This window comes from Gnatocerus cornutus, chromosome 6, assembly GCF_029298725.1.
Source record: "Gnatocerus cornutus isolate USDA-ARS CGAHR chromosome 6, icGnaCorn1.1, whole genome shotgun sequence".
NCBI lineage: Eukaryota > Metazoa > Arthropoda > Insecta > Coleoptera > Tenebrionidae > Gnatocerus > Gnatocerus cornutus.
Window position 1 is genome coordinate 16,918,711 of NC_142238.1, and position 232,218 is coordinate 17,150,928.

The window sequence follows — 232,218 nt, forward strand, 5'->3', positions numbered from 1 at the left end:
CCAGGTACAGTGTCACGTGCAGAATCCGGTGCGTGTGGTACAATTACACAATCAAGTGTGCGTGCGTGGCGCCATCGCGTGCGCATGCCCGAGTGGGCATGTCCTCCGCCGCCGCTGCAAGCAGAAAGTCTGCAGCCAAGCACACGCCGTGCGATCCTCGTGGCGAAAGTAGCGGTCGCCAGCATCGTCTCCGGAATTACGCGCAAACTGCGCCGCAACGTGTAGTGTTTGTCTTTCACTCGAGCTTATCACGAGATAACGGCCATCGGGCATGGAACAACGTCGGTCGCAGAGTGTTTAGTGTCGTGCGTGCACCAGGAGTCGCCACCTGGAGATGACCGTTCTGTGACTGTATTGCGTCGCAATTATATTTAGACGTTGTGCAAGCGAAAGTCGGGCCGACGCCGCCAAAAGGGGTTTATGGACTGCTACAAGATGAACCTCAACATCATGGAGCCGCTGACCGAACTCGAAGGCTTCGAGCCCCAGACCCGCGCGCGCTCGAACACGTGGCCGCTGCCGCGACCCGAGAACTATGTGGAGCCCGGCGAAGAGGGCAACAAGTGTGGGCTGCCCGCCGCCCCGGCGCCCGCCGTCGCCGCCGTCGTTCCCGCGAAGAAGAACTCGAGCCGTCGCAACGCTTGGGGGAATCTCAGCTACGCGGACCTCATCACGCAAGCGATCACCTCTTCGCCGGATAAGAGACTCACCCTGTCGCAGATCTACGAGTGGATGGTGCAGAACGTGCCCTACTTCAAGGACAAAGGTGACAGCAACAGTTCTGCAGGTTGGAAGGTGCGTTGGCGAACTCTTTTCTCCTCCAATTATAACATGTTTACATGGGTGACGTCCGGCGGTGTTGCTCTATTCGCATTCCGCGAAAGAACGCACCACAAGTGGCCTTGGGCATTTTACGCTCTTGGACGGCGAGTTCTCAATCACTGGCCTTGACTTCCACGTGGAGTGTGTTTTTATACACAATTATTACAACCGGACACTATTAAACTATTCCGAATTGCTCCGAGTCACTGACAGTGCTAGTTTTATTGCACGATTAGCGCTAAAGTGCACTTTTTTTTACTGCGCTTATCAAACACTGATAAAACTCGAAATTACTGACATATGCATGCGTCGCCACTTTTTCATTTCTTTTATTATTCAGAACTGGGTTAACTATGCTCTCAACAGTTTCGAATTACGCCCAAAGTTCAACGATCCAACGAAAAAAATTTTTGACATTCACACTATTTCTCAATAAACCTCAAAATATAAAGGCCTTTGGCACCTGCGAATAATATCCTTTGGAAACGTTTCAAGTTTCAACATAAAAATCAAGGCGGCTCTGAAACTCGCCATTTTCCAAAATGAACATCATCTAGTTACCTTTGGACTTGTGTCACACCGAAAAATTTAGCAGAGTTTTGAAGTTATGCATTTTGAAATTTGAACTAACAATCGCAGGCGGCTAGATGAAAATCTTTTTTTGCAACACGCTGTACATTCGTAAAAAACAAACTAAACATTCCCAAAAAATAGAGAGAGAGAGAGACGTAAATTTCTTACCTTTCTCTTAATTTCTTCTTAATAAGAATTAGAATCGTTTAAAGTTCTTATATGCAGAAACCTGGATAACTCCCTTATTTTTGCAGCAAATTTTAACTATTAATGCTCACTTTACGCAGAATTTTGCGAGGAATCCAAAACTATGCGAAATGTTCAAATGCGTCAATAAATAACGGAATTAGAAGTGTAAATTTTGGGTTCCTATTATGGATAAACCTCGATAATTTGTGCTCATTACACGGAGAATTTTACGAGGAATCCAAAACTGGTCGAATTGTTCACATACGTTAACAAATAACCGAATAAGAAGCGTTTACACTCTCGCATAATAAATTTTGAGTTTCTGTATGTATAAACCTTGATAACTCTCTTAGTTTTGGAGCAAAATTTAACTACATATTAATTCTCATTTTACGCAGAATTTCACGTAAAATCAAAAACTGGAGACGTTTTCACGCACGTTGATTAATAACCGATTTAAGCATTAAAGTTGTGGATAGTAAATTTTGAATTTCTGTATGTATAAACCTCGATAACTCCGTTATTTTTGGAGCAAATTTAAACTACTAGTGGTCATTTTACGCAGAATTTGACGAGGAATCCAAATTTTTCGAAATATTTTCACATAGGCCAATAAAATCGAATTAGTAGTCTACTAGTCTAATCTCGTGTAGTAAATTTTGAGCTCCTCAAATACGTACGTCAATAATTAACGACATTAGAAACGTTTAAATTCACGGAATGTGACTTTTATTACCTATATCTGTCTAAACATCAATGACTCGCTTATTTTTGGAGCAAATTTTAACTATTTGTACTCATTTTACGCAGAATTTCACGTAGAATCCAAAACTGGGCGATATTTATACGTATATCAACAAATAACTGAATTAGAAGTGTTTAAAATTGCGGATAGTGAATTTCTAATTAATCTCACGATTCATAAAATCACTAAATCTATCAACATTTTGAAAATTTGAGTATAGTCTGCGCATTACCGTCAACGTCACACATAAAGGATGCTTCGCACTTTATTTCACCGTTTTTGACATTTTTGTGGGCGCCAAATTTAAAACGCGGCCCCGCGAGTCGTAAATACCCTTGACGTTTTGCAGTGGCGCCATCTGTCGATCAAAAGCGACACGCACCCCTTATAGGCATCCAACTTATCGACAATAAAACGCGAAGATAAATGAATATGGCGACGGCATTATTAAAAGTGAAACGTGTCAGCGTGTCCTCAATACAGCCCGCCTAATTTTAAACTTGAGCTAACCGTATGCATTCCACAAGCCGGCGCTGTCGAATATTTAAAATTCGACGTGCAATTTACGGGAATTTAATAAAGCGAACTTATTCGGACGCTCGCGGAAGCCGACCTTGGCTATTGTGACAAGCAAAACTTGCGAAATTTGACGGTTGTCACCTTGGAAAGTAGAATTTTTCTCGTCTCGTTACATAAGAGCGATTTTAATTGGGCGCCGAGGCAAAAAGGCATTCAGGGACTTTGTAGTTGCAGCGAGCGAAAATCGAATTTGCCAATAAGTTCTGTAAACTAGCGAGAGTGTAACCTTCTATTTTGCATATAAAATAGTTGATAATGTGCGCCACGTGATGAGAATTGCGGTGCCAGCCTGTCCTAGTCATGGCTGCACATCGCAATTATTTAAGAAACCGAAGCGGCCCAAAATAATCTCATCTCATGAATGAAGCGTCATAAAGTGGTGGCGGTAAAAATCACAACTTGTTTACTACGCGTTTCTAAACAATAATAATAATGTTTGTTTTGACGGTGCCGATATTTGCATTAAAATCAAAACCATTACCTGTGTTATAGTGCGCTTCCGATTTACCGTCTTGGAAAGAGAGCTTTTTCGGACTTTGAATAACCTGATTCGACGACGGGTATTGAGGACAAGTCGCCAGTTTCTACATCCTTGAATAACGATCAAATGACCATTAATTATAATAAATTAGGAGTGACTCCGAGTCGAAAAAACGCGAAAAAACTTCCTACAGGTCCGATAAAGTGCGCTTTTGCTACATTTTTGTCTGCCGCTTATTATTTACTCGCTCGAATTGGTACCGACTTTACTCATTATCACATGTTTGGAGGTCAAGACCTTTATCCCCATTTGCGATATTTCCCAACATGTGTTGTGATGTGGTTACATTTAATATATCTAACACACTATAAAGTTGGGATTTTCGGACGGTACGAAAACGCTTTAGATAACACTTTCATTGTAATACACCTCAAAAATGCATTTCGCAGAACTGTTATTTATTTACTTTTTAATCTAATCTTCTTGTTGGTGTGATTTTTACGCGAAACTACCTACCTTTATCTTTCATTGTAAATAAACTTTGTCGGCCTTGAAATCAGGTGGAATTGTTCTAACTGTAATTGGAATTACGCAAAGTTGCTACGAATGAATTGGAGTTGGAAGAAATCAATTGATAACGTTTGGATATATGGAATCTGAAAAATTCTATGATAAGGAGTTGTCCGTTTTTCTGGGAAAAATTTTGTTGTTGTTTTGCGCAGTTGAGTTTCCGAAGCGGGCTATTGAACTTTTGTTGTTTTTCTTAGTTTGGTTGAGTTTTTTTTGCACGTTTTGGTGGGAATTACCATTCTTGTGGACACCCCCAAAATCGTCAATTTTTAAGGTAAATGGGAATTTCTAAAATCCGTCCCTTTGGGATTTATAACAGTACATTGGGTATTCAAAAATAAATAACAAATTTTCCAAATTTCATTACGTTGGCATTAAAATTACCAAAATTACAGCTCCGAATGCAAAATATTAGAAATTTTTGGCTCATTCTAAAATTGTAAATTTCTAAAGTCCGTCCCTGGCGCGCTAGAATTTTGAAATTTGGAACAGTAAATTGGCCAGTCAAAAGTAACAAGTTCCCCAAATTTCATTGCGTTTGCATTAAAACTACTAAAATTACAGGGCCGAATGCACAATATCGAAAATTTTTGGCTCATTCTCTAAATGGAAATTTCTAAAATCCGTCCCTGTTGCTCTAAAATTTTGAGATTCAAAACACTGAATTGTCCATTTAAAAGTAACAAGTTCCCCAAATTTCATTGCGTTTGCATTATGAAATTTGGGGAACTTGTTACTTTGACTGGCCAATTTACTGTTCCAAATTTCAAAATTCTAGAGCGCCAGGGACGGACTTTAAAAATTTACAATTGTCCATTTAAAAGTAACAAGTTCCACAAATTTCGTTACATGGGCACTCAAACTACTAAAATTACAGGGCCGAATGCAAAATATTGGAAATTTTCGGCTCATTCTCTAAATAAAAATTTCTAAAATCCGTGCCTGTCGCTCGGAAATTTTGAGATTTTAAACAGTGAATTGGCAATTCGAAAGTAACATGTTCTCCAAATTTCATCGCATTGGCATTAAAACTACTAAAATTATAGGGCCGCATGCAAAATATTGGAAATTTTTGCCTCATTCTAAAATGAGAAATTTCTAAAATCCGTCCCTGTCGCTCTAAAATTTTGGGATTTAGAACAGTGAATTAGCGACTCAAAAGTAACAAGTTTTTCAAATTTCTTTACGTTGGCGTGAAGACTACTGAAATTATAGTAGTTTTTTCAATTACAGAAATTTTTGGTTCATTCTAAAATTGGAAATTTCTAAAAACCGTCCCTGGCGTTTTAAAATTTTGAGTTTTAGCACAATAAATTATCTACCCAAAAGACACAAGTTCGCCAAATTTCATTACGTTTTCACTAAAAATACGAAAATTGCAGGGCCGGATACAAAATTTTGAAAAACTTTGCTCCAGTCTAAATGAAAATTTCAAAATTTGAAAACCAGAAACAGATTTTTTTTAGAAATTCGTCATTTCTTGGCTCCTTTTTCCGATCAAAGTCTGAGGATGCTTCAATAAAAAAATAATCTTTACGATCAGATTAACCCGCAATATAGTTCGCCATCCGCACTAAAACCCATGGAAAAATTTCGTTTTGACAAGAATGGTTTACTAGATAATTACAAAGTCAAATAACCCAATCTGAATAATCCCCGATAAAAACCTTCGCCTCGCCAGTGTGACCAATATTCGGCTTCCAAATGAGTTGCTGATTGTCCGTCTCATTATTCATCCGAAATCGGTTAATTTACCGTCTCGAAAGATACATTTTAACTCTGACGCCATAAATGTAAACTTACACCGTTTCGAATTGAATTGATTAGTAGTTAAACGGGTTAAATAATTTGAACTTATAAATATACAAAACGGGTTTCTAGGCTCGCTGTCGTCTTTTTGAGGTGTATAATGTTGTGCACTTCTCTATTACTTATCTTATCACGCAGTGTTGAAACTGAAGGGTTATCTTCCAATCACATGCCTCCTACGTTGCCAAGTCTCATCGGCGATTTGCTCTTTGCCCCCGGAGGAGTTCCAAAACGCGCCTTGGTAAAAGTAAAAGGCGATTTTGCGCCGATTTTATGTAACTGCATCTTTTTGCAGGTACTGCACTAGTCATGATGCAATTCATTTTCTAATTTCGTGTCATATGAAAATAGTTTTAACACACATTTCGTTTCTTGCGTAACCGGAGAAAAACCGACTTGTCCCAAGGACGCTTTTCGCTTTCTTTCTCTGCGAAGTGATTTTTTGATTCGCCATCGTTTTATTAGCGGATGACCTATATGCCTCCAAGACGGTCTAAAAATACCCCGAATCCGACGCAATTACCTTCTTTTAATTCTGCAATGGCCAACTCCGCGACAATGTACTACTCGATGGTTTATTATATGCACAGGCTTCGAAGCCACAAAGAGACGAGCAAACCTCCGGCAAAGGACTGACAGCAATCAGGTATCCCCGGCAACTGCTTGTATAAAGCTTCGCCCCGACACATATTCCTCCGCTGGATAAATAATTGAAAACCGACACAATCTCAAATTAGAGCGAATCTTCATTTATTCGAAGAAAATCCGAACAGCTTTTGGCGAAGCAGATCGATTTCGCCACAACTAATGCTAAAAATAACGCGCCAGCTACCGGAATTAGCCGCGAAATGAGCTGTCATAAAAAATTATTAACGACAAATCCCTGAAATAAATTTTCAAACTGAAAATTAGCGTATTTATAGACAGGCAGCTTGGGCTATTAGTGCTGTCGAAGATACAAGAGAGGCTAAAAATATTTTCGGCCGCATTATCAGCGCTAAATTTAATCGGATTCGCGATAAGTAATCTGTCGAATGGTTCGAGGATTTTGGACGTTTATTGGAGCAGGTTTATCAGTCTTGACGGGGCTCTCATTGCTCATTATTCGCGGAAACGTCGGGAAATTCCTAGGCCTGGCCTGGATAATTTAAAGTTTTTGGCCCAATCTATAAATTCGTCTCTTTTAATGCACGATTTTGGATTTGGGATTTGCGTGAAATTCTACGTAAAATTAAATTTTCGACTAAAGCGAAAAACGATTTTTAGCAAAGAAAATGCGAGGAAAACGATGGCGAAAACCACATCTCGATATCTGTTGTGGTTTCCGAGACATAAGGAAATTTTTTCCACTAGAAGCAAACAAAAATGTTTTTCGAAAATTTGTAAATTGGTGCTTTTGGTGCTATTGCAATGAAATTTGGGAAATTTACAATTTTTAGCCTGCGCATTAAGTGTGTCAAGTTTCAATTTTTTTCCGTGAAAAACATAAATTTTAGAAATTTTCTCCACTCGGAGCAACCAAAAATTTTCAACATTTTTTTCGAAAATTCGTGATTTTGGGGTTTTTAACGCGATTGCAATGAAATTTGGGGAGTTTACTACTTTTAGCCTGCTTATTAAATTTTCCAATGAAAAACAAAAATTGTTTTTGAACCTACAAAAATTTGGCTCTCTGGCGACTACTCAAAAATTCAAACCGCCATAACTCAGTTATTCGTTGACATACCTGAAAAATTCGTACAGGTTTGGATTTTGCGTCAAATTCTGCGTAAAATGAGCTATGAAAACCAAAATTTTCTCAAAAAATTAGCGAGATATCAGAAATTTGACATAGTTACTTTTAGTCACGCAATTTCTCCCAATCCTTTGGAATTTGGAATCTGCATGGAATTCTGGGTAAAATGAGCCGTAACACCGCAGAAATTAGCGAGAAATCGACCGAAAAAATAATTTCTTTTGCTGCTGACTGTACATACATACTCATACATACAAATTGTAATATTTAAAGAAAACATTAAATATGTAGATATTAATATAATTAATTATTTACTTGACGCACTCAGTCACCGTTGGGTGTCAAGGTGACTTAATTAATACGTCTAATTAGCTTCATTAATTAATATACGCACTATGTAATATCAACATTGTAAGACGTTACGCAATGATTTGCCCACTTTTAAAATCCACAAACCCACAAAAATCTGAAATTAATGAAATAGAGAGACCGCCAATGATACCTGAAAATAATATTCGACCTTCAATTAATAAAAAATGTAATGAGCATGTGACAATGTTGTAGGTCAAACATTAAAATCCACTTCCTTTGAATGCGTGGGAAATGCGGACTGTTCCTTATCGACAAAAAATTCGACAATGAGATAACAAAACCACATGCAACTGCACAGAAAGCGAACAAATCAATGGCCGAAGATTACTTTGGCGATTATTCCACATCTGTATCGATCCATCCGTCATTAGTACACCTAAATACTAGAGGAGCGAGTGCGCCTAAACGTTAAAAATAAAACTCAATCAAAGACGCATTTAACAAACCCCAACAATCGCCATAAAAAAGCAATCTTTCTCCCGGGGAAAGACGCAAAATGCAGAATTATTTCCAGCACCGCCGACCAGAAAAGTGCGCATTTCAAATCACGGCAGAATGTGGGTTCATTAATAAATAAAGCTTCGCGGTTTGTTAGTAAACAAGAGTTTTGTATGCCACGTAATTGTGGCATAAGATTGTGTTTGTAAATAAATGACAATACCGGTTTCCAATACACGTGTGCGTAATTTCCATCCCAGGCCATTCTTCACTTCCTTTCTACCCTCAGATAATGCGAACTAATCAAAAGATTTTTCGTGGAGAAATGAGCGAACGTACGCTCTCGCATTCAAAGGTGCCAAAAGTTATTTATGTAACAGCGTCAAATCGGTTACAAATAAGACGACGCGAGCCGAGAGAGGTGCAAATTGTCCGGGGAACTAAGGCTTTTATTTCAATTTTCAATCAAATTCGAAAATTTGGGTTTTAGCGGCGTTATCTTGAGACTTTTTGCACGTGTACTGTACAACGTTTTATGTACGATTGTTGTCCATTTTGAAATGTTCCATTTTCAAAATTTATAAAAAAAATGAATGAAAAATCGTAAATAACAGTCATTTTTGTAACAAGTGGCAAAATGGTGCAGTTTTACGCACGAGACGTGGTTTGTTCAACGAGGCAGTAGGTCGAATTTTTTTCGCACGAATAGTAAACAAGATTTTTTCTACAATCGCGGCAAAATCGATCGAAATTTAAAGAGAAATACTTCAAGTGGCAGTTCTAAAATTGTTTTACTTACTCTTCAATCCCGAAAATTCTGAATTTTTGCGCAGATTCAACGGACAGAATTTGGGCAGTCGGCGCGAATAATCAACCTCGATATCTCGCTTATTTTGGGAGCAATTTTGAAGTATATATGCTCATTTTACGGAGAATTTCTCGCAGAATCTAAAACTGTGCGACTTCTTCACGTGCGTCAATAAATAACTGAAATAGAAGGGTTTTAATTTGTGGATAATGTGCCATAAAAAAAAATTGTCCTCACTTGGCTTTGAATTTCAAGTCATGTCTGCGATTTAAGAAGCAGTCGTTTGTTTCTGTCAAGTAATTTGACAATTGCTCATTTTATGCTCATTTTACGGAGAATTTCTCGCAGAATCTAAAACTGTGCGACTTCTTCACGTGCGTCAATAAATAACTGAAATAGAAGGGTTTTAATTTGTGGATAATGTGCCATAAAAAAAAATTGTCCTCACTTGGCTTTGAATTTCAAGTCATGTCTGCGATTTAAGAAGCAGTCGTTTGTTTCTGTCAAGTAATTTGACAATTGACAATTCAACTGGAACTTTTGTGGAAATTTTAATGAAAGATAAAAAATTTATCCACTCTTGCTTTTGTTTTTTTTAATAACTTCAAAATTGACAGCTGTCAAAGTGACAAATAAGGACAGGCTGTGGTATTCCAAAGGTAACTGAGGATGAGTTTTCATTTGATCTCTCGACATAAACCTCGATATTTTGCTAATTTTAAGTATTTGTGCTCATTTTAGGCAGAATTTCACGAGAATTTCAAAACTCAAGTCACATTTTCAAAATGCCATCTTCAAAAATTAAAAACACGAATATAATTTATTTTAAAGCGACGTTGCCGAATTCGATTTCCTTCCACATCTAGAAACTACCTCATAATCCGTGGAAAAGGCCGCCCCTAAAAATTTTAGTGCTGGAAAATGCGAAACACATTGAAAACACGAAAGGAAAATCGTCTTTATTTTCAAACAAATTAAAACACAGCACAAATAAATAAATAAAAATCCAAAGCCAACGTCGACTAATCGGCCGCTTCTTGACCTTTAACACGTGACTCTCTAATCCGCGTTTTTATAAACACGCGATAACCGCCATTTTGTCGCTCCGAAGGATTTTGAATTCGAGCGCAACTGACCACATCCAAGGAAAGAGGTTATAAAAGTTGATCCGCCTTATTGGTCATAATAATAAGGTGAAACGCGGACGCAATATACCGAATATGGCCGGGTCCCCCATATATATAAAGGATGACATATTGGTTCATTTCAAGTTTGAGCTATCGCAGGCGGCCGACTGCATCTTACTCGGGGAATGTGGAGGAAGAATAACTCAACTTGCCCAGCAAACAAACTTTACATAATTCGATGGATCTAAGTGAATTCGAGGAGACAACATGTGGTGGCGTCCAAAAAACAACTCCTCCTCTGCAGAACCAACGCCATAAAAGCGTTATTATTATTGCGTTGTGCTTTATTAACTGCCATGAGGAGAATGATGGGCTAATTTACAAAGAGTTCACTGCGCTACATCATAATCAACGTTAAATTTTTCACAAGCTTTTCCTCTCACAGATGCACTTTTTCACGCGGAAATCCCCGAACTGCATGACGTCATGTCCCTCCAATCCCGTGCGCTTCCAATGACCGTGACGTCACGAATCGCCTACCGGAGCTTCAGTAATTTAAAAATGATGATTTACGGCGATTTTTATTGGCTCGCACGAGAAGAATTCATATCTCCGACCTTCACATCTATGACATCAGATCGCAGCGAATTATCCAATCAAACGAACAAGAAACCATCGTTTTGATTAAAGACCGTCTGATTTATAAAACGTATTCGCTTAATTAGACGGAAAAAACCGAGAAAAATGTCAAATCTGGTCAAACGAGTTATTACCAAACGATTTCCACGTGCGCGGTGATTCACAATTATGATATTTGAAAAGTGACGTTTGGTTTTCCCGCGGATTTACGACGTAGTAATTGAAGTTTTCGCCCAAAAAGTCTATTCCTGCCGCAGTTTGTGTTCGTTTGAAAACGTCGACCTTCCAATGATATTACGTGACGTCATTGTGTTGGCATATTACGCACCATTTTAGTGCAGACGGGTCGCGGAGCAAAGTTTACAAACGTCAACAAACACTGCGAGCGCGTCCTCGGGGGTGGAAAATCATTTTCTGCCCTTGTGGCGCAATTTACTACATCCAAAGTCCATTCATGACTGATTGTTGTGGACGCGTAGTGACTATAAATAAAGTCGTACACCGGGGGCCATAAAACGGCCTTTTCGGACTCCGGCAATAAAGAGGCTGTGATTCACGGAAGCATAATTCCGCGAAAAATTAATAGTTTCATTGCATTAAAATTCAATGTCAAGGCGAGTGTGGCTACACGTGCTGCAGAGTTTCAAATAATTTTGTAATGCGTTTGCCACTCCTCGCATTCTTGACGGTCGTGAAGTTAGGCGCTCATTTTCGAAATGCTAATGCAACAAATTCACGTCAGTTGTTTGTTTACAGCGAAATGATTAATAAGAAATTGTCTAGCCGAGTTCAAGCACCTCGCGAAATTCGCCGTTTTTTTGGAAAAGAACTGCGCGTTAAGTCGAAATGAGTGGAGGAAAACTGGTAGTTTCCTTTGGTTTGTCGTAATAAAACATGAATACTCAACTACCTTGACTTTTATCTGAATGAAAACTTGCAATCGTAATTAACATGAATACAGAAAAACGTTTCTATAATATTTATGGTTCTGGCACGGCTCAATCCACAGGTGGCGTTTCGGTGGGTTCCACGTTCGAAGGTGGAGGAAAAATTCAAAAAGGAATTTGTTCCAACGTGTAATTTCTTGTTAATTGGTAATATGGGAAACTAAAATTAGAAATTGGAGGCTCGTCTTGGTACTCATGCGCCGTTGAAATCGTGTGACGTTGGATATGACATTGAATTTGCTTAATAATAGACAGTGTATAATAAACTAGTTCCATAATGTTGGCGAAGCATTACTACACATACCGTGGTAATTCGAACCCGAAATACCAAGAGAATTGTTGCTTTATACAGGCTGGAACAAAAATAAACAACAAAAATCAAATTTGAGTAGGAAAATCAAGAAATCCTACCGTTTTGGTAGGGACATCCTTCGAGTTCGAGCAGCACTTTGGTCAGCTTTTCTAGAAATAAACAAAAGTCGGTTAACTCAACGTTGAAAAATTCCCAAATTTTTGAAATTAAGCACTTCTACATGACCTGTTTCCGACTAAATTATAATTGAATTAATTCGTAGAATCAGTGATTAAATCGACAACAAACGTAAGCAGACAGTTTTCTTTTTCAACAGATTTCAAAAATTCACTATTTTATCATGTTGGTTTTCGTAATCGTACTGGGTCAGTTTTTTGGAGATTTCTTTTATGTAAATACAGAATTTTCGACTTTTCCAAAGAACAGAACTAAAAAGGGAAAGCCCCTGACAAGGAAAATTCAACACGGCTTGAATTTTTTTTATTTAATTATTTAACAGCCAATACTTTTGTGCATGATTAGTTTGCGGTTTTATAACTTTAGAGTTTGATCCAAATGTAATTTTTAGCGATTTTCAAGAGTTTGTGGAACTAATAATCGAAATTTTCACTTCGTCCTAAAACAAAAATTAAAAAAAAAATGTTTCCAGTTCTAAAGTTTTAAAATTTGGTGGACTAAATCTGCGTGCTAAAAGGGGTAATGCCTCCAAGTTTCGTTCTTCGTACATTTCCAAAATTAGCGAAAATACGAATTTTAATGCAAAATATTGAAAATTTTCACTTCGTTCTAAAATAAAAAATTCCAAAAAATCGGTTTCCGGTTCTAAAATTTTGAAGACTAAATCCGCGTGCTAAAAGGAGGAATTTCTCTAAGTTTCACTCTTATAATCCTAAAATTTGAGAAAATAGGAAATTTAATTTAGAATATTGGAAATTTTCATTTCGATCTAAACCAAAAAAATTCCAAAAAATCAGTTTTCGGTTCTAAAATTTTGAAATTTAGCAGGCTAGATACATGTTTTAAAAGTAGTAATGCCTCCAAGTTTCTTGCTAATATTACGAAAATTAGCGAAAATATAAAATTTTATATGAAATATTAGAAATTTTCACTTCGTCCTAATCAAAAAAAAAACTAAAAAAATCGGTTCTGGGTTCTAAAATTTTGAAATTTCGCGAACAAAATACGCTTGTGAAAAGGAGTAATGCCTCCAAATTTCATTCATATACTCCTAAAATTTGCGAAAATACGAAATTTAAGACGGAATATTGGAAATTTTCACTTTGTTCTAAAAAAATTTAAAAAAATTAGTTTTCGGTTCTAAAAATTTGAAATGTGCCGAACTAAATACGCGCGCCAAAAGTACAACAAATTCTGCCAATGCGATTTTTAGACACGTGCCGTTTTCAAGAAAAATGGACTCATTTAGAACAGAGAATACGTGAAAAGAAATTAAATTTACCCAAGAAAACCAAGAAATTTCACCTTCTGCAGTTGGGGCCTGACAATAGCGAGGAAATTGATGGTGCGTTTTGCTCGCTTCAAAAATTGAGCACGGACCACCACAAATCAGCGCCTACCACGCCATTTTCTATTTTCGCTCTTGAAAAAACATTTGCACCAAACTTAATGTTATCGTTTTTTTTTTGTTTCAGGTGAGCTGATCAAGCCAAAACATGCCGTCTCGTAGGTAGTAGGTGAGCGCCTCTGCTGTTGATGTTATTATTTATATTTAAGCGTTGAACCTTGATGGTGGTGTCACACGTCGGTGTTTGTTTTGATTTTATTGTGAACATCCTAAAAATAGTCGCAAGTTTGTATATAGTCGGTCGGTTCCGTGCGATGGATACCTCTCATCAGTCAGGCAACTTAACAGGGCTAACTTTTGGCAAACGCGAAACGAAGGAGGTATTGCCATGTGCTTATACTAAGCTTTATTAATAGATATGAAAATAAACTTCGGCCACCTTCCTGCCAGATTCCAGACATTCGCCTGCATATTCCGTTGTGCATGAGTGCCAACTTTTAAACACGACGCGATTTTTCAAAGCCGCCTTCGTGGAAGTGTTAATTTTACTTTGTTGCTCGATGACGCTCCGCACTGTTTTGAAAATGCGAAAAGCCTCCTCGCCCCCGAAACGTGTCCTGTTTCCCAATTCCGTAATGAGATGTATTTAGGTGACCCGCACCTTTTGAATGTCATCCGCGCTCCCGAAGACCAGAGGGTGTTAATTCGCTAATTCGCAGCTCGCTTAATTGGGCAGCAAGTTGAAAATATGAGGAGCCTATTACCCTGTTGTAGGTCCTGTCTAAAGTTGTGTCGTTGGGGTGGGGCCACCCACCTGTTGCCCGGGGCTTCGAAGCGTCCTTGCGCTTGTCCGCCCGTCGAGCCGTGAAACCGCTCCTTGCTCTCATCGCAATAACTGCTTTATATACTCGTCATGCGGCAGGAGAGACGGCCACGGCGCTTGGACGAGCGTCAAACGAAGAAAAGGGATTTTTTTTTTAATAGTTGGGGAGGTCACGTTGAGCGAAATATTATGCAAGGCGATGGTTTTCTTAGATTCCATGCACCACTGTGGTAATCGGAATGAGAGAATTTTCGCGTGGCGGTGAAAAATCGGCGGTTTGTTAATGGGGGCTATGTTTTTTTACACGGCCGCTTGGTCGATTTCTCGCTTGGTTTTGGAGGGAATTTGAGTTATTTCGGCTCATTTTACGCAGAATTTTACGCTCATTTCAAATCCGGGCTTGAAATCCACGTACGACAACTATTAACTGACTGAGTTATGGCAGTTCAAAGTTTCGGAATTTTGGATATTTTTAATGCTCGATATCTTCGGCATTACGACAGATAAAAAGAAACGGTTAAAAGAATTGTTTTTCTCGCGTTTTTTTTTAGAATTTGCTCTCAAATGACCAAAATTTAAGAAAATGGCATAAAAACACCAAAATTACGAATTGTGGTAGAAAATTTCCAAAATTTATGTTATCCACGGGAAAATTTTGAAACTTGAAACACTTAATAAGCAACATAAAAGTAGTAAACTGCTCAAATTTTATTGCAATTGCGTTAAAAACACCAAAATTACGGATTTTCATAAAAAATTTCGAAAATTTTTGGTTGCTCCGAGTGGAGAAAATTTCCAAAATTTGTGTTGTCTACGGGCAAATTTTGAAACGCTTGATAAGCAGACTAAAAATAGTGAACCCTCAAATTCCATTGTAATCGCGTGAAAAATACAAAAGTTACGAATTTTCGTATAAAACGTTGAAAATTTTTGGTTGTTTCGAGTTTTTCACGGGAAAATTTTGAAACTTGGCACACTTAATTGGCTCCTAAAAGTAATAATTTCCCCAAATTTCATCGCAATCGCGTTAAAAACACCAAAATTACGAATTTTGGAAAAAAATGTTGAAAATCTTTGGTTGCTCCTAATGAAGAAAATTTCTAATGTTTGTGTTTTCCACGGGAAATTTTGAAACTTGGCACACTTAATAAGGAGGCTAAAAGTAGTAAAACCCTTAAATTTCATTGCAAAAATACGATTTTTCGCTTATTTTTATACCATTGCCGCTCATTTTACGCAGAATTTCACGAAGATTCTAAATCCAAAATCACTCGACTTTCGCAATTAAAACTGCGAAAATTATCAACTTTCCTAATCCTAAATCCACGGGAGTGTAAAAAATCATGGCACGGCATAAAAATTCTCCAAAAAATCGGACCAGATCCCCGTGGTATCGAATCGGAAAGGTTATTAGCGTCCCCTGCGTTTAAAAATAGCGCGCTTCAAAAAAATCCAAAGAATGCTGTTTTCAGAATGTCCAACTATCCGCCTGCAATTATTTCCAGATTTGTTCCTCAATGAAAAATTCACGTAAAGTGAATTGATTCGTGCTCAAATCGCGTAGGTGATCGGATTTGCAGCTAATGCGGGCGACTTTTGACCCCATTTAATTGATGTTGGTCATTCATTACTTAAAGACCCTGTCTGGATGAATAATTCCTGGCCTTTATTGAATCACGCCGATGCTTGTTTCCGATTACTTATTAAAGCGCGCGCATATTTAAAAACCCCCCAGAACAGTTGTTGTGTTGAAATCGTGCGGTAATGACGCGCTCTTGTTTGAAAATTTTTGCAACAGTCGCTGGAATTTGCAAGAGTAATTAATGAGTGATGTCGCGACGGGGTAGCAGCTCACAGACGTGACGACCCCGAATCTAATTAAACACAAGCCTATCTAATTGACAGTTTGATTACATCACATGTGACCACAACGCTCTGTCTGTCTCTGCCTCCCATCGTTCTCTACAGGTTGCTAAATACCAAATCTTTGATGTCGAGGCTCTATTTCGATATCCAGCTATCAGTAATGAAATGGACGTAAAAAAGAACTGTGTAAATACGCAATATATACGCAAATAAAGCTAGTTAGGTCGTTATGGGGGCTCGGGGAAAAAACGCGCTCGAATCTCCAGTGTGCACGGATACGAATAGACAGATACACGCTCGATTACAACTAACGATCTTCTATTTAAATTATTAATAAACCGAAATAAAGCAAATTAGTCCAGGAAGCGGATAATTCTACCGAAATGCTTATTAAATATACGCGTAATCCATTAATTTCCGTTAATTAACAAAGACTGCCGAGTAATTCGTATGGCTTCAATTATTACCGTGCCCTAAACAAGGGACATTTCATTTCGGTCGAGCTACACCTACTGGTCTGTGTTTTAATTATTGTCATCGTTAGAAGCGGACAAGAAATTACAGAGTGAAGTACTCATCAATCACGGTCTGGGGACTTCCTTTCCCTTATTCTTTTTTTTATATTTTTTTTATATTACAATGCGAGGGCTCTTTTTACGCAGAATTGCACGATTATTTGAGTTGTTTTTTTATTTAGTTTCTACATTTATGACGTCCTAAGTACAGTGGGTGATTAAAGAAATGGGTGAAGTTTTCTTACCTTGATTTGTTGATCTGCACAATGTTGTTTTACACAGCCATTTTTGAGTTGTTGGGGCTCATTGGACGCAGAATTTCAGGCCGATTCCAAATCCGGGTTTAATGCCGATCTGCGACAAGAAATAAGTGAGTTATGGGCATTCGAATTTCTGTTTTTTTATATATCGTTTGAGTTTTTCGGAAAAATTCGTGATTAAAACTACGCCAAAGTTTACCGGAAATTTTTGAAACTTGGCACCCTTAATAAACAAGCTAAAAGCAGAAAATCACTTAAATTTTATTGCAATCGCGTTACAAACTCCAAAACTACGAATTTTCATAAAAAATGTAGAAAATTTTTGGTTGCTCCGAGTGGAGAAAACTTCCAAAATTTGTGTTTTCCACGGGAAAATTTTGAAACTTGCCACACTTAATAAGCAGGCTAAAAGTAGTAAACTCGCCAAATTATTGCAATCGCGTTCAAGACATCAAAATTAAGAATTTTCGTAAAAAATTAACATTTTTGGTTGCTCCGAGTGGAAAAAATTTCTAAAAATTATGTTTTCCACGGGAAAGTTTTGAAACTTGGCACACTTAATAAGCAAGCTGAAAGTAGTCAACTCGCCAAATTTCAATGCAATAGCGTCAAAAACAGCAAAGTTACGAATTTTCGTAAAGAAATTTAAAAATTTTAGGTTGCTCTTTGTGGAGAAAATTTCCAAAATTTGTGTTTTCCACGGGAAAATTCTGAAACTTGGCATTCTTAAAAAGGAGGCTAAAAGTAGTAAACTCCTCAAATTTCATTGCAATCGCGTTAAAAACACCAAAATTATGAATTTTCGTAAAAAATGTTGAAAATTTTTGGTTGCTCCCAGTGGATAAAATTTTCAAAATTTGTATTGAAGTGCATTTTTAATTCTGAAATTTCCTAATATCTTCAAAATTACATTAAAATTAAATTAAATTTCGCCCCGTTTTTCTCGCGCTTTTTTCCTCAAATCCCTCAAATCCCCACAATTCGCTGATCAAATCGGTGATTTTAACACTCCTAGCTATAATCCAGTCCACGACTGTATAAAGACGTGAAGATTTTTTTCTCAAATATCAACTGGCATCATCAGTTTCGTAACAACTTTTATTTAATATTCGCTTTAAGTGGCCATAAAATGGGACTAGACTGTTAATCTGCAGCAATGAGCATATTTCAAGTGTTAATATAGTTAATTCAATTGTAAATTATAGGTAATATTTCCAAGCGCAGTTTCTATTAAATAAAGAATTTACGATGTCGAAACGTCGACCTTTTCGTAACGCATTTTTTTTGATTTGAGGTCGTCGAAACTCCCTCCTACACAAAACTGCAAGTTTGTCTTCGCATTTGCGGTGTGGTAACCGCACAGATTGTCTTATCCGAAAAGCTCCCGAAGAATTTCAACACGAGAGCTAACTAACTGCACCGTGCACTCGCGGCGCAAGATAAGAAATCGCTTGGCTGTTGAGGTCGAATTTCTCGGTCTGGTAAGCGCTGAAGGTCGCCGGAGATGGACAGCAGCCTCCTTTGGTGAGGAACCGTTAGCTTGTTACGGCCCCGTGGTGAATTTTTCACGTAATCTTTCCCACATTATATTCCAATCGATCGACATTTCCATTTGATTGAAAACGTACTTAAAAGCTCATATTAGAAATTGTTGATCATTATCATGTCAATCAATTGCTTTTCCATTGGGCACTGGCCCCCATTAATAATACTCGCCCGGCGTAATGTATTTTTTCTTCTGTTTGTGTTGTATTTCAAAAACTGATAACTAGAATTCTAGTTCTTTTGACAAATTATACGAATTCCGGACTACTTTGTCCGACAAATAACGTCGATCGAGTACTATTAGCAGTATTTTTTAATCGGTCAAGATTGATAGCTTAAATACACCTCTCCTGGCATTATTAATTCACCCGAATCGATTTTCTTCGAGGGATTTTCTGTAATGCGTTCGGTATGTGGATTTAGAAAGTGCCGAGCAGACGCTGCTGCGCTGGTGAAATGAGCAGATCGTGGAGCCTTTGGGTATTAAGGAGTCTGATGGTCCAGGAAGTGACCGAGGCCGCCACAGGTGATGATGTATCGAGCCCCAGCGGCCCTAATTAACCTGCTCTTGCATACTCATTAGCGCACTATTTGCCCCACCACTTGCCAACTTTTACCGTATTTAATCAATATGATTATAAAATCTAACGTGTTCATTAATGACACCTGTTCAGGTTCATTCAATTATCGATATACTAGCTGTGATAAAATTTCTTTAAACGCTTTGTCACGATTCGACTCCTTTATATCGCACGCGATGGAAAATTACCGCCGTGCCGGCAAATGGGCAGCCTTAAAGACGTCATTTGCGGATATCATGCGATTATGCTCGGCATGTTTTTTATTTTATTGGTTTGTTGGTTAAATTTTTGACTTTCGGCGATTTTGACGTTTGATAAGTGACACTAGTGACAGAAGTCCGGTCGTTTTCTCGCTTATTTATGGAACAATCTTGAACTATTCCTGCTCATTTTACCCAGAATTTTGCGACGAATGCAAAACTGTGCAAATTGTACCTCAAGAAATAACCGAATTATCAACGTTTAATGTTGCTAGTACCAAATTTTGGTTCCTCCATGTATAAGTCTTGATTACTCGCTCATTTTACGCAGAATTTCACACAGATTCGAAATCCGGGCTCAAAATCTACGTGTCATAACAAATAACTGAGTTATAGCCGTTCAAAGTTCGGAAAGTGAATTTTAAATGGAGTGAACATCTTTCTATTTAGCCCCGTAAATCTGACAGTTCATGGTCTAAAAAGTTGAGATTATTAGGATTTACTAGTTTTGGTCTCTCCGTTAAACGCCACAAATTACAAGATTGTAACTGCTCGAGAAGAAAATTGAAAAATTTTAGTTTCAGGATCGGCGCGAAAATTCGAAAAACTTTTTATTTAGCCCCGTAAATTCCACAGTTTTTGGTCTAATTAGTTAAGATTTTCAGGATTTGCTAGTTCAAGTCTCTGTAGTAAACACACCAAATTTCAATATTGTAACTGCATAGGGAAAAATTTAGATTTTTGATCGGAGTGAAAATCTCGGAAACTTTTTGGGTAAAAAAAACCGAAATTTTCAGGATTTACTAGGTGTAATCTATGTACTAAACCCACTAAATTACAATATTGTACCTGCCCAGCGAAAAAATTCCCTCCGCCTCGTCCTCGCATCCTCACTCATGCGCACAAAGCCCACTTTCCGCTTTCGTGCTGGAAACTACTATATCAAACCCGAAATTTTCGCCTCCCATAAATAAGAAAACGCGCTGCTCCAAGTTCAATCTCTTTCCACTTTGTTTGTCAATTCTTCGAAAGTGTAGGTCGTAACTCAGAAGAAAATGCGGTTAAACTGCAAGCTAAGCACCATACATCAACGTAGTACAGACTTTACATTAGCCATTACAAGAAACAGATTCCAGGCGAAGAGACAATTCGTAAATCGGATTAAGAGCTGTGATCCCGAACGATCCATTACTTGGAGCTGGCGCCAGCGTCCGGACCGGAAATCTCAAGCGATGTGATAAGCATTGCACTACCTGCGCTTTTCCTACTTCCAGTTCGCTAGGGGAAGAATTTTTTAGAGCTTTCAGCAACTCCGCGATCGTTAATGCTTTCAACTGCCATTAAAATATTTTATTTCGGGACGAGAAATTTTTGAGAGTTTAGCGCACGAGCGCTAGCGGATGACGCAGTTATTCCTCCCGTAATTCCTGACTGACAATGGGATAATCTGCGTCGCGGAAATCCGATCAGGCAGTCGTTAATTAACCCAGCCGGTGATTGCTGGATTAAGAGCAGTTCACTTTAGCTTGTTAATTAGACGAGATCCCCTACAAGGTGCAACTAATACAAGTGTAATAGCGGAAGAAGGGGTTGAGAAATCGGTCGGATTTTACCTTTCCGTCGACGAGATAACGCCCACTTCGCTTCAGATAAACGGAATTAAATTAATTACCGATTTTGTGTGCTCGTTCTTTAGATTTTTCTATTTATTTACAGCAGTTAATGAGCTATTTTTTCGTCTTACAAACAAAGCCCGACAACCGGAAAGAAAAACAGTTTGATTTGAATAAACGTTCTCTTATCGCTTTTAATTACAATATTCTCCAAATAATTGATTTCAAGGATTTTGTATCTCCCAGACTTTATCTAATCTCTCTCTGATTATATTCCTATGAATCACCGCCGGTTTCAAAGATTGAAACTAAAATAAATATCGAATTAATTTTCATTTTATATCCTCAAATAATTTTTCGAAAGAGAAAATTACATTTGGGTTTCATAAATAATAAATTAATGTAACCAATTTCCGTTCAATAACAAACACGTCGAAGGTCTACCTGTATAAAATCAAACTTGATCACTTGGAAGGATTTTCCACGTTTTGTGGGTTGGTATGACTGACACACCAAAATTAGCGTCTTAAAAAAATTACTCGCCATTACTTTCCGTTGTAAAGTAACAATTACAGGTAATAAACTTTCCCGAAAATACCAATTACGCGCTATAATTGCTAAAATTTTATTGTTTTACTGTTGGCAGTGCTGGCCGTAGACTTGATAACGGAAAACAATTGGAGAATGACGCTTGGAGTGACATTCCGCGCAGAATTTTTTTGATGCCTCGTCGTTTTCTAAATTCTTTTGAATTTGATGTCGTAGAAAAAGTATAGTACGCAACACGCTTCCTCTGCTCAAATTTTAAATTTCAAATGTTTCAAAAAATTCGGTCGATATCTCGCTTATATGCTGAGCAAATTTCAATTGTTTGGGGCTCATTTTACGTAGAATTTACGCAGAATCCAAAACTGTGCGAATTGTTTACTTACATCAATAAATAACTGCATTAGAAAAGTTTAAATTTGCGGATAATAAATAAATATGTATTGTCCGATCAAAAAAAAACATCTTCAGTTGGCTTTGAACTTTTTAAGTCATGTCTTTGATTGAAGAATCAGTGTTTTGTTTCTGTCTAGTAATTTGACAAATTGTGAAATTGTCAAATTGGAAATTTTGTGATAAATTCATCGGAACACGTACTCTTGCTTCTGTTTTGTTTTTGCATTTTAATGCAGTTTTTACCTTATAACTTCAAAATTGACAGCTGTCAAAGTGGCAATTAAGGACACGCTGTGGATTTCCAAAGGTTTCTAGTTGATTTTTTTTATATAAACCTCGATATCTCGATTATTTTTGGTGTAAACTTAAACTGTTTGTGCTCATTTTACGCAGAATTGCATGAGGAATTCAAAATTGTACGAATTGTTCACGAACGCCTATAAATAACGGAATTAGAAGCATTTAAATTGCAGATAACAAATTTTTAGTTCCTATATGTATAAACCCTTATTTCTCGCTTATTTTTGGAGCAAATTTTAATTACGTGTGCTCATTTAACGCAAAATTTTACGAGGGATCCAAAACTGTCTTTTATTTTTCAGTACGTCAACAAATAACTAAGTTATCGACAATTAAAATTTTTCAACTCTAATTCGGTCGATATTTCTCGAATTTTCAGACCAAACTTGATTTATTTGCGCTCATTTTACGCAGAATCCAAAACAGGTCGAATTCTCCACGTGAGTTAATAAATAACCGAATTATCGCCGTTCAAAGTAGCGGGTACTGAATTTTTAGTTTAACCATGAAAATCCTCGATGACTCCGAAACTAAGACGGATAGAAAAATGCGGTTTTCACCACCGCTTTTCCTGCGAACATTTTAAAATTGAATCCGAATTAAATTTTCCAAATTTTGTCCCCCAATTTTTTTTTTGGTCACTAGTTTGCACGAATTTGACTCTTTAAGAATTTCTTATTTCTTCACCGATTTCATTGATTTTTTCATGTTTGATCGCGAAAAAAATCTCTGAGCCAGATTTAGATCAATTTACTTAATTAGTGCCAATTTTTTTTTTTTTTTGATAATTTTTAGACACTTTTTGAGTCGAGTTGTGACACAGAATCAAATCAGTTGTTCAATGTGACTACTATAAATTCCAAAAAAAAGTCAAAATGCTCCTTGATATCTAATCTTTTTTGGTCAAGTTCGTTCGACAAAAACAAAACTTATTTACCTACCGTTAATCTTTCCGCGACGTCACATTTCGCGAAATTTCCCCACGAAGGCCGTAGCGCGCTCGCAAATCCCCTAGATTAGGTTGTTTTCCGTTAACTCAAGATTTTTCCTTCGCCCCCTTTGAGATTTAGCGCAATATATGTACAATTAGCGCTTGTATTATCCTCCTTGCTCCCGTAATGACAATGATTAATTAAAGACGGTTGTTAGTAGAGGGTTAATTGGCCGCTGATGAGCTTGCGTACGACAAACGGTGTACACGCCACTCCGGGGCTGAAGAGTCTCTGTTTTGTGAAGTCTTTCACCCGGAGCTAATGTATTAATTTCGCATCACACAGCCAGCATAGTCCGGAGAGCGGCAAATTGCTTCCGACGGCGCTCCGGGTAGTGGCGCCAGGTATCCTTGGAGACGTCGACCGCCGGCGGGGTCGCCTGGCAACCAGCGTCGCTACGCTCACAGCCGAAATGCCCTACCTGAAAAAGGTGAATTGGACAAATATAGAAAAAGTGTTTCGATGTGTGGCGGTTATGAACGACCGCCGGCCGCTGCGGAATTTTTGCATTACACGCGTCTAATGCATTTGCATAATTAGCATTTTTATTAATGCCGCCGGGGCGCTATTTTTGTTTAATTAATAACACGTACGAAAGTATGAATTATACAAATGGAAATGTCTGAAATTGCCGCTGTTTTTCTATTAATGAGTTGTAGTCATTCAGTTGGAATTGTTCGATTTACGATAGATTTCATTTCGATGATTCATTCGCTTTTTAAACCAGCGCTTATTTTTACATATTTTTAAAAGTGCCAAACACCGGCGGAGGCGGCCTTGAAAACGTCAAAAATTCATAGTAATAAATAAAAAAGTTTAATTTTTTTGTCATTTTTTTTTCGAATTTTGACAATTTGAATTTTTTTTTAAAACTTTTCACAATGCTATTTTTGCTCTAGGGCCGATTAGAATCACTTGACATATTTGTAAGGTTTCGTTTCGATGTTGTTTTCCAAACGTATCGTGATTTGTAAATGCGCAGAATGTTTTTTTACACAACCGTGAATTTTTTCGCGCGATTTCTCGCTTGTTTTTCGAGTAAATTTGCGTTATTGGTGCTCTTTTTTCACAGAATTTTACGGAGAATCCAAAATTGTGCGAATTGTTAACGTGCGTCAATGAATAAGCGAATTTGAAGCGTTACAAGTTGCGGATAGAAACTCGATATGTCGGTTATTTTCGGAGCAAACTGAAATTATTGGTGCTAATTTTACGCAGAATTTCACGAGGAATGTGCGTCAATTAATAATCGAATTAGTGGTCTTTAAAGTCTCTGATAGCGAGTTTTTAGTTTTTATATGTATAAACGTTGATTTCTCGCTTGTTTTGGAGCAAATTTAAACTATTTATGCTCATACGCAGAATTTTACGAAGAATCCAAAACTGAACGATATTTTTAGGTGCATCGATTAATAACCGAATTAGAAGCGTTTAAATTTGCAGATAGTGAATCTCGCTTATTTTTGGAGTCTATTTAAATTGTTCGTGGTCATTTTACGCAGAATTTCACGCAGAATCCAAAACTTAATTTAGTGTTAGTTTTGTCATTTTCTAAATTTCTTTTATAATTCTTTGATTATCTAATTTCCCCATTATTTCTTAAAAAATATAGCTTGTTTTTTTTCAGATTTTCTCTAAATTGCCTTTTTCTAGACGTATTTTATTTTTTTTATTCCTGTATTTAAAATAGCGTTTTAAGTTGCTAGGAGTTGTAGTTAATGATTTCGAATTTGAGATCCTAGGAAAAGCACAGTATGTAACACGTTCCTAAACTACTCTAGACACTGGCACCGCTCGGTTTAAAAATCGAAAATTTGATTGATATCTTCCTCTGCTCGTAACTTTGTTACTTTTGAACCGATTTCATTAATTTTTTTGACGTTTGATCGATAAAAAAAAAGAAAATTTTTGAACCACACTTTGACCAGATTTTGATTTTACAAGAAATTATTCAAAATGTGGTCAAGAGAATTTTCAATTTTTCGAAAAAAATGAGTATCTCAATTTAATTCGATTGATTTCTCGCTTATTTTTGGAGCAAACTTGAGTTGTTTGGTCTCATTTTACGCAGAATTTTACGAGGAATCCAAAATTTAATAAATAACCGAATTAGTGTGGTTTAAAGTCTCGGGTAGTAAATTTTGAGTTCCTATATGTATAAAGGTCGATATTTCGCTTGTTTTTAGAGCAAAATTAAGCTATTTGTGCTTATTTTACGCAGAATTTCACGAGGAATTAAAAACTGAGCGATATGTTAGCAAATAATCGAATTAGTAGGGTTTAGAGTCTCGGATCCTTAATTTCGAGTTTCTATATGTATAAGCTTCAATATCTAGCATGTTTTTGGATCAAGCTGAAACTATTTGTGCTCATTTTACGCAGAATTTCATGAGGAATCCAAAACTGGACGAATTGTTCGCGTGCGGCAATAAATAATTGATTTAGTAGGGTTTAAAGGCTTGGAAAGCGAATTTTTAGTTCCTATATGTATAAACGTCGATATCTCGTTCGTTTTTGGAGCAAAATTGAACTATTTGTGCTCATTATACGCAGAATTTTACGAGGAATTCAAAACTATGTCAATAAAAAACCGAATTAGAAGCGTTTAAAGTCTCGGATTGCGACTTTTATTACTTATATGAATAAACCTCGATAACTCCGAAACTAAGACACATAAATAAATGTGTTGTTTACCGTCGTTTTTCTCGGCCTTGAGCCGATAAGAATCACATGTTACATATCCCGAATTTGAAGTTTGAAAATCGTCAAAAAAATGAGGTTTCTACAATCTTCAATCTGCAATCTTCTACAATTTGTGTTCATTTTACGCAGAATTTCACGAGGAATCCAAAATTGTGCGAATCGTCGATGTGCGTCCATAAATAACCGATGTCTCAGATGCATAAACGTCCTTATTTTGCTTGTTTTTGGAGCAAAATTCATCTATCTGTGCTCATTTTACGTAGAATTTCACGCAGATTCCAAATTGTTTACTGCTCGATAACTCCAAAACTAAGACAGATAGAAACACGCGGTTTTCACCACCGTTTTTTTCGCCCTTGGGCCGAGCAGAAACCGAAACTTTTCGCCGCGTTTCTCAAACTTTTGGGAAGCTCTGCGTTCCAAGGCACTCTAGAGAGCGATAAGACAAAGTCTGTGTTTACCTTAGCCGAGTCATTGTGAATTAGATCTAATCCATCGTTCATTGTCTGATAACATGTGGAAAGATTCACCTTTCCAGTTTACGTAAGCTTATGTAAAACAATTTTTTCTATTAATGGAAACTCGTATCGTATCGGTTCAATGTCTCGCCTTCAACAATTACCCGAACAATCGGGAAACAAATGCACAAAGAAAATAATTTGTATCTTTCGTTAATTTCTCCTTGAAAAACTCTTCGAAAGCCCGCTTAAAATTCATTTCAAGTGAACTGGATAAGTGCCCCATGTATACGTGTAATACATAGCCGAGTTATCCCGGCGATGCGAAGTGGAAAATCCTCGAAATCGCGCCTCTGATCCTTATTCAGAACAAGAAAGCAAAGCAGTCGATGCGAACGCTTCGGCACACTTGTTGCTTTCATTCTCATTTCTCGAAATCTTTCCTCCATTCACTGCCTCTCGGCACGCGACTAATTATCTTAGACGGGAATTTTATGCCCCTCATTGCTTTATTTAGCTCCTCCATACAACGCGGCGGCGGCATTTCCAAGTGCAGATTTGTCGTCTTATACCGGTAATTAATTTACCTGAACTTTGTGTCGAGCGACAAGGCGACAATCACAATGGAAAAACACTGGAGCTTTTCCGGTGGGAAAAATTGTCGAGCGGTTAGTCATAGCGAGTGTGGAAATGTGGTTTTATTGTACGAATTACTACTTTTTTTTATTAAAATGGGAGCGTAAATTCGGGGAAATACATGTAAAGAGAGGTGACTGGATCGCGTGATCAACGAATTTCACTGATAAATAACACTAGGCGACCGAAAATTTGTTCCCGAGACGTGGAAAGTCATTTTGAAGTTTTTGTAAATGCGCACTATGTTCTTTTACATGGCCGTTGTTGGTGCTTCTTTTACGCAGAATTTCGCGCCAATTAAAAAATTGGCCGATATAGTTACGTGCGGCGATAAATAACCGAAAATAACGCAAAAATTTTTTTTAATTCGAACGGAAAATCGTAGGCGGCTAGCTGTAGATTCGTAGAAAAGTGACCAAATAATCCTAAAAAAATAGTATTTTATGTAACAAGTTTGATAAATGTCACTTTAGTCGCGAGTTCATTTAGGTACGAGCGGAGCGTGTGTATATAGTAGTTTATAAGCGTGTTACATACTATAATTTTTCTACGGCCTCAAATTTGAAACCACCGAAATCACAAATTAATTTCCAACCAACTGTCAATTTCATCACTATCTGTAAACATGTCAGTTTAGACACGAGCGGAGCGAGTGTTTAAAGTACGATTTTCTGGAGTTGTTTATAGACGTGTTACATATTAACCTTTATTACGACCTCAAATTAACCGTCAATATCATCACTGGCTAAATTCAGTCATCAAATCTTAATTTCCTATATGTAGGAACTCGCTTATTTTTGGAGAAAACTTAAACTATTGGTGCTCATTTTACGCAGAATTTCATGCAGAATCGAAAATTGTTCACGTGCATCAAAAAATAACCAAATTATCGGCGTTTAAAGTTTGGATATCAAATTTCGAGTTCCTAGATTTATAAATCTCGATTTTTTCCAAAACTGCGCGAATCATTAACGTGGGTCAATAAATAACTGAATTTGAAGCGTTTAAAGTCTCGGATTGTGACTTTTCATACCTATATAAACAAACCTCGACAATTCTGAAACTAAGACAGGCAGATAAATGCGTTTTTTACCATCGTTTTTCTCGCCCTTGGGTTAATAAGATAATCGTCGAAAAAATCAGGTTTTTAATTTAAATTCGGTCGAAATCTCGCTTATTTACGGAGCAATCGTCTACAATTTGTGCTTATTTACGCAGAATTTTACGAGGAATCCAAAACTGAGCGAATTGTTTACGTGCGACAATAAATAACCAAATTAATAGTGTTTTCCTACGACCCCATATGAAAGTGACATTTTCCACACGGTTAAATGACTCCGAAAGTTGATGTTTTCGTACAAAGTCACTAGTGTGATATGAATATATCCGCACAGACCTGTCAAAATTGACAGTTATTTTCAAATACAAATGTAACTTCTGAATTTTTGTCTCAAATATCTAGACGATTCACTCTAAAACAACATGCATAATGGTAAAACTGAGTTGGTTAGGTCGTTTTTGACAAATCAGTTTTGACAGGTCTGTGCGGATATATTCATATCACACTAGTGACTTTTACTTTCGGAAATGGATGTACAAAAACATAAACCATCTAAATATGTGAAATACGTCACTTTTTTATGAGGTTGTAGAAAAATGGCATTTAGAATAGATAAGAAATTAACTATTGTCGAAACTTATGGTTTCTTCCTGATGATGAAAGGTCGTAGGAAAAATAGTGTACATAACTCGTCGGAAAGTGTCTTTCTTGCATTCGTGTAATATTTGCACTCGGCTGGCGCCTCGTGCATCTACTTTTACACTCGTGCGAAATTGGTCACTTTCCGTACTTGTTATGTAAATATCTATTAAAGGCTTGGATACTGAATTTTTAGTTCCTACATGTACAAACGTCGATTTCTCGCTTATTTTTGGAGTTTTTGGGCTCATTTTACGCAGAATTTCGCGCTGATTCTAAATTCGTGCTTACAATTCATATCCGACAACAAATAACGGAGTTCTGACTTAAAAAATTGTTGGGCGTCAATTCTGGTCCTGAAATTTCAGCGAGATGTCAAAATTCCGCGCGTTTCATGCCACTAATTCGCTGAACGAAGAGAATTGATTGATTCGCGCAATAATTTTTCGGTTTTTCCACTCTCCAAGCGCGTGGCTGCAGGTTCTTGTATCATATTATAATAAGAAATAGGTCAAGGAATGTATAAATTAGCAAACGCTCAGGTTTCTTCCTAGTGCGCTCCTATTTTTAAATATGAATCCACCGAAATTCCGAGTGCTATTGAATTTTTGCTACAGCAATATATTATTTTTACCTCATCAAACGGCGGATGGCAATATTCAGGAAGATTAAAGTGTTGACGTGCAGATGTAATTTACATTCGCAACCACAAGAGGACTTAAGAAAAAAAGGAGTCTTGTCCCGTTTTTAATTACATTTCACTCATGAAAATGAAGGGCCCACAGGCGTGCGCAGTTTTTTGTATTTTTGTCATTTTAATTAGCGAATGTTTGCTCAGAAACGGCCACGTTTGACTCCGGCGATGGAATTTTTTGAGTTTTTACCGTTAGATGTGCATGCGAGGCAGTTTTTTATTGACACCTCGTTTACATGAAATTGGCACATTATTTCGCACATCTCAAAAGCACGCCGCGTCGTGTCACGTTGGACATAGGTAGCTTGTTCTTGACAGTTGTATAAAATGCTCGATAACTGAAAAAGAAAATCACAATTAGGCGTGGGTAAATCCCCCCATTATCCAACCCTTTGACATAACGTTGCGTGTGTTGACAATGGCCAACGCAGATGTGAAATTCGGTATGAAATGTCCAAAAACAGCACCCGTCCGTTCTTTGTATGCAAAAACCTCCTCCTCCATGCATCATTGCATTCAGTTGCTTATGTATCAGATATTCTGGCGTGGAATACGTTATGAGCTATTGTCGGCAGCGGGCCTAAACCGTTTATGCAATTTTCTGAAAAGACTTCCAACATTTCGGCCACTCAACCGGCAACGAGAGCAACTTTTTTATCGCACCGAAACTTGAGGAATTTAGATTATGTTACGGCCGTGCGGCCGCTCGAAAAAATTCACGCCGAATTCTACAACATTTTTTATGTTCTAACTCGCTTGTCAACACGAGATATATTATGGAGTTTCCCCATTTAGAATGTAGTTGAGGTCACCGAGAAGGATTTTTTATTTATTCGCAAATATTCGAGTAGGTGTTACTTGTTACTTGCTCGCGAGTAATAATTCACTTTCCGTTCGACCTTTGACTGGGATTCCTTTATTTTTATGGGAATTTTTTTCGTTTCTCTGCTAGTTCATGCTTTTTCAAGCGAGCAAAAAGCCGAATTTTTACACCCAGTTTAAGCGATTTGGCTCACATTATATTCCGTATTTTCGCTAATTTTGGAAAAACAAGAATGAAATTTTGAGGCATTACTACTTTTAGCACGCATGTTTAGTCCGCCAAATTTCAAAATTTTAGAACCAGAAACTGATTTTTTAGAATTCTTTGTTTTAGAACGAAAATTTACAATATTCTATCGTGAATTTCGAATTTCCGCTAATTTTAGGAACACGAGAATGAAATTTAGAGGCATTATTACTTTTAACATGCTTATTAACTCCGCAAAATTCCAAAATTGTAGAACGAGCAGGAGAGATTTTACAATTTTTTTTGGGCGATTTTAAAATTTCTGTATTTTTAACTTAAGTTCCGTATTTTTGCTAATTTTGGAAATACGAGAATGAAATTCGGAGGACTTATAACTTTTCAGAGGCTTATTAACTCCGCGAAATTGCAAGATTATAGAGCCAGCAAGAGAAATTTTAGATTTTTTTTCAGGGCGATCTAAAATTTTTTTTTTTATTAAGTTCCGTATTTTTAGTAGTTTTGGGAATACAAAAAAGAAATTTGGAGGCATTACTACTCTTGACACGCTTATTGGGTCTGCAAAGTTTCAGAATTTTATGACTAGCAAGAGAAATTTTTGATTTTTTTAGACTATCTAAAAATTTCATTTTTTTAATTAAATTACGTATTTTTTGTAATTCTGAAAATACAAAAATGAAATTTGGAGGCAATACTACTCTTGACCCGTCTATGAACTCCGCGAAATTTGAAATTTATAGAAGCACCAAGACAGTTTTTAGAACTTTTTTTTACAAATAAAAAATTACAGTTTTTTGAATTAAATTCCGTAACTTTGGGAAAACAAAAATGGAATTTAGAGGCATTACTACTTTTGACACACTTAATAACTCCACGAAATTCCAAAATTGTAGAACCAGCAGGAGAGATATAAGAGATTTTTTTTAAACAAAAACCTTCCAATTTATTTAAATCAAGTTTTGTATTTTTGGTAATTTTGGGAATAAAAAAATGAAATTTGGAGGCATTACTACTTTTGACACGCTTATTAACTCCGCGAAATTTCAAAATTATTGAACTAGCAGGAGAGTTTTTAGAATTTTTTTTTTTAAACCAAATCTTTTCAATTTTTCGAATAAAAATTCGTATTTTTTGTAATTTTGGGAATCAAAGAATGAGATTTGGAGGCATTAGTACTCATTACACCCTTTTTAACTTTGCAAAATTTTAAAATTCTATAACCACCAAGAGAGTTCTTAGAATTTTTATTTGAACTCATCAAAAATTACAATCTTTTGAATTAAATTTTGAATTCTTGGTAATTTTGGGAATACAAGATTGAAATTTAGAGGCATGACTACTTTCGACCCGCTTAATAACTCCGCGAAATTTTAGAATTATAGAACCGCCAAGACAGTTTTTAGAATTTTTTTTATGAATAAGTAATTACAATTTTTCGATTAAATTCGGTAATTTTGAGAATACAAATTAAAATTTAGAGGCATTACTACTTTCGACACGCTTAATAACTCCGCAAAATTTCAAAATTGTAGAACGAGCAAGAGAGATATTAGAAATTTTTTTTGAACCAAAAATTTCCAATTTTTTTAATTAAGTTCCGTATTTGTGGTTATTTTGAGAATACAAAAATGAAATTTGGAAGCGTTACTACTTTTGACACGCTTATTAACTCCGTGAAATTTTAAAATTATAGAACCAGCACAAGAGTTTTTAGATTTTTTTGAAGAACCAAATCTTTCCAATTTATCGAATAAAAATTCGTATTTTTTGTAATTTTAGAAATACAAGACAGAAATTTGGAACCATTACTCTTGTCTCGCTTATAAACTCTGCATAGTTTCAAAATTTTAGAACCAGCAAGAGAAATTTTAGAATTTTTTTTTCAGGACGAACTAAAAATTTCGTTTTTTTTTAATTAAATTTCGTATTTTTGGTAATTTTGGAAATACAAAAATGAAATTTGGAGGCATTACGACTTTTACTACGCTTATTAACTCTGCCAAATTTCAAAATTGTAAAACCAGCAAGAGCAATTTTAGAATTTTTTTTCAGGGCAAACTAAAAACTTCAAATTTTTTGAAAATTCCGTGTTCCTGGTAATTCCTGGGAATACAAAAATGAAATTTTGAGACATTACTACTCTTGCCACGCTTATTAACTCTCTCAAATTCCAAAATTGTAGAACTACCAGGATAGTTTTTTCAATTTTTTTTGGACGAACGAAAAATTTTCGAATAAAATTTCGTAATTTTGGCATTCAAGAATTTAATTTGGAGGCGTCGCATTTTAACGTAGGACTTTTATTATGAATCAAAGAAAACTCGCCAAAGCCGAGGTCCACAGTTTTCCGAGATCCACCGACCTCCCAGGGCCACCCCTATAACTAGAAATTTAGCGGTTATTATTATTTTCAGTGGAGAATTTAAAGTGCGCCCGGACCTTGAAACTCCGTTCGAATAAAGCACAATGTAACCGTAAAAAAACCCCGTCTGACAGGTACTAAGTAACACTCTCGCAACGAAATCAACAGGTTTGTGGGTCGTATCGCGATACAGATACCTGTGTTTTTACGAGCTCGTAACATAATAGCTTCTGGGGGGGTTGTAAGACATTTAGTGGTTGGCGCTACCGATTGCGTGGCGCGCGTGGCTTAAATGAAGACATTTTCGTCGGCGCGGCCTTAATTGCGGGGGTAAATTGCTCGTCGCGCTTGAAATGCGATTTGATTTAAATTAGCTGACCCGATTTCAGATTTATAATTATTAACACGACCAGTTCATGTGATATGATAAAAGAGATACAGTTGCGCAGTTAACAGACAATAAATCTAAACTGACCTCCCACGGTCGTAACGCGAGATGGGAGCACACGGCTGCTGCGATGTTAAGATGCAAATTAACTCCATTGCACACACGCCATTTGTCTTTTTTCGAAATTTTCCAACTGAGTCATTTCGTTGCGTAACTACTTAACTCGTGACGTCATTCATTGCTCAGCAACCCTTCACGGCCGCCTCGGATCATCAAGTAACCAGAGCCCCCTTGGTTCTTTTTGCCTGTAATAGTCGGTAGCATATGCATTCTACATGTGCAAATTCATACTCCCACGCCAAACAAAGCCGGTCTCTAGTCTATTGACCATCTGCAACCGTGACAGCCACTTACAATAGCGAACCCCTTTTCTCTCACGCTCTTCGAAAATCCACATTTCCAAGCAAAATCACAATACAACCCTCAACCCTTTGCGCCGACTACTTCCAAAGACTCGTTGACCGATCGGAAAATCAATTACAGATGCAGGTGCGTTTTTACCGTAGAAATTCGGCGTGAACAAATTACGCAACTAATCGTTCCATTAAACCACTTTTGATCGAGTATTTTTTGCATTATGCACTTTTAACGACGGGACAATAAAACTACTACCTGTTGACCTAAATGCACTTGGCCAAATTTGCATATGACACTGTTTTCAGCTGGTTCTGGTCGCCCAGATTTGGACGTAAAGTACTAATTATAAAATTAACATCTTCTTTCAATGTTGTAACACGGTTCTAATTGAATAGACTAATAGGAACTATTTAGGTGTGAATTTATGAAGGTCGCCGCCGGCCTGTGAGCAACGATATGCATACAATGACAATGTTTGTATAGTCAGTGGCAAAAGAAATGAGCGCAGTTTCGTTTTAGTGATGTTTTACCTTAACTTGTTGATGCGCACTATGTTTTTTTACACGGCCGTCCATAAAGTGCGTAAAATGATTTTATCGTTGACCTCTTATTAATGTCGATATTAATGAATCAGTTTGTCTGAAAAAGGATGCGTTAATGGGTGTCATTAACGCTCTCTTTTTCATTATGCAGCTCTTTTTGTAATTTTGACATTTTGACATATGCAACCAGAAATACACACAGAAATAAAACAAAAACTACGGCATTATCTTCAACTATGTTTCTATTTCTGAATATTTACTTTTACTCGGTAATAAACTTGAACATGCATCGTTTGCGCTTTGGACCACTGCAGCCGGTAGGGTATTATCACAATTTTCCAGGTCCATAATTACGACTTCAGCAACAACTTTTTCAAAATGGTGACACTTGTTGATAAAATTCGCTTGTCATTTTTTTCAATGGTAACTATGTTTTTTTATCATAATGATTTTTCCGTGAAACTCTTGCCCATTTTGTCACCCAAATAAAGGTATTGTGTGGTCAACGATAAAACGTTGTAATAAACTAGTTTGTTAATGGGCGATTAATGATCTCCACTATTAAAGACACTCACTCGCTTCGCTCGTTCGTGCTTTAAACAGTGTCGATCATTAATCGCCTTCATTAACAAACTAGTTTATTAAATAACTATTTTCTGCGTAAAATGAGCCCCAATAAATTCAAGTTTACTCCAAAAATAATCGACCAAAGTGTGTAGGATCAACCCGAAATCTAGCAAAAATACGAATTTTAATATTAAATATCAGAAATGTTCATAAAACAAAAAATTCTTAAAAATCGGTTTCTGGTTCTAAAATTTTGAAATTTGGCACACTAAATACGCGTGTTAAAAGGTGTCATGCTTCCAAATTTTATTGTTAGATTCCGAAAATTAGCGAAAATTCGAAATTTAATGTAAAATATTGGAAAAATTCATTTTGTCCTAAAACAAACAATTCCAAAAAATCTGTTTTTGGTTTTAAAGTTTTGAAATTTGGCAGACTAAAACTAGTAATGCCTCCAAGTTTCTTGAACTATTAGCGAAAATACGAATTTTAGAAGGAATATTGCAATTCTTCACTTTTCCAAAAACTAAAAATTTAAAAAAATCGGTTTCTGGTTCTAAAATTTTGAAATTTGGCAGACTAAATACGCGACTTGCCTCCAAGTTTCATTCTTATATTCCCAAAATTAGCGCAAATACGGATTTCAGTATAAAATATTGGGAATTTTTACTTCGTCCTAAAACAAAAAATTCTAAAAAATCTGTTCTTGGTTTCAAAATTTTCAAATTTGGCAAACTAAACACGCGCGCTTAAAGTAGAAATGCCTCCAAATTTCATTCCTGCATTTTTAAATTTAGCGAAAAAACAGAATTTAATGTGGTAAAAAACTCGGCGTTTTTCTCGCTTGAAAATTTGAGCACGTACTATCTAAAAAAGTTTTTTTGTGTCCACGTGGATTTTTGGCCCGGATCTGGAATATGCGAGAAATTCTTTGTCAAACGAGCCCAAATTGCTCCAAAAATAAGCGAGAAATCGCCTCCCCGGCTGTGTAAAAAACCACACTCCACACTCCTCATTAACAAATCCCCCTATATCCACGCATAGTCAGGTCCGGCTCAGCTCGAAAATCTCCTCATTTCCCAGAGTGCAAAGCGCCGTTGTTTGTAAATAAACGTGAGACGCCGACGTCTCTTAATTACCAGTGTACGTGGATTTCGAGTTGAAAGAGTTATCTATGTACTTTATTTTTAATATACTCTATTTACATTCGTTTAATTTCAACGAAAAACATGTTGTCGGGGCGTACTATTCCTCTTTTGTGTGCGATTATTTGTACGCGAGTTTATTAAAATTTTATAAACAGTTTTATTTAGAAAAAGGAAATGCGCAGGGGCGATAAGTGTTAAAAGGATGGATGAAAGGGATGTTTTGCACGAGATTATTTGTCGGATAGTTGGCTTTGCACTGTCAATAGTGTCACTTGTCAAAATCATAGGCGACTAGATGAAAATCTACCAAACAAATAAGAATCCCAGCTTCGAGGAGTTTCCCATTTGTTTTCTTTCAATTTATTTCGCTGTTCGTTTAGTTCAATTTTTTTTCATTTGTCTAATTCGAAAAAACGCGGCAAGCACTCGTCCAATGGAGCCACCGCACCGAAAGCAAACAAGCTTTTGTCGAGTTTTTCCGGAATTGGCACTTGGCGGCGTTACGAGTGCTCCATTGAATTTCTGTTTGTAACTTTTTAATGTGCAAATTATTGGAATGTGTAAATTTCCTCGGTATACATTTTGAAATGTTTGCTTGTACAAATTTAAATGTGTATTCTGGTGTGCATGAACTGCCAACCTTCAAAGATACAACGCAATTTCTCCTCTCATCTTCGAACGAATTATTCCACAAACGCGGGGGTTGTTTGTGCTACGTTTCTTTCATAATCGCCATTAGCACCTGTTCATTTGCAAACAGGACTCTGGAGCGATCCAGGGAGGCGATTTGTCAGGTGTCGGCGCCTGAAATCAATCACCTCCCGGTTTGATATCCTGCAGGACTCCTGCGGTGCGGACTGGATGTCAGAGAATGTTTTTGTGGAAAAACGGGACGAATTGACCGTAACAATTAATTTTTTTTCTACTTTCAAGTGTTTTAATGACTATAAAACACTTTTAATGTGTGGTTACAATGGTTTTTGCCGTAATCAGATGACAATAACGGCAAGGTTACTTTTTCGTTTCATATTTATAGGTTGTATAATTGCCGTCGTTCGTTTCCTGGCGTTTTTCTGCTGCTTAGGCCGAGCACTATTGGTCTGGAATTATCGGTGGAAAGCTTTTTCGCGGCCTCCAATTTCTAACGCGTCGTTGAGGTATTTCGAGGACGGGTCAGAATTCAAGGAGAGTTTTATGTAACGAGGGTGTAGAGGATTTTATGAACTGGCTACATACTATGCTTTTTCTACGACCTTGATCCGTGGCTTGATCAGTGGCTAACTGAGAATCTGTAAATGGGCAAAATCTGAGTTCTGTAGGTCAAGTATTTCTAAAATTTGTTTTTTCCTCGAGAAAATTTTGAAACTTGGCACACTTAATAAGCAAGCTAAAATTAGTAAACTCCCCAAATTTCATTGCAACACCAAAGTTACGAATTTTCGGAAAAAATTTTAACATTTTTTGATTGCTCCGAGTAGAGAAAATTTCGAAATTTTTTTTTGAAACTTGGTACAGATCGAAAGAAACCGCGCCATTTTTTTTCTCGCGCTTTTCTCCTTTAGAATTCGCCCTCAAAAACCCAAAATTCGTTGGTCGACCTTTCCGGGAAAAAAAAAGAAAAGAACGAAGAATTGGTAGAAAAAAAAAGAAAGAAAAATGTCCACGCTAACTGACACCGTTCACTGTAAATTACAGTCGTACCACCTCGATAATTGAAATTGCCCTATAATGAAGTAGAAAAGAAGCGACAAGAATTCATTCCAATCATTGTGTGCTTACTATTTATTTTAGTGCCTCGAATCAATAATTTATTATTAAAAATTAAAGCTCACTTAACCCAAATGTTGAACAAATCGTACTAAATGACCGAAGTAGGTGTTCGTCAAGTGCTCGAAATTACATTCATGTCGATAAATGCACGCTTAAAGTCCAATTTTTTACAATTATAGTCCGAAACACACGCAATTAAGTCAAATAAATGACGGGAATTTGAAGGTTAACAAACGGAAATGTGTTTGAAAGTAAATTGTCAGTAATTTAGTGGAAATTGTTGTCATTTCAAATCCCACAGCATTAATAGATTTTCTTTGGAAAAGGGGGATGTCCAGAGGCTTCTTTCATTTAAAGATAATAGTGTCTCTAATATTGATTTGTAATCCTGCTTATATAAATCTATTTAATGCATGCCCACCTAACTGAAAATACATTATTATAGGGAAATCAATCAATCCGAAGCAAATCAAAATACATTACGGGCATATTAAATTTCCATTCGATGCCAAGTACATTACGTGTGGACCCCATTAATTTGAAATGTGAATTATATAGTGGATTACGCGTTTCTTCGTAATTCAATGCGCGCGCGTTTTAGAGGTGGTCAAATCGCAAGAAATCACCACAAATTTCCATGATCAATCGGTACCAGCCAATAAAGTTCGATGAATGAGGACAACCGGCCAGATAAAACTTGCGCAATTAAATCGTGTTTCGGTAATTTTCCGAATCATTTAACAGGTTTCATCACCGGCTGTCTCTCAAATTCGTTGAATTGCTTACCACATGTCGCGAGACCGTGAACAATTGGCCTTACCTGGAACAAAAAAAACATAAATTAGAAACATTGCAACAATTTTATAAATAAATAAAAACATTGGTGGTTTTAACGCCAACCCAATGAAATTTTTGAGTGGTTAATTCATTGTCTTAAATCTCAAAATTTTATAGCGACAAGGACGGATTTTAGAAATTTTTAGAATGGGCCAAAAATTTCTAATATTCTGCATTCGGCCCTGTAATTTTAGTAGTTTTAAGGCCAACGTAATGAAATTTGGGGGGCTTGTTACTTTTGAGTGGCTAATTCACTGTTTTAACTCTAAAAATTTTAGGCCGACAGGGACGGATTTTAGAAATTTCCATTCTTGGAATGAGCCAAAAATTTGTTTTTTAGAGGCGCGGCGGGAAGTTTGAATTCTCGCCCTCTGGTGACCTTTGTACCTTTCGGCCTCGCAAACAATAAAAGTGAGGAATCCAGCAACAAAGAGATGATTTCAGAGAAAGAAATGCCCTCGAGTACTGATTTCACTTTGGAGCGCCCGATAAATTTCACACGTGAATTATTATTATGGGAAAATTGGATACATATTACATTTGAAGCGTGTAATGGTTTTGGTATTTTAATTTCAATTATAAAACTCGCTCGGTAATTGACCGGATCCTCACGGTCGAGCCGGCACCCCCATAATTGATGAATTTATAAAGTCATAATTGCATGCGAAAATAAAAAACGCGAGTTGATTGCATTTTCCATTTTCTTGGGTTTCGCGAACGCGCCTCTCCACCTTTTCATGGGTTATCGAGCTGTTCCGGCATCAAATATTCATCGGGAAATTAATAATTACCGATTTTATCTGAATGAACAATGGAGTATGACAAGGGACAAGTCGATTTGACTACACAGTCATTAATTACAGCTGTATAAAGAGGAAAGAGAGGAAATATTTATGCCCCATTTTCAATTTTCGAATCGCGTGGTTTTATGCCTCCGCCAATCCCACATGAATTTTTTAATTAAGAATTAATTATGTATAATTAGTTCAAATATCACGAGTACATTCATTATTATCGGACACACCGTGTAGACACGAAACGGACTAATTCGGAATGTATCAACAAGGGAGAGATATTTTAAACACACTATACAATGCCACTCCATTGCACTTTCATTCTGGTGGAACGTTAACAACTGTAATTTTGACAGTTTTAAGACAAAAGTTGTGAAATTAGGTGAACTTGGTACTGAAAAGGCGTTTATTAACTGGACTAAATTACAGAATTTTTGAACCAAAAAAAAATATGATTTTTATTAGTAGGACAAACCTAAAATTCAATTTTTTTTCTTAAATTCCGTAAATTTAAAAGTTTTAATAATAATGAAGTGAAATTCAACGAACTAAGTACTAAAAGGTTGTCTATTAAGTGCAGAAAATTAGAGAATTTTAGAACGAAAAACAGAAATTTTAGAATTTTTCGTTTCTTAAACAAACTCAAAATTCAAAATTTTCTGTTGACTACCGTAATTTTGACAGTTTTAATGATAAAGGAGTGAATTTCTGTAAACTTACTATTAAAAGTGCGTTGATTGAGTGGACTAAAATTATAAGATTTTAGAACAAAAAAACTAAAATTTTTACTCACTCTAAAAATTAAAATTTCTAAAATCCGTCTCTGTCGCTCTAAAATTTTAAGATTTATGATAGTAAATTAGTCACTTAAAAGTAACAATTTCCCCAAATTTCATTACGTTTACATTAAAACTACTCAAATTACAGAACCGAATGCAAAATATTGGAAATTTTTGGTTCATTCTAAAAATGGAAATTTCTAAAATCCGTCTCGGTCGCTCTAAAATTTTAAGATTTATGACAGTAAATTAATCACATAAAAAATTAACAAGTTTCGCAAATTTCTTTGCGTTGGCATTAAAACTACTAAAATTACAGGGGCGAATGCAAAATATTGGAAATTTTTGGCGCATTCTAAAAATAGAAATTTTTAAAATCCGTTCCTGCCGTTCTAAAATTTGGAGATTTAGGGGTCAATTGTAATTCAGTGCCGCAAATTGGTTACGCAGCGGCACTGTCAAATGCAAAATAAAATGAAGCACACGGCGCTAAAGCATTGTCGAGCGTCAATATTTTTTCAAACATGGGGTAGAGAAGCATTTGACGAAACGACTTGCATCATCTCATTCTTATAGTGCTAACCAATTAAGGAAGATTCAACTCCAAAATTTGGGTAAAATGAGGCTGAATGACAGATGCCGCAGTATCCATGGTAACCACGGTTTGCGTTGACGCAAAATAGAAATAGAAAATTAAGCCCTTTGATCAGTAAATTAACCACTCAAAAGTAAAAAGTTGCTCAAATTTCATTAAGATGGTATTGAAACTACTAAAATTACAGGGCCGAATGCAAAATATTGTAAATTTTTAAAATCCGTTTCTGCCACCCTAAAATTTGGAGTTTTAAAACATTGAATTAGCCACTTAAAAGTAACAAGTTTCCCAAATTTCATTAAGATGACATTAAAACTACTAAAATTACAGGCCCGAATGCAAAATATTGGAAATTTTGCTTCATTCTAAAAATGGATATTTCTAAAATCCCTCCCTAACGTGCTAAAATTCTTAAATTTCTTAAATTTAGAACAGTGTATCATTTTAAAAGTAACAAGTTCCCAAAATTTCGTTACGTTGGCAGTAAAACTACTAAAATTACAGGACCGAATGGAAAATATTTGAACTCGTTTAAATGCCAAAAAAATATTGCTTTTTTTTAAGATTTTGTCTATCCAAACACAGAATTTTGGAATTTTCCGAACATTATTTACAGAGCTAAGAAACAAGCAAACTTTCAAAATAACAAACTAAAAAAAGGGGAAAAACATTGAAGTTTTTGAAGGCTCTCAAAAAAGTCCTTGAAGAAACGGAAACAAAGATCTCAGAATTTCTAAAAGTCCTTGAAAGATTCTTTAAGACAAAGTCCTAAGGAATAAAAAAGACATTAAAAGTTCCAGGAACCAGTAAAATCTGACGAATCTCTTTAAAGCTAAAAAGGATCCTCGTGCACTCAAAAAATCCTTAAAAAAATTGAAGGTAACTCGAGAATTTGGAAAAAGCCAAAGAATGTTAAATTTATACAAGAAATCAGAGGAATTGGTTAATCACTCGTACGAAGGTCAATTCTGACCAATTAGAAATCGTCAATTACCACCGAAAGAGGGCCAATTCGACCAAGGAAGACCCGAAATGAAACATTAAAAATCGACCTGGCGCAAAGGTGGCTGTCTTATTTGCCTAAAACAGGTATGAAGGACAAAAGTACATCCGACGTGCAGCAGTAAAAAAATGTCCAAATTGTCGGCGCGACCATGACCTTGTCCATTAGTGCAGACGCTGCGCGTGGGCACAACGACACATAAACCTTCGCCGTAACAACTCCATTGGTGCAAAATTCGCCAATTAACTTTTTACGGATTGCGAATTCGGTTGTCCTAGGTCATAGGAGTCTAGTCACGGCTCGGCAAAAGGGTAAAAATAAACCAAACATTAGCGACCTTGAATGAAAGTGACCGCGGCGTCAGAGGCCCCGAAGAGGTGCGATTTTCCATGGCTCCAGCAGGTACGACCCGGTGCATCTCATCCTCCGCATAAATACGTCGTTTCGCGCATTAATCATGCCGACTGTCATCTTCTTGTGGGCGCGCGAAGAAATTTATCGCCGAAAGTCTTCTTCTGCTCACGACGGCGCGACACACCTCGGCATAATTGGATCGTTCTGTCGCACATATCGTTGACGCGTGTGTTCATTATTAGGTCCTGTTTCGAATTCCGCGCTATTTAATGATGATTTTATGCTAATGCCGGCGGGTTATGTTCGAAACTGAAGAGTTCAAGGCGTGACAGCAACTACAATGCACGATAATTACCATCAAAGCGGCGATGGTGGCTAGCCCGGTTTCAGGACTTGATGCAGATAGCGACATTTTTTGACTTGAGCGCGCAAATTAACTTGTCAGTCGACGAGGGGATTACTTGACAAAGTTGATTCAAGGAATTTTGTTTACCACGGCCCAAATTTTTTACGCAAAATTTTGCATGTGATGGGCACCTGTTTGCATGCGTTTTTTTTCTGCTTTTTGGGGCACAGGAAGTTGCAAAAAGTGGTTCGGGGCTAATTTGTGTTGGGTCGTGCTCACTTTTTCGAGCGAGAAAAACGCCAAAGAAGTTTTTGGGAAAATTTCAGCTCCCATTTTTATTTTCGCTCTCTAACACAAAAAAAGTTTTTCTTTCGTCGATTGACAATGAATTGAAATCGTTTGATAGAAAAACACTATTTTTCGATCCAGTTTCCAAAATTGTTTTCGTTAAATCGTTTTTTCGCGAATTTTAGGAATTTAAGATTGAAATTTGGAGGTATTACTACTTTTAGCACGCGTATAAAGTCTGCCAAATTTCAAAATTTTAGAACCAAAAACCGAGTTTTTAGAATTTGTTGTTTTGGGGCGAAGTGAAAATTTCCATTATTTTACATTAAATTTCGCATTTTCGCTAATTTTCGAAATGTTAGAATGAAACTTGGAGACATTACTCCTTTTAACACGCGTATTTAGTTTGGCAAATGTCAGAATTTTAGGACTAGAAACCGCTTTTTTACAATTTTTTGTTTTGGGACGAAGTGAAAATTTTCAATATTCCATCTTAAATTTAGTATTTTCGCCAATTTTGGGAATACAAGAATGAAACTTGGTTGCATTACTCCTTTTAAGATGTGTATTAGGTCTGCTAAATTTCAAAATTTTAGACCAGAAACTGACTTTTTAGAATTTTTTATTTTAGGACGCAGTGAAAATTTCCAATATTTTACAATTAATTTCGTATTTTCGCTAATTTTGGGAATATAAGAATGAAACTTGGAGGCATTACGCTTTTTAAGACGTGTATCAAGTATGCCCAATTTCAAAATTTTAAAACTAGAAACAGGTTTTTTAGAATTTTTTATTTTAGGACGGAGTGAAAATTTCCAATATTTTACAATTAATTTCGTATTTTTGCTAATTTTGGGAATATTAAAATGAAACTTGGAGGCATTACGCGTTTTAAGACGTCCATCAAGTATGCCCAATTTCAAAATTTTAAAACTAGAAACAGATTTTTTACAATGAATTTCGTATTTTTGCTAATTTTGGCAATATAAGAATATAACTTGAAGGAATTAGTCCTTTCTAAGACGTGTATTTAGTCTGCCATATTCGAAAATTTTCTAGCCAGAAACAGAAAATTTTTCATATTTTAAAAGCGGGGACTAGCTAATGAATTAAAGTAAAACAAGGAAAAAATATTGTATGGCAACTTTGCGAAGGACCTTTATCTAACGATTTATCGACAATAATTGGCTAAACTTGCGAAACTAAACTTCTTCAAATGTTCAAATTCTCTTTAGATCTCATTAGAATTCTTTGGATCTGGGAAAATCGACGATATTTTCTTATTTTTTCCGGCATTCTCTCGGATTTCTCTAGAACTATTTAGGACTCTCTAGAGGATTCTTTGCATTCATTTCTTCAAAATTCTTATTGTTTTGTTACATTCTTTTAAGTTCTTCAATTGCTTACTTTTATCAATTCAAGAGGAAGAAAGTAGAAGACACAAATGAAGACAAGAAATACAAAATTGAAAAGACAAAAAAAAGACAAACTAAACTAAAAATTCCATCGAAACAATAAATATCTCGGTCAAGCGGTGAGTTATGTCCGTCTTATCGCGCCACCACAACATGCCATTTATTCCGAACTGGCAGAAACGCAATTTACATACTTGTGCTTTGTAGTCGTCAGATTAAACACTCCATTTTGCATGTTTAGATAAATCCGTTGATCCTTTCAACAAACCCATAAATTTCCCAAAGAATCAGTTTGTAGTCTTATGCGATCCGAATGCATCTTTAATGACCCATGGAGGGTGTAAGTTCTCAATCCATTCCAGAAAAATGATGCACCAAGCGCAGGCGACGGGAAACTTTCCCTCGGTTATGCTAAACACGCCGAACGATTTCGGTTAGTTTCTATGCAAACGGGCGGACATAAAAATGTAACAACTCAACTCCAGTGGTGGCGACTAGAAGAGTTATTAATTAAGCCCCCATAAAAGCGGTAATAAAATACAAGTACGAAATAACGAAACAAATGAGGAACGGGTGCCACGTGCCGGTGTAACGTGATCGGTAAGACGATTACATTGATACCAACCTACGTCTTGGTGACTTATGTTCGTAGCGGTCCTTGTTCGACCTCGGCACTCCTGCCGGTTGCATTCTTGTAATTCTCCTCGTTTCGGTTATCGTGTTTGGCAATGAGAGAACGAGTGGTGACATCACGTTCTTCTCTTCGTAACTGATAAACCAATTCGATCATAAAACGGTACCGGAGATGCACTCATTATCGTTAATTAACTCTTTACTCTCCCTAGCATTACGAATGCTAAACTAAACGGATAATTAACGAGCCGCTCCCTTCCAGCCCGCTAATTTGCTAAATTACTACTATCTAGATTCACGTTTCCATTGTAATCGATGTTGAGCTACAAATCCGTTAAATTCATTTCCAGATTTCTAATAAACGGTGCGTCTGTTAACACCAACCTGAACATGAACGTGCACCATAAATAATTACCTCTTGTGATAAATTATGTATGCGAGCGACACCTTGACTTGACACTGCTTGTAATCCGCGGTTAATCGCTGCCTCCCTCCAAGGATACAAGAGATGTTGCAGCCTCCACTTCGACGACATCCTCATTAACATATCGGGAGCGATTGCGCAGCCAAACCGCCACTACTCTCCTTTCCAAATTTCATTGTCCGATGCGTAGATGCAATCTTCTTATTATAAGTATCCAGAGAGGTAGATAACCAGGCACATTGCGACGATTTGGCATCCGCCCAAACTATGTGAATGTAACGATAAATATTCACCTGACATCCACGAACACGCTATGTGCATATAATATCATTTTTTGCCACTACGATGCGCTTTGAAAATTCATTTATGAAATAAATGTGCGTGTCGAAGGCCCAGAGTTCAAGTTCGGGAATTGCGCGATGCGTCCTGACGACATTATTGTAATTACGAGCGCAAATTTATACGAAAATTTTTATTCGATGTACGAAAAATTCAACGATAATTATCGGTAGTTGGATAAACAAACATGGCTTGGACGAAAAACCGGCCGAACGTTGATTAGCGACGGGGAGATTAATGCAGAAATGTTAATTGCTGAGTGCAATAAGTCCAATAAGACGGGTTTGTGGAATTTCCACGCTCTGGAGGGACTTCTGCGGTGGTTATCATAAACGTCTTTGGTTTTACGGAGTTTGGGGGTTTCAACTAGGTGGTCTTAGGAAGTCGCTGGACCTCGCTCTATTTCATAATGGAACGTATAAGGAATCTCTAATGAAAATTCAGCGCCCCCAAATTTTATTTTTACATATGAAAAGCAAGAAATTCTAAAAAATCGGTTGTTGACCCTAAAATTTTGACTTTTAACGCGAGTTAAAAGGATTAATGCCTCGAAATTTTATTTTTACTATATTCGAAAAATTAGCCAAAATATAAAATTTGATGTAAAATATTGGAAATTTTCATTCCTCCTAAAACAAAAAATTCTAAAAAATCGTTTTCCGGTTCAAAAATTTTGAAATTTGGCAGACTAAATACACGTCTGAAAAGGAGTAATGGAGGCATTCTATTCGTTATAATATTCTCAAGATTAGCGAAAATACGAAATTTAATCTAAAATATGGGAAATTTTTACTTCGTCCTAAATAAAAAAATTCTAAAAAATTGGTTTCTGGCTTTACAGTTTTGAAATTTGGCAGAATAAATACTCGTGTGAAAAGGAGTAATGCCACAAAGTTTCATTCTAATATTCCAAAAATTAGCGAAAATACTAAGTTTAATCTAAAATATGGGAAAATTTCACTTCGACCTCAAACAAAAAATTTTAAAAAATCGGATTCTGGTTTTACAATTTTGAAATTTAGCACACTAAATACACGTATTAAGAGGAGTAATGTCTCACAGTTTCATTCTAATATTCCAAAAATTAGGGAAAATACGAAATTTAATCTAAAATATAGGAAATTTTCACATCGTTCTAAAACAAAAAATTCTAAAAAATCGGTGTCTGGTTCTAAAATTTTGAAACTTGGCGGACTAAATCCGCGTGCTAAAAGTAGTATTGTCTCGAAGTTTCATTCTAATACTCCGTAAATTAGCGAAAATACGAAATTTAATGTAGAATATGTGACATTTTTATTTCGTCCTAAAACAAAAATTTTAAAAAATCAGTTTTCGCTGCTAAAACCTTGAAATTTGCCAGATTAAATACACGTGTTAAAAGGAGTAATTCTTCCAAGTTTCATTCTAATACCACCAGAATTAGCAAAATTACGAAATTTAATTCAAAATATTGAAAATTTTCACTTCATCCTAAAATAAAAAATTCTGAAGAATCAGTTTCTGGTTCTAAAATTTTGAAATTTGACAGACTAAATCCGCGTACTAAAAGTAGTAAGGCCTCCAAGTTTCATTCAAATATTCCCAAAATTAGCGACACAAACATCGAACTAAAACGTCAAAAATATCGGCGTTTTTCTCGCTTCAAAAAGTGAGCACGGACTAACAGAAATTAGTAAAAAAGACCTAAACGCCCTTTTAAGACCGAATTTAAACGTTTCTCAGGGTAATCCCAGTTACGAATGCAACGCATTTCACAATTTTCCCAGCGGGGCGCCTCGCAACGCACTCACAAAGCCCATTTATCTTGACACTTATAGTATCATTATACGAACGAAAGTTATGTTATTGGGACATTAGTAAATTCCCGTTAATTAAACTCCAATCAAAAGCATGCATATTCCGGATCGCCCAGACGTCATAATTAGCTGCGTGTCTCGTCCTTAACCTGGATCTCACCTCGTGGGGGCGTCTCTGCCCCGTTCGGCGCCTGTAGCAGTCTGATGGTGAACAAAAGGCTGCGAAGGCGCCACACAGACTTTAGGTTTCAGATTAATGGATCATTTTTCTTCCCTTCCGAACGACGTAACACCAACCCTTCTCTTTCTGACAGTCGCGATCTCCGGGGCCATGCCTAATCCGGAGAAAGCCAAACTACCTGCTCTTAATAAAGCAGTTTATGCGGCGGCGTCCCGATCGCCGAAACGACGATAGCAGTAAAATACACCCAAACTATCCTGTGTTCTTCCCAACTTTCCCCCATAAAAATAAAACTGCGCCTGGATGAAGGAACTGATAACTCGCCGGCTCCAACAGGATGGCGCTCCGGCACATCGCGTTTTTGCGGGCCCGGCATCGAAATTAAAAGCGGCGTCACGTGTTGAGGATGCTAATATCTAATATCCACGGTCAGATTACGGTATCGAGGGGTGTAAGACGCGGATATAAAACACGTCGAGGAGAATCGCCCGTCATTAATCACTGGCGATTGTACCAACATCGATTAGCGAGCTCTCCTCTTCTCCATCCCGAAGTTATTAATTATTTTTGCCATCAAAAGGAAATACTGTTCTTTTCTCCCGCCGTCTTATATTTCGTGGAGTAGGTGCAAATTACAATAATCCAAAAAGCATCAATTTTGTCTCGTCACTTTTTGTACATCAGCTCGCTCTAACAGGGAATTTCTTCATAATCATATTGTAATGCGAATTTATAAATGGTCTTGGAACGCTAGTTACGCGACGAAATTTCGCGCAAACATCCATTCAAGCGAATACTTCATATTTTAAATTAATCATCGCCAACTACTTATAATGACACTGAAAATTTCCCGGTGTGTTGGCACCACTGTCCACAGCTCTGTTTTTCTTTCGCTACAATAACAGGCCTGCCAACATCGACAAACATCACCAAAAAAATAAAATAAACAATAATAATCGTTAATCAGGTGAAATATTCATGTTGCATGTATCAATCGATTTTGACTAAATACCTGCTGCACATTTAAACGGAATTCTGTCCGACTTTTGTGGAAATTTGTTGTTTTTTATTGGTTGGTACACGCGGCGGCAAAAGAAATGAACTTTGTTAATGTGCACTATGTTCTTTTACACGGCCGTGGAGTTTTGGCACTTTTAATTGCGAAAATGGGAAATCGACCAAATTACATTTGGAAAAATTTGTCCCTGTGGCAAAATTTGAATCCCTCAGAACTCTTATTTATTGACATACCGAAAAAATCAAGACAGTTTAGGATTTTGCTTCAAATTCTGCGTCAAATGAGCACAAATAACTCAAGTTTGCTCCAAAACAAGCGAGAAATCTACCGATGATATTCACGGCCGTGTAAAAAAACATAGTGCGCATTAACTAATATCACTAGTTTGACTATTTAACAACAAATTTGTTTTATCATTACTACCCGCTGAGAGTTTACTACAGCTCGTTTGTTAAAAAAATGGAAACAATTGTCTAATTTACCGTGTGTGAAATGAATAGCGGAAGCGAGGTGCGGCAGTCCCTTCGCGACTGTCACCCGCCGTGTTTTGACCTCATCAGTCATAAATGCACGAGTCTGACAAGTCCAATGATGCCCCCTTTGTAATCGATAAACTCGTGTTTTTGCTGTGGTAACTCCTCCATCTTCTAATGATACTCGTCGAACATCTTCCTTCCGAATTAACAACGTTCTTGTCCGAAGAAAACATGCAGATGTAGATATAATAACGAGTCGAATTGACTCAGATTTGTTTATTTTCGTCGCGACTGACAATAGTGACCACAGGTTCCCTCACACATGTTTGCGGAAGGAAGCGGTCTTGATTGTCGATGATAAAAGTTTCTCAAAACCTTGAAAGTATTTCGGTGTCGTTGTGGTTACAAACAGATAGAAATATGGACAAGTCCTGACAATATTCTCCTCCCGATGATAACGATATTGCTTGAGGTTTCCTTTTCGCTATCTACATCTTTTCATGCAAAAGTAAATGCAAAAATTTGAAAAGAATGATCTTTCGACTAGCTACGGATTTACAAAGCTGCTTTGATGCTTTTGTGCTAATCTTTTTTGATGTTTTCGGCTGAAATATCGCCGAGAAAATGTGCCACTGGCAAAAACAAAACGGTGGATTTTCGGCGTTTTGCTCGCGCGAAAAAGTGAGCACGCACTAACAAAAAAAAAAAAAAATGGAATTTTGGCGCTAATGCTCCGCTAAATGGGTAATGTTATCTAGTAACAATTGTTTAATCATTTGTCCTATTCACTGTCCCTGTCGGTGGCGTTAAATTTTAATCACGCAGTGACGTGCGGGCAAATTAAATTTTCATTAAAAATACGAGCAGGCACTTTACTATCAACATATAAAATGCGGAATCCGAGTCCCGGACTTGCAAACAAGAAGTGAATTATTTGTAGGAGCGCATCAAACAAGATATCACTAATTGAGATCAATTAAAGAGGTTAAATAGATGTAATAGTGGTTAGTGAAATGTGTAATTGACGTAGAGGCCGGTAGTTGCAGCATGCGATGCTGGTAGACAAGTGCAATGCACTGCAATTCGATCAAGTTTCGACACACGTTCCGAAGGTGGCAGCCCACTCAATAAAGAATTCTCAGATCAATCTGTATAAACTGCTGGCTGGAAGATCCCCAGCTAATTTCGTTTCCGCAGAAGGAGCAACATTATATCTATTGAATTAATCCGATAACCAATGTCAGATATGGAGCCTCGGAAATGGCTCCATCCACAATTTTCTAGCTTGTTCCGTACGAACAAAAATCCTCTATTGCTTTATGCTCCCGGAGTTATAATAAGAAGACACAGCGTCGCAGTTCTGTCTAGGAATGGCCCTTTACTCATGTTAACCCCAAGGTTTCGGTATCGAACTGCAAGTCCCCTTTAGCAACAGCGCTCTCATGTGGAGTTATAATGTGCCCCAATTCAACTCGCTATCCCTCTTATTCTCTTGGAATTACTTTCACCCCCGCCAAGACGCCGTGCAGAAAACGGACGCCACTGCATTCATAATCCGTACCGGCCACAATGACAACACAGGTAAAAATCCTACGACCTTGGCGAGCGAAAGGGTAAAGTGGGCGATCAAAAAGTCCAAAAAATTTCCTTATATAATTGGATGCATAAATGAGACGGCATTTTTTTTTTCTGACACGAGTAATGAATCAAAACGTCTCGGACGAGTTTTTCGTCCGGTGGATGATGTCTATTAAATTCGCTACCACGACACGTGTTTCAGCAACGAGGCCGTCATCTTCATGAAGGGCTTTTAACGAAACTGGGAATATTTTATTCGGCCCGATAAAAATAAACTAATTGTTTTAGAATTCCGCCCACGACGCATTCCTTGCTCTCGGCTAATAAATATGTTGACACAAAAATAACCGGTGGAAGTCCGATAAATTCGCTTTATTTTTCGATCATCGGTCATATTTTACCAGTTGTACAGTCAGGGGCAAAAAAACGAGCTCGCAACGAGGTGTAGTACACTCACTAAAAACTTAATATTTGTGATAATTTGTTAATTCGCACTATGTTTTTTTACACAGCCGTGGATTTACTTTTGGATGAAGCTTGAGTTATTTGTGCTCATGTAACGCAGAATTTTACGCTGAATCCATTTTATTTTATTTTATTCGGTACGTCTACAAATAATTAGGTTGTGGCAGATTAAAATTTTGGATAATTGTCAAAGAGTCAAATTTTTTAAACTGTAATTCGATAGATTTCTCGCTTATTTTCGGACCAAACTTAAGTTATTTTCACCGATTTTCATCTACTTGTTTTACATAATCTCAAAATACTTTTCAGAAATTATTAAGTAGCCTCTGATCTACGTCGACTGGATCGCTGACGGGACAAAATTTCTTGTTTAATTTCTAGACTATCTAAACCTTCTTCAGTCATTTTCTCGCTAATTTATGGAGCAATCTTTAACTATTCGTGCTCATTTGGCGCAGAATTTCACGAAGAATCCAAAACTGGGCGATATTTTCACGTATGTCAATAAATAACTGATTTAGAAGCGTTTCTCGTATAAACCTCGATATTTCGCTTATTTTCGTACCAAAATTTGAACTATTGGTGCTCATTTATCGCAGAATTTTACGCTGAATCCAAATTCAAAGCGAAATATCTCGACTAAGTCCGACAAATAAAAAGAAACGGTTTTTGCCACCAATTTCGCAATTTTCTAGTTAAGAATTCGTTCCTAAATTTCCCGAAAATTAAAACTTTTAAACTTCTCCCGTCGATATCTCGCTTATTTTTCAAGAAAATTCGCGATATTAGGGCTCATTTTACGCAGAATTTCGCCCAGATTCTAAATCCGGCCTCAAAATCCCCGCCCGACAACAAAAAAGTGAGAAATCAGCCGAAGAAATCCACGGCTGTGTAAAAAAACATAGCGCGCGTCAACAAATTAAAGTATACAAATAAAAATTTTTGCTGCCGACTGTCCAACAAATTTTGTTTGACCTCTTTTTCATTAAGAAAGACAAATTAGCTGCATTCGGTCGTCAATTTGTGGGCGTTTGGAATTAAGGAACACCCACAAGTGCCGTGTTAGGCCAGGACGTACGTTCCAGGGACGAAAAATCTCGAAAAAATCCTACAGATACGTGCGTAATCACATTTGATTTTCGTGCACGCGAAAGCTAAATAGTTGATAAAGTACAAGTCGAGAGTTTTCCGCGCTCGTTCGTAACAACTTCAAAGTAATTGCTCTCTCCGAATTATTCACGCGCTCTTTTGATGTCGAGGCTACGAGTAGATCACCGGTAGATTACAGATAAGTGACTGTAATCGGTCACCTGTAATCTGCATACATTCTCCGTGGAATAATTCATCTTGTTTTGGAGAAAGAACGGGACGAATTTCCCCGAGTAATTAGGAGGGAATAGTTGCTCAGCTATGTCGCTGCGGTAGATTCCTTTTGCGCCAAAAAAATTGAAACAGCAATGTTCGGTGAATAGTTGACAGTTGGCGCCCGGTTCAAGGTGCGAGTTTGGGAGCGGGAGGTGCGAAGGGGTGGCGAACAGACGCCTAGGCGACGCCTGAAAGTCGAGGCGCCTGCCCCTGACTGCTTACTTGATCTTTTAATCCCGACATACGCGTTGGAAATTAATCACCCCCCTCATACATTCTGTTCTTGCATTGTACGTCAAAAGCCTTAATGAATTATTCATTAATCTATGTGGATTCTTACAATTTTAGCTACTTACACAGTATTATATTAATTACTTGGAGGAGTGGGCGAGCGTCTAATGAATAATGCCATCGAGAACAGAAAAGAGGCGGATTAGCGAATTTCGAACTTGATCATGTAGGCAACCAATTATACATGCGAAAATTCTTTTCTTTTTTAACACTATTATTATTTTCTATTATAGCCTGTAACTTTTACAGTTTTAAGAATATTGTGATGAAATTTAAGGAAGTTATTACTACAGGCTTTCTAATTAACTCCAAATCTCAAAATTGTTGAGCAAAAAATGCAATTTTTTGGATTCTTTTTCTGATAAACTGAAAAGTTGTAAGAGTTCATATTATAGCCTGTAGTTTTGAAATTTGTAAAGGTCTTGTAATGAAATTAAGGGAGGTTACCACTAAGGGCCTTGTAATTAACTGTGCCAAATCCTAAAATAATAGCGCAAAAAAGACAAATTTTGTAATTTTTTGATCAAATAAATTCAATTATTTTCTATTATAGCCTGTAATTTTTAAAATTTTAGCAATATAGCAACGAAATTTACGGAAATTACTACTTGGAGCCTTCGTATTAATTGTACAAATTTTCAAAATTCTAGAGCAAAAAATACAATTTTAATGAATTGAAAAGTTGGAAGAGTTAATGATAACCTGTAATTTTGGACTTTTTAAAATTTTGTGATGAAATTTAGGGAGGTTATCACTTCGGGCCTTCTGATTAAGGGTGCCAAATTTTAAAATTATACACCAGAAAAGACAAATTTTGAAAATTTTTCATTTTTTAGGCAGCCAAAAAATTCTAGATTTTCTATTATAGCCTGTAATTTTTGAAGTTTTAGGAATATAACAATGAAATTTACGGAAGTTACTACTTAGGGTCTTCTGATTAACTGTGAAAAATCTCAAAATTGTAGAGCAAAAATTTTAGAGGAAGCGAAAAAATCAATTATTTTCTATTATAGTCTGTAATTTTGAAAGTTTTTGCAATATTGCAATGAAAGTTACGGAAATTACTGCCTTGGGGACTTGGGGTATATTGTCTCAGGCCGAAAAGGGACGAAAATTGGTCCCGGTCGCCGTCCCAAAAAAAAAAAAATTAATTTGTTATAAAATATTATTTCATTTTGTGGTCCGCCGTCAATAAAGTAGCTTATAAAACTTTGATTGCTACTCCGGCCATTTTCATTTATTACCTTCCACCTCGTTTCTTATTATCGCCCGCTTTTACGACGTCCCGAATTTTGAACCGATTCATATTCGAACTGTGGGGACATTTAAATGTTATATATTCTCCCATACTGAGTTATGGACGCATAAAAGTACAACTTAACTTTGATTGGTATCAGTTGGAAGTTTGCGGATTTAATTCGAGCATCCCAGTGGAGTTTTACTGCGAAGATCTGAATATAAAGCGCTCCGCCATTTGCATAATCATATGTGGGGTTACCTGGGCGCCGCGACGCCCGCACGGTCAAACGCACTTGACTTAACATTTTGGATTTTCCTTCGAGGCGCCGCGACGCCTGCGTCCGTATATCACCGCCGCTGCTATCTTAGGTGAACTGTCTCGTTAGCGACCGGCGGGCGACATAAATCAGTTCGGATAAAAGTGAGGACCTAATGGCCGCAGGTGGGCCATAAACGTTCTCTTCAGATATTCATAATTCAAACATTACGTCCGCGGAGGCTTAACCGAATCGCTTCTTCCTTGCAGAACTCCATCCGCCACAACCTGTCGCTGCACAACCGCTTCATGCGCGTGCAGAACGAAGGCACCGGCAAGTCCTCCTGGTGGATGATCAACCCCGACGCCAAACCGGGGAAGTCCGTCCGCCGAAGAGCCGCCTCAATGGAAACTAGTAAATTCGAAAAGCGCCGCGGCCGCGTAAAGAAGAAGGTGGAACTGATGAGGAACGGCGCCCTCCCCGACACCACCCCTAGTCCCAGTTCGTCCGTTTCGGAGAGCCTCGACCTCTTCCCGGAATCGCCCATCCACAGGTAGGTGCACAGTCACTTCCGTTAATTGCTTTGTTATCTCGGCGAATTCTCATTACGATCTGCGATTAAAAAACTCTTTTTCGTTCTCTTAGTGGCGCCGGCTTCCAACTTAGCCCAGACTTCAGACCTCGAGCTTCCTCAAACACGTCCTCTTGTGGTCGATTGTCGCCGATACCGGCAGTCGTGGGGGTCGAACCCGACTGGAGTTCGTCCACACAGTTCAATTCGGCGAACTACAGCCCGGAAATGCCCGGCAACTACTCGCCCGACCAGCTGGCGGGCAACCTCGAGCAGGGCATGAAACTCCAACCGGACGCCTATCTGGGGTGAGCTTCTGCTGCTTTGATTTGTTGATGCGAACTATGTTCTTAGCCGATTTCTCGCTTATTATCAGGGCTCATTCGACGCAGAATTTCGCGAACATTCCAAATCCGGTCCCGAAATCCCACTTGTAAAGCAAAAACGACAAATTTTGGAAATTTTTAATTTTAAAGGGTGCCAAAAAATTCAGTTATTTTCTATTATAGCCTGTGATTTTAGAATTTTTAGTAATATTGCAATGAAATTTACGGAAATTACTACTTGGGGCCTTCCTATTGACGCTACAAAATTTCAAAACTGTAGAGAAATAAATACAATTTTTAGAAATTTTTCTTTTCAGAATGAACTGAAAAGTTGGAAGAGGTCGTATTATAGCCTGTAATTTTGGAATTTTTACGAATATTGTGATGAAATTTGGGGAGGTGACCTCTTCGGGCCTTCTGGTTAACTGTGCCAAATCTTAAAATTATAGAGCAAAATCGACAAATTTCGAAAATTTTTGATTTTAGAGGGTGCCAAAAAATTCAGTTCTTTTCTATTATAGCCTGTAATTTTAGAAGTTTTAGCAATATTGCAATAAAATTTACGGAAATTACTACTTGGGGCCTTTTTATTGACGCTACAAAATTTCAAAACTGTGGAGAAAAAAATACAATTTTTAGAAATTTTTCTTTTCAGAATGAACTGAAAAGTTGGAAGAGGTCGTATTATAGCCTGTAATTTTGGAATTTTTACGAATATTGTGATGAAATTTGGGGAGGTGACCTCTTCGGGCCTTCTGGTTAACTGTGCCAAATCTTAAAATTATAGAGCAAAATTGACAAATTTTGAAAATTTTTGATTTTAGAGGGTGCCAAAAAATTCAGTTCTTTTCTATTATAGCCTGTAATTTTAGAAGTTTTAGCAATATTGCAATAAAATTTACGGAAATTACTACTTGGGACCTTCGTATTAATTGTACAAATTTTCAAAATTCTAGAGCAAAAAATACAATTTTAATGAACTGAAAAGTTGGAAGAGTTAATTATAACCCGTAATTTTGGACTTTTTAAAATTTTGTGATGAAATTTAGGGAGGTTATCACTTCGGGCCTTCTGATTAAGGGTGCCAAATTTTAAAATTATAGACCAGAAAAAACAAATTTTGAAAATTTTTCATTTTTAAGGCAGCCAAAAAATTCTAGATTTTCTATTACAGCCTGTAATTTTTGAAGTTTTAGGAATATAACAATGAAATTTACGGAAGTTACTACTTAGGGTCTTCTGATTAACTGTGAAAAATCTCAAAATTTTAGAGCAAAAATGACAAATTTTGGAATTTTTTTTTTTAGAGGAAGCCAAAAAATTCAATTATTTTCTATTATAGTCTGTAATTTTGAAAGTTTTTGCAATATTGCAATGAAATTTACGGAAATTACTACTTGGGGCCTTCCTATTGACGCTACAAAATTTCAAAACTCTAGAGAAAAAAATACAATTTTTAGAAATTTTTCTTTTCAGAATGAACTGAAAAGTTGGAAGAGGTCGTATTATAGCCTGTAATTTTGGAATTTTTACGAATATTGTGATGAAATTTGGGGAGGTGACCTCTTCGGGCCTTCTGGTTAACTGTGCCAGATCTTAAAATTATAGACCAAAATCGACAAATTTCGAAAATTTTTGATTTTAGAGGGTGCCAAAAAATTCAGTTCTTTTTTATTATAGCCTGTAATTTTAGAAGTTTTAGCAATATTGCAATAAAATTTACGGAAATTACTACTTGGGACCTTCGTATTGACGCTACAAAATTTCAAAATTCTAAAGCAAAAAATACAATTTTTGGATTTATTTTTTTTTAGAAAACTTAAAAGTTGATAGAGTCCATAATTATAGCCTGCAATTTTGGAATTTGTAAGGATATTGTGATGAAATTTAAGGAAGTTACCACTTCGTGCCTTCTGGTTAACTGTGCCATCTCAAAATTATAGGGCAAAAAAGGCAAATGACGCCGTCACCTGGGGTGACCTTCTGCAACTTTGATTTGTTGATGCGCAATATGTTCTTGGCCAATTTCTCGCATATTTTCGGCTCACTCGACGCAGAATTTCGCGAGGATTCCAAATCCGTTCTCGAAATCCCAATCCGACAACAAATAACCGAGTTTGCGAACATAGTGCGCATCAACAAATAAGTATACTGCCCCGCTTGATTGTGTCGCCCGGTTCTTTTGGTGGTGTTCAACGAGTGTCTTTGCAGGTACATCAACGGGCAGACGCCACAGCAGCCGCCACCTCCATACACCGCCCCCTACGAACAATTCCCCGGCCGCAGAGAGATCAACTCGTTACACGCCACCTCGCCGTACGGCCTCTCGCAGTGCCCCATCCATCGTCCGCATTCGTGTTCCTGTATGCAAGTCCAGTGTAAAGTAGAGGTGAGCACCTTACTGTTTTGAAGTCGGTTGTTCTATTCGGCGCTTCTTTCAGAGCATGTCTCCAGCAGGCATGTCGCCTTCGTACCCCCATTCGGAGCCGTCTCCGGACTCCCACAACAGTCAATATTTGATAAACCGAAGCACGATGCCGAGGCCGTCGTCGAACAGTCCTCCTCTAACCCCACAACCGGCCCAGGGCACGCCCTCCACTATGATGGGGCAGCTGATGGGCGCGTTAAACAGTAGCACCGTACTAGACGATTTAAACATCAACGTGGAGTCGTTCCAAGGAGGATTTGACTGCAACGTCGAAGAACTGATCAAGCACGAATTGAGCATGGAAGGGAGTCTGGACTTCAACTTCCCCAACCAGCAACAGACTGTCCCACCGCCAGAGACCATTTCGGGGATCAGCAACTCGCAGCCCAGCGCGCCTCCACCATATTCGACGACGGTGACGACGCCGTCGTGGGTGCATTAACGAACGCAGTCTTGGTGAGCTAAACTCCACTCTTCTTGCGCGCGAAGCGAGCCAAGCGTGAATAAACAGAACGTTAATTAAACTTGATAAATGAACAATCGACGAGGTATTTTTTAACACGAGCAAATCAATCAAAGAAGAAAAAGAACGCGCGACCGCCGCTGATTGAAAGATCGAGCCATTCATGACGGCCGCAGCTAATTTTAATTATTTTCAAAGTTTTAGCGTAGCGCCTGGCCGAGACATAGTAAACACGATGGTAATTTGCAGTCTTACACTCGGTTAACCTCGACTCAATGGATCAATCAAAACATTGTCAAACATTATAAATTAAACATGAGCGGCTTACGACTTTACAACTATCGATTGCGTAGTTCACAAGGGCTCTACGTATGCACCCCAATTTCCGGTCATTAATCTGCACATGTGATTACGAAACGGTGAATTTTAACGGCCGATTTCTCCAGAATCAGCCGATGGGTCTTGATGGAAATTTATTGTTTTACGGTTTTCGATCGCTAGGTTGCAAATTCAGTTTGTTTATAAGGATAATCGACAATTTTTGGTTAAAATTTAGGTGATTTTTTAACGAGTTTTTTTTCATATTTCTACTGACTTCTCCAGAATTAACCGTTGAAACTTCATAAAAGCTCACACTTTGTTGTATTTGCACCTCTACTCTGCGATTTCAGTCTCAAAAACAGTCTATCTATAGCAGAAATCGCCATGTTGGTCCAAATTTAGGCGTTTTTCTGTCGAATTTTGCATATTCTTTGCCCATTCGAGCTGATTTCTCCAGAATCAAGCGTTGGATCTTGACAAAAACTGGTTTGCTAGCGACAAAATTTCGGCGTTTTTCTCGCTTCAAAAAGTGAGCACGACCCAACACAAATTAGCAAATATTGGAAACTTTTATTTTGTCCCAAAACAAAAAATTCTAAAAAGCCGAAAAAAAGTGGTACGACGCTGTAAATCACAGCCCACTAGACTTGATATTGGGTCAACGACTTGAATGTTTGATCTCTCTTATCAGGAATTATAAGTTTTCCGAACATGTAATAAAACAGATCTACAAATCCTTATCACTGATAAGCCGCGTGTGTTAAGCCCTTTTACCTTGACATTTATTTGTCTCCAGTCGGACGCAATGTATTACTTTTGGCAGGTACAACCGGAAGAATTATAGCGCGACAGCTCTTCACACTAGGCGAGTTTTCTATTCGAACAATCGGATGTTGCACCCCAGCCGCATTAATCTCGGTTAGATATGCATTAAACAAATCGTCGGCGGTGACTTGGAGACGGCGCATTCATCATCGGTCCCCGGCGAGGCTTGTCATCGCGGTTGCAATTTTTCGGAGGTCCCCCGATTAACAATTGCCGCCGCCGCCGCCACCGTGAATTAAGCGAGTCAGGCCGGCGAGTGTCAAATTTTAATAATTTCCGTCGCACGCGTGTAACTTTAACGCCGCCACACATTTTACTGCTCAATTATGCGCCTTCCCCGGGTACTTGTCAACTTATCAAGAGGCCCGAAATTGTCAGCTCTTTAAATTTTATATTCAATTTTCCCAGATAGAAATTTGATTACCGCTCGTCTAGGACAAGTCGTAACCTCTAAGAAGCGAAAAAGTTTCTTTGAAATTCTTATGACAGAGTTTAGGAAGTCGGGAAAATTAATGCTCTTAGCTTATCGAGTTCAGTAGAGGACGGCTTTTTCAGGGGGAATTTCGGTGCATATTTAATGAAAACGACAAGGCGAAATCTTTCGCCGTTTTCATAATCGCGAGAAAGAAAATCATTAAAAACGTACGCGATCTGCGGGACATGAGGGAAAAATTGCAGAAACATTATTTATACGGTGGAAAACTGACAGATTTTCATTGAAATGGATGCGAACGCATTTTTAACCTTTTCACTGCGCAATGTTTTTTGGAAAATTTTGTAACTGTGCGCGGATTGTCAGCTTCTGCGACAATATACGTTCCGAGCAGTTGATCGCTGTTTTGCCTTGGCGTCTATTAACGTCTTGAGCACTTGTCCGATTAACTAGTTTTAAAAATGTTCATAGAGATTTTAATTTTCCACAACGTCAATATAAATATTAAACAAGGTAACATTGAGATGAGAGCTGATTATTATGGTGATATTACCTGGCCCTTAGTTCGGACCTACTTTTAAACTGCGTGGATAAAAAAATGCATGGAATAGATTTCAAATGAATTTTAGTCGTAGACGGATATATACGTTCTGAGCAAGGAACGGTAAAAAAAATGTATTTAAAAAAATTAAAGCTATTGTGACTGTGTATTCCTAAGAGGTAGATAACCATATTTGCGTCTTCAAAAAATTATGTTTTGAGCAGTTGACCACTTCTTAATCAATGCGAATATATACGTTCGGAGCAGTTTGAGCGAAATATTATTTTGCGGATTTTTCCGGGCCGAGCAGTGTAAAGGTTAAAGAGGAAAAATTATAAATTCTAGTTACTTCGCTCATTTTCAGACTATTATTATGACACCCGTTCTAAAATTCAAGTTAAACTAAACTAAATTTTGTTGGTGCGTGCTCACTTTTTGAAGCGACAAAAACGCCGGAATTTTTACTCCAATTGTTTGAATCTATTGACTGTCTCCTGCAAAAATAGGAGGTTCCCGACGGGTTATTCGGTTATTTTTCAGTGCTTGCTTTCAAAAGTTCCTAACTTTCGTAATTTTAGAAATACAAGAATAAAATTTTGTTACTACTTTGTTACTACTACTGTTACTACGACAAAGTGAAAATTTCCAATATTCCACATTAAATTTCGTATTTTCGCTAATTTTCGGAATATCAAAATGAAACTTGCAGGCATTACTCCTTTTGAAACGCTTATTTAGTCCGCCAAATTTCAAAATGTTATAACCAAAAACCGATTTTTTAGAATTTTTCGTTTTCGTTGAAACTTGCAGGCATTACTCCTTTTAACACGCATATTTAATCCGCCAAATTTAAAAATGTTAGAACCAGAAACCGCTAAAAGCGAGGTCCACAGATTTCCGAAATCCTCCGACTTCCCCGGGCCACCATTTTTTTTATTAGTTTTCATCCAAAAACGAATTGTATTTACTCGGCGTTACATTTTATGTGATTTGCTGATTAATTTACCGGCTAATAAAGCATTATTTCACCGTTTATATGCCCACGGTAATTAAATCGATGTTAATCATTTCACATTTTTCATTGTTTTCACAAATATGTACACAAAATCGTCGTATTTTACCAAAACCGAAGGTGCAAATTGGCGCAAGTAGCGAAATAATTGATTGATTGATCTTTGTCGTCGTCTCCCTCAGAAGTGCACACAATTTGGTATGCGCAATAAAATCTTCTAACGTCATTAGCATTTATAATCTCTCCAGTCGTAACTTAGTTTGTCCCGCGCAGAATAAAAAGAAACGAAATACGTCTCTCGTCGGGATTTCCCCTCGACCGAAAACCTAATTGCGTTCCGTCATTACCGGTAAAAGCGGCATCTTTTTAAAACCCGCCTGTTGTTTATAGTTTCCGTGTTGCGGTGTAACAAGTTGTTGGCCGGCGCTACCACCATCTCCAGATGGTTCTTGAGCAATACAAACAATACGGCCACAACAAAATCATCCCTGGAAATCGGAGCGAGCAGAGAATTGAACTGAAACAGAACTAACTTGTTGCACAGGCTCGCCGCCTTTGACCATGTAAACAAGCTTTTTGCCCCCCGTCCTAATCATTCGAATTCATTTGGAAATTAGCAAAATCTCGCGTGGAAATTCAACCCGGAGCCCCGGAGCGCCGGAGTTTTGATTTGTTTGTTGCATATAGTTTGAAGATTGCGTCGTTTCGTCGCTAACAAGCGAAGCTTTTCTCAACTACTTCCAATCTAAAGAAGACCTTCAATGCAATGCGAGCGCAACAGTATAATGCAATCAATTACAATTGGCAGAGCTGCCGATAAATTCCCGGAAGATGTCGTTAGAATCTGAGACCGTTCGTCATTTGTTGTAACCGTTCCAATTGGCTGATTGTTCCCATTACTCTGAATTACCGACTGGCGAAATTTGCCGCCTTTGCGCACTTCTGCGTTATTAATTACATTATTGGGACTCTTAAAAAGTCGAATTTACGCCCTTCGGAAAACTGCGAAAATCTGAGAAAATATTTTCAATTTCTTCATAAACGAAGTTTCTCGTGTTGTCAGGATTCTAAACCTTCAGTCTCTTATAATTTGAATTTTTGACGTATTGAAAGTTCAAGATGTGACACAAAAATGGGGCCACTTTTAAAGGTCAAATTTTGCGGGAAATTGAAAACGAAACTTGATTTTTATGTAAAATCCTGGAATTTTCGACAAATTTTAGGTTTTAGACACAAGCTGGCGGCCACTGCCAAGTCAAATTTTGCGGGAACTTTGAAAAACAATTTTTTTTCATTTTTAACGTTCAGGTTTTGCGGGGAAATAAAAAAGAAACTTGATTATTTCTTTAAAATCCTGGAATTTTGGGCAAATTTGAAGTTTTTTGACACTTTCATCGCCAAATTCGGGAATTTTCGTCACACTTCAAGTTTTTGGCACACGATAGCACCACTTTTCAGTTTTATTGTCAAATTTTTGCGGGAATTTAATCATAAACTTGATTTATCCTCAAAATCTTACAATTTTCGAAAAATTTGAAATTTTTGACACAAGATGACGTCACTGCTAAGTTAAATTTTAAGGGAAATTTAAAAAGAACCTTTTTTTTCTATAAAATCTTGGAATTTTTGACAAATTTGATACGATGGCGCCACTTTTAAGTCAAATTGTGCGGGAAATTTAAATAGAAATTCGATTTTTACGTAAATTTTGGAATTTTTGACTGTTTTACCGTCAAAGTTTTTGACAGTTTGAAGTAATTTTTTTTCTTGAAAATTTAAACAGGAAGTTGTTTTTTCCGCACAATCTTGGAATTTTCGACAAATTTGAAGTTTTTAATACAAGATGGCGGGAAGTTTTAAAAAAAACGATTTGTCTGAAAAATTTTTTAATTTTCGATAAATTTGACTTTTTTGGTCAAGTTTTGTGGGAAATTTGACAATTAACTTGATTTTTTTCGTGAAAGTTTGGAATTTTGGACAAATTTTTAATTTTTGCCAAAAGATGACGCTACTTTTAAGTCAAAGTTTAAGGAAAATTTGAAAAAAAAGGTGTTTTTTCTCCAAAATCCTGGAATTCTTGACAAATTTTCAAGTTTTTGGCACAAGATGGCGTCAGTTTAAAGTCAAATTTTGCGGGAAATTTAGAAAAAGCTTGAATTTTCCGTGAAATCCCGAAATTTTTGTCAAATTGTAAGATGGCACCACTTTAAACGAGAAGTTTTGCGGGAAATTTAAAAAAAGTTGATTTTTCATAAGTAACATAATATAACAAGAGAGCTCGAAATTGTCGCAAATTTTTCCGACAGACGAGTAGTTTTTTCGACGATCAATTGCACGAGTGAGTGAAGCCGAACGAAACCAACTACGAGTACTGGAGGAAACATTTCCCACAATTTCGAACTGACAGATCGCGTGGTATTTCCGCGTTGAAATTTCACTAGTGAAATTTTCAGAAAAGTTTGTTGTGATTGGTTGATTTAAAAAAATAAATGTCTCCGATCGGTCGAATCTATAGGAGTTAAATTCTCAATACAATCTTGGAATTTTGCAGAAATTTGAAGTTTTTGACATTTTTTAACGTTAAGTTTTGCGGGAAATTTGAAAAAAAACTTGAATTTTTCGTGAAATCCTGGATTTTTTGTTAAATTTTGTGGGAAATCTGAAAAAATAATTTGATTTTTCCTAAAAATTCTGGAATCTTTGAGAAATCTGAAGTTCTGCCACAAGACGGCGCCACTTTTAAAAGTCAAATTTTCAGATCTTTGTAGAAAACGTAAAAATCTCATGATTCGAAGCAAGAAACTAAAAATCTTCGATTCAAGAAAAGAAAAACGCTGAGCCCGAAATCCGCAAATTCAAGAAGAGATAATTACAATACGAACTAGTGTCGAATAGTGGCGGAGGGCCGATCGCCGCATAAAAAATGTAGGCCTCGTGCTATAAATAAGAGAATGCACATAAAAACTTGAATGTAGTATTGAATGAAGCAATAAAATTCTCGCCACAAAAGACAGTATTTTATATCAGATGCAAGAAATAAAATCGATGATTCGGAGGCCATAACACTAGTCACGATGTATTCGATACACCCCCAACATTTCCATGTCTAGACCACAAAGATGTTGATGAAGTTATAAGCATAGACTTCCCCTCTCATCGTTCAATTTCACAGCTGAAGCATAATCAATAATCGGGAAAAAGTGTGTGATTGTGTTTGGTTTACGTTTAGCGCGGAAAGTCTCTGAAAAGTCCAGATTTCAATTTAAAAATTAAAGCCAAGTTTTCGAGTATCCGCCGACTTTACGAGGACACATAAAAATACAAAATCGCTCGCTCATAACATTAAAATGTTAACAGAGGGCGGTGAATATATTTATAATATAATTTACATAATGCACGTTATTGAACTGTTCGGAAATATTTGAAAAGTTTATAAAGCGCGAAGGCCGTCTCCAAGCACTTACAGAGATTAATGTAAAGGCATAAAACCCCAGAAAGACAGATAAATTGATATATAGAGATGCGCACGTAGATTGAGATATATAGCACACGTGACGAGCCGTTCCGTGATCGGTCATCATTCATAATCCTTGGCGTGTCCAAAGAGGAGACCATTCAATAATCAATTGCTCGCTCCGCTCCGTTTCCCTCGGATTATTCAAAACTTTCTAAATCAGTGTTGCCAATTTACGGAAGACACAACCCCTACATATAAATACCCTCAATTTTTAATCTCGCTAGTGGTCGTTTTTGTTTGCCGTGCATCCACCGGCCGCTCCTGGCCGATTGCCCGAAGAGCTTTCACTTACTAGGTTGCGGCTCCCACCCCCTTAACCGACGCTGGCGGCGCCATCTTCACTGGCGCCACGGACAGGCCGGCAACCGTCCTTACTTTTTACTACAGTTCGCTTCGACAAAAGAAAGAAAAACTACCCATTATTGCCTACAGTTATCTTAAGAAGCCACAATAAAACTGTCGTTTAAAAAGTAAGGCTGTCATTAATAACAATTGCTCTGTATCAATTTATGTGCGGTCCGAATTAGGTAGCGCCGATAAAATCTCCCGATAACTCGGGGACATTTCGCTTTTGCTATAAAGAGATAAAAAAACTTTTCATACTGGGGGAGTAATCATCCCTCTCCCGTTTTATAGGTGCGGGAGCGACGACCTTAAAAAACTATTCTTCAAAACCGAGGCGAATTTGTTTACGGCGTGTCGCGGTATTGATCCCCCTAGAGTTGTTATAAACAAACCTATTTTAATAATAATTACAGATCGTACTCGCGTGGTTGACATAATTATCGACTGTTTCGAGTTTGAGAACCGAAATTCTAGGTCATGTTACAAACAAAAATTATTTTCCGTTATAAATAAAAGATTGGGGCGCAACTTATAATTTAAACGCGAGTTTTTAATTTCTCTTTAACCCTGCTAAATAAAACATTTCGCTTTTAATTTAGGAAAATCTTACACGTCCTCTGCGGAGTTGACATTAAGCAGATTTCGGAAGTTTTATTTTCAGACGCTGCTTGGTATTGGAGGGAAATTTATGCGAGAATCAGTTAAAAAAATTCGGAAATTTCACTTATTATTATTATTATTATGTCGGTGCGCGCTCACTTTTTGAAGCGAGAAAAACGAGTGAGAGCTGTTTCGCCTCTTTTTTTTGAATCTACTGACTATCTTTTGTTTCTGTAGATGATATACCAGAGCGGTTGTGTTTAGAAGCAGACCCGCTTTTTTAGAATTTTTTGTTTTGGGACGAAGTGGAAAAAAAAATTGTAACTCTGGGAGTTTTCATGCTGTGACTATTAAATTTGGACCTGTTTATCAATTCCTCCAAATTAGAATGATGTCGCGCAAAGGACACAGTTTTTAGATTTTTTATTTCACTAGAAATTGACAATTTTTCAAAATAAAAATTTGTAACTCTGGGAGTTTTCACCCTGCGATAATAAAATTTTGGGAGTTTACTAGTTTGAACTTGCTTATCAACTCCCCTAAATTAGAATAGTATAGAGCCAAAGACACAGTTTTTAGAATATTTTATTTCACAGAGGAACTAAAAATTTCCAATTTTCCAAAATAAAAATTTGTAACTCTGGGAGTTTTTATGCTGCCATAATAAAATTTTTGGAGTTTAATACTTTGGACTTGCTTATTAACTCCCCCAAATTAGAATTGTTGTAGAGCAAAAGACTCAATTTTTAGCATTTTTTATTTTGCAGATGAACCAAAAAATTTCCAATTTTTCAAAATAAAAATTTGTAACTCTGGGAGTTTTCACACTTCGATAATAAGATTTGGGGAGTTTACTAATTTGGACTTGCTTATCAATTCCCCCAAATTAGAATAGTATAGACCAAAAGACTCAATTTTTAAATTTTTTTATTTCGCAGATGAACTAAAAATTTCCAATTTTTCAAAATACAAGGTGTTTATAAATGTTTCTAGCATCAAGGGTGGCTATGAAATGTCAAATAAATTTGCCGCTCTTTACAAACGTGAGTTTAGATTTTTCAACTGTCATTTGTAGTTAACCTCAATCATTGAACAAAGTTAGTTTTGAAAACAAACTGTTCAAGTTGTGGTTTGAAGCCTGGAAAATCTAAAATTTTGACACAAAACCATAACTGAAAAGTCGTAGATGTAAGTGACATTTGAAATAATTGTGAACATAGTTATATTCACTATAAAGATAAAGCGGCAAAATAGCGCATGACAAGAATTCCAAAGCCTCCCTTGATGCTAGAAACATTTATAAACACCTTGTACACATTTGTAACTCTGGAAGTTTCGATGCGTATTTAGTCTGCTAAATTCCAAAATTTTAGAACTGGAAATACACTTTTTCGATTTTTTTTAATATAAAACTCTGAATTTATAAAAAAAAAACGTCACGGTAAAGCAAGGCCCACTTATTTCCATCCGTCCAAGGCCTCCTTCCTCCTCCCGATCCGAAGGAACCTGAGCCTCCCTTGACCCGATTGCGGCCGGTAACCAAGCAACTTGTTGCACTTAGTTTTCAACGTCACCGTATGCCCCGTCGGTAAATAAAAAATATTGTGTGCGCGTGTTTTTCCGCCGTTAATAAAATTAGCGGTATTTTCTCAGTCGACTATGATGACACGCGTATTGTATCCAGATCGCAGCTTACGATAGAGCTTCCATCGTGCTTTCCGGTCTTTTTCCCGGATTATGCGCGTAAAGTAGGAATAATGCCCGGTCTGTGAGTGATTTTTTTCTCCATTTTTTGTCGGTTCGAGTGGATTTTAATAATTTGTTTTGTTTCAGATTACCGGCAAACTGAAGCTCCTCAAAGAGTCGTCTAGTTCAAGTTGATAGTCTCACCCCGCCGCCGTTTTATCTGTTGTGCAACCGTTGACAATGTAATCTTGTTATAATGATCTCGTGTTATGCTCATTAATAATTGTTTGTACAGATATGCTTTTTATGTCTAAAATGAATAACATTGCAATTTGATTAAGTTGCATCCAATTCTCGTTTCACTGGTGCCATTTAAGTTTTAAGTTCTTAGATGCCAATTGTTATGGTTAGGGATTTTATTATTCGGAGACGGTTAGGTTGGCAGCTCAATTATCCGGAGACAAAGAAAACAATTTGTGTTTTTTGATTATAAGAGAATTTTTTAAATTTGTAATTTACATTCTAAGGCCAGATTTAATTACGATAAATAATGTAATATAAAAGTTAATATAATTAATGAAGCAGCATTGCGAAGTGTTGATATCGTCGACGTTGTAAATAGTGTTAGATTTAGGTGCTTTGCGTACCTTTGTTGAGTTATTTTTATTTTTATTAATTTTTATAATTCACCATCATTTTATTCTCGTCATATCGGTACTGGTCATAAAATTTACATTTTATTGCCGCCTTGGCAACTTCATCGTCATTTTTAGAATAATTTTTTTACTGTAATATTTGTAAAGTGTTTGATGTATGATTGTAATATATTCAATGTTTTTGACGCTTATTTTCAATTCGTTTTCGGGGTAATTAAGTTACTTACGCCTATAAATGTGTATGATGAGGCGAAATGTAGACGCAATTAGCTCGGGTCGGTCTTTGTGAACATAGGTCTCATGTACATTCAGTTTCTTTAGGATCGTTCAAAAATTATTTATATTTAGGCATTCTAACGTTAAGACATAGTCAATTCTAATTTTTAAAAAAACGCTACATGTCAATTTTCACAACATTGTGTACCTACCTGTATATGTAACACTCAACGCAAAGTGTATATTTTTCGAGTTTGTTTCGACATCAAAATAGATATTGTGCATATCTATGGTTTAGTTTGTCCACAGAACACTGTACTTACCTATGCACATGCACATGCAGTGAGTGTACAGTGATAGCCGCTATGTCAGGTGCCTCAATTTTCTTTAAATTCGTTAATATATTATTATAAATACTAATTTTAAGAAAATTATTATATGAATATTATAAATTCACATATTGCTGTTTCACAAAAATAAATTTAAAAAAATATATCTAAGTCTTATTTTTTTCACACCCCATTATTTATAGTAGGCGATGGTCAAAGCCTACTCTATATACATAGTGTTCATTCGATCGCAGTGGCTGGCGAAAACAACAGACAAACGATTGTATGTTTGGTTGCATACCCGCAAGGAATCAACAAACAAGAAAAAAATTTTTTGGGAGTTTTTGATTTTTGTGGTGAATTTGTGACGTCGTGGTGGCGTGGAAAACAAGTGGTACCGGTGAGTTCATAAAAAAAGTGAGGTTAGATTGGCACCCACTGTGATTTTTTTTACCAAACTGGCCAACTTTCGCACTTTTTATGTAATCTAAAGACAGGTTTACATCGAACAATAGTGACTAAAGGTGGGTAAAAGAGCGAAACGTCTCAATCGGATAAAGCGTTGGTAGAACTCGAAAGATGGGGCAGTAGGTCATGAAACAATTGAAATTGGGCGACATGTTGGCAAACGTGAAAATAATTGACGATTGTTTATTTGGTTGCCTGCTTTAAAGGAGTCCACAAACATGAAAAACCTCACAGAATCGCCGCAATGCTCACATTTCCCCAAAATTTCTCGAAAATTCCAAAATCAGCTCACCTTAGGCCGAAGCGTCTTAAAATGGCCGCCCAAGCCTTCATGGCATTCACAACACTTTTGTCCACAAAACTCACATAAATCCTCACAGAAGTCACTTCACCTTTCACACAGCCCACTTTGCGTTCACCGGTGGCGGTGCTACACTCCAAACTCCCCCAAAACGCCGCCCCCGAACGCTTTCTTAACCTCCAATTAACGCGAAATTTATGAAGTTGGATGCGTTCCCAACTAGCACAAACACTCAAAAACTGTTTTTTGAGGGTGGAGTCCCACTTTGGGGGCTCAGAACGCGGGTTTTCCAGCGAAAATTGCAAAAAACGAAAAACACAAAAAACTTCAAACGCGCGGACGATCACTACTTCGGACACGATCGGGTGAGTTCGGGTGGTCGCTCAGCGCTACCAACTTAGGTTAAGTGATTTTGGTTACTAATTCTACGTCTGTTTCTTTATTGTTGCTTTTATTTGTTCATTTTCGTGTTGTTTTTTTATCTAAATTCAGTCGCTTCGACGCGTTTATGTCAATTTTATTAGTTTTGTCGAGTTACAAACTTTGCACATAGGAGGCGCGAGCCGTCAATTCGCGAAATTTTGAGTTTTTGCGAGTTTTTGACTTTTGTGGTGAATTATTGGAGTTTTGGCGGTAATAACTGAAGTCGTGGTGGTGTGGAGAACAATTAGAACCGGCGATGCGGTGAGTTTATAAAAAAAATATGTAGGTAGTACTCGAGAGATGGCGCTTTTTTTTTATTTAAAGCTCGAATTTAAAGCTTTTTGTGGAACTTTTTGGTGTTTTTGTCGCAATGGATCGCTCCTATCAAAACAGCGAGCCGGACAATTCGAACAAAAGCATTTGAAATTGATTTTAAATTTGAAATCTGAAGCGATATATAAATCTGAGGCAAACGCGCCATTAGCGTAGATACAAGAGTACAATATTTCATCGTCTTTCCTGGCTTGCAAAAAGGCTGCTGCAGAAGCACTATTGCACCCATCGGAGATCCATCCATCTGCTTATTCTTTGAGCGTAATTCTTTTCAAACTGCTTGCCGGGAATCATCAGTCAGCGTCACTTCCGGTACAATGGCGGGCGGAGGCTTTGTTCCCGGTTCAGTAACGGATGCTGAGCACTGAAAAGAATTAACGCGGACATTAGCCGAAAGCTTCGCGTCGTTTAATTAATCGGCTAATTGAAAACTTGCGGAATTTTTTTACCACTCGTTCATAAAGTAAAGTGATTTATCCACAATATTTAAGATCGCTGATCCGGAATATTCCCGCAAAAACAGATGATTAATTTAATTAACATTCTCCAAGACCAAACGCATTTTTCTTTCGAAATTTAATGGCTTTTGGGGAACGAGGGAATAAATATGTGCCTCTATGTTAACCTTCTTCGGTCGATTTCTTGCTTATTTTTGGATGAAACTTCAGTCATTAGGGCTCATTTTACGCAAAATTTCACGCAGAATCCAAAAAGGTGTGAATTGTTAAGATCGGTCCACAAATAATTGAGTTAGTTATGAGCGATGAAAATTTCGAATATGAATTTTGAGTTGGGAAATTTTCAAAGCTCGATATCTCCGAAATTAAAGTAGATTTTGAGAAACGGTTTGCGCCATCGTTTTTCTTGGCTCATTCTACTTCAGAATGAGCCCTCAAAAGTCGAAAATTCAATAGTTAATTTTTTGGGCAAAAAAATTTTACGACTCAATCGATGAAAAATTTTCAATTTTTCGCTTTTTGATCGCCTTTCGTAAAATATTTGCTCGATCGGTCTGAGATTTGGCTAGTTAATATATCTCAAGCTGCTCTTTCGATCGATATATAATTCAATAATACTAAACGCAGTTTTTGCCTCAAAACAGCGTCTTGAAAATGACTCTAAAATCACCCTCTGAAAATATAATTCGGTCGATATCTTGTTTATTTGTTAAGGAAATTTGAGCCGCTCATCGAACGCAGAATTTCGCGCTGAATCTAAAAATATCTTTATTTTTCTTGTACGTCAACAAATAACTGAATTAGAGGCGTTTGATATTTTGGGTTGTGGCCAGAGAGCCAAAATTTTGGAGGTTCGAAAACGATTTTGCTCGATATTTCCTTTTCGGAATCGTTTTTCTCGTTCTTTGATTTTTTAAAAGTCGAAAGTTTGAGTTTTTCGTAAAATGTCATGACTAAAACTATGGCAATGTTCTGACTGAATTATGGCAACTGAATTATGGCAGCTCAATTAACGACTTTCTCTTAAGAATTGCCCCTTAAAAAAATGCAGAATTCGCCGGTCGACTTTCCTTGAAATAAACTCCGTCTTTCACGCTTTGATTTGGTTAAAATCGTCCCTCGTTGAAAAGGTGCAAGATTAAAAGTTGAGAGTTTTGACGAAGTCGGCGACAGACTCAATTTCATTTAGAGTTGCACAAGTCAAACTTTAATATTTTTACATTAAAAGGAGAAAATGTAGCAAAAGGAGAAAAAGTTGGCAGAGAAAGGCGGTGAATTAAGATGCAGCTTTTTACTTCATTAAATTGTTTCGACTGCTGGCTCATTTGAAATGATTAAAGCGAAGGTTGGAGGTGCTTTGAAACACAATATTCTAAATGTTTGCGAATTTTTCTAGATTTTATTTGATAGAATGTCGACTGATCTCGTTCGGAGCCAAACTTGGAAATGTATTTGTTGGAAAAGTTTCTTGTTATGTCACATCTTGCGATTCGATGTTATGCTTATATTCTTAACTTCTATAAATCTGTAGTTTCATCTATTTCCACAGGTAAAAGCTTTCGGACAAATTGGTATCGAAATAACGCATCGGAATCAACTCGGCTTTTATTAGTTGAGATTAATGTCGTCAGTTTTCCTCCAAACAAACAGACTCTTGAGGTCAACTAACAATTTTCCTCGGCGAACTCGTTATGCTGATGCAATTCGTCATTACAGTCGAGGAAAGTAACTTTCGAAAGAAAAGAAAACGGCGGAAAAAATCGAGAATTATACGAGACAAATTTAATTAAGAAATCCTTCAAACTCAATTTCCATACCGTCCGACCACTAAAACCACTCGCGTTTACCTGAATTAAATTTCTTTTAATAAATTCGGTGATGTTCATTTCGAATTGCGCTACAGACGCTTAAAACAAACACCCGTTAAAATAAGTTTCGCATCAGCAAAAGCCAAATGGTTGAAATATCGGCACTTTAAGACCGTTTTGTCAAAAATGCCGTTTATATTTCCACTACGAGCAAAACTATTCTCATTTATTAGAAAGTTCCGCCGGTATTTTTACGTTTTCTCTTTAACTGTGTATTGATACGTTTGATTGAGTGGTCTTGGCGGGACAGGCGATTTTTCCATTTGCGTCGTTTGCTACAAGAGCTTCTATTATTAGACGTGTTCTCAAGTCTCTAAAAAAAATATTTCTTATTTTTTATCCAGTTCAGTTGGATTTGAATTTTTAAGTCATGTCGCTGATTGAACAAACTGTCTTTTGTTTCTTCAAGACTAATAACCTCAAAATTCGCAGCTGTCAAAGTGACAATCAAAGACACGTTGTGGCATTCCAAAGGCAACTGAGGATGAGCAGTATTATTTGATCTCTCGATGTCTTCTAAGTAAAATTTTTGCTATTTTTTTGCGATTCTTATGTAAAATAGGACGAGGAAAACGATGGTAAAAACCGCATATTTCTATCTGTCTTAGTTTCGGTGTTATCGAAGGTTATACATGGAGAAACTATTCGCAACTTTAAACGCTTCTAATTCGGTTATTTATTGACAAATCTGAAAAATTCGCACGGTTTTGGATTCTACGTGAAATTCTGCGTTAAATGAGACCGATAACGCTAGTTAAAAAAAAGCGAGAAATCGATCGAAGAAAGTTTGCATCATGAAAAAATTGGCTCTCTGGCGACTGCTCCAAACTTTAACCGTCAATAATTCAGTTACATGTCGACGTACGGAAAAAATTTAGACAATTTTGGATTCAGCATGAAATTTTGTTCTAAAAATAATAGAAATATCGATCGAATTAAATTTAGAAAAATTTGGTCTTCTAGAAACAATCCAAAATTTTAATTGTCAATAATTTGGGCATATGTAGATGTACCGACAAAAATTAAGACAGTTTTGAGCACAAATAATTTAAGTATGGGCCAAAAATAAGCAAGATATCAACCGCAAAAGTTTGCATAGTTTTAAACATGACAATTTGGCCCTCGGCGATCACTCAAAATTTTATTCTGCTATAACTCAGTTGTTGGTTGACGTACGGAAATATTTCGAACAGTTTTGAATTCAGCGTAAAATTCTGCGTTAAATGAGCACAAATAATTTAAGTTTAGTTAAAAAATAAGCCAGATGTTGGGCGCAGAAGTTTGACACACTTTTAGTCATGAAATTTGTTTGTGACGACATCAAATTTTTGACTTCCGGAAACTTTTTTAACGTACTCTTAACTAGAAAATTCCAAGAAAAACGTTGGCGAAACCCGTTTCTTTCCATCTGCCGTAGTTTCCGAAATATTAACACTGAAATTTTCGAACCTTCAAAAATTTGGTTCTTTGAAAACTACAAATTCAAACGACCATAACTCATTTATTTGTTGTCCTACCTTAAAATTTGACCGGTTTTGGATCCCGCGTAAAATTCTGCGTTGAATGAGCCCAAACAAGTTGAGCTTACTTGACAAATAAACGAGACATTGGTCAAAATCTATTGTGTGATTCATTAAATTTCCATTCGCAGTTGGCTTTGAGAAAAAAATTCATGTCGTAACTAACACCATTACAGTAGTTTCGACTTAATATTTGCGAGATTTGCTAGTTATCGAACAAGAAGTCAACGCACGTCCAAAATACACGGCCTACCTAGAATGGAAATTTAATGAATCACACGATATTTCTAAGGGTTTTTTTTTGAGGCGATTTTCAATAATTTTTTCGAGACTAAAGCGGCGTTGAATACTTTTGAGTTTACATCAGTCGAAAGAGCAGTTCGAGATCTATCAACCGGCTAAATTTCAGATTTGTCGGTCAAAAGCAAAAAATTGAAAAAAAATTATTAATTGAGTCCGATATTTTAGGTATTTTGAAACTTTGAACGGTCATAACTCAGTTATTTATGTGAATTTTGAGACCGGATTTGAAATGTGCTCAAAATTCTGCTTAAAATGAGCAAAATTAGTTTAGATTGCTCCGAAAACTAGCGAGATATTAAGGTTTACACATATAAGAACTAAAAATTCACTATCCGCACGTTTAAGCGGCCATAACTCAGTTATTTGTAGTCGGATATGAGTTTCGAAGCCCGGATCTGGAATCTGCGCGAAATTCTGCATAAAATGAGCCGCAACAACTCAAGTTTATTCCAAAAACAAGCGAGAAATCCACCGATGAAATCCACGGCCATGTAAAAAAACGTTGTGCGCATTAACAAATTTCGATAGATAGCGTACCAAAACAATTGAAAAACAAATTAACAGACAAACCGGAAGTTCGCTGCGAGCAGGATTCTACACTCTCCCAGTTTCCTTTCCTCCACACACCTCTTCTTCCACCCCCGTCCCACAGATGGCGCCGTCATCTCGGCGCTCCGTTAATGAAGCTGCGCAACAGGGTTTGGGGTATTATCCTTATTTTCAGGGTAGTCCTGTTTAGTCCTGTCGGGAATATTTTCCAGTTCGGTCAGATTTAGTTGTCATATCCCCATTTTCATTTAAAAGTTGGTGAGAGAAACTCTGACAGAACTTTGATGGTGAGTTCAGAGCTGTTTTTCTTTTTAACGGCGGAAGCAACAAGTCCAAGCCGATTGAAGCAAACAAAGAGATTTTTATCTCGCTCAAGAACGAGTGCACATGGAAAATGATGGATCTGTGCAAGTTTCAAATGAGGCAAAAGTGGCAACAGTTGGCAATGCGACATCATTATAAAGGCAAAGTCTAATAAAGGTTAATAATACAAGCAGAATTAAGGCTTAGATAGGCGCTGAAAGAGCACTTCTTGCTAAATTCAACAATATAACATTTGAAGGTAATTAAGCGAACCCCAATAAATGGCGCAATAGAAGCCGCCGTATCCGCAAAGTTGCACAAATTAAATTAAAGATTATTTCCCAGGCTCTCCATAATTTGAATATTCGGGTAATGGCCTGGAAACTCGGACCGAGTAACCGAAAAATTTATCTAGTCGGCTGGTACTTTCTGGACCTCCGCCTGTCAATTTTTCTGGAGGACAGGACTTGTTGCCGCTCCAGATAAATGACGGGGATTAGAAGGATTAGAATGACTAGAATTTAGATTTTCTCCAGGAGTCAAGTTGCGAATTTTATTTAAAGCTTGATGGTCATTGAAATACTTTGATTCTATCAAGGATTTTGTAAAGGTTGAATGTAAAATCAATATTACGTACACCATTATGTTGCGGATGCTTTAAACCGTACCTACCTATCTAAACTACAACATTGAAATGTGTTTAGTGAAGAACTAAATCGATAGTCTGCATGCCCATCTGAATTTGTTAATGCGCGCAATGTTTTTTTACACAACCGTGGAGTTCTTCGGTTGGTTTCTCGCTTGCTTTTGGAGGAAACTTGAGTTGTTGGGGCTCATTTTACAAAGAATTTTGCGCAGATTTCAGGTTCAAAATTGAGCTGCGAGAACAAATAACGGGGTTATGGTCGTTTGAAGTTTCGGAAAGTCTATTTTCAGTTTCGAAATTTTCAAAGCTCGATATCTTCGAAACTACAAAAGATTTTTTGAAACGGTTTTTACCATCGTTTTTCTCGGCTCATTCTATTGTCTTGAAAGTCTCAAAAGTCGAAATTTTTGCAATTTTCAATTTTTCGTTTTTTGATCGCCCCTCGTAAACCACTTGCCTTATCGACCTGAGATTTGGTCAGTTTATAGATCTCGAGCTGCTCCTTCGATCGATATATAATCCACTAATACTAAACGCAGTTTTTGCCCCGAAACAGGGTCTTGAAAATTACCCTAAAATTACCCTCTGAAAATGTAATTCGGTCGATCTCTCGTTTATTTGAAAATTTGAAATTTGACCTATATAGGCTCATTTTACGCAGAATTTCGCGCTGAATGCAAAAATATCCATATTTTTCTCGTATGTCAACAAATAACTGGGTTAGAAGCGTTTGAAATTTTGGATTGTTGCCAGATGAAGCTCATATGACTCAGAATTTCGCGAATATTTCAGACCAGCAATCAAAAGTACAAATCTTATCAACCTCCGTCGTGCGATTCCTTTCATCCGTCCCTTATTAGCTCTGCCAACTTCCAGCCTTTCCCATATTCTTCTCCCCGAAATAAATTCTCGCATTTTAAGAGAAAGTTGAAAGGCAGCTTGGGGAAACTCAATAAAACTAATAAATTTCCACAAGGTGACTTCTTGATCCGATCTGATAAATCAATCCTGCACGAAATAACATTACGAACAAAGCACCGGCCATGTTTATTTTTCCAAAGTCTCTTTGAATCACATTTTCTAAGCGCGGGCGTAGACGCAAAACGGATGAGCAACATCCTGGCGAAGGGCGAACGAATTACGTGTTCTTCTGAGTAATTTCGCTCTGGCATGATATCAAAGCACGAACTGGACGTCACTTTTACCAACGAAATTAAAATACAAAGGATGGGCGAGGCGAGAATGGAAGAGTGGCGTCATGCAGTCCTCCAGGAGTCCGCTGGCGATGACTTCATTTGCTTACCTGTTAACCGCATGGAAAGACACGTTTGTCGGCTGTTAGATCCTCTTCGGTGTGCAAAGAAACAATAAAAAACTCAAAGAAGGAAGTCAAAGTTGAATTTGCTGGCGCCTTAGGCGCCCTTCGCCATCGCCTGTCACTTTGCGACAATTCAAGCGACTTTCAAATGAATCGAAGGGACGAAAAAACGGGAAAATAAGTAAGAAATTAGCGCAATTCGTCTCTTCTATTCTCTCCTGCGCTCACGTCCTTCGACAGGATGTCGTGTGATTGCTGGCGGTTGAGGCGCACAAAGAAAATTTCTCCCGAAAAATACTCTTATTTGTCGTCGATCTCTAATTAAACTCGAACCGAAATACTGGAAGTGTTATCTGATTATTGCCGGTTCGTGGCTCGTTTTGGTGACGGTGTGTGTAATTTACGCTTTGGATTCACGGATGCAATGAAGCAGGCCTGACGCCACCTAATTTTCTCCACCATTAGGCTAACACCTTTGGATAAGTTATGACTTGGCTGCTCGGGGTGCTGTTTTGGTTTTTTCCTGATGAGCGATTCAAAAGTTACAAGTTCCCTAAATTTCATTACGTTGGCATTAAAACTACCAAAATTACAGGACTGAATGCAAAATTTTGGAAGTTTTTGGTTCATTTTCTTAATGAAAATTTCTAAAATCCGTCCCTGCCGCTCTAAAATTTTGAGAATTGGAACAGTGATTTAACCATTAGTTCCCCAAATTTTGTTACGTTTATATCAAAACTACTAAAATTACAGTTCCGAATACAAAATGTTGGAAATTTTTAGCTCATTCTATAAATGGAAATTTCTAAAATCCGCTCCTATTGCTCTAAAATTTTGGGATTTAAAAGAGTGAATAAGCCACTTAAAAGTAACAATTTCCCCAAATTTCATTACGTTGGCATTAAAAATGCTAAAATTACCGGGCCGAATGCAAAATATTTGAAATTTTTGGCTCATTTTAAAATTGAAAATGTCTAAAATTTGTCCCTGGTGCTCTAACATCTTGAGATTTAGAACAGTGATTAACAATCAAAAGTAACAAGTTCCCCAAATTTTAATACATTGGCATTAAAATTACTAAAACTGCAGGGTCGAATTCGAAATATTGGAAATTTTTGGCTCATTCTGAAATTGGAAATTTTTCAATTATTAAAATGTGTCCCTGTCGGTCTAAAATTTGGAGGTTTAGAACAGTAAATTAGCAATTCAAAAGTAACAAATTCTCCAAATTTCATTACGTTCGCCTTGAAATTAGTAAATTTGAAGGGTGGAATGCAAAATATTGGAAATTTTTAGCTCATTCTATAAATGGAAATTTCTAAAATCCGCTCCTATTGCTCTAAAATTTTGGGATTTAAAAGAGTGAATAAGCCACTTAAAAGTAACAATTTCCCCAAATTTCATTACGTTGGCATTAAAAATGCTAAAATTACCGGGCCGAATGCAAAATATTTGAAATTTTTGGCTCATTTTAAAATTGAAAATGTCTAAAATTTGTCCCTGGTGCTCTAACATCTTGAGATTTAGAACAGTGATTAACAATCAAAAGTAACAAGTTCCCCAAATTTTAATACATTGGCATTAAAATTACTAAAACTGCAGGGTCGAATTCGAAATATTGGAAATTTTTGGCTCATTCTGAAATTGGAAATTTTTCAATTATTAAAATGTGTCCCTGTCGGTCTAAAATTTGGAGGTTTAGAACAGTAAATTAGCAATTCAAAAGTAACAAATTCTCCAAATTTCATTACGTTCGCCTTGAAATTAGTAAATTTGAAGGGTGGAATGCAAAATATTGGAAATTTTTAGCTCATTCTATAAATGGAAATTTCTAAAATCCGCTCCTATTGCTCTAAAATTTTGGGATTTAAAAGAGTGAATAAGCCACTTAAAAGTAACAATTTCCCCAAATTTCATTACGTTGGCATTAAAAATGCTAAAATTACCGGGCCGAATGCAAAATATTTGAAATTTTTGGCTCATTTTAAAATTGAAAATGTCTAAAATTTGTCCCTGGTGCTCTAACATCTTGAGATTTAGAACAGTGATTAACAATCAAAAGTAACAAGTTCCCCAAATTTTAATACATTGGCATTAAAATTACTAAAACTGCAGGGTCGAATTCGAAATATTGGAAATTTTTGGCTCATTCTGAAATTGGAAATTTTTCAATTATTAAAATGTGTCCCTGTCGGTCTAAAATTTGGAGGTTTAGAACAGTAAATTAGCAATTCAAAAGTAACAAATTCTCCAAATTTCATTACGTTCGCCTTGAAATTAGTAAATTTGAAGGGTGGAATGCAAAATATTGGAAATTTTTAGCTCATTCTATAAATGGAAATTTCTAAAATCCGCTCCTATTGCTCTAAAATTTTGGGATTTAAAAGAGTGAATAAGCCACTTAAAAGTAACAATTTCCCCAAATTTCATTACGTTGGCATTAAAAATGCTAAAATTACCGGGCCGAATGCAAAATATTTGAAATTTTTGGCTCATTTTAAAATTGAAAATGTCTAAAATTTGTCCCTGGTGCTCTAACATCTTGAGATTTAGAACAGTGATTAACAATCAAAAGTAACAAGTTCCCCAAATTTTAATACATTGGCATTAAAATTACTAAAACTGCAGGGTCGAATTCGAAATATTGGAAATTTTTGGCTCATTCTGAAATTGGAAATTTTTCAATTATTAAAATGTGTCCCTGTCGGTCTAAAATTTGGAGGTTTAGAACAGTAAATTAGCAATTCAAAAGTAACAAATTCTCCAAATTTCATTACGTTCGCATTGAAATTAGTATATTTGCAGGGTGGAATGCAAAATATTGGAAATTTTTGGCTCATTCTAAAAATGGAAATTTCTAAAATCCGTTCCTGTCGCTTTAAATTTTTGAGATTTAAAACAGAGAATTAGCCGTTCTAAGATAACAAGATCCCCAAAATTTATTACGTTGGCATTAAAACTACAAAAATTACAGGGCCGAATGCAAAATATTGGAAACTTTTGGCTCATTCTAAAATTGGAAATTTCTAGAATCCCTCCCTGTCGCTCTAAAATTTTGAAATTTAGAACAGTGAATTAGTCACTAAAAAGTAACATGTTTCCCAAATTTCGTTACATTTGCATACAAATTTCCAAAATTACAGGTTCGAATGCAAAATATTGTATATTTTGGGCTTATTCTCTAAATGAAAATTTCAAAATTTGATTTTTTTGAATTTTGGTTTTAAAACTGTTTGTTTCTTAATTGTGCGTTTCAACAAAAATAGACAGTTTTCCAGAAATCAAAATTTCGAATTTGAGGTCGTAGAAAAAGTATAGTATGTAACACGTTAATAAACCACACTCAAGGCACTCGCATATTGCCTAAACCGTTAAAGTTAAAGACATGCCAAAAGCCCCCAGAACCAGACCTCGCTTACTCTCCCGTTTCGCCCCCCACGAAACCTTCCTCCTGGAAATGAAATTAATTTTTGTCGCCCCGCCGAAATTAGCACTAATACTCGAAAACAATCTCCGGTCGGTAAGTTAATCACCATTTATCTAGTTCGACTATTTAACAGCCGACAATTACTTTCTAGTAATTATTCCTGCTTCGGCTTAAACCAGTTTTCGCCCGTCTCTTTGCAAACTGTTCGCCTGAAAATAAATTGAAAAGCGCCGATGTTTGCCAGCAGGTCGAAGTTTTATTTGCCACGCAGTTTATTACCGGCTAACTTGAAATCTTGAAGGGAGGCGAGCTCAAAGAGTATCGATTTTTAATAATTGGAAATAATTAGCTAAATATTGATCCGAGGTGGATCGCGTTTCTCTGTTTTCAAGAGTCGAAGGCTCAACAGTCCGGAGGCTCCGGTTTGGAATAAATCTGCATAAAACTCGCTCCTGCGTTTTGGAAAATTCTCATTTAGCTCAAACTCAATTAACAGAGGCTCGAGTTTCATCAGAACGGAAATACTGCGCTTCTTCGGCGGGCGCATCCGCCAAATTTCGCTTGACTAATCTGCAATCTCTTCTTTTCCAGGTTGTGGCCGCTTCTTGAGAACCTGAAGATGGGTAAAGGAGACAAACGAGGTAGTCAGCGCTCCGAAAGTGGTATGACAACCCCAAACTGGCTTTGTTAGAATTGCGCCCTCGCGTTTGCACCCCCTAAATAAATTCATAGAATTTTGGTTCTTTTTTTAACAGTAAATGGCGATAAATGGAGAGATTGTAACTTCGAAGTTTCCTCGAGTCGAATGACAAGTTGGCAGCTTTTAGGAAAAGCACGTAGTTTGTGCAACAGCGTTCGGATTATTTCTTATAGACATTGAAAACTACTTATTAGTGAAGAGTGTCTTCGGGGAACGTGATGGTGCGTGGAGACTTTGCCGATTTGGCTTTACGGCGGATTCTAAAATTTCGGGATTTTACGAGTGGCGATTTTCTAAGAACAAATTTTCCGAATATTTGCAGTTTTTGAGAAATTTGGTAGCTCTGAAATTCAATTTCCTAGTTTCTTCTGTGAGTGTTAATTTCACGACATTTGTCTATTTTTGGACACAGAATTTTTGAGTTTTGAAAACAAACCAATGTTTAGAACTAAAAAAAGGGAAATTTTGAAATTTTTATTTTGAGAATTTTTAATATGTTGCATTCGGCCCTGCTATTTTACTAATTTCAATGCAAACATAATGAAATTCGTGGAGCTTATTACCTTTGAATGTCTAATTCACTGTTCTAAATTTCAAAATTTTAAAGCGATAGGGACGGATTTTAGAAATTTTCAATTTTAGAATCATCCAAAAATATCTAATATTTAGCATTCGAGTCTGTAATTTTACTAATTTTAATGCAAACGCAGTGAAATTTGACGAACTTGTTACTTTTGAATGGCTAATTTATTGTTTTAAATTTCAAAATTTTAGAGCAACAGGGTCGGATTTTAGAAATTTCCATTTAAAGATTGAGCCAAAAATTTCCAATATTTTGCATCCAGCCCTGTAATTTTAGTAGTGTTAGTGCCAACGTGATGAAATTTGGGGAACTTGTTACCTTTGAGTGGCTAATTTACTGTTCTAAATCTCAAAATTTTAGAGCAACAGGGACGGATTTTAGAAATTTTTATTTCAGGGGTCTCCACAATTTTGTTCGAACGAAATCTCACTCCACTTCGTCTCTCCATGTTTATAACCGCCAAAGCTAATAATAAATTATAAACGACCCCTTTGAAAACGTATTTACTTCTTGTATCAGCTTCCGCTTCTCCACAGCTCTAATACTTAATACATTTAAACCTTTGAGGGCCAATGCGAACATGTGCGATCCAAACAGAACCATTTTTGTTCCAACCAGATTTTCCAGAGAATTCCAAGCTTTCCAAATATTATTCGCAATTAATCGATGGTGAGAGAACGACTTCTTCGACGTTCGGATTTGATCAAAGCCGGATTTACAGTAACCTTCAATGCACAAACGAGTTTTTTCTCAAATGATTGTATCGATCTGTAATTGGTAATTTAGTTGGTATTTAACTTGTGGTTTTCCTAAATTCGCGACGAGACAAAGAAGTAAACAAAAGTGGCAGTTTTCAGCGAGTTAAATCAACAAACACTTTTATGATTGTTTATGTATCAAGACTGTAAACATCCTACTTGCAATAACAATATTTATCGAACGCGATAAACAGCCAAAGTAGTCACACCGAATTTTCTCCTCTAAAAAACGAAATAATCTCCAATTCGCCTCCATCCGAAGTTTCATCGAAAGTGTCACCCCCTAAATCATTTCGACGTAATGGCGACTCGTTATCGCGCTCTGAAACCGTTGCACTCGACAAATTCGATATCTGCACCTCTTTTCCTCGTAATACACCGATAAATCAGCGGGCTCTCCAGCCACCGCCACCGCATATCTCACGTAGATTACCCAAGGGGACAATGCCAGACTTGCGGATCGTTTTAAGTGGTCGCTGGAAGAATATTCGAGGAGCTTATTGAAACTTCAGTTTTACAAGTTTATTTTAAATCACCGGTTGGAATGGAAATCGGCTGTCGGCGCGAAATCAAGCAGTTTTGGAACATTCGCAGTCATGGCCTCTCTGATTTTTTTTATTTGGTCAATCATTCTCGGTTAGCTTTGGAGATGCAGAGTGGGGGTTGATTGTCACTTTGACAGCTCAGTCACGTGACTTGAAAGTTCAAAGCCAACTGAGATTTTTTTTTCAATTTTTGAAGCTCAATATCTCTAGAACTTTCGTCGAGTTTTGTGAATTTCTTGCAAATTTTATCAATTTCACCTAAACCAGTTGGATCTTGATACAACTTCATTATTTTATGCATTTAGACCTCTACTTTAATTTGTAAATGCGCAGTATGTTTTTTTACATAGCTGTGGATTTCTTCGGTAGGTTTCTCGCTTACTTTTGGAGCATTGAGTTATTATACATCATTCTACGCAGAATTTTCCGCAGAATTTTCCGCAGATTCTAAATCTGGGATTTAAATTCAGCGACAACAAATAACTGAGGATTGGCCGATCAAAGTTTCGGAAAATTGCTTTTCATTTTTCGTCATTTTTAAAGTTAAATATCTCGGAAACTATTTGAGATATTGCGATGCGGTTTGCGCCATTCTTTTTCTCGGCTCATTTTACGTTAGAAAATGTTCTCAAAAGCCCAAAATTCGATAGTCAATTTTTCGCAAAAAAATTCCGACTCAAACGATGAAAATTTTTCATTTTTTTTAATTTTTGGCGATCTCAAATTTAGCCAGTAGATAGATTTTGAGCTCCTCTTTCGAATGATGTGTAATTCAAAGCTATTAAGCGTCGTTTTCATTTTGAAAACTTTGATTGAAAATGACCCTCAAATGACGTTTTCAAAACAGTTTTAGGCCAATGCCTCGTTTATTTATTAAGCAAACTCAACAAATTTGGGTCTCATTTTGCGCAGAATTTTACGCTGAATTCAAAAACAAGAGAATTTTTGAATTTTTGTCAACAAATAACGGAGTTATGGCCGTTTGAATTTTTGGGTTGTCGCCAGAGGGCCAAATTTTTGAAGGTTCAAAACAATTCGTGCTCGATATCTCGGAAACTATTTCATATATTGAGATGCGGTTTGCGCCATCGTTTTTCTCGCCATTTTCTACATAAGAAAAAGTTCATGGATTTTTCAAAAGTCGAAATTTGCAAATTTTCGCAAAAAATCATGACTAAAAGTATGCCAAATTTCTGATGTCGATATCTCGCTTATTTTTAGAGTAAACTTAAATTACTGTACCTCAGTGTACGCAGAATTTTCCGCAGATTCCAAATCTGGGATTTAAATTTAGATCCGACAACAGATAACTGAGTTATGACCGATGAAAGTTTCGGAAAGTTGATTTTCATTTTTCCTTATTTTTCGTAATTTTTAAAGATAAATATCTCGGAAACTATTTGAGATATTGCGATGCGGTTTGCGCCATTCTTTTTCTCGGCTCATTTTACGTTAAAAAATGTTCTCAAAAGCCCAATATTCGATAGTCGATTTTTCGCGAAAAAAAATTCCGACTCAAACGATGAAAATTTTTCATTTTTTTTATTTTTGGCCATAACTTGTAAACTATTTGTCCGATCAATCTCAAATTTAGCCACTAGATAGATTTTGAGCTCCTCTTTCGGCTGATGTATAATTCAAAGCTCTTAAACGTCGTTTTTATTTTGAAAACTTTGATTGAAAATGACTCTAAAATGACGTTTTCAAAACAGTTTTAGGCCAATGCCTCATTTATTTATTAAGCAAACTCAACAAATTTGGGTCTCTTTTTGCGCAGAATTTCACGGTGAATTCAAAAACAAGAGAATTTTTTAATTTTCGTCAACAAATAACGGAGTTATGGCCGTTTGAATTTTTGGGTTGTCGCCAGAGGGTCAAATTTATGAAGGTTCAAAACAATTCGTGCTCGATATTTTGGAAACTATTTCAGATATTGAGATGCGGTTTGCGCCATCGTTTTTCTCGCGGTTTTTTACATACAAAATTGTTTTGAGATTTTCCCAAAGTCGAAAGTTTTTCGCGAAAACTTATGCCTAAAATTTGCCAAATTTCTAATATCGATATCTCGCTTATTTTTATACTGAACTGCAGTTTTTGTTCTCATTTAACGCAGAATTTGACGCTGAATTAAATCTGGGTGAATTTTTCTACGTCGACAAATAACCAAGTTATTGACAATTAAAATTTTGAGTAGTCGTCAGAGAACCAATTTTTTCCAATTCTAATTCGGTCGATATCTCTCTTAATTTCGGAGTAAATTTAGATATTGTAGCTCATTTAACGCAGAATTTGACGCTGAATCCACAACCGTCAAATTTTTTTAAATTCGTCAATAAATGACCGAATTAGTAGCGTTTAAATTTCCAGATACTAAATTTTTAGCGTACAATCCTCGATTACTCTGAAACTAAGACAGATAGAAAGATGTGGTTTTCACCATCTTTCTTCTTGTGGTTTTCTACATGATAATCCTAAATTTAAAAAAGAAAATAACATAGAGGGTATCGAAGATCAAACAAAACGACTTATCCTCAGTTACCTTTGGAATCCCATCCTTGATTGTCACTTTGACAGCTGCGAATTGTGAGGTTATCAGACCGAATAAATAAAATAACAACGTCAAATTCCCTGTCAGAGCCAACAGGTTCAATCAGCGACACGACTTGACAACTCCAGCCAACTAGACCGGATAAAAAATGAACGAATTAAGCAACTTGTTGCTACTTTTTTGCGTTCGCTTTAATAATAAATAAAGTGGTTGACTCCCTCGACTGCTATGCATCCTTTCATGTCGAGCAATAGAAATTTCACAGTTCGCGAAGAGCCCAACTCAATTGAAGATGAAATATTCTTAAGGAAGCGGATAAAAAAATCACTCAGCCATAATCCGACGTGCTTTATCTGCGTTTTACCTACATAAGAACACGCGCGGGTTTCTTCGAATTATTTCGGGCAGAAAAATCGCGAAATTTCCTTTTTGAAGCACTGAAAAGTGGGGTTGGGGGTGAAGAGAAAATTCGTCGAAAAATTAGTGTTTTAATAGAAATAAATAGATTTTTGCCGCACAATGGAACTTTTGGTCCAATTAACACGCACTTTTCCGAAAGAAATTGGTGCTTGAATTGGTTTCTTGATTCCGCGCGTCGAACATCCTTTCAAATAAAACTCGGAGTTCAACATTCAGTCGACATTCGGCAAATTTAATTACCACTGCGGCTGCTGTCAGGAACTGCGACAGATGACGCGGCGGTAGCTTTGTGCCTCTTTCGACGAGTTTTAATTGGGACTCGCGAGTTTCCTATAATTACCGCCGAATTCTGACCAGCAGAAACTAAAAAGTGTTATTTTTTGTTGTAATATTGGAGGGCCGCGGCCACGGCGGCACGCGCAAAGTCACTATCGCAGGGGTTGTCGTCCCAGAAGGCGCCGGTGCAGCCGCGTTGGTCGAAGCACTCGTAGCTAATTTGATTACTGGAGGAGCAGCAGGAAATTATGGCCCAGACGCACCTGCTGGGCTCGCTGGGAGCGGCGGGGCGTTGGGGACGTGGGGGTGGTGGCGTCGTCGTTGCCGCCACCGGCGGGGCGTCGGCGAAACCTTCCGGGTCCGTGGGGTTGTGCACTAAAGGCGGCGTCTTTACCGCCCCCGGGGGCCTGGTGGGCCGCGTCGGCTTCACAGGACGCTCGTCCTCCGGCCAGACAAACTTATCATCACTGTTATCTCCACCATTGAATCTATCACCGATGGACATTGTCGTCGCCGGCGGCGGCAGCGTCGTCGTCGTCGTCCTCTTCGGCGGGAGGTACGGAGGGCCGGTGAAAGGGTTGTCTCGTGGGGGCGGCGTGTTGACGAAGAGCTGCTGAGGCGGGTAGTATATCCGGTAGCCCCCTTGCACGCCGTACACGGGGATGACGTAGGGGCGGCTGATGGGGTAGACGGAAGGCCTCCAGATGTTGAGACTTGGGTAGGGTTCGGCGTACACCACTCGGGTGGACCACGGCATGTAGCTCCTCTTCTGCCTTGCGAGTGTGTCCTGGCGCGCTTCGTATTGATCTCGGGACGATTCGAAGGGATGAGGACTCCATGCTGAACTTGTTGCCAGCGCGAACGCCAGGGCTACCACACGGATAAATGGCATCATCCTGCAACAATTGGGGGTGGTTAGTTTTACTCTTAAATTATGTCTATTTCTCGCTTAGTTTTGGGGCAAACTTGAGGTATTGGTGCTCATTTTACGCAGAATTTCGCGATGAATCCAAAACTGTCTTTATTTTTTATGTACGCCAAAAAATTACTAAGTTATGGCCGATTAAAATTTTGGGTAGTTGTCAGAGAGGCGACATTTTTCCAAGTTTAATTCGGTCGATATCTCGCTTATTTTCGGACCAAACGAGCATTATTACACCTCATTTAACGCAGAATTTCGCGCAGATTCCAAATCCGTCCTCAAAACTCACGTACGACCCCAAACAACTAATTCATTGCGTAAAAAACACAGCGCGCATTTACAAAAACCGAATAACCCGCTTCTTTCGTTAAAAATCCAACTTGAATAAATAACCACAAATAACTCAGCGGTAAAGAACCTAATTAGCATGCACCCCGCAGAACACAAGAGGATAAGAAAGAATACAAAAGATGCTGACAAGCTGCGAGATTGGCCACGCAACAAACAGCTGTCTTTGACTTTTCCGAGCTAATACACTTTTGACAAATTAAAAGAACGAGCGAAAGAAATCCTCCAAGTTACCTAACATCCTCCGGTTCCGACACTATAACTGGACACTGCACACTTCACAATTCTGCAAACTCCGCGCGGTTTTATACCAATTCTTGTCGCGATTATCAACAGCTGCAATTAAGTGACATGCTTTTTCCATTTCCAAAGTAGAGGAGTGTCCTGCGTCCTCGAAAATTAACAAGAATTGGATTAATTAGACAGAATTGACCGAAAAAAATTCATTGTTGGCTTAATGCGTTGTAAACTATCGGATTTTCCTTGCCAAAATCCTGCTCTAATTGCACTTTTTCCCAGCCCGCAATTTTTGGAACTGCGCCGAGCGTGATTAAGAGGTTTTTGGACTTGCTCTTAAAATTTTTAAAACGCGGATTTGTACTTTAATTGATTTTTTTCCGATCGTGATAGGTCGTCACGATACCTGTGTTCAGACTGAAGCGGCTCTCAAACTTTTTGGGTCCGGTTTGGGACCGCTATTGATTTATTCGTCGCAGATTATAAATATTTGATTCGTCGGACTAAACTACTAATTATAATCATTAAAATAGACGAAGTCGTGTTGTCGAGTTGCGGCTGGGAAAGAAAGAAAATTCGTTTCGGTAAAACGCTTGTTTTACAACGTGTCGCTTTTTGGAAAAGCTGAATATTTGCGGTGTTCGATTGAAACCGCAGGTTGCGGTTGCTTTAATTACCCGTGGGAATATACAGAGTGATTCGTTTTAATATTGTATCGTGGCACGAATTCCCACACTGATTGATTTTGCACTATGAAAACGAATTTATTTAATGGCGCTATGTTGCTACATGACACGCCAATGCCTCATAGGTAACTGTCATGAAACTATCATCTATCAAATTTAATTTTCATTTTAGTACAAGTTTAGATAATTTTTAAATTTCTAAATTCCATTGCTTTAGGACAAATACTGGCGAACTTACGGTATTTAAATGAAACTGGTGGACATTTTTGATTCGACTTCAAAACGAAAATTTGTAAAAATTGTCCGTTTGGCCCTAAGATTTTGAAAGTTTGCACAGTTGATAAACAGGTCGAAAACAGTAAAACCTCCAAATTTCACGGTTTTAGGACGAAAACTGTCAAACTTATGGTATTTAATAGAAAATGGTGGACATTTTTGGTTCGACTTTAATACGAAAATTTCTAAAAATTGTCTGTATGGCGCTAAAATTTTGAAATTTTGCACAGTTGATAAACAAATTAAAAGTAGTAAAACCTCTAAATTTCGGTGTTTTAGGACAAAAACTGACCAAATTACGGTATTTAATAGAAACTGGAGGACATTTTTTGTTTGACTTAAGAACGAAAATTTCTAAAAATTTTGTGTTTGGCCTTAAAATTTTTAAATTTTGCACAGTTGATGAACACATCAAAAGTAGTAAAACTTCCAAATTTCACTATTTTTAGACAAACACTTCAAATTTACGGTATTTAATAGAAACTGGTAAAAACTTTTAGTTTCACTTCAAAACGAAAATTTCTAAAAACTTTTTGTTTGGCTCTAAAATTTTGAAATTTTCCACAGTTGATAAACAAGTCGAAAGTAGTAAAACCTCCGAATTTCACGGTTTTAGGACAAAAACTGTCAAACTTACGGTATTTAATAGAAAATGGTGGACATTTTTGGTTCGACATTAAAACGAAAATTTCTAAAAATTGTCTGTATGCCGCTAAAATTTTGAAATTTTGCACAGTTGATAAACAAATTAAAAGTAGTAAAACCTCTAAATTTCAGTGTTTTAGGACAAAAACTGACCAAATTACGGTATTTAATAGAAACTGGAGGACATTTTTTGTTTGACTTAAAAACGAAAATTTCTAAAAATTTTGTGTTTGGCCTTAAAATTTTTAAATTTTGCACAGTTGATGAACACATCGAAAGTAGTAAAACTTCCAAATTTCACTATTTTTAGACAAACACTTCAAATTTACGGTATTTAATAGAAACTGGTAAAAATTTTTAGTTTCACTTTAAAACGAAAATTTCTATAAATTGTCTGTATGGCGCTAAAATTTTGAAATTTTGCACAGTTGATAAACAAATTAAAAGTAGTAAAACCTCTAAATTTCGGTGTTTTAGGACAAAAACTGACCAAATTACGGTATTTAATTGAAACTGGAGGACATTTTTTGTTTGACTTAAAAACGAAAATTTCTAAAAATTTTGTGTTTGGCCTTAAAATTTTTAAATTTTGCACAGTTGATGAACACATCGAAAGTAGTAAAACTTCCAAATTTCACTATTTTTAGACAAACACTTCAAATTTACGGTATTTAATAGAAACTGGTAAAAACTTTTAGTTTCACTTCAAAACGAAAATTTCTAAAAACTTTTTGTTTGGCTCTAAAATTTTGAAATTTTCCACAGTTGATAAACAAGTCGAAAGTAGTAAAACCTCCGAATTTCACGGTTTTAGGACAAAAACTGTCAAACTTACGGTATTTAATAGAAAATGGTGGACATTTTTGGTTCGACATTAAAACGAAAATTTCTAAAAATTGTCTGTATGGCTCTAAAATTTTGAAATTTTGCACATTTGATAAACAAATTGAAAGTAGTAAAACCTCTAAATTTCAGTGTTTTAGGACAGAAACTTACCAAATTACGGTATTTAGTAGAAACTGGTGGACATTTTTGGTTCGACTTCAAAGCGAAAATTATTAAAAATTGTGTGTGTAGCTCTAAAATTTTGAACTTTTGTACAGTTAAAAATCAAGTCAAAAGTAGTAAAGCCTTCTAATTTCACGGTTTTAGGACAAAAACTGCCAAACTTACGGTATTTAATAGAAACTGGTGGACATTTTTGGGTCGACTTAAAAACGAAAATTTCTAAAAATTGTGTGTATGGCTCTAAAATTTTGAAATTTTGCACAGTTAATAAACAAGTCAAAAGTAGTAAAACCTCCAAATTTCACTGTTTTTGCACAAAATCTGACCAAATTACGGTATTTAATAGAAATTGGTGCACATTTTTGGTTTGACTTTAAAACGAAAATGTCTAAAAATTTTGTGTTTGGCTTTAAATTTTTTTAATTTTGCACAGTTGATGAACACATCGAAAGTAGTAATACCTCCAAGTTTCACAATTTTTGGACACTGTCAAATTTGCGGTATTTAATAGAAACTGGTGAACATTTTTAGTTTCACTTCAAAACGAAAATTTCTAAAAACTTTGTGTTTGGCTCTAAAATTTTGAAATTTTGCACAGTTGATAAACAAGTCAAAAGTGGTAAAACCTCCGAATTTCTTTGTTTTTGCACAAAATCTGACCAAATTACGGTAGTTATTAGAAATTGGTGAACATTTTTGGTAGACTTCAAAACGAAAATTTTTAAAAACTGTGTGTGTGGCTCTAAAATTTTAAAATTTTGCACAGTTAATGAACAAGTCAAAAGTAGTAACACCTCTAAATTTCACTGTTTTTGGACAAAAATTGACTAACTTACGGTATTTAAATAAAAATGGTGGATATTTTTGCCCCCAAAATTTTAATTGTCCATAAATCAGTTATTTGTTGACGTACAAAAAAAATCAAACACTTTTGAATTCAGCGTGAAATTCTGCATAAAACGAGCCCAAATTCCTTTCAAAAACAACCGAGAAGTCGACCGAACAACTCCACGGAAGTGAAAAAAAAATTGCATCCAAAGCGATTACGTTTTATTACATTATCGCAATTTTTTACGGTAGACCTTTGCAACCAGTGACTAACATGTGCAACACCATGAGATAATCTAATCTACGCTCGTCACAAAAAAAGAATAAAGTTTGCACAAACGAAATAAAACCATAAAACTATAAAAAAAGTTCACGGCCGACGTTCAAATTGATACGACTAAACACTTTTAAATGATTAATGGTTACCTGTCACTAATGATTGTAATTCTGCGATCTTCGCCAAAACGCGCCAACACTTAAAGACTCTTCACTCTGATCTACGAGCGTGCGGTAAACCACAACGAAATGGTGCAGGACTCGGAGTCCCGGACTATATAAGCGAACATGAACTATTTTAAGAGTGATTCAGACTGGAAGTTCCGGTGCCAGACGGATCAGTTTCCGAAAACGCACTCGCTGGCGTCGAAATTTTATTATTTGTTTAGCAGACTCGCTAATTTCGTTTTGGTGCCACACAGATCAATTAAAACCGCCATAAACGTTTTAATTCTAGAAAGAAACTCTCATAATGACAAAATTCAACATTGTAGACGCAGTGCAGCACCGATCAAATGACGCAATTGCAATAAAACTGAGCGAAATGCAAAAATATGAAACCATTTCATCCTTCAAACAAACAGTCGTCACTTCCTAGCAGTTACATCAGATTTAATACGAGCTAATAATTATCTGTTACCGACATGTTCCTACAGGACGCAGCCGTCCCTCGGGACCTCATCCCGATTGGGAAACCCCTCACGTTGCAACTCCGGGATAAAAAAGGGAGAAATCCCGCTCTGGAGTGGAGGAAATTTCAATCGATTTCGCGTCCTTTGATTGTGCACCAAAAGATACGGCGAGTTTTTGTTTATGAATAAAAATTTGCTCGGCAGATGATTCATTTACTAACAGAACAGTCTTGCTTCAAAGGCTTTTTTAAGTTTCCGAATGGCTGGTCGCGCTGAGGGTGCAAAGTGGGACGTTTATCGGCGTGGTTTTAAATAACAAGTGTTTTAATAACCTTCGGTTTGTACAGTGGAGATGACTGCGGAGTTTTAAGAGGATGATTACAGGTTGTGACATTAATGGAAGTGCAAGTCACATTTGGATTAAAGAGCGAGTTTTATTGAATGTCTTGTTGGAATTTGGTGTTAATTGCGGTGAAACCACAAGTTGTTTAATGGTAATTTGACTCATTGAAACGTGGCGTTGCGATTTTTCTTCGAATTTATTTATTGATTTGGATACGAGCAACACTTATGGACACTCAAAAAATTTTGAATTCTTCAAAATAAACATTTGTAACTCTGGCAGTTTTCGCGCTGTGACTCTAAAATTTTGGGAGTTTACTAGTTTGGACTTGCTTATCAACTCCCCCAAATTGGAATGTTGTAGAGCAAACGACATAGCTTTTAGAATTTTTATTTCGCGGATGAACTAAAATTTTCCAATTTTTTTAAAATAAAAATTTGTAACTCTGGAAGTTTTCACTCTACAATAATAAAATTTAGGAAGATTGCTAGTTTGGACGTGCTTCACAACTCCCACAAATTAGAATTTTGTGGAACAAACGAGTGATTTTTAGAATTTTTTATTTCACAGATTTAAAAATTTCTAATTTTTCAAAATAAAAATTTGTAACTCTCGGAATTTTCACGCTGTATATTTTAGTAGTTTGGACTTGCTTATCAATTCCCCTAAATTCCAATGTTGTAGAGCAAAAGACGCAAGAATTTTTTATTTCTTTGATGAGCTAAAATTTTCGAATTTTTCAAAATAAAAATTTGTAACTCTGGGAGTTTTTACGATGTGACGATGCAATTTGGGGAGTTTACTATTTTGCTTATCAATTCCCTTAAATTACAATAACGTAGAGCAAAAAATGCAATTTTTAGAATTTTTTGTTTCTCTGATAAAATAAAATATTCGAATTTTTCAAAATCAAAATTTGTAACTTTGGGAGTTTTTACGCTGTGACTATAAAATTTAAGAAGTTTACTAATTTGGACTTACTCTCCCAAATTCCAAAATTTTTTTTTAAGATAAAACTTTGTAACTCTGGGAGTTTTTACGCTGCGACTTTAAAATTTGGGGAGTTTACTAGTTTTGACTTGCTTACGAACTCCACCAAATCATAATTTTGTAGAGCAATAGACTCAGTTTTTCGAATTTTTATTTTTACGATGAACTAAAATTTTCGAATTTTTTAAAATAAAAATTTGGAACTTTGGGAGTTTTTACGCTGTGACTATAAAATTTAAGAAGTTTACTAATTTGGACTTACTCTCCCAAATTCCAAAATTTGACAACCAGAAACGGTAATTTTAGAATTTTTTCTTTAAGACGAAGTGAAAATTTCGAATATTAGTTCCACAAACTTTTGAAAATGACTAAAAATTATATGTGGACCTCATCATAAACTTGATCTTTGTGCATTCACAGTTCAATTTCCTAACTAATTGCATTGAGCTAATGATCACGCAAATAACCAAGACAGTAATAAGATAATAATAAAATGATTGAATACTCCATAATAATGAAAAGTGATTATTGTGTAATAAACCAACTATAATAGCACCTATTGACTTTAAGTAATTACTGTTTGTTATTGAAACTGAATTCTTTTATTTTCAGAATAATGAATTAAAATTTAATTTTCAAATTCACTTCCGAGCGGACTAAAGTTGCGCCAAATCACATTACATAATCCTGTTGCATCTCTATTCTAAATAAATTAAATTTTATGAGAAAACCAAAGTCTTTTCAGTCTGCTATTAAACAATAAACGCTTTCTAAAAAAGCCGATTGCCGAATTAGTTTGCATAAATGAGCGTCTGTGGTACAAAGAACCCATTAGATGACACAATGACTCACTAAAATAATAGTGCGTTAAAAGTAGTTCGCGGAAATTCCTTCACATTCATTCGAAACGATGAATGAATTAAGATCTGCGTTTCGACGAATTGCTATGCCAATCACTAATCACACTTTGCAGTTTTAAACTAAATAAGTTGTCGTAAGAGGGATTCCCGACCACATGGGCGAGCCCATGGTTACATCAACACCACAGTTTTCCGAGTAGATCAAAGTTTCATTCTGACTAAACGGTTATGAATTGTGAATGGGATCTTTGATAAGCGATAAGTAATCGAAGAGTGATGTAAGAGTTATTCATGTTCGGTTTTTCAGTTCTAATTTTTGGATCAAATTAAAATTGTGTGCTCGTTTAACGCAGAATTTCACGCTGAATCCAAAACTGTCTTATTTTTTTCCGTACATCAACATATAATTGAATTATTAACGATTGAAAGTTTGAGTAGACGCCGGAAATATAATTTGATCTTTTTTCGCTTATTTTGGGACCAAATTGAAGTGATTTTTACTCATTTGGCGCAGAATTTCTCGTTGAATCCCAATCATATACCGAGTAAGAAGAGCTAGAAGATTATTACGACTTTGCCATTGAACTATTAGCCTTCTCTTTATTAGACGGTCACGCCAACGAATAATTTCCGTGGAATAATCGCCTCATAACTCCCCGCTGAAAATTGAATGCACAAATGTTGGGTTTTCGCCCAAAAGATCTCACATCATCTCCGCTCCTTTGTTGCCCCAGTCATAGAAACTTTCAACAAATTAAAGGTCTCGAGCCCGACTAAGATCTTTGACGCGGTCACATTCTCTCTTTGCCTTCACTTCCGATGTATTTTAATAGTTGATACAGATAACAAGGGTTTGCTTCCATTTCTTACGTAATAACACAAGCCGTTACGAAATCAGAATCCCTTTTATACGGCGTCGTATAATTTTAGAGGACCATTCGAGAGAAACTTATTAACATGAATGTTTCAAGATGCAAAGTGTTGTCTTTGGCAAACATTGTTCGTTGAATTGGAAGGTCATTATCATTGCCACGCGTCCACGAGATTTGCATATGGTCAATGCTAGTGAAGCTAGGCGATTAAGGGCTACCAACGTAACGGGGCAAGGTGCGCCACTTTTCTTCCGTGTTGTTTCATTAGAACGAGTTTGCACCACTTTTAACTTATTACCTATTTACGAGAAAATCCGTGCCATCATTCTTCATTCTACTTTGCGGGTGGTGGCGGTTCAAATTACCTTGCGTAAACGTAAAGAATCATTTTGTTAAGTTAACAATGGTTGCGGCGGGGATTACAGTTGGATTTAGCAGAGTGCGAGTCATTTGCCTTGACATGATTACTGTAGCGTGTGTGCTACTACTAAAAAATTATAATTAAAACTTATTTTGAAAAATTGGGATTTTCTAGATCATCTGCGAAATGCAAAATTCTAATATCCGAGTCTTTTGCTTCACAACGTTGTAATTTGGGGGAGTTGATAAGAAAGTCCAAACTAGTAAACTCCCCAAATTTCATTGTCACAGCATGAAAACTCCCAGAGTTACAAATTTTTATTTTGAGAAATTGGAACTTTATAGTTCATTAGCCAAATAAAAAATTCTAAAAACTGTGTCTTCTGATCAACAACATTCTAAATTGAGGGAGTTGATATGCAAGTTGAAACTAGTAAAGTCCCCAAATTTTATATTCGCAGCATAAAAACTCCCAGAGTTACAAATTTTTATTTTGAAAAATTGGAAATTTTTAGTTCATCACCGAATTAAAAAATTCTATAAATTGAGTCTTTTGCTCTACGATATTCTAATTTGGGGGAGTTGATAAGCAAATCCAAACTAGTAAACTCTCCAAATTTCATTGTCATTGCGTAAAAATTCCCATAGTTACAAATTTTTACTTTAAAAAATTGGGATTTTTGGTTTATCAGCGAAATAAACAATTCTAAAAAATGTGTTTTTTGCTCTACAACATTCTACTTTAGGGGAGTTGATAAGCAAGTCCAAATTAGTAAATTCCTTAAATTTGATAGTCACGGCGTGAAAACTCCCGGAGTTACAAATTTTTATTTTGAAAATTGGAAATTTCTAGTTTATCTGCGAAATAAAAAATTCTAAAATCTGTGTCTTTTGCTTTACAACATTCTCATTTAGGGGAGTTGATAGGCAAATTCAAACTAGTAATCTCTCAGAATTTCATAGGCACAGCGTGAAAACTTCCAGAGTTACAAATTTTTATTTTGAAAAATTGGAAATTTTTAGTTCATCACCGAATTAAAAAATTCTATAAATTGAGTCTTTTGCTCTACGATATTCTAATTTGGGGGAGTTGATAAGCAAATCCAAACTAGTAAACTTTCCAAATTTCATTGTCACTGCGTAAAAATTCCCATAGTTACAAATTTTTACTTTAAAAAATTGGGAATTTTTGGTTTATCAGCGAAATAAACAATTATAAAAAATGTGTTTTTGCTCTACAATATTCTACTTTAGGGGAGTTGATAAGCAAGTCCAAATTAGTAAATTCCCTAAATTTTATAGTCACGGCGTGAAAACTCCCAGAGTTACAAATTTTTATTTTGAGAAATTGGAACTTTATAGTTCATTAGCCAAATAAAAAAATCTAAAAACTGTGTCTTCTGATCAACAACATTCTAATTTGAGGGAGTTGATAAGCAAGTTGAAACTAGTAAACTCCCCAAATTTTATATTCGCAGCATAAAAACTCTCAGAGTTACAAATTTTTATTTTGAAAAATTGGAAATTTTTAGTTCATCACCGAATTAAAAAATTCTATAAATTGAGTCTTTTGCTCTACGATATTCTAATTTGGGGGAGTTGATAAGCAAATCCAAACTAGTAAACTCTCCAAATTTCATTGTCACTGCGTAAAAATTCCCATAGTTACAAATTTTTACTTTAAAAAATTGGGATTTTTGGTTTATCAGCGAAATAAACAATTCTAAAAAATGTGTTTTTTGCTCTACAACATTCTACTTTAGGGGAGTTGATAAGAAAGTCTAAATTAGTAAATTCCCTAAATTTTATAGTCACGGCGTGAAAACTCCCAGAGTTACAAATTTTTATTTTGAGAAATTGGAACTTTATAGTTCATTAGCCAAATAAAAAATTCTAAAAACTGTGTCTTCTGATCAACAACATTCTAATTTGAGGGAGTTGATAAGCAAGTTGAAACTAGTAAACTCCCCAAATTTTATATTCGCAGTATAAAAACTCCCAGAGTTACAAATTTTTATTTTGAAAAAGTGGAAATTTTTAGTTCATCACCGAATTAAAAAATTCTATAAATTGAGTCTTTTGCTCTACGATATTCTAATTTGGGGGAGTTGATAAGCAAATCCAAACTAGTAAACTCTCCAAATTTCATAGTCACAGCGTAAAAACTCCCAGAGTTACAAATTTTTACTTTAAAAAATTGGGATTTTTGGTTTATCAGCGAAATAAACAATTCTAAAAAATGTGTTTTTTGCTCTACAACATTCTACTTTAGGGGAGTTGATAAGAAAGTCCAAATTAGTAATTTCTCTAAATTTTATAGTCACGGCGTGAAAACTCCCGGAGTTACAAATTTTTATTTTGAAAATTGGAAATTTCTAGTTTATCTGCGAAATAAAAAATTCTAAAATCTGTGTCTTTTGCTTTACAACATTCTCATTTAGGGGAGTTGATAGGCAAGTTCAAGCTAGTAAACTCTCCGAATTTTATAGGCACAGCGTGAAAACTTCCAGAGTTACAAATTTTTATTTTGAAACATTGGAAATTTTTAGTTTATCTGCGAAATAAAAAATGCTGAAATCTGTGTCTTTTGCTCTAAAACATTCTAATTTGGGGGAGCTGATAACCAAGTCCTAACTAGTATACATCCCAAATTTTATAGTCCTAGCGTAAAAACTTCCAGAGTTCAAAATTTTTATTTTGAAAAACTGGAAATTGTTGGTTCATCTGCAAAATAAAAACTAAGTTTTTTGCTCTACAGCATTCTAATTTGGGGGAGTTAATAAGCTAGTCCGAACTAGTAAACTCACCGAATTTTATTGTCAGCGTAAAAACTTTTAGATTTCCATTTTTTTCATTTCGTCTTAAAAAAAATTAAAGAAGTGGTTTTTGGTTCTAAAATTTTGAAATGAATACGCGTGTCAAAAGTAGTAATTCCTCTAAGTTTCATTCTCATATTCCCAAAATTAGCAAAAATCCGAAATTTAATATAAAACATTGGAAATTTTTACTTCGGCCCAAATTTAAAAGGTCTACAAAAGCAAGTAGTAAAACAAGTAAATTCAAAAATGTGGTTGAACTAGATCCGCCGTTCCCCAGAAACTCGGGGCAAAAATCAGCTTTTTTTCTCGCTTCAAAAAGTGAGCACGGACCAACAGAAATTGGGGCAAATCTACTTTTGATTAATATTTCTGTACAAATATCTAGAGCGTTCAGTAGCATAATAATGAAGAACAAAAAATTTCAATTCGGACGAAATTCCTCTAATTAGTTTCGTGACAACTTTCACTCTTCTCATGCTAAGCCACCATTTAAATCTCCACTCTTTTGCATGAATAAAAACACAAAAGTCTTGTACTTGGTCAGTGGGTGACGTACGCTTAAGAACACCTCAAGGCAAACACACAAATCGTGATATGCATTATCGTCAGACATTCGAAAAATCCGCATTATTTTACTCCGTCCGACAAAAACAATTTTTAGTAAACATTTCAGCCACGTATTGCGCGACTGTGTAAACACAATAGAAAAGCAACACAATGGACACTAACGCAATCGTCTTTATTTCTCGTTTTTGATAACACAAAGTTTGCTTTAATTTCGACGTAAACTAAAGTTTCCGGTTACGCAGCGTCGCTCATCTCTCATCGCTCTGTTTATTAAAAATCAATTAATGAGTGGTAAAAACCCAACGACTCACCAAATTGAACTCTCGTTGATTTAACAGTTTAACAGAACCGCCGATCACATCACTCAAAGATTCCCGGACGACACTCTACGTACCGAGCGGTTACATGCAAATCGCAGGTATTCTGCCCCCTCTGTCACGCCACTGGTGGGGCTTGGATTTACCTTGACTTTGGATAATCGTATAAATGTCAATTATTTTACTTTTTCGAAGCGCAAATTGCCCCAAAACTGGGTTACTCGTCCTCCTGCTTCATTAGAAGACAAAGGCGGTCATTACTGGAAGAATATTTTCGCGAAATTAATGATATTACTGCGAGCGCTCCGGTGTGAATTGCTGCAACATTTAGTGGTGTTTTGCGGCTAAATTCGCATTGTTGCTCTTTCACATGGCGGTATTCATTAGAGTTTTTGGGAGAGAATGAAGTTGTTTCAACGTGTTATTAGTCTTAGTTTTGGCCAGGGCGATGTTATCCTTGATAACCAGAATTGGGAATTTATTCATTAGAAATTATTCCGCGATTGAAAGTCTAATTTCGATCGTTAAACTTTAGATTTTACGACAAATAATTATGATTATTAATTAATTTAGAGGAGAAGCTGAGCTCATGAGATTGCCGAATTTTTGTTTTAATGTTGAATAGGAAGTGGCTTAAAAAACGTAATTACTCAGCTCCTGTTTATAAACATGAGAATTGCAAAATTGAGTTATGTTTATGGATTTAAATGAAACGCAGATGCAGGCATGCGGATGGCGGAAAAACCGAAAAAACGGAATGAAAGAGAAAAAAAACAGAAAGAGTAAAAAAAGTTGTTAGGTAACAACTAATAATATGTCAAATAAAAATTCAACTTCTGTCTATATCTCGCTTATTTTTGAAGGAAGCTGGCAGTATTTTAGCTCATTTTACGCAGAATTTTGCGCTGAATCCAAAACTACCATCATTTTTCTCGTCCGTCAACAAATAACTAAATTAGAGGCGTTTGAAATTTTGGGTTGTCGTGAGAGGGCCAAATTTTTTAAGGTTCGAAACAATTCGTGCTCAATATCTCGGAAACTATTTCAGATATTGAGATGCGGTTTGCGCCATCGTTCTTCTCGCGATTTTTTACATAAGAAACAGTTTTTAGATTTTTTAAAAGTCAAAAGTTACAATTTTTCACGAAAATTTATGACTAATACTATGCCAATTTTTTAATATCGATATCTCGCTTATTTTTTTAAGTAAACTTGAGCCATTATCATCAGTTTACGTAGAATTTTCCGCAGATTCCAAATCTGGAATTGAAATTCCGATCCAACAACAAATAACTGAGTTATGGCCGATCGAAGTTTCGGAAAGTTGATTTTCATTTTTCCTTATTTTTCCTAATTTTTAAAGTTAAATATCTCGGAAACTATTTGAGATATTGAGATGAAATTTGCGCCATTCTTTTTTTCGGTTCATTTTGCGTTAGAAAATGTTCTCAAAAGCCCAAAATTCGATAGTCGATTTTTCGCGAAAAAAAAAATCCGTCTCAAACGATGAAAAGTTTTCATTTTTTTTATTTTTAGCCCCAACTCGTAAACTATTTGTCCGATCGATCTCAAATTTGGCCAGTAGATAGATTTTGAGCTCCTCTTTCGACTGATGTATAATTCAAAGCTATTAAACGTCGTTTTTATTTTGAAAACATTTACCCTAAAATGACCTCTTCAAAACAGTTTCTGGCCAATGCTTCGTTCACTTTACGCAGACTGTCATACTGAATCCAAAGCCGCAAGAATTTTTAATTTTCGTCAACAAACAACTGAGTTATGGCCGTTTGAATTTTTGGGTTGTTGCCAAAGGGCCAAATATCTCGAAAACTACGACAGATCGAAAGAAATGGTTTTTGCCATCGTTTTTCTCGTCATTTTTTGACCAAGAATTTGTTCTTAGATTTTTCGAAAGTTAAAAATTTGAGTTTTTCGGAAAAATTCATGACAAACTATGACAACGTTCGCTTGTTTTTGGAGTAAAATTGAATTATTTGAATTTTACTCTCTGGGGACCAAAACTGGCAAAGTTACAAATTTTTATCATAAACGGGGAAAATTTTTGGTCCATCTGAAAATAATTTTTTTTAAAAATTCGTGTTTTTTATTCCAAAGTTGATAAACAACTCAAAAGTTCTTCTAAATTTTACTATCTGGAGACTGAACTGCCCAAGTTACGAATTTTTATCGAAAAATGGTTTCATGTCTTTAATTTAGTCGATATCTCGCTTATTTTTTGAACCAACTGAAAGTATAAGCTACTCATTTTACGCAGAATTTTGCGTAGGTTCCAAATCCGTGCTTAAAATTTAAATCCGACCACAAATAACTGAGTTATGACCGATTATAATTGGAAAAAGAAAAAATAGATCTATAAATGCTAGAATATTTTGCGTTCTACAGTTAGAGACAATGAAGGAAAATTACAATTGCGCTAAACATTATGAATAACTTACTGTTATCACCTCCACATAAACCAACAAAGAAACAAAGTCATTCAACCGTTTTGACGTACTTTTTAGCTTATTTGCTCATGCATGGCCGATGGACGCTTAAAAATTCAATTCAACAGGTTTTATTTCCGGATAAACATTAATTTTTATTCATAAAATTCCACATAAAATCAGCCGAGATTATAAAATATTTACACGCCAGATTAAATTCGTAACACACGTAACACTACAAATTCATAAATATTTATCTCCTGTTTACTTTCGACAGAAATTCGTGTTTGCGGAAGACAATGAGAGCTCTCAGTAAATGAAATCGTCTCACTGACTCGGTTCTGTTCCCAAGAAAGTGGGCGATGGTGCAACGAGGCCTTGAGATTTGGGCTAAGAAAATGGTGCAAGATCGGAGTAAAATCGTTTTTCGTTTTGGTGCTCTTTGATACAACCTTGAAGGGTCGTGTTAAACTTTCAATTGTACGAGGATGTTAAAATTGTTGTTCTCTGTGCAGAGCTGCCAACAGATTTTTTAATTTTTGGCTTTCTACAGAAATGCGCAATTTAATGTGAAACTTCCAACTTTGTGCTTCCATATCTCCACGTATGCATGAAAGCAATGAGCCATAAATAACTGCGCACAATAGTTAAACTTCCACATTCACAGTCCTGCAATATTATCATGCGAAAACTATTCAAATAAGTAGCTAAAACACCACTGATAATTTCAATTGAAGGACAAACTATAAAAATCGCAGCTAAATGACGATTGAGAAATGTTTAAACCTCAATATCTCGATTGTTTTCAAAGCAAGTTTAAAACTATTTGTACTCATTTTTCGCAGAATTTCATGCAGAATCTAAAACTATGAGATATTTTTACGCACGTCGATTAATAACGGAACTAGAAGCGTTTAAAGTCGCGTATGGTAAATTTTGTAGTTCCGAAATGATTAAACCTCGATATCTCGCTTATTGTTGGACCAAACTTGAGTTATTTGTGCTCATTTGACGCAGAATTTTACGCTGAATCCAAAATTTCTATGTATGTCAATAAATAACTAAATTAAAAATGTTTCAACTTGCGAATAGTAAAGTTAGTTTCGAAATGTATAAACTTTAATATCTCGTTTGTTTTCAAAGTTTCTAAGAAAAGGTGGATGTGAGACCTGTTTTCGCTTCATTTTCTGCATCTTCAGGTCTAAAGTAGTAAAACCTCTAAATTTTACTATCAAGGGACCAAAACTGCCAAAGATACGAATTTTTACCGAAAACGGGAGAAATTTTTGGCTTATCTAAAAATAAAAATTTCCAAAAATTTGATTCTTTATTAAAAAATTTTGTAATTTGGCACAGTTGATAAGCAAGTTAAAAGAAGTAGAGCCTCCAAATTTCACTCTAGGGGAACAAAACTGCCAAAGTTTGGAATTTTTATCGAAACCGGCAGAAATTTTCGGTCCATCTGAAAATACAAATTTCTAAAAATTCGGTTTCTATTTCAAAATTTTGTAATTAGCACAATTGATAAACATGTCAAAAGTAGTGGAGCCATCAAATTTTAGTTACAAATTTTTATCGAAAACGGGAGAAATTTTTGGCCCATCTGAAAATAAAAATTTCAAAAATTCAGTTTTTTGCTTTAGAATTTTGTAATTTGGCACACTTGATAACCAAGTCAAAAGTAGTAGGACCCCAAAATTTCACTCTTTGGCGACCTAAACTGCCAAAGTTACGAATTTTTATCGCAAACGGCAGAAATTTTCGGTTTATCTGAAAATTATTTTTTTTTAAATTCGGTTTTTATTTCAAAATGTTGTAATTTGGCACAGTTGATAAACAAGTCAAAAGTAGTAAATCCTTTAAATTTTACTGTCTGGGTACGAAAACTGCCAAAACATCAGAAATTTTATGCTTAATTCTGCCAATATCTCGCTTACTTTTGGAACAAGCTTAAACTATTTGTGCTCATTTTACGCAGAATTTCACGCTGAATCCAAAATTGCTCAATATTTTTACGTACTTCGATAAATAACCGAACTAGAAGCGTTTAACCGATCAAACATCAGATCTGCAGTACCTAACTAAATTTGCTCTTGCAATTGACATTCACTACGAATTGTGATTGCAGAACGAAACGAGTTCACGATCACGTTATTTTCTAATTGCCCAAGTTGAAATTACACGGTTAGTTCAATGATAAATCACGAATTTTATGAATTAAAACGAACATCCTGTCTTGCCTCAGTATTTTATCTGACCACGATGCAGAAAGAAGCACTTGAAATTAAAAATTGCCGATTTTTTCTAGATAACATATCACAGATACTCTAATTAGAATCTAGTTGGCCAACCTTCCTCTGCCAATTATCTGACGTCGCCGCCACCTAAAACCCGCCAATTCTTTTGTTCAAGGCTCAACGAATCTAGTAGGCAAGTTCACTCAAAGCGTCCGTAGAATCGTCCAGGACGTCAAGGACGAGGGCACAGCGAGCGGTCAGACAAAGGAAGAAGTCATAGAAACTAATGAGCGACTAAGGGCGGTAAGGGTGCGTCTGGACGAGTCGTACGACACGGCGAAGAAGGCGCTGGTGACGCTCATGGGGAAATATAACGACAGCAAGAGCGTGCATAACATCTTCCAGAGATACAACTTACTTAAAGCCATGATTAAGGTTCCTGGAGGTGCGTCTCGGGAGTTTTTACTAATTTCGGGATGATTCCAGGAAGTGATACGGTTAGAGACGCAATACTGGACGTTGGTGGACATCCCGAAACAGGAGAAACAGGAAACCGTGCCTGCGTTTGTTCTCAGAGCCTGTGCGATTATGGAAAAGACGCAGAAGTCTGGGGAAGGTGTGAAGACTTCGGCGAAGCTTGCAGAGGAGGCACAGGATAAAAGGGAGAGAATAGAACGATTAGAGAGTAAGTTGGGATTTGCTTCTTGTTGAACTGTTGAAGTTAACAAGATTCTTTGTTGCAGATATGACGACTTCGCAGATTGAGGCGGAAAATACGCAAATGACTAACGATCTTTATAGGCTGTTAAAGAAATACTCCGGGTTGAGGAATCTCATCCGACAATTAAAAGTGAGTTGCGAATTTTATGTAGTTTGAATGCTCATTTTACGCAGAATTTCACGATGATTCCAAAAAAGTGAGATTCGTTGAGATCCGCCTAGAAATAACTGAGTTATGAGGGATCAAAGTTTCAGATATTCAATTTTGAGTTGGAAAATGTTCAAAGCTCCAAAACTACGAAAGATTTTGAGGAACGGTTTTCATCATCGTTTTTCTCGCTCATTTTACTTTAGAATATGTCCTCAAAAGTCGATGGTCAATTTTCCAGTCCAAAAATATCCTTATTTTTCTCGCACGTCAACAAATAATTGAGTCAGAGGCGTTTGAAATTTTGGGTTGTCGCCAGAGGACCAAAATTTTAGACGTTCGAAAACGATTTTGCTCGATATCTCCGGAATTAAGGCGAATATAATAAAACCCTTTTTTTAGTTAAGAATAAGTTTTTCGAAAAAATTCTTGACTTAAAACTAGGTATACCAAAGTTCTCAAGTTGATATCTCACTTATTTTTAAAGGAAAATCAAGTTTTCATTTTACGCAGAATTTCACAAAACTACGCGACATTTTGACCGAATTAGAAGTGTTGTCAACTTTAAAATTGAACTTTTGACATTAGAAACGTCAACTGACCGTTTAGTTACCACTCTTGCCAACTGTCATGTTTAGGGTTTTTAGTTTTCGCCAGTTGGATATGAGTCGGGAATTATGTACAGTTCATCAAACGCTCTAGTGCGGTTATGGCTTTGACTTTTTAAATCGTTTACTGCCACTTTACCGTAAACCCCCATAGACATAATAACCCTCAAGTGGTTGGGTCTTATCTGCCTTGAAATTAACCGTAATAAATATTTTTACCCAGCTGGCCAGTCTTACAAATCGAAACAATGAAATTCCTCAAAATACGACTTGAAGTGCAATTATATGAAACTTACAAATAAAATTATAATAATTATCTTATAACTCGATTGATTGACACAGTAAACTTGTGGAATAATCTTATTATCTCACGTAAACTATAACAAGATAGCCAACAATCAACAATTTGAGCTTAGAACAAGAGTTTTAAAACGTTAGACATCGTTGTTAGTCCTCCAAAACGAATCTCCAAATCTTTAAAAAGTGGGGTTAGTTTGGACTCACAGTGATTAACTCTGCTGTCACAATGACAAATATTCAAATTTTTTTTTTTCCATTCAAAAATACAATTTCAAATGTACCGACATTCCGGCGGGAAATTCAAAATTAAGCGTTTTTAATTTGATTTTTTTGAATAATGCCGTAAAAGCATCGAATTAAAAAAATTACAGTCTGATTGAGAATCATTCAAAGAATAATCCACCACTGACCAAATTCAATTTGGAGGTTCGAGAGAGCAGGAAAAAAATAAAATTCATTTTCCCATGTTATTTCCCTATGTTCAGCAATCACTGGAACACCCGGTATATAAAACGGTATGAAAATAAGGATCTTCTATTGTCAGTCTAGAGAAAGACTGTTTGAAATTCGAACTTGAAACTCAGGAACCAAAAAAAATACAGAAAAAAGAAAAGACACACGTTGACGAAGCTGAATTTTAATAGAAACTGATTCTTTTCAAAAGTGTAAGCACTAAAGTAAATTCTCACCCCCACCCATTTGCCCTTTTACTTTAATTTTAAACCGACATAATAAAAGAAACTGGAAAGACCCAAAAACTTGGCGTCTTGGTGAGTTTATATACCTGAGATAATCAGATTATATCATCCATTTTTATCCACTGTTCAAGAAAATCTTATCCCCTCATTAGCCCTTTCTTTGCAGTTTATGAGGGTCAAAGATCAAATATGCCGAAAAAACATTGAAACTTCCGGTAATCCAGAATTCCTAGACGTGTTTTGAATGTTGTGTCTTGATTATTGTTATCGGTCAGCTCTATTAAGTATAGCAATCAATAAATAGACGTCTAAAATCATATAGTTTCAAAAATTAATGATAATTTATAATCATTCATCGCTTTATATAAATTAATGTTGATAATGAATTATCATGAAAAAGAATCATTTTAAAAAAAAAATCCTGTATTCATATGATTAAAAATAATTGTAATTGTACCTAAAATTTCAAATAACTGCTCTATCAGAATAATAAACGCTAGCTACTTTGAGGAATTTCATTGTTTCGATTTGTAAGACTGACCAGCTGGGTAAAAATATTTATTACGGTTCATTTCAAGGCAGATTTGAATGTTATTATGTTTATAGGGGTTTGCGGTAAGGTGGCTGTAAACGATTTAAAAAGTCAAAGCCATAACCGCACTAGAGCGTTTGGTGAACTGTAAACTACAGGATGGACAAGTTTTTTGAGCAAACTTTGTATGTTTTTGCTGGTTAAATAGACGCGTCGTTTGAATAAATGTTGTTCTTGTCTGTTTTTTATTTGAGCCGCACTGTGCTAATATTTTTTTTTCACGTATTATTCAAGTTATGACCCGGAAGTGGTGTCGATTTTTTCCCAAAACATTTAATTCCATTATTAGCACCCAATAGCGATAGCGATGTGGCTACCCGCAATATAATAGCTCATTATTAGTTTCCGCGGTTGACCCCAATATCCTGCTATTAAAATTTTCATTTGATTGAAATTAATTGCACACGTTGGCGTTATTAGTTCGTTCATAAACGCTCGTTCGTTTCAAAGATTTCCTTTTTGCTTTTGGAAGATCATTTCGGGCAATCGATCATTGGAAATATAAACATCAAACGTCAATTCATCCGCTTATTCAATATGAGAGCGAAAATGCGTCAATGACGCATAAAAAATCGTTCATTTGTGAAACAAATCCTACATGTAGAGCCTGAAGGCTTAAACGAAAATTTATGAATATGAGAATGCGGATTACGCGATGGGCTCAGAGACAGATAATTGAGTTTTTGCATATTTGTGTTGGGGGATTACGAGGGGAAATAGATTTATTGATTTTTGGAGCGAAAACATCTTATTTGGATAAAGTTTGGATACATTTTTAAAAATTCTAAAAGGGGCGGTTTCTGGTTCTAACATTTTGAAATTTGGCAGACTTAATATACGTGTTAAAAGTAGTAATGCCTCCAAGTTTCATTGTAATATTCCCAAAATTCGTGAAAATATAAAATTTTATATAAAATATTGAAAATTTTCACTTCGCTCTAAAACAAAAAATTCTAAAAAATCGATCTCTCCTAAAATTTTTAAAATAGGCACAGTAAATACTCGCGTTAAAAGGAGTGATTCCTTCAAATTTTACTTTTGAATTCCTAAAATTAGCAAAAATACGAATTTTAGTAAAAAAAGTTGCGAATTTTTTGGTTCGTCTCTTAATAAAATTTTCTAAAATCTCTATTTGTTCTAAAATGTTGAAATTTGGCAGACTAAATCTGCATGTTAAAATGAGTAATTCCTCCAAGTTTCGTTCTTATCGTCCTAAAATTTGCGAAAATACGAAATTTAAGACGGAATATTGGAAATTTTCATTTCGTTCTAAAACAAAAAATTCTGAAAAATTTTAAAATTTTAAAATTTGGCAGACTAAATCCGACTGTGAAAAGTAGTAATTCCTCCGAATTTCATTCTTGTGTTCCCAAAATTAGCGAAAATACGAAAATTTTCTCACTTCAAAAACCGAGCACGGACCAACAGAAATTAGCATCATTTAATTAACTAGAAATTCGTAGTCCTCGGAATGAAATTCCATCATTACACAAAAATTTCCATCCGCGAAAACACCACTTTATTCCTGACCTCCCGGTAATAAAAAGTTACGCGTTTTGGTTACAACACTTTTTATAGCCTCGCTTGAACTGTACTCTGCAAATTGAAAACAAACTCTTAACCTTATAGCCGCGCTGTTATTTCTCTAATGAAAATCCGAATTCCAATTCATTTTCTCATACTTCCAGATCGAATACACCAATGCGAAGATCTACCCCATGGTTCTGCGCTACACGATGCTAAAAGACATGATCAAAGACATAATGCTCCACCCCGACTACATGGAAGTTTGCCACGAAGTGGACGCATAGCCCAAGTCGTTCTCCTAGGTGGGAAATCGGCGTCGAAGCCTCAGACCATAATACTCGCACTTTGTTAAACCGGAAGTTGAGAAATTGTCGTGTTAAAAGTGCGACGGAAGAGAATCCGGGGGCTTCTAATTCACTGCCAGTAGCTGGGGATCCGCGAACTCTTTTTTTAAGTTGGAAGTTATTTGGGATCATCATGAACTGTTTTCTTAACAATTCAAAAGGGGTTCGTTTTGTAAAGAATACCTGAAGACTGAAATATTTAATTAAGGCGTTTGGCTTTGATCTCATTCTTTCCACCGGAAATCAATAACTCTCTGGGCCGAACAACAATCTCGAGCTAATGACGTTTTGTTGCGGACTACGGAAATTGTTCATTTTTAACGGTGTTGCAGTTTGAATTTTATTTTTTTCCCGCCCTCCAGAACCTCCGAACTTGATTTTAACCGTCAGGCTTGGAATAGTGTCCTCCCCAAATTTCATAGCTGAAGCACTAAAACTATTCAAAATACAAGCTTCAAATTGAACTATTGAAACATTTTGATTTGTCCTAAAAATGAAAAATTCTAAAATTGGTCTCGTTGGCTCGATAGTTTAGTAATTTAGCACAGTTAATTGTCAAGCTTGGAGGAGTGTCCTCCCCAAATTTCAATGCTGTAGCACTAAAACTACTCGAACTACAAGCTTCAGATTGAACTACTGAAACATTTCGATTCGTCCAAAAAATGAAGTTAAGTTGGCAGGACTCTTAGTGATTTTTATCGGTAGAAGTTGACACCAAACGCGTTTGACCTTGACGCAACTGTGGCAAGCAGGGAAGTTAATCGTTTTGTTCAATTTCCCTAATTTAATGTTCTCCGTAAAGAGTTGAGAGCCTGATTTACACCCACAAATTTTCGAAAATTTTGACATGAGAGAGGGCTGATAGGAATGAGCTCCTCTTTAGTTAATTTACGATTAGGGTATTCGAAATTTCGAAGTTGGTGGTACTTAAAATTGGAGATTTGCACACAATCTTCAAACTTTCGCACGGGAAATTTGAATTTTAACATTTTTAATTCAATTTTTTCTCCAATCCTGTAATACCATACAATTCTAAAAATATCTGCAGATTAAGAATCCCCCAGAGCACAATCCGTCATTATCTGAATCCAGTTTGACGCTTCGGGAGAGCGGAAAAAAAATAAAATTTTTAGTGGAACACCCGGTACATATGTATATCGCTTTATTTATAACCATATTTACGCTTAATCTTAGGAATAATGTAAAGTTATACTCCCGATGGTAAAATCGAGCTTTTGATTGATCGATCCTTACCTTGATTAAGCATTGTGCACCTGCCTTCTGTCAAAGATTAATCTTAATATTGTATGAGATTAACGATATTGCTTGCGCTACAAATTTTCTCATTTTGAGTGTACCTAATTAATTAATTAATCAATTAATTAAATCAAGTGAGCCATAAATTTTTGTTTAGGGTAGGCCATGCATGACAAATGTCAAAGTACTGTCAAATTTTCTCAAAGTCTACTCTAAAAATAATAGTTTTGTGAACTAAACATAAGTGACAAGCGACGTTAAACTTTCAAAATGTGTTAAATTCTGGGGGAAAATGATGTTAACCTGTCATCTCAAAATCTCCAAAACTAATTCGTCAAGATGCCAACGTCAAACAGACAAATAACTGACAAAATGAACACTTGCAACACATTCTTGCGTCACTGATGTTTAGTGTGGCGCATCCACCATTTTGTTTGAGTGTTTTCATGTCCTCGTGTGTGCCAAAATGGACCACAATAGTACCAACCTAAATTCTAAAAACTTAGTTTTGGTACCACCCTTAAAAAGTGAAAACTCAGCGTGCCAGATTGCATTTAACGTGTAAATTTTGTGGTGTGTTCTTGTAAATTACGTAGTACATATTAGTTAAATTAGACCGCGCGTTTGAAAAATCGTCTAAAACACCAATTTGTTAGTTAGTTAGTTAAAGTTTGGTTTGAACCTTGTCGGAGCTGACGCTAGTAATAGCTTTAAGAAAGTAGTTAGAGTGAATGTTTTCGATAACTAAATGTTCGATAGTAGACATAGGCGACGCTGTTTTGTTTTAAAGATGTGTCTGTGCAGTTGTTAAAGTTTCACTTTATTATACAAGGAAAGTACAAAGTTGCTCTAAATGCAGAACACATCTCTAGCGCCCTATGGAATTTATAAGTGTGTATAAATTGTTAAAGTAACGAAGATGGTTGTTTATATGTGAAGATGTCTGTCTAAATAGCATAATGAAATTAACTATTCCATGTTAAAATGTTACAGGGTTCGTTGACGCTTTCTTCTTTAGTTAATTTTAAGTATGATAATGGGCTTAACTGATTAATCAATAACTTTTACGAATTTATCGTGAAATATCAGAATCAATATCACCCTGTTGAATATCATAAAATATTGTTATAAGGGAACAATAATGTTTATTCGAAATTTATAACAAGATTTTATTTTATATATTATCGCATATAATAATTATGTATAAATATATGATATATTGTATATGTGTAAAATAATGTTGCTTTGTTAATAAACTTTGTGCCATAATGTCGTTTTTTGCTTCGCCCTGTAAGAAATATGTTATGAGGTTGGCGGAAACTGAATTTCCTAAACGTGACAGTTGGCAAGAGTGGTAACTAATTGTGTCTTTCGACTTACAATATTGCAATTTGGCAGAGTTAATAAACGATCAAAAACTAGTAATTTTCCCAAATTTCATACCGGTAGCACTAAAATTTCTCAAATTCGTATTTTTTTTGTACAATTTTTTAGGATCTGCAACTTTAAACGCTTCTACCTCAGTTATTTATTGACGCGCGTAAAAATATCGCTTAGTTGTGGATTTCGCATGAAATTCTGCGTAAAATGAGCTTCAACAGTTGCAATTTTCCCTGAAAATAAGCGAGATATCGCGGTTTAAACATCGCGCCGCTCATTGTCCTTCCAAACCCTCGCAGCGTCCTACCTTATCGTCCTTGTAGTGTTGCTTCTGCCCACTAGATGGCGCTCTCATCTTTTATTTTCCTCGCTCCTGCGCACTCTTCCCCGCATTCAAAAGCCCCATCAGCGGGAAACCCAAGCGTGGCCGGCAAAGCACCCGCAGCCTCGTGCATTTGTTTGCCGGCCATCGGACGGTAAAGAGCCGCGCGTTCGTTCCGGCGCGTCCAAAGAATGTGATGGTGCGCGAGTGAAAATGTGCAGTTCGTTGTGAAAATGCCGTTCGTGCAACGCGTGGTCGAGCCGAAGTTCCTCAGCCGGACGTCCCTATGGGACGAGGAGGGCAAGCCGCTGGTGGACGATGACGAGTTGGAGGCCGTCACCAACAACACCCTCAGCAACGCGCTGCGGCAGTTGGCGTCGCTGGTGCTGGTGGCCGATGACATCTTCGCCGAGCTCGGCAACCAGCTCAAGGAGATCAACAAGAGAGCCGAAGGTCTAAAGGTGAAGATCGAGGCTGTGGAGGGAAAAGTGGCGGATTTTGATCCGAAGAAGGTTACAGTTCGTAAGTAGTGGCGTTTCTCAGGTAGAATTATTTCGATGATGGCGCGGTGTAGCCTTGAAATACCTCTCGGATTTACTGGATACGTACTTATCGCGATCGATTGTGGACGAAGGAGAAATAAATAACGTGCAGACGGTTTTGTTCATTTTGTGGTGGCGGAGGAACGCGCTCCAAGGACTTTTAGTTGTTGAAAAATTTTCTTTGGAACCGGAAGTTTTGCAATTAGTATTCTGCGTCTACATCAATGGAGCACTTCCATTCAAATAAAGATAAGATAAACAATACGACTTATTTATGACGATATTTCACAATTATTTATAGATTTAGATCAAATTCCTTTATTTACAAAAAGTGGTTAAGTAATGCGAGCCAACCTTCAAGGCGTTCGGCGAATTTGACTCCACAATCACTTCTAATACTGCGAAAAGTTCCATAAGTCAAATTCTGGACTGAGGAGGCGTTGCAAACCTTCAACTGTTTCTCGTTTTAAAAGTGGACATTGACTGATCTAGTGACAACTTGTTGAAAATTTGACAATTCAATTTGCAAAAATTGTCTTTTTGTCGCCAAAATTTACTAATATGGGATTTTAAGACCGAATTCTTATGCAAAAAAGCCCGAGAAAGACGATGGTGAAAATTTCATTTTTCTATCTGCCTAATTAGTTTCGGAGTTAACGACGTTTATACATGGAGGATATAAAATTTAGTATCTGCAATTTTAAACGCTACTAATTCGGTCATTTATTGACGTATCTCAACAATTCTCACAGTTTTGGATTTTGCTTGAAATTCTACGTTAAATGAGCGCAAATAGGTTAAGTTTTGTCTGAAAATGAGCGAGAAAATGATCGAATTCGATTTGGAAAAATAATTTTTTGTCAGTTTTCAAATTCCAATTTCCGGATATCTAAAATATGTGATTTTTATCGTCAAAATTTATTAATTCGGGATTTTAAGACCGGATTCTTATGCAAAAAAGCGCGAGAAAGACGATGGTAAAAATCAAATTTTTCGATATGTCTTAGTTTCAAAATTTTCGAGGTTTATACATGGTGGAACTAAAAATTCACTATCCGCAAATTTAAATGCTTCTATTATAGTTTGGTTATTTATCACGTATTTGAAAAATTCGGCCGGTTTTGGATTCTGCGTTAAATGAACACAAATAACTTAAATTTGGTCCGAAAATACCCGAGAAATCGATCGAATTCGAATTGGAAAAATGTTTTTTTCGGGAATTTTTAAATTTTAAATTGTGATTCTGATTTTTATCGCGAAAATGTGCTAATTCGAAATTTTAAAGTTTTTATGTAAAAAAACGCGAGAAAAACGATGGTAAAATCTCATTTTTCTATCTGTCTTTAGTTTCGGAGTTATGGAGATTTATACATGGTGGAACTAAAAATTTATTATACGCAACTTTAAACGCTTTTATTTGGTTATTTATTGACGCACGTGAACAATTTGCCTAGTTTTGGATTCCACGTGAAATTCTACGTAAAATGAACACCAACAGTTTCAGTTTGCTTCGAAAATAAGCGAGAAATCGACCGAATTAGATTTGAAAAAATATTTTTTTCGACAAATATCCAAAAATTGTTTGGTGTAAATCTGGCTATAGAAAATTTGTGACATTTGGCGACATTTCACAGTGGCATTTTTAACATTTTGAGCTGTGAACACAACACAATTCTCGCTCCTATTTAAGATTTCTGAAAGACAGTTTCTTCCAACTGCGTGGGAATAAATCCCTAGAAAGTTGTAATACCAAGTGGACACAAAGAAAATGCCCGAAGCGACATCTGTCAAAATTTCAGCCAAACGAAATTAAAATTTTCTGGTGTGATTTAAACAGCTTTCAAGTCAATTCCTGCCAGAACCAGAGCGGCCAACCCAACATAAAATTGGCGATATTTATGAACACTCCATATCTCAATGACGCATTAAAAACAAACGCCACCTGCTTGAAATAAAATGGCTATCACAGTTGTGCATGAGCGGCGCTTTTTATGTAAATTGAACTTACTTTGAGATAATTGCTATCATTTTAAAGGTTATTATCCAAGTAATGGTGTTAGTATTTCCATTCCCAGAAACCTTGTCTATGTTAATAACAATTTCACTCTCACGTCATCTGATTCCGATTCGTTGACCTGTGATGAAACCAAGGTAAATGACAAGAGAGAAAGTTTTAGGATTGCATGGAGGCAAAGCGAATAATTTAGTCCGTTGCGCCCATGTTCGACAAGAGCAATTAGGGTGAAGATACTTTGGGCATTCAAAGGAAAATTCATTGCCGTGTTTACCATTAAGCAGAAGCGGTGGCTTTAAACTGCCATCGGCTATAAAAATTAAGATAAGTTTTAACGTTTGAGGAGCTTCTGCCGAACGCGCTTTGATCGAGTTAAGGCGAGTGCCAAGACATTTTTCTTATGGAGAATCCCATGTAAAGTATCGTCTAAATATTTCGCTTATTTTTTCATGTATCAGTTTCGTTCTTATTCTCAACTGCTTGTATTCATATTTTCTTCTAAAACTAAGAATCAAACATTGGAAAAAACATTTAATTTAAAAGTTAAAGGACTTGAAAATTCGATAATTTAGGGGTAGTTTTACGAATAGAAGTTTATGTCCGATTTTTCTGAATTTTTAAACTTAGAATTAGTAAAGAATACTTTCAAAATCACTTTCCCGCTAAATTTAAATCGATATCATTAAAATTGGTCTAGTTATGAGTGAGATAAACTAAAAATTTTTCAATCGAAGCTCTGAGCTCTGCAGATAATTTACGACTATGGTGATTTATAACCGAACCCTCATTTGCGGTTTCTTGACCAGCTTTGGAAGTTGTAAATCAAGGGATTTCTTCTAAAATTTTTACCTGCTTGTTTCGCACAGAGGATAATAAAATGGTTACAATTAGAAGAGCGTTATTAAAAGTGCTAATAAGTACAAGCACATCGAAGTTTCATAATGCTTGATGTATGAAATTATAGAAACAACTATGTAGTATGAAAATTCATTTAATTTATAGTCATGTTTTCAACTAAAGTCTTTCAATGACACACGAATTAATTTCTCGACTATTTCACGGTGTTGGACGTAAAATTTAGAAAATGAAATTTAATAAAATAGTAATTTATTATTATTTTTCTTATTACATATTTTATTATTTATGTTTATTTTTTTCTTATTTCACTAGAATTTAAAAGTTCATCAATGAATAAAAAATGTTGAATGAAACAAAATTGTTTTGAATGGTATGACTCTATGGAGCGACCTGACCGGATGCAATTTACCTGATGTTTGCAATATTGGATTAGAGTTTATCTAAGAAACTGACCGGAGTTTTACTAGGTGATGACAATTTCTTTCATTTTGCCGCCGGCCGGTTCAACTTTTACTGAAAAACCCACTAAATCTTGTTCCTTTCAGAACAATATAAATTTTTTTTGGGAGAATAAAAAGGTTGACTTCTGGTAACTAGAAAAAAATGGAACATACATTGTAAATTTAAATCATAATTGGTATTACCAAATCCAAGGGCAGTTAAGAATAACACGAAAAAAAATGTGTATTCTGGGTGTTTGGTTTGGACAAGAAAGTGATATGAAATATGAATATATTTATGAAGACACAACTTTTTGGAAAAAAAATGGAACCAAAATTGATTAAGTTTTATTTTGATCACATGTTGCTGGAATTAATTGACTCTAGGAAACAAAGATTGTCTATTCCGATCTGCCGTCATTGAGTTTGTATTACCTATGTATTAGTTAATTGTCAATATTGTAAATAAGTACCTATTATGTAAATACCACTTTTCTTATAAATACTTACTAACATGTACATATTATACACATTATTATACTATGAATTTTATATCTTTTGAGTATACCTTCTTACCAAATACGTATCTATTTGAAAACAAATAAAATTAAACATAAAACAGATAAGTTTAGTTTTTTTTAGAAAATTTCTGTTTGGCATTCTAATATTAAATAATATTTTAATCTATTTATTATTTGACTAGTTAAATTATTTTTTGAACAACGTACTAATGTACTTACAATTTTAAAATAAATTTTTTTGATTCATATTATTTTACCCATGAAGAAGTATTTCTACCAGACAGAGGCAAAATAAGCATTTATCATTTTACGATCACTTTACGATAGCACAGTAAGGGGTGTTGTAAACAGAGGTACCGCTTGACAACCTTCCCGATGTGACAGCTCAGCTCGAATTCTGACCAGCGACGAGTCTTGGCACTCGCCTTAAGCCTCGATACGAAGAGAATTTATGACTGTCCTAGCACCTGCAGGCAGAAGTCCATACAAAGGGCCATTTCGGGGAATTCCCGGCAAAATGACCACCATTTGCTTGTGCCAGCACACCTGAGCCCTAAGTACTCACTCAATCGATCCAACGCTAAAACACGCAAGTTCATTGCCAGTTCCTGTATTTGAGCACGTTTCGAGACAGGTTGTGCAACTTCAACACGGCTCTAATATGAGTTAATTTGACCATATGGCCGCGCATTGCCGGCATAGGTTTCATATTTGGTTTTCGAATCTTTTCCAAATATGGTCGGCACAAACGAGCGGTATTTCTTACGGTTTAGTGGTACATCGACATGGAGGAAAAGTGTCCACGTTTCCAACAACCTGCTCTAAGCCACAGGTCCACTTTTCAATGGCGTTTCGGCGTGGTAATTCACAAGGTGAACTGCACTTCCGTTCCATTTACGATGGACAAACTTGCGTGAAATTATCAGTGCCAACACTGCCGATTTCAACGGAATTTGATTTGTGAAGGCGAACCGTAAGAGCCATAAGACGAGATGCACACTAAACGTGCCGGCCATATATTATGGAGAGTAATTATGGAGGAAATCTTCCGGGTACTTCAGTTTCTGGACACGTTGGATATGGAAGGACGGGTTCTAATTAAAATTGTTTGATTACCAGGGATAATCCGTTATTTTATGCAATGTCAGGTGTCACGAGGTGTGGCGTTAAAAAAGGAATTTTTGTTAGACCGTTCTCACTTTTTCAAGCGACAAAACCGACGCGATTCTAAGAAAAGGTGGATGTGAGGCTATTTTGCTCCATTTTCTGCATCTACAAGTCAAAAGTAGTGTAGCCTCCAAATTTTACAGTCTAGGGACCAAAACTACCAAAGTTACGAATTTTTATCGAACCGGCAGAAATTTTTGGTCCATCTAATTAATAATAATTTTTTAAAATTTGTTTTTTTACTCCAAAATTTTGTAACTTAGCACAGTTGATAAGCAAGTCAAAAGTAGTAGAACATACAAATTTCACTCTCTGGCGACCTAAACTGCCAAAATTACGAATTTTTATCGAATTCGGAAGAAATTTTTGGTTCATCTGAAAATAAAAAAATTCTAATAATTGGGTTTTTTACTCCAAAATTTTGTAATTTGGCACAGTAGATAAACAAGTCAAAAGTTGTATAGTCTGCAAATTTTACTGCCTGGAGACCAAAACTGCCAAAGTTACGAATTTTTATTGAAAACGACTGAAATTTTTGGTTCATCTGAAAATAAAAATTTTTAAAGTTTCGGTTTTTTGCTCAAAAATTTTGTAATTTGGCACAGTTGATAAGCAAGTCAATAGTAGTAAATCTTCCAAATTTCACAATATGGGGACCAAAACTGCCAAAGTTACGAATTTTTATCGAACCGGCAGAAATTTTTGGTCTATCTAAAAATACAAATTTTTAAAAATTCGTTTTTTTACTCCAAAATTTTGTAACTTAGCACAGTTGATAAGCAAGTCAAAAGTAGTAGAATCTTCAAATTTCACTCGCTGGCGACCTAAACTGCCAAAGTTACGAATTTTTATCGAATTCGGGAGAAATTTTTGGTTCATCTGAAAATAAAAAATTCTAAAAATTGGGTTTTTTACTCCAAAATTTTGTAATTTGGCACAGTAGATAAACAAGGCAAAAGTTGTATAGTCTACAAATGTTACTGCCTGGAGACCAAAACTGCCAAAGTTACGAATTTTTATTGAAGACAACAGAAATCTTTGGTTCATCTGAAAATTAAAATTGTTTTTTTGCTTAAAAATTTTGTAAATTGGCACAGTTGATAAGCAAGTCAATAGTAATAAATCCTCCAAATTTCACAATCTGGGGACTAAAACTGCCAAAGTTGCGGATTTTTATCGAAAACGTCAGAAATTTTTGGTTTATCTGAAAATAAAAAATTCTAAAAATTTGTTTTTTTACTCAAAAAAATTGTAATTTACCACATTTGATAAACGAGCCGAGAGTAGTAAAGACTCCAAATTTTACTCTCTGGGGACCAAAACTGGTAAAGTTACGAATTTTTATAGAAAACGGCAGAAATTTTTAGTCCATCAAAAATTAAAACTACTTCTAAAAATTCGGTTTTTCACTTCAAAATTTCGTGACTTGGCACACTTGATAAACAAGTCAAGAGTAGTAAATCTTCCAAATTTTACTGCTGGGGACCAAAACTGCTAAAGTTACAATTTTTTTTCTAAAAATATTTTAATGACTCTACTTTGATCGATTTCTCGCTTAATTTTTGAACAATTTTAAACTATTAATACTCGTTTTACGCAGAACTGCACGCAGATTCCAAATTCGGGCTCAAAATCCACGTACGACAACAAACACCTGAGCTACGACAGTTAAATACAATTAATAATTTAACCCGTACTAAAATCTGTTGGTGCGTGCCCACTTTTTGAGGTGAGAAAATCGCCGGAAATTTTGCAAAGTGTCTCTGTGTTGACATAACTCAAATTGATACAGCAGAGCGATTGTACGCTCAACATCCTGAAACATGTTTTAACTTATCTGAAAAAGGCCTTTCAAGTCTTAGATTCACAAACACGCCGGCACAACTCCCATAAAATCCCTCCGATAAGGAAAGAAGTGGTGCCTCTTAAAAAGTTTGTGTATAAAACCGATAAAAGTAATAAGTAAAAAGGTACAAGTTTGCAACATTAAAAAACTAAAAGAAATAAAACTTTTTTTCGCTTCCACACGTAACACGTAAACAACGACCAGTGGAGCCAAACCGAAGAAATTGTATTCACACCACTTTTACGACCTGCGTGTAATGAAGGAAGGAATTCGTTGTGTTTACTCAAAAATTATCACTCCGCAGCGCCAGGTCTTCCTTATTTGCCCATTTCATTCCGTCCAGGTGGATTTGAACACTCTTCCGTACGGTTGGAAATAACTCTCGATATTTTTACACCCCAAAGAATCAGCTGTCGTCGTCACGTGACGTTTCCTCTCACCCCAATGACGGTTAGACAACGTGGGCCTTCTGCTTTCCGGTTTCGTCGACATGCAAAGAGCTCGCAACGGTCGTCTAGCAGGCGATCTGATTTGAAAGAATGTCGCTGCTTAGTTATAACGTTCGCTTTCATCGTGACAAATTGATAAATTAATAAGGACATTGGAGTGACTGCTTCCAAGATGGAAATTAATTAGAGAAGTACACATGAGATCATTCACGTGTGTATGACGGACTGGGTTTTCATAATTGTGGTCATTAAGGAGGCCGGATGCTCAAGTTTAGTGCTCTAATTTTCTTATTGTCAGCTGTTGGTTTGTTTTTAGTGTGTGGCAATAGTTCCACTTTTTACTCAGATTTTGTCACTTCACTTGGCACTACAACTTTCTAGGGATTTATTTGTTTCATAAATGTTAAATTGAGGCGAGAATTATTTTGGAACTTCGACAATTTTGGTTCCCAGGCAGTAAAATTTGGAGGATTTACTACTTTTAACTTGCTTATCAACTGTGCTAAATTACAAAATTTTAAAGCAAAAAACCGTATTTTTAGAAATTTTTATTTTCAGGCAAACTAAAAATTTCTGTTGTTTTTGACAAAAATTCGTAACTCTGATAGTTTTAGTCCCCAGACAGTGAAATTTAGTGGCTTTACTACTTTTGACTTGTTTATCAGCTGTGCCAAATTACAAAATTTTGGAGTAAAAACCGAATTTTTAGAAGTTTTGATTTTAGATGGACCAAAAATTTCTGTTTTCGATAAAAAATCGTAATTTTGTCAATTTTAGTCTCCAGACAGTAAAATTTGAAGGATTTACTACTCTTGACTTGTTTATTAAATACACCAAACTACAAAATTTTTGAATAAAAAATCGAATTTTTAGAAATTTTTATTTTCAGATGGACCAAAAATTTCGGCCGTTTGCGCTAAAAATTCGTAACTTTAGCAGTTTTGGTCTCATGAGAGTAAAATTTGGGGACTTTACAACTTTTGACTTGTTTAATACCTGTGCCGAATTACAAGATTTTCGAAAAAAAACCCAATTTTTAGAAATTTTTATTTTCAGACGAAACACAAACTTCTGTGGTTTTCGATAAAAATTCGTAACTTTGGCAGTTTTGGTCCCCAAATAGTGAAACTTGAAGCATTTACTAGTTTTGACCTGTTTATCAACTGTGCCAAATTACAGAATTTTTATGTAAAAAACCAAATTTTTAGAAATTTTTATTTTCAGACGAACCAAAAATTTGTCGTTTAACAAAAATTTGTAACTTTGATAGTTTTGGTCCCATGAGAGTAAAATTTGGTGGGTTTACGACTTTTGACTTGTTTATTACCTGTGCCGAATTACAAAATTTTGGAGTAAAAAACCGATTTTTTTGAAATTTTGATTTTCAGATGGACCAAAAATTTCTGTTGTTTTCGATCAAAAAACGTAACTTTGGCAGTTTTAGACTCCAGACAGTAGAATTTGGAGGATTTACTACTCTTGACTTGTTTATTAAGTGCACCAAATTACAAAATTTTGGAATGAAGAAACGAATTTTTAGAAATGTTTATTTTCAGGCGAACCAAAAACTTGTGTCGTTTTCGATAAAAATTCGTAACTTTGGCAGTCTTGGTCCCCAGATACTGAAACTTGGAGGATTTACTACTTTTGACCTGTTAATCAACTGTGCCAAATTACAAAATTTTTTTGTAAAAAACCGAATTTTTAGAAATTTTTATTTTCAAATGGACCAAAAATTTTAGCATTTCTAATACAGCCTAGTAAAATAAATAACAATTCATCATCTTATTCGTATTGTTCGGTAAATACTTTTTATTTCCCTCATAAGAATTCTTAATCTTGAAGTCTATAAACCATTGAGCAAAGCTACTGAAATTTAAATGTATTTTTAATGTCCCGATGGCTCCGAGCCTTTTATTAAGAAGCACAATTTTAATGGAAGCTGTGAAAGTATGGAAATTCCAATAATTGTCTCTTGAACTGTTGTGGATAATTGCGCAAACTTTGTTATCGTTCGTAATTATTTATTTTTCGGTGTCTGAATCCGACACTCAAAAAATTGGAAATTACCACTCCAAAATAAGATGAATGGTGGTCGGCCCAAGCTCTAATCCAAAAGAGCATTTTTACCTGGATAATGACAATGGAGCCGCCAGCTCTAAATCCGTGCCTTCCGTGGCTCGCTCGAAAAATAGACTTAACCGGAAACACTTCCACCATTACTAAAATACACAATGTAACGTCCGCTCATATGTTAAACTGTGCATGGGCGAATTCGCAATTTCCGCAACTGCACACTTTTTCCATCTCATCATTCTCAGAACACAGAAAAATAACATCAAAATGATCTACGACTCGCCATGCAAAATGAATATTTATGCTGCGACGAAGTGAAATTACTCGCTAATGCGCAAAGATATTCGAGCTTTGCGTGCAATTTGGAGAAAAGCTCAAAAGAGGACTTGACACCCTGAAATAGCGAAGTAAATCTCCCTAATGCCCCAGACATAGGAGGGTATTTCAACCCATTGGGTCGTTGCCTGAATACCACGACTGGCTCCATGATGAAGGTCGGCCCGCCCGTGTAGTCTAACCGGGCCCTTGACTCTGTGGGAATCTCTGCTTGCTTCGACGTGGATTGTTTGACCTGATGGTAGAGATCTAGGCCGCAGGCGACGAAAAATTCTCGGCCGATGCGGCTGATATAAGGGAAATGGTTGTTTGTTTCACAAGGGCAGAAAATGCGCTTTTATCGTCTGAGCTGGTCTGATCACGTGACTCTTCAAGATTGCCTACTAACTGATTCGGAAATTTTGCTCAACTTTCCTCCAAAAATAAGCGAGAAATCGACCGAAGAAACTTTACTTAGTTTAATTGTAGAGTGTCTGAACTAGTCCTGTCACTTTCTGTCAATAGTGTCACTTGACAAACGTCAAAATCGCCAATATGAAAGGAACTTGAATGACAAACAGAAAAATCAAGCAGAAGTTGAGTCAGATCAGTGATAAAAAATCATGTACAGTCCTCCGCCCGAAAAGCTCACAGCGAAAGCTCGTTTCAGCCGGAATGTAGTGAATGCAAATGTCAACTCCCAGCGATTATCGTTTCAGGAAACACTTGTTGGCTAATAACGATTTCATTGGGAATAAAAACAGGAGCGAACGAGCTAAAAGCTCGGCGCTTATCAAACGCATTGTCACAAGTAGGAAGTGCAGCCAGTCGCGATATTTATGTCGGTATCAAACCGTTTAATTGCCTATTATACCCGGGAATTTATGCATCTTGTAGGAGTACAATCATTAAAATAAACGTCTGCTTCGAACGCACAACTGATAAAACTTTCGGTTGTAGAAACGCGCCCATATGGACGATTGATTTTAAACGTTTTATTCGCCCTCGGATTGCTTCAACTGTTGTTAAAATGGTAACAATTGAATTAGGGGGATAATTTCGATGATGATACAAAGTGTACATCTGCCCAAAGGTTCATTGTCAAGTGCACCCTTGAAACAGATCCGTGTGAAGCGCCACAAATGTTAATTGAACTTTCATGGAGTTGCAACAGAAAGTGGGTCAGAACTTTCGTCTCTTGCTTCAATTATCTTCGAGTTACGCAGGCATTGTGTTCCGTTTACGGGAGAGAAACGTGTAAATGGGGCAATTTCGTTTTGGGGCATGCAAATCAATCAATCTGACATATGCCCGGATTCAGTGCACCGCCACAATGGACTCAGATTGAGGGCATGAAAGATTTGTTCACCACATGGCGGTTTAAGCCCTCAGAATTTTTTTACGCGTTCTTAATTATTCTCATTGTTTGTCTAAATTGAAACATGTGTGATGATATCGAAACTCGGTTTTTTGATGGGATTTTCGAGTGGTTTCAAGTTACGTTTACGTGCGGGTGTGAACTCGGGATTCTTCCCCGTTTTATGGGGGCTGCTGGGGACATCGATATCCGCTGTCTTCCCAGATAAATACACATTATGGTGGAAACACATGGTTTTAAGCGCTCATTCGTTTCAAGCTCGTTCTTTCACCCGAAATCCCACAATTGTAGTAATTAAAGCGATGGGATTTTATCGCCGTTTCCCTTCCTTCAACATCTGTCTTTGGGCCGCATTAATATTCGTTCAAGTTTTAACCAATTAAGCGGACAGATGGTTTTAGATTAAGCAATTATTGGAAACATGATGAGTCGGCAAGTGAAAAGCAGTAAAAATCGGTGTTCACTTCCACACTCTGAAAGCAACAGTTTTTCGCCTAATCCGCCAAACAGTTCGTTCTGCGCAGTTGGAAGAGTTCTGCAGAAATAATTCGCCCTAGAGGCTATCGTAAATTGCAGGTAATGAGCCCTTGCTGGGGGAATTACATAGTCATAATACTCAGCAACCCGAGGACAGTGTAGGAGGAGGAAATCAATAAGTTGCGATAAAAAACTTGAATATTACATCAATACACTTTAGGGGTTGAAGCGGTGGGAATCACAAAGTTTAATTCGTGAAATCTCACGGTTTCGAATCTGGAATCTGCGTGAAATTCTGCGTAAAATGAGCCCCAATAGCGGAAGTTTGGTCAAAGAATGATTTTTATTTAGGAAAAAAAAATTTTTGAATCTTAAAACCGAATTCTTATGTAGAACTGAAGGAGAAAAACGATGGTATTCTGTTCCAATTCTTCTAACGTTTTTATAACATACAGTCCTCATTACCGCAAAGATTATGAGGGTTCTCAAAAGTGCAAGCAACCCCATTGTAAATCATTTTCAGGTACCCGAAAGTGGTCAAGAACGAATTTAGGACAGGGCCGGGTTTGGAATAAGAATTAAATTGGAATTAAAATAAACACAATTACATGTTTGTCCTTTTTTATTAATTAGAATGAAATCAATCGCTGTCGCTTTCAGTGAAATTTTCAATTCAATCACAAATTTGGGAAAATTAGGCGTCACATAACTGTCCTCAACTTGTTGAACATGTTTAATACAGTTTCTCCACAAATCGGGTCCAATTTTGGCGGCTTTTGTTTGAATTATGTCCACCACGTTGGAGCTTAAATTTGGAAACTTGTTCATCTTCCAAATCGATCTCTTCAGAGAGCTCCAAATTAATTTGATGGGGTTCAGAACACAGTAATAAGGAGGCAGTCGAAGCACTATGTGGGTGTTTCTTTGCTCATTCGTCATTTTAAAAAAATTTTGGAACATCCAAATCTTGAATTTACTACTCAGTAAGAATCAAAAGTGTAAATGTAGGTATAAATAAATCATATAGGTACCTATTAAATTGTCATATTGTCATAAAATGACTCACAAAACAAATAAATCGGAAAATCAAAAATAAGTTTGTTGCATATTATTGCTTGGGCTGCAGCAGAATTGAACAGAATTTGTCGATGCAATATTTTTATGCATCCGGTCCTGTTAAAACCTTTCTGGACTGTCGAAACCGCAATTTACGAGGGGTATTGTGTGGATTATTAGCGTTTTTAAGGGTGGTACTGCCATAAAAACGTTAGAAGAATTGGAACAGTATACAAACCGCATCTTTCTATCTCTGTTAATTTCGGAGTTATCGAGGTTTATACTTGGAGGCACTAAAAATCCGCAACTTTAAACGTTTCTAATTCGGTTATTTTTTTTGTGTTTGAAAAATTCGCCCAGTTTTGGATTCTGCGTAAAGTGAATTGTGCGAGTTTGTTCCAAAAATTAGTGAGAAATCGACCGAAGAAAGTTTGTATTATTATAGTCATGCGAAATTTGACCCTCTGGCGATAACCCAAAATTTTAACTGTAGTTTAATAATTGATAGCTCAGTTATTTGTTGACGTACGAAAAAAAATTAGACAGTTTTGGATTTAGCGTGAAATTCTGTACTAAATGAGTAAAAAGAACTCAATTTTATTCTCCTCAGAACTTTAGCAATGTTTTAGTCGTGATTTTTCTCGAAACACTCAAATTTTCGACTTTTGGAAAATCGAACAACGATTACTTAGCTAAAAAATTGCGAGAAAAGCGATGGCGAAAACCCTTTATTTCTATCTGACGTAGTTTCGAAGATATTGAGCATTAAAAATTTCGGAGTCCGAAACTTCAATCGCCCATAACTCAGTTATTTGTTGTCTTACGTGAATTTTGAGCCCCGATTTAGAATCTGTATGAAATTCTGCGTAAAATGAGCTCCAAAAACAAGCGAGAAATCGACCAAAAAAATCCACGGTTATATAAAAAAACATAGCGCGCATTTACAAGTTGAGATTAATCTAACAAATATGACTAGAAATGACTGCCAAAGTCGACCGAAATTGCCTGTGAAGTGTCGTTGAACACTTTCTCTTTGTTTACCACCAGAAGAACTCTATATTAGGGAAAATTATCGCGTTTTTTCCGGCCTAGCAGCTGTTCCTCTTAATTCTAAATAAAGCCGAGCCCAAACTCACCCCATAAATATTTTTATTCACCGACAACCCTTTCGACGAGATTGAACCGTAATATCTTAAAAGCGCCGTAAATTTGGACTATTGTCTCTTTCGCCTCCGACAATTTTACTCGGTCACGTTCACCCATCATTGCTTTTTGATACGAAAACGGAAGTGGACCGGGGAAACACACCCTTATGTACTTCCGGTGTTAAGACAGCTCAAGTGCACCTATGTAGATCTAAAAATTCGGTTAGCAGCCATCGCGGTCTTTTGATAGACGAGAAGAGTCGTTCCAAACCGCAAGAAGCACCAGCGACTCTCCTATTTCATGGACGAGCATGTCAAGCTTCACCGCAGCTTCCGGTAGGATCGTTATTTCCGGGTTGGGGCAAAAATGGTCGCGGGGGACAAAGAACAGGCATTGGGATAAATCACAGGAGAGAATTTCACTAGTTTGCGTCGATAACTGCTCGTTTTTCCTGTCGCAACAGGTTAGTTTAGACAGATAAATATGCACACTGATTATCTCGGCATGCGGAACTTGTCAAAGTGTCATTTTACTGTCGCCACCAACCAGTACAGGCGTAACGAGGAACTGCGTTTATCTAAAATCTAAGATGGGCACGTCACGCCCATAACGAAGCACAAAGAGCACGAAGGCGCCGTCTGCACTTAACCTGGAGAGTTTCGAAAGAGCTTGGCCACCTTCCTCAGAGGCTTCCTCTCTCATTTCACCCCCTCGAAACCCTATTAACTCTATTTTAATTAAACGCGGTAAGATCGTATTCACCTAATAAGGTGTAACCGACACTCCAGACTCCTGGAGGTGAAAACAAAGAATTCTTAGATTGGTGTTGGATTTCAGGTTCATTTTCCCTGACAGTAATAAGAGTTTGTTTACACTGAGAATACAAAGAGGTAAAACCTGTCGGTACAAACGCGATTAATCGTGTATTAGCACAGGCCGTTTGCGCAAACATTGCTATGCAAATTGTTGGCGGAGAACTTCCGCAAGCCGCCGAGATAATTATAGCGACGACAAGATCTATCATCGTTGGACAACAAATAAAACATTTCTTTATCGAGAGAATAAACTGGCGTTATCAAGAAAATGGGAAAAAAGAGGTCACTGGTGATCTGCCAGACGCCGGTTATCCATCACGAGCTGAGATAACTCTTGGACGAGTTTCAGAGTTATGCAAGTTGCTTGTTTGAGGTTTCAATTTACTTTGAACAAACATTTCTTTTATTCGAAGTTTGTCAATATAAAGCCGTGGGAACACCCCGAAGTGGCATTGAAATCGCCCGGGCTTTCTCCTCCAATCAAGGCCCCCGTATGTGACTCAGACAAACGATTTAATTCACACCAATCCTGAATGTTAGATAAGTAAATTATTTAATAACCATAACGTAATAACTTCCCATTCGAGCTGTCAGTGGTCATTAAATCTTTGAAATATTTAATAGATGAGTTATGTCCATTTTAATCCACGAAATAAGAAATTTGGGCATTTGTACGGGCGCTGAAAAGGTGAATTTGCCTTCACTTTTAAGTCGGAATGTTATGGTCGACTGCGTTCTTGAGGCACGATGGTTAAACGTTTATGTGTTGCTAGATGAGTATCTCAGGTAATTCCGATTGTTTAATTAAATTTATTCTGTTTGTGGAATTAAATTAACACGGTTCGTGCCATGCGTTGCACGTGGAGAATTGGATTTTATGAATGATAAAGTGTGACTTGGTGGACAATATCTGCGTCATTGCTGATAAATATTCAAAAATTCGTATTTTCGCTAATTTTGGGAATATATGAATTCAACTTTTAGAAATTATTCCTTTAAACACGCGGATTTAGTGTGCCAAATTTCAAAATGTTAGAACCAAAGAACGATTTTTTAGAAATTTTAGTTTTGGGACGAAGTGGAAATTTACAATATTTTATACTAAAATTCGTATTTTCGCTAATTTTAGGAATACAAGAACGAAACTCGAAGGAATTACTCTTTTTAACATGCGGATTTATTCTGCTAAATTTCAAAATTTTAAAACAAAAAATTGGAATTTTCGAAAAAATTTTCTCAGAGATGAATCAAATATTTTCAACTTTTATTACTAAAATTCGTATCTTTGTTAGTTTTGAATGTATGACAATTAAATTTGTGGAGGTTACTAGTTCTAAAGTGTTCAATAACTGTGCCAAATTACAATATTTTAGAACAAAAAATAGAGATTTTAGAAAAATCTCACTCGAGACGAACCAAATATTTTCAACTTTTATTACTAAAATTTGTATCTTTGTTAGTTTTGTATTTGGAACAATAAAATTTGGTGAAATTTGGGGAGGTTACTATTTCTAAAGTGTCCAATAACTGTGCCAAATTGCAAAATTTTAGAACAAAAAAATAGAGATTTTAGAAATTTTCGTTTAGGGAAGAACCAAAAATTTCAACTTTTTTTACTAAAATTCGTATTTTTACTAATTTTAGGAATTCAAGAGCGAAATTTGGAGGAATTACTCCTTCTAACGCGAGTATTTAGTTTGTCAGTTTTCAAAATTTTAGAACCAGAAACAGATTTTTTAGAATTTTTTGTTTTAGGACGAAGTGAAAATTGTCAATATTCCATCTTAAATTTCGTATTTTCGCTAATTTTCGGAATACAACAATGAAAATTGGGGGAATTACTGCTTTTGACACGCGTATTTAGTCTGCCAAATTTTAAAATTTTAGAACAACAAACCGCTTTTAGGCCAAAGAGAAATTTTATAACATTTCACATTAAATTTCGTATTTTCGTTAATTTTGAGAATTTGAGAGTGAAACTTTTAGGCATTAATTCTTCTAGCACGCGTATTTAGCCTTCTAAATTTTATTTTATTTCCGGATAAAATAAAAGTTTACGAGGCGTCTGTTCAACGTCACTCAAAAAATTTGCTTCAAACATAATTTTAAACAAAAGTTAAAAGTTCTCCGAAGCTTGACGTGATGATGGATCAAATTAGGGAGAAAAGGAATCTAATTCTACGAACTTTTCACATATTTCATAGTTGTACTCTCAAGAGAATCTAAGAAAATCGTTAAAACAAGCCGATAGATCAAATTCCATCCGATAAATCTGTTTTTTTTTACTTTAAACAAGCCACACAAGATGCAAGAATCGTGAGCTAGAGACAATCCACCTTTACATCGGCAAACATCAAAAGAATATTTAGCATTTAGATAACCAGCCCAGTTCTTTGAAATTTCTTCTAAACTCTCCATAAACGCGTAATTAGGGTAGTGAAAACCGGTGGTAAATTACAAAAAAGCGGCCATCTGATTACGTGGCCACTCTTCCAGTTTACTGCTCGTTGCAACGGTCCAAACACAATACTCTTGAACGTGATGAGACATTAAAAACAAATGCTGGGATTTGCATAACGAGTTTCGTAACCGCCCTTTCACATTCATTCCAAAGCGATCGTGCTGAACCCTTTGATGGTCAGTTCGTGTCCCCCACGCTAGGGCACGCGCCCTTTATTGTCGTCTTGATGGACACAGGAGCTTTTGCCTACGTGAATGTCATCACCAAAAATAATCAAGAAATTGACAGAAGGAAATGGTATTTTCTGCTTAGAGGACGTCTTATAAATAAGTGAATGGCTTCATTAGGAACAAGTTCGAAGCGCGATAACAACATGGAAAATGGAGTTTTAAAGACGACAAAATGTTCCGGAGTCCAAAAAAATGAAATAATATTACGCGTGCCCACGACTAGTGCCCACTTCAAGACATTTGAATAACAGGCTAACGCACTTGTTTTACAATAAGACAATAGAATAATTATTTATTGAATTGAAACAATGGCGTGCAGTTGTTCTAACGCATATCCATTCATGAAACATGAAAATCAAATTGACTTGGGGAGTTTTTTTTTTTTGGAACTGTACTTTGGTCCAGTTGGTACCCCTCAAAGCCAAAATTATCAATTAATTACTTACAGAAAAGAAAATTTTTGTCCAAATTTTTAGTTCATCTGAAAGTAAAATTTGCTCAAAATTCCATTTTTCATTTCAAAATTTTGTAATTTGGCACAGTTGATAAGTAGGTCAATTGTAATAAAGCCTCCAAATTTTACCGTGTGGGGACCAAAACTGCCAAAGTTACGAATTTTTTTAGAAATTGGCAGAAATTTTTGCTTTATCTGGAAATAATAATTTCTAAAAATTCGATTTTTGATTCCATTTTTTTTTAATTTGGCGCAGTTGATAAACAACTCAAAAGTAATAACGTCCCCAAATTTAAAAGTCTGGGGACCAAAACTGCCAAAGGTACGAATTTTTTTCGAAGAGGGCGGAAATTTTTGGTTCAACTGAAAATAAAAATTTCCAAAAATTCGGTTCTTTATTCAAAATTTTTGTAATTTGTCACAGTTGATGAGCATGTCAAAAGTAGTAAATCTTCCAAATTTCACTCTCTGGGGACCAAAACTGCCAAAATTACGAATTTTTATGGTTAATGGCAGAAATTTTTGGTCTATCTGAAAATAAAAAGTTGTAAAAATTCAGTTTTTTATTCAAAAATTTTGTAATTTGGCACACTTGATAAACAAGTCAAAAAATCCTCTAAAATTCAGTCTCTGGGGACCAGAACTGCCAAAGGTACGATTTTTTTTCGAAGAGGGCGGGAATTTTTGGTTCAACTGAAAATAAAAATTTCCAAAAATTCGGTTCTTTATTCAAAATTTTTGTAATTTGTCACAGTTGATGAGCATGTCAAAAGTAGTAAATCTTCCAAATTTCACTCTCTGGGGACCAAAACTGCCAAAATTACGAATTTTTATGGTTAATGGCAGAAATTTTTGGTCTATCTGAAAATAAAAAGTTCTAAAAATTCAGTTTTTTATTCAAAAATTTTGTAATTTGGCACACTTGATAAACAAGTCAAAAGTAGAAAGTTCTCTAAAATTCAGTCTCTGGAGACCAAAACTGACAAAGTTACGAATTTTTATCGAAAACGACGAAAATTTTTGCTCATCTGAAAATAAATATTTCCAAAAATTCGGTTCTTTATTCAAAATTTTTGTAATTTGTCACAGTTAATGAGCATGTCAAAAGTAGTAAATCTTCCAAATTTCACTCTCTGGGGACCAAAACTGCCAAAATTACGAATTTTTATGGTTAATGGCAGAAATTTTTGGTCTATCTGAAAATAAAAAGTTCTAAAAATTCAGTTTTTTATTCAAAAATTTTGTAATTTGGCACACTTGATAAACAAGTCAAAAGTAGAAAGTCCTCTAAAATTCAGTCTCTGGAGACCAAAACTGCCAAAGTTACGAATTTTTATCGAAAACGACGAAAATTTTTGCTCATCTGAAATTAAAAATTTACAAAAATTCGGTTCTTTATTCAAACTTTTTGTAATTTGTCACAGTTAATGAGCATGTCAAAAGTAGTAAATCTTCCAAATTTCACTCTCTGGGGACCAAAACTGCCAAAATTTCGAATTTTTATGGTTAATGGCAGAAATTTTTGGTCTATCTGAAAATAAAAAGTTCTAAAAATTCAGTTTTTTATTCAAAAATTTTGTAATTTGGCACACTTGATAAACAAGTCAAAAGTAGAAAGTCCTCTAAAATTCAGTCTCTGGAGACCAAAACTGCCAAAGTTACGAATTTTTATCGAAAACGACGAAAATTTTTGCTCATCTGAAAATAAAAATTTACAAAAATTCGGTTCTTTATTCAAAAATTTTGTAATTTGACACAGTTGATAAACAAATTAAAAGTAGTAAATCCTCTAAATTTCACTCTATGGGGACCAAAACTGCTAAAGTTACGAATTTTCATCGAAGAGGGCAGAAATTTTCGGTCCATCTGAAAAAAAGAACTCAAAAAATTCGTTTTTTTGCTTTATTTTGTAATTCGACACAGTTGAGATCACTACATAAAACATTCATTACTTCGAAAACAGTTGGTAAAACTGCACACATGTTGTTTAAGGGTGGTCTCGATAACGCTAGATTTACGAATGATAGCCACCACCCCATAAATCCCCGCTGATACGGCCCTGGCCCAATATTATGCCCATTTTGCCCAGCCAGTAGCAAGTTTATGAGTTCTCGATATGAATAATGCAGTCTGCCCATTGTCAGGTCTTCGACCTTCATACTTGTCAGCATCTCGAGCACTAAGAAAACGCAAGACATGGGCCTAATATGGAAGCAAACCACCGAGTCAATGGTCGTTATGGCACTTGTTCCTCGAAGACATGTCAATATTATCGCCACTTGACTGCAGGAAGGCTTCTATATTATTTACTTCGTTCGATTTTGAACAGTCGAAGGAATGCTGGGCCGTGCATTTGAAACAAGTTTGGGGAACAGTTACGATGCACCATTACGCCCACGGGAAATAAAAAGTTGGTTCTCTGAAGGTGTCAATTCCTTCTAAAATTAAAAGTTTTGAATAGTGCAGTCAAACCACTAATAACCATTTAACAGTCTATAAACTCGCGTGTTTAGAAACATGGCGGCCCCTGAAGACATTTAACATTTAACAGTGCGTCTGGTTCTCCTCATTTCGCTGCAACTCCCAACTGTTCTTTAGTCCAGTAGTCGGAGCCCTAATGACTTTCGAACTGCATTCGCAGCCCTTTGGCGACGCAGCCCACGTATTAATTCGCCATTAATTTTGTCTTGACTAGCCAGCAGACTCCACGCAGTTCTTTTAAAAATGCACGACTTCGTTTGCTCTTCTGAAAAATTCAACACCAAGAAATGGCGCTCTTTTATGGCCCACCCTTAAATTTGATTGAAATTGTTATGAATCGGAATTCCTGGCGCCTACACCGCAACGGCTTTCTCAAGTCAAGCCGTCGCCACTCCTTCGGAGTGTTAAGAGCGGCTCGGATATTCATTCAATAGAGTCAAATCTCGGCGAAATGAAGACGCTGCTCTAAATGCCGCAAAATCAGTTTAATTAGCGCGCGAGTGTTCAGGGATTTTCGATTTGAATTTAGAATCTGCGTGAAATTCTGCGTAAAATGAGCCCGAATAACTCAAGGAATTGACGGTTGTGTAAAAAACACAGTGCACATTTATAAAATGACGTAAAAAGCAATGCCACCTGTGATTAATACGTAAAAGAGTCACTGTAGGTTTGCATAGCAGTGAATGGAGCCACAAAGCAATAAATACTTCTTTTCCTTCTGTTATTTCACGCTTCAAGTTGGCATAAACCGCGATCGCGCTTTCTTTGTAAACACTTCAGGTTGTTCATCCCTAATTCGCGGATTATAAAATGACTTGTGGATTATTCGCGACAGGTGTCACTAGTGATGATTTATGGAAACAGCGAAATACGACATCGCACATACTAACTAGTAATTTCCCCAAATTTCAGGGCTGTAGCAGTAAAATTACCAAAATTACGAATTTTTAGGGAGGATTTCTCATATTTCGACTTCGGCTTGGGAATAAAAATTTTTAAAATTTGTCTCTTTCGACGTACAATGTTGCAATTTGGCAGAGTTAATAAACGACGAAAAACTAGTAATTTCCCCAAATTTCATAGCTGTAGCACTAAAATTACCAAAATTATTAATTTTTAGAGAGGGTTTCTCATATTTCGGTTTCGCTTTGAAAATAAAAATTTCTAAAATTTGTCTTTTGATCTACAGTATTGCAATTTTGCAGAGTTAATAAACTATTCAAAACTAGTAAGTTCCCCAAGCTGTAGCACTAAAATTACCAAAATTACGAATTTTAGGGGAGGAGTACTCATATATCTGCTTCGACTTGAAAATAAAAATTTCTAAAAATTGCGTCTTTTAATCTACAATGTTGCAATTTCGCAGAGTTAATAAGGGATGAAAAACTAGTAATCTCCCTAAGTTTCATAACTGTAGCACTAAAATTACCAAAATTACGAATTTTAGGGGAGAATTTCACAAATTTCGGCTTCGCCTTGGATATAAAAATTTCTGAAATCGGTGTTTTTTGATCTACAATGTTGCAATTTGGCAGACTTAATAAACAATGAAAAACTCGTAATTTCCCTAAATTTCAAAGCTGTAGCAGTAAAATTACTAAAATAACGAATTTTTAGAGAGAATTTCTCAAATTTCGGCTTCGTCTCGAAAATAAAAATTTCTAAAATTTGTGTCTTTCAATCTACAATGTTGCAATTTCGCAGAGTTAATAAGGGATGAAAAACTAGTAATCTCCCTAAGTTTCATAACTGTAGCACTAAAATTACCAAAATTACGAATTTTAGGGGAGAATTTCACAAATTTCGGCTTCGTCTTGGATATAAAAATTTCTGAAATCGGTGTTTTTTGATCTACAATGTTGCAATTTGGCAGACTTAATAAACAATGAAAAAATAGTAATTTCCCTAAATTTCAAAGCTGTAGCAGTAAAATTACTAAAATAACGAATTTTTAGAGAGAATTTCTCAAATTTCGGCTTCGTCTCGAAAATAAAAATTTCTAAAATTAGTCTTTCAATCTACAATGTTGCAATTTTGCAGAGTGATGAAAAATGAATGATGAAAAACTAGATAATCTTCCTAAATTTCATAACTGTAGCACTAAAATTACCAAAATTACGAATTTTAGGGGAGAATTTCTCAAATTTCGGCTTCGCCTTGGACATAAAAATTTCTAAAATTTGTGTCTTTCAATCTACAATGTTGCAATTTCGCAGAGTTAATAAATGATGAAAATCTAGTAATCTCCCTAAATTTCATAACTGAAGCACTAAAATTACCAAAATTACGAATTTTAGGGGAAAATTTCTCAAATTTCGGCTTCGCCTTGGACATAAAAATTTCTAAAATTGGTGTCTTTCGATTTACAATGTTGCAATTTGGCAGAGTTAATAAACGATGAAAAACTAGTAATTTCACTAAATTTCATAGCTGTACCACTAAAATTACCAAAATAACGAATTTTTAGAGAAAATTTCTCAAATTTCGGCTTCGTCTCGAAAACAAAAACTTCTAAAATTTGTGTCTTTTAATCTACAATGTTGCAATTTCGCAGAGTTAATAAATGATGAAAAACTAGTAATCTCCCTAAATTTCATAACTGTAGCACTAAAATTACCAAAATTACGATTTTTTCGAAAGGATTTCTCATTTTTCGGATTTGTCTTGAAAATAAAAATTTCTAAAATTTGTTTCTTTCGATTTACAATGTTGCAATTTGGCAGAGCTAATAAACGATGAGAAACTAGTAATTTCCCTAAATTTCATAGTTGTAGCACTAAAATTACCAAAATAACGAATTTTAGGGGAGTATTTCTCATATTTCTGCTTCGACTTGAAAACAAAAATTTCTAAAATTTGTGTCTTTCTATCTACAATGTTGCAATTTGGCAGAGTTAATAAACGATGAAAAACTAGTAATTTCCCTAAATTTCGTAGCTGTAGCACTAAAATTACCAAAATTACGATTTTTTCGAAAGGATTTCTCATTTTTCGTATTTGTCTTGAAAATAAAAATTTCTAAAATTTGTGTCTTTCGATTTACAATGTTGCAATTTGGCAGAGCTAATAAACGATGAGAAACTAGTAATTTCCCTAAATTTCATAGTTGTAGCACTAAAATTACCAAAATGACGAATTTTAGGGGAGGATTTCTCATATTTCTGCTTCGACTTGAAAACAAATATTTCTAAAATTTGTGTCTTTCTATCTACAATGTTGCAATTTGGCAGAGTTAATAAACGATGAAAAACTAGTAATTTCTTTAAATTTCATAACTGTAGCACTATAGTTACCAAAATTACGAATTTTAGGGGAGAATTTCTCAATTTTTGGCTTCGTCTCGAAATAAAAATTTCTAAAATTTGGGTCATAAAGACGTAATTCTCAAAATTAATAGGTAATTGAGCGAACAAAAAATTATATTACATGGCGCCTTATTGCCATGTAACGTAATAATATTGAATAACAAATTTATTTTTTTCGTGTTTTACCACTGCAAGTTTCCTAAAGTGTTATTTACACAGCCTGCGATTAAAAAACGCCTTGCGAATATTTCGCGACAGGTGTCACTACTAGATGATTTATATCACCAGCGAAATAAGACATCGCACATGTGCCAGCACGTGTGATTCACTGGTGGCACGTGGTCCGACAAAATCGGAATTTTTCACATTGCTCTACTGCAATAAAATTCTGAAATGGTATGATTATTTGTGGAGGTATTAATAACCGGGTCAAGAATCTCACTGTATATCGACAAAATAGCATAAGAAACGCGTGTGAACAGAGCTTTAGCTCCTGCTGTGAATTTTGAAAAAGTCAGAGATTTCTGACCGCCCACGTCGAGATTCTTTGATAATCTTTGGAGGGATCAAGTTGCGTGTGCCAGTTAATTGTTCATAATCCACGAGTGCAATTATTTTTAGTAGTTGTAGCTCCATGTAATTCTTTGAAGTCGCCAGGCAAAGAACTTGGGAGTCAATTTGGACGCGAAAATAAAGATATTCGAGCGTTTTTTTTCGCATTAATTGCTCCGATTTGAGCTGGTCATAAAAGAACTGTTAATTAGGAGAGAGAAAATGGAGCAAATCCGCCCGAAAGTGTGTTACGCAAACAAATATGGGAAGAACTTTTCCTCAAGTTCATATTTCATGCCTCTGAGTTTAACGACTGAGTCCGCAGCATTCGTTTTGCATTGTATCTAATTTTAAAGAAGTCCTATTCTTGGCTGATCGTAAATCGGCGTCTTCCTCAAGGCCTCATCCAGCATGAACTTAATTAACTTGAAGTGCCCAACTACCTCAAATTTCGCTAAATTCGATTTGCAAGCAACTAATAGACTTTCTGATTGAAAAAGGGGGCGCAGCCCCATGTGCCCCTTCACATTTTTTACAACTGTTTACATAAATAAGTTGTTGAACCGGAAAGCTTTAATTGCTCGGTAGTAATTCTCGCATTATTAATGCCCTCGTTATTGGAGAGATTGTTGAAATTGACAACGGACTTGGTGTTTCGGTGGTTTATCGACTATTAATGAAGTTTTGAAGACGCATCCGCCCACGCTAGGTGGAGATGATGGAGCCCACACTTTACCTATGCAGCTGCCAACGTCTTTTAAACACAAGTTCAATGCACATGGTCACAAGTTCAAGGACTTGGAGGCTCGGAGGTGACAAAATTAATTACAAGCGGAGATAAATTTGAAAATGGGGAAAGTGCATTTGTTTTTGGTGGGGCGTGCTCAGTTTTTCGAGCGAGTAAAACGCACAACGAGATGTGCAAACGAAGAAGTTTTTAATTTGTAACTCGGGGAGTTTTTACGCGATGACTATGAAATTTGGGGAGTTTACTAGTTTGGACTTGCTAATCAACTTCCCCAATTTAGAATATTTTATAACAAAAGGTAGAGTTTTTAGAATTTTTAAGTTTTTTAAAATAAAAATTTCTAACTCTGAGAGTTTTTACGCTGTGACGATAAAGTTTGGGAGTTTGCTAGTTTGGACCTCCTTATCAATACGACCGAATCAGAATGTTGCAAAGCAAAACTTTTTAGAAATTTTTATTTCGCAGATGAACTAAAAATATCCAATTTTTCAAAACAAAAATTTGTTACTCTGGAAGTTTTCACGCTGTGACTATGAAATTTGGGGAGTTTACTAGTTTGTACTTGCTTATCAACTCCTCCAAATTAGAATGTCGTGGAGTAAAAGACTCAATTTTTAGAATTTTTTAATTAGGTGATAAACTAAAAATTTTCTGTTTCAAAATAAAAATTTGTAACTCTGGGAGTTTTCATGCTGCGGGTATAAAATTTGTAGTTTACTAGTTTGAACTTGCTTATCAATTCCCTCAAATTAGAATGTTGTTGATCAAAAGACACAGTTTTTAGAATTTTTATTTGGCTGATGAAGTATAAAGTTCTTAAAATAAAAATTTGTAACTCTGGGAGTTTTCACGCTGCGACTATAAAATTTTAGGAGTTTATTAGTTTGGACTTGCTTATCAATTTCCCCAAATTATATTATATACAATTAAATTATATACAGAATATTTTTGAGCAAAAGGCACAATTTTTAGAATTTTTTATTTCGCTGATGAACTATGAAGTTTCAATTTTTCTTATCAACTCCCCCAAATCAGAATGTTGTAAAGAAAAAGTTACATTTTTTAGAAATTTTTATTTCGCAGGTGAACTAAAAATATTTAATTTTTCAAAACAAAAATTTGTACTCTGGGAGTTTTCATGCTGCGAGTATAAAATTTGGAGAATTTACTATCAACTCCCTCAAATTATAATGTTGTTGATCAAAAGACACAGTCTTTTTATTTATTATTTATTTATTTATTTTTTTTATTTTGCTGATGAACAAAAAATTTCAAACTTTTTTAAATAAAAATTTGTAACTGGGAGTTTTCATGCTGCGATAATGAAACTTGGGAAGTTTTCTAGCTTGAACTTGCTTATCAACTCCTCCAAATTAAAAAGCTGAAAAGCAAGACTGATCTTGTAGAATTTTTTCTTTCGCAGATAAACAAAAAAATTATCAATTTTTTAAGATAAAACTTTGTAACTCTGGGAGTTTTTACGCTGTGACTATGAAATTCAGGGAGTTTACTAGTTTGGATTTGCTTATCAACTCCCAAAAATTAGATTGTCGTAGAGCAAAAGACACAGTTTGTATAATTTTTTATTTCGCAGATGAACTAAAAATATCCAATTTTTCAAAACAAAAATTTGTTACTCTGGAAGTTTTTACGCTGTGACTATGAAATTTGGGGAGTTTACTAATTTGTACTTGCTTATCAACTCCTCCAAATTAGAATATCGTGGAGTAAAAGACTCAATTTTTAGAATTTTTTAATTCGGTGATAAACTAAAAATTTTCTTTTTCAAAATAAAAATTTGTAACTCTGGGAGTTTTCATGCTGCGGTTATAAAATTTGGAGTTTACTAGTTTAAACTTGCTTATCAATTCCCTTAAATTAGAATGTTGTTGATCAAAAGACACAGTTTTTAGAATTTTTATTTGGCTGATGAAGTATAAAGTTCTTAAAATAAAAATTTGTAACTCTGGGAGTTTTCACGCTGCGACTATAAAATTTGGGGAGTCTATTAGTTTGGACTTGCTTATCAATTTCCCCAAATTAGAATATTTTCGAGCAAAAGGCACAGTTTTTAGAATTTTTTATTTCGCTGATGAACTATGAAGTTTCAATTTTTCAAAATAAAAATTGCTAACTCTGGGAGTTTTTACGCTATGACGATAAAATTTGGGGAGTTTACTAGTTTGGACCTTGTTATCAACTCCCCCAAATCAGAATGTTGTAAAGAAAAAGTTACATTTTTTAGAAATTTTTATTTCGCAGATGAACTAAAAATATCCAATTTTTCAAAACAAAAATTTGTACTCTGGGAGTTTTCATGCTGCGAGTATAAAATTTGGAGAATTTACTATCAACTCCCTCAAATTATAATGTTGTTGATCAAAAGACACAGTCTTTTTATTTATTATTTATTTATTTATTTTGTTTATTTTGCTGATGAACAAAAAATTTCCAATTTTTTTAAATAAAAATTTGTAACTCTGGGAGTTTTCATGCTGCGATAATGAAACTTGGGGAGTTTTCTAGCTTGAACTTGCTTATCAACTCCTCCAAATTAAAAAACAATTGTATAGCAAATAAGGATTTTGATATTTATTTTAACAATTTTTCTGCAGCTTCATGCAGGCGGAAATTATTTGCTGCGCTTAAGGTTCTGCCGCAGTAGTCGTTATTTGGGTAGGGTGAAATATGTTTTTTTTTTTCTTATTATTAAATTTGTTGTTTAATTGTATTTTTTGTATGTTCCACTATGGACTGGTTGCGTCTGTTGGAAATAAATCTTTATTATTATTATTATCTTTTAGAATTTTTTCTTTCGCAGATAAACAAAAAATTTTCAATTTTTTTAAGATAAAACTTTGTAACTCTGGGAGTTTTTACGCTGTGACTATGAAATTCGGGTAGTTTATTAGTTTGGATTTGCTTATCAACTCCCAAAAATTAGATTGTCGTAGAGCAAAAGACACAGTTTGTATAATTTTTTATTTCGCAGATGAGCTAGAAATTTTTAATTTTTTAAAATAAAAATTTGAGGAAAAAGAAGGGACTGCTTATGAAAAACCCTCGTCAATGTCCAAAGACAGTTTCCCCAACAAATTTCGGACATAATTTCCCGTCACTCCTTTCAAACTCGCCCATAAATTAAGCTTTACCATCAGTTGGCGGTTTTATATGTTCCGTTCAATTGGGGCCCAACATTTATGGCCCGTAACCGTATAAAATATCTGTAATTAAACTTTTTCTCGAGCAAACCCGGCCAATTCAGCTTTTAGTTTATCTAAAAGAGTACCTCTTCAATCTCATGTATCGAAATTCACTTTTAACACTCTTAACTTCAAGGGCTGCTTGCCACAAACCGCCGCGCCGGTGTGAGATCGATGACTCTTCGAGTATTTCTTTCCATGGCTTAGTTTTTTCCCTGCCATTCGATCCGGAAAAGGAAGTTTCACCGGAGCCGGTTTGGCTTTACCGCCCTTGACTCCGGAGTACTCGGCATAAATTCCGAACTTCTTAACTCTTCAGAGTGTGGGAATGTCGCAGCAATTCCACTCTTGCAAATCAGCAGATAAGTTGCGGTATTTTGATTACTACGAGGAAATCGCTGCAACAATAAGTTGTAAATCTCCTTGTCTCGGAAGTTGCGTGTTAATAATCTTCGTAGGTGTCGCACGGAGGTGGAAAAGCAACCCAACACGGGGGCTATAAATTGAATTAAGAAAGACGAAACGGATTTTTAGTTTAACACTTGATTTTTCTTCTTGTTTCAGCTGAGAGTGACATCTGCACTTTCGCCATCCGGAAGCAACATTACGCTGCTAAACACAATCCCGAAACGAATCTCTTCACTGCCAGCACGCGACCTCAAGCGCTGCAATGTCTGTACGAGTCTGCCACCAAGACGCCGGTGCATGTTATGCGCCAATTGGACAGGTGGCGTCGCGACGGCCATCGGTCCTCGCGATTCTTCCTGTGCACGCCGGTGCTGGGGAATAAGAGGCGGAAGATCAGGAGTAGAGTGGACATTGACATCGAGACTCGCATGGTAAGAGCGGTTTGTTGATGCGCACTATGTTTACACACCCGCAAACTCGGTTACTTGTGGTCGTCCGTGGGGTTTGGGGTCGGATTTGGAATCTGCGCCAAATTCTGCGTAGAATGAGCATTTGTAGTTTGAGTTTGCTCCGAAAAGAAACGAGGTTTTTACTTATAGGAACTAAAGAATCGCTATCCGCAAGTTTGGACGCTTCTAATTCCGTTATTTATTAACGTACGTAAAAATTTCGCTCAGTTTTGAATTCTGTGAGAAATTCTGCGTTAAATGAGCACTAACAACTTAAGTTTGGTCTAAAAATAAGAGAAATATCGACCAAATTTGACTTGGAAAAATTTGGCGATCTGGCGACTACCCAAAATTTTAATTGCTCATAATTTAGTTATTGGTTAACGTGCGGAAAAAATTAAGACAACTTTGGATTCAACGTGAAATTCTGCGTTAAATATGCAGAAATAACTCAAATTTGGTCCAAAAATAAATGAAATATCGACCGAATTACACATATTTGGAAAAATTAGGCCCTCTGTTGACTTAATCGGCAATAATTTAGTTATTCGATGAGGTACCGACAGTTTTGGATCCAGCGGGAAATTCTGTGTAAAATGGGTTCTAACACCGCAAAATTCCCTCAAAAACAAGCGAGAATTCGCCGTTTTTGCAATCCACGGTTGTGTAAAAAAACATAGTGCGCATTAACAAATTTGTGTCGATCATCGACACCACCCATTGTGCTCAATTCTTTTGCTCCCGACTGTACTCCTAGCGCAAGTACACTGATAAATTACCATCCAGCTCGCATCAGTTCACCAAAAGTAAACTTTAAGAATGAGAAATGATCGAAGCCACAAAAGCGCTCGCTGTTTCTTTGTAAACAAGCAACGAAAATCTACATAATGATTGCGATTTCCCGGTCCCGAGCTTCTCCTTTATTAAAAAACATTTCTTTCGAGTCGCCTTGGTACAGTGCAGAGTGTGGGCAAAAGTTGCCCCACGTGCATAGGTGTGATCACCCACAATACTTTTTATCGCTTCAATAAACAGAGTTGGCTGAAACAAACGCCAACAATGACCACAAAACGAGATTGTAACACTTTTGTTTCCACAGCCGGCCGCCGTGAAGGACCTGCGAAGATGGACCTCCAGCGAAGCCCTCGGTGACATAACAGTAACTCCTGATTGCCCTAATCGAATCGCGCCTAATGTGACTTTAACCGACGGAGAAGTCACTGATGGAACTGCAATTTCAGACGATGAAGGCATTGACCATAAACTGCCCTCGCCCGAGGAGCAGCTTCACGTCGTGGCTCTTAAGTACGTCGTTTTTGACCTAGTTCTATGCAGCGCCATCTCTCGGCGAGTTGTGTTACTATTTTTTTTTTTTTAGATTTCCAGCGGAAATCGTGGCGGTGGATGTTTCCGGAAGGAGCTTCGATCGCATGTCGGTGCATAGGAGGTCGCTGCTGCAAGCAGACGGCGGGAAAGAAGAGAATTTGAAGAGGAGGAGGACGCGGCGCCCCAGGAGTCGCAGAAGGAACACCCTCGCAGGGACGGACCAGAAGGAAATCCGAGACGCTTTAACTGGCGGGTAAGAACTCAGTGATTGACCGTTTTGCATTGTGGAGTTAACCTGGTGCATGTCAAGACTAATTCCTTCGTTGATTAACAGGGAGGAGCCGTGCTCTTCGGGTAATAACGATGAGACTGAATCCACAATCGGTGCTGTAAGTCGCAGTAAAAGCAGCGATCTCTTACGTCCGAAAAAAGATTCTCCGGACAAAAAATCACACTTTAACACTCTTAAGCAATGGGGGAAGAACCGCTACGACCGCTTCATGAACAAGAGCGCGGAGAAGAAGGAGGATATCGACGATTTCAACCTCTACGAGACCGTCACGATGAAACGGAAGCGGAATCCTTCGATCTCCTCGTCGGAGAAAAGTGTTAATCTTCCGGTATCCAGTCCTCTGTCTTCGGTGATGAACATGGTGAAGCTGCGCCAGAGCTCCGCGCGGCGGGCTAACAAAGACGAGCCTCCACACTCCTCTAGCGGCAACTGGAGCGCGAGTTCAGAGAGCGGGCGAGCTTCCATCGGGTCGGAGTTTACCACCACCACGCAACCGAAGTCTTCGGCGACGTCCAACAACTCTCTCAACCAGCCGGGGAGGCGAAGATTCGTTAACACGTCGACTTCGAGCAGCATCACCAGCGAGGGGACGTTAACCCCGGACATCATCCACGATCTGCACGAGGATGGGGATTCGGTGTACTCCTGCGACACGGAGGGGTACTACACCTCGTTCCACATGGACAGCGGACTCAAGACTTTGAAGGAGGAGGAGCTTCCGGCAACGCCGCTGCATTCCACTTCGGCGTTCGCGAATCCTGGAGGATTAACAGCGGAGAATGAGTACGAGCTCTTCGGGAAAGGCTCCACGTCGACGACGACGAGCTCCGCGGGGACCGTCTGCACCACGCTGAGGGCGGAAAGCAGCAAGTCCCTCAATGGTAGCCCGGTGGTGCCCGAACGCAAAAGCTCCCTGAAAAGGTCGGACGACGACAGCGACAAAACCGGGACTGTTAAACGCAGTCCGGCCAACAAGCCGGTTCATGGAGATGTCTCCCCGGACAGTGGGCACAACACCTCCAGCTCTCCCATAGAGTCGACGTGCAGTCCTACAGGAGTGCGGAGCGGCTCGGAGTTCGAGTTTTCCGAGTCCTCCGACATGGAAGGTACCGAGAGAACTGAACGGATTCGGATTAAGACGACCATCAACTCCAGCAGAATTCCGTCGATGTGTGTGATCACGCCGCCACACAGTGACGAGGAGGACGCGGTGCACGTCAAAGAGAGGATCATCACCGTGGCGTCCGGCAAGATGCAGATTAATGTGAACCCGCAGTCAGGATACGCCACCGTGGAGGTGGTGGATGTTAATAAAAACACGAAAGTTCTGCGAGCGCCGTCTCCTAGTGGCGGGACTTTGACCGTCAACGAACTGAAGACTTCTCCGGCGCAGCCAATTATCAAGGCGACTTTGATGCCGCTGAATAATATGCTCGGGCGGATTAAGACGAATCTGGTGAATTTGACGCGGAGGGAGAGTAAGTCTGTGGGGGAGGGTGACTACGTCACCCTCGCCGACGTGCGGAACAACAACGAAAAGAGACCTAGAGAACTGGAGGTGAAGAAACCAACAGAGTACGTGTCTTTGAACGATCTACCGAGTGTGGTGGAGAACTCGGACTCCTTGGAGCGGAAGCGACGTGGTGCGAGGGTGACCCTCGACGCCGAGGGGAAGGTGGTGTTCAGCTCCGACAGTCTAAGAAGACGCAAAGTGGGGAACTCCACCTTCGAGCCAGGGCCGTTCGTGAAGGCGAGTTGTAGTCCGACGCAGAGCCCCGTCCCCAGCCACCGCCTCGCGAAGTCCGTCCGAGCGCTGAACCGCCCCCTGTCGCCGCCGCTGGGCAAGGTGGTGATCCGCGCCGTCCCCGGCATGGCGTCCCCAACGTCTGAAATCGTCCGAATGCCGCCGACGACCATCGTCGCGCCCAGCGTCCGTCCAAGCCTAGCCCGCGGCGCGTACGTCCACGTCCAAGCCCCTGGCAGCCCCCTCTCGCCTGCTCAAGACACAGGTAAGCCCCACGACACAAACCGAATGAATATCATAAACCGCGCGCGCAGCATCAGGCGCAGCGACAGCTACCGCACCGCCAACATGGCGATTTTGTCGCCGGCGAAGATGCTCGGCAAAGTCGCCATCGAGGACCGCATCGAGAAGGAGATCGCGGCGGAGTTGTGGCGCGAGCGCATTAATTATCCGGCGACGGTTTCGCCCAAGTTGTGCGGACGCCACGTTTATAGCCAAAGTCACGCGCAGGAGATCCTGCTGGCGTCCCCGAATCGGGTCATCATCCCCCCCGATAGCGGGGAGCATCGCGCCCGCGTCCTTGCAGCTTCCGTCACAGACACAGAAATCTGGTGATGGTCGATCTGTGCACGTGCGGACATGTTCGCTGGTAGTGGGTTCCTTCTGTCCTTCCTTCCATGCTTTGGTGATTGGCCATATTCATGATTAACGCCGAGGTGGTAGAGCTATGACCAGGAATATGGCTGATTTATACACATGGGAAAAATGTATGTAAATATCTGTGCCCCGTTTTGTGTTCTGGAATTTCCCCATCTAGTTGGCTAGTGTCTCAATACTGTCATTTTCCGACAGTCAATTATTTGACGTCATTATCCACCTGGTTTAGGTTGCAAATGTCCAAATTCGGGTTTTGGGGGACAAAAAATGCATTTTATGTCAAATTCTGGGGGACAATGATGCCAACTTTGTCATACTAAAGTAGCCATTTGCAGCCTGAACCGAGTGTAGCAAACTCAGACACACGTCCGCACTTTTCCCCAAGATAAACTATCTTATTTATTTAAATTTAGCCGCAAGTTCCCCGGGATCCCACGTATAAACAGGATAATAAACAAACGGCTATTTATTAAACTTCCTGTTCACCTTTAGTGCTAAATATGTAACATGTTTGCCACACTAAGAAAACAAAAAAAAAATCAAAAAAAGTTCTATTTCTTCATCGCGAATGAAAAAACTCGAACGCACGGGTCATTCCAGAACTCCACGGCCTTGTCTTCCATAGTTTTAGTACTTTCCCGAGACAATTTTGTGATATAAATGTATAAGACTGACGTGTTTTCTGCGCCTCCGCGAAGAGGTGCTGAGGAAGTCACCGTTCCTTACAATGTAATTACGTTGGCTAGGTTGCAATTGTCCCTAAAGTCACAAACGTCAAAAATTTTATTTTATTGTGAAGTGGGTTTTGGGCAATTGCACACTAGAATTGATACACGCTCAAATTCAGGGGGGCAGTAATGCCAACCCTGTCATGTCAAAGTTTCCAAAGTTAGTTCATCAAGATTCCAACTTTGAATAACGAAATTAGTGGACACTTGCAGCCTAAGCCAACTATGCAGTCGCGGCCAAATCGTTTTGGACGTCAAAAGTGTGAAGCATTCTTTATCTATTTCGTGGTTGCTGTCACTTTTGACACATCGATCGAAATTCGCACGTCAAATTGACAGTAAAGCATGGTTTATACTCAGTGGTGCCCAAAATGTTTGGTCCGCGACTGTACCCTGCACGATGTGTGTTTTGGTGTTGTAAATAACTGTTAGTTATGTGTTTCTTGTGCATTATTTTGTAAATACATAGCCTAGAATGCATGCAATATTATTTTATAGTTCGAAATATGTACTTTGTACGACTGCATTAAATGTATGTATTTAAAAGGACCAATGCAATTTGAATAAACTTCATTTTTAACCTTTTGTGCTAATTCACTAGAGTTCATTCATGTTAGCTCCTAACTCCACCGAATGACACATTGGTTTGGACGCAATTAAAAATAATTTACTAATGTCTGAGTCATTGAAGAGCCCAACCGCTTTGCTGGAAATTCGCACCTCTGGATGAACTTATTTCCTCTTGCACTATTATATTCATTCTTGTTGCACATTGTACACTCGCTCGCATGAGTCGCATGTGAAGATGCCAAAAGGTGAGATTTTTTATTTTCTGCACGTTGCATGCCTGCTCATTTTGCGACACTTTATCATTCATTTGGCCGTTTTTTTTCCAGACCGAGTACCGGCGTCTAATCCAGGAGCCTCTCAGGACTTCCCCGAGCAGTATTACTTCCAAAAAGGCAACACGATGTATCAGACTCTTCCGTCGAAACGATCGCAGTTCTTCCACTACGATAACCCCGAGAGGTCCGTCACTCCGGACATCACCAGAGGCTTGGAGCGCAGCTCCATCCATCACCTAGGAATTCCGGTGCAGATTCCGGACGTGCGCCTCGCCCAGAAAGTGCCTTTTCAAGACTCATATTTCGCCCACATATCGCCACACCACGAAGCAATGAAAATCTCCCCGATCGACCCCCGCAACTCCGGGAGTTTTCACGCGTCGACTCCTTCGGCGAAGACGGCGGTGAATCTAGAGAGTCGCCTCATGTCGCCGAAGAAGTCGACGATGAGCAACGAAGAGTTGTACGCGGTGATCCATAAAAGCAAGAAGAAGATGAACATCTACACCGAGGAGACTCGGGGGGGTGGTGGGGTTAGCACTCCGCCTCCAGTGCGCTCCCCTGAGACGGGGTACATCGGAGACAAGTCGCGATCGAGACTCAGTTGGTCCCCCTCCAAAGGGGAATACGTGGATTTCAACACAGACATTGACAAACTCTCCCCTCCGAACGAGTCGCGCTCTCGCCAGAGTTGGGCGTGCAGCGACCGGAAAGGCACGTCGCAGACGTCGCGGTTAGATTTTAAGAAACTTCTTTTACAAAAAAGTAACGTACTAGCTAGCACCAAAAAACTCTCAGCTGTCGAACAGCTCAAACTCTCCAAGGAGCAACTCCAGAAGCCGATGACACCTCCTCCGTTGAATATTTTGGAGCTGAGCGGCTCTCCGAGGAGTTTAGTTAACCGGAAGTTTGGGGCCACTGCGGAGAAGCCCAAAGCCGCTCCGAAGATCATGTCTCCGAGGTCGCAATGGAGATTTGCCAATCCAAGAAGCGATGTTCTCTCTTCTACAATACTGGAAGATTGTAGAGAAGACGAGAGCCCGAGCAACTCCATGGAGAAGAAGAAGGTAGCCGGGGGCGACACGCAGACTTTGGCACAAAGGTTGCAGGCGCAGAGAGCGCAGTTTTTTACTTCGGGGAAGAGCCAGGAATGCTCGTTGCCGCCTACACTTGAAACAGCCTTTTAGTATTAGACACTTGTATTTATCGTTTTGATACTCTTTATTTATTCATCACTGTCTAGTCGACACGCCATTAGGTATTTTTTTATATTATATGTTTCCTTGATCGTACTGTACAAATCTTCTCTGTAGATATTTCGTAAATTGGTGAGGCTTTCCAATCAAGCTTTTGTTACTCAGTGAAATAAATTATTCTAAATTTTAATATATTGGATTTGTAAATAAAGTTTTCCTTTCATATGCTGGTGCTTTAATTTATGTTAGCAACACTATTCAGTCGGGTATGTTGCAAATGTCACTTACAGTTATTTTTTATTCAAAATCTGCGTTCTGACGAATTTAGCTTTGGAAACTTTGACATGTTAAGGTTGGCATCATTTTCCCCCAGAATTTGACACGAAAATACAAGTCCAACATTCCTTTGACAGATCTTACTCGGTCGATCGTCTTTTGTTGCCTAAATATACTGTGGTGGACACAATCTTGGACAGCACTTTCCTGTCATTTCAAAAAGTCTCGATGTAATCCTAGCTTTATTGTCATTATGATTGACGTTAATACAAAAGTCAAACAAATTTTGAAAACGTATTTCGCCGGATTAGAAACTTTGGCAATCAAATGACAATTCTGTCCAAGATTCAGTGTCCACCATTGTAGGATTGGTGACCTTGAGCAGTTTTGCCAACGTAGGCCCAAAAAAAACTCGTGTTGCAAAAACGCACAGCACACTTTATTTCAAGTTCATTCACACAAATCACCTAAAATCTAACTCTTCATCTGCGGCGGCGGATTGACCATGGGCGGCCGGACCCCCATAGGTCCCATGGGCCCCATGGGCATCATCCCCATCATCGGCGGTCGCATTCCCATCATAGGTGGCATGGGGCCATGCGGCCCCATCATCATCGGCGGCATAGGTCCCCCAGGACCCATTGCTACAAATAAAATAATTCCAATAAACCCCCATTTGAGTTCCAAGCCTACTCTATGACTACGTGAAGTTATACATACTTGGGGGCATCATTCCTGGCGCCCCTGGAGCGCCAGGTCTTTGTCCCATCGTCAATTGTGCAGGTGGTGGTATAGCAACCCCTTTACCTGGTTGAGCAAACGGATTATTTGCAATCTTCCCAGCTTTGAAGGCAGCTGTGGTGGCATCAATTAAGTGCTGGGCCTGTTCTTCCATCCATTTCTGGTAGTAGAATTTCACGTTGTCTTTGTGTTTTCGGCCGGTGCAGTGCGTTTTTCGGACGCTTGGGGAGTCGTGGGTTAAATAAGTATCGCAATAATCGCAGTAATATTTCGGCATTTTAAAGGATGTTTTCTACCTAAAAACGCAATTTCAACCAATGAAATTGTTTATTCTACTCTTACCAACTACGCAAACAGTTCAGGTTACTTTTATTTACTGTTTTTCAGTACGAAAATGTGAATTTCCAAACAATGACATAACCTCGTTTTTCGTTGACGTGACGATTGAAAGGTGTTGCGACGTGATTAGAGGGAGCACCGACTACGATTGTGCGCAAAAAAAAGGGAAACTCGCGGACTTTTATTTAAATACCAGACAAGATTCCTTCATTATTACATATGAAATTAGCAACATATCCAAGCAGAGAGGTATTTTTCATCTCATAAAAACCAAGCCGACTACATGACTCCTCTAGATTTAAATAACGTTTTTGACTCTTCAGCGGTACCAAACAAGTGGGGTAGTCCGGCCCTAATTCCACTCCCTTTTAATAAGTGTGATGTCACTGAGGGCCCTCCACGTCTCTATCAACTGAAATGAGTCCCCCAAAGTGGCCAAAAGTGCGCAATCTTTGATGAATTGCAAGAAAACAAGCACTCGTTGTTTGACTACCACTGCACCAAAAACTGCACTCTCATCAGCTGACTTTGACGTTAAAATTCCTTGTTCAATTTTTCGCAATGTGGGTGTTCGGGTACGGTTCGTTAATGTGGAAAGTCGACTTTCCACACGTGGAGAAAATTGTAGGTTATATCCAAGGCTTCAAAAGGCGATTTTACCAACACAGTGTAGACCATCGCGGGATCCCCGGCAAGGTAAACATGAAGTAATTCCTTACTGACAGCCATAAAACATAACTCAACAGCCAGGTCGAGTGGTAACACTGATACCAGGAGATGTTACAGTAAGTTGGCCAACCTGTAAAACCAAATGACAGTCAAATTTCAGGATAAAGTCTACGGAATTGCGTACGGGATCAGCGAGGAGAACAAGGAGGCTGTGATCAACCATTTAGATTATAGAGAGAAAGGGGGCTATGTGAGGACGCCTGTCAAGTTTTATCCGAAGGATAAAGAGAAGGAGGCGTTTGAGATTACGATTTATGTTGCTGATTATGATAATCCTCAGTACGCTGGACCTGCGGATATTGATCTTATCGCCAATCAAATTGTGAAGTCTGTGGGGCCTAGTGGGACTAATGTGGAATATGTCATCAACTTGGCTAAGGCTATGAGGGACATCGCACCGGAAGTTTACGACGAGCATTTGTTTTCTATTGAGAAAAAGGTCCAAAATCTTCTCAAACTTAGCAGTGCTGAGTCGTTTTCTAGAACCTTAAATTGACGTCTAAGTGACTACAATTAAACGAATTATTTTCTTATATTTTGTTTTTATTTCTATTCCTTCCGTAAGGAGAAAAAATTATGTTGGCAACTCGTTAAAAACCGTTTTTTACTGCAGAGGAAGCAGGGGCCTGGCATTGTGGGTTGCCTGTACTACAAGTTCATTTTCATAGCACGCTTGATGGAACAGTGCACAAACTAATTTCTTTTGTTTTATGGAATTGTCATGACTAAAAAAAAATGGCGTAAAGTTTGACAGAAGCGTCAAATTTCTAACCTCAAAGTGTCAAAATGGCAGACAAGGTTGCCACCCTTTTTTAAATTCTAGGGTTACTTGGATGGTAATCACAGAGCACATATTTGGTCGTTAATAAATAATAAGAACGGGCTCTTCGATCAATAATTCGGATTATTTATCCCCAGCCGCCTCGACTTAGTTTAAAAAAAAACTAAAATATGAACCCCGCCGCTTGATTGCGAATCTTACAATTCCATTATCATCACCGATGGGAAGGAAAGTGTACACGGAAAGATGAGCGAGATTGTGTTTGTGAGAATTTTTATTTAACCAGGCAACATCGCAGTCCACGTGGACTTGACGATCGCCTGTCGCTTGTTTTCGGGGCGTGCCCTCGCTATCATTGGCCGGCCGCTCGATGACGTATGCCGCAAACAACCACGTGGGTCAGTCTCTCCCGCCGCTCAACAGTCGCGGCAGATGAGTCCGGAAAGTTGTGTGTGTTGATCGTAGCCGCTTCTTGCGTGAAACAATGGATTGTGCGCGTTTAGATTTTCTCGAAATTTGTGCACAAGTTGGCTGTGAACAGTGATAGTGATGAGTAGGTGATAAAGGTGACCAGCAACATGTACCCAACCCCTGCAAGGCACCCATCTGCCGCGGTGAGTGCTTGTTTGGTTACCCCCGCCGCCCCCGGCCGTGTTAAGTCGCTAACCGAAAGCGTGCCCTCTCTCGTCTAATGTCGTTAAGTGGCAATTACCTCCATTTTTGTTTCACTAGTCGGTTTTACGCCAAATCCCGAAAAAGTTTGGGGACCGCTGCGGGTCACGTGACCAACAAACGACGTTTTAATTAGTCCATGCCGGAATTTTTCACATTATTGTTCGCTAAATTAACATTTCTTTTATCTTCAGAGCCCACTATTTACAAGAATCGTCAATTAACACAAAGACAGTCGCGTGAAGCCGCAATCGATATCGCAACACTAATCACTGTAAACAAATTTTTGTTAATATTTACCCGGTTTATTATATTCCTCATTTTGAAGTGGATACCAATACCATTTCACGTGTTTGCACTTCATTTTTTTCCGGTTGACCACACTGTATATCTTTCCAAGGTCACGCCAGTTTTTGAAGAAATGCACCATTTTAATTAATTAACCTTGAAAGTAATTACGTATTATTATGTTAATGTAATTTATCGAAAGATCGACACGATTCGATTTCACTTTTTAAACAAAAATACAACAAAAGGTAGCGAATTTCCAAGGTCAAGTGTGTTTAACCACTTCAAGTGTCTATTTATAATAAGAGGTTACAAATAGCGTTACTTAAACATCTCAAGAGTTCGAAATTAAGGGTTTCAGTGTGAATGGGGCTTTACTCTTTGACATTTGATTCTCGTTGTCATTTTTAATAGTGAAAGTTTGAGCTGGCTGTGATTATAACAAATGAATAAATTGACACCTGCCGAAAGTGGCAAAGATCATTTAACCAGATCTTTTCGTTTTAGGTTATGTGTCGCAAAGTGACAGTTGTCAATATTTGAGGTTTAATTCTCACGGTCCGGCCAACTTGATAAGTTGTAATTAAGCGCATATCTAGAGATCTTGATTTGTTGATATTTAGACCCCAGTGGCGTTCCTTGTTACGTCATCGCTTCCTTATTATTATTGCGTCCAATTTTGCAGATAAGTGTTTGTTTAAAAATGCATAATTATGTGCAGTCATATTTGCTATCTTTCCTCAACATTTGAATAGTTATCGTGAACTGTCATTGCTATTTGCCTGCTAGATAATGAGTAAAACAACCGCACTCAGGTACGCCTCTGCGTTGAGCATTTTGAATAAATTTTCATTAAAAGTTGAAATCCCGAGCATGACAAAAATTGTGTTCGTTTTATTAGGGACTTCCCCGATGTCGTACATATTATAGTCTGGAATATTGCAACATTGGAAACACAAAAGCAGCTTTATTAAAGTATATATTTATGCATATCAAGGGATAAAACGCTGTCGGTGGTAACATCTGCGCGCTTCTTCTGTTTACCACTGGAAGTTTACAACTTTTTCTAATTACCGCTCCGTAAATAATTGGAAATTGCAATCGCCTCTTTTTTAGGTAATTGATATTAGCTGGAAACACGCAACGTTCAATTTTTGATTACGGGAAATGCTTTTTAAAATCCGAACGATTAAATTTTGTATTACGTAATGGATCATTGCTTGGAAAACGTGTTATTAACTAAATTAAAGTGCTTTCCGTCATGAGCTGAGTGAGCACAGTTTGCAGAAATTGACGGAGCGGCTTTGGAATCTGAAGTGAGGTTATGTTGGTGCAGTTTCGGTTTTTTATCAACAGATGGCGCGCGTAGCGAATTAAAAAAATAAGAATAATTTGTGGTAATTGGCGACCTACATTGTGTTGTCGAATCAGTTGTTCTAAATTTTTAATGAAAGTAATTACAGCCTGCTCGAAATAACCGCTTTTGCAACATCTGCAAATTTGTTGCACATCTCCTACATCGTCATTTTTATTCTTCGTATGCAAGACTTGGAATAACGTTCTGGATGTGTTAACCATATAAATTTCGATCAGAATAGAAAATAAATTACGTCCTGTGTAGTCGTATTTCTGTACATCTACGATATAAAACGGTATTATCTATTGATCCACGTAGATCTGATTACCTGTGAGTTTGTACACCGCGTTTCAAAAAGATTTGCATCTAGTCGTCTATGATTTTCCGTACTGTAACGTTGGTTACATAACCTTAAAATACTCAAAATTTGTAGCTTAATTTGGTCTTTTGACGTTTGACAGATGACACTATTGACAGAAGTGAAAAAAATTGACAGTACTTTGACATTTGTCGTTTGGCTCTGTCTCTTGTTAAATCTTCGTTGGTTTTAATGGTTTATAGAGCTATCAATTCGTTATAACCGTCGATGGCACGTGTTTACGCTCGATTTTACTTCCGATCCAAAATTAAATCTAGTTGGCTACACTATTAAAAATTCTATTTCGAGTGGTCTCTGTGTCTTTGTAAAACTGGAAAAACAAGCTTTTCGGCTATTTCCAACGCCACGTCTATGAGGTCTTGCTTGTCGTGGTGGCAGCAGTGTGACGGGTTGACAGACAGTGCTGCCAAAATCATGTTAAAAAGATACAATTTTCTAGGGATTTACTCCTATGCAGTTGGACGAACTGTCTTTCATGAATTTTAAATTATTTTGACGTGTTGGATTCAAAATTCGAATTAGAAGTAAATCAGGTGCGAATGAACTCAAAAATGCCACTGCAAAACGTCATCAAATATCACAAATTTTCCATAGCCAGATTTACACCAAACAATTTTTGTACATGTAATTCGGTCGATTTCTCGCTTATTTTTTAATAACTTGAGTTATTTGTGCTCATTTTACGCAGAATCCAAAACTGAGCGAAATCTTTAAAGGCGTCCAAAGTTGCGGATAGCGAATTTTTAGTTCTTCCATGTATAAACCCCTAAAATTCCGAAACTAAAACAGATAGAAAGATACGTTTTTCTCGCGCTTTTTTAGATTAGAATCCGCTCTTAAAATCAATTAGTAAAAATTTGAGGATAAAAATCACATATTACTTATCTTAAAATCTCAAATTGTCACTCGTAAGATCTCATCGTTAGGTTAGCTGTCAAATTTCCAACAAGTGTCACTACTTTCAAAAAAAGAGTTGAAAGTTCCCAACGCCTCCTCAGTACAAATATTGGAAAACGTCAAATTGTATCGAAATCAAGTCTGTTGATAGAAGTGTCGTGTTTTAAAATTTAAATTAAATTGTCTTCTTTGCTTGAATCAACACGTCTCTAGCCACTTAATGAGAGATTTTCTCCCCATCTTGCTTCCACCCTTCCGCACCATTGTTATCCGAAATTTCCGCCTCAGTGGCTGGCGAAAGGAGTTTCGGAATTTTTCACAACCTTATGAATCGACGACGCAATTAACACAAGCGTCCAGTTGGCTTGCTACCACATGACAACGAGCCGCGAGTTTTTTGTTTATTTGTTTATTTGTTGATTTATTTGTTATAAGAGCAGAGAAGTGTATAAAGTGAGCGTCTATCAGTGATCTTGCAGAGATTGCCGGATGTTATTAGACGGTGGGTGTGGGAGAACACGACTGCAACTCATTTCGCCCAACTCCCTTCCGTAATGTGTTCCACCTAGTCGTCAACTCCCCAGGAATTCGTCGTTTCTTCACCTCCCCTTTGTGCTTGTTCGGCGGGTCTTTTGTGTGCCGCTTCATACGTCAATAAACGCCGTTTTAATTGTGCGATGTGTTTAAAATGTTTGTGATAATTAATAATTGTCCGGCAAAACAGTATTAAATTTATAAACGATTGTTTGAACTTGTGCTTGCGTTAATTCGATTATGATTGGAATAATTTAGGACATGTTTTAGCCGATTGGAATTTATGTTTAGTTTTACCTTATCGATTCGTTAATTACTTGTGTACATGCCACTCAGTCATTTATTATAAACGATAACCTTCGCACGGAGAACATTCGAAATGAAAGATTAATCGGATTGTGCGGTGTTGTAATCTGCATACTCTTTCGATGCGGCAGGAAATGGAGCGTGGAATAAAACGAAAAACAGTACAAGACACATGAGGCTAATTATGACCACTTTCTCTGCCTCTCTTCCGTGTGATAAGAAAAGGAACAGAGGAAGACTAAAAAACGATCAACTTAACAAAGAATAAAAAATAACAAAAGAGAGTTTTACTACATAACAATTCACTAATTTGCTCTTGCATAATTATTCTCACATGTGGAGTCTGAAAATTTCAGTTTTCTCGGACGCAAAGAAATATAACTCGCTGATTGCACAAATGCTGTCATTGCAAAAACATTCTTGTCATAATTTACAGTTCTACGAATAATGCGGTTTATGAAAATGAGACTTTTAATGTGCTTTCTACGCCGTGTTTCAAAATCATTTTCATCTAGTTACCTTTGGAATGGAATTCTTTTGTGGCGCTCGCATTGAAATGGTTTGGTCACGTGTCAAACGTGGAGGAAATTTGTGGTGTTGGGGCTCATTTTACGCAGAATTTTGCGCGGATTCTAAATCTGGACGAATTTTTAAAGTACGATAAGAAATAATTGAGTTGTGGCTGTTCAAAGTTTGGGAAAGTGTATTTTCAGTTTTGGAATTTTTAATGTGCGCGTTTTTCTCGTTTTTTTTAACTAAGAAATCGTTTTTAGATTTTCGAAAAGTTTGAGTTTTTGGGAAAAAATTATGACTAAAACTAAAGTTCTGAGGTCGCTTATTTTACGCAGATTCCATATCCGGTCTCAAACCTCCCGTACGACTGTACCCAAATCACCTACAAAGTTTTTTCGCCCTCAGAAATTTCATTAAAACCATTTACTTCGTCAAACAAACGCATTGATGTCGATGCCGTGTTTCGCTATAATACCTCCATAATTACACGCGGGATTGCACGGCATTTCGCGGCGGCACGGAAGCCTCCCAGTCGCGACCACATGCTCTATGTCTTTTATCTGGTCCGCACTGTATATTCGGCAGTGTTTATTACAGTGATAAATCAAAGCACGAGTTTGTTAGTTCGTTGTCGTTAATTCGCGAGAGAAAAAAATTAGTTGTCAAAAAAGGCAGTGCTACCAATAGTTAATTAGTAGAACGTGTTGACAACGTTTGCGGGTATAAATAGAAGCCCAGGCAAGAAAGAAATTAGCATTTCCACAAACGTTGGAACTCCACCGGAACCGCCGAATTATCGCGCCATTACGTTTTAAAGGCGCGTATTATAATTGGCTCTGTTTGTACCAGAATAGTCCTCTACAAATTATATCGCTCCATAATGATGACGTATCAGTGCTTCATTATGTTCGTGTTACGGTGTAAATGGCGACGGTAAATTGCAAGGAAGATTAATCATAATTAATCACCAAGTATTGCATTAGCACAGACATTCAGACGTTCGTTCGGTCTTGAGCGTATATCATTTTCTTTCCATCCGTTTATTTTTGTCGAGATGCCGCGCTTTTGTCCATTAAACTCTTTCGGTCTTTGTCTTACGGAATTCAACACGACACGGTTCATTCCTCTTGGATTAAGTGGCGGGGTTCAACTGCGGATTCGCGTTAATTATGAGGGGCTTCATCGGGAAAAAGTGCGTTTGGAAGCGGCACGTAGCGGGTAATTGTTGCATATCGTACACGACAGATGGCTAGATAATTGGGTTTTTCTTAGTTGCTTCGGTCTCTGTAATTTCGCTGGAGGAGGACGTGGACGCTATGGGTACCTCTGTATTTAAATCAGCGGTTTTAACGATGTCGTAAAATTGTTTGCATCATTTTCAGTGGAAAAAGCGCCGCTAGTTCCTGTTATTCCTCGCAAGGCGATTTTTTCGGGTAATAATGGGAATTTCAAATTTCCCGCGCGAAATTTCGAAGCTGGTTGGTCATTCTTATGTCATTTATGTGTAATAGTCGCCTACGATTTTTCCTACAAATTCCGGAATGTTGATTACATAACCTCAAAATACTTATCGAAAAATTATTAAGTAGGCACTGGATCGCTGAAGGGATAAAACTGACTCAACTTCCGTTTTTTTCTGTTTGTTGTTTCTCTGGCGATTTTGACGTTTGACAAGTGACATTATTGACAAAAGTCCAAAGTGACAGAACTAAAGTCCCTTTTTTAAAGCACCGACACCGCGCTTCTCGCCTACTTTGCAACCGGCAATGTCGTCTAGGGAGATTGTCTGGGGACAAACCAAACGTCAAATTCGTGACATTTCTGAAAATTACGCAGTTTTTCTGTCAAAAACGTCTCTTTGACAGCCTGTTAGGTTGCAAATCAAAGGTTAATGCCGAAAAGACTCCACACAGTTTGCAAGGCTGTTATGTCAATCAGAAACTTAACCTATTTCATTTTAACACCAGAAAATCAACTCTTTGCGACTTTGCCATCGGAAATTAACGATATTTCGCGAAGGGCTGAAGGTCATTTCATTTAAAATGCGTTCTAGAGGTTATTACTGTCAGTCTATTCATTAAAAAGTTAAATTAGCAGCAGCCCCTAGTGATTTTTATTCGTGACAGTTGGCAGCAATGCGTTTGGTCTTGACGCGACTGTGACATGCGTAGAAGTTAATCGTTTTGTTTAATTTCCCCAATTTTCTCTCTTAAGAATTAGAAGCCTGATTTTACACCCAAGAATTCTCAAAAATTTGCACAGGTGAGGGGACTGATGGCAATGAGCTGCACTTTCAGTAATTTACGGTTAGGTAATTCGAAATTTTGAAGTTGGTGGTACTTAAAATTGGAGAACTGTCACGTTCTCTAAATTAACCTTACTTTTTCAATTAAAATTGCTGCGTATTTGTAGTATCAAAGTTAGTTTTGACACAAAGTGACAGATCTTTACTTCGCAGTGACGCAACCTTCGGAATTTTGCGCGGGAAATTTAAAATTTTACATTTTCTAGTTCTATTTTTACTAACGCCGTAATAACATCGAATTATAAAAATACAGTCAGATTAGGAATTTTCGGGAGCACAATCCGCTATTAACCGAATTCAATTTGAAGGTTCGGGAACGCGAAAAAAAAATAAAATTCAAAATCTCATGTTATTTCCCCAACTTTTTCTCATACAATTTTATCGTGGATTAATAGATCTCGAGTTTCTTGTTTAAAGTGCTATTAAGACCCAAGTGTTCCTCGCCCCATTTCCAAAATGAAATTATTAGCCCGCGGAACAATTTCCCAATTTATTATCCTCTGTGTTGGTAGACTATCATTCTCACTTGTCATCAGATATCTAATTTGCGATCGATGTGTTCCGTTAGTGACGTCATGTCCTCTTGAATGCGAGATGAATGCGCAATCTCCTCAAGTGGAGAATTAATTTTCATACGCTTACATAAATCCAGCGATTATTACATTTAGATAATAGCATATATGCGCCCTTTCTTCAACGACTTCCCAACTTGGAAACACGAAAAACCCTAGCAATTAGTCAAAGTTATTCCGATTTGAAACGAGAATCGATGGATATTAAACAGAAGGTTAGAAATTCCCCTCAATCATTCCAAGTTGTTCATTTACATTTCTTGGTTTGTCTTTTGTTTGCTCTTCGGATCAATAGGAGACCATTCATTTGTTATCCTCTCGTTTTAACATGTAGAAGCTGTTAATTGATCATTTTTATTAAGGGGCGCGCCTACTTGTTTCGGTGTTGGAATTCAATTCGTCGTAAAATTTCGTATTATTGCGTTTATGTTTTACTGCATAATACATTTATTCATGAATGTTGTAACTCATAAAGAAGAAAACATCAATTCTGATATGACCGCTTGTATTATTTTATGGCTTCGTGAAGTTCACAATATGTCGAGGGACTGCCTATATATCTCAAGTTATACGGGGAAAGCACTAAAGGCTTTGGGTGTTTTATTAGCGTAATTAGAGCGATTTTAAAGAGCAAAAGATGTGTTAATAGTGATGTTTAAACGACGAATTTGCATCGAGATGTGAAGTTTGTAGTGCGCATTTTGGCGAAATCCGATGATAACTGAAAAATGGAACAACACATCTATCTTATTTATATTTTTGAGCTAGACATATCAGGTCCCTCATATTTAACAATACCCGCATGCATATTGTGTATGGAGAAGATAAATCTGAAATCCAATTTAAAACGTTATTGACGTCATGGACTGCAGGTTGGAAAAATGTTGATTTGCATCTCTTTGCTCTCATATATAAAAATCTAGCGCATTGAGATTTATATCCAATTCGGCGTATGCATGCAAATATGGAAGTGTTGTTTTGTTCGGCCCGCCTGAATATTTAATAAGAGGAAGAACAGGTAAAATTCTTTTTAATGAAGTTGGGGTTGTCTCCCCGACTCCCGTGAGCAAGACAGAGCAAACAGAGAGCATTGTGTAAACGCGGTGAATGAGCTTGAAGAGCTCTGCGCAACCAATTATTGTACAGATACAGGATAAACAGCGTCAAAGAGTGTCCATGAGGGGTGAGCGGGTCGCAGCTCTTCGCGCACGACATACGAATCAATAAAAACTGACACTTTTTTACCCCATACACGTCTATTCGCTCACGTACGTGGATACCGCCGGATATATATGGAATTTCGCGACGCTACGATTACACGAGCGGAATTTGATTTTGGCATTTTTTGGTAATTTGCATTTAGATACGTTAGGAATCGGGCCCTTATCAAAAGGGCGATTTGAATATGTATAGGGACGGGGCACGTGTGGCGGGACTCCCCGAGAATCCACTAATTAGACGCAAAAAGAGGTGTTTTTGATAAGTAGCAGACAAGTCAACACGATTTAACTTTACCTACAGACATTCAGTCGTTCTAATTAAATTTGTGCAACTTTCAACTCCAAGAACCGACGTATTTACAAAAAATTTGATTACATTTTAATTTTGTGACCTAATCCGGCTCTGCTTTTCACGGAAAAACACAAAAATTACGGTGAAAATCTCTCCCAATGTCACAAACTTCAAAATTGTTGTGGTGTAATTTGGTCTAGTTGCAAATTTTCACTTTAGTTTAAAGGCCTGCATTAATTACTGTCAGTCTACTCATTAAAAAGTTAAGTTGGCAGCAGCCCCTAGTGGTTTTTATCCGTAACAGTTGGCAGCAAACGCGAACGGCCTTGATGCAATTGTGGCATGCGTAGTTAATTTTCCTGTTCAATTTTGCCAAATTTTGAAATTAAAGCCTGATTTACACCCAAGAATTTTTGAAAATTTACATAGAAAAGTGCAGAGATAGCAATGAGCTCCACTTTAAAAAAATTCTTTGTAATTTACGGTTAGGAAATTCGAAATTTCGAAGTTGGTGGTACTGAAAATTGGAGAACTTGGCTAAACTAATCCCACTTTTCCAATTTACTTGTGCGTGGAGTCATAAAACTGCTGCGTATTTGCAGTAAAAAGCTTAATTTTGACACAAAGTGACAGATCTTTACTTCGCAGGGATTGAACCTTCGAAATTCCGCGCGGGAAATTTGAAATTTTACATTTTTTAGTTCATTATTTGTACTAATCCCATAATAAGAATTTAAATTTGAAAACCAAAAAAGTTTTGTGGATTCTCCGCTATCATTTCTTTGCACCTAGAGAACGGGAATCCCCCTCAGGACTCCCTTAATTTGTATACTGTTTCCATTTCAGAAAGTTGGCGGCTTTGTAGGCTTCATTAGCAAGTCTAACCGCGCCAGTTCATCATTTTAACACCACCAGTTAACATTCTTCGGCATTAATAACAAAGACTGAGTGATTTTTTGCAAAAAAAAAAAACGAATATAGTTTACGAAAAAATTCAATTATCTGAAACTTCGCAGACAAAAACTGAGCACAGAGAGGAACAATTAGACTCAAAATCCCAATTAAAGTCCGATTTTATCTAGATGAGGGTTCCTGAATTCTTCATTCTAATTCATTGGGGTGTAAGTGAAATGGATCTGTTTTAATGTGCTCCGTTTACGCAAACTTAAATTGACGAATTTCGATTCTAAAAAAGTCGTCAAAACTTGAGTTATTCGCCACCCCACGTTCACCTAACAACCCCCGGCCAAACGTTAAGAGTATGAATGTATTTGTGTATCCTGGTGATTAGCGCCCCAGCTGCCGAACATCCCTCAGTGCAACCCTCAATTGACAGATGCAGATGGGGGCACGAGTCCGACCACCCTTTCCGCAACATGAAATTTAATTAGGTCCAAATCCAAAGACGCAAAAATTTATTCGAAGCGAGTAATTAACGTGGAGGTTTTCGAGCTGCAACTTAACTCCCTCACTAAACGATTTTACTGTTTGTTCTGTTTCCACTTTTATTGCGCAAGTTGTGTAAACAGGACTCCAGACCTCCCGGCTCGTCCCCAATTCAGTTGCATAAACTCGTGTTTGAAGAGAACGAGATAAGTAAATAAGAAGCAACTAATAAAAATCAATTTACCCGCAAAAATAGTTGAGTTCATAACGTAACCCTTGCTTGGGGTGAGTTTCAAATGTTCGTACTAAAGAAAACAAGACGTTGCTGGGAGGAAATTCGAGGTTTTATTACCCTGAGATAAACAAAACGGGTTTAAAGTCTAATCGCAATTAATAGAACCTGTCTTTTATTGTTGGACGAGTTTTTCTATGCCTAAAACGCAGTTTATTAATAATCCCTCGAGTTCATTACCGCCGAAGAGAATAGCCCCCGAACTTGGAAGGTAACCGCCCTAGACGTCAAATTATTAGCGATATACCGCTCTTAATTACCTAGCTTCACAATGGTGTCATAAAACCAACAACGACGCGAAAGTTATTGTCAGTAAAGTTTCGATGTAAACGCCGGCAATAAAAAAAACTGTCAAATATGTGCAAATCTAACACGTCGAACTTGTTTTTTTTAACTGTTTAAACGCCAGTGTTTGCTTGGATTCTTCGAAACACGTAACAACTCATTAAAATGTGTGATTACAGTCCAATTATATAATTCGATGTAACAAAATAATTACATCGAATAAGAAAATGTATAGTTTTCCCACACCGAAATCCATAATTCATTTTGTTCGTGACTGGCATTCTTTATCGCGCCCGAAACCATCCAGTTCCTCAATTAGTAGGGGACTAAAAGAGGAATGAAAATGTTTCAAGATATTGTTTTATAACAGTGTTAGGAAACGAAGTCGGTTAAAAAAGTCACACAATATTTCAATTTTTGCTTTGTTCGCCCACAGGAGTCCCAACAAAGGCCAAGTGGCAAGTGACATGCACGCTCTTTAAAAGTTCAATCTAGTTAACCCAAATAAGTCATTAAGAGATGGAATATCATGCTCATTGTTCGAATTCTAAAGGGAATCTTCTGATGATTTCATTACGGCACCGTTGCGTAAGACCGCCCGTCATTATCAACGAAATGAGTGAAATAAAAAGGCGAAACATTTGCATGCAATTTCTATTAGAACTGTTGCACGCCAACATAATGAAGTTAATTATTTCGCAATTTGACTTTTGAATTGGTGGGTTTTTATGCCGTCATAAACACAGGCTGCGTCGCCTAATTCTGAGTACATAATTTTAAAAGTGAATTTTATTTTTTTACCGCGCTCCCGAACCTTCTAATTAAATTTGGTTAATGGCAGATTGTGCTTGCGAGAATTCTTAATCTGACCGTACTTTCAAAATTCGATGTTCGAACTAGAAAATGTAAAATTTCAAATTTCCCGCGCGAAAGTTCGAAGGTTCACGACTTTGGCGGTTGTAAAGTAGGCGAAGACTGCGGTGTTGGTGGTTTAAAAAAAGGACTTTAGTTCTGTCACTTTGGACTTCTGTCAGTAGTGTCACTTGTCAAACGTCAAAATCGCCATAGAAACAATTGAAGCAACAAACAGAAAAACTTGGCGGAAGTTGAATCAGTTTTAACCCTTTAGTGATCCAGTGCTTAACAGTTTTTGAAAAGTATTTTAAGGTTATGTAACCAACGTTTCAATCATAAAGCGGCATCTTTTAACTTCGACAGAAAATCAGGCGATTATTATCTATTATCCGTTCACTAAACATAAGTGACGTAAGAATGACAGAAGATTGGTAAATGGTAAATTCCCCTAACATTTTCAAAGAGTGTTGGCTGCACTGTCCCAATTTTCGAATTTTCAAATGACTAGCGCTATTCACGTCATTATTAAAATTTTCATTACAAGTGTTCGCTTTGACGGTAATTTGTTTATTTAAGGTTGGCATTATTGTACCCCAGAATTTGACATTTGACAATTTTGACAAGAAAATTCCCGTGCATCAGTTTTACGTGATTAATTAGTGCCTGTTCTTGAAGTGAGGTGAAAATTTGCAACAAGACCGAATCACACTACAAAAATGTCAAAATTTGTGACCTTGGGTGAAATTTGTACCTGTCTTGTCCACCTGCTGCGAACCTGCGGCCCATTTTCTCAGAACGGTTTTCTTACCTCGAACTTTTGCAACTTTTTATTGGGCGCCGCGTCATTTTAATTGTCAAAATAAAAATAGTATCGTGTAAACACCGCTCGATGATTGGTGGCGGCGCTTTAATAACGTTTGCCTCGGCCGATTCAATGAACCTCTTAACAAATCTGTGTAATGAGTTCCCTCCTCAGTAGCGGAATAATGCAGTGAAAATCTCGGAACGATATAGCCAGATTATGTGGTGGTTTTGTTAGGGGTGCCATCCCCCTCTACAACCAATCCCAACGACTGCCGCGTTTGTGTTAGTTTAGTCTGTGTCTCCGCTGACAGCTGACGGTCAACTGACGCGGAATCTACGTCGTTACTTGCGAGAAAATCAAATATACAGTGTGTGCATCCTTTATTAACAGGCCAATTTATGGGATTAATAACATGTTTAAAACGGTTGGTATTACTGATTTTTTCTAGAAAAAAAAAACAAACAGGGGATTTATCGTCTATTCACATCGATTTAGGTACCAGCGGGGGATGTGGGCGGGATTGTTGAGACGGGTGTGAAGAACATGCTCTTTTACGGCGTGAATTTTATTTGAATCGTAGAGTGTAGTCGCGGGAGCAGGCGAAGCGAGTTAATCCCGCAAGATTCATTATCTGTAACCTCAAATTTGGTGTGTTTTTTTACAGGGCCCGCCACCTCAAGGTGGACAACTGAAATTCACTATCGCCGACACGCTGGAGCGAATAAAAGAAGAGTTTAATTTCCTGCAGGCGCAGTATCACACGTAAGTTTTTCCATTTTTCTACTGATTTGCAACGAGTGCAACCGCCCTGGCTTCTATTCACCCCCATCAAATTTAATATCGCGCTCAGTTTATCCGTCGCTCCAGAACTACATGTCTGTAATTTGTTCCCAATCCTGGTCCACTCCCGTTTTTTATCCCCGAAGAGTATTTATCCTGACGGGAGGAGTTTTATTCTAGCTCAGTTTAATTGTGTCCAATTTGAACCGAAATTTTAGTAGTTTTCAAACTGTTTTGACCTCATTGCCGCAGTTGTCAACAGCGCTGCAAATCGAAAAAGTCGGGCAAATGTGACTTTCTTTGGTCGATTTCTCTGTTATTTTTGGAGTGAATTCAAGTTATTTTGCGCTGAATTTCACGTAGATTCCAAAAATGCCAGATTTGTTAAAATCGGTCAAAAAATGACTAAGTTATGTGCGATCAAAGTTTCGGATATTGGATTTTGAGTCGTAAAATTTTCAAAGCTCGATATCTCCGAAACTACGAAGATTTTGAGAAATGCTTTTCACCATTGTTACTTTAGAATATGTTTTAAAAAGTCGAAAATTCGATGGTCGATTTTGCGACTCAATCGATGAAAAGTTTTAAGGTTTGAAAACAATTTTTCTCGATATCTCGGAAACTACGCCAGATGGAAAGAAACGGTTTTCGCCATCGTTTTTCTCACGATTTTTTATCTAAGAAAACGTTCTTAGATTTTCCGAAAGTCGCAAAAAGCGGCTATGTAAAAAAACATAGTGCCCATTTACAAATTCCGGTGTGTTGTTTCAATTTCTAATAAAATTCTCTTTTTTCCAGGTTAAAACTAGAGTGTGAAAAGCTAGCCGGTGAAAAGACTGAAATGCAACGGCACTACGTTATGGTGAGTTTTTCTCCTCTTATTAAATGACCAAAACTGAATCGATGCATGACAAAGATCACTCACCGATACAGAAATTCGCGCTTTTTCTCCAGTTTATTGATCCACACATTTTTCACCTCTCCCACATTCTCTGTCATAACGCCCGCGTTATTGTTCTTGCCTTAATTACTGTTAATTGTACATTACATAATTACATAATTTTACGGCAAAAAGAACTGTGTTGTCTTCACTTAGCGTGTAATAACTGACAACAATGGTTGTGAAACCTCGTTTCCACAAAAGCGGAAAATGCAAAAAACGCTCCATGCTTAACTAATTCTAGCGAAATCTTGCAACTCTTGCACGTGGTAAGACTGGGCATCATCTCCAGCGCCTCTTTGTTGAAATCGCCGCAAGCCCATGAAAGCCGTAACTCTCCTAGGCTATTTATCCGAGTTGCGCGAACAGAGAGAACCTAAATCCTTCCAACCAGCTACAATTTTTCCGGCGGACGAACACGGTTGGAATCGCATCCGAAAGGGCGCGGGGTGTCTAGGGGTTGGTGTATCGATTACCGAGCTCGACAAGGTGCTTGTCACGTCTGATACAAGTGAAATAGCTGTTTATGGTGGCTGCTCTGGCAGGCGCGGTCCGGATGTCAACCTTAGAGGTTCCGGCTCGGGATGCTGCGCCCCACCACCCAAATAACTTACTATAGATGCAATATGTAGAACAATGCGGATGTTGGCTACTTTGCGGACACCTCTAGAGAAAGATTCTGCAAGTGTTGAGTTCATAGAACTGCAGGTCTCAATGGACAACAACAAGCGGGCTGAGGTTGCATTGTAATGCGACCTGCACACGCACTTACAACCGCAATCGATGGCTGGAAGTAATATTATTGGCAGTAATGTTATCAATGGTTGCCAGTAATTAGAGGACTGATTGCGTTTGAAACTAATTTTAAGCAATTTAAAAATGTACAGCATGGTTCAAAATGATTCGTCAAAAACAGTGCCTACCGAATTTTTTTTGACAAGTTTTTTGGGGTTATGTAAACACTCGCTGTTCGTTAAGTCTTGACTAACAATCGGAACTAGCAGAGAAAATTGAATTATACTAGAAACAAGTCGAGTGTCTTTTAATGATCGAGCAAGTGCCAGCTGAAATACATTTTCTTCACAGTCATTTCTATCTGGCACCAGTATCAAAGGAAAAACTGTTTTTATTCAAAATTAATTAGTACAGTCGCGGCCAAATCTTTGTGGACATCATCGACGTGCAAATTTCAATTAACATTGTCAAAAATGACATACATAAAGGATGCTTCACACTTTTATGCCAAAAAGTTACCAAGGTTGGCGAAAACAAAACACCCTACACGTTGCAGTTGGCGAAAGTGGTAACTAGGGCAGTTGACGTTTCTAATGTCAAACTTCAAAGTACACTCCCATAGAGAATCGATTTATGCAGATCGCCAAGAACACTCTGATTTACCAAAAATCGAAATGAAATAAAATTTTTGTAGGCGCCAAATTTGAAATGCCGCTCTGTGATTGGCGAGTTTTACAATGTTGATTGTTTAAAATCCTGCAATTCCTGCCAAATGTCAAACAAGAACTGTCACATTTGACAGATTGTCACCAAATTTTAGGAGCTTCAGCTTGTTTTGGTTATTTTCAGTGCAGATTGAGAGGTAATAAGTTACAATGTCGACTATGTCGTGATGTCAAAAATTCAAAAATTTTAAGGAAAAATCACAATACACAATTTGACATTTAAAAGTGGCGCCATTTTGTGTCAAATCTTGAAGTTGAAAAATTTCGGGATTTTACGCAAAAATCAACTTTCTAAGTTTTCAACTACGTTTTTATTAAAAAACTTGACATTTGCTTGTGGCGCCATCTATGAATGACAACTGACATGTCTAAAATTGCCCCTTTGTAAATAGGGTCATGTAAAAGGCGAGTTTTCGGCGCTTTTCCAATATCCTTTCAGCCTAAAAACTCTGACATGAAATCAAACATGTCTCGTGTATTTGTTTGCTGGCTCGCCATCAAATTACACGGACAAAATCGAGAACACACAGAGAGAAGATTGTCAATGCGGATTTCAAAGTGCACACTTTTATTTCGTGTTGACTGTTTTAAAATAGACGCGACCGCAGCACCACTGGCGTTTTGCTCGCAATAAATTAAAAGTTCGACGAGCAAAAATCCCCGAATTTTTATCGACGCGCCTTCGCTGCGAGTTTCGAATCAACACCTAATAAAGCCGTCACGCAACGTCCCGAAATTTCGTTTAAAACCGCCTGATCACGACGCATCAACGAAATGAAAAATAAATAGGGTTGAGGAGGGCGGGAGAATTTCCATCGTGTGAGTTTTCGGTATCATCAAATGAAGAAATAAAGAACGAGGAGAAAGTATAATGGACGAACCTAGAGAAGATAAGCGAGGATCTGATAAGATTTGTGTCGAGTTATAATTCCGCAGAGAGGGGCGAAACTCGGTTAAGTACGGTGAACGTTGGGGGAACGGAACGTGACACGATTTACTATCCCTTTAAATAAGGTTATTACATGAAAACAATATTACTTGGGAAACTCGAATTAAAACGGACACAAAAAGTGAGTTTTTTGGGACTGAAACGTCGTTCGCTTATTTAGGGAAGTTTTATCAGGTGCGAAATAGGTTGGTAATCACGCATTGACACTTGTCATTTATACAGTGACGCCAACTAACAAAAAAATCCGACCACAATAGTAATTTTCATCACAAGGCCGGAAAATGCTTTTTGACCTCCGAGTGGAAGTGAGAAGACGAGGAACCGTGGCCATCTTGTGTCAAATATTTCAATCTTGTCTAAAGTTCCAAGATTTAATGGAAAAATCAAGTGATTTTTAAAATTTTTCGCTAAATTTCACTTTTAAAAGTAGCGTCATCTCGTGTCAAATACAAATTTTACAAAACTGGCACAATCGACATTTATGCAGTGCTGCCAACCAACAAAATAAAACCAACTAGTGTAAACGTCACGTCAGACGATGATTTTGTTGCCGAAAATGTTACACATGTGTCAAAAAAAATTATGGAGGCCCCAGGCCCACAAAATATTTTTTTACTAAACAAAAATGACAGAAGTTTAGTAAACCGTAAATTTCCCTAACATTTTGAAAGAGAGTTGGCTACACTGTCAAATTTTGAAACAAATGGCTAGCGCACTTAAACGTCATTATAAATATCATCGTTGCAAGTTCACAGCGACGAAATGGAAAAGAAAACAGACAATTGCGAAATTTTGAACAGGTAAAATGCCTTTTGAACTAAAAAAAACTCTAACCTGGAAATTTATGACAGATTTGACGTTGCTCGTCACGTATATTCAGTGACCGGATAGTATTTTTTTGACTTTTAGTATGAATTTGAAAAGTCGCTTACTTGTTTCGGGAAATTTTATCAGCTGGGAAATAGGTTGGCAGCACCGAAATCCAATCGAACAATCGAAGATTGTGTTGTAACTTTTCATAATTAGTTCCCTTTTATTATTTTTAAAGGCAAAACCGGACACAAATTTGACTTTCGAAAGTGGCGCCATCTCGTGTCAAATACTTCAAATTTGTCAAAAGTTTTAAGATTTTAGGGAAAATTCAAGTTATTTTCTAAATTTCTCGCGAAATTTGATTTTTAAAAGTAGCACCATTTCTACGTCAATTCTTGAACTTCAAAAACGTCAAAAATTTCAGGATTTTACGGAAAAATCAAGTAACTTTCTAATTTTCTGGAGTGCTGCCAACCAGCAAAATAAAACCAACTAGTCTATTAAAGATTCACGTTCGGTAGAAGCACGACCTGCTGCATATCTACGACCTGTGCATTCGTGTAGTTCCACTGTTTCTCCGCATATGCTTTGGAAAGCGCTGCTGCTCGGGCACTTTTGGAAACATTTTACCATATTGGGTTTATTACCAACATTGTTTTTGACATTTCAAATTTTAAGTTTGAATATTGAAATTATTACACGTTGTTTGTTGCTTTTTCAAGTTTTCGTTGTGTGCTTTGTTTACGATCGTTACTTTGTTCTACGTTTGTGTTTTTTGTAGCTTTAAAAAGTCAAAAATCTTACTAACCCCAAAATGCAATTTGTCAACAATGTCAAAAGCGCTCGAGCAGCAGCGCCCTCCTCGGCAAAAAAATGCGTTTTCTTGGAAACATTCTTGATACGGGGAAATGAGATTTTGCACAGGTCGTAGATATACAGCAGGTCGTGGGTAGAAGTAACTAAATTTAGTAACTTTTATTTTTGAGCTGTGTAACTAAGGTTATAATTTTTCTAGTGTAATGTCTTGTAAAACAGATGTCATCCAAATGACAGTTTTTGGTTTGTCATTAAAGGTAAATATTTATTTTCCAAACGAAAAAGAAGAGCTCCGAATCAGATTCAACTAGTTCATCGATTTCATCTTCTGAATCTGACTTTGTTAGTGTTACAATTATTGGTGGAATGTTGTCTACAGCTGCGTCTCCCATGAGTGCTGTCCAGTCTTGCCTAATTAATTTTTCGCAGTGTGAAACAAAGTTCTTCCAGTTGTTTAGTGCGCTTTGCAAAATTGATTTTAACCATAAATTTCTGACTTTGTTCCTTCCGAATCCGATCCTGTTTTCTTCCTTTAGAAACTGCTTGTCTTGTAATAGTTGATTCCATCTCGTATTGTCAAATTTGAATGACAAATTTATTTGATAGACAATGATGCCAATGTTTAATTCCTAGTTATTTCAAAAATTCAACGTAGCGACACAAAAGTATCTATTAGTTACTTCCACCGAACGTGAATCGCTAATAAACGTCTCTTTTAACTGTATTTCTTGTTTCAGTATTACGAAATGTCCTATGGCCTTAACGTAGAAATGCACAAACAGGTAAAAACCGCTTTTATATCCTTCAATTTGGATGGTGCTCCGGTGGTTTTAGCATCAATAATTCGCTTGTTTTCAGACTGAAATCGCAAAACGCTTAAACGCAATAATAGCCCAAGTGCTGCCGTTCCTCAACCAAGAGCATCAACAGCAAGTCGCCTCGGCCGTCGAACGGGCGAAACAAGTGACGATGACGGAGCTGAACGCCATCATTGGGGTGTGTTTTCTGAGCAAACTTATTTATTAAGTTTCCTTTACGATGAGACTACTTATATGTTTTATTAGCCTCGTAGTTTTTGCAACTTGCATGATATTTAAGGATTTGTTAGCTCGGTCTTTCAATCTCGTCACAGTGTAGTGGTGCTTGCCTCCTTTTACGCCAGTTCTGTGATGATTGAAGCATTTTAAAACAATATAAGTAGTACCTCCATCTCCAATATCTTGTGCCTTCTAAATTTTCTGTTTGTTTATTTTTGGGTTATTGACGTATATTGGTGTTGGTTTATATTGTTTTAATTGTGTCCGTTGTTGTTTCCAGCAACAACAACAACAAGGTCTTCAACAGTTGCTTGTAAGTAGTTCTCTTAGCGTACCTCTTAGGTGGTTCAGTTTAAACCCAATGGGAGTACTTTGAATTTTGCATGGCATGTAGCCGGCCATCCAAAACTCCGACTAATAACTCTGCCCAATTCCGCGAATCTGGTGATGACTGTATCGTTTTCTCAGCAACAGATCCACGCCCAACAACTGCCTCATGGTGCTCACGGTCCCGGCTTGCCCATGGGCCCCCATCCGGGCCTCCCAGGAATGGGCCCAGCAGCTGGTCTGCTGGGATTCGGCGCGGGGTTGGGTGCCGGCGTCCCTCCAACAAACCCGCACGCTTCAGTGTCCTCAGGAACGCACCCTCTTCTTAAGTCCGCGGATCTCCACTCCAGGGAACCGGACATCAAACCTGGATCAGCGAACGCCGAAGAAAGACTGGTAAGAGGCAGCGGAATAAAGCGTGGAGCCCTAAAAACTTCTTTGTTTTCAGAACTCCGTTTCTCCCGGCGAGCGAGACAAATACCGATCGAGATCGCCCCCAGACGTGGAACAGGACGTCAAAAGACGGAAAGAAGACAAATTGGGTCATGTACGTATTTTTCTCTCAAAAATTACGCCGCTTTTTGTCGCTTCGCGTCTAATTTATTAAGCGAGTTTCGGAGTTGGGTGGCTGAAGGGCGCGCGGTTTGTCAAACCCTGTGTCGATGACAAAGTGTCGGCCATGTTTTGTGCTGGATCACCAACTGATACGGATAAAGCTTAGGGGTTATAAATAAATGACGATTCTCGCCTGAGGTGCTCGGTTGGGGGAGCGGAGGGCGGTTTCAGCGCCGGCATTACGTTCTATGAAATTGCTTCGGCGGAATTATATAAGAGCTTTTAATACCGAGACTGTATTTGCTCGCTGGATCTAATTTCTTGGTTCGAAATCCACTCATTTTTCTGTTTTATCAAGGCGGTTTCGGAATTTTGACGCTTGACAAGTGACGCTATTGACAGACGTCTTGATTTTTTTTTTCGTCGAGACAAAGAGTGCGGTGTCAGTGTTTACCCATAAATCACAATCTGAATAAAATTTGATGGCGCTTTTGTGTGTAATATCTCCTTTATGTCACTTCGACCATCCCTCTCCGCCATCATCAATCCCAGTCGTTCCGGACGCAATTATTTATCCCCCTCACTTCGCCCGGTTTGCAGTTCCGCGAAGATAATCCTCCATTACTGCGATTGTAAAATCCGCGTTTTTTTTTAATTTGGAGTTTTGCTGAATTAACTTTTGGAAATTTTGAGGTGCGAGGTTGGCAGCATTTTTCACTAGAATTTGACGTTTGTCGAACGTACATAGCGACATTTGCAACAGGGACGAATTGCACGATGGAAATTTCGACATTTGCAACCCAAACTAACTGAAAATTGTCAATTTCTTTAAATTTTTTGCACAAATTGAAAGTCAATTGCCCGTTTAATTGCCAGTCTCGCCAACTGTCATAGATTCTAATCGAAAAAATCCCTAGACCCACGAATTTCATAGGTCAAATCATTTCGCAGATTTTTCAAACCTCATTTGTCTTTCAATAAATTTTTGTAGGCGCGAAATTTAAAATGTGGCTCTATGATTGGTCGTTCGGCAGTTCTCCCGCGGAATGGCAAACAAGAACTGTCACATTCGTGCAAATTTCTAGAAAAAACTTGACAGTTCCTTGTGGAGCCATCTATTAAACAAAAATTGACATATCCACGATAAAAGTTTTAAAATTTGTGACCTTGGGTGGACATTTGCAACCCAAACTGACTGTGGAACTGATCAATTTCTTTTGTTTTTCTCGCACAAATGCAAATCAAATTTGCAACTTTGACATTAGAAACGTCAGTTGTCCATTTAGGTCTCACTCTCGCTAACTGTCCAGTGTTGCCTGAAAATTTCAATAATCCCTAGGTTCTAACCTAAAAAGTCAACAAAGAACTGTCAGATCCGTCAAATTGAAAACTTGACAGTTGCTTGTGGTGCCATCTATTGCCCAAAAATCGAAATTTTAGCATATTTTAGACGTTTCCGTTGATATTTCCCGGAAAAGTTTCGTAATCGCAGTAATAAAAGGCCTAGTTTGCCATCGATTTCATTTCATAATTTCCCCGTAGTTTGTTCTCATTACTGCAATATCACATTTATGTTTGAATCAATAATTTATGACACTCGCTATGAAATATCGGGCTTCAAATGTCGTCCCATATTAAATAAATTACACCGAACCATATAAAAATCGATCGCTAATATGTTTAATGGAACCGTTTGTGTATTAATGAAATGTATTTCATAAATAAATTCTATACCCAGTAATTAATAATTTCGTAGATTATTATTTGTGAAGTAAATATTTCATTGTATCATTTTCGATGTATAAATAATTTCGCTTTGTTTCCAGGAAAGCGACGGCGAGAAAAGCGATCAGGACCTGGTAGTGGACGTCGCCAACGAGGTGAGTACTCCACCCCGAAGAAGCTCTTCTAAGTCTTGGTTTCAGGAGGCGACGTCGCCTCACACCAATGGCGATCACGCTCCTCTTAGTAACTCCGGAGAAATAAGGGAAAATGGTAGTACAAACGGCGATAAAATAAAAGTCGAACGGCCTCCCAGCAGAAGCGGTTCCTCCTCCTCTCGAAGCACACCATCACTGAAAAGTAAAGATGTAAGATTATTCGCGATTTGATCGGTGAAATTTCCCGGGTTCGAAGCGTCGTTGCGTCCCCTTGTTACCTCGCGTGTTTACTGTTAAATTTGCAGGAAAAACCCCTGACGCCTGGCTCAAAAGCCCGCTCCACCACGCCGAACTTAGGATCCACTCCCGGAGCGAGTGGCCCCAAAGTGGGCCACGGCCAGTATCCCCCTTACTCTCTAGCGACAGCCCGAGGCAGTGAACATCTCAGTCCGTACAATAACGTCGCTCCTTCGCCTTATGGACGACCTCCTCTGATGGGCTACGACAACCACCCGCATGCCAGAACCCCCGGACTCGCCACCAACGGTTTGAGTTCGATCCCTGGTGGAAAACCGTAAGTGGTAACCTGGTGGCGACTCCTCCTTAAGAGTGTTTGCAGAGCGTATTCGTTCCATATGAATGGCGAGGGGCAACTCCAACCAGTTCCGTTTCCCACCGACGCCTTAATCGGTCCGGGGATACCCAGACATGCGCGCCAGATTAATACTCTCAACCATGGAGAGGTTGTTTGCGCGGTGACGATCTCCAATCCGACCAAATACGTGTATACTGGAGGCAAAGGCTGCGTGAAGGTGTGGGACATCAGCCAGCCGGGCTCCAAGACGCCGGTGTCGCAGCTCGACTGCCTGGTACGGCTTCCCTAGGTCTCCCCCAGGTGCTAATGTGTTTTTCTGCAGCAACGCGACAACTACATCCGCTCGGTGAAGCTTCTCCCCGACGGCCGCACGCTCATCGTCGGCGGGGAAGCCAGCAACCTCTCCATCTGGGACCTCGCCAGCCCCACGCCTCGAATCAAAGCCGAATTGACCTCCAGCGCGCCCGCGTGCTACGCCCTCGCCATCAGCCCCGACTCGAAAGTGTGCTTTAGTTGTTGTTCCGACGGCAACATCGCCGTGTGGGACCTCCACAACCAGACGCTGGTGCGGCAGTTTCAGGGACACACCGACGGCGCGTCGTGCATAGACATTTCCTCCGACGGCACCAAACTGTGGACAGGCGGGTTAGATAATACAGTGCGTAGTTGGGACTTGCGAGAGGGGAAGCAGCTGCAGCAGCACGACTTTAGCTCGCAGATTTTCTCGTTGGGCTACTGCCCGACGGGGGAGTGGCTTGCCGTGGGCATGGAGAACTCGCACGTGGAGGTGCTGCACGCGCTCAAGCCGGACAAATACCAGTTGCATCTCCACGAGAGCTGTGTGCTTAGTTTGAGGTTTGCGACGTGCGGCAAGTGGTTTGTTTCGACGGGGAAGGACAATTTACTTAATGCGTGGAGGACGCCCTATGGTGCCAGTATATTCCAGGTAATTCCAACTCTTAATCTCACTACGTTCTCACAGTTTCGTTCGTTTCAGTCCAAAGAGTCTTCGAGTGTGTTGAGCTGCGACATTTCAACGGACGATAAGTACATTGTGACGGGGTCTGGAGACAAGAAAGCCACAGTGTACGAAGTGATCTATTAAACTGTGTGAAAGTGTTTCCCGGGGCCACTAAAACGTACCTACACATCGATCGAGAAGAAATTTTAATACTGACTTGAGAACATGACATTATTTTAATAAAGAAAAATACCTGTTGCCTCGCTCATTTATTACAGTCGGTTTCAGTTGCCGTGTCCACTTTGACAGTTTTTTTTTTGTTTGGTTGGCATCACTGTCTCCCCAGAATTTGACATTGGGGACATTGCAACCTGAACCAACCGTAATCGAATGGTGTTGGTACCGCTGTATCATTAAGTAATATTGAGTAAACAGGCAACAATGCAGTGATAATTATTTATATTTTATTTTATTTCTGACTAATGTACAATATTTGTTATTTGTTTACTCAAATGTTGTTATTATGTGTGTGAATTAGATGTCTAAAACGGCACAAGTGATTCAATTACTTACAATAATTGACATTTCATTACTTTCTTGATGTTGTTAAGAAACAAAGATTACGTAGCATATTTTTCGTAATTAAATAAAATAATTATATTACAAATAACACGTTTGATACAACTCGTTTCTTTTTCTTTGATTCTCATCTTCACTCTACTTCCGACACGATCGATATCTCGCTTATTTTTTTTAGCAAATAGGAGTTTGTTGGTGTCATTTTACGCAGAATTTTACGAGAAATCTAAAAACGTAAGATTCGTTAAGATCGGTCTAGAAATAACTGAGTTATGAGCGATCAAAGTTTCGGATATTGGATTTTTAGTTGGAAATTTTTCAAAGCTCGATATCTCCGAAACTAAAAATGATTTTGAAAAACGGTTTGCGCCATCGTTTTTCTTGGCTTTTTCTACTTTAGAAAATGTTCTCAAAAGTTAAAGATTCGATGGTCAATTTTTTTGCCAAAAAAATCGATGAAAAATTTTCAATTTTTCGTTTTTTGATCGCCCCTCGTATACCACCTGCCCTATCGACCTAAGATTTGATCAGTTCTCGGGCTGCTCTTTCGATCGATATATAAATTCAATAACATTAAACGCAGTTTTCGCGCCAAAACAGCGTCTTGAAAACGACCCTAAAATCACCCTCTGAAAATGTAATTCGGTCGATATTTGTTAGGGAAATCTAAGCTATATGGGCTCATTAAACACAAAATTTCGCGCTTAATTCGAAAATATCCTTATTTTTCTCGCATGTCATCAAATAACAGAGTTAGAGGCGTTTGAAATTTTGAGTTGTCGCCAGAGGGCCAAAATTTTGGAGGTTCGAAAACGATTTTGCTCGATATTTCCGGAGTTATGGCAAATATCAAACAACAACCCTTTTCGGAATCGTTTCTCTCGCAATTTTTTACTTCAGAAATCGATATTAGATAGTTCGAATTCAAAATTTTATTTTTTTTTTAATGTAAAGGTGGGCTCTCTAATTCAGACTCGGCCGCAATCTCGCTTATTTATGAATAGGGCAACAATCGTCTTTTGTCCCCCATTACAACTTTAGCAACAAGAACGACTTACACGATCAAAATTTCGAAATTTGCAACCTAAACCAAACTATAAATTTCTTTATTTAATTAATTTACAACAAAACAAGTTAAACAGTTTTGAATATCTGCTCTTCTGAAAACTTGATCTGCCCGCTCGACTTGAACTGCTCGAAGACGACAATTTCGTTGTCACCCTTCTGCAAAAAAGGCCCCGGCAGATACAGCGACTGCTGCGGCCCAATCAACGCGTGTCTGCCAAGGACAAATCCGTTCACTATGACGATCCCTTTGTCCCAATCTTGCATGTCAATAAACGTGTCCTTGGGCTCGTCTTCAATTGTTAGAGTCCCTTTGTACAGTCCAGGACCCACACTCGCACTGTCGAAAGACTTCCATCCGCTGAGTTGCGAATTCCACGCCTTTTTGAACTCCAGAGGGATGATATCCCAGGAAGTTACCTCTTCGTCGTTGATGAAGACTTTGTTGTCTTCAGTCAAACCCTTCTTCTGGTGGTAGAGGTTGCCGAAGTTCCCACGCCCCCAGTTTTCAATGACCAGATCCAAAGTCGCGCCTTCCAGGTCTGTGGTGCTCAAAGTAATATTAGAATTTGCTTGTCGGTAGTAACCAAAAGAGTTCAAATCGTCGCTGCTGGCCAAAGAACTTGAGAGTAGCTCTCCGTTGACCAAAACCATGACTGTGTCACGAACATGCGCTGTTATGGTGAGCACCGAATTTGCCGGAACTGTTAAGTCTTTGTGACGGTAAACCACATAGCCGTAGCTTTGCCCCGAGTTGTTATTAATCGGTAAATCTTCCATAGCCACGGCAACTTCGCTTTGGATAACTTCGGGGGCTAACGCCACCACGTCAGCGAAGCTCAGTTGACCGTCGATGACCACAGGAGGATAGGCAACTCGCGGTACCAATTCCGGTTGATCCGGCGTTGAAGTCTCCACAGTGGTCAACTCCCGGATGAGCGTCTTCACTATTTCGTACTTCCCTGTGTAGTCACCGGATTCTGACAAGGGCGCGTCGTAATCATAGCTGGTGGTTGTGGGTTGATACCCGGAATTATCCCCAATTCCAATATTGGCACCATTGAGGAACCCAAAGTTGGTACCTCCATGGAACATGTACATACTCGCCGACGCTGGATACGTCAAAATCGTCTTGTAGATGTCATAAAACGTGTCGTTGTCCACAGTGTGGTGGTACTCCGACCAGTGGTCGAACCACCCAGTCCAGTACTCCATCGCCATGATGGGTTTGTCCGGTTGGAACTTCTTCAAAGTGTCGAAATTTCCTTTGGGATTCCCCCCGAAGTTCACAGTTTGGAAAATCAGCTCTGGCAGAGTCCCGGAGGAGCCGCTCCCGGCCCCATCCGAAGACACCAACAGCTCCACGATCCCCTCACTCCTCAGGAGATCGTGGAGTTCTTGGATGTACTCCAAGTCCTTCGTGGGGGCCGATCCGTACTCGTTCTCTACCTGCACGGCAATAATCGGGCCCCCTTTCGTAAACTGCAGCTCCACCAACAGAGGGAGCAACTTCTTAAAGTACCGCTCGACGTACCCCATGTACACAGGATCCGAGGTTCGCACAGTGATGCCTTCCTCGCGGAGCAACCAGCTGGGGAAGCCGCCCCATTCCCACTCCGCGCAGATGTAAGGGCCCGGGCGGACAATCGCAAACAGGTCTTCTTCTTGTGCGATCTGCAGGTAGATTTGCAGGTCGAGGAACTGTTGGAAGTCGGAGCCGCCAGCGCCGAAGTCGAAGACGCCGTTTTGGGGCTCGTGCAAGTTCCACGCGACGTAAGTTTCGACGGTGTTTAGTCCAGCAGCGCGCAGTTTTCGCAGACGGTCTCTCCAGTACTGTGGAGGAATGCGGAAGTAGTGCATGGCGCCACTGAGGATGGTGATGTTCTTCCCATTGAGGGTGAAGAAGGGTTGGTCTGCTGACAGTCCGGAGGAGATGCCGTCGGCGGTGTAGTGTTCATATAGGGTTGGGAGCGCCGCGGAGGCTCCGGCGACCACCAGGAAAGGGAGCAAGGCGGAAAGCATCGTAAGAACTTAAATAATAAGATTTCGATGTTTTTTTATATAGTCATCGACACTATCTCAAGAAGTGAAGATAAAACTAACAAAACACTCATGAATTCGGTTGTTCAAGTACTCTAAAAACGAATTTTATTGTTTTCGTGGTGATCTGATTTGACAGGATTGTTGTCAAACTGGTTAACAACTGATAAGACTCTAAGTAGCGTTTGAACAGGAGAGATTACGCTCAAAGTCTTTACAAATGGCGAATTTTAAGAAAAAATTGGGTTTATTTTTGAATTTCCAGCAAAATTTTAACCACAACAGGAAGTGGCGACATCTATAACAATATCTCACAAGCTTTGGTCAATATTTCAGACCCAAACCAGAAATGGAGTGAAGACACAAACCGCGATCTTAAATTCGCCAAAATACATTTTTTGTTTGCTAGGTCTACCTAATGAAAAGAGTAAAATTTAAACCAGTTAAATAAAAAAATTGAGACTTTTAGTATCAGGGTAGCTCAATTTTTTTCATTCCCTGAAATGACATGTGGCATAGGCAACCAACAATACAGCCGTTTATTCCGCAAGTTACAGTCGAATTTCGATTAGTCGTTTCAAATAGTCCTTTCACAAGTTAGAATTTCCCATTTGTTTGAATTTTTGCGCGAAAATAATAACCAGTTCGGCGCTTTTAATATAGCGACGAATATACGCGAAGTACAGTTTTTGCCGAGATTTCGTAATGACTTTGTCCCTTTGTTTGATCAGTTGAGCGCTGCGACTTGGAGGAGACGGATGTGTTTGTGTATGTGCAGTGAAATAGTGCCGTTTTGGATTTAATTGAAAGGTGCTACGTGAGTTTATTTGGGGGCAGTGCAGTGCTGAAACATTTCGCGTAACTTTTCATTCAATGCGCAGCTTCGTCTCTTGTGAATAGATACAGAAATTTAAATAGTTCGCTTAGAGTCGTTTCAGTTTAGTCACATTTCGCGTTAGTTTATTAGTTTTCGTTTATAAGTTTAAACATTTTGCTTTTATTTAAAGTTAGTCGTAGTAGTTTCAGGAACATTCGTTTTCAGAAGCGCAGTGTCTTTATTTGTTACCGAACAATTTTTTGCGCAGTTAGATAATCACATAATTTATTTAACGATCTTAGCAGTTCTTGTTCAGGCCTTTGTCTCCAACAAATAACTTTTTTGGAAATGACGAATTTGAGTTAGGTAATCACGTAATCGCCTTAATTAGTCGGTCGGGGAGCAGTTGTGCGGTGGCTCTCGTCGAAGACAGACGTGTTAACATTGCCTCTGTGAGAAGTGGAACTATTTTGAAATTGAATCGTTGCAACGTTGGTTCTAGTGATGGTTTATTATCAACGAAACTGTCTTTCAGTGCTCTGGATGTATGGATGAATTCTTGATTGTCTTATCAATTTTTAACTCCGCCTGCAGCGTCCTGGGGTGCATTAAGTAAGGCACTAAGGACGCTGCTGCCGGTCCCAAGCCCGGATAAAAGGAGGAGGGTTTGTGGACAGGTTTGCTAGCGACCTGTCCACTGTAAAAAAACATGAGAAGCTTCAGGACTCATTCCTGTTGGCTCTCTCCACGGAAATCTTCAGATGGGTTGATGGGAACAAATGTTGCACACTTTTCTTAGTCATGAAGCATAGGAGCGATTCCTCATGTGTGTTTTTTTTTATTAATTTCTGTTTGTGTTTCAGATGTGTTCCAGAGAGGATGAGATCTTCAATAATAATTTTGTATATCTTTATTTCAGAACTCTCCTGTACCTAGTATAGTTAGTTATGTTAGCTAGTAAGCTAGTAATTAAGTTAGTAAGTAAGTTATGAAATAAGTTAAGTTACTGGGAATCCGCCACTAAATCTAACTGAAATATTTAACTCTCTGGAAACTAACATTTTGGGCTAATAATACGGGACTAACACAAACATGCACTATGTAATGTTTCAGGTCTCAGACGTCTGCAGAGTTCTCCTGGTTGACTTCGAGGAACATCATGGATGCTCTACCCTGCTACATCGCCCTCCGCAAGCAATTACACTTCATTTTATTTATTTTTTTCAGGGATAGTTTAGAAGCTTTTAATGTTCTGTTCTTGATATTATAGGTTGCAGCAGACATCATCGGAGTGGAGAACAGGACTTTCAGGAGGATCTTCAGGACGCAAGGAGACAACGCCCCGGCCAGCAAGCAAGCCCCATTTCATTACTACTTTCCTTTTCAGAAATTGTCTAGGAGTTTTTAATGTTCTTGGTGTTACAGAGTGCAGCAGTCATCATCGGACTGGAGAACAGGAGGTCGACTTCTTTCTTCAAATTAATGTCTTTTGAATGTCTTTATTTCAGAGCTCACCTGTACCTAGTATAGTTAGTTAAGTTAGCAAATGAATTTAGAAATTAAGTTATAAAATAAGTTTTAGAATAAGTGCGCAAATTAACAAATGGTATAAGATTTGGTAACATTGGGGTTTTAACCATAACTAACTATTGGAAAACTAACATTTTGGGATACTAATACGGCACTAACCCGAATATGCGGAAATGTGGAGTGCTAGCACCCACCGAGTATCTTTTGTTTATGCTCTTCTTTCGCATTTGCTTTTGTTTGTGTTTCCCTCTTATATTTTAGATACCTAGGACTTCCGTGGGCACTAGCCTGATGACCCTCGAAAAAGATGTGAATTGAAAAAGATCTCCAAAAGGGTTAACAGATGACTACAGTTCGAGCCGCTCATCGTCTACAGCTAGGGGGTGGAGACCCCCGGGTGAGTGTACATTTGTGTCCTTCACTTTCACAGATAAAACACGTGTTACTCTCTTTTGTTTCATTGGGGATCCAATCCTGGACAGCCCGGTCCTGCCTCAATACGCCGAAGATTCTTACTCTTGAATTTGTATCGTTTTTTTGACTGTTAACATTTAAAGCCAAAGATTTTCAAATGTGTTAACTTTATTAAGTAATTTTTGAATGTAGAGTGTCTGAGTTAATAAAATTTGTACACAAATCAACAGATTTTGATTTGATTTATTTCCCTCACGCCCAAATTACAGTTGCATCTCGAAACGGAAAATTGTTAAATGCTCCAGGATATTTGAAGAAAAATTCAAATTTAATTTAAATGTCCCGCAAATTTTAGTGTAGGTAGGCAACTAAATATACACCGTTGTGTTACGGGACGCGTTCCTAATATTCTCAGAAATGCAATAATAAATAAATCAATCAAAACAATAATTAGTTAGTCATCGTCAAATTGGACCACTGCGCTTTCAAGTTTTACTTACAAATTTCAGTTTGTGTTTATTTAAAAAGTAATTTTTCATAGTAAAAACTAACACATTTTGAGATAAGATTGTGTCTTGTTTGTCTGTTGTTATTACCTTTAAAAGTATGTGTAACTACAAACGTGTTAACTTCGCAGGTGAATCGATGAAAACCAAATGATTATGCATCCACAAGTTTATTATAACATAAAAAGCAGTAAAATTACGTAACGCCAACTATGAATCAACTAATTGATTAGCGATTACCCATTTATTGGCTGTAATCTTATCAGAACGCTGGGATAACAGACCCGAAATTCTTCGGATGTGTTTATTCAGGCCATTTATCAGAAATCTTGGCGGAAAAGTAAAATCCAAGAACCGACGTGGACGTGTGATTCATAATTGGCGGGCACGTCACGTGTCCCGACCTTGATACACGAGTGCCTCCTGTGATGAAGTTTGTTCTGTGAGTTGATAATAAAAAAATGGTGGATGTTGGCCCTCTTTTGCAATGTGTTTAACAATTCACAATGAAATGGGAAATTTTCAGAAAAGTGTAACAACCAGCGGCGCTCTGTTATCGTTATAGGAGTGCTTGAAACGAGGTACGTGTAATTCTGAAAAGTATGTTTCACTGGTCATATGGGCGGCGACACCACAGCAGTTATGTTTGGTTCGTATTATGATGGGTGTTGCTTGCAACTGTCATTTTCGTCCCAACATGTCATGAACTCATTCAATTATTTCAATTAGTTCGGCAGCGAAACGATCAATTAGTGGTGGCGGACGCAACATGTGACCCCAATTTCGCCCCCCGAAACTCACCGAAGTAGTTTAGTTGCAGATATGCGGGGGTGCACCTAAGTCGCGCGGCTCCATGGGGCCCCAAAACGCCAATCCTCAACTAGACTAGTGCACGAAGTGACAATGCTGCCAACGACGGAAAACAACCGCTACATCGTCCAGGTGTACGTGGGGGCCCTGTCAGCACTGTACGAAGCCCTGTCGGTGGAGGCCAGCAAACAGACCACTTCAGAAGAGATCGTTTCTTGTATCGTCGAGCGTCTGTTGCTTAATGAGAACCTCATCTATGAGCTCGCCGAGGTGATCGGCGACGACTTTGGCGAAGAATGCAAGGAGCGGCGGTTAGCCCCCTCGGAGAACCCAGTGCAGGTGATGATGCTCTGGCCGAAGAACCGCACGGATCAGTCGTCCTATCGCTTCTATCTCCGGGAGAAGGTAAGCGATTATGGATGGCAGGACCACTTCGTCATGGACCCCCAACTGATCAAGGACTATTTCCACCGGTTTCTGTACCAACCCAAAGACAGGGAGTACCCGGATCTGTGCCAATTGCCTGATTTGAACGAACAGACTTTGCTAGACAATCTCCGCGCGCGATTTGTGGCTGGGCACATTTACACCTATGTAGGATCAATACTCATAGCTTTAAACCCTTTCAAATTCTACCCCATTTACAACCCCAAGTATGTCAAACTGTACCAGAACCGGAAACTGGGGCCGAATTTACCCCCGCACATCTTCGCCGTCGCGGACACCGCCTACTACTGCATGTTAAAAGACCGGAAGAACCAGTGCATCGTCATCAGCGGCGAGAGCGGCTCGGGGAAGACCGAAAGCACGAATTTCCTCCTCCACCACCTCACCGCTCTCAGCCAAAAAGGCTCCCACGGCAGCGGTGTCGAACAAACCATCCTCAGCGCAGGCCCGGTCTTGGAGGCCTTCGGTAACGCAAAAACCGCCCACAACAACAACTCCAGTCGCTTTGGAAAGTTCATTCAAGTCAACTACAAGGAAAACGGGATGGTCCACGGCGCCGTCGTCCAAAAATACCTCCTGGAAAAGTCCCGCATCTGCTCCCAAGGCCGCAACGAACGCAACTACCACGTCTTTTACTACCTCCTCGAAGGCGCCACCGAGCAGGAGAAACAACTCCTCCACCTCAAAACCCCCGACCAGTACTACTATCTCAACAAGTCCTGCTACACGCTGGAGAACGTCGACGAGAGCTACGAGTTCTCCCGGTTGAAACAGTCAATGGAGATGGTGGGCTTCACGGCGGAGAAGCAGCGACGCCTGTTTTCCGTCCTCTCGGCGGTCCTCCTCTTGGGAAACGTGGAGTTCCAACCGCGCAGACCCGCGTACCACCATGACGAGTCCGTCGGTGTTAAAAACCCGGAAGTTGTCTACTTGATCTCGGAGCTCCTCCGAGTCAAACAAGAGACTCTCCTCCAAGCTCTCACCGCCAAGAAGGCGCGCGCTTCCGGGGAAACCCTCGTCATCACCTACAAACTGCCTGAAGCGATAGCCAGTCGCGACGCCATGGCGAAGTGTTTGTACGGTGCTTTGTTCGATTGGATTGTTTTACAAGTGAACCACGCCTTGTTGTCGAAGAAGGACACTCTGAGAGAACACCAGGGGAATTCCATTGGCGTGCTGGATATCTTCGGGTTCGAGGACTTCGGGTTGCACAACAGTTTCGAGCAGTTGTGCATCAACTACGCCAATGAACATTTGCAGTATTATTTTAACCAGCACGTCTTCAAGTACGAGCAGGAAGAGTACCGAAAAGAAGGGATCCGGTGGAACAACATCGACTTCATGGACAACACCGGATGTCTTCAGCTGATCGAGGGCAAGCCCAACGGGCTGCTGTGCCTCCTGGACGACCAGTGCAAGTAAGTTTAATTAATAAAAACGACGCCGAAGGAGGTGTGTGATTAATTCGTATTGTCTTTGCAGCTTCCCCGGGGCCACGAACGAGACGCTTCTCCAGAAGTTTAACACAGTTCACAAAGACAACAAATTCTACAACAAGCCGCAGAAGAAAGAAGGCGCCTTCATCGTCATCCACTACGCCGGGCGCGTCAAATACCAAGTGACCGACATGCGAGAGAAGAATTTGGATCTGATGCGCCAAGACATCGTCGGCGTGCTGAAGAACAGTTCGATGGCGTTCGTGCGAGAGCTGGTGGGCGCCGATCCCGTGGCGGTGTTCCGATGGGCAATCGTCCGAGCGTTTTTTCGCGCTTATTTCGCCTTCCACGAGGCGGGGAGGAAGCATCGCCAGGGGAGAGTCGATGGGAATAAAAATAACATTCAGCAGCGGTATCAACGAAATCATATTCCTAATGAGAATATTATAAGGTTTGTACAATTTTTGGTAGAAATTTGCGCTGAAATGGAACGTTTGATTTGAGTAATTTTAATAAAATTCGGTTCTGTAGCCATCTTGTGACGGTTTCTGCTGTGAACCTCACAATTAACAGAATTGCGTAAGTTTTAACGGTTGACGTTATATTAGTTCATGTTCATGTTCGATTTTTTCGATTTTGTTTAACACTCGACCACGACTCTCTGATAGTTTAATGATGTCTTCAAGTTTTAGTTCCATTGTCCCTTTTTTCATTTCGCCATCAACATAGCATGCATTTTTAATATACTGCATGGTTTTCAAATTGACTAAATCAAGTTAGCGTCACTGTCACTTTGACGTCCGTCGAGTGGGCTCTAAATTCACAAGTGTGTTGGTAGCACTGACTACCGAAAAAAACTAGCGATTGATTGAGAGGCACTAAAACTTTCTGCATTACACACAGCAAGCAACGAAACATCCTCTCAATCAATAGACTGGGAAGAAACAACGAAAACGAAGTTCCTAGCAATAATAACTATAACAGATTGTCATGGCCGCAATTTTATCAACGAAATCGGAGCGCTGCTGGTAGTAAAACGGTCGATGACGATCGAAGGAGGAAAGACTCAACCGGAAACAACCCGAACTCTGCCTTAGAGCGAGTTTTATGTCCAGACGAGGCGAGGGCCATTCAAAGAGCGAATCAAATAGTAATGTATGTACAAATTTGGGGATGCTCCACGGGTGGTGGCATTTCATTCTCCAACCTCGCCATTTTGAATCAAAATGGCGGCCAACCTCTAACCCCACTTTTCATCATACTAACCAGCATGGGTTTTGCATGTGTTGTCGCACGCCGCCTTGTTCCAACTCGCCATTAACTCTGCGTTTTCTATAGGAAGAACAAGTCGTTTCGTCCTCGCGAGCGTGGAAAGAAGGGCCTGAAGAACTTACAGTCTGTCAAAACTTTAGCGGGGAGGACGGGGATCACGGCGACCAATCAGGGCCAGTTGGGAAAAGCCCGCAAACAACCCATGACCGTCACTGCTCAGTTCCAACAGTCTCTTCACTCCCTCATGGACACGTTAAACCAAGCCAACCCGTTCTTTATAAGATGCATCAAGTCCAACGGGAATAAAGTCCCGAATCAGTTCGACGATGAGACCGTCCAAAGACAGTTGCGCTACACTGGAATGCTGGAGACCGTCCGGATCAGACAGGCGGGATTTAACGTGCGTTTGACGTACGACGAGTTCATCCAGTTGTACCGAATCCTCCTGCCGAAAGGACTGTTGAGTTCGCAGAACGACATCCGCGACTTCTTGGCGACATTGAATTTAGACCGAGATAACTACCAGTTGGGCAGCAGCAAGGTGTTCTTGCGCGAGTCGGAGAAACACAAATTGGACTGCAAACTCCACCAACAGATCATGGCGAGCATCGTCACTTTGCAGCGGTGGTTCCGCGCGTGTTTGGAGCGAAGACGCTTCTTAAGAGTGAAAAGCGCTGTCGTCACCATACAGTCCTACTGTCGGATGTTTCTCGTTCAAAAGTCCGTGAAGCGGATCACTGCGGTTCTTAAGATCCAGAGGGCGTGGAGAGGGTACAAGTCAAGGAGTTGGTTGGTGAAGCTTAAAGAAGGCGTCGTCACCTTCCAAGCGCATGCCAGAGGCTACATGGTGAGGAAAACGATCGCTCCCAGAAGGACGATACAAGTAAGTTCGGCAAAATTGGGGGAGTTTCTTCATGTGAGGTGTTTCAGTTGGCAACGGGGCCTGTACGCATCAACTCCGAAGAACTCGCGCGAGCGAAGGACCCGGATTCGGATGAGTATGTCTTTGATAGCTGCTACCAGGACGACGCCGAACTCGAAAATTGCCACAGTAGATTGAGTTTGAGATCGACTTTATCATTGCCGGCCCACATCTCTCCTACTTATTTCCTTTATCAACAGAATAATCGGTGAGTGAATTCTACCTACGCCACTGGTGGTTTTCCCCCACCACCACATTGTATCTCACCGCTGCGTGGCGCGCCGTTTTCACGATATATACCCGCAACAAACCATGTAGATCGGAGGTGTGTGTCAGTGATGGCACAGCTGAACATTGATCGCTTTAGCTCAGTAGGCTGATCTGCTCAGTGACGTGCGGTCACGTGGTCGATCCAGCAACCAATGGACTCTGACGATGCCATAGTACGCACGTCAGTCATCCTCTGGTTTCTTGAACGTCCGCCATTTCCAAATTTGGGGGGTTACGGATGGGTTTCATTTCAAACACCTCCAATAATAGGCACTGCCGTTTCGCAGTTCGCCATTTTTTATGACTTTGGTTTTTGTAGATTGGAGGATACCAAGCGCGAGGGGATCATCCTCGACACGACGACGAAGCGCAAGATTAGTAAAACTCACAAAACCATTGACTACTCGGAGTTGGACTTGGAGTCGCCGCCCAAAGGCAGCAAAGAGTCGCTGACTTCCCAGCCGAGCTTGGAGTCCCAACAGAGCACCGACTCCCACATCAGCGCCAGCGCGGTGTCGCGCCCCAAGCCCAAACATGCTCAATGGTCCACGCAGAGCACCCGCAGCGAAACGGACTCGGAAAGTTTCGTCACTCACTCGGCGCCCCCCACAGGGAAACAGTCGTCGTACAGCAGCTTCTCCTCGGAGGAAGTCTTCAAATCGGAAGAGCTCGTCCCGAAAACTCAACTCACCAGGGCTTCCCACGTCAGCGCCAAACGTAACTTGGAGGGGCTGAAGAGTCTACCACCAGTCCGTCGACAAAGAGATTTCTGTCGCATCAACGATGAGAAACAAGAAGTGTACTGTGGCTGCGATCACACCCCTAATAAACTCGAGCAGATATTAGGGAAGCCAGAGGCGCCGGTGAGGAACACGCGCAAGTCGAAGAGAGGCCACGTGAAGAGTCTAGGTGAAGAGGTGACGGACGGTGGGAGCGTGGATAAGAGCACGCTGGGGACCATCGAAGAGGCGAAGATTCCTCTCAAGGAGGAGTTCCTCCAGCACGAGTTGACCAAGCAGGCGCAGACGCCGAAGAGACAACGGCACAACATCACGTTGGATTTGCGACGTAGGAACAGCGACCCCGCCACCAAGGGGAGTTTGATAGTCAACGAGCACCCCACCGGGAGCCCCCATAGTAAAAACCAATCTCAGGACGACGTGAAGTGGATGAACAACACCATCATCATGGCCGGGCACAGATTCCGCAAGATCCAGCGGTTGCAGAAGGACGATCTGTGCGCCTTCTGCGGAGGGAAAGTCGATATTTTCCTAACACACGTCTATAAATGCTCGAGTTGCAAGAAACTCTTCCACACGAAGTGCATCCAGAACAAGAGTGTCATCCAGATGCCCTGTGATCAACCCCATGCCAGCTCCGAAGGGGGGAAAGGCGGCCGGCGCAAACAAAGAAAACACTCGCGGACTCCATACGACTTCCGCAAAGAAGACGGGAAGTTCAGTTTGACCGGAACTTCGGAGTTTACTGATCGCACCGATCAGATCATCACAGGAACTGAAGAACTGACACTGATGCAGCAGTTCATCACGGATAAGATAATGAAGATCGAGAGCGAGGTGGGGGCGAATCCCAGCGACGTCGATCGTTTGTTTAAACAGGCGCTGCGGGAGTTCAAAGACAATTTGGTGCAGATTTACAGCGCCGCCACCAAGCATGGATTTGACGCCGGTTGTATTAGATACAAGGATTTGATAACGAATTTCATGCAGGCGATGGAGACGGTGTGCCAAAGGGAGCAGAAGGAGAACGATAAAGACTTCCCGGTGACGATGAGTGTCAACGCGTTTCGGGGGTTCATGAACGAGTTTATGTCGACGCGCGCCGAAGACAAACCGAACAAAACGAAGCGGAAAAAGGAGAAGAAGAGGAAAGTGGAGACTATCGAGCACAAAGGGCACACTTTCCTTCTGACAATCATCAACATCCCCACCGCTTGCGAGATCTGCAATTCGTTCTTCATGTGGCCGATCGAGAGGGGTTTAGTGTGCCAATCCTGCAAACTCACGTGTCATAAGAAGTGTTACAACAACACAACAACAGTTTGTAATAAAGAGCCGGGATGCCACGGCGAGCGAAACCGAGTCTTCGGCGTGCCTTTGGTATCGCTGTTAACAGAAAACAACAAAATCCCTCTGGTCATTGAACGCTTACTCCGAACCATCGAACTCTGCGGTTCGTACACGGAAGGCATCTACCGCAAATCTGGCGTGAGCTCGAAAATCAAAGAGCTCAAAGTGAAAATGGACGAAAACCCCGAAGAAGTCGACTTCGAAAAGTACCAAGTCCACGTCCTCGCCTCCGTTCTGAAGTGTTTCCTCCGGGAGATGCCCGAGCCTCTGCTAACCTTCGAATGTTACGAGAACTTCATCACCGCCGCTAACCTGGACGACGCGCAAGACCGCGTCACCACCCTCTACGACATGCTGAAGAAGCTTCCCACGCCCAACTACGACCTCATGGAGCGTCTGGTCTTCCACCTCGCGCGCGTCGCTCTACACGAAGAGACGAACCGAATGAGCGCCGCCTCCTTGGCGATAGTCTTCGCCCCGTGCATCCTGCGGACGAACAAAGTCGTGCCGGCGCAAGACAGCCTCCAGGACATCGGCAGTCAGACGCAGTGCATCGAGACGATCATCAGCGAGCAGTTGCGAAAGGTGCGGAACACTCTGGACGACATCGACACGCTGGACACGGCGTGTCAGGCGGCGACGAACCGCCTGTCGTCGCTGCGGAGCTCGAAGGTGTTCAGTCCCGACGAGCTGCTGCCGGCGAATCAACCGCAGCAGCAGACGAACGACGAGGAGCATCTGTTGGTGGATCACATCCAGGAGATACAGAAGGAGAAGGAGCATTTGACGTCGACGTTGCCGACGCTGACGCACGCCATGTCCGATGATGATATGTTGTCGACGGATGGGGATGGGAGTTTGGATGACATCTCCTGCATCGGGGAGAGGGTGCAGGTGGTGAGGTCGATTTCCGGAGGGGACGCTCCTCCAGTTCCTGTGAAACTTAAGAGACAGTTGTCGTCCGACGTCACTGTGAAAGTTGTCGAAGATTGCGAGGATCCGATCATGGTGTAAATTGTGTACATATTTCGTGCTGTACATTGACGGGAACAAGAGATTTTTAGGATACAAAAAATCTATTTTTTAAAATCGTGTGATAACAACACACTTAAGCATTTATTTGTGTATATTTTCATAACAATTTTCGCAAGTGATATAGATGTGTAACCATGACATTTAAGTTTTAATGTTGAGTGCAAAATTTTGTCTGTTTCTATGTTGACAGTTGTGATGATGAAAATTGTGTACTTTTGATAGGCAGGGTAAGAGTGTTGTAAATTTGTACTTTTAGATGTAACTGAAACGCTTATTATTGATTGACTTGATAAAACGAAAGTTTTAGTGAAAGTACTCGTTGTGACGGACCGATTTTTCTCTTCCAAATGAGTTCCTTTTTGTATTTTTTGGACCAAATTCGAGCATGATGAACAATTTTACAAAACCAAAAAATCAAAAGTAGAAGTAATTAGAGTACTGTTTCGTTCGTGTTGCCAATTCGTAGACAATGACAAGGCTATTACTTAAATTCCAATACTCAGATCCTTTATTTCTTAATCAATCTGGTGGAAAATAAAACCAAAGCAATACTTTAATGTTCGTTATGATAGGTACTCTTGTTTAATATTTCTAGAAACGTGCAATTTGATCATTAATAATTTAGGTTAGATTGTTTAAGAAATAAACTTTCAAATATTTATTCTTCAATATTTATTGAAAGCGAAATACATTTTATATTGTATTACTGTTATATAATTATATTAAAATCAATATATTTTAACAAAAGTGTTGTTGAAACTTCATGATATCACTTGTTCAATTGTTGGGTCATCACATTTTCGTTCCTTTTTCTAGGAGGCGAATCATATTAACGTTTCACTATTGTTAAATGTATAAAATATATCAAAAGCATTTGTTATTAAAATGCGATTGTTTCGCCAGTCATACAGGTTCAGATTGTGCTTGTTTTAATGTTTAGTTTACTAACATTTCTCATTCCAAATTCTTCTACTGTTACGCTCAAATGACTGCATTCCCATCTCTTCGAGCCGCACAATTTTCTTGGACTTCTGAGTGATGACTGAATTCATATTTCTAGTTTTTCTCATACTATAAATGTTGGTTAAGTAAACGTTTATAACTAAATTCATAAATATACCAAATGTTAACAATAATGACACAATTGTATATCAATATAAATAAAATACTCTAAATTTAATATGCTAATAATTTTGTAAATAAATGATACAAATATCACGAACTTCTCTTATTTATTCGAGAATCTGAAAGACAAATAGTGCGATAGCATGTTGTCCTCGATCCCCACATTCCTGTCAACTTAATAAACCCACGACACGAAAGATTGCGCTTCCACGAAACACCCACTTTCCAAACCTAATGAAATTACATCAATTTAATTAAAACAATACGTTTAAAATTCGTTTGATGAGATATCGACCCGGCAAACACGCGAGAACCCATTAACACCCGCTCTAATTCCCTTAGTTGCTCACCCACAATGCCCCCAACCAAACAGGACTTGTGCTACTTGCAGCCCCTTTACAAACTGTGCAATCTGTTGGCCATCACGCCCCCACACAACTACGGAAGTTGCGTGACGGCGGTGTCCCTCCGGTTCAAATTCTACACTTTACTTCACATCTTCGTTAATATTCTCTTGTACGCCCATTCTTCGTACGGGAGAGAAAATTATATTTACCAGTCGATGGACATGACGGTGGCTCTTACCGACAAGATCGCCAACTTCATGATGACTCTCTTCAATGTGATTCTTCGGATTCTCCTGGTTTTCTGCAACGGGAAGACGATGAAGGTGTTTTTTAACCAAGGCCACGAACTCTCCTCGCTTAGCTTTTTGCACTGTTGCACGGCGAAGAACTTCAAAATTTACTTCGTCGTTTTTAACTTATACATGATCGTTCTGATTCTATTCGACGCCTATTTGTGGATCAATTCCGTGGGGTTGAAGATGTTCCAGTATTACGTCGGCCGCAGCTTCACTTACTACATGTGTAATTTGTCGATTTTTCTCATTTTTCATTCGGTTCTTCCCATCAAACACTTCTTCGCTTCGTTGGGCGAGGCGCTGGAGACGCTCGTCAAGAACCTGATGTGCGACGACGACGACGAACGCAAAGAGTACGTTTTGACCGAGTTCAAACTCAACAGGAGTGTTCACGACCAGAAGGACCACTTCGCGGACTTGAAGAAGATGAGGAAGTACTACAACAGCATCTGCGAGTTGGTCGACTACTTCAACAGCATCTTCGGCTTTGCCATCCTCATGGTCATCATCGTGGTCATTTCGTACGTCCTAAATTTAACCGATTTGTTGCTGGTCTACGGCGTGACGAAAGACAAGAATATCGACGGGTCGCAATACGGTACGGATTTGATCATCTTGTGTGGGCTCTGGATGGTCACGCTTCTGGTAAAACCTCCTTTGCTAAAATCGATTTTACTGTTTTTTTTTTCTACAGATGTTTACGATTTTGCTCGCGTACGGCTGTGCCGGAGCTATTTCCAAGTCGGAGAACATCTCCAAGATCTGCTTCTACTGGTTGAACGAGATTCCTACTCTTCCGTCCACAAACAAAGAGCAACTGTTGAAAGAGGAGTTGAAGCTTCTGGCACAGCTGTCGACGTCGCGTTGTCCGAGATTTTCAGCCGCGGGTTTCTTCCCCGTGGATTTTACCCTGTTGGGGTTTATTTTTGGGACCGTGACTTCGTATATTATCATTTCTATCCAGTTTATTGATCATTGAGATTTTGTTGCTACTTTTTGGTCTTTGGCACATTCTGTAGACTTAGGAATTAAAATCTGTTCAAATAGTTGAGTTTTCTTACCTCTGCGGATGGAAATTGAGGTTTAAGTTAAAAGAACGGAGGAAAATTCAAATTGGAATTTGTTAAAAAAACAAAAGCCAAAACTTGATTACAGTTTCCTGCACTCTGTTGCGCTGCCTGTCCGAAGATGGCGCCACGCTGTCACCACGTGCATAACCTTGAAATCAAAATAAACAAATCGTTTTTGCGCACATTTGGTAGTTTCGAATTATGGACGACCTCTCCAACCGCTTGTAAGTTAAAACCTCTTCACTAATGAACGTTTTCTGATATTCCAAGTCTTAACTAACTGAATCATTTTTCAGAAGCGAAGTTTCGTTTTCAGACGACGAACATTTCATGTCCATTTGCCTTTTGGCGGCTCAACGCAGCAAAGACCCCGTCACCCAAGTGGGGGCTTGTGTGGTGGATAAAAACGGGAATGTTCTCAGCTCGGGCTACAACGGCATGCCGAGGGGCTGTCACGACGACTTGTATCCTTGGGGCAAAGTCTCTGAGGATCCGCTTCAAAACAAACATCTTTATGGTACAGTCAGACAAAGTTCCTTCAGTCCAATAAGAGTTACTTTTAGTATGTCATGCGGAATTGAACGCCATTGCCAATACAGCTGAAGTAATGGACGGTTGTGTTATTTACGTGACGTTATTTCCATGTAATGAATGCGCAAAGTTGATTATCCAGAACGGTATTGAAGAAGTGGTGTACTTGTCCGACAAGCACTGGAAGAAGAAAAGTACAATTGCGGCCAAAGCCATGTTTGATAGCGCGGGGGTGAAGTACTGGTAGGCTTAAATGTGTTGGTAACTCTGTCAGAGTATCACCAGCAAAAGCAATGAGCTTTTGGGCGTTGTTTTACAAATTTGTTAATGCGCACTATGTTTTTTTACACACGCGTGGACCCCATAAACTCAGTTATTTGTAGATTTTGGGTCCGGATTTGGAATCTCCGTGAAATTCTGCGTAAAATGAGCACCAATAGTTTAAGGTTGCTTCAAAAATAAACGAGAAGGAAGGGGTACATTCTGCCCATGAGCTCATTTCTTTTGCTCCTAACTGTACAACGCCTCCATCTCATCTACGTCTCTGTTTCAGGCAATTTAAATCGAAGAGAAAGTTCACCATTGAGTTTAAGGACATTGAAAGTCGAAGAATTTGCAATAACGGCTACTTTTAATATCGGAATTGAACGAATATTTTCGTTTATTATTTTAATCTTGTAATAACTAAAATCTATATTTCCATTTAATTAATTGGGCCATTGACCAAAAACATTACCGAAAATTGCTCCACCCTCTCAGTCGATATACAGTGCGATGTCGAGGCAAAGAAATTTCAGTTTTGTTAAGCCCCTCCTCGTCTTGTGTAACATTTTCGGTCTTTTACCTCCTCACGAGTTTGGGGAGTTCGAAAGTCCAGTTTCTCTTAAGTTTAAATTGTATTCTTTTTCCCACATTCTTGGAGTTGTTGCGATTTCCGCCTACACCTTTTACGGTAGAGAGAAATATGTATATCCTGACTTACATATCACAGTGCATATAACAGACAAGTTGGCCAACCTGCTCCTCTCAGTTTTCAGTGTAATTTCACGAATTCTATTGGTGTTTTGTCACAACGACACCCTGAAGAAGTACCTCAACACGGCTTTCAACCTCTCGAAGCAACACTACGTCCGATGCTTCACTAAGGCCAGCTTTTGGGTCCAATTCGTCATCTTCAATATCTACATGACTGTAATCTTATCTTTTGACGCTTACGTGTGGAATACCACTCTGGGGTTTCACATCTTCCGGTTTTACCTCGGAAGAAGCTTCATGTATTATATCTGCAACCTGATTGTCTTCTTCATGTTCGAGTCGGCTGTGCTAATTAAACATCTCTTTCTGTCTCTGAACAAACTGCTTGAAGCTAATTGTACTTGGAAAAATTGTTGCGATTTGAGGAAAATCCGGAAAGATTATGGTCTCGTGTGCGACCTCGTCGACGCCTTTAACGACATTTTCGGCGTTCCCTTCCTGATGATCATCGTCTTTATAATCGCGTTTATTATAAATCTAACGAATCTTCTACTGGTGTACGCGTTGGCCGCGAAGGACCTCCAAGGAGCGCACTATGAAGGCGACCTAATCTCTTTATGCGCCATGTGGATGATCACCCTTCTGGTAAGTCAGATTAATCAAAACTCTAACCCCATTCGTTGTTTCAAAGATCTTTGTTTCACTTCTGGCACACTCTTGTGCGACCGCCATCTGCCAGTCGCAGAAAATCACCGTCATTTGCCTCACCTGCTTGAATGAGATTCCAACGATCCCAAGATCCCCCCAGATGAAGATGCTCAAGGACGAGATTCTGCTGTTGATTCAACAAACGACTTGCCGGCAACCGAAATTTTCGGCCGCCGGGTTTTTCCCCGTGGATTTTACTTTAATTGGGTTTATTTTGGGGAGTGTCACCTCGTATGTTATTATTTCGATTCAGTTCATGCAAGTTTGAGATTGGGGATAATTCAAACGCCGAATTTATTTTGTTGCTTTGCCGCATTTACTATCTATTTTATCGTGTGATTCGATCCTGTTGCAAATGTTGCAATGGCGGTGCTGCGTAAATCGGGTTTTAGTCATTATTACATGGCGCTAGTGCGAATACTTCCAAAGCCGCGGATTGAACGAAGTTGGCGATGGTTTAGGTTGCAAATGTCCACTCTGACAGGAGCGAATTACACGATAAAAATTTTACTTCCCTGCCCCAGCCCCAACTAGTAGTTTTACAATTGTTGAGTAATTCTTCTGTGCTGCGATCTGAAGAGGTGTCCATCCACTGGTGGTCGCCACGTTAACATCGCCCCCATGGTCGATCAACATTCTTGCAACGGCCTCGTGGCCGTTCTGACAAGCTATATAAAGAGGAGACTCTCCGCTCTTCGTACACAAATTAACATGAGCGTCCGCTTCCAATAAGAGTTTAACATTTTCTTCGCTTCCTTCCTGGCTTGCGAGGAATAACGCGGTGACGCCATCTTCTTGCGCGCGATTGACATCAACCTCGGACTGAAGTAACAACTCCACGACAGCGCTGTGGTTATTCCGCGAAGCGAGGTGAAGAGGAGTTCCTTCAAAGAACGCATTCACATCAGCGCCATGCTTAAGTAAGAGTTGGACGACGGCGAGATGGCCGTTCCAGCAAGCAGCGTGAAGAGGAGTTGGGCCGGAATCTCCACCATCAACTTGACAATGGTGGTCGATCAACAGCTGGACGATCTCCGGATGGTTGTGAAGACAGGCCGTGTAAAGAGGCGTGGAGCCGTTAGGTTTGCCGTGGTGGAAGTCGGCGCCTGCGGTCAACAACAACGTGGAGATGTTGAAAAAGCCGTTTTTACACGCTTTGTACAACGCGGTTTCACCACGTCCATCAGTGTCGTTGATGGAGACGTGGTAAGCCTCCACGGAGAGGAGTCTCTTGACGATGTTCTCACGGTTGCAAGTGACCGCCAGGTGCAACAAACTCGAGCCTTTCCGCGTCTTCACCAAAGGAATTTCAGGGAACTTCTCGAAGACGTCGTAACCGAACTTGGTGCAAAAATACAAGACACTGATGGTTTGGGGTGTGTGGCTGTCGTTCAGAAGCTCCGCGTGTCTGGCGGCTTCGACGAAGTCCGCCTCTTCCTTCAACGTGAAGAAGTCGTCCTCGTTGTCCACGACGTAGAAGTTATCGAGGTGCTCAACTGGGAGGACGAACGTGGGGGTTTTGTCCTTCCTCTTCACCAGTAAGTCGTGGAAAAAGAGAATTCGCGTCCCCTCGGGTTTCAGAATAGTGTTCTTTAACCCCTCGGGATGCTCCAGGAAGTAGTTCGCCACAAGGAACTCCGCGAAAATCTGGTTTAACTTGAGGAAATCGTGCGTTTCCTTCACCAATCCCAAGCAGTCGGCTTCGGTTTGGAAGCCCTCACTGTCAACATCCCGCGGGAGCCTCTCCGGCGAAACGAACATCTTCAGAGCGGCACTTTCGTACTTTTTGTACATGGACTTTTTGTGGATCTTGAGGATTTCCTTCAGGGCGTCGTTGGGGCTCTGCACTCCCGCCTTCTCGCTGTAGTACCTCTCAAACTTGTCTTCAATAATGTGTTCGAAGAGGTCCGGCACAGAAACCGTCCGTTTCCTCGTTGTTAGCTCAGTCAACATGGAGATCTGCAGAGGAATGGATAACATGTCGCTGTCCTTCAACACCGTCTGGAAGAACGAAAACTTCCTCTGGATGTCAGTACCGGAACGTCGAAAATAAGAATCTAATTGCGCATTGTTGAAAGGACTGATGGTCCTCACCAACACGTCGAAACTCCTTTCAAGAAGTGTCTTCAAGTAGGTGTTGGCGGCGATCCAATGACCACACTGGAGGCTCTTGATCACACCAATAATAGTCTCGAGGTCGCACCGACTAATTTCGTCGAGTCCGTCCCAGAAGAAGACAACCTTCCTTTGTTTTACCAAGTGTTGGACCACCGCGCGCTCCACCTCGCTTTTCCCCCGAAGAACAAACTCGAGGATGTCTTCGTTTTGTGCACAGAACGAAGTTATGTCTTTGGGTGTCATCAACACCCCCCAACTCCCAGCAGAAGAATGGTTCTTCAACTTCTTCAACAGCTCTGTCTTTCCCATCCCCGGATCGCCGATCACCACGTTGATGGCGTTCTCTTGGTCACCATAAAGAGTGGTTTCCTCCACGTCGTCTTCCGTTCGGTACTTGTCCAGATCGCGCGTGTTTCCTCGACTTCGAATCCACTGAAGACTCGTCGCCTCTAGTCTTAGCTGGTGACAATCAGTGCCGTTGAACTCGCACACTTTCAGGAAATCGTCGTGGGAGCAAAGTGAAGATGTCACAAAAACGTTGGGGCCAGAGGTGAAGTTCTGAAGACATGGAGAAGAGTGGTAAAGCGGGACGTCTTTGCCTCCGTTGCGTTTCTCCAGAAACTCGGGGATGTCGATGAAGTTGAAGTTACCAAAACTCTTCTTGGTCTCGAGGTTAAAACAGTCGAGAATAATGGTGGTGCTGATATCCACCATTTTCAAGAAGTTACCATCGATGGTGTGCCCCCACAGAAACCTGTTGATGTAGCGCTGTGAGATCTGTTCGCCCCCCTCGAAGTGGTACGACCCCCTAGAAATCCGCAGCAAAGCGTCTGTGGTGAAGACCTCCTCGAGTTCGTGGTGGTCACCAATAAGCTCCTTCAGACTAATGGGGGCTTTTCCTTGGATCGACAACTTCAAACTAGTCACTATTTTTTCGTACAACTGGGGTTTGTCTCTCAAGTCTGTTAAGCATCGGAAGGCCCCCTCGGTGGTGCTGTTAAGAAGAACAAACCTTTTGTTGGGGCACAATTGGATCGCATCCTTCCGTGAGACAACCAGAGGCGCTTCGTCCGCCAACCACGCGAGTCTGCTCAAAGTGCCATCATCGTCTTCGAGGAGTTGGTAGCGCTCGCGGACTTTCTCACCCGCGCGCGTGGTCCTCCACATCGTCTTCACCACCTCGTAGTTTTCCTCGTCGATACAGGTCACCGGGAAACTATCGAAGGCTTCCCGGAGCACCTCCACGTCTGCGGAAGTCGCTCCGAACGAAAGAGGCTTGATCGCTTTGTTCAACACACTGAGGAGGATGACCTCTTGCATGAATGGCTTGTTGAGTTGTTCTTTCTCGCCCTCGCGTTGGCTCCAGCGGCTGATAAACTTAAGGTACTCCTCTACACCGTTTCTGCAGAGGAGTTTCTTCTGGAACTTCGCAAGAATGTTGTCTTTGGTGCGTTTCACGTTCGGTTGATCGGTGACCAGAAGGAAACTCTCAAAAAACGTCTTGCGCGTTCCTTTGAGACCTGGAGCGACGAATTTAAAGCACAGTCCTTCCGGAAACAACCAGTCTCTGATAGCCACCACCTCCAACTCAACGGAGTCGTCTTCGAAGTTAATTTTCACGTTTTTGGTGGTTGCGAACTGCAGATTTGTCAACAAAACGAATTTATAGTTTTCTCGTTCTTTTATTTTCGAGTACGATTTGAAGTACTTCTTCAAAGAAAAGTTTCCTTTCTCCGCGCTTAGTTGGACTAAACCCAACGTTCTCTTGTTGTGGTGCTTCAGTTGGATGGCATAGGAAGACTTCAGCGGTGACTCAACTTCGAGAACTACATCGTCGAACTCGCCGAAATTCTTGTCGTTTGATGATATGTTGAAATTTGAGACGTCGGCGGAGAGTACCAAGTCTAGCACCAGGTGCGCCACCACCAGGTCTTCGTAGAGTTTTCCAAGGTCGGTGGTTCCCCCACGTTTAGAAAAACTCTGGAAGTAGGGCAGGTCAAAATTTTAGGCTCTTATCTAGTCAAAGTTAACGACTTGGAGGAACAATTTTGGGTTATTATGAAATGAAGAAATCGAAAGAAAATATAAAATGATGGGAAAAAAAGAAACGAAAGAAATAAACGAAATAGACTTACATTTGCTGCCATATTCTTTAAAGCAACTTGTAATATAGCAAGCCTTGAAAAATTCGATTCGTACGTAAAAAGACTTATTTTGTCAACTGCGTTTGATTGTTGATAAAAAAGAAGATTATTTATTTATTGTGTTATATTTTATTTGATAGTGTTATCTGTTCGCCAAACAGTTTTTTGACGGGAGATTTTAAGTGTGCAAATATTTATAATTATTTCTATAAAATTAAATAGAAATAGGAATAGAATCATTCGCTTATCGTTATGTGTGATACGAAAACAGTCAAATTTAACTTTAACTTGACGTTGAGTTCAATGGCGGCCAAAGCCATGTTTGATAGGGTGAAGTACTGGTAGGCTTGAAAGTTAGGAAGTGTTGGTAGCTCTGTCAGAGTGTCACCAGCAAAACAAATAAACCCGGATTTGGAATCTTTGTGAAATTCTGCGTAAAATGAGTAGGAATAGTTTAAGTTTGCTCGAACAAAAACGAGAAATCGACTGAAGAAGTTTTTCATCCCGCCCACGAGCTCATTTCTTTTGTTCCTAAAGGCGCGATTCCACTTGCTTGGTCTAGCCCAGACCAGACCAGACATCCAAGATTTGAGAGACGTTTTTATAATTCTTCAGCCCCTTTCCGTGTTTAAAACATAAGATAAAACATTAGGATGCAATTGCACCTCTGCAGAAAGGGACTGAAGAATTATAAAAACGACTCTTAAAATCTTGGATGTCTGGCTAGACCAAGCAAGTGGAATCGCGCCTTAACTGTACAACGTCTCATCTCATCTACGTCTATGTTTCAGGCAATTTAAATCTAAGAAAATGATCAATCAAATTTAACTTTAACTTGACGTTCAGTTGTGGCGCCATCTATCAATCAAAATCGGCATGTATTCATTACAGGTATCTAACTTACCCCTTTCAAATCCTGCAGGAATTATGACGTAAAGTGTGTTTTTGAACATTCTCTCAAGTGTCTAAAACCAGTCAAGTACTTAAGTACCTAAATATTTACATATTCTAAGCATCCTGTTCGTTGGTGCCAATATTTCTGCCACCAGTTTACGTTCCCGTAAAATTACGGTTCCGCATACTATCGTTTGTGATATAATTTCGGATCTGACACTGTTGGATCCATTGCCAATTGAAATCAAAATATGCAGTAAACTAATATTGGCCATTAAGTTTGTCCGCCATAAACTATTGCACTCGCAGATCCGGGTGTTTATTTTCGAGCCACTTAATTTAATTTGTCTTCTAAAATAATTGTTTTCTCGCATGTGCACATAATTTCCCAATCACGAACGTTCAATTTTTAATAAAATTTCATTTATTAGAGCAATGGCGGTCAACTTCTTAGAAAGAATTTTCGATAAATTTATAACGTTTGATGTCGTCTCGTGTAAAAAACTCAACTGCCTGTTTCTGGTACTTTTGACTGTGAACTACCTCGTTTCGTTTGAGACGCAACTTGAAGATGTCCTCGTTGGTGTCGAAACTGCCTTATGTTTCTCCATCGTTCTCAAAAAGTATAGAAACTCCCTCGAAATGAAGATTCTGTACAAACTGGTAAACCAACTGAACTGTAATCTTCAATTCAACAAAGTCTCGTGGTTCTTCTTCCGAATATTACCAATCTTGAGCTGTTACATCTCTTGTTTACCATCAACGAAGAGTTACTTAACACTTCTTGCATTTTCTCTGGAGGCTCTCCACGTTGTCACCATTCTCTCGGTGCTTTTACAAACAACGAAATATCTAAATTCGCTCGTTACTTCATCACTGGCGGAGTTTTTAACACTTCCAACTCAAGAGGTGCGACGAGCTGATAATGGAGATCTTCTCATTCTCGGATGGGTCAAAGCTGTTTTGGAGCATCATAAAGGAGATGATGCACTGGTGGTTATTAAAAGAGTTGAAGGTACTTTGATGAAAGCTGTGCAGAGCTTCGCGATTTTTAGTCAAGTCTATGGGTGGAGTGTTCTGGTGGTTGTTCTTCAGATGTGGATGGAGCTTTACCAAGGCATTTACTTTTGGGAGGTCGAGAGAAGGGTTAGGAGAGAGGTGGTTTTGAAATTGGAGCTTTATTCTTTGATTTTGGTACGATTTTAGTTAGTTCAGAGATCTTTGGAAAATTCTTCTTGTTCTAGGTCTTGGTGAAATGCTTGAACGACAATATAGTGCGAGAAATAAGATCGATGGGAGTGCAGGCCTTCAAGTTCTTTCTGCAGACTCAAGCTGAGGCGTACACGAAGCAAGAAATTGAGATGAGAACAGAACTGAAATTTCTAATGAAAATGGTTAACAACTCTGTTAACATTTTCTTAAATACTTCAGTACTTTATGTGTAAAAGCGTCGTGTCTTTGTGATTTAGCACAGTTAATAGTCGAGCTTGGAGAAGTGTCCTCCCCAATTTTGGTTGCTGTAGCACTAAAACTACTAGAACTACAAGCGTCAAACTGAACTACTGAAAAAATTCGATTGGTCCTAAAAATGAAAAATTCTAAAATTAGTCCCGTTGGCGCGATAATTTTACAATTTAGCACAGCTAATAGCCAAGCTTGGAAAAGTGTTCTCCCCAAATTTCATTGCTGTAACACTAAAACTACTCGAACTAGAAGCTTCAGATTGAACTACTGAAAATTTTCGATTGGTCCTAAAAACGAAAAAATTCTAAAATTTATCTCGTAGGCTCGATAATTTTGCAATTTAGCGCAGTTAATAGCCAAGCTTGGAAAAGTGTTCTTCCCAAATTTAATTGCTGTAGCACTAAAACTATTCGAACTACTAGCTTCCAATAGCACTAATGAAAAATTTTGATTCCTCTTAAAAATAAAAAATTCTAAAATTGGTCCCGTCGGCTCGATTATTTTGTAATTTAGCACAGTTAATAGTCAACCTTGGAATATTGTTCTCCTCAAATTTCATTGCTATAGCACTAAAACTATTCGAACTACAAGCTTCAAATTGAACTACTGGAAAATTTCGATTGGTCCTAAAAACGAAAAATTCTAAAATTTGTCTCGTCGGCTCGATAATGTTGTAATTTAGCACAGTTAATAGTCAAGCTTGAGAAAGTGTTCTCCTCAAATTTAATTGGTGTAGCATTAAAACTACTCGAACTACAAGCGTCAATTGAACTACTAAAAGATTTTGATGGGTCCTAAAACTCAAAAATTCTAAAATTTGACTCGTCGACACGAATATTCTGTAATTTAGCAGTGAATAGTCGAGTTAGGAAAATTGTCCTCCCCAAATTTCATTGGTGTAGCATTTAAACTACTCGAACTACAGCCATCAATGTGAACTTCCAACAAATAAATAAAAGGCCCCCATTGAATTTTTTCTTTTTAATTCCCACAAAGCTTACATAAAAGAAGAAAATAGCCATTAAACATCGCCAAATTAGACCTTTTCCAAATGAATAAATTCTTGCATTTGTCGCGTGTTTGCCCAACCACTCAACACGATTATCATTCACTCTTAGCCTGCAAAGTGACGATCAAATACGACGTAATCCCATTCAAAATGTACACCAGCATCGTATAATCCACCTCGAAGAATCCCGCCGCTGAAAAAAACGGCCTCTTCATTTCAATCTGCTTCAACAAAAAAACTAATTTCAGTTTCAAGTAATAACTAAAAGTCTTCTCAGAAATTTGCGGCAGATTAATCAAAATCTTCCTGCACACCCCCACGACTCTGTCCATTTCCCCGTTGAACCTGTAGCAGGGCAAAATCAGCAGCACACCGAAAATCAAGAAATTCGAGCATTTCATCGTTTTGATGCAAATGAGCTCCACGTTGATCCCAGTGTTGTCTGCTTTGAACACTTGTCTTAGGGCGGTGTTCAGACTTTCGTACGTAAGGAGAAGAACAATGGCGGCGAAGGCCAGGATCTGCCATCCGTAGACTTTGTTGAAGGAGTCAAGTCTGGAGGACATCTCCACGAAGTTGGCGAAGAAGGGGTTGCGTGGTTTGGTGGAAAGGAGTCTGGAGACGATGTAAGGGTTGGTTTCGAACTGTGAAATTTCCTCCAGTTGTACCAATTCTCGGTGTAAATCCCCTCTGAATGTCACTAACGTGGTGGTGAGCTCGTCCGCGAAGTAATTAATTGTGAGCACTGAAATGATTATCAAAAAAATATTTACGTACGTTGGAATCATGTAGTAAATGATCACAGGATCTACTCTTCTGTAGAAATTAGTCTCGAAAGCGACGTAAATAAAAAACACGAAAATTAACAAGAAAAAATACTTATTAGTGCCGTTAGTACTTTTCTCTGGTTTGGTTAACATCAGCCAGTTTTTGCCATAAAAAAACGTCCCAATAAGAATCGAACTGACGTTTGTTAAAGTCGTGAATGTGTGCATCAGAATGTCCAAAATTGTGTGCAAGATTGTAACGTGTTTGTAGTAAAACTGGAGTCGAAAATAGATGTCGACAGCGAAAATTAGCACCAACAAGACTATCATGACCATTCCGTTGATTCTTTGAGATTTTTGTTTGTTCGGCAATGGTAATAGAGCAAAAATTCTTGCAAACTTTAAATGAATGCCGCCCATGATCGATTGATTCTTAGACTGATTTTTTTCTGCAGCTATAGCTACTCGGTACAAACATCGAGTTTAATTCATTTAGTGCCGAGTAAAAAAAAACTAATAAAATTGATAATGATTAATTAACATGCGGTGGTATTATAGAAAATAAAAGTTACTAACAGACTGAATTTTTAGAGAATTTTTTATTTACATTGAAGGGTGTAGTTCGAGTAGTTTTAATGCTACAACAATAAAATTTGGAGAGGACTTTTATCCTAGCTTGACTACTAACTGTGCAAATTTACAAAATTATCAAGCCTAAGAAACAAATTTTAGAATTTTTCATTTTTAGGACTAATCAAAATTTTCCAGTAGTTCAATCTGAAGCTTGCAGTTCAAGTAGTTTTAGAGCTACTGCAATGAAATTTGGGGCGGACACTTTTCCGAACTTAAATCTTAACTATGCTAAATTACAGAATTATTGCGCCTACAAGGCTAATTTTAAAATTTTTCATTTTTACGACCAATCGAAATTTTTCAGTAGTTAAATTTGACGCTTGTAGTTCGCGTAGTTTTAGTGTCACAGCAATGACATTTAGGGAAGACACTTTCCCAAGCTTGACTATTAACTATGCTAAATTACAAAATTATCGGGCCAACGAGACTAATTTTAGAATTTTTCATTTTTGGGAAGTATCGAAATTTTTCAGTAGTTCCATTTGAAGCTTGTAATTCGAGTAGTTTTAGTGCTACAGCAATGAAATTTAGGGAAGACACTTTCCCAACCTTGACTATTAACTATGCGTCATTACAAAATTATCGGGCCAACGATACTAATTTTAGAATTTTTCATTTTTAGGACGAATCGAAAATTATTAATAGTTCAATCTGAAGCTTGTAGTTTGAGTAGTTTTAGTGCTACAGCAATGAAATTTGGGAAAGACACGTTTCCAAGCTTGACTATTAACTGTGCTAAATTGCAGAAATATCTAGATAACCAGTCAAATTTTAGAATTTTTCATTTTTAGGACGAATCGAAAATTATTAGTAGTTCAATCTGAAGCTTGTAGTTTGAGTAGTTTTAGTGCTACAACAATGAAATATGGGGAGGATACTATTCCAAGCCTGACTATTAACGGTGCTAAATTTCAAAATTATTGCCACAACGAGACCAATTTTGGAATTTTTCATTTTTAGGACCAATCGAAATTTTTCAGTAGTTCAATCTGAAGCTTGTAATTCGAGTAGTTTTAGTGCTACAGCAATGAAATTTAGGGAAGACACTTTCCCAACCTTGACTATTAACTATGCGTAATTACAAAATTATCGGGCCAACGAGACCAATTTTAGAATTTTTCATTTTTAGGACGAATCGAAAATTATTAGTAGTTCAATCTGAAGCTTGTAGTTTGAGTAGTTTTAGTGCTACAGCAATGAAATTTGGGAAGGACACTTTTCCAAGCTTGATATTAACTGTGCTAAATTGCAGAAATATCTAGATAACAAGTCAAATTTTAGATTTTTTTTCAATTTTAGGACGAATCGAAAATTTTCAGTAGTTCCATTTGAAACTTGTAGTTCGAGTAGTTTTAGTGCTACAACAATGAAATTTGGGAAGGATACTATTCCAAGCCTGACTATTAACGGTGCTAAATTTCAAAATTATCGCCCCAACGAAACCAATTTTAGAATTTTTCATTTTTAGGACCAATCGAAATTTTTCAGTAGTTCAATCTGAAGCTTGTAATTCGAGTAGTTTTAGTGCTACAGCAATGAAATTTAGGGAAGACACTTTCCCAACCTTGACTATTAACTATGCGTCATTACAAAATTATCGGGCCAACGAGACCAATTTTAGAATTTTTCATTTTTAGGACGAATCGAAAATTATTAGTAGTTCAATCTGAAGCTTGTAGTTTGAGTAGTTTTAGTGCTACAGCAATGAAATTTGGGAAGGACACTTTTCCAAGCTTGATATTAACTGTGCTAAATTGCAGAAATATCTAGATAACAAGTCAAATTTTAGATTTTTTTTCAATTTTAGGACGAATCGAAATTTTTCAGTAGTTCCATTTGAAACTTGTAGTTCGAGTAGTTTTAGTGCTACAACAATGAAATATGGGGAGGATACTATTCCAAGCTTGACTATTAACTGTGCTAAATTTCAGAATTATCGCGTCGACGGGACCAATTTTAGAATTTTCAATTTTTAGGACCAATCGAAATTTTTTATAGTTCAATTTGAAGCTTGTAGTTCGAGTAGTTTTAGTGCTACAGCAATGAAATTTGGGAAGGGCACTCTTACAAGCTTGATTATTCATTGTGCTAAATTATAAAATATTCGTGCCAACGAGTCAAATTTTAGAATTTTTCATTTTTTGGATGAATCGAAATTTTTTAGTAGTTCAATTTGAAGCTTGTAGTTCGAGTAGTTTTAGTGACACAGCAATGAAATTTGGGGAGGACACGATTCTAAACTTGACTATTGACTGTGCTAAATTGCAAAATTATCGAGCTAACGAGACCAATGTTAGAATTCCATTTTTGCGACGAAGCGAAATTTTTCAGTAATTCAATTTGACGCTTGTAGTTCTAGTAGGTTTAGTGCTACATCAATGAAATTTGGGAAGGACACTTTTCCAAGCTTGACTATTAACTATGCGTCATTACAAAATTATCGGGCCAACGAGACCAATTTTAGAATTTTTCATTTTTAGGACGAATCGAAAATTATTAGTAGTTCAATCTGAAGCTTGTAGTTTGAGTAGTTTTAGTGCTACAGCAATGAAATTTGGGAAGGACACTTTTCCAAGCTTGATATTAACTGTGCTAAATTGCAGAAATATCTAGATAACAAGTCAAATTTTAGATTTTTTTTCAATTTTAGGACGAATCGAAATTTTTCAGTAGTTCCATTTGAAACTTGTAGTTCGAGTAGTTTTAGTGCTACAACAATGAAATATGGGGAGGATACTATTCCAAGCCTGACTATTAACGGTGCTAAATTTTAAAATTATCGCCCCAACGAGACCAATTTTGGAATTTTTAATTTTTAGGACCAATCGAAATTTTTCAGTAGTTCAATCTGAAGCTTGTAATTCGAGTAGTTTTAGTGCTACTGCAATGAAATTTAGGGAAGACACTTTTCCAACCTTGACTATTAACTATGCGTAATTACAAAATTATCATGCCAACGAGACCAATTTTAGAATTTTTCATTTTTAGGACGAATCGAAAATTATTAGTAGTTCAATCTGAAGCTTGTAGTTTGAGTAGTTTTAGTGCTAGAGCAATGAAATTTGGGAAGGACACTTTTCCAAGCTTGACTATTAACTGTGCTAAATTGCAGAAATATCTAGATAACAAGTCAAATTTTAGATTTTTTTTCAATTTTAGAGGAATCGAAATTTTTCAGTAGTTCCATTTGAAACTTGTAGTTCGAGTAGTTTTAGTGCTACAACAATGAAATATGGGAAGGATACTATTCCAAGCCTGACTATTAACGGTGCTAAATTCAAAATTATCGCCCCAACGAGACCAATTTTAGAATTTTTCATTTTTAGGACCAATCGAAATTTTTCAGTAGTTCAATTGAAGCTTGTAATTCGAGTAGTTTTAGTGCTACAGCAATGAAATTTAGGGAAGACACTTTCCCAACCTTGACTATTAACTATGCGTCATTACAAAATTATCGGGCCAACGAGACCAATTTTAGAATATTTCATTTTTAGGACGAATCGAAAATTATTAGTAGTTCAATCTGAAGCTTGTAGTTTGAGTAGTTTTAGTGCTAGAGCAATGAAATTTGGGAAGGACACTTTTCCAAGCTTGATATTAACTGTGCTAAATTGCAGAAATATCTAGATAACAAGTCAAATTTTAGATTTTTTTCAATTTTAGGACGAATCGAAATTTTTCAGTAGTTCCATTTGAAACTTGCAGTTCGAGTAGTTTTAGTGCTACAGCAATGAAATTTGGGAAGGACACTTTTCCAAGCTTGACTATTAACTGTGCTAAATTGCAGAAATATCTAGATAACAAGTCAAATTTTAGATTTTTTTTCAATTTTAGAGGAATCGAAATTTTTCAGTAGTTCCATTTGAAACTTGTAGTTCGAGTAGTTTTAGTGCTACAACAACGAAATATGGGGAGGATACTATTCCAAGCCTGACTATTAACGGTGCTAGATTACAAAATTATCGAGCCAACGAGTCCAATTTTACAATTTTTTGTTGTTAGAATAACAGGGGATTCCCACAGTCCGAATACCTCACCCGCCACTGCCTTTCCATTCGAACCTTCGCTATAATTAGACCCAGAGCGTCTTTTTGCTCACTTTTCCTTTTTCACACCTAACAAATTGTCTCATCTAATAAATCCGAGTTGATTCTAATAAAAACTAATAGACTCTATTTCTGCCCTGCAAAGAGTAGGAGTCCATTATGGCATGGAGGCAGATCGTTTATTAAATAATTGCTGTTTTGAGGTACCTACAGCTAAATATAAACATTTATATCATTTTTATACGACGAACTTAATTTCGTATCGATGCGTAAATTCCCTTCTCATTCATTTCGTTTTTAGTGCATATTTTTGAAAATAGAACTGAGCAAAGCACATTAATAAAATAAAATAATTTAATTATTATTCCCCCACTTGCTCGGAATCCCACTTCTATCTTGATTCAAATTATATAGATGCTCGGCAGTTCAAGTTTTGCGCGTACAAAGCTCATATCCAAACTCTGACAGTTCACCTGTGCGATTTCTCCGGTGAGTACAAACAAATCATGACTAAAACGGTTATTTTTTCTTTGCTTGTTCGACTCGGACTTTGCCAAAAAAATCATACCAGCGGCGCTAATTAAATTTGCGTCAGCGTCGGCACTTGGAGAATTCGATGAATTAGAACAGACCCATAAACTAATTAGTACATAATTACATTCTTAAGTTACTCAATTACGATTAGGTATGAAGAACCTGACTCGAACTCGTTTTGCCATAAAAACTCCGTTTCTGCGTAAGATTGTGATCTAACAACAAATGGTTTCTTTTTATTCTTACAGAACGAAGTAATTACTTCAGAAAAAAATTTATCTACCCGAGCATGAACCGTGAAATGTTGTTCTGTGACTATCACAGCTTTTATTGATCGATGATGTGACAATTTATCGAACAAATATTTCAGAGTGCAACGAATTTGAGAGAAAGCGGAAAATTGGGTCGGATCAAAATTATTTCATATCAAAATGATGCACGTGGTAATTGTTGGTTTGAACCTTTCAGTGCGTAACACTTTTTATTCTTTGTATTCAAATCATGTTCAACACGAAGAGGGCAAAAAAAAGAGTTTGGGTAAAAATATCACATTATCGTTGCGGTTGGAAACGTGCAGGTGTGTCGGAGATAGTAGCGTTTTGTTATGTTTGCACTTTCAGTGATCAAATCGTATTGAACTGTGATGCACTTATCCTTCGTTTTATTACATAAATGTTTTATTGACACTTTGATTTATCGGTTTGACAAATTATGTGCGTGTTTAAAGAGCTGCGACATGATTTCATGTTTTTACTGAAGAAATTTAGAATTAAAATTATTGGAATAATGAAAAAAAAATCCAATTTTGACACTGTCATTTGGTAACTAAGAATAGATATTTATATAACGAGTGCTATGAAGAAAGTTTTCGATAACTTATGTACACTATTTTTCCTACGTCCCTAAATCTAAAACAAAAAATAATCCATTTTGATTCCTCATAAAAATGAAAAATTCTAAAATTTGTCTCGTTAACGCCATAATTTTGTAATTTAGCACAGTTAATACTCAAACTTGGAGAAGTGTTCTCCCCAAATTTCATTGCTGTAGCACTAAAACTACTCGAACTACAAGCTTCAAATTGAACTACTAAAAAATTTCGATTGATCCTAAAAATTGAAAATTCTAAAATTGGTCCCGTCGACGCGATAATTTTGTAATTTAGCACCGTTAATAGTCAAGCTTATAATAGTGTCACTAAAACTACTCGAACTACAAGCTTCAAATTGAACTACTAAAAAATTTCGATTCATCCAAAAAATGAAAAATTCTAAAATTTGACTCGTTGGCACGAATATTTTATAATTTAGCACAATGAATAATCAAGCTTGTAAGAGTGACCTTCCCAAATTTCATTGCTGTAGAACTAAAACTACTCGAACTACAAGCTTCAAATTGAACTATTAAAAAATTTCGATTGGTTCTAAAAATTGAAAATTCTAAAATTGGTCCCGTCGACGCGATAATTCTGAAATTTAGCACAGTTAATAGTCAAGCTTGGAAAAGTGTCCTTCCCAGATTTCATTGATGTAGCACTAAAACTACTAGAACTACAAGCTTCAAATTGAACTACTAAAAAATTTCGATTCGTCCCAAAAATGGAATTCTAAAATTGGTCCCGTTAGCTCGATAATTTTGCAATTTAGCACAGTCAATAGTCAAGTTTAGAATCGTGTCCTCCCCAAATTTCATTGCTGTGTCACTAAAACTACTCGAACTTCAAGCTTCAAATTGAACTACTGAAAAATTTCAATTTATCCAAAAAATGAAAAATTCTAAAATTTGACTCGTTGGCACGAATATTTTATAATTTAGCACAATGAATAATCAAGCTTGTAATAGTGACCTTCCCAAATTTCATTGCTGTAGAACTAAAACTACTCGAACTACAAGCTTCAAATTGAACTACTAAAAAATTTCGATTGGTTCTAAAAATTGAAAATTCTAAAATTGGTCCCGTCGACGCGATAATTCTGAAATTTAGCACAGTTAATAGTCAAGCTTGGAGAAGTGTCCTTCCCAAATTTCATTGATGTAACACTAAAACTACTACAATTACAAACGTCAAATTTAATTACTGAAAAATTGGAATTCTAAAATTGATCGCGTTAGCTCGATAATTTTGCAATTTAGCATAGTCAATAGTCAAGTTTGGAATAGTGTCTTCCCCAAATTTCATTGATGTAGCACTAAAACTACTAGAACTACAAGCTTCAAATTGAACTACTAAAAAATTTCGATTCGTCCCAAAAATAGAATTCTAAAATTTGACTCGTTGGCACGAATATTTTATAATTTAGCACAATGAATAATCAAGCTTGTAAGAGTGACCTTTCCAAATTTCATTGCTGTAGAACTAAAACTACTGGAACTACAAGCTTCAAATTGAACTACTAAAAAATTTCGATTGGTTCTAAAAATTGAAAATTCTAAAATTGGTCCTGTCGACGCGATAATTCTGAAATTTAGCACAGTTAATAGTCAAGCTTGGAAAAGTGTCCTTCCCAAATTTCATTGATGTAGCACTAAACCTACTAGAACTACAAGCGTCAAATTGAATTACTGAAAAATTTCGCTTCGTCGCAAAAATGGAATTCTAACATTGGTCTCGTTAGCTCGATAATTTTGCAATTTAGCACAGTCAATAGTCAAGTTTAGAATCGTGTCCTCCCCAAATTTCATTGCTGTGTCACTAAAACTAATCGAACTACAAGCTTCAAATTGAACTACTAAAAAATTTCGATTCATCCAAAAAATAAAAAATTCTAAAATTTGACTCGTTGGCACTAATATTTTATAATTTAGCACAATGAATAATCAAGCTTGTAAGAGTGCCCTTCCCAAATTTCATTGCTGTAGCACTAAAACTACTCGAACTACAAGCTTCAAATTGAACTATAAAAAATTTCGATTGGTCCTAAAAATTGAAAATTCTAAAATTGGTCCCGTCGACGCGATAATTCTGAAATTTAGCACAGTTAATAGTCAAGCTTGGAAAAGTGTCCTTCCCAAATTTCATTGATGTAGCACTAAAACTACTACAATTACAAACGTCAAATAAAATTACTGAAAAATTGGAATTCTAAAATTGGTCGCGTTAGCTCGATAATTTTGCAATTTAGCACAGTCAATAGTCAAGTTTGGAATAGTGTCTTCCCCAAATTTCATTGCTGTGGCACTAAAACTACTCGAACTACAAGCTTCAAATTGAACTACTGAAAAATTTCGATTGGTCCTAGAAATGAAAGATTCTAAAATTGATCCCGCCGGCTCGATAATTTTGTAATTTGGTGGAGTGAATACACTACTCAAAACTAGTAACTTCCCCAAGTTTCATAGCTGCAGCACTAAAACACCAGAATTACGAATTTTCCTAGGAAAACTGTTAGTCATGGTCATCGGTCCACTGCCTCATATGAAGACAATTTCCTCCTCGTCGCGGCACCGACCACACATAATGACATCATTATGCAGATATTAATTCAATATGTCTTCTGATCTCATACTTGTAGGTTGCAACTGTGTCAATTTCTAAAGAAAAACATGACAATATCACGCGATTCACTCGGCGCATCCACCATTCCGAATTTGGCTCGAACTCGTTACTTTTGGCTTCTCAAAGCGACCGCGAACTCCCCTAAACCTTTGTTTAAACACTTATAAAAAAACGAATTATTTTAACGAGCAATATCTCTAGAAAAGTAGCTCCGGGACAGAGAGAATTATCTGGTGATGAGATCAGAAAAATATTCGCCCGTCATTATGTCCCATGTAATTATTACTCAATAAAAGAACCGTAGCACTTCTGGCACTGTGCCAAAACGTTTCGGGACTACATTAACCTGTTTAAAAAGCAATAAAAACGTTCGTAAAAACGTATTGTTTGTAGTTTTATAGATTGAAAGCGTGGAGATTTTCAAACAAGACGTTATTTATTGGGATACATGGGAAACGGTTAAAAGATAATGGGGAAATCATCCATAAAGTAAATAAAGGGTGCTTATTCCCTATCTGAAGTGTGTACTTTGCTTTTACATGCACGGAGATTAATTTGTTGTTCCATATGGTGTCAAATTGTTTCATAATTTCATTACAATAGCTGCCACTAAAAATACTCGGAGCAATGAAGTTACTCAGCGTCTATTGATTTTCTATATATTAAGGCACGACCTTGCTCTTTTTACAAGAAAAATACTCATCTGCTGTCACGCTTCAGAACTTTAGTCGATGCAAATGTCAGTAAATTAAATACTAACAGACTAAAATAAGAAGTAAAAATGAGGAAAACACGCAAAAGAAAATTAATTCTGAAATTCTATGTTTTTTTATGTCGTTCTAAAGGCTATTTTTTCTGCAGAGTTTTTTTTTAGAAGCGCCAAATTTAAATGCGGCTCTGTTGGTCGTTCCTGTAGAATGTCAAAGAAGAACTATCGTAATTTTGGTAATTTGCGTGCTACAAACATGAAATTTGGGGAAATTACTAGTTTTTCATCGTTTATTAACTCTGCCAAATTGCAACATTGTACGAGTAGATTGAAAGACACGAATCTTAGAAATTTTTATTTTCAAAGGCGAAGGCGAAATATGAGAAATTTTCCTTAAAATTCGAAACTTTTTTTATTTTACTGTTACAGCTTTTAAATTTTGAGAAATTACTAGTTTTCTATCGTTTATTAACTCTGTCAAATTGCAACCTTGTAGATTAAAAGACACAAATTTTAGAAATTTTTATTTTCAAAGGCGAAGGCGAAATATGAGAAATTTTCCTTAAAATTCGAAACTTTGGTTATTTTACTGTTACAGCTTTTAAATTTTGGGAAATTACTAGTTTTCTATCGTTTATTAACTCTTTCGAATTGCAACCTTGTAGATTAAAAGACACAAATTTTAGAAATTTTTATTTTCAAAGGCGAAGGCGAAATATGAGAAATTTTCCTTAAAATTCGAAACTTTGGTTATTTTACTGTTACAGCTTTTAAATTTTGGGAAATTACTAGTTTTCCATCGTTTATTAACTCTGTCAAATTGCAACCTTGTAGATTAAAAGACACAAATTTTAGAAATTTTTATTTTCAAAGGCGAAGGCGAAATATGAGAAATTTTCCTTAAAATTCGAAACTTTGGTTATTTTACTGTTACAGCTTTTAAATTTTGGGAAATTACTAGTTTTCTATCGTTTATTAACTCTGTCGAATTGCAACCTTGTAGATTAAAAGACACAAATTTTAGAAATTTTTATTTTCAAAGGCGAAGGCGAAATATGAGAAATCTTCCCTTAAAATTCGAAACTTTGGTTATTTTACTGTTACAGCTTTTAAATTTTGGGGAATTACTAGTTTTCTATCGTTTATTAACTCTGTCAAATTGCAACCTTGTAGATTAAAAGACACAAATTTTAGAAATTTTTATTTTCAAGACAAATCCGAAAAATGAGAAATCCTTTCGAAAAAATCGTAATTTTGGTAGTTTTAGTGCTACAGCTATGAAATTTAGGAAAATTACTAGTTTTTCATAGTTTATTAACTCTGTCAAATTGCAACATTGTAGATCGAAAGACACACATTTTAGAAATTTTTATTTTCAAGGCAAAGTCGAAGGATGAGAAATCCTTCCCTCAAAATTCGTAACTTTAGTAATTTTAGTGTTACAGCTTTGAAATTTGGGAAAATTACTAGTTTTTTATCGTTTATTAACTCTGCCAAATTGCAACATTGTAGCTCGAAAGACACAAGTTTTAGAAATTTTTATTTTCAAGGTGAACCCGAAATATGAGAAATCCTCCCTTAAAATTCGCAATTTTGGTAATTTTAGTGCTACAGCTATGAAATTTAGGGAAATTACTAGTTTTTAATCGTTTATTAACTCTACTAAAGTGCAACATTGTAGATCGAAAGACACCAATTTGAATTTTGAAGAAATTTTTATTTCTAAAACGAAGCTGAAATATGAAAAATCCTCCCTTAAAATTCGAAACTTTGGGGACATAACTAATTTTTTATCGTTTATTAACTCCACCAAATTTCAAAATTGTAGAGCCAAAGACACAGATTTTACAAATTTCTATTTTGGAGACAAGGCAAAATTTCCGCACCTCTGCCACTAAAATTCGTAATTCCGGTGATTTTGGTGCTACAGCTATGAAATTTGGAGAAGTTGCTACTTTTAAGTCGTGTATTAACTCCACCAAATTGCAAAATTATAGAGCGAAAAACACAGATTTTAGATTTTTTTTAGAAAACAACCAAAAATTTTGATAACCCACATTTGTAAATAAGCGGCAAATTTCTTTGACATTAGCCACCCTTGATACTAGAAGACTTATAGGTAAACACCCCGTAAATTGATCGCTCTGCTTTTTTCCGTTCTATTTCTTAGGATTCTTAGATAAGATTAGACAAAAAGTCTTTCCTTGTAAACTCTTTATTACAAAACAGTTAAACATAATTGATACAATAGTGATTACAAAACCTATTAATACCAACATCAAATAATAATTGTGTAACACCTTTATTAGCTACTTGAGTTTTCAATCGTTTTTTATCAGTGTTTATCAAAGCCGCTCGTAAATCAGCACCAATAAGAAAACCACGTAAAACCCGTTAATTTCTGTTCTCAAAGAAATAAAAAAAACAATCTCAGTTTATTGATCTAAATGGAGTCTGTTGATTGAAGAAATTAACCGAACCGTTCATACGTGTTTGCTAGAAAAAAGAAATTCAAATTTTTAAATAATAACACTGATTGGTTGTCCAAACAAAAGTGTTTATTTTTCGAATTACGAAAACGCTTTGAAGGTTAGTGATTCCAGCATTTAAGCAACTTTTTATTTGAAATACTCATCAAGAAATTAAATTAATTTAAAGAATTAGTCTAGACGTGCTAAAATGTTTACAAATAGCTCGTAACGATCATAATTAATACCGTTTTGGTTTGCTCTTATTGTTTTCGTCTTGTGTTTTTAACTCGCAATAATTGCTTAGGCATAGAGAAATTGCAAGAAATGTGAGAATTTGTCGTCGGTTTGGTAATGTAAGAAAACATAAGGGAAAGTCGCACTTTCTGCTTTTGCAATTAAAACGACAATGTCTTGCGAATGTCAAGATTAATGCGAGACGGAATTAACTATGACGAAATCTCGTTTTTTTGAAACAGATAGCATGACTGGTATTAATTATGGAAACACAAAACACGTTTCCTTCCTGGAAGGTACAAGTGTAACGTTTCTAACACGACTGAAAGAATCTCGTTCTACTAAAAAAAAACGGCGCTTACTCATGTCTTTGTCCTGCTAAAGCAACTGGAAACATTTCATTGTTCCGAAGACCTATAATTAAGCAGTCTCAACAGATTCGCAAAACTATGATTAAATCGTATTGAAAATCCCCACATCTGGCGGCGATTCTTTGATTCATCCAAAGAAATTGACTTCGGGGAAATGAGCACCAGGTGCCAGTATAAGATAAAAACTCGATCAATCAAAGATAAAAACTCGTGCAACAATTTTATTATTATTTCGTTCCAGCAACAATGGGTAACTTCCACGAAACCTTGGGTATCAACGACCTGAAGAGCAAAAATACAATCTGGAAGGCCCTCCTGGCCGAATTCATTGCAAACGTTCTGTTAAACTTCTTCGGATGCGCTTCCTGCGTGAGCGCCTCTGGAACACCCGCGAGCTTGGTGCTGATCGCGCTGACTTTCGGCTTGGTCATCTTCATTTTAGTGCAGGTAAGAGGAATCTTAACAAGTCTTTGGTGCTTTGGTGTTAACTGTTTGTTTTAGACTTTGGGGCATGTTAGCGGCGGCCACATTAACCCCGCGGTGACTGCCGGAATGATGGCCACAGGCAACATCAGCATCGTCAAAGGAATTCTCTACGTCATCGTGCAGTGTCTGGGGGCCTTGGCCGGCTCCGCGGTCTTGAAAGTGGGTGCCCAATCCGGTTCTTCCCTCCCAATAAAAGAGTGTTTTAGGCCCTAACCCCGGAGGACCTCCACAAATCCCTCGGGAACACCCAACTCGGCCCTGACTTCTCCCCCGTGCAAGGCTTCGGCGTGGAATTCTTCCTCGGCTTCGTCCTAATCCTCGTCATCTGCGGAGTCTGCGACCCCAACCGCCCGGAGGCCAAACCCGCGGCTGCTCTGGCCATCGGAATGGCCGTCGCCGTTGGCCATCTCGCCACTGTTGACTTTACCGGAAGCAGCATGAATCCCGCGCGAAGCTTCGGATCGGCGCTTATCGTCAACAACTGGAAAGATCACTGGGTAAAAATAAAAGCAAATTCCGAGTATTTCAACAAAAGAGTTATGTCTACGTGCCAACGGCGTTGGCACGAAGTGTTTTCTACGATTTATTTGCTATTATTTAAGGTTTACTGGGTTGGACCTATTCTTGGAGGAGTCGCCGCCGCTTTGATGTACAAACACGCCTTCGCCGCCCCCAGTCTTGGGCCGTTGAAGATCGTGGAGCGGTACACCACCTCCGTGTCCGACGAGAAAGAAGTGAGCGCTAAATCTTCAAAATCTGGTGTTAATATTCTTTTTTTAGCTGAAGCGGCTGGATGTTAACAGAAGAGACGAGAATTTGGCGTAATCAGTCATAAAACTGACCAGGTGTGCCTTTACTGTCAAAATTGACAGTGCTACCAACAGATTTCACATTACAAAGCCTGCCTGATCAAATTGGACATTCGTAGTAATGAAATTTGTTTATAAATGTTTCTAGCATCAAGGGTGGCTCTAGAATTCCTGTCGTGCACCATTTTGCCGCTGTGTTTTTATAGTGAACTTAACTATCTTGAAAATTATTATAATAACATTACTTATGCCAACAACGTTTCAGTTACAGTTTTGTGTCCAAGTTTGTTTTAAACCATAACTAGAACAGTTTATTACTCAAAACTTACTTTACTTCATGCACTGCAAACGTCAGTTGAAAAATCGAAACCCACAATTGTAGTGAGCGGCACATTCCTTTGACGCTTTAAGCCACCCTTGATGCTAGAAACATTTATAAACGCCTTGTAAATTCTCGAATGTGCCGGAAAAAAGCTTTAAAGCATTAGAACTAATCCAATTTCGTATATTTATCATTGAATTGTCTTTATTTATTTCTATCTAGTACGATATTTAGTTTTTTATAATTGTATGTAAAACGTCTGTTTATGGCACTAATTGTAAAAACTGTATGCTAATTAAAGTCAAATAAATAGATCGAACTCCTCAAAAACCTGCGAATTTTGGTGATAAAACTACTTTAAAAATAATTTATTGTTTAGAAAAACCAAAAATGCACAATTTCTGTTAGAAACAATACAATCTACTTGAAGTAGTCAGCCTTCGTGGACGAAAATACTGCAAATTTAACAAAACTGAAACAAAAAAATATTCAAAAGACATTAAAGCCAGCGTCGAATTCGACAAAAACCCCAAAATTAGTCACACAACTTCTTATAATCGACCAGATTATCACAAACATATTGCAAATAAGATGAATGAAACAATTACGTAATTACTGGCATAAAAGGACTAAAAAAATATCACAAAATAATACAATTACGGAATGCATTCCATAATGGCAGTTCTGTCGAATTTAAAATTGAGCCAAGAAGGGGCGCAAAACTCGATCTTGGTGTCATCAATGAACAACTGCCTTTTAGAAGTGTGTTTCTTGTCGAGCTTCTTCCCGTTTTTAAACGTTCTGTTGTCCTCCGTCTCGGGTTTCCCACATTTTAGTTTATTCTTCGTTGAAGCGGTGTACTCGACTTCGCTAACACTCGCCGATTTGTGCCTCAGTTTCTTGGTGCCGTTACAAATCATCTTCAAGCGTTTTACAAACGGAAAGACCATGAAGAACGCGTTGGCGCTCACCCCCATCTTAACCTTGGGAGTGACGTCCTTTTTGCTATTAGGCAAGTCGGAAATGGGGAACCACTCGCATGCTTTTATTTCGTAGCGCGTTTTCGGCTCAAACTTCGTATTCAAAGGGATGTTTTTGATGATGTACAACCGCACGAGTTGGTCGTTTATTGTAGATTCCAACCATTCGTCTGGGGAGATGTAATTGGTGATATCAAAACCAGTTTCTTCCAGTACTTCTCGGATCGCACAATGCGCTGGGTCCTCCTCTTCATTCACCTTGCCTTTAGGGAAGCCCCAGGACGATTTGGCGAAGTAGCTCTGTACCAGCAAAACGTGAGTCATGCCTTCAGAGAGTAAAATGGCACCATAAGTAGGAACAGTCTGTTTGTATTCCTTCCATTCTGCCAAGATCTGGTTCAGTTTGTACCGTTCTTTTTGTAACGACGGGATGTGCTGCAACGACACCTTAAAACAAGATCGAAACTAACCAAAACAAACCTGAAAGACGTGGGCGGCGAATTCGTAAATACTACAAGTCTTCAGTTTGCTCTCGCTCGTAACATAAAAATCTAGATAAAACCAGTGCGCCAACTCAATTTGGAAACAAATACGGATGAGATTTTGTTTGGCAGATTCCGGAACACAGATAATAAATCGCCTGGAGAGGTGTGTTACTTTTAAAAGAACTATTATGAAACTTACGTTAAGAGGTCATCGAGGATATCGGTGGGGATCGAGTGCTCAACCGTTCGCAACTCCAAATCATCCATTTTTCGTGGAAATTAGTGAAATGTGACGATTTTGACCACTTTTTGGCGTTTTAACTACATAAATTGCAAAGGAAACTCCTTTTGCGTCGTATTTACAAACTTCATTTTTTTTCACTGACAAGTGACAAGTGACAGGCGGTGGTGCCAACCTCGCGCACTGTCCCCAAATCGCCAAAATTAATATAAGCGATTTCAGGAGCTCACACGTCGTTGACTTCTGTTGACTTATTTTGGAACGAATATAGCCAACATAATGTATAAAATACAAAAGAAACATTCAAAAGTGCCGATGCGCTATAAACTTATAATTTATTTTACCGGTGGGGATACTTGAAACACATCCGAAAACTTGACAACCTTGACCTTGTTGACATTTCTAACCTAAAATTAAAAAAGTTTTTCAACGTGTTTTGTGTGCGACGCAGACTAAAAACTCCGAAACAAAATGAAGAAATGAACGAGTTGCAGCCCCAGTATCCATCAAGTAAGCTTTGGTACCTGTACGCGTAAAATGCACCTAACGGTATTTTGACCAAATTTGAATTCTAAATTTATTTGACGCTGCCACCAGTGCCAACAAAATGTCGACTGTACGATTATCACGTCTTCTGAGATATTCTCTGATTGGGGGCGCAGCAGTGGGCACATTTGCCAGTCTCCAAGGCAATCAGTACCAACTGAACTCAATTGGTATTGTCAGATTAAGCAGAGCCGCAATTACCGTGTTCCAAATCGGTGTGATTTACAAGAAGGAGTTGTACATGAAGAAACTTGACCACGCTTCTGAAGAGTACCGGAAACTCAAGTCTGAATGCCACACGAAAAGTGCCCAGAAGCTCTTACAACTCTGCTGTACAAACAAGGGGGTTTACATCAAAGTGGGGCAACACATTGCAGCTCTAGACTACTTGTTGCCGTCCGAGTACGTCCAAACCATGAGAGTTTTGCACAGTCACGCCCCAGTGAACCCCATTGAAGACGTGTACAGAGTGATCAAAGAAGATTTGAAAAGAGACCCGTTTGAAATTTTCCAATCCATCGAGCCGGAACCTTTGGGCACCGCGTCGTTGGCACAGGTCCACAAAGCCACACTTTCTGATGGCTCAACTGTAGCAGTCAAAGTCCAACATCCGTACGTGCAAGGCAACGCCAAAGTGGACATGAAGACGATGGAATATCTAGTCAAGCTGATGAGTTGGGTCTTCCCCGAGTTTAAGTTCCAATGGTTGGTCGACGAGACTAAGAAGAACATCCCGCAGGAGCTTGATTTTGAACAGGAAGGACGGAACGCGGAGAAAATCGCGCGGATGTTTGAAGAGGTGAATTGGCTGCAAGTCCCGAAAGTGAGGTGGGATTTGACGACGTCGCGGGTTTTAACAATGGATTTTGTCCATGGTGGGCAAGTCAACGATTTGAGTTATATTCAAGAGCACGGAATTGATCCCTTTGAGGTTTCTGATAAGCTGGGGAAGCTTTATTCGCAGATGATTTTTATTAATGGGTTTGTACACAGCGATCCTCATCCCGGGAATATATTCGTGAGGAAGTCGGAACGCGGAGACTGTGACATCATCCTGTTGGACCACGGACTCTATGCTGTAAGAATTTCGTTCATTTTAAACCCCTCCAAGTCAATTCTTCCAGAACTTGTCCGACGACTTTCGAGTGGAGTACGCCAACCTCTGGATGAGCATCCTCAACAGAGACCGCAAAGCAATGCGCCAACACAGCGCGAATCTCGGGATACAAGGAGACCTCTATGGACTTTTCGCCTGCATGGTAACTGGACGGACCTGGGACACAATCTTAAAAGGAGTAGACAAGTAAACACCACATCTCAAGTATCACATTTATTTTCTATTACTTCCAGACAAAAACCGACGAGTGGCGAAAAAGACTTTCTCAAAAAGGAATTCCCAAACATTTTACCCCAAATTTCCGGGGTTCTGGACAAAGTGAACAGACAGATGTTGCTCATTTTAAAAACGAATGATTTGATGAGAGGAATTGAACACACGCTTAAAACCAGTGCGCGAATGGGGGCCTTTCGAGTCATGTCGCAATGTTGTGTTAAATCGATTTACAACGAAAAAAGGTGTAGAGAGAATTCTAAAGTGCGCAAAGTCAGAATTGTGCTGGCGCAGTATTGGGCTTTGCTCAAAATCAGAGTTTATTACGCTCTATTAAATCTTAAGCAAGTCTGGGGGGCGTGAGGACTAATTAATACGAAATAAATAGTATTTTACGTGAGATTTTCGTGTTGATTACGTACTCATTGTGCTAATTTAAAGAAGTTGTTTTTATAAAACTTCAATTCCTCTATACTTTCCCGTATATCAGCCACGGCTCGGTGCGATAATCCTTTTTTCGGCACCGTTCTGTATAAGTTAACGTTCCATCTTCTACACAACTCTTTGATGGTAGAGACATCTATAATTCGGTAATGCAGGAATTCGTGTATTCTCGACATGTATTTTCGTATAAACAGTCTGTCCATATAAACACTATTTCCAGCCAATGGGCTCACTTTCTCCGTCACGTGTTGCGATAAAAATTCGAGTAACTTGTCTTCAACTTGCGTTATATCGAGTTTTGACTGTAGACACGCATCTGTTAGACCACTCTAGAAATCCGTTTGTTCAAAATTACTCTAAATTGTAACGTTTTCTTACTTTTCCGTGTTGCTTCCTACACCACTCGCTCATATTGTCCAGAGTATTTAAGGAGTGATTAACCACAAGCTCGGGGGCTTCCGCAATGATGTTTAATTCTTGATCTGTTACGATACACGCCACTTCCATTATTGTGTCCTTTTCTACATCCAGTCCAGTCATCTGAAAGTCAATATAAACCTGGGCACTGTAACGGGGGAAGTCTCACCTCCAGATCAACCCAAACAATTCTGTTAGTTTCCACATCAAACTTCGTTGTGCTCATGGGGGAGAATCTGCTCTGCATCTGGCCTAAATCCATTGTTTGCATAAATTTTAAAGTAAAAATACAGACCTATTATATTTTCTTTAATTCCCATTGTCTTAATTAAACTTCTTAACATTGCTAATCGTAAAGTGATGTAAGAATAAAAAACTAAAATTGTGCTCAAATAAACTGTAATCTTATTAAATAAACAAGACTGAGATCCTAACCTTTAAAATGTCGCACGTGTGAAATTGACGTCACGCATAATTGCCAACTGCGGAATTTGACGTTTGTGTCCTTGCCAAATACAAAAATTTCCCAGTAAAAAGGTGGAAGTTCCTTTGAGGGTGAATTTTGAAAATACGGATGAGAATGTTAGAGTGAGGCGCTTCGGGCCCCCGGCCGAATCCAAAAACATCTCTGAAAAAGTGTCTGAAACGGTGAATTTTGAATTGGAACCAACATGAGTTGGTGGTACTGGAAGGAACTGCTCATTTGGTGTTTTTTTTGCGGCCTAGATTGGCAAGTTAAGTAGTGAAAAACGAAAATGACGTTTTTTATGAGAAAAGTTGTGAAACGTTTTCTTTTTTTTCTGTGGCTTGGAGGCGTTTGCTCAAGAAAGAAACATGCAAAGCGACTCCTTAAGAGTCGAGGAATGAGTGTGTGATGTCAAAATGGCTCTACGTGAGAAGGATCTAAAGGTAACATTAGGGTTAGTTATTCATAGAAATCAGCGACTTCTTTAAATTTATTCACTCCTTCGGAAGCGTCACAACTTTGTCCAATCTCCGCTTAAACGCCTCCTGCCGCCTCAGTTTATTAGGTACAAACTTAGATTAGTTAGAGTATAGATAGCCGACTCTATCACTCTCATTTTGATACCGAATCTAGCGCAATCTATAAAAATCTGGCCGTACTATTTTGAAGAGTCTAGACAACAACCACACCAAATGTGGTGTTTGTCTTTGCTAACTAAAACATTGGTTTTTGTCTTTGCTATTTTAAGAATAGGTTTTTATCTTTGCTATTTTTTCTTTTTATGGATTTGATAGAAATTAAAACAAAACAAAATATAAAATAAAAGTGTATATTAAAAAGTAATAAACGCAATAACAAGTAATGGATACAATGAGTTATGATAACTTTGTTAACACATCCCACATTTTCAATACCTAATTCAGGATCATATGGTTCAAACTATACAATGATAAACTCAAAATATGATGATTAATCAATTAATTACTAAACAAACACGTTTTCAACAACTAAGAGAAAATGTTGAATAATAAAATCCACTTCATGTTTTAAAGGAAAAAATTGTATGTTGGAAAAATGTATCAAATTCAATTAAATCTCCCAACGTATACATTTAAAAAGAAAAGCATAAACTAGAATATGTGAAAAATGGAGGTACACGCTGGTACTCCATATAAATTTAACAATAATTACATGTATACAAATACACTATCTGTGTAAGATCATTCGTAAGGATTGACCACAATCAACCCAAGTTAACAATTATTTACCAGGCCAAATTTAAAGCAGACAGTGGAAAAAATTTCAGTGTGCTTCCATAAAACCACTTTCAATCAAAATGTCCCAAGCAAACTTAAAGTTTTTGGTGGAATCGCCGATCCTGGAATTGTTAATCCGCTGAAGCCAAATATTAGTAACATTTCTGTCAGATGGAGTGTGTACTCTGAAAATATTGGTTCATATTAGATCGTAATATATTAAAATGATTTTCAGTCTTACTTTTTGGACATGTTATCACCACACCCAGGAACACAACACCCTGTTCCACCTGTAGTCATATTCACAAACAACATTATAATGTTAACTTGGGTAATTAAACTACTAAATTATTTACGCTACACAACGTTATCACTACATTAGACACTAAACTAAAACGAAATTAAGAAAATACACAAGGAAATTCGGAAAACACTCTTAACGAAAGTGCAAAACAAAATGCAAGTGCAAATTTGCAGACTCTGCACAAATTTGAATTCCAAGAATCTGTCAACGACTGCTGCGCTTGAATTAAAATACCAAGCGCCACCTAGATCAGAAGCCGGAAACAATAATTTATGTTAAGGCCAGATTTTTATAGATGGAGGTAAAGTAGCTGAAAAGTTCATCCTATGGAGTGCCCGTGCCTTGGGTACAAAACACGTGATCACCGTCCCAAGCCCCAGAAGCGCCGCTTGAGTAGCCAAAGACCAAAACGTCCCCAGTAAGGCATTGAGCTTCCCCAGCATAAGAGCGAAGACAACTCCCAAAACCTGCGATGGTGCCATTAAAAGTCCAGTGGTGGTGCTTTCAGAAGAAGGATAAGTTAGTTCCATTGCCATTTCAAAACCCACCGGCATGTACGCGTTGGTGAATAATCTGAAATCTTTATTGGAAGAATCGTGGGGTAATATTTTGTTACTTACCCCACCACAGATATTGTTGAGTATACGAGAGGTTTGGATTTCATTTCAAGAGCGAACATGAAGGCTACAACACTCGCTGCAGACATGAAGTAGGTGAAAATGGTCATTTCTCTGGAAAATTATCGTTAAATTGGAGTGGTCGGATGTTGGACGCTACTTGTATTTGTGAGTTTTGTCCAGAATGATGCCGAAAACGATGGAGCCGATCATTCCTACTAATACCATCACTAAACCAGTTCTTCCAGCGAACTCTTCCGCGTCCTAAAGACAACCAAATTACAAATGTTAAGACTCGGAGATAGTCGTACCGGCAAATCAGCAAAATACTGCAAAATCAACTGATTCAACAGAGTACCAACGGCAGAAAACACTCCTATATTGATCCCATACGCCAGATTGTGTAAAACGAACGGCCCATTTCTCCCCAAATCCACCACAGATTGGAAGAACACCTTCGTCGAAAACTCCTCTCCTCGACTTCTTTCTTCCACTTGGTTCACACTAGGAGGTTGCGGTGGCTGCCGAGGAAAATCTACACAACTACGGAACTACTTCACAGAGGCGTTCTTACAGAAAATCACAGCGAGAGTCGGTAGCACCGCCGCGATAGTCAGCCCCCAGCACAGTATTCGAAGATCGTCCTCAATGTCTTCGACATTGCTTCGATTTTGTACAATGAGGGGCGGGAGGAGAAAACCCAGAGCACATCCCAGTTGTGTCCCGAAGACTCCCAAAGAGCAAGCGGTGGAAACTTCGTTCGGTTTGAACCAAACAGCCGCGAGTCTTGGCGGTAGGCAAAGGATCATGAGTTGGGAGGCCGAACAGAGACCTTGTCCTAGAAGGACAACCCAGAAGGAGTCTCGCTCGGTAGAGAAGATTTTTATTCCCGTTCCGAGAACTGTGCCTATGGCACCAATCAATCCAGCGACTCGTAGTCCCTGGAAATCTTTTACAACACTAGTTAGTTAATAAGTCCGTTACCTTTTTGTCCAGAATGAAGGAAGCGGGGATTACCAGAGGCGCGTACAAAGCCATGTAAATGATCGATGTCCAGTTCACCGCCACGGCATTAACATTGTAATATCTTGTCACTATATTGTTGATGATGGAATATTCGGGCCATTGGAAGGAGTTTATGGTGGCGTATCCGATAAAGATCGTTAAAATAACCCATCGCTTCTTGTACGCTTTGATTTCTAAATCTTTGTTGACGGCGTCGAGTGTGAGGAGATTTAAATTAGTTTCATCCGTTTTTTGTTGATCCATTATTAACTTAAAACACTGGACGAGTCTTTGGGGGCTCACTGCCGTCAATTGTTCGTTTTAAACTTGTTTTTGAGGACATAATCTTGAGACAATAAGAAGTTGCTTATAAGAACGGGACACGTATCATTTACTCTTGTCTTAACTAAATCAAATAGTACTGACTTGTGACATAAATACAATTGTTGTTTCGTCAGATGTCTTATTATTTAATCTAACTAAATAAAAAATCTCTGTAAGAAGCGGTTTTCAATTTTCCTATTCATCCAAGAGTTTTTACAGCCCTCGGGCTACAAAAGGAAAAAAAAAAGAAAAAAAAACGCAGAAATATTGAACCCCAAAGAAAAGTGATGAAAAGTCAGGAAAAGAAGAAAACTCTTTTAGATCCACGATAAATTTTCCAATCTGGCAACCTCGCCCGCCCACAAAAGTACATTTCCTGCGTAGATGGCGTTGGAGCTGGTGAAACGAATATGAAACTGTGTTGCCAAACACGACGAAATCGTGTTTATCACTTCTTATCTCTGTTTCTTCTCCAGTCTTTGTCTCGCGAGCACATCAGCGCCTGCAGACGTAAACAAAGAAGTCTTTCTTCGCCTCGTATTTTAAACAGCGACGATGCAGAGGTTTCAGAACGATGTGAAAGTGAAGTGAGCTCATTTTTATTAGTCGTGTAACAAATTTTTCTCAGTTCAAGTGAGCGAAATTAGCGAGGTATGGACAAAAGAGAAAAAGGTGAGAAATAAAAATAGCTCTTTTATTTTTTTATTATTAGTTTGTTTATCGGAGACTTTTTGTTCCAGCTGTGATTGTTTATCTTTCATTTCGTGTTACATAATTAGTTGATTTCAGATAAGTAATTACAGAGACACCTGTAATTAATTAGTTTCCTGGCAATTTGAATTGTTGCGGAGCACGCAGAATTCAACCAATGGCAGTCGCAAATTTTCGCTCGCTTTGTTTTATTGGTGGCGAGTTCACTTTCGTGGGTCCATCAGAGTGACTCAGTCATCCAACGGCCTTGAACCAATTACGGGGGGTCAAAGGTTTAAATCCAAACTCGCTTAAACTAATAAGGTCGGCAGGTTGGCTCGTTGCGTGTAATTTTTTTGTATTATTATTAAGGAGACGAGACCGGTTTTAGGGACTTAACGCGTTATTTACCAGAGGTCTAAGAATACAATAACCCGAGGAATTATCTGCTTTAGATTAGCGTTTTTTTTTGATGAGCAAAGTTTGTGTTTATAATCGGAGAATTTCACTTCAGCAAGCACTCATTCGGGAGCAAAAAAACTCTTTTCATCCCTTGTTGTTGAATGTACAATTTTTTTTGTAAAATGTAGTTACGAGTCTGATTTAATTGGATTGTGATTTAAAATCGTTGATCTAGAAATTAACTCACTCAATATTAAGTCATTTACATGTAATTTACGCCTGTGGTGTAAGAAATGACAAACAAAAAAATTTCAAGGCCGTCTTGATTAAACATCAATCAATAAATCTGTCAAATGCTTTTGTTTTTGCAGACGAGTCGTCATGTTTTCAGAAAGCCTCCAAACTAATCCGCCAAAAATTCCAAACAACCCCGAAGAACTTCGACGACACTCTAGAAACCAAAGAAGAATACAAAGAACGATGGCGGTCGATCTACATCATCTACTTCACAATGTTTCTAATTTCTCTAGGATTCAGCATCATAGTAACCGGAGTGTGGCCATACTTAGACAAGGTAAAATTTCGGTTGGTGCCCCTGTTCAAACTGACAGACATTTTTCTAGTTGGATCCCACAGCCGGGAAGGAGTTCATGGGCTACATCGTCGCCGCGAACCCTTTCGGCCAAATGCTCTTTTCTCCTCTCGTAGGTTGGTGGAGCAACCGCTTAGGCTCCATTCGCCTGCCTCTCCTCGTTTCTCTCGTGGTTTTCACGGGGGCCAGTGCCATTTACTCCGCGTTGGAACTCTTCGATGATCATCGAAAGTATTGGATGTTGTTGACTCGGTTTTTGGTCGGAGTGAGCTCAGGTAAAACACACGCCAGTGGTACCAACAGTAATTTCAAATTTGCAGCTAATGTCGCCGCGTGTCGGTCGTACCTCTCCGCAGCGACTACTGTGTCCGAACGAACCAAAGCCGTGTCGATGATTTCTTTGGCGCAAGTTCTTGGGTTTATAGTGGGGCCGGCCATACAAGCCGCTGTGGTTCCGCTAGGAGACCAAGGGTACTGGTTGATTCCCCAGAAACTCAGGCTGAACATGTACACAGCGTCTGGATGGATCAACGTGGTATTGTCACTCCTCAACTTGTACCTCTTCTTACCACACGTCTTTAAAGAACGTAAGATTGCCGGGAAAGAAGCAATGAGGAGGCAAGGAAAAGACAACGAAAGAGACACTTGGAAGCGGCACAAACCGGACTATTTCGGTACGTGGACTCTCATCATCGCGTTCTTCGTCATCGTGTTCAACTTTATGCTCTTGGAGACTCTAGGAACGCCACTCACGATGGACCAGTTTGCTTGGTCGAAAGCCGCGTCGCTTAAATACATGGGAATCTTAATGTCCGTGGGGGCCGTTTTGGCCGTGGCCACCTTCGCGGCGATTTCACCTCTTTGCAAGAGATTCTCGGAAGTCAAAGTGATGATCTGGGGAGGCTTCTTCTTCATGGTCCTCGGGCGAGCCATCTACATTCCATTCAACAGCGATCCTCCACTTACGTACGACTCCGAGTTGAAACTAAACTTAACTCTGTCTTGTGACAACGGAACGAACTGCGGTGAAGATCTCCTCGGGTGTCCTTCAAGTCAAGAGTGGTGCTCCTACACCCCTGCGCTGACTCTTACTCAGTTTATCGTGGGGTACTTCTTCACGGCTTTTGGTTATCCGATTGGAGTCACTCTAATTCAGACGATTTTCTCGAAGTTGCTGGGGCCGCGGCCACAGGGTGTCTGGATGGGGTTATTAACGGGCTCCGGCTGCTTGTCGAGAGTCATGGGCCCTGTGTTCGTTACTTACATTTATGAAGAATTCGGGACGATTTGGACCTTCGGGTTGACGACAGTTATGATGGTGGTTTGTTTAGTCTGGTTGTTGTACTTTAACAGACGGCTGATTCCTGACGAAAGCCAAAGTGAGGAGGACGAAGAGATGACTGAGATCAAACTTGTTACTGTGCCACTGGCGGAAAATGAGGAGGACTAAAGGCTATTATCCTGCAGAGAAATGAATAAACTTGACATTTTGTTGTGGCGCCATCTATTAATCAAAATTGACAGGTATCCATTATAGGAATCTTACTTATCGGTTCTCTGCAGGAAACGTAACTTTTCTACGTGTTTTGTACTTACTCGTAGGTGCCGGTTTGGTTGTGGTACAAGAACAACGTTTTCTCTTGAATATTTTAGCAGAACTTAACAGAACTTCAGTAATCTCAAGACTGATTATATGAAATGATATTGTCTTCGGCTGTTTTACAGGGCGGCCAAAACTGTTCAACATATCGGTGATATTTTGAGTAGATATCTAAGAGATACTTTTTATAGTGTTGTCTGTATTTTATCTACGTTTTTACACAGGAAAATATTGTATCTTTACTATTAAATACAAATATCTATGTGATACGACTATTCGTTTCTGTTTTTCTGTGTATTCTAAGACTCGTACACCCGTCGAAGGACAGCAATATAAGAATACGCGGACCGCAGAATCTGCAACAAGACTACGTAAAACTGAACTTAATTATCACACTTCTTAATTACGCGCGTCAATGTCGATAGCGACAGCGTGAAGAATCCTCCAGCTGTCAAACTCACCGGCTTCTTCGTCTTTTCCATGAAAATCATGACGCTTTTCCGGATGCTCCCGTGGGATTCGTACCAATTAGAAGTGTAAAACGCGTCGCCGATGGTGCTGCTCTGTAACTCTTTAGTTTATTTAGTTTAGCTTAGTTAAGTCGCACTTAACTGTTGTCATGATGTCGTGTCCAAACCAACAGTACATCGCTACTTGCCAAATCATACAAAGAAAGTACATTACGATGAACCCAAACTGGGGGCTGTCGGGGGGTACAATCATCAAAAGAAACCCCACGAAGCAAATAATGACCACACTAGCCAAGAATTGGAGGAAGATGCCTTTCGAGAACATGTCTTCGATCTGGGCGACTAATCTAAAACACTTTGAGGGTGAAGAAAACGATTTTTGACTCTCACTTTGTGATTTCTCTGTGGTGCCGAACACAGTTTCGGAATTTCGCTTCGATTCCCCCCAAGTCTGCGCTTCCATAGTCGATTTTCCTCAACTTGGCTTTCAGGAGCTCGAACTGTCCCGATGCCACGGAGATGAGCGTCCAGGTTAAAATATCAATGGTGGAGTTACCATAGGCGGTGCTTGTTCCACCCACCACCTGAAAAGCGTACGTGTGGTACCGATATTTGGTACCATTGTAAGGGAACCAGGCTGGTGATGGTAACGCCTGGTGGCGAGCATCAAAAGCCGGCGCTCCTGCGTAAAACAGAATAGCAAACACGCAGAAAACGCGAAAGATTTTGGCGATGTTCCGACAGGATTTGATTTTCTCCTGGAGGAGAGGAAAGTCGTCCCGAGAAAAGTCGTAGAAAATCGGCGAGGTGAGCGCGTGCTCAATGTCCAGGAGTTTGTTTTTGTAAAAGAGAAAGTTTGTCAGTTTGCAGACGAACGTTATTAAAGTCATGAAGTACTGCAAGGCGTCGGAGAGTTGAGATAAGTCGTTGCGTGCGATTACCATCTGGATCCCCATGGTGATTATTTGGATGAAAGAAATCAAGAGAATGATTGTGGCTGCTAGGAGGAAAACGCAACTTCTTTGGGAAGTTGGGTAGAGGCCGATCAAGCGAAGGAGAGTTTTTTCAGTGCGAAAACTTTCCCGCAGGTTGTATTGCTAAAATTTTCTGTTATTTTATGTTACGCGGAATTTTACTCACTTTATAGCTCATGTTCCTGTCGAGAGCCATCGATGGTCTTTAGTTGATTATTGACAGATATCTCGGTTTTGTGGTCAAATATTAATGCGCGCTTCGGGATAATGAGGGGTTGCTTTGAAAATGATAGGGTTTGTATCGGACGTGATCGTTGTTAAAAATGTGTAAAAAACTCTTTTCGATAATAGCTAGTTCCCAGAGATGATTAACACCCAAAATATAACGATATAATATCCATTATAGATTAGAGCCTAACTGGAAACGCGAGCTCTGTGGAGCGATGGAAATATTTTGACGTCAAAGCTGGCAATTTTTACGTGAAAATCAATTTCCAATACTTTAGAAGAAAAGTAGCAAATCAATTTAATTGGCTAATAAAAAATAGCAATTCGTATCTAGCCAGTTAAAAATTATGCAACAATAAAGTACTGGAATTGAGCGTTTTGTGCGTTTCTTTGTTATGAAAACTACTCTGATAAAGACAAGCAATTAATATTTTTATTAATCGTTTAAATATCTTTGACAAGTTTATCAGAACTTGCTTGTAATTATTATTATTATTAGCAGAGCAGGGGATTTCCAAGCAATAAATTATTCTTGGGAATATCCAAAATCAAATGTAGTGATAGCAATACCAGGGCGCGATCTTGTAGTTTTTATGTAACTATCAAAGCTGTAGGTTATTTTTCCTGCTGAGAGAGCACCGATTTACAAAGGAACAATTTACATAGCACGATTTGAAAGTGATAAGTTAGGTACCTGTAATGGGTACATACCAACTTTGTTTAATAGATGGCGCCACAAACAACAAGTTTTTTAATAACATGAAATATAGTGTACAGTGAGAGTTTGAATGACAGAAAAGTAACTAAATCTACGCAATAAAAAGTGTACCATACGCGCGAAATTTAAAATCACAAAATAACCCTAGTTACTTGACATCCCTGTCAACCCATTTCGCGTAGGAATTTAGTGTTTTTAGTGTATTTTGTAGCATAATTTGCTGCCAACCTATATTTCATCTGTCGAAATCTCCCAATCTCTCACCGGATATACTATACCTGCTAATCTGAACTAAAAACCATAAAATCTGAGCTGATCTTTGTACAATTTGGTAACAATCTGAGAAATGTGACAGTTCTTGTTTGGCATTTGGGAGAAATTGCAGGATTTTTAAAACTCGCCTTGCTGAATGTCCAATCACAGATCTGCATTTTAAATTTGGCGCCTGA

The 232,218-nt window shown here is 38.1% G+C and overlaps 20 protein-coding genes across 31 annotated transcripts; 11 read left to right on the forward strand and 9 right to left on the reverse strand.

Moving 5' to 3' along the window:
- The first annotated feature begins 325 nt into the window (after nucleotides 1–325).
- On the forward strand, nucleotides 326–68,628 carry foxo (forkhead box, sub-group O). The gene is made up of 6 exons (XM_088038446.1): nucleotides 326–795; nucleotides 54,463–54,746; nucleotides 54,839–55,072; nucleotides 57,302–57,479; nucleotides 57,532–57,974; nucleotides 67,409–68,628. Exons 1-5 carry the CDS (start codon nucleotides 421–423, stop codon nucleotides 57,958–57,960), a joined length of 1,500 nt encoding a protein of 499 aa, XP_087894572.1. The 5' UTR covers nucleotides 326–420; the 3' UTR covers nucleotides 57,961–57,974; nucleotides 67,409–68,628.
- A 6,237-nt stretch (nucleotides 68,629–74,865) lies between these two features.
- LOC148173459 (uncharacterized) lies at nucleotides 74,866–108,852 on the forward strand. 4 transcript variants are annotated; one of them, XM_088039472.1, is made up of 6 exons: nucleotides 74,866–74,972; nucleotides 80,971–81,041; nucleotides 104,052–104,311; nucleotides 104,363–104,561; nucleotides 104,620–104,726; nucleotides 108,631–108,852. In XM_088039472.1, exons 2-6 carry the CDS (start codon nucleotides 80,999–81,001, stop codon nucleotides 108,751–108,753), a joined length of 732 nt encoding a protein of 243 aa, XP_087895598.1. In that variant the 5' UTR covers nucleotides 74,866–74,972; nucleotides 80,971–80,998; the 3' UTR covers nucleotides 108,754–108,852. The 4 variants fall into 4 exon arrangements, with proteins under 4 accessions (XP_087895598.1, XP_087895601.1, XP_087895600.1 ...); XM_088039475.1 differs by having other exon boundaries at nucleotides 80,971–81,020; XM_088039474.1 differs by lacking the exon at nucleotides 74,866–74,972 and adding an exon at nucleotides 75,076–75,165.
- hdly (hadley) lies at nucleotides 85,988–99,297 on the reverse strand. Of its 3 annotated transcripts, none has more exons than XM_088038969.1 (2): nucleotides 99,190–99,297; nucleotides 85,988–87,105 (listed from the first exon to the last, which is right to left on the reverse strand). In XM_088038969.1, the coding sequence occupies exon 2, from the start codon at nucleotides 87,102–87,104 to the stop codon at nucleotides 86,307–86,309; it is 798 nt and encodes a 265-aa protein (XP_087895095.1). In that variant the 5' UTR covers nucleotide 87,105; nucleotides 99,190–99,297; the 3' UTR covers nucleotides 85,988–86,306. The 3 variants fall into 3 exon arrangements, with proteins under 3 accessions (XP_087895095.1, XP_087895097.1, XP_087895096.1); XM_088038971.1 differs by lacking the exon at nucleotides 99,190–99,297 and adding an exon at nucleotides 91,586–91,675; XM_088038970.1 differs by lacking the exon at nucleotides 99,190–99,297 and adding an exon at nucleotides 87,714–87,823.
- A 3,014-nt stretch (nucleotides 108,853–111,866) lies between the features above and the next one.
- On the forward strand, nucleotides 111,867–148,176 carry gukh (NHS actin remodeling regulator GUK-holder). The gene is made up of 6 exons (XM_088038404.1): nucleotides 111,867–112,294; nucleotides 140,871–141,145; nucleotides 142,263–142,468; nucleotides 142,542–142,742; nucleotides 142,824–144,790; nucleotides 146,807–148,176. Exons 1-6 carry the CDS (start codon nucleotides 112,006–112,008, stop codon nucleotides 147,940–147,942), a joined length of 4,074 nt encoding a protein of 1,357 aa, XP_087894530.1. The 5' UTR covers nucleotides 111,867–112,005; the 3' UTR covers nucleotides 147,943–148,176.
- Nucleotides 148,177–148,644: 468 nt separating this feature from the next.
- snRNP-U1-C (small ribonucleoprotein particle U1 subunit C) lies at nucleotides 148,645–149,473 on the reverse strand. The gene is made up of 3 exons (XM_088038481.1): nucleotides 149,311–149,473; nucleotides 148,948–149,264; nucleotides 148,645–148,871 (listed from the first exon to the last, which is right to left on the reverse strand). Exons 2-3 carry the CDS (start codon nucleotides 149,243–149,245, stop codon nucleotides 148,702–148,704), a joined length of 468 nt encoding a protein of 155 aa, XP_087894607.1. The 5' UTR covers nucleotides 149,246–149,264; nucleotides 149,311–149,473; the 3' UTR covers nucleotides 148,645–148,701.
- Nucleotides 149,474–149,777: 304 nt separating this feature from the next.
- LOC148173463 (putative glutathione-specific gamma-glutamylcyclotransferase 2) lies at nucleotides 149,778–150,569 on the forward strand. The gene is made up of 3 exons (XM_088038480.1): nucleotides 149,778–150,003; nucleotides 150,054–150,092; nucleotides 150,137–150,569. Exons 1-3 carry the CDS (start codon nucleotides 149,869–149,871, stop codon nucleotides 150,530–150,532), a joined length of 570 nt encoding a protein of 189 aa, XP_087894606.1. The 5' UTR covers nucleotides 149,778–149,868; the 3' UTR covers nucleotides 150,533–150,569.
- Nucleotides 150,570–151,223: 654 nt separating this feature from the next.
- On the forward strand, nucleotides 151,224–175,146 carry gro (TLE family member transcriptional corepressor groucho). 4 transcript variants are annotated; one of them, XM_088038373.1, is made up of 14 exons: nucleotides 151,224–151,431; nucleotides 164,440–164,537; nucleotides 165,354–165,417; nucleotides 170,271–170,315; nucleotides 170,392–170,529; nucleotides 170,851–170,883; nucleotides 171,039–171,293; nucleotides 171,346–171,444; nucleotides 173,279–173,332; nucleotides 173,378–173,542; nucleotides 173,638–173,906; nucleotides 173,952–174,201; nucleotides 174,250–174,873; nucleotides 174,925–175,146. In XM_088038373.1, exons 1-14 carry the CDS (start codon nucleotides 151,396–151,398, stop codon nucleotides 175,030–175,032), a joined length of 2,238 nt encoding a protein of 745 aa, XP_087894499.1. In that variant the 5' UTR covers nucleotides 151,224–151,395; the 3' UTR covers nucleotides 175,033–175,146. The 4 variants fall into 4 exon arrangements, with proteins under 4 accessions (XP_087894499.1, XP_087894501.1, XP_087894502.1 ...); XM_088038374.1 differs by lacking the exon at nucleotides 151,224–151,431 and adding an exon at nucleotides 164,068–164,199; XM_088038375.1 differs by lacking the exon at nucleotides 170,851–170,883.
- Nucleotides 175,147–176,598: 1,452 nt separating this feature from the next.
- LOC148173465 (beta-galactosidase-1-like protein 3) lies at nucleotides 176,599–178,557 on the reverse strand. Its single transcript, XM_088038378.1, has one exon. The coding sequence runs from the start codon at nucleotides 178,552–178,554 to the stop codon at nucleotides 176,602–176,604; it is 1,953 nt and encodes a 650-aa protein (XP_087894504.1). The 5' UTR covers nucleotides 178,555–178,557; the 3' UTR covers nucleotides 176,599–176,601.
- A 3,367-nt stretch (nucleotides 178,558–181,924) lies between these two features.
- On the forward strand, nucleotides 181,925–191,337 carry LOC148173466 (unconventional myosin-IXa-like). Of its 3 annotated transcripts, none has more exons than XM_088039922.1 (7): nucleotides 181,925–182,420; nucleotides 182,654–184,514; nucleotides 184,579–184,983; nucleotides 185,064–185,111; nucleotides 185,871–186,687; nucleotides 186,735–186,934; nucleotides 187,316–191,337. In XM_088039922.1, exons 2-7 carry the CDS (start codon nucleotides 182,743–182,745, stop codon nucleotides 190,098–190,100), a joined length of 6,027 nt encoding a protein of 2,008 aa, XP_087896048.1. In that variant the 5' UTR covers nucleotides 181,925–182,420; nucleotides 182,654–182,742; the 3' UTR covers nucleotides 190,101–191,337. The 3 variants fall into 3 exon arrangements, with proteins under 3 accessions (XP_087896048.1, XP_087896047.1, XP_087896049.1); XM_088039921.1 differs by lacking the exon at nucleotides 185,064–185,111 and adding an exon at nucleotides 185,436–185,687; XM_088039923.1 differs by lacking the exon at nucleotides 185,064–185,111 and having other exon boundaries at nucleotides 181,926–182,420.
- A 10-nt stretch (nucleotides 191,338–191,347) lies between these two features.
- Nucleotides 191,348–195,487, forward strand: LOC148173467 (uncharacterized). The gene is made up of 6 exons (XM_088039883.1): nucleotides 191,348–192,534; nucleotides 192,584–192,866; nucleotides 192,937–193,011; nucleotides 193,045–193,098; nucleotides 194,212–195,110; nucleotides 195,157–195,487. Exons 1-6 carry the CDS (start codon nucleotides 191,602–191,604, stop codon nucleotides 195,439–195,441), a joined length of 2,529 nt encoding a protein of 842 aa, XP_087896009.1. The 5' UTR covers nucleotides 191,348–191,601; the 3' UTR covers nucleotides 195,442–195,487.
- Nucleotides 193,074–194,138, forward strand: LOC148173468 (deoxycytidylate deaminase-like). The gene is made up of 4 exons (XM_088039924.1): nucleotides 193,074–193,183; nucleotides 193,256–193,476; nucleotides 193,523–193,733; nucleotides 194,044–194,138. Exons 1-4 carry the CDS (start codon nucleotides 193,161–193,163, stop codon nucleotides 194,123–194,125), a joined length of 537 nt encoding a protein of 178 aa, XP_087896050.1. The 5' UTR covers nucleotides 193,074–193,160; the 3' UTR covers nucleotides 194,126–194,138.
- Nucleotides 195,488–195,581: 94 nt separating the features above from the next.
- LOC148173469 (uncharacterized) lies at nucleotides 195,582–199,675 on the reverse strand. Its single transcript, XM_088039884.1, has 3 exons — nucleotides 199,595–199,675; nucleotides 199,323–199,469; nucleotides 195,582–199,271 (listed from the first exon to the last, which is right to left on the reverse strand). The coding sequence occupies exons 1-3, from the start codon at nucleotides 199,673–199,675 to the stop codon at nucleotides 195,681–195,683; spliced, it is 3,819 nt and encodes a 1,272-aa protein (XP_087896010.1). The 3' UTR covers nucleotides 195,582–195,680.
- Nucleotides 199,676–202,787: 3,112 nt separating this feature from the next.
- On the reverse strand, nucleotides 202,788–203,989 carry LOC148173470 (uncharacterized). Its single transcript, XM_088039195.1, has one exon. The coding sequence runs from the start codon at nucleotides 203,987–203,989 to the stop codon at nucleotides 202,898–202,900; it is 1,092 nt and encodes a 363-aa protein (XP_087895321.1). The 3' UTR covers nucleotides 202,788–202,897.
- Nucleotides 203,990–208,666: 4,677 nt separating this feature from the next.
- Prip (aquaporin prip) lies at nucleotides 208,667–218,009 on the forward strand. The gene is made up of 6 exons (XM_088039241.1): nucleotides 208,667–208,737; nucleotides 216,305–216,510; nucleotides 216,565–216,708; nucleotides 216,756–217,046; nucleotides 217,152–217,283; nucleotides 217,330–218,009. Exons 2-6 carry the CDS (start codon nucleotides 216,310–216,312, stop codon nucleotides 217,372–217,374), a joined length of 813 nt encoding a protein of 270 aa, XP_087895367.1. The 5' UTR covers nucleotides 208,667–208,737; nucleotides 216,305–216,309; the 3' UTR covers nucleotides 217,375–218,009.
- A 24-nt stretch (nucleotides 218,010–218,033) lies between these two features.
- Nucleotides 218,034–219,560, reverse strand: DCP2 (decapping mRNA 2). Its single transcript, XM_088039239.1, has 3 exons — nucleotides 219,345–219,560; nucleotides 219,141–219,300; nucleotides 218,034–219,095 (listed from the first exon to the last, which is right to left on the reverse strand). The coding sequence occupies exons 1-3, from the start codon at nucleotides 219,410–219,412 to the stop codon at nucleotides 218,337–218,339; spliced, it is 987 nt and encodes a 328-aa protein (XP_087895365.1). The 5' UTR covers nucleotides 219,413–219,560; the 3' UTR covers nucleotides 218,034–218,336.
- Nucleotides 219,561–219,650: 90 nt separating this feature from the next.
- Nucleotides 219,651–221,662, forward strand: Adck1 (aarF domain containing kinase 1). 2 transcript variants are annotated; one of them, XM_088039238.1, is made up of 4 exons: nucleotides 219,651–219,896; nucleotides 219,984–221,010; nucleotides 221,057–221,235; nucleotides 221,283–221,662. In XM_088039238.1, exons 2-4 carry the CDS (start codon nucleotides 219,994–219,996, stop codon nucleotides 221,623–221,625), a joined length of 1,539 nt encoding a protein of 512 aa, XP_087895364.1. In that variant the 5' UTR covers nucleotides 219,651–219,896; nucleotides 219,984–219,993; the 3' UTR covers nucleotides 221,626–221,662. The 2 variants fall into 2 exon arrangements, with proteins under 2 accessions (XP_087895364.1, XP_087895363.1); XM_088039237.1 differs by having other exon boundaries at nucleotides 219,651–221,010.
- LOC148173474 (uncharacterized) lies at nucleotides 221,653–222,686 on the reverse strand. Its single transcript, XM_088039242.1, has 5 exons — nucleotides 222,559–222,686; nucleotides 222,419–222,499; nucleotides 222,293–222,375; nucleotides 222,085–222,246; nucleotides 221,653–222,035 (listed from the first exon to the last, which is right to left on the reverse strand). Exons 2-5 carry the CDS (start codon nucleotides 222,465–222,467, stop codon nucleotides 221,685–221,687), a joined length of 645 nt encoding a protein of 214 aa, XP_087895368.1. The 5' UTR covers nucleotides 222,468–222,499; nucleotides 222,559–222,686; the 3' UTR covers nucleotides 221,653–221,684.
- Nucleotides 222,687–224,193: 1,507 nt separating this feature from the next.
- Nucleotides 224,194–226,214, reverse strand: LOC148173475 (choline/ethanolamine transporter flvcr2a-like). The gene is made up of 8 exons (XM_088039885.1): nucleotides 225,751–226,214; nucleotides 225,341–225,707; nucleotides 225,078–225,301; nucleotides 224,927–225,030; nucleotides 224,770–224,880; nucleotides 224,491–224,722; nucleotides 224,259–224,393; nucleotides 224,194–224,202 (listed from the first exon to the last, which is right to left on the reverse strand). Exons 1-8 carry the CDS (start codon nucleotides 226,033–226,035, stop codon nucleotides 224,194–224,196), a joined length of 1,467 nt encoding a protein of 488 aa, XP_087896011.1. The 5' UTR covers nucleotides 226,036–226,214.
- Nucleotides 226,215–226,655: 441 nt separating this feature from the next.
- On the forward strand, nucleotides 226,656–229,651 carry Cln7 (CLN7/MFS domain-containing 8). Its single transcript, XM_088039235.1, has 4 exons — nucleotides 226,656–226,767; nucleotides 227,559–227,761; nucleotides 227,811–228,054; nucleotides 228,100–229,651. Exons 1-4 carry the CDS (start codon nucleotides 226,749–226,751, stop codon nucleotides 229,227–229,229), a joined length of 1,596 nt encoding a protein of 531 aa, XP_087895361.1. The 5' UTR covers nucleotides 226,656–226,748; the 3' UTR covers nucleotides 229,230–229,651.
- Nucleotides 229,618–231,019, reverse strand: LOC148173477 (odorant receptor Or1-like). The gene is made up of 5 exons (XM_088039887.1): nucleotides 230,990–231,019; nucleotides 230,240–230,946; nucleotides 229,992–230,196; nucleotides 229,787–229,942; nucleotides 229,618–229,735 (listed from the first exon to the last, which is right to left on the reverse strand). The coding sequence occupies exons 1-5, from the start codon at nucleotides 231,017–231,019 to the stop codon at nucleotides 229,679–229,681; spliced, it is 1,155 nt and encodes a 384-aa protein (XP_087896013.1). The 3' UTR covers nucleotides 229,618–229,678.
- Nucleotides 231,020–232,218: the final 1,199 nt, after the last annotated feature.

Excerpts from the sequence above, each read along its gene's own strand:
- foxo (XM_088038446.1), top strand. The coding sequence starts at position 421 with ATGGACTGCTACAAGATGAACCTCAACATCATGGAGCCGCTGACCGAA. Across the intron at positions 796-54,462 it reads ACAGTTCTGCAGGTTGGAAG|AACTCCATCCGCCACAACCT; the intron begins GTGCGTTGGCGA and ends TCTTCCTTGCAG. Across the intron at positions 54,747-54,838 it reads CCGGAATCGCCCATCCACAG|TGGCGCCGGCTTCCAACTTA; the intron begins GTAGGTGCACAG and ends TCGTTCTCTTAG.
- LOC148173459 (XM_088039472.1), top strand. The coding sequence starts at position 80,999 with ATGGGTAAAGGAGACAAACGAGGTAGTCAGCGCTCCGAAAGTG. Across the intron at positions 81,042-104,051 it reads TAGTCAGCGCTCCGAAAGTG|GCTCAACGAATCTAGTAGGC; the intron begins GTATGACAACCC and ends CTTTTGTTCAAG. Across the intron at positions 104,727-108,630 it reads ATCTCATCCGACAATTAAAA|ATCGAATACACCAATGCGAA; the intron begins GTGAGTTGCGAA and ends TCATACTTCCAG.
- hdly (XM_088038969.1), bottom strand. The coding sequence starts at position 87,104 with ATGATGCCATTTATCCGTGTGGTAGCCCTGGCGTTCGCGCTGGCAACA.
- gukh (XM_088038404.1), top strand. The coding sequence starts at position 112,006 with ATGCCGTTCGTGCAACGCGTGGTCGAGCCGAAGTTCCTCAGCCGGACG. Across the intron at positions 142,469-142,541 it reads CTTCACGTCGTGGCTCTTAA|ATTTCCAGCGGAAATCGTGG; the intron begins GTACGTCGTTTT and ends TTTTTTTTTTAG. Across the intron at positions 142,743-142,823 it reads CGAGACGCTTTAACTGGCGG|GGAGGAGCCGTGCTCTTCGG; the intron begins GTAAGAACTCAG and ends GTTGATTAACAG.
- snRNP-U1-C (XM_088038481.1), bottom strand. The coding sequence starts at position 149,245 with ATGCCGAAATATTACTGCGATTATTGCGATACTTATTTAACCCACGAC. Across the intron at positions 148,872-148,947 it reads GCCAGGAATGATGCCCCCAA|CAATGGGTCCTGGGGGACCT; the intron begins GTATGTATAACT and ends TTTTATTTGTAG.
- LOC148173463 (XM_088038480.1), top strand. The coding sequence starts at position 149,869 with ATGTGGGTGTTCGGGTACGGTTCGTTAATGTGGAAAGTCGACTTTCCA. Across the intron at positions 150,004-150,053 it reads ATCGCGGGATCCCCGGCAAG|CCAGGTCGAGTGGTAACACT; the intron begins GTAAACATGAAG and ends ATAACTCAACAG. Across the intron at positions 150,093-150,136 it reads TGATACCAGGAGATGTTACA|GATAAAGTCTACGGAATTGC; the intron begins GTAAGTTGGCCA and ends GTCAAATTTCAG.
- gro (XM_088038373.1), top strand. The coding sequence starts at position 151,396 with ATGTACCCAACCCCTGCAAGGCACCCATCTGCCGCG. Across the intron at positions 165,418-170,270 it reads TGCAACGGCACTACGTTATG|TATTACGAAATGTCCTATGG; the intron begins GTGAGTTTTTCT and ends TTCTTGTTTCAG. Across the intron at positions 170,884-171,038 it reads AAGGTCTTCAACAGTTGCTT|CAACAGATCCACGCCCAACA; the intron begins GTAAGTAGTTCT and ends TCGTTTTCTCAG.
- LOC148173465 (XM_088038378.1), bottom strand. The coding sequence starts at position 178,554 with ATGCTTTCCGCCTTGCTCCCTTTCCTGGTGGTCGCCGGAGCCTCCGCG.
- LOC148173466 (XM_088039921.1), top strand. The coding sequence starts at position 182,743 with ATGCTGCCAACGACGGAAAACAACCGCTACATCGTCCAGGTGTACGTG. Across the intron at positions 184,984-185,435 it reads CCTAATGAGAATATTATAAG|CAAGCAACGAAACATCCTCT; the intron begins GTTTGTACAATT and ends CATTACACACAG. Across the intron at positions 185,688-185,870 it reads AGAGCGAATCAAATAGTAAT|GAAGAACAAGTCGTTTCGTC; the intron begins GTATGTACAAAT and ends CGTTTTCTATAG.
- LOC148173467 (XM_088039883.1), top strand. The coding sequence starts at position 191,602 with ATGCCCCCAACCAAACAGGACTTGTGCTACTTGCAGCCCCTTTACAAA. Across the intron at positions 192,867-192,936 it reads TATCCAGTTTATTGATCATT|TTGAGTTTTCTTACCTCTGC; the intron begins GAGATTTTGTTG and ends CTGTTCAAATAG. Across the intron at positions 195,111-195,156 it reads TGTGGATGATCACCCTTCTG|ATCTTTGTTTCACTTCTGGC; the intron begins GTAAGTCAGATT and ends GTTGTTTCAAAG.
- LOC148173468 (XM_088039924.1), top strand. The coding sequence starts at position 193,161 with ATGGACGACCTCTCCAACCGCTT. Across the intron at positions 193,477-193,522 it reads TCAAAACAAACATCTTTATG|TATGTCATGCGGAATTGAAC; the intron begins GTACAGTCAGAC and ends AGTTACTTTTAG. Across the intron at positions 193,734-194,043 it reads AGCGCGGGGGTGAAGTACTG|GCAATTTAAATCGAAGAGAA; the intron begins GTAGGCTTAAAT and ends TCTCTGTTTCAG.
- LOC148173469 (XM_088039884.1), bottom strand. The coding sequence starts at position 199,675 with ATGATTCTATTCCTATTTCTATTTAATTTTATAGAAATAATTATAAAT. Across the intron at positions 199,470-199,594 it reads AAATCTCCCGTCAAAAAACT|GCTTGCTATATTACAAGTTG; the intron begins GTTTGGCGAACA and ends GAATTTTTCAAG. Across the intron at positions 199,272-199,322 it reads CAAAATTGTTCCTCCAAGTC|AGTTTTTCTAAACGTGGGGG; the intron begins GTTAACTTTGAC and ends CCCTACTTCCAG.
- LOC148173470 (XM_088039195.1), bottom strand. The coding sequence starts at position 203,989 with ATGGGCGGCATTCATTTAAAGTTTGCAAGAATTTTTGCTCTATTACCA.
- Prip (XM_088039241.1), top strand. The coding sequence starts at position 216,310 with ATGGGTAACTTCCACGAAACCTTGGGTATCAACGACCTGAAGAGCAAA. Across the intron at positions 216,511-216,564 it reads TCATCTTCATTTTAGTGCAG|ACTTTGGGGCATGTTAGCGG; the intron begins GTAAGAGGAATC and ends TGTTTGTTTTAG. Across the intron at positions 217,284-217,329 it reads CCGTGTCCGACGAGAAAGAA|CTGAAGCGGCTGGATGTTAA; the intron begins GTGAGCGCTAAA and ends TTCTTTTTTTAG.
- DCP2 (XM_088039239.1), bottom strand. The coding sequence starts at position 219,412 with ATGGATGATTTGGAGTTGCGAACGGTTGAGCACTCGATCCCCACCGAT. Across the intron at positions 219,301-219,344 it reads ATCCTCGATGACCTCTTAAC|GCGATTTATTATCTGTGTTC; the intron begins GTAAGTTTCATA and ends ACACCTCTCCAG. Across the intron at positions 219,096-219,140 it reads TCGCCGCCCACGTCTTTCAG|CACATCCCGTCGTTACAAAA; the intron begins GTTTGTTTTGGT and ends GTGTCGTTGCAG.
- Adck1 (XM_088039237.1), top strand. The coding sequence starts at position 219,994 with ATGTCGACTGTACGATTATCACGTCTTCTGAGATATTCTCTGATTGGG. Across the intron at positions 221,011-221,056 it reads TGGACCACGGACTCTATGCT|AACTTGTCCGACGACTTTCG; the intron begins GTAAGAATTTCG and ends CAATTCTTCCAG. Across the intron at positions 221,236-221,282 it reads ATCTTAAAAGGAGTAGACAA|ACAAAAACCGACGAGTGGCG; the intron begins GTAAACACCACA and ends TATTACTTCCAG.
- LOC148173474 (XM_088039242.1), bottom strand. The coding sequence starts at position 222,467 with ATGTTAAGAAGTTTAATTAAGACAATGGGAATTAAAGAAAATATAATA. Across the intron at positions 222,376-222,418 it reads AATTAAAGAAAATATAATAG|GCCAGATGCAGAGCAGATTC; the intron begins GTCTGTATTTTT and ends CAATGGATTTAG. Across the intron at positions 222,247-222,292 it reads TTGTTTGGGTTGATCTGGAG|ATGACTGGACTGGATGTAGA; the intron begins GTGAGACTTCCC and ends ATTGACTTTCAG.
- LOC148173475 (XM_088039885.1), bottom strand. The coding sequence starts at position 226,035 with ATGGATCAACAAAAAACGGATGAAACTAATTTAAATCTCCTCACACTC. Across the intron at positions 225,708-225,750 it reads CCTTCATTCTGGACAAAAAG|GGACTACGAGTCGCTGGATT; the intron begins GTAACGGACTTA and ends AAAGATTTCCAG. Across the intron at positions 224,394-224,490 it reads TCACGTGTTTTGTACCCAAG|GTGGCGCTTGGTATTTTAAT; the intron begins GCACGGGCACTC and ends CTTCTGATCTAG.
- Cln7 (XM_088039235.1), top strand. Across the intron at positions 227,762-227,810 it reads TGTGGCCATACTTAGACAAG|TTGGATCCCACAGCCGGGAA; the intron begins GTAAAATTTCGG and ends ACATTTTTCTAG. Across the intron at positions 228,055-228,099 it reads TTTGGTCGGAGTGAGCTCAG|CTAATGTCGCCGCGTGTCGG; the intron begins GTAAAACACACG and ends TCAAATTTGCAG.
- LOC148173477 (XM_088039887.1), bottom strand. The coding sequence starts at position 231,019 with ATGGCTCTCGACAGGAACATGAGCTATAAA. Across the intron at positions 230,197-230,239 it reads CACCACAGAGAAATCACAAA|ATTAGTCGCCCAGATCGAAG; the intron begins GTGAGAGTCAAA and ends AAAGTGTTTTAG. Across the intron at positions 229,943-229,991 it reads GACACGACATCATGACAACA|AGCAGCACCATCGGCGACGC; the intron begins GTTAAGTGCGAC and ends AAAGAGTTACAG.